The 250,363-nt window shown below is 39.7% G+C and overlaps 15 protein-coding genes across 23 annotated transcripts in view; 8 read left to right on the top strand and 7 right to left on the bottom strand.

The window, feature by feature from the left end:
* Positions 1–19,139: 19,139 nt before the first annotated feature.
* Positions 19,140–26,595, bottom strand: zgc:113307 (uncharacterized protein LOC553753 homolog). Its single transcript, XM_012874877.3, has 5 exons — positions 26,388–26,595; positions 23,122–23,453; positions 22,225–22,549; positions 21,276–21,593; positions 19,140–19,436 (listed from the first exon to the last, which is right to left on the bottom strand). Exons 2-5 carry the CDS (start codon positions 23,425–23,427, stop codon positions 19,285–19,287), a joined length of 1,101 nt encoding a protein of 366 aa, XP_012730331.2. The 5' UTR covers positions 23,428–23,453; positions 26,388–26,595; the 3' UTR covers positions 19,140–19,284.
* Positions 26,596–61,816: 35,221 nt separating this feature from the next.
* Positions 61,817–72,273, top strand: fmoda (fibromodulin a). Its single transcript, XM_012874923.3, has 6 exons — positions 61,817–61,950; positions 64,954–65,352; positions 66,505–66,627; positions 66,738–66,878; positions 67,518–67,785; positions 70,496–72,273. The coding sequence occupies exons 2-6, from the start codon at positions 64,987–64,989 to the stop codon at positions 70,645–70,647; spliced, it is 1,050 nt and encodes a 349-aa protein (XP_012730377.2). The 5' UTR covers positions 61,817–61,950; positions 64,954–64,986; the 3' UTR covers positions 70,648–72,273.
* A 1,972-nt stretch (positions 72,274–74,245) lies between these two features.
* On the top strand, positions 74,246–82,938 carry slc6a14 (solute carrier family 6 member 14). The gene is made up of 15 exons (XM_012874922.3): positions 74,246–74,594; positions 74,898–75,042; positions 75,142–75,273; positions 76,494–76,655; positions 76,829–76,943; positions 77,025–77,157; positions 78,440–78,580; positions 78,839–78,974; positions 79,059–79,151; positions 79,232–79,357; positions 79,448–79,566; positions 79,647–79,746; positions 79,852–79,961; positions 80,851–81,018; positions 81,111–82,938. Exons 1-15 carry the CDS (start codon positions 74,529–74,531, stop codon positions 81,258–81,260), a joined length of 1,896 nt encoding a protein of 631 aa, XP_012730376.2. The 5' UTR covers positions 74,246–74,528; the 3' UTR covers positions 81,261–82,938.
* A 12,801-nt stretch (positions 82,939–95,739) lies between these two features.
* Positions 95,740–105,463, top strand: lrrn2 (leucine rich repeat neuronal 2). The gene is made up of 2 exons (XM_012874904.3): positions 95,740–96,081; positions 102,162–105,463. The coding sequence occupies exon 2, from the start codon at positions 102,482–102,484 to the stop codon at positions 104,852–104,854; it is 2,373 nt and encodes a 790-aa protein (XP_012730358.2). The 5' UTR covers positions 95,740–96,081; positions 102,162–102,481; the 3' UTR covers positions 104,855–105,463.
* Positions 105,464–113,603: 8,140 nt separating this feature from the next.
* On the bottom strand, positions 113,604–147,445 carry elmo2 (engulfment and cell motility 2). 5 transcript variants are annotated; one of them, XM_012874906.3, is made up of 22 exons: positions 147,236–147,445; positions 138,536–138,664; positions 138,244–138,284; positions 133,805–133,877; positions 133,667–133,717; positions 130,626–130,795; positions 130,382–130,481; positions 129,749–129,900; positions 128,128–128,206; positions 126,272–126,307; positions 125,871–125,921; positions 122,119–122,241; positions 121,559–121,678; positions 121,347–121,451; positions 121,150–121,258; positions 119,476–119,612; positions 117,303–117,466; positions 116,996–117,108; positions 116,801–116,908; positions 116,392–116,474; positions 116,223–116,300; positions 113,604–114,321 (listed from the first exon to the last, which is right to left on the bottom strand). In XM_012874906.3, exons 2-22 carry the CDS (start codon positions 138,611–138,613, stop codon positions 114,121–114,123), a joined length of 2,172 nt encoding a protein of 723 aa, XP_012730360.2. In that variant the 5' UTR covers positions 138,614–138,664; positions 147,236–147,445; the 3' UTR covers positions 113,604–114,120. The 5 variants fall into 5 exon arrangements, with proteins under 5 accessions (XP_012730360.2, XP_012730362.2, XP_012730361.2 ...); XM_012874908.3 differs by having other exon boundaries at positions 129,755–129,900; XM_012874907.3 differs by having other exon boundaries at positions 138,536–138,638.
* A 2,288-nt stretch (positions 147,446–149,733) lies between these two features.
* Positions 149,734–167,403, bottom strand: arfgap1 (ADP-ribosylation factor GTPase activating protein 1). 5 transcript variants are annotated; one of them, XM_012874885.3, is made up of 13 exons: positions 167,182–167,403; positions 161,236–161,302; positions 160,687–160,796; positions 160,318–160,489; positions 159,587–159,687; positions 159,407–159,493; positions 159,192–159,306; positions 159,011–159,067; positions 158,874–158,906; positions 157,311–157,367; positions 154,627–154,686; positions 154,113–154,168; positions 149,734–153,022 (listed from the first exon to the last, which is right to left on the bottom strand). In XM_012874885.3, exons 2-13 carry the CDS (start codon positions 161,293–161,295, stop codon positions 152,683–152,685), a joined length of 1,248 nt encoding a protein of 415 aa, XP_012730339.1. In that variant the 5' UTR covers positions 161,296–161,302; positions 167,182–167,403; the 3' UTR covers positions 149,734–152,682. The 5 variants fall into 5 exon arrangements, with proteins under 5 accessions (XP_012730339.1, XP_021178407.1, XP_036007784.1 ...); XM_021322732.2 differs by lacking the exons at positions 154,627–154,686; positions 157,311–157,367 and adding an exon at positions 158,654–158,683 and having other exon boundaries at positions 154,113–154,162; XM_036151891.1 differs by lacking the exon at positions 154,627–154,686 and having other exon boundaries at positions 154,113–154,162.
* Positions 167,404–169,298: 1,895 nt separating this feature from the next.
* Positions 169,299–171,184, top strand: rh50 (Rh50-like protein). Its single transcript, XM_036151889.1, has one exon. The coding sequence runs from the start codon at positions 169,323–169,325 to the stop codon at positions 170,766–170,768; it is 1,446 nt and encodes a 481-aa protein (XP_036007782.1). The 5' UTR covers positions 169,299–169,322; the 3' UTR covers positions 170,769–171,184.
* A 4,814-nt stretch (positions 171,185–175,998) lies between these two features.
* Positions 175,999–184,712, bottom strand: LOC118567238. The gene is made up of 7 exons (XM_036151892.1): positions 184,593–184,712; positions 178,325–178,366; positions 177,285–177,395; positions 177,162–177,195; positions 176,998–177,059; positions 176,817–176,908; positions 175,999–176,733 (listed from the first exon to the last, which is right to left on the bottom strand). Exons 1-7 carry the CDS (start codon positions 184,624–184,626, stop codon positions 176,473–176,475), a joined length of 636 nt encoding a protein of 211 aa, XP_036007785.1. The 5' UTR covers positions 184,627–184,712; the 3' UTR covers positions 175,999–176,472.
* Positions 184,713–187,909: 3,197 nt separating this feature from the next.
* On the top strand, positions 187,910–194,917 carry LOC105939111 (translocon-associated protein subunit alpha). Its single transcript, XM_012881153.3, has 9 exons — positions 187,910–188,061; positions 189,598–189,713; positions 189,793–189,886; positions 190,062–190,189; positions 190,509–190,643; positions 191,350–191,426; positions 191,994–192,072; positions 193,924–194,017; positions 194,135–194,917. The coding sequence occupies exons 1-9, from the start codon at positions 187,992–187,994 to the stop codon at positions 194,194–194,196; spliced, it is 855 nt and encodes a 284-aa protein (XP_012736607.2). The 5' UTR covers positions 187,910–187,991; the 3' UTR covers positions 194,197–194,917.
* A 1,551-nt stretch (positions 194,918–196,468) lies between these two features.
* Positions 196,469–205,045, top strand: LOC105939098 (neuritin). Its single transcript, XM_012881137.3, has 3 exons — positions 196,469–196,866; positions 198,453–198,606; positions 200,282–205,045. Exons 1-3 carry the CDS (start codon positions 196,815–196,817, stop codon positions 200,508–200,510), a joined length of 435 nt encoding a protein of 144 aa, XP_012736591.1. The 5' UTR covers positions 196,469–196,814; the 3' UTR covers positions 200,511–205,045.
* A 2,064-nt stretch (positions 205,046–207,109) lies between these two features.
* Positions 207,110–212,630, bottom strand: sys1 (SYS1 golgi trafficking protein). Its single transcript, XM_012881136.3, has 4 exons — positions 212,484–212,630; positions 211,595–211,849; positions 211,429–211,496; positions 207,110–210,118 (listed from the first exon to the last, which is right to left on the bottom strand). The coding sequence occupies exons 2-4, from the start codon at positions 211,754–211,756 to the stop codon at positions 209,878–209,880; spliced, it is 471 nt and encodes a 156-aa protein (XP_012736590.1). The 5' UTR covers positions 211,757–211,849; positions 212,484–212,630; the 3' UTR covers positions 207,110–209,877.
* Positions 212,631–215,576: 2,946 nt separating this feature from the next.
* LOC118556057 (bile acid-CoA:amino acid N-acyltransferase-like) lies at positions 215,577–225,376 on the top strand. Its single transcript, XM_036151896.1, has 13 exons — positions 215,577–215,838; positions 216,569–216,575; positions 218,091–218,287; positions 218,493–218,592; positions 219,387–219,577; positions 219,665–219,840; positions 220,445–220,561; positions 220,690–220,775; positions 223,072–223,165; positions 223,454–223,534; positions 224,221–224,356; positions 224,448–224,578; positions 224,835–225,376. The coding sequence occupies exons 1-12, from the start codon at positions 215,643–215,645 to the stop codon at positions 224,546–224,548; spliced, it is 1,482 nt and encodes a 493-aa protein (XP_036007789.1). The 5' UTR covers positions 215,577–215,642; the 3' UTR covers positions 224,549–224,578; positions 224,835–225,376.
* LOC118567239 (protein S100-B-like) lies at positions 225,109–225,984 on the bottom strand. The gene is made up of 3 exons (XM_036151895.1): positions 225,875–225,984; positions 225,542–225,685; positions 225,109–225,306 (listed from the first exon to the last, which is right to left on the bottom strand). The coding sequence occupies exons 1-3, from the start codon at positions 225,878–225,880 to the stop codon at positions 225,157–225,159; spliced, it is 300 nt and encodes a 99-aa protein (XP_036007788.1). The 5' UTR covers positions 225,881–225,984; the 3' UTR covers positions 225,109–225,156.
* Positions 225,985–230,921: 4,937 nt separating this feature from the next.
* On the top strand, positions 230,922–238,229 carry inpp1 (inositol polyphosphate-1-phosphatase). Its single transcript, XM_021307865.2, has 6 exons — positions 230,922–231,166; positions 233,444–233,649; positions 233,742–233,802; positions 235,891–236,091; positions 236,187–236,358; positions 237,311–238,229. Exons 2-6 carry the CDS (start codon positions 233,446–233,448, stop codon positions 237,810–237,812), a joined length of 1,140 nt encoding a protein of 379 aa, XP_021163540.2. The 5' UTR covers positions 230,922–231,166; positions 233,444–233,445; the 3' UTR covers positions 237,813–238,229.
* Positions 238,230–240,306: 2,077 nt separating this feature from the next.
* dnajc14 (DnaJ (Hsp40) homolog, subfamily C, member 14) overlaps positions 240,307–250,363 on the bottom strand; it is a 14,894-nt gene continuing 4,837 nt past the window's right edge. The window contains exons 4-7 of the mRNA XM_012881160.3: positions 250,309–250,363; positions 250,002–250,162; positions 247,686–247,788; positions 240,307–244,231 (exon numbers count right to left, since the gene is read on the bottom strand). The exon at positions 250,309–250,363 is cut by the window's right edge and continues 65 nt beyond it. Of these exons, the coding sequence (XP_012736614.2) occupies positions 243,931–244,231; positions 247,686–247,788; positions 250,002–250,162; positions 250,309–250,363 (620 nt within the window). The 3' untranslated portion in view covers positions 240,307–243,930. The remainder of the gene's footprint in view (positions 244,232–247,685; positions 247,789–250,001; positions 250,163–250,308) is intronic.

Here is a 250,363-nt window from a genome sequence, read left to right as displayed (position 1 = left end):
TTTATGTGCTGCTATGTCACCGGGGGTTCAGGGATTTGGACGTGCGTTTGCTAGCCTGCGATTCTGTGAGTCGATTTGGGGATCAGATCCTAAAACGTGTCCCTTTGCTTCTTCCCTCACTTTCATCACTCCTCCCTACAAGGCTTTTGCCAGTGAGTCTGCTATACGGCCCTCAATCAGGACTAATATCAGGTCAAGATTAAACTAAATTCAAAAAAGGAAATGAGACAAAAGCAAACAAAAGGGTTTATGTAATCAATACGTCACCCTTTGGGTAAGTGTTCTTGTCTACTCCCCTATCATCAGCGGGCTGGAGGAAAGTTTTCTATTGGGTTCCCTGATTACATGAAGTGACCTCATGTCTATTCAGTGTTTGGATACTTTTCTGCTTTAAAAATAAACTCAGCTGAGCAATATCCCCTGAACATTTTGCAGTAGTTACTGCACAGTGAAGAAGTGTAAATGTTTCATATTATCACAAGTTTTACTGTCAGGCAAAAATAACCTGAGTAAATGTAACATTTTGAATTCAAATGATGATGTAATTTAGGGAAACAAAGCTATCCAAACCAAGCATGCCCGAGGTGAAAAAGTAATTTCTTCCTCTTTGTTAAATCATGACTATAATGCGCTGCACTTCTGTTTTTAAAGTTGACTTCATTTTCCCTAGCCGCATCCAGGCCTCATTCCACAACTGCAGAATCAGGAAATCACTTAAAAAGAAATCTGACAACACCGAAGCACGCTAAGATTTCAAAAAGCAACAGAATAAATTCAGGAACAGATGGGAAACAAAGTCACTGACATAAGTTTACAAATTAATTACAAAGTTATAAAGTAATTTTTGAGGTGGAGGGACTCCAGCAAACCAGAGAGAGCAATTATCCTCAAAAGGAGTAGACTTAGAACAGAGGGGAACCTTTCCAGGAGTAGTTGGGCTACTAGCACTACTCCATAAACGACTCATCCAGGAGGTCACAAAAGCAGCCAGAACTACTTCACTACAGGCCTCACTTGAACAGTCTTTGTGATTCAACAGTAAGATGGAGACTGGGCAAACAAAAGGGATCAATGCGAACCCAAAGATCTGTCTCATATTTGCCAAAAACAATTTTGAAAATCCTCAAGACTTTTAGGAGAATATTCCTGGGACTGGTGAGACAAAAGTGGAACATTTTGGTAGGTGCATGTCTGGTATGTCTGGTGAAAAAACTAACACAGCATTTCAGAAACAGAGCATCATACCTACTTCCAAACATGGTGGTGGAGGCGTAAGGATTTGGGGTTTCTATACACTGCTTTAGCACTTGCTGTAACTGATGGAGCCATGGATTCTCCTCCATCAGAAGATCCTTTAGGGGAATGTTTGTCCATTTGTGGCCTCAAGCTCAAACAGAACCAGAATCAGCTTTAATCGGCAAGTTGCTTCATGCAAAAAGTAATTTCACTCTGGTTCTGCTATGCTCTCAATGATGGCATTTTAGTACAAATAGACAGAAAAGGAAAAGTACAGTGCCTTAAAAAGGTGTTCACTCCTGCTAGGACTTTTACTTATTTCCTTACAATCCAACCTGTAACTTAAATGTTCCTCAATCTTATAATATGTGATGTAAGTCACATAATCTGTCAGTATAAGCACCACTAAACAAATGGCATCGTACCATGAAGACCAAGGAGCTCTTCAAACAAGTCAGGACCAAGTTGTTGAGAAGTACAAGTCAGGGTGGGGTTGTAAAAACATATCCAAATCTTTGGTATTACCCCGGAGCACCATCACATGCATCATTTTCACATGGCTCCACAACAAACTTGCCAAGAGAGGGCTTCCAACAGAACTTAATCAGAGAGGTACAGAGACCAAAGGTCCCCTTGAAGGAGCTGCAGAGCTGCACATCAGAGACTGGAGGATCTGTCCATAGGACCACAATAAGCCATACAGAGCTTGGCTTTATGGAAGAGGGGCCAGAAAAAGCCATTACTTGGTGATAAAATTAAGAAGGCATATTCTGAGTTTGCTAAAAGGCACGTGGGCAACTCCCCAAATGTTTGGAGGAAGAGGCTCTGGTCAGATGAGATGAAAATCATTCTCAGCAACCAAAGCAAATGCTACATCTGATGCAAACCCAACACATCCCATTGCCCCAAGAACACTGCTGTAACCCTCTCCTTTGTTCCTGTGCAAAAGTTATTGGTCTGCACCCAAAAACTGATGTATGAAGAGACTGTTTCATCAATCCCATTCAGGTCATTATACCCCTTTGATCTTTTTTATGCGTTTGAAGTTTTTTTTTCTCCATCCATCCATCCATCCATTTTCCGTCACGCTTGTCCCTTGTGGGGTCACGAGGGTTGCTGGTGCCTATCTCCAGCATTCAATGGGCGAGAGGCGGGGTACACCTTGGACAGGTCGCCAGTCTGTCGCAGGGTTTGTTTATTTTTGTACCTGTTTATTTTTAAGTAAGTTTGTTACCCATTTTAAATGATAATCTAATAATTTTCTATAGTCTTTTTAGAGTCTGCAGTAATGAAATGTGCTGATGTAGCTCAAATAAATGATATTAACTATCAGTTGGCAACTCTGACTCAGGAGTCACAGTTTGTTATGATTTAACAACTAACTGACTCAAACATGGATTGGAGATTTACATAAACTATCTTTTTTATCTTAAAAAAAAAACACATAAAAATAAACCATACATGAGATTTTAACATGTTATTAATCTATTGTCTAAATCATTTATATAAACAGCACTTAACTAACTAGATAAATAAACTAATATGTCTAAAAAGTCTACAATGTTTATCAGCAGAGTATTAAATGTACATTGAAAGAAAATGCAACTATGTGCTTGTGAATTTCTTTTTTTACTGACCGCATATTAAATGCTAAAACTAATAAACTTTATTGTGTCAACAAAGATACAATAAAAAAAGAAGGAGAGCAATTCTTTCACTGTAAATTGGACTCAAAATGTACTTGAATTTTCTGTTTTAAGGTTGTTGAAATCCAACTTTGCAGCAGGGTTCAGCAGTTTTCTTAACCTTTACGGGACCACTTTACAATACGGCTCCCCTTAATTCAATTCAATTCAATTCAATTCAATTCAATTCAATTCAATTCAATTCAGTTTTTATATCTGGCACCAATAGTTGAGCTTGTGCTTGTAACAACCTTTTCAAATACAAATACAGAAACTAACTGACCAAATTTAAAACTGTAATTATATCGGCTACAGATTTTTGATTCTTTTTTATTTGATTATTTTTGCCAGCCTCTGTGTTTTTGAGAAAACCACTGCTTCCTCCATCAACATTTGCCCAATGCGCTGTTGGAGACCACATTTTTTGGAAACCATTATTGGTTTGGTCTGGCTCTGTCTCCCTTTTTAGGCTTGAAACAACTGATTCATTAAAAAAAGAAGGTCAACAGTAACTTTCAAATATATTTTTTGTTCCCCATTCAGTAAATAATCTCAATTCCACTTATATTTGTTTAATCAGATAAAAAAAATATTGTAGTTTTATTTAATTTAACTACCTGTTAGGATTGTCATTAGGCTTGTTATAGCTAGTTATAACAATAAAAATGATGCTTCCTGTAGAGAGATCTGGCGTGACCGTTGTTTAATAATTGTGACAATGTCTCACCTATTCAGACAACACACGTCTGTCAGAGTTGAAGTAGCTAGCACGTGATGATCCAGTTTTTTTTATGTAAAAAATTTGCTCACGTGACGTGTGGAATGCAATAATTCGGCATCTAGCTTTCAGGGTCTGGATCAACCAGTGGCGTCCTTCTTACTGAGGGCAGGATTCAACCTGTTAATTCAGGAGGGGGAGATCCATGTTTATGGGCTGAAAGCTGCTTATACTGTAGCAGATCTTAAGGCAGCTGTACCTCACAGTGCTATTACATACCACAACAGCTGTTTTTCAAGCAGATGGAGAGAGCAAGACCGGCTGCAACTCAAGCCCAAAATGACTTGTGTGTTTAGTAATCTGGGAACTCTCCAAGAACAGTCTGTTCATTTATCTAGTGATTTGATCATTACGTTATGTTTAAATGAGATACACGAGACTCTGCCAGTAAGGTTCCCACAGGATCAGGAAGACTAATAGGCTACTCTTAGCATTTACAAACTGTTTTTCTGACGCAACAAAAAGAAGGTATCCTGCAAGGAGAAAGCACACACGTGTTGCAGCAAGATGCTGAAACAAATTGAATACAACTTTATGGATGTGCATGCTAGCAAAATAGATCACTTCAAAAATTATTATGCATGTTGTCAAATATTTTGCAATATTACTAATTAGAAATCTTGTACGGTGACTAATAGTTTTAGTGAATATCTTATAAACATGTCACTCAATCAATTAATCCAAAGTGTGGATGGAAAACTGCTGCTTTTCTAACTTCCTGTAGCAGCGAGCTAGCTGTGCTGCAGTGTTAATGCTAGCTTGTCAGCAGGAAACATTACTGTGGGATTCATAGGGTGGTTTAAACTGTACTTATGTATATAGAATTGATCAATTACATTAAATATTAATAAGCTCATAAAAAACAGAAAATTTCGGTAGGAGTATTTTTTCCCTATTAGGAGAGATCAGTTTGTGCAATTTAGCAAACATTTAATGGGGTTTTGTGTGTTCATAAAACTAAGATTTTATCAATAATCTGATCATACAGTAATTACCAGATGACTACTCTCCAAAGATCAATTAAGAAAAGAAACAAAAACAACTTAACAAACTGGAAAACTATCAAAACCTAAACAGAAATGTCTATTTCTGGGAACAAACATTCAAAAAACTTCCAGTTATGATCATTAAAAGTTAATCTTTTAATAAAGAATGAGCTGGTGGACTAATTTCGGAGTTGCCTAACATTGTTTCAATTAATAGTTTGGATTTAAAACGAGCCATCTCCGATTTCTGAGAAGAAAAAACCTTCATGAGGTCTGGAACTTGTTTCACTACAGTAACCCTGACATCAGCTTTGTTTCCATCTAATCGTCATGCAAATTTTGAGCCAACTTTTAAAATGTAAATCAGGAAAAAGAGAATGCAAATTAGGCATGTTTCCTGGTTTGGAGCAAATTAACCAGACTATGCAAAATGTACTTTTGTCAGAAGTTGACATTAATCATGGCTGTAATGAACAGGAATTAGAAGTTGCAAAACTAGCATGGACCACACATCTGAGAAAAATGGAGTGAGGTTAGCTAACCGCTAAGCTAACTGGATAAATGAACACCAGAAGTGCGAGTGCACATCCAGCAAGCGGTAAACTAACAAGGAACGTGCACGCACATTGGTGTTACGTAAGGTGTTACGTCACAATTATTGGCATGTGGGACCACCAATAGATAAGGCAACACTTGAGGGACAGAGGGGGCTGAGAGCAGGACCAAAACTCTGACAATTGGTTAGAGTTTTTCCAGGCCTGCAGCTCCCACAGAGATTTTTTAACCTTCTTTTTCTGAATACATAATGCAATGATTAATTTCAGGATGGAAAGATGATTTTACCCAGTATAACAAAAAGTGTTTCTGAACAGGATTACCAACTATAGCTTTAACTCTTTTTGGGAAAAGCTAAAAGCCACCTCAATCGAGTTAAAACTTTAATGCTATATTTAGGGAGTTATTTCAAATTTTGCCATTTCCATCAACTTTTTGAAAAATTGTTGAGGGAAACACAACCTGTGTTTCCTGACCTGCAGTCTTTACAATCCTGTTCCTCAGCTCAGCTGATGGAAGAATCTCTGAGCAAGACTTGTTTAAAATAGCCTGAAGGCTTCACTGAATGAAGCTAGTGGCTGGATCACTTGGTGCAGACAATGTGGTTAATATTTTAGATGACTAAGAAGGTAAACTGGATTTTTTTTTGAGGGGGGGGGGGGGGGGGGGGTTCAAACCACAGTCTTCAAACATCAGAGGGATATACAAATAAAAAAAAAGGCCGTGGTGGAAGTAACCAAATGTATATGAAAGGTATTTGAATGGACCTGTCTCGTTATGGAGCTGCCGGGACCCAAAACGCAGCGATGAGGACAGGAAGCAAATGATGAAACCTGATTTAATGACCAACAAAACTCAGGGGAGACGATACAAAGTTGACAACAACAAAGAATCAATAGGGAAACTGAACCAAGGAGTTTGTTTACTAAATGTGATGCAGGATATTTGGAGACAGGTGAGGAACAGTTGCGGGAAAATATAAAACTAGAGTATTATAGAGAAAATAAATTAACATTTTCCTTCTGTCTGGAGGAGGTTGTCATATCAGTGAGAGGATTATTGTGGCCCCAAGCTAGCTTCACTAAGCTGGATCTGATTAATTAAAGTCTGAAAGAGCAGCTGATGAAACTGACATTTTGTCTGAAAGCCATCAAGTTTAAATTATTTTTATCTGGGGAAAAAAACAACAAGATATTTGTAGTGAAAGTCATCCGCAGATGTTTCCAAACAAAAGCTTGTCCGTGACTCATGAAGTCAAAGCGTCCTGCCCAGACAGGCTTCAGGTCACTGACAGTTCAAGCAGGTCTGACAAACTTTATCTCACATCGTGCACAGACTTCACTAAATGTTCTTTTATCTTCGTTACTGTGATAATACGGCGAAACACATTGAAAACGGTTTTGAAGGAATGATGGCATTTTTGCCCTATTCACAGCCAGAGCCGCTCCAAAGCTGTATGGTGCTCCTGAAATTAATTTGGGGTCCTTCCAACAAACATCGGCCTCCCCATTTTAACTAGTGTCCTCTTTATTTTATCTATTTTTAGATATTTATGTCTTGTAAGTCCAGCACAAATCTTAGAATGTTTTACAACTGGACAGTATGTTAGCCATGCGATAGGCTGCATTTCTTACTGGCATCTAAGAGTGTGGTATAGATTACATTAAATAGGATAAAGAACACACATTTAAATACAACTTAATTACAATAATTTGGAGGCTTCAAGCTCCTTTATATTGATACTTATTAAGATCAGGAAATAAATTATCACAAAAGAATGTACTTCAGTTTATAGCCTGATTGTTTAGAAATTTATTCCAGATAATTTCAGGGAAAGTCAACATATTTTTCGTGATGTTTCCATAGTTTTAGGTATTTCATCCCAACTGATGAAGCTTTGCTACCATCTATAAAAATGTGAGTGAAGTACAGCTATGCTACTGTAATATCAGCCATTTAACAACAAAATATTTAACTCAGAAACGTCTTTGCAATCTGATTACACTGATAAGCTTTTTTTTGCTCATGTTGTCATTATAATTTTATCGGTGAACGTCAGTTCAGGTCCCCCTGTTACTTTGGAGGCTCTAAGTAGCTGCTTAGTTCACGTAATACCTCAGACTGATTTAATTCATTATAATGCACTGAACAGGTAGACTTTTTGATCAATAATAAAATGAGTCTTTCTTGAAAACAAAACAAGTTATGTTTAATGAAACAAATGTACAAAACAACATTGCATAATTATATTTAGATTTCAAAATGAACCTAGAGGAGGTTATTTTGTCACTTAGATGCAGTGTTGTTTAGTTAAAATATCTGTTATTTTTGTAATTTTACATAACCCAGAAATTTTGTTCAGTCTATTGATCTTATACCTTTTTTATTTTGAATGAAACCAATTTTCTGTAATTGATCTAGATTTATTTTTAATTATTTTAAGCACTAAAGTTGTAGAGATTGCTCAAACTGCAAAGACAGCCAGCCTCTATTATTAGATTGCAGAAACTATCAGCTGGTTACTCACGCTTTTGCTTTAAGGCAATAAAAATGACAAATACCACTGGCTGACTCAGTCCGCTGTCAGCGTAATTAAGTCAGGGTTGGCCTCTCACCAGGTAAATGTTTCCAGGTGACTCGTTTTCAAGCAGGAATCCTTTGAAAGTGTGCGTTGATTGTGTCCTGCTCCTTGTGAAAGCAGAGTTCACGCTGCTTCAGCATGTTGAGACATTCAAAGCCAGGCCACGCTTCTTGCCTCAATATAGACTCAGCGTCTACTTTGTGTTTGAAATCAATCTCTCATCTTACAGTTTGTAGCATCTTGTGAATTTGGGAGAAATGCTAGAAAAGTTACAACATGCACTGTGACTTGCAAAAGTAATCATACCTCTTGGCTTGAAATCTTTATGATTTTGTCCTGTTACAAACTATTTCATGAGAATTGTATGTCATCATGACGCAGACATTGACCAACACAAACTAGTGCATGATTGTGAAGTGGAAGAAAATGATAGAATGAAATAAAAAAAAGAAGTGTGCATTTACATTCAGCATCCCTGAGTCAGTACTCTTGTAGCACTTTTGGCAATTACAGCTGCAATTCTTTGGGCACAGCTCTCTACCAGCTTTGCACGTCTCGTACCCTTTCTTCTTTGCCAAATAGGTCAACCTCTGCCAGACATTACACTGCAAAAAAGGAGCTAAAAGAAAGTAAGATGTGTATATTTTCCCTTGATTTGAGCAGCTAAATAAGACTATTTGCCAATGGAATGAGAATGCCTACCCCTAAAATAAGATAATTAGACATCCTGCACTTGAAATAAGATGGTTGAGATGAATTGTTCTTATTTTAAGTGCAAATATCTTATTCTATTGGCAAATAGTCTGATTTATCAGCTCAAAGAAATGAAAAAATACACTAATTTCAAGAGGATTTTACCTACGTTTAGTTCCCTTTTTGCAGTGTAGTTTTCATGTCTTGTCACACATTGTCATTTGAGGTGGGCTCTGGACTTCGACAGGGGCCCTTCTAACACACCAATGTGCTTTGATCCAAAGCCGGATTCCCACTGTGCGATTATTGGACGTTAAAGGGAAAATATTTGGCTTTGAAAGAAAATCTCTGGTCGCGAGTCTGAATCGGTGGTGTTCAGTGTGAAAGGTTTGCTGATACTTAGCTGCCAAAAAGTTTCCATCAACTCTGCCCAGCTTTCCTGTCCCTGTGGACGATGAGCATCACCACAGCATGACGTTACCACCACCATGTTTCACAATGCAGATATTTATTTGTTACAACTTTGAACAGCAAAATCAATTAACTTCCACTTCCAGATAATGCTCTATGTTGTGTTCATCTGTCACACATAATCTGTAAACGCGCTGAAGCCTGTGGTATTAACGTGACAAAATGTGGAAAAGTTCAAGAGGAGGGAGCACTTTTTAAAGCCACTGTGTGTGTAGGGCAGCAGCATGTGTATGTGTGTTTTTCACTTTTCCATATTATGTGAGGTAATATGCAGGTGTTTCAAATATAAGCCTGCGTTGGTATTTCCCTTTTGACAAAGGAATGCGATATATAGATTCCATAAGGAGTCAAATCTTCCCCTCAACACGTACAGTTTAACCTTGACTTAACGCTCCTCTGCAGCACCTACTACCATCTGCTATTTTACGTACCTGCTGCCTTTATGTTAAAGCAGAAATATTGCTTTTTGGATCAAATAAAATGAGCAAAATATGTTTTTTTTTTTATATTTTTATGTACAGATTAATTTTGTTTTTGGTATGAGCTGTTTAAGAAAATCTCCCATTGGTGCATGGCGATTATGGGAAGGTTGTATCAACTGAACTTTTATTTAATCTCTTTTAGGGTCATTTCAACATTAAAAGCCAAAGGTTGAGCCAGAATGGGTTCATTTTCTGATTTCTTGGCCAAAACTTTCATATCAGTAACAGAACGGTGTGAGGATTAAATGTTCTGTGTTTTCTTCTAACGAGCCAGGCTTAAAGGAAAAAAAAGTGGCAGAAAATTAAGCGCATGGATTCTGTTTTAAATGCAGACATGTTGCTCCATTTTGCTAGATTTTCAGTGCATCGGGAAATAAAAGCTCAGCTCTCTGTTCCAGAGCCGACAGGACAGAAGATGCATCGCAAACAGCACGTGAGTGTTTATAAGGTGAGTGTGTGTTCAGTGAGGACGCTGGAGGTCTTAGTCTTTCTTGTAAACAGGCCTGTAAATGAAACTAACAGCTTCCTCGGTCATCCAGCCAAAACCACAATACCATGCAATACTGCAGCAGATGTAGCCCCAGTTTGCCTGCGTAACAACAAGCAGATTGTTCACACGGCCAGGATGCAGTAATTATTCTTTAATTTGCCTGCTGAAGTAGACATTCAGTCGTTATGCTTTATGTCTACGTCCATATAATACTGTAATAACAAAACACTTTTGTCATTGCCTGAATTGGTTGTACAGGAAAGCTTTAATTGGGCAACAGATGAGATATAAAAGTAGCTGATAAAGACATAACCTGAAATCCCAATTTGAATCCTATAACACTGAAGAAAAAGAAGCTACAGTAACAATTTTCCACTGGTCAAGCCTGGCCTACATCAGCCAGGGTGTGTCTGAACAAGCTGTCATGACACAAGCCAGTTTCACGGTTAAACATCCACACCAGCGACAGAAAACTGTGAAGTTATTCATTGCCCACGGAAACCAGTTTTAACACCTTTTTTTAGCTTAAAGACGGGGAAATGATTAACAACGGCCATGCTGTCGGCGCACTTATGACAAATTCATTGAAGGAATATCCCATCATTATTTGATTGGTGCCAAAGTCCACAGTGAGGGGGGGCTGGCAGATCAAAAAGAATCTCTTCACTTAAAAATTTCATGTTGGCGTTTTACTTGTTGCATCCTTTGAGGTTTTTGGTGCTGTTTATTTACACAAACTACTTTGAGTTTGCACAACAGTAAATAGGTGAGGTAAAGGAAGCCTCATGGCATTGCCACGTATGTTCTAACTACAGTCCTATTCAATAAATTATTTAAAAGTTTATTTATTTCAGCAACTAAATTCACCAAGTAAACACGTTTATTGATTAATTACACACAGGCCGGTGCTTTAAAGCCTTTATATCTGCTAATTGATGATTTTCACCTAACAACAAATGAAACCATGACATTTAGGATTAGAATATTGCATAAGGACCAATAATAAAAAACAAAAAACATTTTTATACAGAAATGTGGGCTTAATGAAAAGTCTTGTTAAGATGTGTTTGAAGGTTATTTTCAAAAGGTACTTTTAATCTAACAAATGAGCGTCATATGAAAATATTTTCTAATCTACTGAATATGAGTAATTCTTGTGAACTAATGGCAACAAGGGTTGTAGTGAACTGATTACATTTTGCAGAAGATTTTAAAGAAGCTGCTAAAGGACATATTATGATTTTTGTTGGGATGAATGTTTCTGCAAAATCATTTCTTTCCGTAATAATTTTAGTTGAAGTGCCGCTAGTTTGTCGTTAGTTTTATTTTTTTAAAGTTTTGTGTATTTTTGCCGTCTTTAAAGTGGAACACTGAGTGAATTCCCGGCTCTGAAGTCTTCTTACCTGTTTACCCGACCCCTTTAGCCAGGAAAGAAATACTTCCCCTGTCTGGCGGGAGCACAGAGCCAACATTATTGGGGCGAGCAGGAATTTTGATTGTGAGCCAGAACTCATAACCCAACATCACAAATGCTCTCTTGTCTGAACAAAGCTAATCCCAAAGGGTATTACATAATCTTTTTTTTTTTATAATATGGAGGTGGGATACATCTAACAGGCAGGCGCACATTTCTAACTTAACAAACAGGTATCAGGCAGGAAAAGAAAAATTAACAAAACACCATAAGTTGTTAAAACAGTGAACTGCTCAAAATCACCTTTGAGAAGACTTTTTTGTTTCAACTCTAAGACCTGTGTAATGCTTTGTACTTTGTAAGAGCCATGCACTCAGTCATAATCACCCAGGACCCACCTAGACGCTGCAGCGCGGCTCCCTCCATGAATCACAGAGTTAACGAGGACACTCCTTCCTGAGCCTGAGGATAGCCACACAGCTTGTCGTGGAAAAAGCACAAGTTACCCACCCCTCCCTGGACGGTCACTTTTCCACACCTCTCCTTCAGGCAGGCTGAAAGCTGAATGACTGAAAAACTGTTTATTCCCTCGGGCCGTGCAGCTCTTCGTCTGTCTCAGCTCACACACAAGTTGAACTTTACAATTTTAAATTTATGTTTTCTTGGTAAAATGAAGACATTTATTTCACATTGAAGTTATTGACTGACTAATTGTATCTAAGTAATGCTAATGATTATTAACAGTATTCACTTTTTAAGCATATTTTATTCTTCTAAATTAGCCCTAGAGGAACTAAATTGTTTTATCAGCACTAAAATGAATACTAATCCAGAGGCAGATGTGACTTTTTCTGGGGACTTTAACCATGTTGAATTAAAAGCTGTATCAAATTAAAACGTAAGCAGCATCATGAGAAAGCATGCAAAGGTTATCTAGTCAAGGCATTTCTTCCTGTTCTTCTTTCAAAGAACAAATTGTGGATTCTTACCAAACAGATGTGATAGCAGCAGCTATGTGTGCGTGATTCCTCCTGCGACTAAAAGTGATGTGTTATCTTTCTTACTACAGGTAAGGAACTATTAATAACAACTCCACACAACCTTGCTTCAAAAATCCAAAGTAACTTGTTCAGTATTTCATGCCTTTTTAAAATAAATGGTCAAAAAAATCTAAATATCTCACAAGTAATTTATTTCAATTGAATATAACTATCAGAAAATCCAGCTTTATCCTTAATTCCCATTAGTTATGGTTCAGATACCCTCTTCTGGGTTTTTGAGTCTTAGAAAATATAACAGGTTAGGGTCCTAGATCAAACCAAAATAACTCCCTGCTGAGAGATATTATTGCTTTCACAACTACCTCTACATCTTTTTATAGTTAGCTAAGAGTAGAATACACAAAAAATAATTTTACTACCATCAGTTGTTAAAGTATTGCTAGCAAGAAACAACCCCTGATAGGTACAAATTGACACATGTTGGCATCAGACAGTAGATAACCACCACTTTGTACCTTAAACATTGGTTACCCAATAACCAAAACTGCAAAAGGTATGAAATAGTGAACGGGAGAAACAAGGATAAAAAAAAAAACAAGGACATTTCTGCAAATAGCTCTGCTTGGGGACAGTCCCTGTTTTCAGAGACAAGTTAGGTAACCTCTTAATGGCTTCCCACACTTCCCAAGCTAAATGAATCCAATGATTTTCTGAAAAGCAATGTAAAAAGCAACACCATTCCAACTAATAGTATTACCAATGGTGAGACTGGATATTGATGGCTCTTATTTAAAATAGGAGTAAAAACTAACCAATCTAGTTTGTGACTGGTTTATAGTTTCTCTTTTATGGAAAGTATTTATGTGTGAGCAAAAGGATGTCATTCCTAAGTGGTTATTCTGCTTCGTGCTTCTGTAAGTTGCTGTAACGACACCATGGGGACTTTCACGGCAGACTGTTTTGACTGTAGTTTCCAAGGTAGAGTTTAGTGCAGAGTGGAGGAATGGTCTGAGCGTTAATGATTCCCCCAGAAAGAGTCTTGTTTTGCTCGAAAAATGCTGCAAAAACAAATCCATGGAGAAGGGAAAATCTTTCATCTAATAATGAAATCCAAAAATGTTAGAACGGATCCTTGGACACTATTATTTGTTTCAATAAAACTGCCATGAGGAATAGACTGGATGGAGGTGACAGGCTGCAGCGGTCACCTTAGCACGGCTTTTAGGGAATGATAAGATAACTGCTGTGTACAATGAGGCTCAGACTTATTCTTCTTGTGTAATATGAATAAAGACCACCAAGCCACCAGGACAGGTAGTGGCAGAGCTGAGTTGGAGAGTATCTGTGCAGTGATGGTGATCAGGTAAGACTTTTCTGATTGTGTCTGCATTCAGAGTGGCTCAACACAAGGAATGCACAACTATAGCTCATGTGCTGGATACCTCTGTCTCTGGTGGCTTGTTTAAGCTCTGACTCCAGCTGCAGTGAATGGGCTTTGCATCACAACCCTGTGAAGGCTGTGCAATGTTTTCCACGACCCCCTTTTCCTTCCACTACATTCTCTATTATTATGCCTCCTGTCATGCACCTGTAGTGTAGCATTGCCCAATTTTAGGCTGTTTTAACACACCTCGTATAGATGAGTGGATCATTAACAGTCTCGTAGAACTTTACGACATGCAGTGCTGGAAATATAGTCAATTAACAGAGGTGTATTGGAGCTAGAAAATGTCTAAAATATGCAGGAGAGTGGACCCTGAAGACAAGGGTTGAAGGACCACTAGTGATTGCACGAAATGGGCTTGAGTGAGGTCCCTTCATTTGGCAGCAAAAACACATTCCTGCTGGGTGTGGGGATCGAGGGCTTTCTGACTGGGCTGTGTTGGGCAGGACACACTGCAAAAACAGAACTAAAATAAGTTAAAATTTTCCTGAAATAGTGTATTACTACTTTATTTGAGTAGGTAAATAAGATTATTTGCCAATGGAATACGATTTTTGCACTTAAAATAGGAAGAACTCGTCTCCATCAACTTATTTCAAGTGCAGTATATGTAATTATATTATTTTAGGGTTAAAATTACTCTTTCTATTGGCAGATAATCTTATTTACCTGCTGAAATTAAGGACAAATACAATAGTTTCAAGAAAATTTTACTTATTTTTAGTTCTGTTTTTGCAGTGCAGAAGTGGGGTTCAGCTGAAACTCTGTAAAGAAACGAAATAGCTGCTCTTCAGGCAATTATCTTGTGTTTACAGAACCATTGCTAAATAACACAGTAATCATGGCATCTTTTCCTTAAGCTTGTCTCATTCCACCATGGCTTAATGACAGCCAGTGGACTGCTGGCTGGCCATTAATGGAACAAACTGGTTAATGGTTAATGCTTGTCCTTCATAAGTCTGTCTGAGTGTGTCTGGTCTGTGGTAAAAGCAGGTCCAGATGCAGGACAACTCTGACCAGCATTTTTATGACATGGTGTCACCTGGAAAATATGGTAGTAAATTTGGTATTAAAATATGATCTCTTTTGACTAGTATCAGTCTGGTGCAGGTTTTTATAAAGAAATGTTTTGTGCAAAGCTTTACTTGAGTCTCTTGACGTCTCTTAAAATACCAGAGCAAAAAAAATCGGAAAAGATAATGAGCTATAGTTTTTTGCAATGACCAAAATCATTGCTTTTTGCTACATTCCAGAAAGAAAAAAAACAATAGATGGAAATCATTTTATGACCTTCTTTAAAGTCAGAAGTATACACACGCTGAGATTACTATGCCTTTTTACAACCTGGGAAAGCCCAGATGATGACGTCATGGATTTACCACCTTCTGTTCACAATATTTGAGTTAAATGGAGGCAAACATGTGGATGAATCTCTATCCAGTGCCTCAAAAACACTGCTTCCAGTTGTGACATCTTGGAAAAATCAAAAGAATTTCACCTTGAGGAGGCGAACCTTGAACCTCCATAAGTCTGGGTCATCCTTGGGTATAATTTCCAGATGTTTAAAGGCCTCACATTCATCTGTTCAAACAATTGTTTACTGCAATAAATAGTATGGGAATGTCCGTGTCCCGGTGATAAACATGCTTTTGTGCCAATTGTGTATCAACCAAGAAGCAAAAGACCTTGTTAAGATGCAGGCGAAAGATTATGAGACTGTCCCTGCCCACGGTGAAAATAGTCGACATTGACTGAACGTCACAATGAGGAAGAAGCCATGACCCAAAAAGTGACATAAAAATCCAGATTACACTTTTCAAATGCACATCTGAACAATGGTTGCAATTTTTGGAGGCATGCCCCGTTGTCTCATGAAGCTGAAGTTGAAGTGTCTGGCAATAATGATCTTTTATGGCATTTGGGTGGAAATGGGGAAACTTCTGATCCTGGCAGCTCTGTCCCAGCTGTGAAGTACGGGTGTGGCAGCATCATGTTGTTGTGCTGCAGGAGGAACTGCTATATTTCACAAAGTGCATTGCATCACGAGGAAATAATGTTACTTTGAAATTAACATTTCAAAATATCTGCCAGGAAATTAATGCTTGGACACCAATGGGGCTTCAAATGGACAATAACCAAAAGCATGCAAGCAAATTAGTTACAAAGTGGTTTAAGCACAAAACAGGCTATGGTTTAGAAGATAATCTCTTTGTTATCATTTTTGCATTTAGCAAGTAGAAATATTTATCATAATCGTAACTTCCCTAAAAAATAAATAAAATCAGTTTGTTTTGTTGTCAGACTGTGAAAAAAAGTTATGTGTCTTTCTTTACAGTTTAGGTAAACATTTGTTAAATATATATAAATAGTATAGTTTGTCATTTTATTATCATGAACAAATTCTTGATGGCTTTATATTCTTATGCTATTGTTTAATGATAGAAGATAATTCAGGTGACATAAGGAAAGCAACACATGATCTTTTATAAAGTTTATTATTCTTATTTGGATTGATAGATAGATGACTCAACATAGAGTAACTATGAGCATCAGGTATACATAAAGCTGCTCACTCCAACTCAGGTCAGATTAAACTTTTAAATAAGTGTTACAATGAGACAGCATAATCAGAATTTTGTCATGTTTTTCTAACCACTTTCCTCTTCGCCTATTTTGCAACAGATTTTTCAATGCTATGTTTAATGTTTGATTTCCATTTGGCTGTTTTTTCCTCCCTAACTTCTGTCTGGCCTCACATGCCCTTCGCCTCTCCTGGAAACATACTGTTTCTGGATCACCTCCACATCCCCTCTGTTTGGTCTGGTTTCTGGCTTCATCCCAGAAACTCTTAATTACATTGGCAAATCCTGGCTCTGCTCAGAGTTAAACTGCCCCCTTCACCTTCTTAATGAAAATCAAACAGTCCATAGCCTTGTTTTCACTGGCTGACACCCAGTTACTGTATGTTTCATTTTAGTTTTTGTTTAATTTCCAATCGTTTATTATAGTTTGTCTTTGACTTTATTTCCTCTCCTCTCAAATTATGTTGTGAAAAATACCCTGCTTGAAAGTATGTGACTTCTATTATCAATGCAGAATACAAATATAGATAAATAATAAAAATTTTCAGGTTTTGCATGAATACTTTGGATTGGATCCCGTTAATGTAATGTCTGAGCAGCGGTGATTTTTGGAGTGTGACTCAGCAGTAGCTCTGATTGAAATCTAAGAGGAAAATAAACGTACCAAGGGTAGGAAGTGACCCGTACAGACAGTCTGCTACTAAAGAACAAAAAGACAGGGGAAAATGTTATGCAACACAGCTTTACAAAAGCTGTCTTGTGCAATGACTGCAATTGAAGAGGATAAGTATCATCTCTCAGTGCAAGTTTGTTATTTAAAACTGGCAGCTATTAACATGGAGCCATCCAAACTGAAGAGGTACTTGGAAACCAAGTGTCTCTTCTGCTGTGAGAAAAATGTAACCCTCTTTGAAAACAGGGTGAGATTTTTCCCTGAGAGGAAGACCATTGGAGCTGATATGAATGAGCATTCCAGTGATCTTCAATTTAAAGCTACATATGATAAAAAAAAATCTACCACAATCACTTTATATACAATTTGCAACAATGTGGCATGGTCAGGTAAATATTATTTGTTTTCTACATTGTTGCAATGCTTTGCAACAATGTAGAAACAATGTACCCTCTGAAAAACAAGTTTTCACACCTCCATGCATTTGATGAATCACAGGAGGCATAAGGTAACCAATCTGCTTTGTTGGGCACTTTCCTTTGTGATTTCTTCTTGCTTGTTGTTTATTTGTTTATTTGAATGTCCAATTGCATTCTGTTATTAAACAGAAAGCAATGCTAAAGACCCCCCCCCCCCCCCCCCCCCCCCATGCATGGACCAGTCGTAGAACATTTTTTATAAAAAGAAATGTAATTTTTGTATCGTTGTTTTACCTCCTCCATAACAAAGTAGCAAGAATGTTGTCTAAAACTATTAATAAGACCATTGTAGATGTAAAAGTTCTTAGACATTTGTTTTAATTTTTTTAACTTTTTGGGTTGATTGTTTTCTATTTAATGTTTTCAGGAAGGTTATTTACATACAGTTATCTCTTTATGTTTGGCGTTGAGCTCCAAGTCTTTGTAGTTGGATGGTCTCCTTGCCATCACCCTAATCTTTAGCTCCCTACACAGATTGAAACATGTTGCTGAGATTAAAAGACGACTTAAAAACTAAATCTGCCAGGGATATTCATTATTTTGGGCTTGGCTATAACCTCTGTGCCACTGTTCTGCTAAATCCTGTTACTATTTAACGTGACACATAGCAAAATATATCTACTCGTATTACAAGTGGGGAGTGTACAGTGAGAGTCATCTAATAAAAATGCAAAGTAGGAACGTCCACCATGTGTTCGTCCATCCTGGCTTAGGGGGTCATTGGAGTCAGACTCTGGCTCTAACATTTAAGGTTGAAGCCCTTGCAGCTCAACTTTAACTTGAACGCTTTTGAATCTTTCAACAACAGTTCAGAAGTTGCTCGTCCATCGTAGTGTTTACAAATGTCAGATAATCGTCCTGATTATTGTATTTCTTGTGATGCCATGAAGCCAAATACACATAAATTAGAACTTTTCTCCATGACCCCTTGACAAGTTAAAAACTTCCTCATTATGAAATGTCAAGATGTGTTTTATTGTCAGTCGTGAAAATAAATACATCACTAGACAGTACCTTTTCCTGACTGTACTTGTAAGATTTTTTTACACTGAATATACAGCTTTGTTGCTTCTGTGTTGATATATTGGTATCCTTCCAACCATGGACAAGTAAAAATCTTCTCTTCAATCCCCGTCCATTAATATAAATTAATGTTTTTTTATAGTATATATAGTCTAAGAGTTAGTTTGCTTGACTTTTTTTGACATATTCTTTCTTAGTTTTTGTATTTTTATGTAAAATACTCATAACATAATGTATTCATCTCTCCAGGCTCCATATATGCTGGCGTGTCGTTCAAATACCCTCGCAGTCAGAGCACATGAGTCAGTAAAATTTAGAAGTGAGAGTTTGCCAATGCTGTTATCCAGTAACACAACACAGATGTCTAACCCCGCAGTAGCAGAGCTTGTGTAGAAATGGGATTGGAATAATGTGAGCAATGTTATAATCATCAGTTTTTGAAGAATCCTAAAACAATACTGGGGGAGCCAAACTTAGTTTTTAGCCTCTTTTCAATGTTTGTCTTACTTGAAACAACCCAATTTGTTTTTACATGGTCAAAAAAAAAACAACACAACTTACATCTCTTCTCTTTGATTTCAAGCTTTAATGTAAAGATTAAAGACAAATCATGAAAGGGACAACAAAAAGCCGAGGTTTGTGTTTCTCTTTGGAGCACCAGTCGAGGTTGGAGGAGTACATGCTGTACTCGTGCTTAACTACTTCTCAGAGTCAGATGTAGATTCTCTGAAGCACTCTGAGACAGTAAACCCAGTCAGGGGGCAGCTGGTTGTATGTCATTCTGTTTCCATCCAGCCGTAGGATTTTCATCCTGGAGTAGGACAGAGGCCCCACCTCTCTGCAGAAACTGGTCACGTTGAACTCTGTGGAGAACAGATGGCATTTTTCAGATGGATAGTTACATTTTGAAGCTTATTATACCCCAAAGTGACAGCCAGAGATCTGTCAGGACATTGTTTATATTCCACAGAGCAACTTCACTCTGCAGCGTTTCTTCTTCATATGTGACATCCTAAGATGGAGCGACTCAGACGCATTACGCAATCCGTCAATGCAAAATAGCTCGCTGCAGTCTGATCCTCCCCTCATCAAGTCTGCATTTACCATCAGATGTCTCACAGGTGCAGAGGTGAAAACAGAGGCAGTGGAAACTACTCAACCCCTGTTTTTTACCCGCTGCAGCGCTTCTCCCAACCCACACTGTTGGCTCTGGTTAGAAGGCACTGCGGTAGCTCTTAAGTTCCTAGACAGTGAGGTCTATTTATTGCTGAAGTTCTTCTGCTGACTGTCTCATCAGAATAAAGTCCTCCAGATCTATACTAGAGCTGATTTAAAAAAAAATAAAAAACAGCACAATTTTATTTTGCTAGAACTTGTTAACCAACTGTGCAACTCCTGCTTTTGCAGTGCCTTGTTAAATTATCCATACTTCTAGACCTTTTCTCCATTTTGTCACATTGCAACAACAAACTTGACTGTATTTTATTGGCATTTTCTGTCATAAAGCAACACAAAGTAGTGCACAGTTGTGAATTCACAGAATAGGAATATGTTGTTTGATTTGATTTAATTTCACTTTTTTTTCAAAATAAAAACCTGAAAAGTGTGGTGTGCATATATTTTTATTCCCCAATTAGTCAGTACATTAGTCAGTCATTGTCACACAGTGATGTAGGATGCAAACACAGTCAACAGGCACAGAAATCCTAATGATTTTAATAAATATAGGTACATCTCCAGAAAAGTTGAATATCACTAAAAAGTCAATATTTTTTTAAACCCCTATGTTGTTTAGATGTCTTACACATGGATTGAAATAGTTCAAGCCTTTTTTTGTAGTTTAGATTATTACGGCTTATAGATAGTGAAATAATGGAAAGCCTAAATTTATTATTTCAGAAAATAACAACATTAAGATTAATAAAAGAAGGTTTTCCAACCAGAAGTCTCAGGTTTCTGAATGGTACTTCTGTTTTTCTATGCACTCGATACTTGCTTGGGCCTCGTTTTGCGTGATAAACTGCATCAGTGTTGTGTGGCATAGAGACAATCAGCCTGTGGTTCTGCTGAGGTGTTACAGAAGCCCAGCTGGTGTTCATAGCTGCCTTCATATATATATGTATATATATAAAATGTATCCCTTTCCTTCTTCACATTTTGCACTGCTTTATGTTGTTCATATAAAATCCCAATGAACAGGACACTGTGACAAAGTTCAAGGCATTTAAATATGTTTTCAAAGCACTGTAGGTACTCTAGTGAGGCTGCTGGAGAGTCGGTGATTGAGAGCAGACACCAAAAAGAGCAACAGTGTGGCTAAAGAGGAGCACAGCTTCAGCTTCTGCTCCATCTGGCGCTCCCATCTCTGAATCTATCCCAGATGTTCTCATACCACTCTCCCTGCCCCTAACCTACTTTCCCCATATTCCTACCAACCGATATTCAGTTTTCTCCCCTTCTCCACCCTCCTCATGTGTACTTTCTCCCTATGACTCCCTCCTCTGATGTGGCTCACACTCTTGAGTCCTCCCATGTCCATATTAAGCAATGGGGCCTTGTCATGTTTAAATAGGGCTTAGACTGGGAATAATTTTTGTCACATTTTTTTCTTTTAATGACAGCTTACTAAAAGCCTCTTTATTACTAATGCATCTGTGTATTTGTGTGTATTTGCATGCTTTGTCGTTGAGTCATCGCATCACCTTGAATTTTATTGCCCTCCAGGTAGAGGTACTGCAGGGTTGTTGGAACTGTAGGGGTGGTGGTTAGTTTGTTGTAGGAGAGGTCCAGCTCCACCAGGCTGGAGTGGTTAAAGGCCTGAGGGTGGACGCCACTGCTCTGCAGGCCACAGTCGCTGAGACGCAGATACTTCAGGTCGAGAAAGCCCTCAAAACTGTCCTTATCCACCCCAGAGAAGGAGTTGTTGGACAAATAGAGCTGCTGGACGGCGGGAGGTAGATGCCTGGGGACAGCTGCAAACAAATTCCCACTGATGTCCAGCAGATTCAGCTGGACCAGACCTATAAGAAGACAGGAGAACATCTTCACACACATGCAACAGTTAATCCAGACAATTGTGATTGGTTACAGTGATGGGAGATGACAGCAAATGCACTTCTTTTATTTCTGATTATCAGTAATTTTAAAATATTTTAAAATATTTTGTTTTAAGTGCAAAGAGAGAATCACAGTATAGGAAACTGGTAACTGTTGTTTCTCTGAATTTAATAGAAATGTGGAAATCCTCATCTTTATCCTGCATCTTTTTCATTGTGCCACTTTATGCCAGAAAAAAAAAACATCTATAGCATCTACCTAAAATATAAAATTAAGAAGTATGTACATTAAATGTTAAATATAAATCTAATTATGAAATTCACATCTCTCAAACATGATGTGTTGTTGGATTTTTAATGTCACAGTAAAATGAAAAATAATCGAATACTGAATTTAATACTGAAAACCTTTTATTTGCCAATTGTGACTTTGTTGTGTCTTTTGTTGTGTAAGTTAAATGAAAGCTTAGGCAGACATTTTAGTCTGGGAATAAATTTTTAGATATTAAACTCCCAGCTGGGATTCGGCTTGGCTCTTCCAGATGTAAGAGGTCAGTTCTGCATGTGCGAAGAAGGAACTGAGAAACTACGCAACCTTTGAGGTCGCCCTCTGCGATGGTCCGCAGTCTGTTCCCCTGGAGTAACAGCAGCGTCAGGTTTTGCAGGTCCTGGAAAGCTCCTGGGCTGAAGCTGCTGATCCGGTTGTTGGCAAGTCGCAGCTGTTTGAGTCCAGCTGGTAGACCAGCAGGCACCGACGTCAGGTGGTTGTGGTTCGCAAAAAAGTAGCGCAGCTGTGTGTGGTTCTGGAGAGAAGCCAGCTCCAGTTTGTCGCTCTGGATCTGGTTGTTGTCGATGATAAGCCAGCGTAGACCGGTAAGATTAGCCAAGACGGAGTACGGCAGGGATGAGATGTTGTTGCCCTGGCAACAAAAGAGAAGACAACCCTATAGGTGTGAGATTTTTTTTTTTATGTAGTGAAAAACATGAAAATGAACATGGCTGCACAGTGACTCCAACAGTAAGCATTGTTGCCTTGCAGCTTTAAGGTAAATGGTTTAAATCCCAGTTTAGATCTTTCTGTATTGAGCATGTATTCCCTTCAAAAATGCATGTCCCCCCCCCCCCCTGGAAAATGGTTAAGCGGTACAAATTTGCCAAGAAACAATTCATAATCCTGCCTGTGTAAAACCTCAATGCCTGAAATTTCAAAGATAATATTGAGAACACGTTTCCATCGTCTAGTGATGAGGGTTGTGTCCCACTAAGCTAAATCGTGCTATTTTTCATGTTAAGCACCTATATTTTAAATCTTGTATTATGCAAATGATCAATCTCTGCCTATTTTTTTTAATTTGTCTACATGTTCATGCAGTAAGGAGTTAAGCAAGTGAAGAAGAGTGATTTTTGAAAAACTTCACAGTACAACAAATTATTACAAAGCCGTTGTACACATCTACAAAAAAGCGCCTTATTTCTATGAGTTTTTCATTACCTGTAAAAACAAGTACTGGGTTCTTTGTGGCAGCCTCTCAGTGATGTTTTCAAGGCCCCTGTGGTCACAGTAGAGCGACGTTGGCCAGTGGATGGGACAGTCACACTGCTCAGGACAGACCTGGGGGTTGTTAGCCCGAAACCAGGCCGGGTCGATACGGCCCCGCAGACTCAAAACGCTGGGCTCACCCAGCAGGCGGTTAATCCACAGAGGAACGCCTCCATAGTCCATATCACTGATTACTAAAGCCGAGGTACCATCAAAACCACACAGCAGTACCAACACACCACAGAACAGGAGAGCCATGGACCCAGAAGATGAGACTTGCAATTCTGTCAATTAATAAAAAAAGAAAATTGTGACTGATTAATGGGTTGATGAGAAGATGGAGCTAAATACAGGGCAATCATGGACGAAAACCCATTAGATACTCCAAAAACATTGAGACTGAGGAAGAAATATATCTTCTTTCAGAGAAATAACCCCAAAACATAAAGCAAATGCTAAATCATTTTAATGCGTAAGAATGGCCCAGTCAAAGTCCAAATTAATTTAAGAATTTTGAAAACCAATAATCACAGGTGCTCTCCATCCGGTCAGGTCGAGCTTGATCTGTTTGGAGAAGGAAAGATTTAGAAATAAAATGGGCAAAAATTGCTTAGATGAGCAAAGCTCACAGTGAAATACCCGCAAACTAGAACAGCTATTGTTGCAGAGAAAGGTTGAGATGTGGGTGTTGATGTTAAACTATCACATTAAATCCCAGCAAACAACATTAAAAGTTAAAATTGTGAAAAAAGTTCTCACTGTATGAATACTTTAGCTTAAACTGTACTTTGAAAAGGTTATGGTAGAGTAAAAGCTTATTGTCACGATCTCCAGGTGGACCGGTTCTTTAGGTTCCTGGATCGTGCCTTATTTGTTTTTTATCCTTCAGTGTTTAATTCTTATTTTGTGGATTTAGCTAATAGAGTCTGTTCATTCTGTAATCATTCTGTTACTGTATTAAGTTTCTCCCAGTGTTTGCTCCCTGTTCTTTCCCTTAGTTACTCTCCTTGCTCAACCATCTGCTCTCATCGATCTCAGCTGCTCCTAATTTCATCCACCTGTCTTCCACCTCATCTCTTCACCCGCTGTATCTAAACTCCTTGTTTCCTTCTATTCAATGCTGGGTCCTCTATTTTAATGCATTGATTCCTCCTTTCCTGGTCCTCCGTGTCTGTATTTTAAGTTCCTTCATATTGTAAGTTTCTTTTGGCCCTCATTAAATTGCTCATCATCTTGATGTTCTGCACTTGGGTCCTCCTTATTGCTTTCATGACCTTTATAAGAAAAAACTTTTCCACGAGATGTTTTGTGACGTGGAAAGGCAGAAATCAGCTTTGTTGGGTGTTATCTTAAAGGTATAGTGGATGATCTTTTTTGGGTTCAGGTTCTGGGGGATCCGCTTATCTACTGGTTGTCCTACATGCCAGTCATTGTGACGTGCTCACGTAACACCACCGTGCAGGCTCGCTCCTTGTTCATGTTTCCAGTTAGATTCAGTGTCAGCCGTTCATAGCAGCTCTCCTGCTCTCTCTCGCAGTTGCAAGAAGAAAACTGTCTTAGAAGTTTACGAGAAGAAGACGAAAGCCTCAGAAGAAAGAAATGAGACCAGAGTGGATTTGGGAGATTTATTCCCGTGATTCCCGTCGAGGAGCAGAAGAGCAGGTAAGATGGTCTTTCACATGCGCAGTTAAGGCTGGTTCACACAGCAGGATTTTAAAATAGTCGGATGATTTTCATAGCCTGAGAGACAACACACGTAACGATAAGAAAACTTAGATATAACAGTGTGTGGTGTCCAGTCAAACGGCAAACACGACACACCACACATGAAGAGATTTCACTGAGGATCCTTCAGATGTCAGACGGGAAATCTTGCGAAACCTCTAAAGATCAAATGTGAGTTCAGAGTACATAAACATGGATGACGAGGAACAATAAGGGTGATAGTTTTATGAACTAATTTTAACAGAGAACAAACATGACAAAAAAAACCCGTTAAATGAGAGGAGACAACGCAAACCCAGGAGGGGGGTCTTTACGTTTGCTGCACTATGACCTAGGGCTGAGCTGTGTTTTTTCTTTTTCTCCGGGTTTCTGATTGGCTGCACGTCACATTCAACAGTCTGCATGCTCGTTTGTCTTTGGGGAACACCCAAAGACAAACTAGGATATCAGGACAAGACTATCCGGCATGTTGAATATCCCTGATTTTTGGTCGGGGCGGTCCCGACGTTCTACCGAGCGGACCAGATCTCTCTTAACACACCAGACACGGCAGGAATATATCTTAAGATTGTCTTAAGAGTCAGGCTGATAGTCGGGGCCTGTCAGAAGAGGAAGATCGAGGCGAAAATGGGGCTAATTATCCTGCCGTGTGAAACAGCCTTTATTCAAAAAGGGACTTGGGCATTTCTTACCTACATATCTGGAAAAATCGTCCACTCTACCTTTAACTCTGTGTTGGGAACTTATTGATGTTTATACAAGTTGGAGCAACAGTTTTTCTGTCTCATTTAGAGTGGAACTCGCCCCAAAATCAAAATTTGTTGCAGATAAAAAAAAAGTTCTAGGGGACAGAGTTATGCCTTTACAGCAGAGTGAGGTACATTTTAAGTAAGATACTGACTGCTGATTCTCATAATCCCTTTTTAAATGATTCAAACCTTCCCTTTAATAACAGTTAACAAATTAAAAATGTTCACATGTAGAACTTTATTACACATCTTGCACACATTTTCACATAGAGCTGCAAGTCCAATTTTGCAGTCCAGGTTGATTTAAATTAAACCATTGTAATTAATCTGTAGACTTGGCTTTTTTGTGAACATTTCTTCATATAAGAAAGCTGAAAAGATTGAAATTCAATTGCAGTGGTTTTATTCATTCAACATCTACTAAAAGGAAATGATGCAATAATTTCCTGCTTGCATGGATGGTTACAGTAACATCGACGCAACAGCTATTTCCTCAAAAGACACAAAGAGGTTTTTTTTATATATATAGCTTTAACTTACAGGCAAGGTTTCAATCATCGGGAACTTGATAAGCATGTTTGAGCCATGCTGCTTTGTGGTACAGCAAGTACTCAGAACACGTAGTCAAGAGTTTACTGTAATGAAATGAGCATGCATTCTAGTAATGATCATTTCCAGCTTAACCAGCCTCGCACAAGGAGGAAACGGAGGCAGACGAGAAACAAAGAGCTAAGGGACACTTACCTGTTTGATCAGTAGCCACACAGCAGAGACAGGTTACCTTCAGTCCTCACTGAAGCCCTTGGGAGAAGTGTGTGTGTGTGAGTGCGTGGGTGTGTGTGTGTAGTGTGTGTTTTCAGGCTTCCAGTGGTGTTTGCCCACTGTCTGATGCAGTCTTCCTTTCCAAACACAGCCCACATCCCAGACACCCGACCTCCTCCATAATCTTCACTCGCTCACGTCTTCCTTTCCCCCTGCAGCAACTGTTAAACTCACATCATTGGTGGCAACATACTGGCTTGCTTTGTGGAGATGCACAAAATACACAAAAATACACAAAAACAGTTAAGGAAGTCATCAGTGTGAAGTGAATGCTAGTTGTTTTAGTTGTATGTGGGGAAAAGAACATTTTAATAACCACTTGAGTATGTTTTCTCTTTTTGAATGTGTGTGTGGGTATGTGTGTGAATGGGGTGTACAGTATGTGTTCTAGCCTGGAGGAAAGAGGAAGAAAAAAAAAAAACGCCACAGAGTTCTGGGGAGCCAAAGAGACCATTTTGTGTGTAGGTGTCTTACTGCGTGCTCTGGGCCAGTGTGTGTTAAAGGAAGAATTTTCTTGCAAACATCTGTGCAAAAGTGAGCAAAACGGTTCCAGATTCTTTTCACTCAGTGAACCCGGAGCTGGAAAGAGGTTTGACAAAATGATTAGAAAAAAACAGCGCCCTCTAGGAAGACCAGGCAGAATCGCACTGATGAGATTTTTCATTTCCTCATCAATAGAGAAAAGGCATGGGCTGCTATTGGTTCTTGTCATATGATAACCTTAAATAAAAAGACCACAGTTTGACTGTAATTTACACAAAGATATACATCAACAACGTACAACTTGCTCTTACTGCTTTAAAGGGGACATATGATTTTTAAATACCTTCCTTTACGTATTTAAATCCATCAGTTGTGGCCTATATAAAGTGGAACCTCAACGCTTTTGTCTGAATTTCTTGTTATTTTTGTGTTACAGCACCACTACTCCCGTTCTGAGGTGCGTCTGAGAACATGGGCGGTGCTAGACATTTAGGTGCCCTAAGCGCAAATGCCTTGTGGTGTTGAAAACAACAACAATACAGTAGTTATCGATGCATTTCTCGTGATTACCAAGATCACTTCTAAATTTTAATAATTTGGAAACACCGCCAATAAATAAGAGGAGAAATTAAAGGTCTTGGTAAAACACTAAGCTAAATTTGCATCAACAGCAATCTTAATTATAGTAAGATTTTAAATTTTGTTTAATTTCCCTTGGGATAAAGTATCTATCTATCTATCTATCTATCTATCTATCTATCTATCTATCTATCTATCTATCTATCTATCTATCTATCTATCTATCTATCTATCTATCTATCTATCTATCTATCTATCTATCTATCTATCTATCTATCTATCTATCTATCTATCTATCTATCTATCTATCTATCTATCTATCTATCTATCTATCTAAACGCTTCAGTATTAAAATCAGTATATTTCCACCCTGTATAACAAGGTTTAGTTTTTCTTTTGATTTGGCAGCCAAGCCATTGAGTAACACAGAGCATGACCACATTCTGGTCTTTGTGTGTGCAGGGCTGGCCTACAGTCACACACTGACTCACTCTGCAGAGAGGGGACTTGCATCATCTTTCTGCAGACACTTCACAGTGAGTGTAACAGCTGTCAGTTGTGTGTAAAATGTGTCACTTTTGTCAGACTGGTCACTTTTGTGTTCTGTTGTAGCTCCTTGGAAGTGTTTTTTTTTAATAAAACATTAGGTCATCAGTTCAACATTTTGCCATTACTTAATTTCCAAAAAAGAGAGACAGAAATATTACAGAAATATTTGAGGTTTGCAGAAAACTTAAAGCTGAACTTTGAAGAAAAACCCTTACACTGCTAAAAACAACATCCATTATTAGGATTCTACTGTTGCAAGAACTTAGAAAAAGTTTCTTCCATTAGGATTCTTGTAAACCAAGATGGAGATGTGCTTCAACACAATTTAGTGACCTGTCACTATCAGTGGGCTGGTGCCAGGGGAACCATCTGCTGATCAACACTGGGAAAACATAGGATCCACCACACAGACACTGGTGGACATCCAGGGACCTGAAAATGGACTCATAAATACCTGGAGTTGACCTGGACAATAAAGTGGACTGGAGTAGCAACACTGATGCTCTTTACAGGAAGGCTGAGAGCAGGGGGCGCTCGTCAAGACCTTTTTTTTGTGGAGGCATCATCTTCTATGGTATAGTTTGTTGGAGCAGCAGTTTATCTTTACATAAGTTCATCAAAAATGATATCACTGTTGGACAGTGTCTACCACCCCCAAAGCTGGAGAGCTCTTTCAGTGACAGACTGCAGCATCATAAATTGTAGATCCTTCCTCCTCCCTCTGTTGGACTTTATAACAATCACTGCTCCCAAAAAACAACAACGTGTTTCAATCCCTTCTGTTTTTTGTCCCCTTTTTTTTAGTTTCTCGTGAATAGTCTGTTGTTTTTATGCACAACTACACATATGTGCATGTGTTGTAAAATGTTCTAAACCTAACCCTACTCAGTTGCACATTTATTTAATCTGCGTATAATATTTTTTAATACTTATGGAATATTTTTTGTTTTGCTGTAAAATCGCCCTTTCTATGTTTTTATATTAGTTCATCTTTGTGTGTGTCTTCATGCTTCCAATTTAATGTTACACCTGAATTTCCCCACTCTGAGACAATAAAGGATCTTTTTATTTTATTTTACCCTAAAGGATTAATTTCTCTGTGCAGAAAGTTTAGGCAGTTAAGGCACACACTTTTCAGGAAAGTTTGTGTCCTCTGGATGTTTTGATTTCAAGCTTTGGTCCTGGGAAAAACACAATACACATCTGTGGAGAATTAAATAAATGGTTGTGTTTTACATAAAAACAAAATGTGTTAAAGGTAATTATGTACTGTGTCTGATGTTTTGAATGTAAGTGAGAAGTTTAAAAATAAAATGAGACAAGGCAGAAAAGCCTTAGGGGTTGTTTATAATTCCCACAGTTTTCAAAGTGAACAAAACATGCCCTTTTTTGGACATGTGTTGGAACATGTTGTTTATGGAAATATTGGCAGTCCATCAGGCAAAACTAAACTGCCACAATTTTTGTCTCCATTTAGGGGACTCTGTCTCCTGAATCACTGCTTTGTTGAAGTGTTGTCCTGTGAATTCAAAATAAATCTAAGTTATTATTATAAACCTCAGATGCAAAGGTGAGTGCTTTATGATGACCTATATATGTGTATGGGACTCCTATTTTTACTGTACTTTGCAATATTAACCTTTTTCTAAAAGCCTCCTATGGACAGCAACATGTGCTAATACACGCAAGCATTGCATCTGGTTTGTCTTATGTATATATGATGCCCATTTGAAAAATAAATAAAAAAATAAATATATTTTCAAGTAAGAAAGGAAAATAGTTCCTGGATAAGACAGCACTTAAAACTTCTTTTAAATGTTTTGTGTGCCATTATTGTGGGTAATCTGTAGAAACTGTGTGGACACTGCTTCCCAGCAGCAATAAATCAAAAGGCTGTTTCAAGGTTTTTTAACAAGTCTGAATGTTATTTCATCAATCAAGAATCTTATATCATCACCACTTATTATCGTGGTGAAATTACCTTTCAGACAGACAGCGGCTTAGGATGTACACAGATAACACAACAGACTTAGTATTTACAGCAGCTTTTTTTTTTTTTTTTGTTCTCCACACATTAGAGCATGTAAGTTTGTATCAGAGTCCAAGAGCTCTGATATCATTCCCTTTGCAAATGATTTGAACCGTGTTACATGGATTAGTCCCTCCTTCATGAATCTCAAGTAATAAGGTAATTTTTGTGCAGTGATCTTGAGGCTTCATTTAAGGAAATTAGCAATTTGTAATCCTGAGAATAAGAGAGTCCAAATATGCAATGACAGTAGTATGATTGTAACATATGATGGACCACAGTTTTCCAGCTGTAGTGTACGGAAAGAAGCTGTTTTTGAGTTTATTAATTGTGGAGTTGATGCTTCTGAAGCGTTTACCTGACAGGAGACAGATTGCTAACCTCATCTCTGTAGTATATTTAGATTGTAGTTAAAATAAAATAAAAAACTTTAACTATACCAATCTGATCTGGATAACTAAACTAAACAGATGTGGTCAAAATTGTCAGTGAGGAAGCAAGATGCACAGATACTGATTCATCAGATGTCCAGTGTAGTGTGCTGGCTTGACCCGAACGTGGTAAAGTACTGGTGATGTGCAGGAAGAAGCACCCTGTTTACTCCAGTAACACTAAATGCAGATTTGGAAAGGGGTTAGTGTTGCAAAAGGACCAGAAACACATCTGGAATGGCAGAGAGAAAAGAAGGACAGCCCTTATGACACCGGAGGAGATGGCAGGCTGAAGATCCAAAGGCGTCAGAGCTCGTGACACAAAGGAACAATATATCAGTGGCGAACCGGTGGGTATATCTTTATTGACGAATTGAGCTGCCAAAAAAAAACCCCACACAGTTTAAGAATAATTAAACCTTTTTTATATTTGTAAAAACGCAAATAAGAGCATTATCAATTATGTTTTGGGCAATAGGACCAACCCAGACTGTGACAAGCAGTAAAATGTAAGTTGTTAATGACTTTTTTTTTTTTTTTTTTTGCCCAAAGTCTAACCCCATCATCTGACTCTCACAGCTGAAATCAGCATTCACCAGAATAGGTAATGTTTTTTTTGATTTGTTTTTTACAATTCCTTGTCTCATTTTGGTCAGCTTGAGCAGATTGTTTACAATAATATGGGATCAGTTTCTTGTTGTTAGCTGATAGGATGTGCACTCTGTGTGGTCTTCTGCAGATATAGCCCATCTGATTAAAGGGTCAATGTGTTGTGCATTCAGAGATGGTATTCTCCAGACCTTTGTTCAAACAAGTAGAAAAGTGACCGTTCTCATCAGAACCCTGACATCGACAAGGGATTTTACTCCCTATTTTACTGCCCATTTGATATTTTGTCTTTTTCTGACTGTTCTCTGTGAACTTCAGATGGCTGTGTTGAAAATCCCAAAAAGATCAGCAGTTTCTGATATTCTCAGCTCAGCCTATTCAAACCAAAGTGACTTAAATCCTGTTTCTCACTGGTTCTGATACTCGGTTTGAACAGCAGATAATAAACATGTCCCTTCTGTATTTTCCCCCAGTTCCTAAAAACAGCTTTTATCAAACCACTGTTGAAAAAGAAGAATTTGGACAAACTACTTCTGCAGAACTACAGGCCCATCTCAAATCTCCCCTTTATCAGTAAGATTATTGAAAAAGCTGTGTTTCAACAATTAAACACCTTCTTAACAATGACCAGTCGATTTGACGTTTTCCAGTCAGGTTTCCGTGCTCACCACAGTACAGAGACCGCCCTTATCAAGGTGTTTAATGACATCCATATAAATACAGACTGCGGAAAAACCACCATGCTGGTTCTATTGGACCTTAGTGCAGCATTTGATACTGTGAATCACTCCATTCTGTTAGAACGCCTGGAGAACTGGGTCAGCCTTTCTGGTACAGCTCTCCACTGGTTTAAATCCTACCTACAGGACAGGGACTTTTTTTTGTCAGTAGGAAACTTTATGTCAGAGATGACAAAAATCACATGTTGGGTTCCCTAAGGGTCCATTCTGGGTGCCCTCCTCTTCAATATCTACATGCTCCCTCTAGCTCAGATCATAAAAAACAACATCAGGTACCATCACTATGCAGACGACGCAGCTCTACATCACCATGTCACCAGGTGACTATGAACCCGTTCAAGCTCTGAGTAAATGCTTAGAAGAAAACAATGCATGAAAGTGCCAAAATCTTCTTCAATTGAATAAAAAAAAAAAATTTAATTAATAATTTTTGGATTGATAGAGGAGCAATCAAGGGTTAGCACACAGCTTCAGTAACTTAAGCTAGAAACCACTGATTTTAGTTCCTATGCACAGCATTTAGTTCCTATGCTCCACTTATCTGGAATAAACTTCCAGAAAACTGTAAAAGTGCGGAAAGTTCCTCTAAATCAAGGTTAAAAATATTTTTTTTTAGGATTGCCTTTGACTGTTCTAGTTAAACTGTTTGCTTTTAGTTTCCATTTTACTATGTTTAATTTTGTTTCAATTTTTCTACATTTTATTCCAACTGTTTTTTTTTTTACTTGCTTTTATTCTGTTGTTATTTTCCTACGATTTAATCATGTAAAGCACTTTGCCTTGTCCTTGTACTGAAATGTGCCATACAAATAAATGTGCCTTACCTTGCCTTCTCAATATCTGGATTGTATTTTAAGGAATGTGTTATCTGTTAAAGTAAGTTTCAAGTGGGCTCCATATCTGACTTAGTGTGATTCATTGAATATCTTCAACATTTTACTCAAGTTGAAAGGAATGATGTAGAAGTTATCAAGAGTACCATAATGCAGATTTTTACAATCAATGCTGGAAGTCTAAAAAAAAGCACCGGAAGTTGGTCCCAACTAGGAGTTAATAAAGTTGTATTAAATCCACTAACCTCAGGTTTAGGTTTCTCATCCACCAAATTTGTGGGGGTTAGGATTAACCCTCAGGGGAGAGGATAAACCACAGGTATCAAATTAAGTTTAGGTTTTAAATCCACTGACCTTAAGTTTAGCTCTCCTTACCTTTCTCTCGGTCTCATCATATGATACGAAGAAAAATAAATGTCCAAAACTTGTGGTGTGAGATTCTGGCACTAGAGCCCTGCAGCAGCATTTGGGTAACTCAAAGTTCATTAAAAACAAGTCTAGAAGCTGCATTTTAAATGTTTGCAGTGATTTGTTCTCAAGTTAGAGTTGCAAAATGAATTGCTGACCTGCACTATTTTTTTAAGATTGACTCTGTGTATATTGTTATTCACAGCCAAACAATTCAGACATGAAAATTCAATGCTGGTTAGATACATTTTTGAAAACCTACTGCAGAGTTAAGTTAGCCAAGGTCATGATTCAAAGCTGCATTATTGTCATTATACTACATCTCTATAACTTCTAAATCAAAAATTGTTACGCAGGAAGTGGAATGATACACTTTAAACCAAACAGTGGTCAAACCTGAAAGCAGGACTGGAAAGATTAAGTTTCATAAATTTCTTTGAAGTTTATCACTTTAATATTTAGAGTTAAACCTTTCCTCTTCTAGTGTGGAGCTACAGATGAGCAACCCATGATAATGTAAAGAATGTCAATATAATAATTTACTGCATTTAAAATTGTAGTAAAAGGTTACTTTTCAAACATATCAATATCTATGGATTAATAATTTCTCAAAAAGTATAGACAGCATCTAATTGACAAGGAAATAAATAATTTCTCTACTGTGACATAATAGAGTGGTGGCAACAGCTTGAATCAACTGGGAGTAATGCAGTTCTTCATACAGTTATACTATTTTAGTTTTGTAAAAAAAAAAAAAAAAAACACATCTAACAAGAATACATGTTAGATGGAGTCTCATCTGCTCTTGCAGGCTTGGAACCGGTTTGCTGTGCAGACAGTTGGCTAGTTGTCAATGTGAAGTACACTCGTCATGCAGGTTTCCTGGGAAGTTTGAACAAACAGCCCTGACTTTGCAGTTTTACTTCACGGTGAATTCTGCTGCTTTGTAGAAATCTTTTTGATGGAAGCCTGTTATTTTTGACACGCCACGGGCATACCTGAAAATCTGACCTAACAGGTTAGAAGTCTGTAGGAAGTGCCAACTTCTGCAACGCAAATTTTTTAAATGTTCTTCAAAAATGTTGTGTCATCCCACAGGCTGTACTAAATGGTCTAATTAATTAAATCCATTATGCACTGAAACTTGGATATATTGCTATGGCATAAGCTAAATCAGTTCTAATAACGCCTTTGCTTTGAAACCAGACGCACGAGTTATTCTTTACATGCCATCTCTACATCTAGCTGTTGTTATAACCAGTTAGCCACAAAGGGGCAGGAAACTGGAGTGAATTGCAGCTGTAATGATCGATGAGTGAGTGTATAGGAGGAGATTATTACAGAGAGACCAAAAAACACAGCAGTCAAGCATCCTTAGACAAGTAATATGTCAAAATTTCACATGTAGAAATATGTTATTGCAATTTGTTGAGGTGTTAGGTCAATAAAGTCATATTTTGTAGTTAAATTCACTTAAATTCATAAAGCTTAGAGAATATCTGAAAGAATTCATAGATGCAGGTAGAATAGCAATGAAACTAAACATATTATTGAATTATTACCTTCATTGTTTTTCCTACTAATTATCAAAGGAATAAGACTATTTAAAATTCATGAAGTACTTTAAGGGAAGATGGACAAGTGGAGAAACCAGATGCTATTCATAGTTATATTATGAAGCTCCTTTAACAAAAAACATCTGATGTGGCATTTAAGAAAATGATGCATGCCACAAAGATCAAAATGTGTGCTCTTTGATTATAAGATTTCTTGCAAAGGTCAAACATTTTTTTTCAGGCTACCAAACTGTATTCTGCATCTCACTTATTGACAGCATCTGCAGCTATACATGTTAATATCAGAATCAGATATACTTTAATAATCCCAGAGGGAAATTACTGTACCACCAGCATGCAGTGTTAGTATTTTAATATTTAATTTATAAATTACACCACATAAATTATGTTAAAAAAAATTTTGAATAATACTTACACTTGTTTGGGTTATTTTTTAGAGGTTCTGCAAACAAAGGACCGGCTGCAGGAGTTTGGAGCCATTTTAAAAGCTTGTTGGAACCTACTGTTTGTGTCTGCATTCATGCATCGTTAAAGGACACCCTGAATCAAATCAAGACTTTTGTTGAACACCCCGGATCTTGAACATTCCCCTTCCTGTCCATCCTTTTGCTAACCTCCTCCTCTCTGTGCCGCTTACGTAATCACATATCCATTACATGACATCCCCCTTTTTCTCAGAACAAATATACTTAGTTTGACATTTAGGTAACAGGCAGCTGTCTCTGTATCCTTATGCTGCAACTATCTTAGAACCAGACTTATTGCATTGCAACATGCTAAACCTTTTTGCTTCATATAACCATGATCACTTCGGTAATCTTAAACATAGTTTTGTGTCAGTTTAACACAAAATCACTGTCTCTGACGTGTCCCTTTGACCCTCTGGGATCTGATCAGCACCGGCTTCTCCAGTCCATGTGTGCCCTCTTGTGGTGCTTGAATGTCAGTCTCTGCTTGCTTGGTTAAAGTGTTCCTGTTTGGTCTTTTGTGTATTTCTTCATGTGTGTTGTATTTCTGCTGTAACTTACCCCGGCTGGGGATTACACAACAATATGGTTTCTGGATTTACTCACAGCTTTTTGCAGTGTTGCACTGAAAGGTGTTGTAGACTTGTCCACTCTGTCCTATTGTATCATCACTGTGTCCTCTATGTCCACTTTTGAGTGATGTGCTCCTCTCTGCTCATCAGCATACATTTTTGTCTTTCCTTTTTGTCCGGCATCCCTATCACAAACCTCTAATGCTGTCGTATTCAACTCACGGATATCTGGTAGCTTTTCCTTTATTTTCCAGTTAAACAGGAGTTCTGCTGGACTTTTCCTGTAGTAGGATGCTCGGCACTGTGATATATAGTCACATACCTTTCCAGCTCATGCTTCCAGTCAAGTCTTTCTGCATGAGCAATCCCGATAATCTTCATCAGTGACACACTCTGGTGCTCTACTTCTCTGTTGGCTTGTGCCCATTTTGGTGTTGTTTTTTTACGTGTTTGATCCTGTTTGTTTCACGGTATTCATTGAACAAACATGATTTGAACTGTGGGTCATTATCAGATTTGCAGGTAACTGGTAGTCCATGTCTACTGAATATTGTTTCAAGACAGCCAATGAATTTGTCTGTATTGGTTGATGTTAAAACTTTATACTTATAGTAGCGAGTGTACTAAGCTACTACCAGCAGAATGGAGTGGTTTGTTGGCAGTGGTCCTAGTAAATCTAAAGAGACATCTTGGCAGGATGTTTCTCAGTGGTTCAGATGGATCTGGTCTGGCTACAATTTTACACCCATGCTAGGTTTCAGAGTATCTTTCAGCTGCATTATCCATGCCTTGCCACCACATTCTTGTTCTGAGATGTTGCTTTGTCGCAACTATTCCTAAATGTCCTTGCTGACCTAATATCATTGTTTGTCCTCTCACTTTTTCTGGTATTACTATGTGATTTCCATGCAAAACTCTGTATCCTATCACACACGCTTCATATTTAATTGGTGCATACAGCTTGCATTTTTCAAAATATCCATCTTCAATTGCTTTGCATGTTTCCGTTGGCTCTGGGTCTGTGGCAGAAAATTGCTCTACCTCTCTAGTAGTGAATTCTTTAGTTGTTGCTATATACTCCTGCCATATACATAGGGATGTATGCCTGTGCAAATTCTCAGTTATCCAGGTCATGCCAACAGCAAACATGCTACCGGAGCCAACCAGACTTTTGCTAACGTTGTTTGGCTACGACTTTAGCAATCTCCTTCAGAGCTTGTTACATAAGGAAATTTGTGAAAACCTACTAAGATTAAGTTTCATAACTTTCTTTGAAGTTCATCATCTTAATAGTTCTGTAAACGTTTCCTGTTTTAGTGTGGAGCTGCAGATGAGCAACCGAGGATAATGTGAAGTAATAATGTCCGTATCATAATTTACTACATTTTAAACTGTAGTGGTTACTTTTCAAACATCATATTAATATCTATTAATTAATTAAAAGTAAAGACAGCACATAATTTACAAGGAAATAAACACTTTCCCCTCTGTTGACGTAACAGACTTGTGCCAACAGCTTGAATTGACTGGAAGTAATGCAGTTCTACTTCCAGTTATACTATTTTAGGGCTGGTTGACAAAGGAGTGTTTTCATTGGGAGAGGATCACAAAGCAGTTGTAACTACCTCTGCTGTAGTAGAAGCTATGGTTAATCCTGAGGTTTCATCTGGAGATAAGATCAGTACAGCCATTGCTGCCAAGCCTGATGACATAAAACCACCCTCCACTGTTCCATGGTTTGAGCCCTTTTCCCCCTGAAACCAGCAATCCATCTGTTGGAGTCCACCTAACGGTATGCCTTGCACGTCTTGACATTGAAGCAAAGGAGAAGAAATGCAAAGATGAGTTTGAGTTTGGGCTTACGAGTCGACAGGTTGAAGCTGAAATTAGAATGCAACAGATGGAGCTGTAGTCTAGAAAGGTTTTGACTAAGCCCTCTCCTTTAACTGCGGAGGAATGTCCCAATCCTACTTATCCTCCTGAAACGTATTTAATGCTTTTGAATGCATTGCTGGGGCTCTACAGAGGCCTCCGGGTGTTTGATCCCTCCTTCTACAATGTAAGCTGGTTGGTATGGCACAAGAAGCATGTGCAGCACTTTCAATTGAAGATTCTCTGCTGTTTGAAAAAAGTAAAAATTGCCATACCAAGGGTTTATGAGCTAGTCTCTGAAGCATATAGGCAAATGTTTTGTGGCATGAGCATGTCCAGTTCACAAGGCTCGCAAAGTTGCTGACTTTGGAACACCATGCACGCTAATGTTGCTGGAAGAATTGAAAAACTGTGTCCCAGAGCGCACGGTACTATATCTAAATGAGCAAAAGGCCTCCGCATTACAGGAAGCTGCAGTTCTTGCTGATGAATTTTCTTTGACCACAGAAGTGTTCTTGTAACTAAAGGTAAACCACCATCTCGACACAGGAAAGCATCAAATGGTAAATGGCTTGTACTTGTATAGTGCTTTATGAAGTCTGGCAACCACAAAGCACTTTACACTAATTTCAGTCATTCACCCACTCACAAACTCATTCACACACTGACGGTGATAAGCTACATTTGTAGCCACAGCTACCTTTGCACAGACTGACAGAAGCAAGGCTGCCATACACTGGTGTCACTGGGCCAATGAGTACCTCAACCAGGCATCAAACTACAACCCAGACAAACCACAAGTGTTTCAGGTAGTCCAAGGTCAGAATGACGGCGTTTTTACTGTTTTTACCAAAGCAAGCTAAATGTCCATGAGTCCTTTTAAAACATTGGATGAACAGAGTACATCATGACTGTTTTAGGCCATTCATTTTTATAGATTTGACAGGACTTGCTGAGAAACAGAAACTAGTGGAAATTCTGAGAGATGCTGGTGGTTCACAGTCAATCATTCTGGCTGATCTCCTGTCCTTACTGACTTACTGTCATGAAAATCCAATTGTACAAGGTACCAGCACCTCTGCACCTGGTGCATATTAAAACAAAGTTGCTATCTGGAGTCTTTGATATTGCTGTTTGTCATTCAGTTCCTGTACAGGGGGTGGGATTTATCACGGGAAATGATATTGCTGGGCAAAGAATATTACCAACTCCTATAGCAGTGGATGACCATGATTGTATTGAGTAAGATGAGGTGTTGAAAACCCACCCTGATGTGTTCTCTGTTAGTGTACTTACCAGAGCCCAATCACGTAAGGTGGAGGGCGTGAATATGGCTGACTCGGTTTTTGAGTCTGCTTTTTTTTTTTTTTTTTTTTTTTTTTTTTTTTTTTTTTTTTTTTTTTTTAGCTTTATTATGATTCCTGCAAGGAGAATTTCAAATTATATGGACATGACAATGGGAGAGTAAAGGAAGAACAAAAAGTGAAAGAAAAGAAAAAAAAAAAGAGTAGAGGTGAAAGAAAGAGGAGATAAAAGGAAGAGAATGATAAAATGTCCTCTGTCTGCTCCATCACCTGGAAAGAGACACAAAAAGAACAGCACAACCAACAGACATTAAGCAACAGATACACTCTTATTACACCTAGATGCCATTGCTTAATCATATATATTAATATGTAAGCTGACATGTGTAATGTGATATTTGAAAAAATAAAGTGACACAACATAAATAAATAAATAAATAAATTATAAGATTACTGTATATAAGTGAACACTTAATACCTGGGACCCAGCACCAGTGGGAGATGTGAAAGTGCACTAGTTTAGGTGAAGATTATCCAGAAATAGCTTGATAGTGATTGTGGAGAACCAAAGACCCACCTTCCCCGAGCACAGAGGCAGGCGTCAGGGGACCCGTAACCCCAGACTCCCAAAGGGGTCCCTAAAGCAGGTCGCCCAGGAGGGGCCGACACAGGATATCTGCAACCCCCCCCCCAAGGAAGGAGCAGAGACGACCCCGAGGAAATCCCCCAGCCACCGCAATGTCGACGCCCTCAAGAGCCGCGGAGACGAGCCCGTGGGCTCCGCCGGCAGCCAGCCCCGCTGAAGTGGTCCCGGCCATGGGCCCTGAGGGCCAGAGGCCCCAGGGGCGCCCCGCCCCCGCGACGAGGGCCCCGGCCGCCCCCCGGGGGGCCAGGCCCCGCGAAGAGGCCGCCAGGAGCGGGCCGGCGCACGCCCGGGAACCCGTCCCAAACCCGAAGCCAACTAATGCGCCAGGGGGCCAAGGCGCCCGCCAACGAAGTGGAGGAGGGCAGGACGTGGGGGGATGGGCTCCGCACCTATCGGAGACTTGAGATGTTCTTGGGAGAGGGAGCGGACCACACCCATACCTGAAAAAAAAAAAAAAAAAACTCATTCACCCCATCCCTCCCTTGTGCCCCACTCGCCACACACAGAAAAAAAAAAAAAAAAAAAAAAAAAAAAAAAAAAAAAAAAAGACGCTGTACACACATTCCCACATAACACTCACATCCAACACTGACCAAAGGGGGGGGGGACACCCCAAATCGACTATACGACTGCTTGTGCCCGACCCCCGGCCCCGGCCCCGGCCCCCGACCAGACGTCCCCCGGACCGGGCCCCCCCAAGAGGGCGGGCCAACACGACCCGCACGAGCCACCCGGCCAGAGCCCCCCCCTCCCCCTAAATACCTAATAAACCCACTCCCTCCCCCCACCTTACCCTTGCCATCCCTGCCCCCCGCCCCCTGGGGGGAGCGGAGGCATCAGCCCCAGACCTGGTAGGCCGCTGACTGCACACCGCAGCCCCCCGCCAAGACCCCGGACACAGTGGCCCGCACCTCCTCCAGGCCCCAGACTCCTTGCCTCCATCGGAGAACGGGGGTGTGCAGAAGACCCCGACCCTCCCTACGCCTGCTCAAATGTTGTGTTGTTGCATGTTGTTCTCAAGTGCGTTTAAAAACTGGGAGCGCCGAAGGGGATGCACGGCACAGCCCACCCCCCTTTCGGAAGGTAGCTGTTGCCAGCGCACCCCTTCCGTGTGACTGCCCAGAACCCTCAATGTCTAAGTGGGAGAGGAGGTGAAGGGAGCCGTCCGAGGTGAGGCCCACACAACATAAGCCCCCTCCCAGACGTCTTCCCCCCACCCCCCCCCTACCATGGCCTATATAAGTGTGTGATGTGAAAAATGTTTGAAGTGAAAGTGTCTAAGATGCAAAATAAAATTGGGGAGAGGGGCGTCACCAGAAAGTGGCAACCTCCAGTAACGCCCCCTCCCTCATGACCTGCATGTGTGGCGGCGTGATGGAGCAGGCAGAGGGAGGAGTCCGGGGATGGGGAGCAAATGACTGGGAAGCCAACCCAGGGAGCCAGCTCCCCTACTGACTCCAATAGGCACCCCCGCTCCCCGAAAGCCCCACCTAGAGAAGGGGGCCTCGCCAGCGGCACCACCGTAGCCCGGGGGCCAGGGAGAGGCCGCAGGGCCCGCCAGCCAACCACCCACCAGGACCAACACCTAAGCCCCCCCCAGCCCACCCACCAAGCCTACTTAAACTAAATAAATAAATAAATAAATAAATAAATAAATAATAATAATAATAATAATAATAATAATAATAATAATAATAGGGGGGGACCCTGGCCAGCCGGCCCGCACGAGCCACCCCAACCCCACCCCCCAGGTGAAACCCGCACCGGAAGACGACACAGACCAGGACCGGGACAGGGGGCCGGACACAAGCCCACCAGAACGTCAACCCCCCCCAATCCCCCCCCCCCACCCGTGGATTTAATCCCTCCCCAACACTAACGTTCAAACAACTCACCATACATTCGACAGTAGACATCCAGGCTGGGCAGATCCCTACTCCCCCTCCTTTCCCCCTCCCCCCACTGGCAGAGTGCCTTTCCAATAAAGGAGAAGAGCATCTGCCCAGAGGTGTTAATGACCATGCCCCCCTACCAGCTCAACGGGCCCCGAGACCCCCCCAGCGCACCAGAGGCCCCGTGCAGGGGCGGACACCCGGGCGCGCGCCGGCCCACACCAAAAGCGGCACACCCCCCGGAACCGGAACCCCCGAGGCCCCGCCGGGGCCCGCGCCCGAGGGCGGCGCGCCCCAGGGACCCCAGACCCCCAGACCCACCCCGGCCCCACCCAGCGGCAGCACAGCTACCAGGTCAGTAACCCACGTCCGTCAACACGCAGCTCCCAAAGAGCGCCGCAAGCGGCTGCTGTAGGCCACCCGTAGGCCTCCCAAACTCCTCCCAGATGGGGGCAACAGACCCCGGAGCCGGATCCACCAGGCGCCCTACTCCAAGTGCCCCCAGGGCCCCAGGAACCCCTTCATCCAGCCACTGCGCCCTGCAGGAAGCAACCCACCGCCCCCTATTCCACTAAGTGATGGTGTTGATCAGAGGAGCCCAAAAAGACCAATCAGATGTGGAAGCAGATGCTGTCTCTAGATTAATATGATCCAACAAAAGATCTCTATACTGATTGATACTGAGATTTTGTTTACTTTTCCAATTCATGAGGATAGTTTTCTTTGCGATGCATAAAGCAGTAAAAACCATGTAAACTATTTCTTTTTTCAGAGGACTTTCCTCAAAATTACCGAGCAGGCAAACTGATGGGGATGGTGTAATCTTACAGCTCAAGCACCTTGATAAGTCCTTACATATCTGTGTCCAGAACCTCTGGACTGGTGTGCATAACCATAACGCATGAAAATAATTATCAGGATGATTGCCTATGCAGTGTGGGCAGATATTAGATTGTGCCAGACCCATCTTGAATAATCTTTGTCCTGTATAATGTACTCTGTGAAGGATTTTGTATTGTATTAGTTGTAAGTTGGTGTTTCTAGTCAATTTGAAAGTTCTTAGACATGTCTGAGCCCAGAAATTTTGTTCAAAGGTGCCTGATAAATCTTTTTCCCACTTCATTATAGGAAGAGATATCGAATCATCTATTTTAGTCAGTGTCCTGTATGATTTAGACAGTAGTTTGGGGGGGGTTAAATCTAAGAACTCTATTATATTAGTTGGGACTTGTAAACCACCATTAATATGCTTATATTTATTTTTAATTATAGATTTAAGTTGTTCATATTCCAAGAATTTATTTTTACTAATGCCATATTGCATATTTAGTTTAGCAAAATTGATGAACTCGGTTCCGTCAAGTAGATGCTCCAGATATTTAATACCTTTATTCTTCCAGTATGTAAAGTTTATCATTTTATTATTTTGTAGGATATCAGGGTTATTCCAGATAGGTGTACGACTGCATGGGATAAGGGATGACTTTGTCATTTTGAGGAACTCCCACCATGCTGTCAGAGTAGAACTAATGTTGATATATTTGAAGCATGTATGCCGTTTTATATTTGAGCTTATAAACGGCAGATCTGAAATCATGATATTATTGCACATTTCCTGTTCTATATCTAACCAAGGCTCATCTAAAAGACTATTTTTTATCCATTTAGAGATGTATTGTAGCCTATTTGCTAAGTAATAGTTATGGAAGTTAGGCAGATCTAATCCTCCCCTGTCTTTAGTCTTCTGTATTGTCTTTAAGCTAATACGTGGGGGTTTATCTTTCCAAAGAAATCTAGAAATGGCAGAGTCTAGAGATTTAAACCAGTCAGATGATGGTTTATTGGGGACCATTGAAAATAAATAATTAATTCTAGGTAGGACCATCATTTTTATTGAAGCTACCCTACCCATAAGTGTGATTGGAAGCGATTTCCATCTTTCAAGGTCCTCTTCTATCCTGTTTAAAAGTGGGGCATGGTTAAGTTTAAGTAAATCTGTTAATTTATTCGACACAGTAATACCTAAATATTTAATATTTCCTGATTGCATTTGTAAATTTAGGGAGTTTTCGAGAGAGCAATTAATTGACAGTACCGTAGATTTAGACCAGTTTAACGAGTAATCTGATACTTTGGAGAAAGATTCTAGTATTCTAATTACTTGTAAAAGAGAATTATTTGAATGCTGGAGATAAAGTAATACATCATCCGCGTACAGACTAATCTTGTGCTCTATTTTCATGCATTTTATACCTTTTACAGCTTTTGTTTGTCTGATAGTTGCTGCTAGAGGTTCTATAAAGATGGCAAAAAGTGATGGAGAAAGAGGGCATCCTTGCCTGGTGCCCCTCTGTAGACAAAAACTGGAAGATATTTGATTATTTGTCCTGACACAGGCTGTTGGAGAATTGTATAGAATTTTTAACCAGTTTATGAATAAATCGCCAAAACCGAATTTATGAAGAGTAGCGAATAAAAATTTCCAATTTACTCTATCAAATGCTTTTTCTGCGTCTAAAGACAATATATTGGTTTTAATGTTTTTACTGTAGGAATAATCAATTAAATTAAGTAATCGGCGTGTATTTGTGGATGACTGCCTTCCTCTGATGAAACCAGTTTGATCTGGATGTATTATGAGGGGAGTTACTTTGTCTAATCTTTTTGCTAAAGCTTTACAGATTATCTTAATATCCACATTAATTAAGGATATGGGACGATAACTAGTGGGCAACACAGGATCTTTGTCTGGCTTGAGCAGAAGGCTGATGGTGGCAGAGTTCATATTAGCTGGAAATCTACCTTTTTCCTGTATTTCCTGCAACATTCTGTGGAACGTTGGGGCTAGAATATTCCAGAACTCTTTATAAAACTCAGTGGGGAATCCATCTGGACCTGGAGCCTTTTTATTAGGCATGCTTTTAAGAGCTTCCTGGGTTTCAGCTGTTGTCAGCGGGGAATCCAGTGTCATTCTTTGGTTATCTGATAATTTAGGAAGTGTAATTTTATCCAGAAATTGCTTAATATCCTTCTCTGATGGATTTATCTGTGGTGTGTATAAAGATTTGTAGAAATCGCGGAAGGTATTATTTATACACTCTGGTTCACTTACTGTATTACCAGTTGAATCTGTAACTGCAAATATAGTAGTTTTCTCCTTATTTATTTTAAGCTGATTAGCTAGAAAGCTTCCTGACTTATTGCCATGTTCAAAATTTTCTATTCGGAGCCTTTGTATTAGAAATCTATTTTGCTTTTCAATATAGTGGTTTAATTCTAATTTTACTTCACGGATTTTACCTAACTTCCCTTCTTCTTGAGATAAATCTAGTAACTTAAGTTTTTCTTCTAATTCCTGAATCTTTTTGTTTTCTTTTTTCTTTTTATGAGATGAGAAAGAAATTATTTTACCTCTCATCACTGCTTTTCCAGCTTCCCACAATATCGATGCAGATGTACCTGGTTGATCATTGTATTCTAAGTATGAAGCCCACTGTTCTTTAATGAATTTTATAAATTCTTCATCTTTAAGCAGTGATGTATTAAATCTCCAGCTTTTGTTTTGTGTGGTTATTTTTTTATTAATTAAGGTGAGAGTAACAGGAGCGTGATCACTGATAGTAATAGGATGAATTACCGTCTCTGAAACGACCGACAGCAGTGAGCTACTTATAAGAAAGTAGTCCAGACGAGAGTACGAATGGTGAACATTTGAGAAAAAAGTGTATTCTTTACTAATAGGATGAAGAGAACGCCATGCATCGCAAAGACCAAAATCACTCATGTATTGTTTGACTACATTTACTGACTGCCAACTACGCTGAATCCCTGTTTTATTCAACCTGTCTATATCGTTATTTAAACCAAAGTTGAAGTCACCTCCTATAATTAGTGAACAATCCCCGTGTTTTGAAAGTGCAAGGAAGAATTGGTGGAAAAAAGAGGGGTCATCAACATTTGGACCATATATACTGACAATACATAGCTTCTGGTTATGGATAGCTATTTTAATTATTATGTATCTACCTTCAGGATCTATAGTTTTATCTAATATTTTAAAACTAACGCTTTTGTGGATTAAGATTGCTACACCTCTCTGTCTAGAGTTATAGCAGGCCGCAAACACATTAGGGAACTCAGGTGAATTAAGCTCACTTGCATTTGTAGCTGATTTGTGGGTTTCTTGCAATAATACAACATCTGCCTTTAATCTAGTAAGCTGGTTAATGATCTTCATTTTTTTCTCTCTGGTGCCAGCCCCATGCACATTCCATGTCACAAACTTTACATTCGCCATAGATGTGAGTGAGAAGTTAGAAGGTGCATGCCCTTGAGAAAATAGTCATACATAGACCCAGGTAGCATCATATGATGTGCTTGTGATTGACTGATGTTCAGGAAAGAAGCAGACAGATAAGATAGAAATACACAAAAAAATAAAAAAGTGCAAAGAGTAAGAGAGTGTGTAAAGGGATAAACCATAGCCCGTGCCTTCTGTACCCAACCGTGAACACCAACCATACCAACGTGCTCTTTAGCTGTGCGTGTATTTAATTTATCACCGTGTACCGATCTGTGCGTCTTATTTATTTATTTATTTTATTTATTTATTTTAAATCATTGAAACATGCTTTTAAGTCCACCTGTGGTGTAACTAATAAAGCCAAGGGGTGATCTTCTGATCCCTGAACAACTGTCCATTAATATAAAGTCTGTCAACCGATATGGTGGCTTTAACGCCGTCCATCATGTATTTCTTCCTGATTGGGAACAGCACTCGCCTGCGATCTAGGATTTCCTTAGGAAACTGATCATTAACACTAAAGTCTGTCCCTCTCAGTTCCCTGCCGCAACTTCTAACGAATTCTTTTTGTTTATAATGCTCAAATTTAGCTATGATCGGGCGAGGACGGGTTTTGTCGGGTTTCTTACCTCCGAGCCGGTGGACTCGATGAAAAGTGATGTTTTTTACTATTTTTGAGTCTGCTTTTAAGACAGCTAAACTGCCTACATTGGAGGTTGTGGAGCCTGTACTTCCTGAAGAGGACCTGATAGCCAGGACAGAACTCCTTCCTGTGCCGGTATCACGTGAGTCTTTGTGTGAAGCTCAGGAAAATTATTCTACACTGTTAAAATATTTTGGCGAAGTGAAAGAAGTGGGAAATGGAGAGGCACACAAATTTTATTTAGGAAATTAATTATTAATAAGAAAATGGGTTTGACACACTGCACCGAATGAGAAAGGTTTAGATGAATACTGGGGTGTAGTTTATCAAATTGTTCTTCCAAGGGGGTATCGTGAAGGAGAGCTTGAGTTAGCACATGAACACCCATGGTCAGGTCATCTTGGAATCACAAAAACCTATGATCAGGTTCTTCAAAAAATTTTCTGGTCAGGCTTGAAAATAAATATGTCCGGATTTTGTTGAATGGGCAGTGTTTGCCAAATTGCTGGTAAACCCAACCAATTGGTACCAACAGTACCCCTCATATCAATTCCTGCAGATGGTGAACCTTTTGAACGTGTGTTGGTAGACTGTGTAGGCTCTCTACAAAAAACCAAAAAATGGGAATCAGTTCTTCCTTACCATCATATGGGCTTCCACTCGTTTCCCTGAGGCTGTTCCCTTAAAATCACTGCTCCTTCAATAACCAAGGCTCTGCTTTTATGTGTTTACAGCATTTGGACTCTCTAGAGTGGTACCGACTGACGAAAGCACTATTTTCCAGTACAGTGCCTTCAACCAGACTCTAGAATCATTTGGCATTGAGCATGTTCTTTCCAGTCCCTTGCATCCCCAGTCACAGGGTGCGCTTGAGAAATGGCATCAAACTTTCAAGGTCATGATGTGTAAATATTGTCTCCAAACAGGAAGAAACTGGGACAAAGAGCGACCCTTTCCCCTGTTTGATGCTCATGAGGCTAAGCAGGAATCCCTTTGATTTAGCCCTGCTAAGCTTGTGTTTGGGCATAGTGTCAGAGGGCTTCTAAAGGTACTGAAAGAGCAATTACTGAATGCTTATTCACATCCTCAAACAAATGTGTTTGAGTTTATCACACAATGTCAAGACCATCTACATCATGCCTGTTCCACAGCCAGAGCTTCCCTGACAGCTTCCCAGGGTAGGATGAAGCAACATCATGACAGGAACAGTGAAATGCGCTCTTTATACCCAAGTTAAAAAGTACTTATGCCCATGCTTACACTGGTCCTGCCCTCTCAGCAAAGTTTAAAGCAAAGTGAATGACTCAAATGCGCCTAACACATGGCGCCAGACACATTTTAGTCATGTCAACACACTAAAGAAGTTTTATTCCAGGGAAGATGCTGGACACTACCCAACCCAAGAAAACCCTCCTAAACCTTCCACTGATTGTTTCTCCACCAACTGTGCCAGCTGACCCTGCTGATGGTCTGGAACTATGTGGTGGTAATTAAAAAATGTGGCAGATATTCAAACTCTGGGACTCTTGATGACTTGGATGCTTACCTCTCCTATCTTCCAGGTGATTTGCAGCAGGATGTGAAAAAACTGATTTGGTCCTATCCTACTCTATATGTTGACATACCCTGTATTGGAGCATGATATTGAGGTTGGTAAAGCTGCTCCCATTAAACAACATATGTATGGTTGTCCTCCACAAAAATGAGAAGTGATGAAAAAATAGGTAGGATACCTTCTTGAAAATGGTCTAGCCAGTAGAAGTTCATGGAGTTCTCCTTGTCTTCTGACTCCAAAGTCAGATGATTCTCCTCAGTTTTGCACTGATTTATGAAAGGTGAATGCTGTTACGGTACCTGACTTATTTCCTTTACACCTTGTGGAGGACTTCATTGACAGTATTAGAACAGCTAAATATATCACAAAATTGGATCTACTGAGAGGCTGCTGGAAGGTCCCTCTTACTACTTGAGCCTCTAAGATTTCAGCTTTTAGCTGAAATCTAAAAGATTTCAGCTAAAAGCTGAAATTAGCCCTGTTTGCAACATTGACACTAAATAAATCTGCAAGAAATGGCAAACGATAAACATAATAAATAAACATAATTAATACACTGTCTTACAACCCGTGCAATAATCCTGATGTAGTGACTTCTGCTGCTATCAACACCTGAACATAAGTCAGTACACATGTATGTATGTATGTATGTACAAATGTATACAATGTATATGCACATATATATGCGTAGGTACGTATTTATGTAGGCACATAGATATATGTATATATATATATATATATATATATATATATATATATATATATATATATATATATAGACCACTAAGAATGTAAATGAGACATCATAGGCCCATTCCTATTTCCTTTTTTCTATTTTTTGGTATTCTTTTTGATCCATTGTATATATGAAGATTCATGTATATAACTGAATGCACCTTCCCTACTCTGCACCTTCTTGTATGAGCCGATGTGACGAGTGAATTTCTCCATTGTGAGACTATCTTATCTTATCTTAAATAAAAGGAAGAAAATACTAATAATGTCTCTATAACTGTATTTGCAAGATGGTCTTGGATATTCTTAAGGCGTAATCCACCAGGATAAATATCTGGATCACACATCAAATAATAAAATGAGAGAGAGAGAGAGGGGGGGGGTGAGCTTTTTCCTGGGGTCCAAGCTCTGTATAGTATAGATAGCCTCATCCATGGTGGGAGCGAGGAGCACGTGTTAATAGCTTGAGCGAGCTTCAGAGTATTGCCCAGTTCAACCTTTCCCTGATTGGCCGCCACTCCCGAAGGGACCCGCTGGGATAGGCAGACAGCCACTGCCGTGTACCGCCAGAGGACGATGGATAGACATCTCAGAGACAAAACTTAACAGCTTTCCAATACAGTATGGCTTGAAAATAGTATAATAATCCAGAAATAATAAGACATTTAATCATGGTCCTTTCAGCCTCTCCTGACAGAGATTTATGCAGACTATTTGCGCTCCAGCATACGTGCTCTTCCACAAAGGACATACCTTTCCCGACACTTCCTTGTGCAGATCTCAGCTGAACAGTAGGAAACCCCCAGGCTTAGCCCAAACATAATTTGTCATAATTTGACTAATGGTTTCCAAGTTTTCTGAAAGGGAGAAACCAGGGTATGCAGGGATTTACCCCTGAACTTACTCTGGATATCCGCTATAAACCCAGATTTGTGAAACAGGGCCCTGGAGAGCTTCTTCTTCTTCTTGTTTGTTTTCAGGTCTGTTGTCACACCTTACAGTAATGCAGAGCTGAAATCACTCTCTTTCTCATCAGTGGACTGCAAAAAGTCTACTAATCCTGTGCTGCTCCCCTCCTCTTGGGACACTGTGATGGGCACTTGTGTACTCAGACTTTCAGTAATGTTGTGGTTTGCTCTGGTTTATTTTGTGCACAGAAATATATTTTACCATACTTTGTGTTAGACGGGAACTTTGGTAAGTGTTCTCTGCCATTTTCTTTAATGTTGTGTTTGTCTAGTTTTGTGGCCAGCCAGGGAGTTTATGCATTGTGCCCTTTTGGTTTGGGAGGTAAGAGTTGTTTTCTTTTTAGTCAGAAGGGGGCATCTTGGTTTGTTGTTGTGGCCTTAGAGACACTGAAGTTTACTGTTTCCCCCTATTTTTGTTAAGTTTGGTGTAAAAATCTGAGCCTTAGAAATAAATACCTTCTACACAGTCCTTGTTTCCACTCAGAAGTTTTAAGTTTGTTGGTTGCTAAATTTACTTGGCAGATTTTGTGTTACACCTCATACCTCTTAGATTTCACTTTAAATGGTTGTAACAGTTTGCAAAAAAAAAAAAAACAAAAAAAAAACACATCTAACAAGAATACATGTTAGATGGAGTCTCATCTGCTCTTGCAGGCTTGGAACCGGTTTGCTGTGCAGACAGTTGGCTAGTTGTCAATGTGAAGTACACTCGTCATGCAGGTTTCCTGGGAAGTTTGAACAAACAGCCCTGACTTTGCAGTTTTACTTCACGGTGAATTCTGCTGCTTTGTAGAAATCTTTTTGATGGAAGCCAATTGTGAGGCCTGTTATTTTTGACACGCCACGGGCATACCTGAAAATCTGACATAACAGGTTTGAAGTCTGTAGGAAGTGCCAACTTCTGCAACGCAAATTTTTTAAATGTTCTTCAAAAATGTTGTGTCATCCCACAGGCTGTACTAAATAGTCTAATTAATTAAATCCATTATGCACTGAGACTTGGATATATTGCTATGGCATAAGCTAAATCAGTTCCAGTAATGCCTTTGCTTTTGAAACCAGAAACACGAGTTATTCTTTACATGTCATCTCTACATCTAGCTGTTGTTATAACCAGTTGGCCACAAAGGGGCAAGAAACTGGAGTGAATTGCAGCTGTAATGATTGATGAGTGAGTGTATAGGAGGAGATTATTACAGAGAGAACAAAAAACACAGTAGTTAAGCATCCTTAGACGAGTAATATGTCAAAATTCCATTGAATGGTCACATGTGGAAATATGTTTTTCACAATTTTTTAGCAATTTCTTTTTACAAATTGGTGGAAAGGTCAATAAAGCCAGTTTTTTTCTTAATACATTTTTTTTTAACTTAAATCATAAAAGTTAGACAATATTTGAAAGAAACCATAGATGAAAGTAGAATAGCAATGAAACTAAACATATTATTGAATTATTACATTCATTGTTTTTCTTATTAATTATCAAAGGAAGAAGACTATTCAAAATTCAAGAAGTACTTTAAGGGAAGACGGACAAGTGGAGAAACAAGATGCTATTCATGGTTATGTTATAAAGCTCGTATGACAAAAACATCTGATTTGGCACTATAGAAAATCATGTATGCCACAGTGCAAAGATCAAAATGTGTGTTTCTTTTAGTAATTTCAACAAATGGTGGTGGGGGTGTCAGGTCAATAAAGTCATTCTTTTTTTCTTTTGTTGCGTATGGTTTTAAATTCCTAAAACTTAAATATCTGAAAGAAACCACATATGAAAGTAGAATAGCAATGATACTAAACATATTTTTGAATTATGACAATCACTGTTTTTCTAATTAATTATCAGAATAAGATTCAAAATTGATTAAGTACTTTTAGGGAAATACTTAAAGTACTCTGATTAAGTACTGTAAGTCTAATTAAGAGTACTTAAAGTTAACCAGATGCTATTCATAGTTATATTGCCAAGCTCCTATATATAATAAAAAAAAAATCTGTTGTGGCATTTAGGAAAATGATGTATGCCACAGCGCAAATATCAAAACTTGTGCTTGTGAAAGATTTTTTGCAAAGGTGTCAAACACCTTTTTTCAGGGTACCAAACTGTACTCTCCTTCTCACTTATTGACTGCATCTACAGCTTTACATGTTAATATGTATCTATCCAAATGTGACATTTATAAATGAAAACAATGTTCACAGCAAGTCCAGTTTTTACTGTCTATATGAGACTCGTCCTCTCCTCAGTGTTATTTCTCGTCACAAACACCAGAGGGCAGTGTCACCCTTGTTAAATAAAAGCAAATGAGGACAACTTGTTGTTAACAGTTGCAAGGTTTGCTTATGCCTGGGGTTGGCTCTGAGAATGATGACAGTAAGCTTGAGCTGCTAAATATATTGACTGGCAAAGATATTGTATAATGAGAACAGAAGAGTCTAAAAAATCCCGTTAAGTATATCAATTACGGTTATTAGATATGACCTCAACTTTAAGCAAAAGTATCATATTTAATATTTAATTATCATATTTTCTCCTGAAATTATGCAGATGCATAATCAACTGTAATGTTTTTGCAGTGCAGTATGTTTAAATTTTGGCCACAATAACTTTTTATGTGAGAAAACATAAAACCAGCCCTCTTCGTTACGACTACCTCTGTTTAAATGTATAACTGTCCTTTGAAATTGACCTCAGATTCATGATCATAAATGTTTAACATGGTATTATTTATGATACCTGATGGGTTGTTAAAGTGAAGATTTTTGCCTCTACTTACATCATATTTGATAATTCTGTGTTAATCCTGTTCAGAAACCCTTGTTATACTGGCTGAAATGGTCCTTCCAGTAGTCAATACATTATGTATTCAGAAAAATGAAATTAGATCACTGTGAAAACTGCAGGCCTGTAAAAACTCTAACCAATCCTGTTATTTGGACTGAATGGAAACAGCCAATCAGATGCATTCATGTCTCATCCTGCTCTCACCCACCTCTGTCCCTCTGTCTCTGTCAAGTTCCAGGGGTATCGCTTTATCTCTTGGTTGTCCCACATGCCATCATTCTGATGCACTCATGTGACACCAGTGTGCGTTCTTGTTCCTTGTTAATTTCTGCTTGCTGGCTGCGCATGCACGCTTCTAGTGTTTATGTCTCCGGTTAGCTTCGGTGTTAGCCATTCATTGTAGCTTTGCTCCTCTCATGGTATACTTTGAAAATGTCTGAGAGTCACAAGAAGGAAACCGCGTACATGTTTATGAGAGGAAAAGGAAGGTTTCAGTAGAAAGACAAGAGTGGATTTGAGACATTTTTTCACGCAATCCCCTGAGGAGTTGAAAAGCACGTAAGACGGTCTTACACATTTCCAGTTATTCAAAAAGGGACATGGGCATTTCTTACTGACATTTCAGGAAAAATCACAAACTTTAATGTATAGAAATGTAATCAAGTTAATTCAATTAAAACATCCACACTCAAATTTGCTGTTTTTCTTCATATAAATAAAACTTTGAGGTGCTTGTTGAACATCTGTGTCATCCGGCATGTGTGTGAACATGAACATCTGCTTTCCATTGCATGGTTTTGCTGCCCCCGAGCCCTGGAGGGCCACGGTTCGAATTACCTCAATGAGCCACGGTGTCCAAGCATTTCTGAAAACGTTATTCCTAAAAAAAAAATCCTTCCATGTGCCTTATGACGGTGTGTGTTTTGGTAAATAGAGCTGTATGCATCGTTTGGATGCAGGAGGAGGGGTTTGATTTAAAGATGATGTGTGAGGAGGTTCACCAAGACCCTGTTGATGTATTTCTAGATGTTTTATGTGTGTGATGGGGGGACGACGACACACTCACACAATAAACATTAAACCCTTGTTAAAGGTTTACCATTAGCTAGTGGCCAGGGCCAGGATCAGGGTTGGGTTGAAGTATGTCAAGGTTAAGTTTTTGGCAATAACTCAGGAACTGGGAGACTTGAAGACTGTAACACTATGTAATTAGAGAACAACTGACTCCATGCTGTCAAGCTACATCAAATGGTGATACTTTCCAATTCAGCAAATATATTTTTATTTATTCCTCTGTTTCCTTATTTTTCCTTATTCTTGTTTAAACAACAAACCATGTCCCTCAGAAGGACCCATGGATTTCCCCGCGTGTTTATTGCCGCAGTATTCTATAGGGAAGCCCGAGGAATGTGAATGCTTTGTTTACAATCATGCACACAATGCTTGACATAATGCCTTAAAAGTTTTGAAACACCTTGAATCTTTTTGTCACTTTACAGCAACAACCCTTTATGCATTTCCATTGGGGTTTTATGGGATAGACCAACACAAAGTAATGCAGAATTGTAAAACAGGTTTAGGTTACAGAACAATATTTTGAAACCCAAACATTTCACAGAGCACTGTTGAGGTCATAATGTGAAAACAGAAAGAGCATGGCGCGACTGAAAACTACTAAAGAATGGTTTTCCACCTAAAGTGACAGGTAGCATAAGGAAAGCTTAAATCAGAGAAGCAACTAAAAAGCCTATGGTAACTCTGGAGGAGCCGCAGATATCCACAACTATTAGTCTTGCGGTCCACGCGTCTGGCCATTGTGGAAAGGGTTGAGAAGAAACTTTTTTCCCCTTTCTCTTTAAAGTCACATGAATCAATGATCTTTGTTTAACTACTGCACTCTGCGTCTCACCCACTTGCTTTTATTTGCTCTCTTTATGTATACAACGTATCTTTCTGCAACACTCACAAGTTTATCAGCTTGACCATCTCATAAAACCACATCCTCGATGTTAAGTTTGGAAACTGATTCACATCTATGGCTTTGGGACGCTGAGTAAAGAGTTAATAAACAGAACTTCACAAATGCTAAACACCCAAAGAGCTCGTTAGAAAGAATCCCCAACGGGATGATTTTTCTTTGCTTAAATAAAACCCGCTGAAACTAGGGAAGATTGTATTAATACTTGCACCACTGGAGTTTGCAAGGCTGACCGGGTTCTTCTCCTGCATCTGGTGACCACAACCGCCCGAGGCATGAAGAGAAGAAAACGTCTGAGCCGGTCTAACGCAATGCAGACCTCGGGATTCTTCCCGTTTTTGATGTATAAAATGTTTTACATTCTGATGTTTAACACAACCGATATAGTCAGAAAGAAACAGCTTTAACGTTATTTATTGCATGTGGCCGTTTTTTTTTTTTACATTTTTCCTTTTCAGAGATACTTCAGCCTAAACCGTATTACTCTGTTATCAGTCAGGATAACAGCGGTTCTGAGACAAGCGGCCAAAATCTCATTCATGGATCATCACTTGCAGTGTAGTTAAAAGTCTAGATTATTACGGCTACACCGTAATAATGTTTTAGCTTGCCTGAGAACTGCAGACTAGGTCAGGCCATGTATGTGTAGCTTTCTACATCTGAATCCTATTTGCTGAATCTTACATGATGATCCTACTTCATGTAGGAGACAGATTTGGAGTGAATATGAAACTTTAAGGGTTGTCTATTCCAGTATTGTGACTGAAGAAGTTAGTCCCCCCTGCCACTCACCCCACCACCACCACCCCACCTTTTTTTTCTCCAAACCGTAATATACCACAGGTTTCAAGTCCAACGTAAACTTCAAGTAACAATAAAGCCTTTTACTGGACTGATCTGTTATCTGTCAGCCACAGACTTTATTCAGTGGGTCCAAGACAAAAGTTGATGTCATTGGAGTGAAAATTGCTTTTCCACTCAATGATGTCATGCTGAGGTGTCCCTGATCAAAAGCTATTTGCAAAACATGTGGAATCACTATTTTTGGAGAATGTTAAAAGCAGTTGTGTGACTTTTTTGACAAATAGCATATGAAATGGGTTCTCTGCCCTGATGAGTGTTCGGTTTATTTGCAACATTAGGATGATAGAGTCAGAAAACGACTCTGCCAAGGGTTCAAGCTGTTGTTGGTGTCATTGCAGTTTCTGATCACTTCCCTTGGCAGGACAAAAAAAAAAAAAAAAAAATTTAATTACACTTTTTGTATTTACTTGAAAATTGTTTCAGTCACCAGATCTCAATCCAGAGAAGCACTTTTGGGATGTGGTGGAACGGGAGATTTGGAGCATGGACGTCCAGCCGACTAATCTGCTGCAAAGCTGTGATGTTATCACGACAATATGTAAGAAAATATCAAAGGAATGTTTTAAAGTTACTTTGAATTTATTGCCACAAAGATCTACAACAGATCTAAACATAGTAATAGCAAAGTGTAGCTACCTAATAATGTGGTTGGTTAATGTGAATGCTGTGAGCAAAAGCTCCAAATCTAACCAGGCTTTTCTTGCTACACAGTACATAACCCTGCAGTTTTATCAATGTGATACTCTTTGAAGCATAAACATGCTCTGTGCTACAACTACCAAGAGATCACACCGCTCCAAAGGTAAATCTTACTCCACTGTCTGAAAAGAGCTCATTTAAATCTCTCTAAAGGAGGATCAGCTTGACTTTGGTCCTTGTGGTTCAAAAGCAAACATCACCTTTACCGTTGCAGTAAAGAGGCTAATTTTAAAGCAAATTTTCTCTTTCAAAATTTCTAAATGCCTGTTAAACATCCATAATCACCCTGAATAAATCGATGCAGTCAATTTCAGTTTTATCAGTTCCATTTTTTCTACTGTGTTTTATTAGTTTGCTTTTTCTTTTAATGTTTATGTTGTGGTTTTAATTCAAGGCTTAGAGAGACTTTTTGACTAAAGTAATTCAACTGGAAATTGAAATATTCTGTTGACAGATCCTAGTATTCGGGGAGAAGTTGTTTGTTTTTATTCTTTATATGTGCGCAGGGCTTGCTGTTTGAGAACGCCAGTGCCTGATTTATTCTCCATCTATTGTTCGATAATGCCACACCTCATCAGGCAAGGTAGTCGTTAAACAATTGTTGACAGAAACTAAGAGCTTTTACTTTCTGATAATCAATGGAGTCCCAGCTTTGTAATTCTGATATGAAAGACTAACTTTGTTAATAATTGCCATTGGCACTTAGGAGTTATTCGTAGCTAATCCAACCTATTTTTGAACAATATGTGTGTAATTTCTGTGAAAGGAGGGACAAATATATTGAACTTTTTATGCAACTTTTTTTATTCAGATTTTTTTGTGATGTACCTGTAAAATCCCAAAGCGGGTTCAGAAGATGCTGAGGTGCACAGTGTGAAGAGGCTGCCAAGTTTCTTTTGAAAGTATGTAGCAAGCTTCAAGGTTAAGCATCACAAACAAGCCTGACTTCACAAAGTGCCGTGCAAGCATTGGATGAATAGGTGTCAAACATGCCTCAACTGGACGGCAGGGCAGTGGAAACGTGTTTTCTGGATTGGAAAATCGTGCAAATCTGTCTTCAAATTACCTTTTATGACTACATTTGATCAACTGCATATTTTGGTTTGGTGAGCATAATGGTGTGGAGTTGTTCAGGAGTTGGACCTGGCCGTTCATTTTAGTGAAATAAACTCTTAATGTTTCAACATACCAAAACTTTTTGGAGAATTTCATGCACTCAGACACATTTGGGGATTGCTCTTTCCTGTTTCAACATCAATTTTGCAGCAGTGCACAAAGCAAGGTGTGAGAGAACTTGACTTACTCAAGTCCACAGAATTAGACTTAGGGTGAATTAGAGCGGAGACCTTTAGCCAAGCCTCGTCGTCCAACAATCTACTTCCGAAAGAGTGATCAGGAATTCTCAAAAACACGCTCCTTTAACTTTTGGGAAGCCGTTTCACAAGAGCTGAAGCTGTTATAGCTACAAAAGATGTGCGGAGAGCATATCACAACCTGTAGGTTCAGAATGGGATGCAACTCAGGTTCATAGATGAGTGTGAAGGCTGATGACTGACTGCTTCTGGTAATATTGTATGAAGTCAGGCAGGGAAAGGAGATGATCCGATCAGGGATTTGTCATCAGAAATGAGGCTGTTACTCTGGTCTTTTATGACAAAGAAGGGGCAGGGTTAAAATATGAACCTTTTAATTCAGAAGTTCATCTACGTTCCAACCTGTACCCAGATGCATAGAGATTTGGAACAAGGCAAAACACTAGAGTACAAATACTGACTACAAAGAGTGAAAATAACTCTTGGATCTTAATGTATAGTTATGGTTACGCTTAAGTAAACTAAAATCAAACTCTACCCATATAGGTTGTGCAATTCTTGTTTCCAGATAATTAGAATTTTCTTCATCAGGCTTAGCCACTCCATCATCACGTGTAAATATGTCAGTTTAGTCATTAGCAGGAGATATCTTCCCTTATGACAATTGCATATGTAAAGTGTTGTCCTCATAGAATAAGTGACATGAAAACATGTGTAGGAACTGTTAAAACAATTTAGATTTATTACTTTTTTGGAGAAATGAAAGATAAAAGCAAGCATAAAATCCTAGGTCCAGATGGGGCACCAGTTTGAAAGGATATTCAGTGGCAGGAAGAGGCCCACATCAAAACCAGACAGATACCATAAGAGGACGGGCTGACAGCTGTTTTTATTTAACCCTCAGCGAGAGGTAAAAGTGTCGGAGCAAGTCGGAGAGAACTGAATCCATCCCACATCAAAACTATGAATGTATGAACCTCATTTCCAAATTTTTTTCTTAAACATGTTGCACACATGTATGTCAAAGAACAAAAAGAACCCCACAATGGAGTGAAGCACAAACAGCAATCTAAAAAAAAAGTCTTAAAATGTTTTTAGTTAGTATTTGTATGACTTTCTAGAACTTTTGTTGCATTCCATTTGCCTCGGAAATTGAAAATAAGAACTGGTAATGGGGTAAACCCGAGTAAAAAGCGTTCCAGTTAAAATAGTCAGAGAAGTCGGGTTTCCAAAATAAAAATAAAAGGTAAGGACTCCAATATGGCGATGGCCAGGAGATCTTTTAGTTTGTTCGTAGTATCTCTTACAAACGTCCTTTAAAGCTGTACTTTCCACATGTAAACACCACTTTTAATTGGTTCGGTTCAGAGCTGCAGCTGCTGCATCCAACATTGATTTTAGATTCGCTATTAGGCAAGGCAAGGCAAATTTGTTTATATAGCACATTTCAGTTCAAAGACAATGCAAAGTGCTTTACATGATTAAATACAGGAAAATAAAACAGAATAAAAGCAAGTAGGAATAAAATGTAGAAACAAAATAAAACATGGGAGAATAGACATTAAAAGCAAATATATAAAAAAGTTGTACTACAAAGTTCAACTAATTATGTTTAAAATAGCATAACTAGAACAGTCAAAGGCAATTTTAAACAAATGTGTTTTTAATCTCGATTTAAAGGAACTCAGGCTTTCAGCACTTTTACTAATTTCTGGAAGTTTGTTCCAGATAAGTGGAGCATAGGAACTAAATGCTGCTTCTCCTTGTTTAGTTCTGGTTCTGGTTCTGCGGAGTAGGCTGGAGCCAGAAGACCTGAGCGGTCTGGAGGGTTTATACACTGATAACAAGTCTGTGATGTATTTAGGTGCTAAGCCATTCATTTATAGATATTTATTATAGATATAATATTCATTTATTTATAGATTTATAGCCATTGATTTATAGACTAACAGAAGTATTTCAAAGTCTATTGTCTGAGATACAGGGAGCCAGTGAAGGGACTTCAGAACTGGGGTTATGTGCTCTACTTACCATTGTGTCTTTTAAAATAAACATATTTTATCATAGCTTACTGTTGTTGATGCAAGGAGCTGCCATGTTGGATCTGACAGCTGCTTTTTTATCTGAATTGCAAAGAAAAGATAAGCTATTTTTAGTAACGGATGTTAACTTGCAATGTACATTATGAATGTAAATAATATGTATTCAACGTTTTTAAGTTGAATTCCCAGTGCTGTGCCATTTTACGTGTTGCAAAATGTATTTAGCACATCATTAGAACCCACTTGCAAAACTTTAAACACTATTTAAAATACAAGTTGCTTTATTCCTTTTATTTAAATCCTTTTATTCAAGTTTATAGAATAAAATAACAACCCAAAAAATCAGACCTGGAATATTTATATTAAAGCAGTCTCACGTTTTACTCAATTTGCAAATTGTATGGTTAAAGTATGGTTACGGAATAAAACAATATTCTTTTAGCTTTAGAAATCTCAGAGCTCTGTTCAATCCATCATCTAGAAATAGAAAGAGTAAGGCACAAATGCAAACAAAGTCATGGATGTCCACCTAAACTAACAAGCTGAGCAAGGAGAGCATTAAGCTGAGAGGCTGGGATGTCCACACTTCAGGTGGGAGGATCTGTCAACACAACAGCTATTAATTGTGCACTCTTTAAATACGGCCTATAAAGAAGAATGAGCAGGGAAACCCCATTGCTGTAAGGAAGCCAAACACGTCCCTTGTGTAATTTCCCACAAGCCATGAAGGGTACAAAGCAAATATGTGAACGAAGGTTCTTTGTGCAGATGAGGCCAAAACTGAATTGTTTTGGGCAACATGCAAAGGTGACAGAAAAGTTATACCTCCACATCACTCTAAACAAGGTATCTCTTCAGTAAAACAAGGTGGCAGCACCATGTTTTACTGCAGGGATACCTTTGTTGGAAAAGCCCAGACCTAAATCCAGTTTAGGATCTGCAGCAAAATTAGAAAAATGCTGCTCCCGGATCCTCAGTCCAACCTGACTGGGCTTGAATTATTTTGTAAAAAAAAAACAGGAAGACATCTAATGATATTTCATGTTATATTCAACATCCATCCATCCATTTTCTATCTGTGCAGGGTTGAGGCGTGGCTAGTGCCTTTCTCCAGCAGTCTCTGGGTGAGACCCTGAACAGGTCACCAGTCCATGACAGGGCAGCTTAGAGACACGCAGAACAAACAAGGACACACCACAGGGCAATTTGGAAAGAACAATTAACCCAACAGTCATGTTTTTGGACTGTGGGAGGAAACCAGAGAACCCACAAATGCACAGGGAGCTGCAAGGCAAACGTGCTGCACACTGCCTCTTTGCAGCCCTTTATATCCAACATCTTTCATAGAAATGTACCTTGTGAGATACATGTTTTATTGTCTTTCGGATTTTTTTATTGTACATTTATGTCATTTGCCATGAGGAATACTTGACTCTTTAATACATTATGTCGCACATATACAGTATATGTAGAATATTAAAAAGTTGAGGCCCTCACACAAACCCTTGCTGTACACCGCAGATAACCTTCAGTAAATCTGAATCAACTCTGAATATCTGCACAAACACATATTCATTTACACTGTTTAAGTAACACTATGATCAGTGGCGGTTCTAGACCAAATTTACCAGGGGGGCCAAGTTGGGGCCAGTGTTTTTTCACAGGGGCACAGAACAAAAACATAAAAAAACAACAATAAAATGGCAATATTTAACTGTGGAATAATATTAAGTGAGCCACTTGTGGCTCTGGAACTGCAGTTTTCAGACCCCTGATCTAGCAGTTGAAAACTTTGCCCCCAGCTCAATACAGCTAAAGTTAAACGTGAAACATCTTAAGTTTTAAATTCTGTTTAAGTAGAGTAAAACTGTATAGGTAAAGAAATTATAATAATATTGGTCAAAGTGACCAATCAGTTATGGTTTCTTTGCCATTGAAAATAATTATGAGAAGTGTATTTAATATCATGTCTTTAGTACAGGGGCCATAACAGGGGCCAGGACCATTTCTACAGGGGCATGGGCCCCTGTTGGCCCCTATCTAGAACCGCCCCTGACTATGATTATATGTATGCAGTTTTAGTTACGCTTTTCTTAGAAATGTTCCACTAATCTTTTTGTTAACCATCCTAAAGTTTGCCAAACCAAAAACAATGTTGGGTCAGAGGAGTGATTTGAGGTTCTGTTCAACCTTTTTATGACAGATACCAGCTTGTTTCCCATCAAAAAGCCAAATGATTTGATCCAGTGAGCCAAGGTCTCAGGACGTATGTGAAAGCAGAGGGATTCAGCCGACAGAAAGTGGGAAGATGAGGGGCACACAGATGGGAACAATCCTTCACACCAGCTGCATCTCACATCATGGACATGTGAGCTCCACTGTTAGCTCTCCGCTAAATTGAGCAAAGTGGGGGTGCAGCCGATTGAATAAAGGGGAGGAAGTGGCCAGCAGATGTAGAACAGACAGAGGGGTGGAGTAAGGGCTGGCATAATGGAAAGGAGAGCAGGGGGAGAGAAAGTTGTATTTTTGAACTGTGTTTCTCCAGGGTCCCCTTCACTCCTGAGCACACTGAGAGAGCGGGGACCAGGAGGACCAGTCTCTCTGATCAGGTACGGAGCGTGGCTAATTAGGACTTTAAGGAGATAAATGAAAGCAATTATGGTAAAGCAGTGTTTTTGTTTTTGCACAACTATAGTAGATTAAAAAAAAAAGCTTACAGCAAACACCTAAATTTCTTAAAAGTTTTCCTCCAAGGAGCCAATTTGTATGGTGATCCTTTTAAAAAACTTTCTAATCAGCAGGTTCTCCAGCCTCCTTGGACATCTCGCACACCTTTACCTACTTTTGTTGCTTTTCCTGGTCATTTCTGTTCAAACTTTTCTCTTAAGCTACTTAATCATGACCCATGAATCACTGAGGCTAAAAGGGCTCCTAAAGTCAATGATTCAGTGTTGTCAGCACATTACAAACATCTTAGCAGAGCAACTTTTAATAGGACTTTTAGACACTTTATTACTAAAAAAGGTGCAATATGTTCTTTTACTGAATCCATGAATAATACCAAGGATAACCTAGTTTCTCTCATAAATGGTATATTGTCACCAAATGGATGATTTCTAAAGATATAGTGTGAACATCTACGTAGAGGGATGATGCATTGCTCTAGTCCTGTGTCAAGTCTATGTTGATTTTTTTTGTCCTTTTTCTTAAAGCAGTTACTTTCAGATTCTGTTTGCCTGCATTGAATTAATATTTGAGGCCTCACACATTTTATTTTGTTCTTCACTAACCTTTTTTTGTAACACTGCATGTTTTATTTCTTTCTGTTCCAAATGTCCAAGCACACCTAGGAGAATATGATTTTCAGAATTAACTTTTTATATGAACTTTTCCAGAATGACTTGAAAATTAAGGTTATGGTCTTCTCAATGACTGTAAATGGAAACATCTGTCTGTAGATGGTTTACCCAACCGATTTGGATCAGATCTGCAAATGCTGATTGTGGGCGTTTATGTATGTGCATTGTTGTAATTTGCTCTGTCCTTTGCACATTTGGCTTTCTGGCACAAAGAGCTCTTCTACTGATCTCAATAAATAATTTATTTGGTAAATTAAGGTAAGGTTTTTGAAAGTTAATAAAAACAATGCATAAAACACCATCACATTTAGAAAGTTAGCTATGCAAGTTGTTATAGATAATATCTTTAAAATGTTGTTATAGATAAAAATATTTTATATGAAGGAACACAAACAAACTGCAATGTTGAATTTCAGTCGACTTCCTCCTCACTGGAGTTAGTACAGATGTCAAATATGCATCAATATTTATTCTAACCTGTTTTAAAAAAACATAAAGAAAAAAACAGTCAGGACCAAAGGCAAACCAAGGAATTTTCCCCTTTAGCTTCCCTGCGGATAAAGACTTCTAAGAATGTGCCTTTCTGTGGGCACACATGTCTAAACACAAAGTAAACAGCTCTGACGGATAATTTAACCCCAGCAGGATGACCAAAAAAGCCTTTTGGGAGAAAAACATTCTTGAAGAACAGCACCTTATTGATACAATAAGGATGACGTAAAAAAAAAAAAATCAGACCATGTTAAATTATTTCTAAACTTTTCTCACCTTTAATGTCAAATGAGTTCTGTCCAGTTCAGCTGAAAAAAAATCAACAACAATAATAAATGCCAGGGGGAAACGATAATATAATATATAAGCTGTAACAACCTGGTTTCATAGATGTACACACCCTTTCATTAATATGTTGTAAACCATATTTTGGTCTATTTATTTTAGTCTATCAAAACCATTCATCCCAGCGGGTTAATTTTTGTGCACTCTGCAAAAGATCTCAGCTTCTATAAAATTGAGATGCCGTCTTTTATCCACAATCCTCTTCAGACAAGCCCACACGTCTTCTGTCAAATTTAGTTGTGAACTTTGGTTAAGTCATTCCAAAACTTAAATAGTCTGGATAAAGCCATTAAATTCCTGTTTTTGATGTGTTCCTGGCCTCTCAGTGATGGTTAAAATGAAAATATTCCGCAGAAGGTTTCAAACCACATTTAAAACTATTAATGATTGCATCCAGCTTTGCAAAAGGTCTGGTTACATATGAGAAACCCCAGATCATGATGCCACCAGCACCATGTTTCATTGTGGCTTGTGTGCTTTTCTTTTGGTGGTGCCCTCTTTTGTTTCCATGTCAAACTTACTCTTTGGAGTGGTGACGAGAGATTCAGGATTGGTTTTATCAAAGTATAGAAAATTCTCCCCCTGGATTTTACCCAGGCCTTGATGTTTTCTTTGAAAAAAGGTTATTGCCTTTGATGCTAGTACAGACGTGTGAAGACTAATGGATGGTTTCTCATGTAAAACACAACCAGCACTAACCAGACATCCTTGTAGCTCCCTTGGTGCTGCTGCCAGCTGCTTGGCACCCTTTCTGGCCTTCAATCACTTAGAAAGAGCAATGTCAGTCACGTCATCATAGTTCCTTGTTTTCACCAATGACTGATGACTCTTAAGTTAGTTGTGGTGTAAATATGTAACACTGTGGGGGTTTTCCTAGACTAATCCTAACCGATGTCGTTGAACAATTAAATCCCTTTGATACTTTGCAACCTCTCTGCAAGTTGTTGCTTTAGCCAACAGATGCAAATGAGCTAATCTGAACGAAAACCCTACTAGGACAGTTAAACGTTATATCAGGTTAGTCAGATTCCCTGTAATTGATGGCATGAGTGAACACAAGACGCTGAAACTGAATCGAAATTATGTTCTGCAAAGTTTTAGTTTAAAGGTGTCTGCACTTAGGCAACCAGTTTTTTTAACCTTTTGATTTGTTTGTTCTCTCTCAAACAGATTTTAGTTGAACGAAACAGGACATTTGTCTTATTTGAAGTAGACAATTTTGAAATATCCTCTCTTGTTTTCTTTTTACAGCATGAAAACCTAGTGTTTTACCAGGGTGTCCCAGTCTATATTTATTGTTTCTTTGGTGGTCTTAATTATTTGACCAATCTGTTTAAAAAAAAAAAATCTCCACCAGTCACCACAGCATGTTGAGGGAACTGTCTCTGAATGCATTCACTCTATTTCCTGTGTCAGGCAACTGTGAAGATCCCTCCCTGCTTCGTGAAAATGCGTCTGGGGACCGTAATCCTCCTGTCTGCCCTGCTTCCACTCTCTGTCGCCCTTGGATGGGACCCTCTGGGCTGGCTGTTTCACCGTCACCGCCAAGAACAGTATGTTGGCTCCCTGCAGGCAGCTCCAGCAGATGGGGCCTGTCCCGAGGAGTGTGACTGCCCCCCGACCTTTCCCGTGGCCATGTACTGTGATGGGCGTGGCCTGACAGCTATTCCATCCATTCCCTCCCGCATCAAGTACCTGTACCTCCAAGGCAACGCCATCTCAGCTGTGCCCGAGTTAGCTCTGGTCAACGCAACTAATTTGGTGTGGCTCTTTCTGCATCACAATCAGCTGACGTCTGATGCCATCGGCAAGGAGGTAATGCACAAGTGATCACACATCCAAGCCCAGATGTGCGTGTGAGCTTAGGTGACAAATGGTTTACATCCTGTGTATGTGAAAATCATTTTAAACATTACAAAACAAATTTGGACGAAGCTGTAAGGTCTGCAGACAGACATCAGAAAAAGCATCAGACTTTACGATTTAACACCAACATTACGACATGCCATGAAGGCTGCTATCCCTGAAATTTTCACTTCTGATCACATTACAGCTTGGGTATTTTATTAGGATCGTATCTGATGGGTCGACACCATATAGAGCATAATTGGGAAATTGAAGAAAATGTATAAATAGTTTTACAATTAAACATTCAAAAAGTGTGGCTTGCTGTCATGTTTTGTGAGACTTTAACTGGAACAAAATGCAGATGAGATTTCGAAAAGCCACATGATGGAAAAACGAGTATTTAAAGGATTCAAAAACCAACTAACAGCAAAAATAGGGAGAAAAAAAAACCCTGAAAACCCAGGCAGAGCAACTGAGCAAGGAGGACCATGCAACAACAGAAGAAACCAGCAATGAATAATGAGAGCCTGGAAGCTTAAATACAGAGGGATTCTTGGAAAGGGTTGAGGCAGAAGCGGCTAAAAGCAATCAGGTTGAGACGAGGAACAGCTGAGAATGATTAAGACAGGAGCTGAGGGGAGGAGTGTAAAAAAAAACAGTAACTGGAGGAAAAAACACACGGGAAGAACCTAACAGAAAGAATACAAAATGTACAAAGAAGAAACCAAGACCCTAATCCACAAATAAACTAAAATAAGAGCAAATGAAAACACGGAAACATAAAGAAACCCAAGAACTCACATGCATTTATATTCATTCTGTATTACGCCTAAAATGATTACTTGTTTTTTGTTGAGGCACTTTTACATCTGGGATTGCAAAGAACAAACTAAATGTAATCTGGTTACATAACAGCATCCTAAAGTGGTCTCTGTTGGTAGAATTTCAAGCTGGACAGACCAACGTTCTCTTCTCTGCAATGAAATTAGCAGTTTTCTAGACGTAACCAAAAAGCCTTGTGAATGCATTATAATGACCAAGAACATATACAAATGTGCATGTACGACTGTTAATTTTTCATATTTGTAACATTGTTACAAAAAGGTAATTTAATTGTAGGCATTCTCAAAGCTGGAAGGACTGGAGCGTTTATTTCTTCACCACAATAACTTGACCAGCATCCCACCAAACCTTCCTCGCTCCCTGCGGGACCTGAGGATCGACCACAACAGGATTGAAAAGGTCTGATATGTTCCACGCTGTTTAAAATCCTATAAAAAATACTTTTTGTGCTTTTTTTCTTGTGTTGGCTTTGTATCAAGAGAAACGATCAACTTCCAACTCTTTTCTAGGTGATCCCAACAGATCTTGAAGGAATGGATAACCTCACCATCCTGCATCTTCATGATAATGCTGTTGCAGACTTTGGCACGTCACTGAAGGCTCTGAAATCCCTCACACTGCTGGACATCAGCAACAACAAGTTAATGAAGGTATTTGGACGTATACCTTTATATAAAAACTATCTTTATATAAAAACTGAATAAGATGTTCTTTTCAAGTCTGAATCTGATCAAACAACGATAACATGAAGATTTCCTTCAGTTTTTAGATGCCCCCCCCCCCACCACCCCCGAGTTTTATTAGCGAGCTAAAACATCTTCTACCATTTCTATACCTTATATTTCTATGATACCACATGACAAAATTCCTTTCCAGTCACACAATTTGTATGTCTATAATATGGGCGCATTGGTGGGTCTGAATTTCGTCCATTTTGAGGCAGAAAACTTGTTTTCATAGCCAGAAATGCAAGATTAGAGATTAGCAGTAAACTAGACTCAATGAGACTGAACTAAAGAGCGTTGTGGGAAGGAGTTGTTTACCGCAGTTCTTCCACAACGGCCAACACTCCTCTGATCAGTTTATTTTCAGCCTGTCTTTGCTATTCAGTTTCTTCATTTACGTTTTACCTTCCCATTTATTTTTCAATACAACAGTGACACTTTACTTTTTTAACATTTCTACTCTTTAATGTATATTTTCTGTTTTTTTTCTCTCCTGCAAAGTCATTTGAGTAACCTTGTGTTAGAATGAAAATGCAAATAAACCTTTTTCCCTACCTGCGGCAGGTTCCAGATGCTCTTCCTGAACATTTGCACCAGCTCTACCTGGAGTTCAACTCCATTGACTCTCTACCCGAGGGTTTCCTGGGAGGATTAGCTCAGCTGCAGTATGTAAGGATGGCCCACAATCAGCTGACAGACAAGGGAATCCCGTCCAACACCTTTAATGTGACCGGACTGGTGGAGCTGGACCTGAGCTTCAACAAACTAGAGAGAATCCCCACCGTCAGCACCACACTGCAGCATCTGTACCTGCAAGCCAATCAGATCAAAGGTAAAGGGCACATCAGGCATTTGTGCACACATAGGTTCAAACTTTTATTTTTATAGTATTTCTTGAACCTTTTGATAACTTTAGGCAAGGCAAGTTTATTTGTACAGCACATTTCAGTACAAGGACAACGCAAAGTGCTTTACATGATTAAAACGAGTTGGAATAAAATGTAGGAAAATTAAAATCAAATAAAAACATAGGAAAATGGAAACCAAAAGCTAATATTAATGATTTTAAAAACAGTTGGATTACAAACTTAAACTAATGATGTGTCAGTAAAACAGTTTTAGAACACTCAAAGGCAATCCTAAACAAATGTTTTTAATCTTGATTTAAAGGAACTCAGGCTTTCAGCACTTTTACAGTTTTCTGGAAGTTTGTTCCAGATAAGTGGAGCATAGGAACTAAATGCTGCTTCTCCTTGTTTAGTTCTGGTTCTAGGTATGCAGAGTAGGTTGGAGCCAGAAGACCTTAGTGGTCTGGATGGTTGATACACTGATAACAAGTCTGTGATGTATTTAGGTGCTAAGCCATTCAGGGATTTATAGACTAACAGAAGTATTTTAAAGTCTATTCTCTGAGATACAGGGAGTCAGTGTAAGGACTTTAGAACTGGTGTGATGTGCTCTACTTTCTTAGTCTTAGTGAGGACGCGGGCAGCAGCGTTCTGGAACAGCTGCAGCTGTCTAATCCACATTTTAGGCAGAAGTAACACACACAGGGGGATTTGTTAACTTGTCGACCGTGGCAAATAAGGCACGAGTATTATTAATGTTTTTTGTTGATAATCTCAGAGGAGAAAGATTTCCTTGAATTTTTCAGTTGTAAGTTAAATCTGTAAAGTCTCTCTTAATAGATGTCAAAGTGAACCTGGAGTTTCGTCTTTCTCCACCTGCGTTCAGCTTTTCGACATTCCCTTTTTTCACTTCTAAGTCATTGATGTCTGAAACTTTAGAATGAAAGTTATCTACTAGCTCATCTACTGAGTTACAGCACAATGTTGAAGTAGCAAAGTAAGCTTGAATAAAAGTTTCCGTGGCATTGTCCTTAAAGGTGCGTCTTCTTATGATATCCATTGGGCTAAATGAGTCACTGGTAATTATGCTTTCAAAGGTAACAGAAAAGTGATCAGATAGGGCAACATCAGTTACATTGACTTGGGAAATGTTTAGACCTTTAATGATGATTAAGTCTAAACTATGTCCCTGTTTGTGTGTTGGCTGTTTAACATGTTGAGTTAAACCAAAGTTTCTAAGTGTGTCACACAGTTCTTTTGCACCATTATCTCCAGTATTGTCAACATGAAAGTTGAAGTCTCCAACAATAATTAAACAGTCATAATCAACACAAATCACAAAAAGGAGGTCACTAAGATCATTAAAAAAGTTTGATGTGGACTTAGGAGGCCTGTAAACATTCAGAAACATAGTTCGTACCGGGCTCTTTATCTGGAGAGCCAAATGTTCAAAAGAGTCAGATTTTCCCAAAAACACCTTTTTACACTTTAGTGAATCACAAAATAATGTTGCCACTCCTCCACCTTTCCTTTGCTGTAATTTCTCACAAAGAAAATTGTTGTTTGGAGGAGTCGACTCTATTAGTATAGCTGCTTCATTAAATTCATGTAACCATGTTTCTGTTAAAAACATAACACCAACATTATTGTCGATAATGAAGTCATTTAATTAAAAGGGATTTTCCTGACAGAGATCTAATATTTAATAAAGCCAGTTTATATGACATAGTGGTTAATCTTGTCTAAGTACACATAGTGTTAATCTAATCTGTAACATGGTGCATCTGACAACTTATGACTTTTAAGTATGATTGATTATTCCTGTTTGCTATCCTTTTGGTTTTCTTATTTCTGCCACGTATCATCACAGATATTTCACAACTATCTCTGACAAAAGGCCCGAGCTGATGCTAGAAAGTGTCATGTCTGATAAATTGGCCGATAGGTTCCGGTGTGTATCACAGAGAAGTCATCTGAAAGTCCTGAGCACAGGCATGTTCCTTGATATGTGGAGGAGGAGGATCGGGGTCTCTGCGGCCTTTGAAAGATGCTGGTCTAGTCACAGAGCTAGGGTTGTCAGAATGGTGGAGGATGTTAACAGCAGGCCAATCTTAAAAACCTATTTCATGTTGTGAGTGAAATCCAGAAAGGGAACATCTGGACTTTTTGGAGAAAAAGGGGAGGTGGGTGCGGTCTGGACCGGTGTCTGTGGGGATGGAGGTTTTGGGTTCTCTGTGGGAGTTAAAGAGGAGTCCACTTTCTGTGTCATGTTTCTGGCTATCTTTATCTTGGCTTGTTCAGGCTGTACTGGGCTTATCATTTGTTATTGTACTTTCTGAGCTTTGTTGGGACAAAGCTGATGTTGCATTGTTCACAGAATAGAAAATGTTTGAAATCAGGCGTTTTGCTCCTGACCTTTTTAGAGAGAAACCATCTCTGTTGAACAGATGTCTTCCCTCCCAAAAGATGGTAAAGTTGTCTTTGAAGGTTACAGCTGTTTGTTTGCATGTTTGTTTCTTTCTCAGAATGTCCTTGCATATTCTTTAGAAGTAATCATTCTGTTATTTAAATGTTTTTTTTTTTTGTTTGTTTTTTTTTACATATCTCTGTACTGATGTTGCTGAGAGGTTGAGAGAAGTTTCATTTAGGTGATTTCTGTGCCATTACCACCAGTCCTCTGTCCTGTGGTTATAGAGTTCACTCTGGGAAGTTTCTGCGCCGTCGTGGACGTGACAAATTTCTCCAGACTGCAAACGCTGCGACTGGATGGGAACGAGATCAGTCAGGAGGACATCCCTACAGAGTCTGCCCTCTGTCTGCGTGTGGCTTCAAGCATCCAGATCTAGCCGAGTCTCTGCAAAGTTGGGCCACTAGTCAGTGATATGATGTGGTGTGATGTTACACACACAACTGTGATTATTGTTCAAATGTGAAAACAGGTATTTCTTCAGTATTACACCACATTAAGGGACAGAAAACATTTGGTTAAGAACAGTCAGTTCATTATGATTACATGTTGTATTCAAAAAAACTAATTAGAAGCCTTAATATATTGTATATTGTACGATACCTCTGGGACCATGATCCATTGTTGTTATGAGGATTATTGACTTTAAAACCCTTTTATTTAGTTTTTTATTTCTGTTTTTCTTTATGCGTGTTGTCCTATATTTCTCTTTGTTTACCTTGTTAACTCTGACTTTTATAATATACCCTCCTGATCAAAATCTTAAGACTAGGAAAAAGTTACAAGTATTCACATTTAAATCTTTTCATTGGTTGATTATAGCCAGGGTTTGAGTCAAACTCTAAATTACATGAGAAAAACTAAAAATATGCAGAGGGGGTAAAGGGCAGGTAAAAAAAGCAGGTAAAACAATAACCAAAAATGAACACAATTGATTTAAAAAAAAAAACACTAAAATTGAGCAAAGTATGGCTTAGTGGGGCCCTTGTTGCTCCCTACAAAAATGTATTTTAGACTTGCTTGATGTCATTGTTTCCAGTCGGCTGGTAGGGGGATGACACGAAACACAGATTTAAACATAGATTTAGTATTTTTATGGCCCCTAACTTTTGATGAGCAGATACTCAGCCCATTTGAGTGTATTTTCAATTATTTTCCTACTCTCTTTGTGTGTCACTTGCTCCTGTTTCTCCTGTTTCTTCTTGCACTTTGAAAATCCACTTAAAACCTGGTTAAGATCCATCAGGAAAAAAAAGTGAAGTTATAATTTCTGCCCAACCTGAATATTTTTGATCAGGAGTGTATTCAAGACTATGTGAAGTATCCAAATACACTATAAAAGTAATATGTACCTAAGAATAACATGACACTTGACTACAATGTTTGGTGCATATATTTAGTATAAAGATAAAAAAAACTGTAGCTACAAGGTTTATAACGGTATGTATCAGTAACTGATAGTATTCTATTGACTAATTTTGTACAAGAGACAAACAAATAAAAGACGTGCATTTTTTTTTTAAATGGTCAGGTGCTTTTTTGGGAAATTGATGTTTATATTTTGGGCTGTTTGGCTGACACAGCTTATATGACCTTTAACCCACATCGGTGGATTGTGGTATCTGCCATCGACCAAATAATGAATGTTGATGCATTGTTGCATTAGGGCCAATCCCTGGATGAACAGCAAACCAGTCAGACGTCTCGTAAGATCTATTTTTAAGGTATTAACAATGATGCTCTGTCATAAGTGGACACACCAGCCGACTGTCACAAAAGTTTTAGTGGTGAACGTAGGATTTAGTGCCTCTGACTAGATGACGCAGGCCATGCCAAAGTTTTCTTACACCTTGAACATTTTTTTTAATTTTCCCACATTACTTCAGACTTCTATGTATTTTTGTAGAGTTTATGTGACCAACCAACACAAAGTACAACATAATTTTGAAGTGTATGGAAAAAGAGTCACAGTTTTTCTTATCTGCAAATAAAAATATCAAAAGTACGGCCTGTCATTAAATTCAGCCCCTTTTACTGTCATGCATTTAAAGAAAATCCAGAGAAACAAGCTGACCTCAGAAAACCTCTCATTTGTGTATGGTGTCCAGTTTTGCTAGTGTCAATCCAGATGTTCTGTGTGAGCCCCAGATGTTTGTTAGAGAACAATGAAGAACAAACAGCATCACAAAGAGGTCGGGAATAAAGCAAACACGTAGATGAAGGTGTTCTGGTCAAATCATCAGCAATTTTGTTTGGCTCATAGTCACAATGTTTTGTGTGGCAGGAAACAAACTGTCTTCCTGAACACACCGTCTTCCAAGATGCAGTTGGGGTTGAAGATGGTTCAACAAAGCAATACCTCAAGGAGCTAAATACATAAATGCCTGCCACACCTGTCAGAATTTTGTTGGTAAAGAAAATGTTTGACCCAACTTTCCACTTTCACAGTTAAAGGGGACATAACATGTTTTTTTTAATACCTTCCTTTTCCACATTGAAATCATTCAGTTACTATCTATATAAAGAGGAACTGCAATGCTTCTATCTGAATTTCTCGTTATTATAGCTCCACAGGTTGCAGAGCATCCCACTCAGCCCGGACTGCAAAATTGCAGCATAGAATAAAAATAAAAACGGCAGATATGCCAAATTAGGTTAGACGGATGTGCATCACCTTGTTTAGTAGCTCTACTGTAAACTGTAACGTAACAATTCAAAACATAATAGAGAAACTGAATGGATTGAAAAACATGACCCAAACACAAGATATCTATACAGCTCCTGGACAGACTACATTCAAATTTTCTCCACACCTAGTGACTCCAAATACACAATAAGTTGTATTTAGGGATGAAGAAAAGTGTATTTTGCTGTATACGTCCCCTTTGAGGTCTATGTGAAATTCCAATTAAGTATGCAAAAGTAACAAACGTGGAAAAGCTCAGTGGCTGTGAGCACCTTTGCACCTGTCCCTGTTATCCATTTCTTATTTTCCTGGTATCAGCTGGAATTAAAAAAAAACAAAAAACATTTCACCACTCCATCAAAGATGTTTCAGCAGTCAGGCATTCCCCCGACTGTAGCAGGAATAGTGACTGATTTATTCAGGTGGGCCTTCACCCAGCTTCCTCTCTTCTGTCTGTTAACAAGTTACATTGAATTTAGATGAAAGTCAGCTTATCCACAAAGAAACCAACAACAGAATTACTACAATAAATCACACAAGAAGCGACACGATTGAGTTCTTGGACTGCAACCTCAGTCCGCTGCACTCTGCAGGTTTCTGATGTGCACAACAATGAGCGTCAGCAGAAAACATTTGTCATGATTACATGCACACACGAAAACACACCGACTCACAATGGCTGCAGCAGCTAGTAATCACTCATTAACTAAACTGCATTTCTTAAACTCTGGTTGACCCAGAAAACCCATGGAAAGACACTTCAAGCACAAAATCACTTGTCAAAATCAAGACAACTTTACCGTCATATCACAAAGCACATTGTGCATACACTTCCAACCCTTTGCTATGGATGTAATCCTTCACATTGATATTAGATGGCTGTATGTAAATGGGCAAACATTACCGACAAAAAGATTTTAAAATGAGAAAATCTCTGTTTTACGTCCCACATTTAATGTCACCTAAATGTGCTTTGTTTCATATAAACTGTGACAACAGCTAAAATTTATCTAAGTTACCTCTGTATCAGGGATCATGGGATGAGGTAGCAGCTACATCATCAGACTGCGGTGATTATACACTAACAATGTGACCACAACTACGCAAAATCCCTCCCTGAGCACAAGCTGTCATTATATGCAGATGTCATTGACCAAAATGAGCTCTATGCACCATGCATCAGCAGAAAGGAGTATTAGACTGTGGTGAAGACACCCTGAGACAGGCCACTGCTGGGATGTCACAGACACTGATGAATATCTATTTATAAAACATTGTTTCTGTGCAAGGGGCAGAGGAGAAGGGTCATACTTTATGTTTCTAGCTACACAAGCAAGCTCTGTTAATAGAAAGGTTATCAGATCAGAATGAGCGAACCGTGATGACTTAATATTTTCATGCATTCCTTCAGCATCATGCCTTCTTGCTTGAGCGCATTGATTGTACATTGATGCAGTCAGAGACCACAAAGGGAGGGTCAGAGCAGGTGATAGGTAGGAGGAGATCCATTTAAACAAACCTGCAGAGGGGATTTGGTTTTCTCATTTAGAGTTTTAACAAACAAGTGAAAAGACATGAGGAAGTACGGTTGGGAAGGTTTTAAGGATTTAATTTTGAGGAATCCTGCCGTCGTTGATCAGGTAGGTTTGAACCACGATTTGTCGAAACCTTTTCCTTTTTTAATGTTGAAAAAGTGAAAACTGAGATGTTCTGCGTGCATTTCTGATTTTAAATCCAACTTGGATCATTGTAGCAGTACAAGTAAATATTTTTCCTTATCACATCACTTTAATTAAATTCATTACCTAAATTAAAGCTCCTACTCGTTCTTTTGTCTGATTTCTCAAGTTATTGTTTTTCTGATGGGGTTGATCACCATGACAGAAGCTTCATAATGAGTGTCATTACCAGTTAGTTACATGTCTAAACTTTTCATTGAGCAGGATCCACACGTAGATGCTGGGGATGAAAATACTGAGCGTGGGAACTGGTCGAGCAAGAGGGATTACATACTCTCCATGATTGGCTATGCTGTCGGACTGGGAAATATTTGGAGGTTTCCATACTTGGCATACAAGAACGGAGGGGGTACATTGGTATTATCGGATTCATTATCCAATCCACTGGTGCTCCACTGCAATATTGTTATTAATTATGATATAATTTTTTTGTGTCATTGTCATATAGGGGCCTTTCTTATTCCTTACTTCACAATGCTCGTGGTGACAGGAATCCCTCTTTTCTTCCTCGAAAGTGCCTTTGGTCAGTTCTGCAGCCAGGGTCCGGTCAATGTTTGGAGAGCAGTGCCGATCCTGCAGGGTGAGATGAAAACCCACATTTATTATTCATATCAGAGCATAAAAGACAGATGTAGTTTTGTGGTTAATATTCAACCCTATAACTACAAATGAATGCTATCTGCTATTTAATGAGACTTGTAGTTAATAAATAACTCTATTAGCAAAAATTAACTTGAACCCAACCCAGGGTTGGAATCCTGGACAGGGCTCTTTTGCATGTAGTGCACATGTTTTGACCTTGCATGCGTAACCCCCCATTCACTCACAGCCACCCTACTGAATTTGTTTCCACTTATATCTTTAAAATAAACATGTTTCTTTTAAGTAGGGACCAATTGCAGAACATCAATGAAGATATTTCGTATGTAAATTAGCTCAATTAAATGTGTATTACTCAAACCCTGGATTGCAGCAAAGTGCTTAGACTTGGACTCCTGGTATGTGTCAAATATGCATCTACAGGCAACAGTAGTATATATATATACATATATATATATATATATATATATATATATATATATATATATATATATATATATATATATATATATATATATATATATATATATATGTCACCTTGGTTGTGCAGTGGTTTGAGCGAAATTTGCAACAGCAGGCTATAGGGGATAAGCTCTTCAATTATTTAGGTTAGTTAAAGGACATTGCTGAATTATGTGTAATCCTTTAACATTTCAATATTTTTTCTTATTACAATCAAGAACTTCAGAATAATTTGGCTGTCCCTGCTGAAGTAAAACAGCACCTTCAGCGTGATGCTGCCACCCCAATGTTTTGCAGTAAAATGGTGTGTTCAGGGTGCTGTGCAGTGATTGTTTTTAGCCACACTGCTTTGTGCTCTTATGCCTAAAAGTTACATGATGTTTTCATTTTGACTTCTGAAGGCTATTGGTTGCACTGGATTTTATTTTAGGGAAAACTAAAGTGGTCGGAAAACATTTGAAAATCACACTTTTCACATTGTAATTTGTAATGAAACTTGAAACCTTGTATAATTTTTTCAGCCGCTTGACAACGCCGTCCAACTTTGTGTTGGACAATTACATAACATTCAATTAACTTACAATAAAGTTTGTGGTTTGTAAGTAAAGTGTGGAAGAGTTCAAGGGGTGAATGGTGTATAAATACTTGTATAAGATGCTGTAAACTGATTCAACAAAAGATTTATGTTTTAAATAAGTTTTATAATTGTATAATTTATATTGTTACTGCTCTTTCCAGGTGTTGGCATAGGGATGATGCTGGTGACTCTGATTGTGTCTATTTACTACAACGTCATCATTGCCTACAGCCTGTACTACATGTTTGCCTCCATGCAGTTTCCTCTTCCGTGGTCCGGCTGCCCAAACCGAACTGATACCAACTGCAGTGACACACCTATAGGTGCTTATTTAAAATGTCATGGTTATGTCTGCTTTTTGGTTGAAGATGACATTCCTCTGAGGTTTTAGACCCTCTGAAAACATTTTCAGATGTCTAATGGTTGCAGTTGTGACACATTATATGAACCAATCAATTTACATTTTATCCATTTATCAGTTGTTAATCTTTTTCAGTATATTGTAACCTGAGTGGTGTTTTGATGGCCAACTGGACTCAGGACAACAACACTTGTAATGCATCCAACATAATCACTCCAGCAGTCCAGAGCCCAAGCGAGTACTACTGGGAGTAAGAAGAACACATTTCTAATGAGCAAGCTTAAATGGGCTTAGTCATGCATGCTAAAGATGTTTCTCTGGTTATGTTTAGTAATGTGGCTCTGCAGAGATCCAGTGACCTGAGTGAAACAGGACCAATAGTTTGGCACCTTGCTCTTTGTCTGCTGTTGAGCTCCATCATTGTAGCTGCAGCTCTGATCAAAGGCATCAAGTCATCAGGAAAAGTATGTCAACATAATCCTCATATCTACACCTTATGGACAAGCTTTTCCATAAAATAGAAAAAAGAAATAGAAAATCTGAAGATCTGCCATTTTCCCAGGCTGGAATTATTATGTAACACACAACTTTATTGATTTTGAAAGCATGTATTGGTTGAACAACCTTTCTAGTCTGCACAGTTTGAAAATTATACGAACACTTGCATGCAAGGGGGAGAAAATAAAAAATCTGTGTGGAAAGACTACAGACTGGGTTCAAAACTCAGGACCATCTATCTAGAACTGTTTTGCCAGTTTAATTGAGTTTAACCGCAAATTTCCGCCTATATAACACCAGAAGCTTATTGTTGGCTACAGATGTCATGGTGGAAGTGAAACTTGCTGACAGTTATCCCAAAAATGGGGGGGGGGGGGGGTTGGGGGCAGGATGTAAATATGTACATTTCAGCCTGTGCATTTGATATGAATTATAACAGAAAGAGTCTGATCGTGGACACCAATTAGCTTCCTTCATATAGTGTTTGGACTCAGCAGAGTCCAGATTTAGGGTGAACTGGCTGCTTGGATGGATGGATGGATGGATGGATGGATGGATGGATGGATGGATGGATGGATGGATGGATGGATGGATGGATGGATGGATGGATGGATGGATGGATGGATGGATGGATGGATGGATGGATGGCAATTTGAACTTAATTCCTTGACCAACAAATCTGCCGTTTATGTTTTCCAATCTTTATTTAATTTGTTGCTTTCAGCATATGCAAAATAACAAATAATAGTTACCGTTTACACCAAACTCAGACAGATTACTGTATTTCCCCACAATACATCAGGTTATAGCATTAAATAAACAATTAAATTAACCCGTTCAAAAATGTAAAAGTGAAAGATTATTCCTAAAAGCTACTATATAGCATTTTTCGAAAACTAACCAGACTAATAATTGCATCTCTGACCCGTTACACAGAGCTTAAAACATGGTAAAACAGTATGACAAACACAGTAATCAATTAAATAGAGGAATTAATGTACATATCAAACCATAGAGGGTAAGATCAGCAATTAAGCTCACTTTGTGAAAATATAAATAGAATGGAAATGCATGATTGGTGTTAAATCCATAAAAAATTAAAAGAAATGTTTTTGTTATTTTTAAACAAAAGTTAGAATTGACATTTGATTTACATCTATTTTGGCTTCAACTTTAGACTAGATTCCTTGAAATGTTTAAGACTGCACATTCAGCCCTTCGTGTCTAACTTATCTTCTTCCTGTGGAGGTTGTGTACTTCACAGCCACGTTTCCTTACGTGGTGATTTTGATCCTGCTGATCAGAGGCGTGACACTAGAGGGAGCAAAAGACGGGATCGAGTTCTACATCGGCAGCAAGTCCAACCTGACCAAGCTGGCTGAGGCCCAGGTAGGAGCGCAGCCACTCATTCATCATCTGCCACAGCATGTAACACTAGCTTTATAGTTTTAAGCTGGTGCGTGTGTGCGTGTGTGTGTCTGTCTGTTTTTGGTTCTCACTTTTTTTCTGTGCTAGGGTTTAGGTTTAGCACTAAGGTGTCTATTAGGTGCAGTTTAGGCTTAGGCCATAGCTTGGAAATGAATAAAAGTCAAGACACGGTCCTCACTTTTTGTATTTTAAACAAGGATGTGTGTGTGTGTGTTGTAGGTGTGGAAAGATGCTGCAACCCAGACCTTCTACTCACTCTCTATCGGCTGGGGAGGACTCATGACCCTCGCTTCCTACAACAACTTCCACAACAATGTGTTCAAAGACTCGTTTGTTGTGACTCTCACTAATGCTGGTAGGAGCCCAGTTTGATACTCTCTTTGTCAAAAAAAATTTAAATAACTGCTGCAAATTGCAATTTGTTTCCTTGTCTTCAAAGGGACCAGTGTGTTTGCTGGCTTTGCTATATTCTCCATACTGGGCCACATGGCTCACGTCTACAAAATACCAGTTGAAGAAGTGGTGAAGGAAGGTGGGACATTCAAAGACATTCAAACCATGGTGACTGTTGCATTAAACCATCAACTCTGATGCCATTTTGAAATCCTGCAGGATTTGGTTTGGCCTTCATTGCTTATCCAGGAGCTCTCGCTAAGCTTCCCATTTCCCCACTGTGGTCCATTTTGTTCTTCTTCATGCTTCTGACTGTTGGTCTGGACTCTCAGTTTGCTGGAATAGGTTAGACCTTCAGCTCATACTCGATTTGTAGAACAATAACCCCTTACCTGATAGATTTTTGTTTTCTAATACCTCTTCTTTTGTCTCTAGAGGTGTTAGTCACCTGCCTGCTGGATGCTTTCCCCAAAGCCTTTAAGTCAAAGCGGGCCCTGCTGACGATAGCTACGTGTTCAGCCCTCTACCTTCTGGGCCTGCCGTGCGTCACAACAGTAAGTCTGTCCATCTGCAGCTTTGTTTTGCCATTATCTGATTTACAACCTGGCAACGCGTTCTCTCTGTGTCTGTGCAGGCTGGAATATACTGGGTGACGCTCATCGACCAGTTTGTTGCCAGCTGGGTGCTGCTAATTCTGGTTCTCTTGGAGCTCATTGGTCTCTCCTACATATATGGTAAATATGACCACGGGAGACAGGTGCACATATTTATGAAAGCTAGAGACGGCTCAAACTCCAGCCTGTCTGTCTGTGTGTGTGTGTGTGTCTTACTTTTAACAGGAGGGAACCGTTTTATTGAAGACATTGAGATGATGATTGGGAAAAAATCCTTTGGTTTCTGGCTGTGGTGGAGGGCATGTTGGTTCTTCATCAGCCCCTGCATTATACTGGTGAAAAACACATACACACTGTTTCAGTTTCCTTCCATTTGTCTTATTTCTAATGAAACACAGAGAGCTGCTTCACATGTAAAAATAAATGCAATCATAAATCATTAAATAACAGATAAACACATTGAGCATAGGGTTAAAGTTAAATACGTTACCATCAAGTTTACATTGACTCTCCTTGGGCACATAGTCAAATTAATTTGACGAGCTAAAGAGAAACAACACATTTTTTTGTAGCCATCAAGTATTTTATTTATTTTGAATGATCAATAAAATAATAGAAAAAAGTAATAGACATAGACATGACAATTGACATAAATTGCTCATTTAAATAAATAGTTTGAAAAGAAGTAGGTGGATGTTCTCCTGGAGCACCGTCAGATCCATCATCTTCCAGTGGAAAGCACATGGTACCACAACAAACCTGCCAAGTAGTGAATATTTTTGCAAGGCACTGTAGCTCTTGATTTTTCAGGGAAATTTTATGAATTTTATGAACTTCCTGTTTATTAATCCATCCATTTCCACTCAAACAAGCCTACACCATAATGCTACCACCACCAGGATGGACACTGTGCAGTGTTCTTATATTTCAAACTCTCACCTGGACTCTGCCCAGCCTACTTCTTGTACCACATTTTTTATTATTCTATCATACATTTCTTTTTAATATTAAAGTTGTTTATTAGATAATAATATATTCTGGAAAAAAATAACAATTCAAATGCATTATTAAAGGTCCAGCCTTAATGCTATATTTGTGCCCCTAATGAGTTACAGTACACCACCGTTGTAATTTTGATCGTTTATTTGAGAATGCAAATAAAGATACAGAAGATCCAAGCATTTCTTTCTCTCTAAAGTAATGTTTCACCGACTTGTTGTTTAGGTCATCTTGGGATGGTCTATAGCAACCTTTGTATCCCCCACATATGGAAAAGTAGACTTCCCATCCTGGGGCTTGGCTCTGGGTTGGTGCATGACGGTTTTTGTCCTGATCTGGTTCCCTGTTGTCGCCATTTATAAGCTGATAAAAGCCAAAGGAAGCCCCTGGGAGGTGTGTGAGCATTTGCTTATTTTAAAGTCCTTATATGTCCTTTTTATTCTACAGTCTCAAATTTTAAATATTCAATGTTTTGGTTTCTACAGCGTTTAAAGTCACTGTGCTCCCCATCCAAGAAGTGGCATCCCTTCCTGGACATCCATCGAGGAGAGCGCTACTCGACAGACCGATGCATCCAGGAGAAGGGCAGGAAAAATCAGCCCGAGGTTAATGTGATCTCCAGCTCATGGCTTTAATGCACCTGTTAATCTATTTACCTGCTGACTGCTGTATGCGTGACATTTCCCACAATATATAAAAAAATATATTTTATTGCATTGTGTTTAGTGAAAGTTCACAGTAATTTGGACCAATGTTGTAGACTTTTTTTAAAGCCATAGAGGAAAGTTTTACCAATACTGCCCAATGGGGTTTTCATCTAAATCTAAACTTACTCCTAAAATGTAATATTTTTATCAGATTACTTGGAGTTTTGTCTATTTCCTTCTTTCATATTTTTATTATTATTTTTTTAAACGAGTTTAGCATTTCTTTGAGACAATTTTACAAGGTGACAATCTGCTATTGACTCATTGTGACTGTGTTTGTCAGCAACGTTGTTAGATCCCATAGAGAAACATAAGTTTCAAAATTATACAGACAAGAAGATGTACCCTCCAAGTATAGATAAATCAGGACATGAACAAAAATTGTCTGTATATTACAGCTGGATGTTATTATACAACGTCTTGCAAAAGTCTAATAGCCTCTTATGTTTTTTTCACCCCATGGAAACCAACCCGTGAGGATGCTTTTCTTTAGCAGGGACTTTTTTTTTAGCTTACATGTAAAAACAATATGGGTTCATCAGCACCATGAAACATACTGGTGGCGGCATCATGCTGAGAGGACACTTTTCTTAAGTTGATGAGAAGGTGGATGGAGCTAAAATAAAGGGTAATCCTAGATTAAACATGTAAGATGGTACAAAAGCATTGAGACTGTGGAAAAGATTTACCTTAAAAAGGACTCGTAACATACAGTCAGAGCTACAGTGGAAAGGTTTAGATTAAAGGATAGTCATGTGTTGAATGGACCAGGCAAATGCTAGACTCAAAGCAGAACAAGAATCTGTTTAGATACTTGAAAATCGTTTTTCACAGAAGCTTTTCACCCTGTCTGAGCAGGCTTGAGCTAATTTTACTCAGTAGGGCTGGTGGGGATGGGGAAATATGCACAGCTTTGTGTTGATCTGTCAAATAAAATCCTCGGAAAACAAAGGAGTTTGTACGTATAATGTATCGTAACAAAATGGGGAAAAAGGTCAAATGGCAAGAAAACATTTGCAAGTCAAGCAGTCAACTTCACAGCATGTAATAGCCCCTATTCAGGTATGGGAGTATCAACCCTGTTCGGATTGTCTTTTCATTCCCCCGTATAGTGACCTAAGCTACCCTCTGTTTTTCTTGTCTGACTCATAATTTAGTTTTATTGTTCCATCCATGTCATTGTGCTTTTTTTAACCACCTCTGAGCAGTCAGATAACCATTATCCTGGGAGCTGTAGGGTCTCTTTTAAAGCCTTTGTATCTGCCACCTAATTACCTCAGTGAGCAAGCACCTCACAGCTGGCACACACACACACACACACACACACACACACACACATACAAACTCACGGCCCTGCTCGGTTTCGTAACAACGACAGGGTCACTCCCAGGTTAACCACAAGTTTAGCTGTATCAGATAAAATACATTTGTTTATGATTCATACTTTTTCCATCTCAAAACATCGTCCCTGCAGATCAAAGATACACACACAGCCTAAGTCAGTCAGTAAATAGCACTGACTAATCCACAGTCATGTTCTCCTTACATGCATGATTGTTTGGGGGATTTTATTTATTACACTAAGATGTTTATTTTTGTGGTAACTCTATTGCTGTGCATGTGATTCATTTGAAAATGTCAGTTATTATTTTGTAAGTGAATAAATGTCTTTCTTTTATCTTTTATATGTAACATAAATGATCAAGATGTTAAAAAATTTAACAAACATCAGTGACCTAATTCAAAATAGATATAAAAAAGGCTCCTGTGTTTGTGCTCTATGTTATGCTGTTTAAAGATCAAATGGATTGTACTGATTGTCGTATATTTAACCTTGTACCTGTCTATCAACAGGACTATAAATGAACCAAACTGTGTTACCATCTTGATGTGTTCAGGTTTAGATTTCCTTTTATGTTTTTCTTTTAATTCCTTGTTTTTCCATTAGGTCTTGCCTTGTTAGTTTGTGCTCTGTGTTCAGTTACTTACTTTATTTTGTGTTCTTTGTTTAGTTTAGTATTATTACACTGATAGTTTCTTTGTGCTCCTGCTCAGCTCATTGCATGTTGATTAGTCTTCATCCCTCAGCTACCTTGCTAGAGACAGCTGCTCCACATCTACCCTGATTACGCTCTTGGTTTGCATGTCTTTTCCTCCACCACTGCCTCGGTATGAATAAATACACACTAATTGTTATCGTGCTCAGCAGGATTCTCGCGTTTTCCCTCCCGTTCTATGTCTGGTCAATGCCAGTGGGCTGCCTGTGTGCAACATCCTGTTCTCCTGGTGCCTGTCACTGACAGACTTTCAGTAAGTTTGTTGTGTTTTCTTTGTTATTAAACTTTTTACCCACCATGTTGTTCCTAAATTCTTGTCTGCACTTTAGTAAATAACAAACCTCACCATTCACGACAGTGTGTTACAGCCGCCAGGGCTCATGCAACTAACCTAGGTTACGTTTTAAAGACAAAAGCAAAAATCTGGACCTAACAGACATTAGTCAAACCATTTTCTGTATGCTTGGTATAATTATCTTTGGGGGGTGTTTTTGTAGCCTCGTGAGACCATCCTGATCTCGCGAGTTTTCAAGGTTTCACTCGCAGATCAGTCTGGATACTCTCCGTTGAAGAAAATTTGGAGCCGTTCACCAAACGAACGTCCAATCAGCGTTGGCTTTGAGGCGGGTTGAGGTGTGACGCAACGGGAAGCGCGTCAGTTCAGTCTAAACAACATGGCGGCTTCAGCCGATGAAACTAGCGTTAGCGTGGCTATCGAGCAAGTTTTATCGGAATTACAGAGTATTTCTTTGCTGAGCTAACGAGCCTTTACCTGTAGCAGCAAGAGTAGCTCGGCTTGTGGTTGTGTTTTCGTCGTCGCTCTGTTACGAGCGACGACGAATCTGATTGGTTTATTTGGCCCGTCTATCACCAACATAGGCCAATCAGCTAACCAGTATTTTCGCCCCTTCCCAAAATTACTTCAACGGAAGGTTTCCAGATGGATATGCGGAGCAAATCTATCTGGCGGAGTCAGGTAAGTGTTTTTGTGCCTCTCAACACTTCTATTTGCAGTCTTGCAGACGTTTAATTATGATAAAATAATAATAAAGCAGTAGGGGAGTGATGGTCTAGTGGTTGGAGCAGCCCGCTAGCATTCTAGGAAGTCTGCAAGAACCCGCTTAAAACCCCGCAGACTGCAACTATGGGTCCCTAAGCAAGACCTGTAACCACAGATTGCTGCCCTAGCAGCCCAATGCTTCCTGAGGGATGGGTTAAATGCAAAAGACAAATTAAATTTGAACGTGCCAAAGATTTCTTCTCATAATTATAATTAGAAAATGTGCAATTAGCATATTATTGTTGAATATTGTGGATTAGTTAGAATATTAGTTGGATTATATTCATTATCTTTTTGTGTTTGTTTTCCATCTTTAGAAGTTTCCCACATTTCTCACTGTCCTCTAAGATCCGAATCAGGTGTGGGCTTAAGGGGGCGTCAAACTCCATCCATAAATCCAAATGTTTGATTAGCCTGATTGAAGGGTGTCAGGAGATTAAACCACAGAAGGTCATTGCTGAACAAGTTTATGGAAAGTTGAGAGTAGATATAATGTGTACAGCCATTAGGGGATTGTGAGAGTCATAATATTTAGAGGATAAATTGTATATATATATATATATATATATATATATATATATATATATATATATATATATATATATATATATATATATATATATGTCACCAGTACCGCAGCACTACTCAGAAAGCAAGATGGTAACAATTGATGCAGCTACTATAAGAGCCAGTAGGCCTTCCAGGAATGCCTTGTAGTAACGTGACAAAGTGTAAAATACAGCAATAAAATCTAATAAGCCAACAGAGTGCTATAATTCAATCGAAAACCTTTGCATGCAACCAGAGTGATTAACTGCCGTAAGAATTTGTAAAGTCATAGTAATACGTGATTCAGTCCCTTTAAAGTAGATCTTCAAGCATCTTGTTTTCAGAATGTTGCAATGTTTTGCCAACTATTAATCAGGAATTTTACTGGGACACAGAGGGAACATCTAAAGGCACATACCTAAGTTAAACCTCTATGGTTCTGGGTCCTCTCTCCTCTTCAGCTCAACCCACAGCTTTTCTGATTTAGATCTGGGGACAAAAAAAAAAAAAAAACACCATGGAAGCAGGTGCAGTTTGTGTTTGGTTAGGGTTAAACCCCTTGCTGAAGGACCCAAGGATCATCCATCCATCTATTTTCTAACACGTTTATCCCTGTTGGGGTCTCGAGGGGTGCTGGTGCCTATCTCCAGCTGTCAGTGGGCGAGAGGCGGGGTTCACCCTGGACAGGTCTCCAGTCCATCACAGGGCAACACAGAGACAAACAGGACAAACAACAATTCTCACACACACTCACATCTAAGGAGAATTTAGAGTCCAATTAACCTAACAGTCATGTTTTTGGACTGTGGGAGGAAGCTGGAGTACCCGGAGAGAACCCACGCATGCACAGGGAGAACATGCAAACTCCATGCAGAACGCCCCAGGGCAATGGTAGGGGATTTGATCCCAGGACCTTCTTGTTGCATGGCAACAGGGCGACCCAAAGATCACCCATTTTAAATTGACTTGCAAAGTTATAACAAGGTTCCAAAAGTAGGCTGGCCAAATTTGGATTACTCTGCATTTATTACTGATTCCTTAATACAAGCTCTGAGATTTTTAAAACCATTACTATATTTTTATTAGGGTCGTTAATGCACACTTTGGATTGAAGTCACATTTTTGATTTTTGTTTTTATTTTATACAATGGTTAACAAAGTATTTTAGAAGTTTATGAAAACAATAAGATTGTATCAATGTTTTACTACTTTGAAAACTGGCCAGAATAGAGCAAAGATTTCGATTGCTTTGGTCAGTTAATGAAATCATAAAACAACAAAATCATTCAGAAATGGTTGGTGTTCATTAGGAATCTCTATATGACATTAGTTGATAAAAACAATAATTTCAGTTACTTAGGAGTTGTTCTGATACTTTGAAAATAAATCATATATTATGAGTTTTACTTAAATGCACTGTGGAAGTTTTCCCTTGTGGGGGGAAAAAAAAACTCCAAATGGACAGACTCGCCTCGACTGTGTGTTGCACGTCATAGTATATAACGCTAGTTGAATACCCAAGGCAGCAAGATTTGAGCTTTGGCCATTTTTCTTTGTACCATTGATGTTTAAACTTTACTTGCTGTTTGAGGTGAGTCAATGAAATCAGATTTATTGTTATCAAAAAAACACTGACAAACTTTTGCTTCACTCCACCATTCTCTCTCTATCCTCACTGTGGGCAAAAATATATATAATTTTCCCATATTTCATACTTTAGTGTGAGCTGGGAGTCCTCTGCCATTGATCCCCAGCCCCAGTGTAACCTTTTAAAGTTGTATGAGGGAACGTAAAATCGTTCCTCATGTTAACATTATGCATGTGTTCAGGTTTCCAAAACATTGTATTGGTTGGTACCCACGCCTGACAAGGCTGCATCAAAAGTTTTAGACACACCTGCCATTACACCTTTTACTGTCTCCATCTAAGTAACATTTCTGTACACCTGACAGATTTATATTTAAAGCAGTCTTTACATTTTTCAAGCATTTTTATCGTGACTGGAAGTGTTATTAATCCCGGCTCAAATCTTATCTAAGATTATGTGGAGGCTAAAGAGTAGAAGGAGGCCTTCTGCTCTGTGGACCTCATTAAAATGCTATTGGTATGGCCAGCAATTATTAGCAGGGTTTGAATCCTGTACTGCTATAGTATTTTTTGACATACTGATTTTTATGTAAATGTTAATAAGAACAGATGATGACGCTTGTCCCATTTGCTTTTGGAAACATTGACAGCTGCATCATCACATCTGACCACCAGATAGAGCTAAACAGTCACATGGAGTCATTTTATGTAAGACGCTCCTTAATAACACACCAAAGATGTGATGCTAATATCTCCATGAAATGGACAGAATATTTGTGGGAGCTGCATGCAGAGCAGCTCTTTACTTTGTTTTTGTTTTTTTTCTTAAATGCAATTACAGTGAACCTACTGAACCCCAATCCAAGCTCTCTTCATCTTTCCCTCCGCGGCAACCTTGCGCTGGGAGGCAACAGACGAACACAAACCTGTTGCCCTCTCCCAGACAGTGAGACGCAGACAATTGGTTGAAATGTATTTTACAAATCATGACCAATCCTGCCTGGATAGGTATGTGTTTTGATAGGTATAATTGTTGGAAAAACAAGATACAGCTATTAAAACGACAGGTGGGGAGCAATTTTTGGGCTGGTAAGTATAATATATTGTGTGTCTTTTTTAAGAAAGAAAAAAAAGAAGAAGAAGAAGAATGAAATAAAAGTGTGCAAAAGTCCATTTTTGCTTTCAATTTAAATGTGAATAGTGTGAGTGAAAAACCTGAGCCAAGCTTCAGTTCTGTTCTCCATCTCTGTCCCTCTCCTCTCTGTCCACCTTCACCCGCCTCCCCCCTCCTTCCCACTCACTCAGATAAGTCGGGCTTCTCAACAGCCTGTTGCTATTAGATACCGCTGAGCCTGTCACCATGGCAGCAAATGCTCCATCATTTTTTCCCCCCTTTATTTTACTGGTGCATATCTCACATACGCAAGCCTCCCCATCCACGCGTGGCGTTATAGGGGGGGTTTGATATGGTGGGAGGGTTGTCCTTGAGTTCTTGAGTCTTCTCAGGTCCAGCTGGGAGGAGGAGGGGGGGGGGGGACAACCCACCTGTGAACAGAATCCAAATGCCCTAACGGAGTGATGCGTGCTTTCTCTGCCTCACATCAACACATATTCCCAGCATTCCCACATGCCCACAAGGACGTGTGGGTGTTCGTGTGCAAGCCTTTCCTCCGAGGCGCACCGACTCCACGGTGAGAGGATGCTGCTGGTCTGCATGCATGATGGGAGATGATCATTTTCCGTTCAGGGCGCCTTATTCGCGACTTTAACGCCGGCACAGAACCCAATAGGCACAACGATTACACGTGATCGTTCAATGTGAGACACAAATCAATGTCTCTGTTCGCTCGCAGAACATTACTTGTTGTGCTGACATGAGGAGATTGAAACGCCAGACGTGACTTGAATGCTCACGCTCTGTGCAGATGTCCCGAGAAGCTGACGTCACATGGACAGAAAACACACACAGAGAGGGAGAGAGGGGGAGAAAAAGGTGAGACGGGGGGAGGAGAAGAAGTAGGAGGAGGATGGGAGAAGACGAGGGGAGATGTGGGGATAGTCAAAGTTGATTCTCTTTCGCCAGTGAAACCAACCCCCCCCCCCCCCCCCCATGTTTCCATGGCGACCGGCTCTGCTACCCTCTCTTCAGTGAGCTACCACTTATCCTTGCTGCCTTTCAGTCAGCAGGGCATGTGGGTGTGTGTGCTTTTGTGTGTTGGCTCCTGAATGAATCAGGCAAATGAAAAGGGGGAACATTCAGAGCGCCAAATTAGCTGTTTCTTTGATTTGAGCTATCCAGCTTTCTCTTTTCCTTTACTTTTCATATACTTCATTAAACAGTTAATACACTTTATTTCATTTTTTATTTTTGCACTCTTGTTATAACAGGATGTTTTCGTGTAGATCTGATGTTCTGTTTTCTGTTAGTGTGGAAACAGAGCCGATGAGTACAGGCACAGCCTCAACACACGGTTGCATTTAAAGGAAGAGCACTGTGCTTACAAACATTCAATCAAGCTCAAAATCGTACAAAGGCTTTCATTGCTAAACACACAAATGCATTGGAAACACTGCGCATGCTACTCCAAAGCAAAACATTACGAAAAATATGTCAAATTTGCTTACACTCTAAAGACAATGAGAACAAAATGAATATTAGGCTGTGTACAAACTCTAAAATTTACATTACAATTAATGAAAAATGTGTATGTTCCAGTTTAAGTTTCCTATTTACATCTTATTGTATTTTCCTGTTTGTGCTCAAAAAGATTTTTGCAAAGATTTTTAAACGAGGTTCTATTTTCCTTGCGTGTGCACGCATGTGTGTATATCTATGTGCTTTTATTTTTTTTAATGTACAGGTGTGAAGAAGATGATGTAATTATGCAAGCTGCTGCCTTTTGAATTAGCTGCAGTTTATGGAGGGTTTTGAAATTGTAAAGTGGAAAGGTGAGTGGACTGTGGACCAGTTTGGCAAATGTGCGAAGGAAGAACTTGCTTGATGCTGCAAATATGAAAGTTAACCAGGTGATGTTATGGATGTGGAAAGTGAAGGAGATTATGCAGAGGGCTGTCCTTGATGGTGCAAAGGCTCTGAAGCTGGAAGGTGGGAGAGATACAGGATACAGGTCAATGGAAATGTTAGATTTGGTTAAAGTGGACTTGTTACAATAAGCAAATGAGGTTACTAAGGTTGCATGACGTCCACGGCCCGGGAATATATGGGCTGACTAGAAAATGTTTTCAGTCAAATTGATTGTTTTTGCTTTAACCCCTGAATAGGATGGGTTTTTCAAAACTGATATTAATAAATGTCTTGTGTCCTTCACATTTGTAAATTAATTGTGTTGTTTGTATTTAAAGAGTATTATTACATTTTCTGCTCAAAGCGGTTAAAGTAAATTAATACCCACTCCTGAGTCCCGACAGTAGATGGCGCAAGTTTAAAAACAAAAGTCTAACCTACTGGATCTAGCTAGCTACCTGAAAGAGCACCTGCTAGCTAACCATTATTAATAAAACTTTGATTCATTAATACAACTTTTGAAATTATCCCCCCCTCTGGTTTTTTTTGCAAATCGCACACTGACTACCACGGTATATCTAATAGTGGCTGGTGACTATATAACACTAGTTTTAAATATTGCCTGTCTATTTGAACTTACTGTCCAATTATTTGGCCATAGTTTGAATGCTGAGCATGTTTGGTACTTGTTTGCGCTAACATCTTAGCAGCTAAAAGGCTAACGGTATTTTAAGTGAACAAAGTTGTTCTCTAGCGTGAACTGACGCCAGTAACACAACCTATTGGTTTTAACATTAACATACAGCATCATTTTATCCTCTTAAAGTTTCTTATTTTGTTCTTTGAACTAAGTTTTGTGAAGTCTGGTCAGGTGAAAATGGGTTTCTAAAAGAACAATGAGTTTCCTTTTGATCTTTTTTCACCTGATGTTTGGTTGAGATATCCTCAGAAGATAACCCAGCAGTTTGTTTTTTTGTGAGTCATGAACTCTGAGCTTTGCTGTAGTTACAGTTTATTATAGTTCTTTTCATTGTTTTGAACAATACTGCAGAGGTGCACAAAATGCAGGAATTTGGAGAATAATTTATGAATAGACCTGTTTTTTTTCAATCATTCTTGGGTTCTTTGTATTTTTGTTACAACTTGGTTTATGTTTTTCGTCTGCAACAGAGTTTAAAGAAAAAACAGCATTTAGCCATAAAACATCCCCCTGTTCTTTTTATCTCCACCACATAAATGAGGAACATGTCTTTAAACCTAAGTCACAGCAGAAGGCTGCTCACATAGAGCCACGTTCTGCTTTTTTTTTTCTTGCTGAAAAAGAGTTATCTCTTTCCACTGTTGCCACATGCTTGATTAGTGAGAGGGATTACGGCATAATAACACAACGCAATCCGCTGGCTTTCCTTTGATTTAAAACATTTTAGCAATTAGCAAAATAGACTGAACTTGCCTGAACTGTTTTATAGGATCAAAATTAGATTGTTCGTGATTGAATTTCAATATGTCAATATGACTGGACTGAATTGTGTGTTTATGTATATTGATTTCATCTGTTTATCTTGTGAAATACACCGGGATGATATTTGTTAATGTGTTGCATTAAACTGAACTGGACTAAAATGAATAGAACCGAGAATCTAAGTTTCATGTTTGAGCCCTTCACAAACCAAACATATAACTCTGATGACCAGGTAACCTTTAAACTGCTGTGAGTCCTAGGCGACATACTGGGAACCTGTAGTCAAGACCACAAACAGAAGCTGATTTTGATCACGCTGTTCTTGTGAACATGTGTGGTGACTTCAATCAAAAAACCTTACAATTATGTTTTAGTTCAGTACCATAATTATATACTAAACATTATTTATAGCCTACAGGGCTTTTATTTTCTATAGCGACTCCCTTGACCGTTTTTTATGGCAAATACATTTGGCACTTTATCCAGCCTTGTCTGTTCTAGTTCCAGGTGTTGTAAATGTTTTACTTTGGCCAGAATGGCAAATGTTTAAGTGAGTACATATTTTCTTGTGAAGCAAATTTTACATCTGCCTCACTTCAACGGCATGATCTTACTCATTCTAAAGAAAATCATATAAAAAACGGGCCTCTGTATCATATCCGAATTATGCCCGAAGGAATCAGGATATTGTGGATTACTAAGTAAAACTTTGAAGATTCCCTCTGATCAACTTAAAATAAATAAAGCATGAATCTAAATTGTTTCAGCTACTTTCTTTTATCAAAATTGTTAAAGGTGTGACTACTTACGGCAAAAATTGCTTAGTAGAAAAAAAACACACAATTACTTCCTGTTATTTCTTAACATTAATTTTTCAAACCCACCGAGTAAAAGAATAGAAAACTTTTTCTGTCCCAGATGGTGACGGAAATGTTTCTTTGACACGGCTCCAGCATCATCCCTGCACTTAAAATACAATAAACACTTCAACAGACATAAGAATTACATTAAAACACATAAAATGGGATTGGTAACAAAAAATAAAGGTTTGGTTTCTCTAAATGTCTGGAGGTCGCTGTATATCTTCAGGGCTTATTTTCCCAGGCCACCATCGACTGAAGAACCGTAGCTATCAGTTACCCGACTTCCTTGCTGCTTTGACGTTAAGGTCAGTTGCATTGCTAAAAATAAGGTGCTTTAAACTGATTAACTTCGTACCCGGCATGATTAATCACACAGCAGTAGCAGCCCTCGCCAGCATCCATTAGTAATACCTGTTTTATGTTGTTGAGTGTCTCAGGAGACAGTTTTTTGTTCCAGCTGCCACCGGAGCAACAAACATTACCTCTCCTGTCAGGCAGGTTTGTTGGCATTTTTATGTAAATAGCCCTCCTTCATTATCAGTGGTTGGTGCTGTTGTTTCACACCTGTCACTCCACAAATGTGTCATTTCAATAATTACCTGCTTTTATGAATGGATTAAAACGTTTTACCTGCTGTAGCACCGACAATGTCAGCATTTGTTAAGATGTATCAGCAGAAATTAGCTTTGGTAATTATACAGTGACCTGCAAAAGCTCAACATTTTCTTTATCTTTTAACTATGTAAAAACCACAGAACCCGTGGATATATTTTTGTTTCGATTTTATCAGAATGACTGACTCAATGCAATGCATATTTGTGAAGTTTAATAAAAATGATAGATGATTAGTGGATACATCTAGGTGGATATTTTTGCTCATTCTTCTTTTCAAAAAACCAAAACCAGTCGGATCTCTCTTTGGGCTGAGAGTATCCATGAGAGGTTCTTAATTAGACTGAGGTCTGGACCATTCGGTCACAATGATGTCCTTTAATCTGACACAATCCATTGTGGCCCCAGCTGTATGTTGGAGGATGCTGCTCCGCTGGAAGGTGAATCTCTGATCCCATTTCAAGTCTTTTGCACCCTCAAACCAGTTGTTTTTCTGTTGTCCCATGGACTGTCCTGCATTAAGCTCCATCCATCTTCCCGTCAACTCTCACCAGCTTCTTGGTCCCTGCTGAGCAACTTAGTCTGCACAGCATGATGCTGCTAACATGCTTCGGTTTTGGGATGGTGTGTGCAGGCTTTAAGGAGCATTTGCAAGTATGCCAAAAAAGTAAAAGCTTTACTTACCCGACCATTGTAAGTTTTCCTACATGTTTACAGCAGAAAGCTGCGGAGGGAACTCTTTTTTTTTTTTGGCTTTTTTAAAAAAAATCTTGTCAGTCTCCCATAGAGGTCATGTGTGAGAAGTGCATCATTAATAGTGGTCCTGTTAGCAGATTTCCCCACCTGAGCTGTGGATCTCTGCAGCTCCTCCAGAGTTACCACTCACTTATAGGCTGGTTTCTCTGGTTAATGCTCTCCTTAATGCTCCCCTGTCAGTCCAGGTGGTCGACCATTTATTAGTAATTCTGGCCTATACTGTTTCTATATATTTAGATAATAGAGACTTTTTTAGTTTGTCATTTGGCTGCAGATAGTGTTAGTCTTCTTCTAGATTAATCATGTTCGACAGACCATGATTTTTTCCCCCTTTTTGCAACACCTCTTGTGTTTTCAGAATATTTATATTTGTTTATCGGCTGCTTCACCTTTAGACTGTAATATCTAGACAAACTAAGTTGAAAATATCAGGGGGACAGACTTGCGATTATGTCTTGCAGCAGTTGTGTCAAAAAATGACAGTATCAGTTTTCTTCCATATTATACAGTAACTGTTATGTTCACTAGAGGTTTTCATCACCTCAGGTGAGCAAATGTAATATTTGAAACAAATCACTGTGCCGTTTTTCTTGTAAAGGCGTATAATGAGATTCGTTTTTCATCTAGCACGAGCTTTTGTCTCTTTAAAGAACAGAGTACTGATTCACAACAGATATGAAAAACAATTCAAATTTTAGGAAGCGTTTACGCTTCCTCACTCATCACCAATTTTCTACTTTAATCTTATTTAGGCCTTCACATCACCTTCACTGTCAGCACCTAAGTGCACTCTGCTGTTGTAACTGCAGCTGTAATGTACAAGAGAAACACGTCATTTTAAGTTCCTCCTGCTCAGATTTCAGAGTGTTTACTGCCTTTCTGTGGTGGACATTTTAACTTTCACAGGTGTCCGTGCCCTATGCTGCATGCAAACTGTTCATCATGTCTGAGCTGGATTGCAGAGACCTGGTGGACCTTACAAAGTAAAAGGTTCCCTCCGCTGCTGTCTTGATCTGCAACATAAAGCCAAAGTAATGACATGAGTCATTCTATGCAGAATTATGGCACTGCTGCTGATGTATAAACCTGCTGCAGTAAGAGCCTCTCAGTGTTTGCAGTCATTTTACGTTACTGTCATACATAAATTACCACCAGGAGCCGTAGCTGTTAGTATTGCATACAGAACCTGAGAGCTTCTTTGGGTGTGAATTCAGGAAAGACAGAGAGTGGAGACATGTGAAGAATTTTATTAACCACCAGGAAACTGGGGAAGTCAGTCTGCTATCCCTACATAGACCTTCAGAGTATCCTCTCAACCAAAGGTTGGTGCACATGAGAGCTGCATTAATGTAGGGTAAAACTTAATATTTCTCACTAAAACTTTAATGGACACATCTGCACAAGTTGATATTAAGACAAACATAGATTTAGAGATTTCTTTTTATTTTGTACCAACTCTATGATTTTACAATTTAAGCAGGAAAACCAGTTGGACACGTGTCCATACGGTCAATATTTAATAACATTAAAAAGTTAGTTAATTTTGGCTAATCAGTTCAAAAAGCTAAACCAATGCATTATACATATTCATGATAAACATAATGATAAATTTAAGCGTTAACTTCAGGTGGTTTTGATAACTATGGCTTACAGCTAATTAAAACCCAAAATTCAGTTTCACAGACAGCTTGGAGATTAGATCATATCAATAATCAGGAGTGGATTAACACAAAGAAAGCTTCAGCTAATGTCCTTGGCTTGTATATGTATGGCTCTTGAAATTCTGACTCTGGCCACAATTAACCCTGGATGAATCTCTCCCAAATTCTTGGATTGGCTTTGCCTCACGCCTATGTGGCTGCACTTATCCCTCTTGCTTGTGCACCATTTTCAATCACATGTTTTCCTTCCACCTAACTTTCCATTAATATGCCATAACATGGTCAAAGACTATATAAGACATTCTTTCATTGTCCCACAATAACAACTCAGTATCAAATTATTGTCGGGTTTGCATAATATTTTAATCTCTAGTAAAATCTAGATTTTGAGTTTTCAACAGTTGAAAAGTATAATGATCACAATTGGGAGAAGGAAGTGCACTCTCAGTATTGAACCATTGTGTATGTTTCAGTAATTCATCTGTATCACTGAAAACAATTTTTGGATTATATTGCAATTCATTGGGATTTACATGTACTGTATGTTATAATTAAACTGGTATTTATCTCCTGGTTTCCTCTATGTCTATACTGTATGCATGATCCAGCATTGCGGCTTGGTGTTCAGTGTGCATTCAGGATGCTATTGAGAGCCCAAGCAAACCTTTCATCCGGCAGAAAAAAAAAAAAAAACAAAAAAAACATGGCATGTTGTTATCAAAACAAGAGGTTTTCTATTGGCTTGTGAAATTGGAAAATAGAAAGAGGCTGAGAGTCAGGCAGGCAGTAAGAGAGAAAGAGAGAGAGAGAAGGAGAGATGAGAAGCGCTGCTGCAGAACACACCTCATCTCCTCTTTAGCTGGAGGGATAGACGGAGAAAGAGATTCAGTCTGTGCCAATTTTCTTCTCTGCTCCAGAGACGGAGAGCGGGAGCCAGGGAAGTGATATTTCAGAAATCTTATCAGATAAACAAACATCAGACAGTGACAGAGAGAGAGGGGAGAGGCAGAAGAGAAGAGGTGCCATTGGTATATGAAGCATCCAAAAAAGACAAGACCGAGAACAAATGGAGAAAGAAGAAGCGACAGAGAGAGATTTAGTCACTGCTTGTGTTGCGGTAAGAGGCTGGAAATCTGTTTTTTTTTTTTTTAGCTTGGAGGACATCCTAGCACGCGCAGAGGCATGCACACATGCAGCACCGAATGCATGCGCAGCCACTTAAAGCAGATGACAGCAGGTGTGTGTGTGCGAAACAAATGGAGAGGCTTGTAGGAAAATAAATGTTTGTGTCAGAGGGTGTGTGTGTACATGCTGGGGCAAATTCAGCTCCACAGCAATGTGTGTGTGTGTGTTTTTCTTCTTCTCTTTTCTTTCAATCTGCATCCCGCTCCTTTATCTTTGTCATACCATCCCTCTTTCCTGCTCTTCTTTCTGCCCTGTTGCTCAGACTCTCTGTGCTCGAGCTGCACAGCCCACATAAACCAAATGCTCAAGGAACATTTCATACATGCAGCTCCGCTTTACACCATTTTCTCTCCGCTTGCCTCCGACTTTATCCTGAATTGCACAGAGAAAAGAACCCGAGGAGAACATATGTTAGTACTGATCCTAATAGTTATCATGTACTTTCAGCCCACTAGGTTTCTGTTAGTGCTCGGAGATTACAACAGATTATCATCAAATTATCCCACTACTAAACTTAATGTAGAGCTGAGTGGGAAAAGATGGAAACCAAATTATGTCTTTAGGGGTTACAGTTTCTGTGTAACATGTAAAATAAACACATTATTTTAACTGTTCTTTGAGGCATTTGTTCATAAGTTCTCTTTGCTCATTTAGTTTGACATCATCTTTGTCAATCACACAGATATTCTTCCTAAATTGGTACCTAAGGGGAAGCCTTTGTGAGCAGGCATGTTACAAGAAACAATCTACATTGGGACGTATGAGTGAGGAATGTTTAAAACAAGCTTGAAATAAACTTGAAAAACCCAAAACAAGTGAAAAAAGAAAAAATATTATTTTAATCTAATGGTTATAATAAGGATTATGATAGCTGTTACTATTATTATTGTTATTACCAGGTAACAACTGCTTGGCCACAGGTCTTGAGCATAAAAACTTTGGTCTTCATCCACGGGGAGCCAACCCCCGTGGATGAATGAGATGGCAGAGACCTTACAGGCCAATGAGGTTTTCTAGTACCGCAAAAGCTACACAACCATATGAAAGTAATATAGCTCCTCAATTTTTATAAGCGACGACTCCAGAAAATGTGTTTGCTTTATAAACTAAATTAAATAAAGTGAATAAATTACTAAATTGTATTTTTATTTTCTCTTTTGGGAAACAGAAAATAAAAATCGATTTTTTGTAAAAAGATTTTGTGTTGTTTTTTTCAAAATTCATATTTATAGGGAATAAAGGGGTAAACGCAAAGTTTACGACATAACGATAAAAAACAACAACAACAAAACAAACAAAAAAACACCAATAGCGTGATTTTGATGTGAAAAATGCTTATGCAAACACTGCATGACAAGACTTAGGAAAACTGCTAAATCTAGTTTTAATTTACCTTATATTCTGGGCCAAAGTTATCAGGAGCCGCTGGGGAGGGCCCGCTGAGCCACATGCGGCCCAGCTGAGTCACATGCGGCCCCGGGGCCAAAAGGCTGGAGACCCCTGAGCGAAGGAGCATATTGATCCACAAAGTTGCTCTAAAAAGCCAGACTGCAGGGAAGGAACATCCGTGGCACCATAAGTGGGGAGCTGGGTGGGGTAAAGGCCACCCCTGTGAGTCTCATATCATCAGAGCAACATGCAGAACCTCAGCAAAATTCCTCAAAATGTGCTTTGGTTCTGGTTTTGGTATGCTACTCCGAGATCATAATTAGCTCCCATCTGAGCACCCATTAGAAAAACCTTATGGAGATGCCCCCGATTCACACTTAATCACACTTTCAATTAAGATAGATCTTTAAAGATACATTCACCAAATGACCATTAGAGCTTTCTTTTCTTACTCCTTTTTATAGTTCTTTAAACGGGCCAAGTCATGTTGAGGACAGTCTCTGAGTTTTTCTACAGCTGAATGTTAAGTCTCAACAGAAATTTGACTCAGAGGAGTCTGCTGAGCACTGACGGCCCCTTAGAGCAGAAATATGCTGCATTTATCCAAATCGTAAAATATTTCACTGTTTTATGAAGGTAGCAGCTGAGTCATACACATCTGCTTTAGTCTACTTTTATGAACAATTTAAACGACAAGGCAACACTTTACTGGCACTTATCAGCACATGATTTTGCTTTTCTGAAAAGCCCGTAAACGCTATGAGCTTTCCAGGACCAGCGATAAAAGCAGAGGGGATCAAAATTAAATGACAAATCCATTATTGAGCAGGTTGCATGTAGAAAGATGAATGAGCTGAGATTAAAGTGAGTGGATGATGGAGGGGTATGATGAGTCTCAGGAGGATGAAATTGCTCCTTTTTACTGTTAGAGCTCACACTATAAACTGGCTAACACACAGCAGTCACAATAGCTCCAGCTTTTTTCTGCCTAAATTATATCATTTTCTAAACATACATCATCATTAAAGATTACCTTTAAATTATTTTCTACTTTGACAGAAACATTCTCCCCTTTTCTCAACCACCAGCAAACAGTTTGGTGGTTGAGACAAAGCTTTGAAAAAAATACATTTCCACCAATCAGGAACATAAACTGCACAAATGGAGCGAGCAGTCGTTACATTTTACTGTATAATTTACATTACATATTTACATCTATGTGATTATTTTCTATAGAAGAGGTTCAGTGATGTTCAGAGGGGATATATTGTATGGTTATAACCATCTGTATTGTTTTCAAGTAGTTGAAAAGGAACACGTTTAAACATTAAACTGAGTCTGACTACTGTAATCTACCTGAGGTTCTGTCTTTGGGATTTTATATCACAGGTATCACAGTGTTTTTATCAAAATCAATCCAATCACAACATTTTGTAAGGCCTATGCTACACCAGCAAGTGGCGATGACAGATATATTTACTGAATTAAACTTAAACCCCCATGTGAGCCAGTTAAACCAAAATCACCCCAAGTGCCCTCTTGCTGGTAAATGGTGTTTATTGTAACATAACCTGATATTAGAAAATTACATTTGATCCTCAGTTGTCAAAGCAGGTGGAAACATCAGCCTGGTCACGAACTGATACAAGATCTGTAAAAAAAAAAAGAAAAAAAGAAGTCCAATGGAAGACAACTCCTTTTCAGAGCTTGAAAAGCTGAATATGAAAAGATCGTCAAAACAGCAATATAATAAAATGGTGAAGTGGCAGGATAACCAGCACCCTGCCATACTGCATTCAGAAATATTGCACTCAAAAACAAAAGCACAGAGGTCTCATTACTTGCATGTGTAAGTGCTGCATGTGTACTTGAAGCTGTACACAATGCGTTGTTTTTGTTCAGGGTCAGATATTAGCAGTCAAAAGCAGCAATGTACCTGCAGTTCAAAGCCTTTGCTAAAGAACTGCTCTGCTGCCTAGCCTCTGTCTCAAAGCACACCGCATTCGTGCATAGTATGGCAGAAATCAATAGAAATAGTAATTGACTACAATTTTAAAAACTACAGATAGCACAGTACTGTTATGGCTGCTGGCTCTTCTTACCACAGCTAGGCTCGGGTATAATTCAAAGTTACTGAGCAACAATTGAACCTCTTCGTCTGTCCACAAGAAAACGCTATTCTCTGCCATCTCAAATAATTATTAGCTGCGGCAGCTTTTAGGCAGTACGCATGCGCAACATATGCACAGAACATGGCACCACTAGTGGCACAGCGTGGGAATTACACAGTTTTCTAGTTTCTACTGTTGCATTGAGATTGCACTAAAAGTGCTCTATAAATAAACTTGCCTAACAGAAAAGCAGCAAAAGTCCTATTTTCAATGGATAGTTGTTGTGTAAACAGGGCATTGGATATTTACTGTAGCATAGCTGTGGTTTATATTATAACTATAATGTTATAACTGTGTCTTAAACATTTTGGTATAGAAGCTTGAAAGTTAGACAATTTTAACAACGTCTCCTCCTAAAATGACCTGGATGTCATATCCATTGAATAAACAGAATAAATTCTCAACAAGTTAAGGTAAACTAATGATCCTTTATTTGTCGATGACTCTGTGAACAGCTTTCGTATCACAGAAGGTTTTCATCTAGTTTGACATGGAAAGGACACCTGAACAACTTCATCACCAAGCCCAAGGGCGAGTAACTTTAGTTTTAGGTCCTCACAAAACAATGACAGGATCTTCCTGTTCTCACTTCCTCAGATTTCATGAATAATATCCAGACGGCTTTTGCATAAATCTACATACTGACATAATGTCCTCAGAGTGTACAACAGCTGAGGCAAGAACATTCAATTCTGCAGGGCTCTTACGTTATTGAAAAGGTATGAGGTTTTTCATATCTCTTGATACAAATAGTTATTTGTCTTATTCCAGTTCTGTGTGCAATTTGGAACAACAGCAGCATACGTTTAATTTAACCAGAAACAACAAAAGCAAACCTTTGTGACATGTACGTATAAAAGTGACTAAAGACTAAAATGTTTTGCTTCTAATGAAACAGCGCTGTCAAGATCATGTCATATTTTGCTTTGGTTCCTCCTATTAAAATGTGATGTTGAGATAAGGTTGAGAAGGGCACATTAATAATTTTTTTAACTAAGTGAGTCAATTACTGGGCTGCTATTGATTGCTGCCAAACATCAATGATCTGTTAGAATGATAATTCTGTCATATGAATACTAAGTTGCTCCTGATATGAAAGCCTGCCAAAAGCTGATGTAACGCTGGTGTGTGTGTGTGTGTGTGTGTGTGTGTGTGTGTGTGTGTGTGTGTCTTCGTTTCAGCAGCAGCAACTCGCACTGCTGTCCCGATTAAAATTCTAACTACAGAAGACTAATGATACAAAAGATCCTTGGGGTCTAATTTTAATGGTTCATAATGAATAACATTTTGTGAGAGGCTACACTCAGACTGAAACTATACTAAAGTACATGTTGCATGATTTCATCACTCCTACTTGAGAATAACACCAAAGATCATTTGTTCTGTCCTTACTCCAGTACCATTTTCTTAAATTACAGTCAAGTAGCTTTTACAATGGCCCCCATTTATGTGCTACTATTCTACCTCTGTCTAAATTGACTTTGAAGACTAAATCTCTTTGTGTTTCAGACTTTTTTCTTTTCCAACTGATTTTTTTTCTAATATTGGTCAAGGTGGTAGAGAATATGTATATTTATGGGTTTGCAGCTTCAAAAACCCCTTTTTAAACTGTGTAGGAGATAAACTGCAAAGTTGTTTTAGCAAAATGTTATAGCTTCCAAATGTCATTTGAAAGCTTTGCAGATAATGTGGTATGATGTTAAAATGTAAATTACCTTATGAATTAGTGGTGTACATAAGTATTTGCCCCCTTACAGGTTTGATGTTGTTTTTTTGTGTTTGTTTAATTGTTTCAGGTTAATATCAAACAAAAGGTAATCTAAGCAAATACAAAACTGGAGTTTTTAAATGTTGATTTGATAATTTATTAGAGGGAAAGGTATCTAAAATGTGCCAGTGAGTTTAGCATCTCTGTAAAGGTGTTTTTGGCCCACTCTTCCTTCCAGAATTGTTTCAACTCAGCCACATTGAATTTTTATAAGCAAAAATGGCCTTTCAGGTCACACCACATCTTCTCAGTCACATTGTTCTCAAGTCCTGACTTTGGCCAGTCCACTGCAAGCCATTAGTTTTTGCATTGCTGTGCTGCTGATGGCATCAATTCTGCTCTCTAGTAGTAACCAGAATTGATGGTTCTGTCAATTACAGCTAATTGTGTGGGTCCAAAAGCAGCAAAGCAGCCCCAGACCAACATACCGACTTCCCAGTTAAAGTCCTAAATCAGATGAAGAAAGTGGCATTGTAACCCTTTGCAGATTGTCAGATGTCAATGACTTCTTATATGTTTTAAGTTTCTTTAGATCAGGGCATGATGTAGGTTCTTTTTTAATTATTTCCTTGAGTCTACTGGTGGGGCAATTTGTTTGATGATTTGAAGTGAGCAAATGCTCAGAACAGTACTTTCAAATAGGACTATCTGAATCTTTTTGTTATCTTGTGTTTCTGAAAACAGTGACCCAAGGAATGAGTCGTCCACCTGCAGCCAGGACTTGAGACCGACGTTCTGAAAACGAACACCATCATCAGCCGACAGCCACTGCCACTGCAAAGTCACACGTTGTACAGAAGAGCTATTTAAATTATTACATCCACATTACCATTTCTCATATTTCTCCAAAACAAATACCTCTTAACGTTATGCTATGAGTGGTGAAACCCTATCCTCTTCTCTACGGTTACCGTTTGCTCACACGTCTCCAGTCCAAATGATTCATCCCTCATCTCCATAACAAAGTCTTCCTCCCCTTGTCTGAATCACCTCCTGAGAGGATTATGAGGCCAGCTTTAGCTCTCCTCCAGTCACATTGTCTCTTGTATGTGTTTAGCGGTATGTGCGTGCCCATTGTTGTGGGCTCCCTGCCACCTGCACTGCCGTGGTATGTTCCGTGCCCAGTGAGATGTGTGTGTCAGATCAAGCCGTGGTTCTCCCTTGATTCTGTCTACCATGAAGCTCCCACAGTGGACTGTAACAATCTCTTGCTGACGAAGCTCCCCTTGCCCATCCCGCTGAACACCCATACTCTTCGCCTGCAGAGTAACCTGCTGTCAGCCCTGGACACTGCAGTACTACATGGGCTGCCCAATCTCACTGACTTGGACCTTTCGCAGAACCGCTTTAGTCATGTTAGAATGATAACCCAGAGCTCCTCCCTGCCTTCTCTGTTGTCCATACACCTCGAGGAAAACCATCTCAGTCACCTTCCAGAAGCCTCTTTCTCGTCACTGTCAGCTTTGCAAGAGCTCTTTCTCAGCCACAACAACCTCCATTTGGTTGCACCCGGCGCATTCAAAGGCCTTGATTCCCTTCGCCGTCTTCACATCAACAACAACAGGCTCACAACGATTGACCCTCGGTGGTTCAGGGCTTTGCCTCAGCTGGAAGTTCTCATGCTGGGGGGCAACCCTGTGGAGGCTCTGCCGGAGAGGGGCTTTGTGGCCCTAACATCCCTACGAAGCCTTGTACTTGGTGGTATGGGTCTCAGAGCTTTGGCTGAAAAAGCACTTGAAGGGCTTGAAGAACTGGAAAGCCTTTCCTTCTACGACAACCATCTTACTAAGGTACCAAGACAAGCTCTGAAAAGAGTGCCAGGACTCAAGTTCCTCGATCTGAACAAGAACCGCATCAAACTGATTGAGACTGGGGACTTTAAAGACATGGTGAACCTAAAAGAGCTCGGTCTGAACAACATGGAGGAGCTTGTGTCTATAGATAAAGCCTCTATGGAGAACCTGCCAGAGCTTACCAAACTTGAGATCACCAACAACCCACGTTTGTCCTATATTCATCCTCATGCTTTTGTCAGGCTGAGCCGACTGGAGAGTCTGATGCTGAACTCTAATTCTCTAAGTGCTCTGCACCAGGATATCATGCTCTCCCTGCCAAGCCTTCAGGAGGTCAGCCTACACTCAAACCCACTGCGATGTGACTGCCTGTTCCACTGGGCCGCCAGGGACACTTCTCATCCTCGCATTGAAAGGGTCACACAAAAGAAGACCCAAGCAGCCAGGGTGGTGCGCTTCATTCAACCCGAGGCGACCTTGTGCTCTGCACCTCCCGAACTGAGAGCTCGCAGGGTAAGAGAGGTCTCCTCTGGAGAGATGTCTGCATCCTGCCTCCCAACTATTCCTGCCAGTTCCCTTCCATCTTATGTTGGGGTTCAAGAGGGCGGGAAACTGGTTTTGCACTGCCGAGCACTTGCGGAGCCATATCCTGAACTGTACTGGGTGACCCCCTCTGGCCTGAGACTTGGACCTTCAGCAAACAGTACACCAGAAAGTTTTTCAGCTTCTGCAATCTGTAGAAACACAACTTCTGATGGCTTTAACCACACATCTGCCCTCAGTTTTCAGCACCCACAAGCCCAAAATGATACCCTTTGCCAGGTCTTCAAACACTACCAGCTCCTGCCTGAGGGAACTCTAGAGATCAGCAGGATTACCCCCAGAGAGGCAGGATTGTATACTTGTGTGGCTGAGAATGCATTAGGAGCAGATACACGCAGTGTAACGGTAGGAGTGCACAACAGAGGGAAAAACAGAAAGAGGGGGGTAGTGACTAAACCGAAGAAATTTCAAGCCGTCAGAGTAGATGCAAGGTTGGAGTTGAACAAGGTTGGAGAACACTATGCTATCTTGTCCTGGCAGAGCAGACAAAACCTCCCCTCCACTCGCTTATCCTGGCAGGCCGTGCACTCCAACTCCCACACGCCGACGTACACCACACGCGTTCTTGCCGGCACGCAGAGCTTCAACCTGACTCACCTGCAGGCAGAGACATTTTACAGAGTGTGTCTGTATCTGGGAGTCAGTGAGGACGGGAAGCATGCCAACCAGGGGATGGGGGAGAGCAAAAAGCCTCAGTGTGTGTCGTTCAGGACCAAGGACGTGCCAGAGCCTCAGCCTGGTCTGCAGCTCAACCCAGAGCTGACCTCCATTGTGGTCACACTACTGCTTCTTGCTTATATTCTGCTGCTAGCGGTGCAGGGCTGGGACACCCAACCTGGTGAGGAAGCAGGGAAGCACCACAATGCCCTCTGTGTGGATATTAAGAGTCCAAAAACTGTTATCATCGCTCAGAAGACGAAAAAGGGCAATGAAGATGAAACAGATACAAAAGAGAAGCTGGCATCGTATTATATCATTTGAGATATTTATACCCATTCCAATGCAGACAAGATAAACTGGCACACATCCATAACATGGAACATGAAATATACACTCTAGCACTCAGACAAGTGAAGGAATCAGAGATTGTGATGCGACAAGAGATTTGTATTTATTTTATATAAGCATAAAGTATATATTTACTTTGTTTCTGTGTTGAGATGTGTTGTAAAGATTGCTTATCTCCCCTTGCCAGGGAAATAAAACTGGACAATCATACTCCTGCTGAACGCAGGTGAAACAACTGAGCCTGAGCTGCCTATGACCACTGGACTGAGACTAAAGAGAGCTTCATACATTTCAGGAAAGGATATTTACAGAAGAGAGCAGCTCAGACCTCCGGGGTTTTGTCCTGTTTATTGTAAACATGTTTCCACGGACTAGAGCATACTTTCTCAAAGCTGATAAATCTGCACCACGACGGGCGCTGAATGAACTTTCTGCTTGTTTGGACAGTTTAAGTCAAAGAGATTGATGTACGCGGCGCTTTTGCTTTGCTCTTGGACGGCGACGTCCATCTTGCATATGGTGAGCTCATCCCTGGTACAACATCCCACACTCTGTTTTAAAATAAAAGTGATTTAAAAGTGACTATTTTGTGCTTTACAAATTACATCTTTTGCATCTAGTTATATATCTTTTGTATTTTCTTTGTATAAAAATTTGTTTTGATGCATAGAAAATCCTTTTTTGAAAGGGCGTTGTATTTGTAAAATGGTGTTTAAGAATTGAGTTAAATAATTTCCACAAGGCTTAGTTTCTCCACCAAACCAATAAGAATACTAATGGCCTAAGACATTTGATGCCTCCTTAGTAACAAAGGACACAGTATGTCCCCTGCTGGAGGAGGAATGTAACTGAGAGGCAACTGAGAAGCCAAATTTCCATATCCCAAACCCAAGTAGATAACGAATTTCCATCCTATCAGAGCTGGATTTTGAGTTGTCTGGTTAGCTACATGTCAAGGTAAGAAATAGGCAATGTTCAAATTACAAACCAAATTTTTAAACAAATATACATCTGACCTGTCCTGGGTGTACTCCGCCTCTCGCCTCATGACCTCTAGAGCCCATCTCCAGCGACCCCTCCACCCTGCAAGGAAAAGCTGGTGGAGACAATAGATGGGTGGAATATAAAACTAAGAACACTGAGTTATTCGAATGAAGTGGCTATGCTTCTGTACTTTCTGTTGATTTTATAGCAGCCCTGTCACTGCCTAGTTATAAGAGAGATTTCTTTTTTCAAAACGGACAATAACAAAAATTAAATCAAAGGTTTGGACTTTCAATTTATCCAAGTTAAGATTGCTGAGGGCTCATACAGTAACAGCAGCAGTTATTTCGGAATAGTCTCTCCATGAACATTGTTCCAGCCAGCAGGGCAATAAACTATTTTGATGAAGAATTTGCACTCATTACGATCATCTGCGCATTTTTTGCACATTAGGACCTTGCCTTCCAATGTGTTTTAGTGGGGTTTATCACATAGACCAACTCAAAGTAGTTTAGAAATGTGAAAGGAAAAGCAGAAGGAAAATTACAATCATATTACTAATTGGTGTGGATTTATCTGAGTCAATACTTTATAGAACCACCGTTTGCTTCAACTACAGCTGCAAGTCTTTAGAAGTATGTGGCTGCCAGCTTTTGTCATTTATTTTGAAAATGGCTGATTAAAAGCAACTTTGGATGGAGATCATCGGAGAACATCTCTCATATCTTTCAAAAGAGTCTCAATTTGGTGTAGGTCTTGATTTGATTACGCTATTCTAACACATGAACACGATTTGTATTTGTATTAACTTTGTCTTACTAGAAGGTGAACTGCTGTCCCAATATCAAATCTTTTGCAGCCTCTCACAGATTTCCTTCTATAATTATAGTGAACGGTGGTCAGTTTGGGATGGATTCCCATTCCCTGCTGAAGAAAAGCCTCCTAACAGCATGATGCTGACTTGGCCACTGATTAAATAGCATCTGGACGCAGTTTGTTGCGATGCATTTTTATTTAGGGGTAGTTGTGTAAAGGATTTTTAGTTGGAAGAACACTCAAAGCCATGAATATGTCCCCTGTCACTTCATAAGTATGCATTACTTTTTTTTTTTGGTCTATTATGTAACATTTTAGGACAGTGCATTGGACGTTTTGTTTGCAAGATGACAATATGTAAAAAAAACTGTCAAGGGAAATCAAAACTTTTGTAAGGTAATGTAATTCTGTGTTAAAGAACCAACACCTCAAGCATTAGTTAGGACTTCTTTATTCAGACAAAACATAATACAATTCTTCAATAAGGCAAGACATTACTGTATATACATAGAATGATCTATATGTATACGATATTCTAATATTTATATAACTCTGTTATTCTTTAGTAGCACAACATAGTGTAAATACATTTAATAAGTCATGTAAAAGAGTACCAGATCTAAAATCTTTGTTCATTCAAGGCAAGAGTCCCCCAGTTGTTGTAAAATATTAATTTTATTTGTTGCAACAGTAGTTGATGTCTGAACACAGTCAACTAGTTTAAATACTGGTTTGATTATGGACGGTAACTCTGAGAGCTCAGAGCACAATGAATGCATAAAAGAAAGACCAAGTCATCTTTTTTCACTAAGTCACGATAATTAGAAAAACATTTGGTTAACACACAGGCCTGGAGCCCATTGCATCTTTTACACAGCACACATTCAACTGGTGGGAATGTACTTCTTAAAGTTTGATTGCGTTTTCCTCTACCACACTGATAGGAACTCAACACAACTCCTTTTTAACCACTTGAATTTCCAAAATCCGATTAAAGCAAAACTTAGAAAAAGCAAATCTTTACACACACTTTATTACCTCTTTCCCATTTAGCATCGACGGTTACATGGATTGTTATTACAAGATGACATCATAGTTTCAGTAGTTTCTGGGGATGGTGGCATTACTAAACAATATAATGTATTTGTTTCAGTACATAATGAGCACAGCAGAGACGCTCTCAGACAGGGCTCCTTCACATTTCCACTTTAAAGATTCTGCTTTCACAGATTTATATTTCCAAGTTTAAGTTTTCACCTACAAACAGAAAGTTTACTGTAGGGAAAAACCATTGGATAATGTGTTGCCTGTTTACATATTGAGTTTAGTGGAGGAGTCTAAATATTAAAGACTGTGAATTAACTGATCTATGCAGTGTTTTTGTCCACACATCAGCCGCACCGGATTAAAAGGCGCATAAAACATTCTTCCCCAGTGTGTAATATCACTCCACTCCTTAGGGTACACAGCTCTCCTGAAAGGAAGAACTATCCGACTCTGTTAGGAGGACAGAGCAGTTGGACTACACTGCCCTGTTTCTAACATAAAGCCAAAATAAACCTAACTTTTATATTGAATTAACTTACTTTATTGTTGGTAGCGCGTACTCCGGCTGCGGGCTGCCATACATGAATGCACTTCCAGTTTCAACATTACAGTCAGGCAGTCTTGTAGACAGCACTGTGTACCGTAACGCTCCGAATATCCATTGAGCGGAGCGGCTTCGTTGCTAACCAAAGTAGTACTTACACATTTTAACAGATTTTTTTAGTGCGTAGTACCACATAGAATTGGTCAGTAAGCACAGATAAGGCGCACCACATTTTGCGCCTTATAGTGAGAAAAATACAGTAGTAAAACTGCTTATATGGGAAAAAAAACAAATTCTCTGCTTTTATAAAAACATATTTTCAAACTTATCAATGCTCCCAAAAGGTTTAAATTCAACATAAAAATATGGCAATGCTCTACTTTAATATGTAAAAAATAGAATACTCTTCTTTGAAAACGCTTCTTTGAGAATTAAATTTTTAGAAATCCCTAATTTCAGCTTTTTAACATTGCAAACAGCAAAATAAAGCCTGAAATAACAAACATTTTACTTTTTCCGTACAGATTAAGGACTTGGAAAAACTGGAAAGCAGATTGTGAAGGAACCCTTTCTTAGATCAATACCCCCTTTAATGACAATCAGGTAATTTACAAAAATATAATTCTATGGTGCATTAACAAACAGTAGCAGGGGTACAAGATAAAAGTACAGAACTAACAACTGCGTAGCAATAGAAAGGGACAACAAACAACCACGCTTGATATAAACCATGTAACCCTGTGTTCATGTGATCCATGAGCACCGCTCAGTTTCTCTGGTCTTTGGACGGTTTGCATGAATTTTATTGGAGGACTCTGTTGCCAAGCACAGTTCCATGAGTAGAATAGAAAGAACCTCCTTACATCTCCTAGTCTCTGCAGTGTGAGTTAATGTGTTAAACTGCTAAATAGGTAATAGAAATATAAGTGGCATCCTTCACTTGTGAGGTAAGCTTTTATGATCGAAACCCACATCAAAGCACCATGCTTTAAATTGCAAAAATGCAATACCACTCTGCTACAATGATTTTCTAATGTAGCATTTATGTTAAAAACAAAATAGGGGGTTTTCACTGACGTCACTGGCCAACTTCTGGTCCGCCATATTGGGTGGCACACTTCCTTATCTCTAGTTGTCGTACACGTATTATCGTATCGCGAATGGATAAGTACGCCAGCACGCTAGAGTGACCAGATAAGGACGTATATCTGAGGAAATGTTCCGTGATCGACCATATGGACCCCTATGCCCTCCACGGTGCCTTGTTTAGCCGTAATCCAGATGCATTACCTGGTGTTCGGTGAAAACCCTCTGCACACTCTTGAGGAAATGAGAGCTTACAAGGGTCTAGAGGCTCACAACCAGTTCACACCTGGTTATGTACATCAAGGAAATCGCCATCATACGTGTACGGGTGAGTTTTAATAAGATGGTAAAAATGTAAACAATCCGACGCAAATGTGTCGCATGCTTCTGCGGTGGCTGGCAGCCGGCGGCGGGCGGTGCGCGAAGGCGCTTGGCTGCAAGGCCGATCGACGCCGCTCACGGCTTTAATTATTTAAGCAGAACAATGACCAGCGCAAAATTAAGTTGTATTTACCGTATTGGCGCCGGTAGGAGCTGCAGATCATAAAGCCAGCAAACAGTGGGAACACAGCAACTCGTTCAAAGGTAAGCTGCGCTCGGACGGGCTCTGGTACATGCTAGTTTAGTAGCTGCTAACCGTTAGTGCTAACAACCACTCGCGCATGTAATGTACTTTTAACTTGCTGCTATGTGTTTCAAAGGTTTAGAACACACTCTCATTGACATCGGGATACTGTGGAAAGTTATGATCGGTCGACTTACAACCGCGATCCAAGCGAGCCGACGATCTCTTTGTTATCTCTGTAACTCGTTCAAAGGTAAGCTGTGCTCAGACGGGCTCTGGCTCATGCTAACCGTTAGTGCTAACAACCACTCGCGCATGTAATGTACTTTTAACTTGCTGCTATGTGTTTCAAAGGTTTAGAACACACTCTCATTGACATCGGGATACTGTGGAAAGTTATGTTCGGTCTTACAGCCGCGATCCAAGCGAGCCGACGACTCTTTGTTATCACTAACAGTTGTTCTCCGTGGTTGCGCCTCCAGGCAGGAAAGCGGTGGAAAATTAATCTGTTTCTATGTTTTTCCCATGGCGATCATGTGTTGCGCTGTTACAGCCCACAACACAGCAACGGTTTACCATGGTTGAAATCAAGTTAAGGTGAAATTAATCAAATTGAAACACGGCTGAGAGAGGGAGTACAGTATGCGGTAGTAATAGGCAGTAGAGGCGGCGGAGGCAGTAAACACGACAGCCGCGGAAAGTAATAAGTCATAACGCCCAAGCCCTATTATTAATATATTCTTCTTACATGTTTTAAATACTTAACAGTTAATTACCTGTGACAAAGTGAGCACCGCAGACTCTGGCGTATTCCAGCTTAACACCGTCCAAATCGGACCTGGATATCCGTGTCAGCCATAGGTGACGGCGTTGTTCAGACAGCTGTTTTTTTTTTCACACTGATTCACTATTACGGCTGGTAGGCGATAGAAAGAGCGTTGATCTCCACCTCCACGGGCCGTGCAACCAACCATTAAACACGTTTTCCCCATTGTTCACTTCCAATACTGCCTAAGGCGTCATACAATGCAGGTCAACGGTGCGAAACGACTGCCACCCAATATGGCGGACGCGCTGAGTAGTCACGTGAGCGTGACGTCAGCTGAAAACCCCCTATTAAACGTTGCCTACTTTATATCCAACATGATGTAGCAGTAGCTATTTTTTGTACATTTATGATGTTACAGTTAATTATTTGAAATATCAGTGTTTCATGACAGTTTACTTCGGCATCATCCAATATCAGTCATTTAACCATAACATGTTTTTTTCCTGTTCTACATATATACACCACATAGAGGGGAATATATATATATATATATATATATATATATATATATATATATATATATATATATATATATATATATATATATATATATATATATATATATATATATATATATATATATAAAAAATGCTATTTAGCATAATTAAACAGTTGTTTAACAAAGAACGTAATTATGTGGATATAGTATACATTTATGCTGTGTAACTTATTGATACTGTATTACTCTAATTAACTGTTTATTAAACCAGTCCAAATACTTCATAGAATATGGCACTGATGTATAGAATATGGCACTGATACCAATTTTACATTTTCTTTCCTGCAGATCAAGATTTTTTATTGTAAGGACTTTTATAAAATATAAAACATGTGCTGCAGGTACTTTGATTGGAGGCATTACCTTTCAATTGCACAGAAATATATATGTCCCCGCCTAAGTCAGTGGATTTGAAATCTTTTATAACAATTACCACCTCAGTCGATACTACGCTTTCTATGTACCGCCATACTTCAGGCATAAGGATAAACTTTTTTTTCTTTTACAGTTTCTGCCGTTTCGGGTTCACCACTAGACGGGATACTAGACTTTGGAAATGACAGAGATACACACTACCTAGATTAATGCAAAGCTCTACTTAATGTGGTTTCTCATAAGATATTTCCTCCACTGAATTTGTTTTCAGTTGCTGCTTGAAGCATTGATCAATGTACCAGAAAAACTTGTATTTTTTATGTTAATGGTTATTAGCTCTGAATCAATGTTCAATTATTAATTTAACTGGTAAAAAAGAGCAGTCTCTCTTAATGGTGTACACACCCCTGTCAAACTGGCAGATTTTTGACACTTCAAGGAACAAGATCATGACAACTCATTTAAAAGGAATTTCACTTTTGCTGTGAGATATTCTGTGAAATTCAGCTTAAAAAAACAAAAATCTGTAGGGGCAAATGCTAAAAAAAAGGCCCGAGTGTCCACCTTTGGGGGAAACTTTGTTTAATGCACCATTTGTGCTACAGTCTGATGTAACCAACATATAATTGGCCCACAACTACAAAAGGTAAGTTTGGCAAGAAAAAAAAAAACAGTGCATCATCAGAAAGACACCACACCCACAGGAAAACACAGTATGCTGGGGTTTTCTTTAGATAGAAGATAGATAGATGCATTGATAAAAACACCTGTCATTTTAAATCAAGAGCCTTCAGGTATGAGCTAAAGAGCTAAAACTGAAGAGGGAGTTTAATATTTAGCACCACAGTGAATCCAACCTTACATCGCATGAGCTTACCACAAGGAAATCTACATTTTGGAAAAGCCTAAAAATAAGCCTGAGCCTAGAAATAAGCCTGAGAGAAAATGGGAGGATTCACCAAAAGTTTTCACCATTTGAGAAATTGTTAAAACTTTCGGTGATACAAGTCTATGTTTATGGTAGTGCATACTTTTCCAATCAGGTTACTGCGGCTGTAATTATCCATCCATCCATTTTTTAACACGTCTATCCCTGGTTGCTGGTGCCTATCTCCAGCTGTCAATGGGCGAGAGGCGGGGTACACCCTGGACAGGTCGCCAGTACATCGCAGGGTGCAGCAGTAATTAGTTTTTGTACATTAATTTCAATTTAAATATACATGATATACTGTATGTCTTGATAAAAATATGGAAAAAATTGTGCTTCCATAGTTCCAATTTGATATGTCACACAAACTTGACCTTTTGCCAGGGGTGTGAAAACATGTCAGAGAGACTGTACCACCGGTGGGGCCTTGAAACCACAGTTTAAGAGCCATTGACTTACTTCTTTAAATGTCAACACAAACAAAACCTTTAGACTTTCACACTCAGACAAGTATACAAAAACAACAACAGACTAAAGCAGGAAAAGGATTCCCTATTGTATATCATGTAATGAATCTGGTGGATTAAATTATCCTGTTGTGGGTTGACGTTGTAGAGCAGCCAAGAAAAAGGTGAGGATGAGTGGGGGATTCAGGCAACATCAGTGATAAACCAGGTGAAGCCGAGCGTGTAAACTCTGCTTTGTTCTGGTAGCTGCTTACTGACAGCTTTGATCCAGCAACAGTTGCCACATTTAGTCAGATGTGCTTTGTATGTGCTAGCCAAATTGAGCAGCTATGCTCAGAAAAATAAAATAGACTTCAAGAGGAATGCGAACGCAGGTTTCACCACCAGGAATTGGGGAAATCTTGATATTCACAGCAGAAAAAAGAAATGAACCCCTCTCTGTACATTTCTCTATAACATTGACATCTCATTTCATTGCAGAATCGGACCGTAACAGAGAAAGCTGACCATCCTGGCCGTCAAATTACAGTAGCAACAGGTTTGATAGTAATGAGGCAAGAAGGTAGAAAAAGTGCAGAGCAATTTTTTTTTTTTTTTAACTGTACACGCGAAGGACCGAGCAGTACGACAGCAGTGTTAAAACTGAAACAGTGGCCCCTTCATTCCCAGTTGCCATGGCTTCCACACATGGCTTAACTTAGCGAAGAAAACCTTCGCTTTTACCAGGAAAGTAACAGCTCCTCTGCAGCTATTGATCCATGTCCGCCATATTTAACTTCTACCTGTGAATTACAGGAAATGAAGACGCTTTTGCCAGGCTTCTCAGCTGATAAGTAAAGTTTAAACTCTGACCTCACCTTAAAGCTATTATTACATTTTTTTTTTTATCTGACAACCATACTGCATCATAAACACGTGTTTAAAGTTCTGGAAAGAAGGAAAAAAAAAATCAACCGTTATAAATATAAGCAGCTAAAATCCTCAAAGGATGAGTAAACGTATCTTTTATCAACATATACATGCATGGCGTTCGAGCACACACAGAAGCACACTCACACACACACACACACACACACACACACACACACACACACACGACTCAGCTGTAGTTGTAGGAGAAGTTATAAGAGCTAGGCTCCTTTGGCACTGGAGGCGGGGCTTCTGGGATTGTGATGTTCTCAAGGTCGAGGAGGCGGAGCTTCATCTCCATGCTTATGAGAGTATCTAGGTCGCTGCGTGTCAGGTCACTGCCCATCTCCCTGCCCAGCAGCGCACACAGCCCGTCGGTCCAGATGCAATACTGCACGGGAACACACACACACACAAGCACACACGAAGGAGCTTTGGTGAGTGAAGACCCTCCGCAGTCATATCGCTGACCCCAGAGCAAATTAAGGCATCCTATTAAACATTCAGCTTTTTAATCAAGAAATATCGATTTCTGATATAATTGTCTCTTTCGTCCCTGGAGAAGAAAGCGATTTATTTGAACTCAAACGACAGAATTTCACCTTGTTTCTCAAAACATAGCAATAAAAATGTGTTTTCTAGCTGAGAACAATTTTTGGGTCATTGCCATGTTGCAGGGGCCAATCCTGCTTCAGCTTTATAGATGGCTGCTTTTTCCTATAATGCCCTCTGATATGCAGTAAAGTTCATAGTAGATTCTATTGAAGGTGAGCTGACCAGGTCCTGCAGCAGGAAAGCACCCCCACATCATGCCTCTTCCACCTCAGTTTCATGGTTGGTATGAGCTTCCTTTCCTGGAGTGCTATATTTGGTTGTCTCCTTGCAGACCTTGCATGAAAGTTAAACTTGTGCAGTCTTATACAGACGTATTTTTTTATCACCGGCAGCAGGAGCCAGCTGTGGTCCTGTGAATGGCCTGTTAGGGTTTCTGGTGACTTCTCTTGCCTTTTTTGGTCTGCTCTAGGGGTCAACTTGTTTAGACAGCCAGACATGGACATATCATTGTTTTGGATGTCCTTTGCATTTATGTATTTTTTTGGGAATGACTAATTTCACATTCTTTTGAGTCCTCTGTAAATCCGTTACGAGACACATAAGACGCTAAAATACTCGCTCTGAAGGCCTCAGAGCATCTGGAACGTCATATCTAAGGGAGTTAAATGGTTTCTAGTGGTTGCTTTGGACATGTTGGTCTTTAAACCGAGCGACTTCTAGCCGCTGTCTCGAGCATCCAAGACACCTGAGCCATGGAGCAAGTCGCTTTGATTCCTGTTTATTCTACTATGATGAAAGTATGTCCGGTGCTTATTTCACACTAATGTCACGGCTCAAATAACACTGTTCTCTGATAAAAGAAAGATCTTTCTTAAAGCTGTGGACTACAAACACCAATAATAATAATACATTTTATTTGTAATGTTCTTTACATTTAAGACTAAGTGCTACAGGTAAAATCCTCAAAGCCAAAGAAAACATCAGTGTAATAAATAAATAGTGCAGCAACGTTAGATATCCCCCTAAACACAAGCATAACACACCATTTAAATGTTGGCACAATGTGTAAGACTTTTTGGAATTACAGTGTTCCTACACATCTTTTATGCAAAAAAAAAAAGTCAATGTTTCTAGACCCAACTTTCCAGAGTTCTAAGTTTTTCATGTTTTTCATGTCAGAACAAAATACAGCTCCTAAGTTCTCTAAAGGAGGGAGGAGTTTAGGACACAACAAATGAAAAATTAAAAGAGAATAAAAAATTAAAAAGGAAATAAATAATTACACTAAGAAGGAAAGAAGGAGTTAAGTAAGGAAAAATGAAACTACACAAGGAAGAAAGGAAGGAAGAACACATCCAATAGAACATGGAATAGGGAATCAAGTGTGGGACTAAAAATACTTGTCCATACTCTTATTTTCACTTATCCAAACCTGGAAAATACTGAAATCAATTTCAAGACTCCTCCATGCCTTTCCAGAGTGTGCAGGAACCCTGAAATCGGATGGACATGTAAACTCTGAGCACTTTGTGGATGGTAACCCATCAATGAATCAGCCTGACTGTGTTCAGGTTCAGTATATCTCCACACATTACCTGCATCCCGCCAAAGGAAACCAGATGAAGGCAAAAACAAAAATAATAATACAGGGTAGAATTTGATCCACCTCGTTCCCAACTGAGTGCGAGCAGCAAAAACGTTTGAAGACATAGACAAAACCTTTAAATATCACCTCACCTCATATTTATTCGGTGCAACAAAATTAAGTGTTTCGTCCGGATCATAGAGGACGGAGAAGGCCAACTCCAGCACCTCCTGACGGAAACAAAGGCATACCAGCAGCAATAAGGCAACGTCAGCAGTCCGCAAAAGATGTAAGAACTGATGTAAATGAACGTTTTAGTACCTTGTTTTGTTTTAGAGCACTCTTCTCTTTCATATGAGGGCAGTCCTTTCCTGTTAACACAGACTTGATGTCTGAGACGGGGACTGAAGAAAAAAACTAATTAATAGTTATCCTCTTATTTTCTTGACTATACATTTTACATTTTATCTATGTTGTCTCAACATCTTCTTGTTTCTATTAACTTGTAAGGCATTTTTTGCCCAATATGGATTGTTGAAAAGTGCTATATAAATAAACTTTGATTGATTGATTGATTGATTGATTGATTGATTGATTGATTGATTGATTGATTGATTGATTGATTGATTGATTGTAATTGTAGAAGTTTCTCCTTCGACCTGATGTATAAAATAATAATTTGGTGAAATCTGAACAAAAGATGGCAGAAGCAAACAAAAGTGTGTCTTACTCTTGTCACTTAGCAGCTCAAAAGGCACTTCACCCTGAGGTGACTCCTCCAAATCCCCATAATGCAGAACTTTGTGGTTAAGAGATAATCGGCAGAACCAGAACTTTTCTGCAAAAGATAGAGAGAAAACATTAATCAATTAAACCAGCTCTACTTCTGCAGGAAGATAAATGGCTCTAGCGCTCCTGCATGTACCTTGTCTTCGACGGTTCCCCAGTTTACGGAAGCAGCTTCCCTCACACAAGCGATTGAGCCGCTGCTGCTTGATGAGCTCCAAGATCTCGGGTTGAATTCTCTCCCGCAGCTCTCTGCAACACGGCACAGCGTGAAGAACAGACAAAAAGAAAAAAAAAAAAAAAAACATATTCATGTGGACAGACTCTGTGTTCTATTAAACGTCTGAAAAATAAAAAGCACACAGATTTAATTTGATGTTGAACTGTAACATAATGAGCTTTGTTTCGGTGAAAACTACAAACAAAAATGAACAGCGGTGACTGACATGATGGGTGGAGACTGGAAGTCGTCCTGGCTCATCCTCTCCGACTGCCGCAGACGCAGAATCTCTGAATAGTTGAGGCTTCGCAGCTTGTTCTTCAGCTGGTCTATGGAGGACGGCTTCATGGCCAGAGCCCTGGTGATCTGTTCCCGGACCACCTGCATCACCTGGGGGGTGGGAGGATGGGGGGTAACACACAAATAATGAAGGCTAACGGAAAAAAAGACTATAAAGTTGGAAAGCTTGATTAATCCTGACACGTGAACTCTCCATAAACCTAATTCAGTCAATTCGACTAATAGATTGCATGTTTTCAGGTTAAATGATTAAAATATACAAAGCGATCTGAAATACTGCTTTTGTTCTACTGAACCTGGCATATCCACGCGTTTCACCATCAAATGGAGGTCATTCAGTCGACTATAACCTTGTGTAAAAAGAGAAAGGAAAACTCACCTAATCTAACATTACTGAACCAGAAGGAAAGGATGACAGCAGGTTCAATACTGGAACTGAAACATGTTATATAATAAGAGCCTTACAATTGTCACATGTTTTACTCTGCTTATATCATGATATATTTCTTGATATCTGTCGATACGATATAATTACGATATTGATATAAACAAAATAAAAGCCTCAGAAAGACTACCAAGAATGCCCACAACAGATGCCTTTAAAAAACTTCTGACAATTGTCATGTTTATAAAACTCCTCCAATATAACATTTTAGAAATATTAGATTTAATATATATATATATATATATATATATATATATATATATATATATATATATATATATATATATATATATATATATATATATAAATAAATGCTGTATTCTCAGACTGTAATGTATATTGAAGTATAGGATATGTTATATCACCGTTATTGAATAGTTATATTGTGATATATATTGATATTGAATTATTGTCTACTCTCCTCATATAAATATGAAACAATCAAGCTGTTAACTCAACAGTTTTTGTTAATCTGTATTAAAACAGCTGGAAAACACAATCATTAGTACCATATGCAAAGCCACCCACATCGATTCGCTGTGTGAAAATCTTTTACTGCTGTTACATAATTTGACACTGAAAAAAAATCCAACTTTTTTTGGGGCACATTTATTTATTCAGGGAAGAAAAAAGATCACAGATAAAAAAAAATAATGCTTCATTAAAAAAAGAAAATCACCTGTGTTCTGGTACACCTGCATTTTACTGCAATAAAGACTCACTTTATTACTCACTACCCAAATATTAATCCCCCAGAAGCAGTGGTCCAATTTAGATTAAGTATATAAATGCAGACCAGCGATAGATGTGAAATGAGTCTCTTTGCAATGAAAATGCAAGTTTAAAAAGGGCATATAAGTGGAGGCATTGTGCCTGGACAAATAGTGTCATGAGGCAGATTTTGGAGTGTTCACCGGTCATTAAGAACCGCGAGTGAAGGTCACTGGATACAGAAGATGCCTCATAGACAAATTAGACCGCTTTATCTGCACTTGATGGGTTTTGATAGGGGTCACCTTGTGGCTCTCAAGCAGTCGTATCGTGTAATTGCTCGGCATGAGCGGCGTGCAGATGTCACCGTGGGCCGGGGCTGGAACCAATTACGTGAGGGGCAACCCCACAGATCGTGAAGTTCAAGTCATCCAGGACGGCCCACCTTGTGCACCCATAATTAAAGAACGCTCTGACAACTGCATCTGCTGTTTGAGCACAGCTTTTCTAAGCTCCAGACAACACAGCAGAGGGTGAGGTGACTTATTTGTCAGTGTTTCTCCTTTTTTGGGTCGTTAATTATGCTTTGGTTTAATATTCAGATTTACGTGTGGTTTTATTCAAAGCATGCAGGACGCACACTGTGGTTTCAAGCCAAATAAAAAAGGAGTGCCAGATAATTGGAAGGAGGCGGTTTGAAGTGTATGACTGCCAGAAAGTGCTAATTTTCCCCACCTCTAAAATTAATAGGCAAATCAAAATAAACAGGATCAAACCACATTTGCTCTGTTTGGAAAGGTTTCCATCAGCAATGTGAGTGTATTTAATGTTATCATATGTTTTACGGTTTAGAAAGCTTAAATCTAAATAGTGAAAGCCGGCCTGAAGCAGGGCACGTTACTCTACATACGATTATAAATGTAAAGGGTCCTTAATATCCGACCTTGTTGAAGTCCTCAGCTGTGGCTCTCATCTCCTTCCATGTTTTATTAAGCAGCTGGATGCAGACGCAGAAGAACTCCTCCCATGCTCGGTCATGAGTGAAGAACATGGGGTGATAATCGTTGCAGCCCTCATTTGCTGAGCAAAGAAGACAATTACAGAAGTAAAAACACGAGTTGACCACATGCTGTACTGGAACTAGATACAAGGATGCACGTGAACGGCGGTCTAACGTGGGTATTGCTTTATAACCAGCATGTAAACAGTCACCAGTCAGTTTACATGTAATATAAACACTTTGTTGCACTGACCTTGCCCTGAAACTGCCAAGAACTTAGGTTTACATTGAAAGTGCTGCATTAGGAAAGGTTTATTATTAGCAGAGACACTACAAGAAATTTTCAAGTAACTAAAATCATTTTATTTTTGAGTGGCCCCAATTAATAATCCTAAAAGTAAAATCAGATATTTTTTATCTAATCAATGAATACACCATGGCAAAGCACTAAAAGTGTCACGATAATGCCACTTCTGGGTGTGCAAGTTGATTGCTGTTGACTCAGCTATTTTCAGTGTAACATGTTTATAAATAAAGTCATAAGGAGCATAAAATGTCCAAAAAGCTTCAAGGAAGGAAACTGTATTTTCTACAGCGGCATGTCAAGACGTGTTCGTTGCTCCTTCAGGCTGCAGGACGGCAAGAGAGAGCAGGACTTCAGCAAGCTGAAGATAGTATAACCAAGGTGCACATTTTTAACCTTTTTGAGCTTTTAAACTTGTCTGTAATGAAACATGCTGGATTTGCAAATATTGACAGCCTTTTAGGAATCCCAGAGATCAAGGAAGAGTCGACACATTGAGAATGCTGTTTTTGTTATGCCAGCCACACTCACATGCACAAATCACTAGTATAATGTGCTAAAGATTATTGTAAATGTCACTCCTGTAGTTGTGTTGTCTTTGTTTTAATATTTTTGGAGTCCAGAAGAGTGTAACGCTGACTGCTCTCTCTTTCATATGATGTGATATTTCCTCCTGATATAAATTAATCTACTAATAATGACAGGAAAGCTGTTTAAGTGTATAATAGGTACAATAAATTGAATGAATGTTTTAACAATCTAACACATAAAAAGTATATCAGAGCTTTTTTACATTAGACACAATTGTTATAGACGTGGATTAAAAAGACTTACTATAATGTCATATAGGGTACCTAGACACTATGAGGTATGCAAAACAAAAATCAAAGAGAAAATGCTTGTGAGCTGTAGTTTTTATGGTAATGGAGTAAATGAGAAATGCTTTGAGTTTTTTTTAAGTAAGTTGGCATTTATTTCGACATGCCTCTGTACCATAGCCTGGAGGATTTTACGGCATTTGCAGAGTTTTGGTGATGCAGAAAGTGACAACTTTGTAACGCTGGGTAGTTTTTGAGAGAAATTACTGTTTTATTTTACTATAAAACTTTTGTTAAGAGATAAAATTTTCCAAAGAAGTATAACAATGCTCTTTATAGTTTTTAAAAACTGCCGGTTAAAGTCAATGTCGACATGTCAAAGCTTTACAAAATTAGGGAAATTTCATTAATATTTGATTTCCATTGATTATTTAGAAACTCTTAACATTTCTGTTCCTACTTTCATCACATGGGCAGATATATAAAGGTACTTACGCAGTTCTCCGACCTGGAGTATCTCACACAGCATTCGAGTGAGTTCGATCGCACAGCGGCCAAAGGGACACTCATGCTTGTCCTCCCGACTGCTGTTCTCCAGGACGATCTGTCGTGAGTAGGAAGACAAGTTAAGGTACAGTCTGCCTTTTCAGCTCCTTTAGTAGGTCAAAGCCATGTATGATACCAGCCCTGACCCTGATGTAAGTATCCTGATGAACCCTAGCCAGATACAGCATGTTATCCAGAGCCAGCATCCCAGGAGGAGTCTGGGTAAAGTCCATGGCTGGGTTCAAATGGTTCTGTGTTTCAGGCAGATAAGGAGGCACAAAAAAAATCAACTAGATTATGTATCTAGTTGTTTACTTTTTTTCCTTTGAAAAGAATAAATTCTGCAGTGCAAGCTCACGGTGAATCCTAGCATTTTGTAGTCCTTGGTGTACATTGCTTTCCTCTTCTCTGTACCGGTGGGATCAGTGTCTCCATCAAAGGCAATTCTACGCAGCTCAAAAATGATGTCCCTCTGAGCCTGGGATGGCAAAAAACAACCATGTTAATAGCTTATCAGCATAAAGGGGGAAACATTTACCGTGATGGCACCAGAATTACAAAAAAAAAGCCAGAAAGTAGATGGGTCAATCAGCGATGAGCAGATGGCTTGCAGCAAGTACTGGCAAAAACAGGAAAAGCTTAATTTTCCGGTCTGCTGATTACACTTAAAGCAAATTTATCAGAGAGTGTGCTACCCTCGTAATAGGATGGCTCTATTAAAACTTCACAGCATGCACTCACTCCCATTTAATTAACCATGGTTTTCGTTTTAACATGCAACGACGGATTGCCTACATGCTGTTTTCTTCTTCTTCTTACATTCATGTCTATTCAGTAGTAGCTACCTGAATGCATTTTAGGAGGACTGTAGATGATGTGATGGACATAAATCGTAAATATTTGGCTTACAAATCTCACCTGATCATTGGGATCCATCTTGGTCATCATTCTTTCCTCCAAAAGGTTAAACGTCAACACCTGCAGCACATAAAGCTGATGTGCCATCTCCGCTTTGATTGGTCGATTTCCTCTGATGACGTGCTGAATAAGAATGAGTCACTGATATTAGACCATGTGTAAATAATAATAAACTGCAGACAAAATTCAACGATACGAAATATTGTCCTCTATCAAAGCAAAAAAAGTAATATTAAGAACCTTTTCACATGTTGTCATGTTACCACCACCATCATCAATGTGTTTTATTAGGGTTTTATGCGAAAGACCAACACAAAGTAGTTCCAAGACATTTTACTACTACTAATAATAATAATAATGTAATTATTTTATTCAATACCTCTAAATACAATCAATTCTAACGTACAGTTTTATTAAAGTCACTTACTAAATTAGCCAAAAAAGTCTGCTTATGTGTAATTTAATTTCAATATAAGTATCCCATGTTGGAAGCAATGAAAACAAGAGGAGCGACGTGCTCTGGTCGGACGAGAGAAACATTTTAATTTTTAGCCTACAAGCACAACACTGTGAGCCAGTGAAAAATAATACCACACCATCATAAAACCTGGTGAAGGCAGCATCAAGCTCTGGGGAGGCTTTTCTTGAACAGGGACAGGGAAGCTGGTCAGAGTTGATTGGAAGATGGATGGTGCCAATTACAGGGTATTCATGGAAGAAAACCTGTTATAGGCTCAAAAGGACTTCAAGCTAGGGTGGAGGTTATCTTTCCAGCAACACAAGAACCATAAACAATGTGATAATGGAATATTTTAGATCAGAAGTTCCCCAATGATAGATCATGGTCTGACTCAGGACCAAACAGAGGTTTCACTTGCATTTATATATATATATATATATTTTAACAGTGGACCCTCTACTGCGAAATAATAACAAATTTAAAAGTAACAATTTTTAGAGGGCACAACTTTTCTAGACTTATCAACAATAAAACAGCAGCAGCCGTGGACGTCTTGTCACAAAGCGAAGTCAGCCAGCAAAGAAGTAGAGATTGGTAACTTGGAGAAAAGTAATGAAGCTTAAAGAAGAAGCTTGGCATGGCTGTCTCCATAAAGGGGGCTTTAATATACACAGGGCTGTCAAAAGCTTAATGACTGTAAAAAGCTTTTAACTTTGAAATTGTGGAGTGAGCAATAAATGCAACGCAATACATTTGACGATCTATAGCCTACTAATATAAATGAGAAAAGAACCCTATTAAGTGTAACTCTCTAAGTCCAGTTCAGCAAGTCTTACAAGTACACAAATCTCTAATATTTGAGCTTGTTGACATGTTTTGGGCCATCTTACAGGAAGAGACGGACAAACTATGCCTTCCAGCATTCATTGTGGCTCTGATGTATCAGACCAAGGCTTTATAAGACGAGTCTTGCTCTCCAGTGCCAGCTTCAGGCACGACACATCAGAGAACCTCAAGATGAGCAGAATTCAGACTCGCTGATGGGTTTTGTTCATGTTCCACTCTCTTCAACCTTTGTAAAAGGAGCTAAAGAAAGCGTAAAAATCTACCTGTTTGTGTACCCAGAAGATTTCCTTCCCAGCATCAATCCAGGATCTTTACTGTGTTTTTTGTGTATGTGTTTGAACAGCTGTCGTCAGCAGTTCTTCTGCTCAGCACATGCTGGGGATTCAAACGGTTTTAAGTTTAACTTGGTTTAGTTTGATTAGCTGTAAGAGAGCTGATCAGTGGATTTTTACTGTTTGAAGCCATTATGACTTAATATATGAGTCTTTGCATTTTGAGGTCTGTTTTTATTAATCTATGCAATTTTTCTCCATCTGTCTTTCCTATTTCTTTTCTCCTACAGACACATAAAAGAGTTTATGACTCTTTGTAACAATTCAGCGCCGTTTCCAAACCATGCGTCCAAGCGGCCTCTGTGGTGTTAATGACTGACCAGCTAACCAGTCTCACCTGTTGGCACAGCCATTGTGGCTAAGCTAATTAGCTTGCTAGCTAGCTGCAAATTAGCTTTAAAAAGTGAAGGAAAAAATATTTTCTTAAAAATTCAAAAGCAGATACTACATTTAAAGAGACAGTGTGTAACAAATTTGGCTTTTAATTAGCAAAAATCAAGTACTGCTTGTAGTCTACTAACAACACATCAAAAATGACAGCGTTCTCATAACTTTGTTTATAAATGCACAGGTGCCGGTTCACCCACTGGGAGGTGCCGTGTTGAGTCGCTATTTATGATTTCAAACTTGTCAGCCTTACGCGTTTTCCCTATCTATCTCCTATATGAAGATGTGCTGTTGGTGGTGGAGGAGTTGAAAACAAGCAAAGAAGACCGTAGATCATTCTATTTGCAGTTTTCTTTTGAAACGGAGGACCATTCATACTCTTTGCCCAGCAAAGTAACCAAGAAAAGTGGGGATTTAAAACAAATGCGGAGGTTGCACGCTTTCTGCTGGACAGCAGGTAAGTTAATTGAATTAACTTAATTCAATATAACAGTGAAGTTTGTTTTTGCCGTTATGCAAGAAACAGGGCAGCCGTGGTCCAGCAGCTACTCTGTTTTCCCGGCAGGCAGCGATGGCTCAGTTGTTCGTCTCCCTCTATGTGTGTATGTGTTGGTCTGTAGTACATCAGCAAGACCGGGTCTCTTTACTGGTGTTTGTAGTCGCCTATATCAGAACTGAACTAAGCGACTACACATTCAGAAATGAGCCCGAAAAACACCACACACGCAATTTACAAGCAACTTTAGAAAAAAAAAAACAGTGCCAAAGACCATTTCGCTCAATAACCGTAGCAATTAGCTGTTAGCAGTAGCTAATACACGGAGGACATGTTTACATTGTCACACTTATTATACTCCACGGCTTCTGTAGTAATTAACACGCTTAACGACGCAGCACTAGTGGCTAATTTTTACAAAGTAGCCTGACAGGAGAGGGGGTTTGAGAGAGAGGGGAAGACATGTGGCAAAGGACCTCAAGCTGGAATCGAACCCAGGAAAGCCGCGCCGAGGACTGAGGCCTCATGGGTCGTGCTCTCAACCCCTGAGCCATCAGAGCATGATCCTGCTCACTGTACTATCAATACCAACTTTATTTTATGTGATGCTGAAAACAGACATCCATTTTCTTTTACATTTGCTATTGAATTCTTAGATCGTTAAATGTGGAATATTTCAAGGGTGCAAATGCTTTTGCAGGGAATTACATTTAATTTTCTCAACGTATGACAATATTTAACTGCTATAGTGCGCACAGAATTTATGAAAGGTGCAAAGTGGCGAAGCAGCAAACATTGCATAATTTCTAGGTAACTAACGCTCATTCGCAAAAGTGATCAGAATTGCAGAGTTGTGTTCCAAGAAAAGTTTGAGCTGCTCGAGGAAACTGGAGCACAGCATTCTTCTTGATGACATTTGCAGCCAGTTCAGGCAGCTTTTCCTGACAACTGCCAAGAGAAATCGTCTTCAGAGCAAATCTTTTTTTTTCACTTCATGGACTAGGTGCCATATCACATTTACTGGTTTTGGGTCTCAGCTGTCTGAGTAAGTGAGGCTTGCAATTTTCCAAAAACTAACAACTTTTTTGTCACAGGGAGATTCTTCAGTCAACTGGATGCACAGAGAAAATGTTTGTATTTAAGCCCAAAACACAGGTGTAAAAGAAAAAAAAAAAAACTAACAATTACCATGTGTTTATTCCAGCATGGAGCCGCTAAGCTTGATACTTACATTTAAGATGATGGACCGCAGGTGTTTCTGAGCCAAAGTGCTCGCCATTTCCTGAGGATACACACAAGTCAACAAGAAAATCAAATAAGAAAAGATGATTTACAACGGAGCAAAGTAGCAGAGGAGTAACATCACAGAAGTGCACCCACACAAAATTGGAATTTCCGCTAAAACATCCTCAAGCTACATTTTCATCAGCCGTTTCAATGGTGTGGATTTGCTAAATGACATTTAATGTGGTATAAGACGATTCTGCCAGGAGAGTCTGCCTGCTGCACCAACAAGCTGTGGTTCTTAATATGAACAGATTATGCAATGGCTGGCCGTGACACAGAAAGAGCTGCGAAGTGAAGGAGAGGGGCTATGGGGTGGTATGAGCTGCTGAGAGGATGTGTACTCACAGTGAGGTGCTGCTCCAGTGGGTTAGTATACTCCTCCTATGAGCGGGGTGCAGGATGGTGGTGCATGGGTATGACGGTAATGGAAACAAAAGGTGCAAACAAACGGACTGTAAGATCCAGGCCTTACAAGCATGCAGTGGAATAAGAAGATGAATCACATTACATGCGAAAACAGAGTGCTGATATGGCAGCATTGCATTTATAAAAATAATCCTTCCTGGTTATTTAAGAATTTCACTGTGATGAAAATTAATTAACATTTCAGCGTCTGACTTTCTGTCCTTTTTTTTAAAGCAAAATAACAAAAATGGAATGGATATACAGTAAATATATATATGTTTTAAATCTATATTTTAAAGAATAATTTTAAACTAATACAAGATTCGATGTTTTTTTTTGGAATTATAGCAAACTGAACAGCAGAGTCAGATCGCAGTTAGTGATTTATAATCCTTCTTTTATTCAGGGACCAAAACTGGCTCAATTCGCCCTCCAGTGGTCAGTAACAGCTGCTGAATGAAAGTCCAAACATTATTTTCTACTACGTCAAAATCACTTTTACAGCAAACATCCATCCATTGTATATAGCAACTTGTTCATGTAGGGAAAGCTGGAACCTTTTATCCATTATATCTATTTATCTATTCATATTTCAACTTAAAAAAAACATTTGAAAAATATCATCTTACTAGATAAATCTTCCTTTCAGTTTATTTAGAAAACATTTTTTTTTCAGTGTTTCACTATTTTGGTCAATTAAAATAACACAAGTACCAATCAGTCACCCACATATTGAAATTGGCCAATATTCCCTTAATTAAATTTGACTGGGGATCACAAAGGCAAACACTACTAAAATCAGATGTTTTTCTCATTTATGAAATGTATCATAATTAAGAACATGTTTTTTTTTAACTCATTTACCTACAGCATGTTATTTCATGCACTTTTTTAGAATGAAAATCATAAGGGGTTTAGAGGTATTCAGGCGTATTAAATAAATTAGAAAATGTGTTCTGATTAGGCTCGTTTATCAGCTTTAAAGCACCTTTTGAAAATAACCCTTAACATACTTTTCATTAAACCCACATTTCTGTCTTAAGCATGTTTTTTTTATTGGTCTGATTTGATATACTAATCTCAAATGTCATGTCTCCATCAGCTGTAAGTGGAATATCATAATTGACACTCTGTGTAATGAATCAAGTGTGCTTAGTGAATTGAGTTACTGAACTAAATTAACTTCTCAATAATATTCAAATTTATTAGACATGTCTGTATGCTTTGACGCATGACTGGTAATAGTCTTGTAATTCCTTCGTTTTATGCCTTTATCAAACATTTTTTCTTTTTTTATGCAGTATACTACACCAGTACACTTAGAATAAAAATATCACAGTTGATAAAAATCAGCATTTTTTAAGTCAGACCTAAAAAATACCTAGAAATTGATTATCGGCCAATAAAAGCCTGATCGGTGAATCTCTAATTAAAAGCGTTACTGCTAATTGGAATGTCGTCAGCGTAACAAATACACAAATGTCAAAGGAAAGCGTGTGCTGTTGCAAGTGATTACAACAATGGTCACCGGACAGAATGCACATCATGACAGCTTGCAGACAGACGTATTCTGATGAATGTAGCTCCAACTAACCTACCGAAAAACGCATCAGCTGCCACAGCGAGCCCGTGTCTGGAGCTCTATGGCAGTACGGTAACAGCAGTCTATGTATAGATGGCTTTCTTTATCATGTAACATGACAGCATCACAGCAGTGTACTGTTAAGAGTCGCCTGTTCTAAGTATTCGCTCATTTTCTCTAATACAGCCCACTCTGCTGCGAGTAGTTCACTGACCTGCCGTCTGTCTTCTGGTGCTTTCAGGAACAGAGCGTTGATGAGAGCGATGGCGTAGGTCTGGATTTCCTGATTTGACCTGAGGAAATGTTCAGGAGTGCAACAACCAGTTAGAAGCATCAAGCTCTGCGAATACACAGGATCTATAAAACTAAAGGCTAGCAGCTACTCTTTCTACAAAAACAAAATTAGGGACTGATGCAAGTTTTTCGAAGCTTCTGCTTGACACCAAGAGTTGGATCCAGGTACTAGTCGATTACAACCAAAGGACCAAAACCAGCATTAGGTGCTCTAAGTACCTAATTACTAAAATAGGTCATCTTCATTGCACATAGACCCATGGCTGTCTTTTAAAAAATATAACAGAAATTCATTATTATCAACAGCAGGCTTCTTGCTCTGGTCTGCAGTATTGCTGTGAGGAATTTAAACACTAATATAGGCAGAGATTAATTACAGTCTCCAAAATATCTACTGATGGCTGTCGCTGCTCAGAGCTTTCTTTTTTTTTTTATAAAGAAAAAGGAAATGTTTGCTAGGGGTGTAACAATACAGCTATCACAGTTCAGTGGGTATCTCAGTTTGGAGTCACAGAGAATCTCCAGATAATCACGGAGAGAAATAAATGAATGCCTTTGTCTGTTAGGAAGGCCCTAAAGATGCAGGTTATGTACGGCAACGCAAGATTTGGATACTGCTAAATTCACTTTAAAATCTAAAATTAAAAAAACAAATGAAACACTTTCATCCGCTTTGAATGAAATTGAACTCTGAAACACGATGTTCTTTTCCCGTTTATTCCTTGCCACACAGGAGCATATACGCGTCTAAAATTAGAACTTCAATCTCATTGAGACATAGCATAAATACGGTACTAGTGCAAATGTATTGACTGGTTAAAATGATAAGCTAACCTAAACATAGGATGCATGTACGCTGCTTAGCTGCGCTTACGGGCTGCGACGCGTCTGGTGTATTTCATCCTTTATTCAAATAAACTGAATTGAATTTATTTGAATTGAACTAATCACAGGCCTATTTTGCTCCATGTTAACTGAGCATTATATCACAACTGGCTTGCCAGTTGCTAGCATATGACGACACAACTTGCCAAATATCTTTTTCTCCACTGCTTGGTAGAAATTGGAAGCTCAAAGCCACTCTGCAAATGACAGACATGCTAGTCTATAGCCTCCAGCATGTTTTCATTACCATCAGTTCGCGCTCGTTTGGAGTGAAGCGTTGTTTACAGGGGCTAAATTTACTCATTCTCAATCAAGGCAATTTAAAAATGCAATAAAAACAAACGAGAGCAGCCATCACCCTTGGCTGATGTATATTTCATCTGTATGTGTGGCATGGGAGACGTCTCTGTACGGTGGCAGTTCAATCAACGCAAACACATGTGCTGTTACACCTCTAGTGTTTACCAAACTCGTTGGTGATTTTGCTCTTTCTTTGTCTTTTTCTTAACTAAAAAACAATTTTTTTTGGTGTCATCAATGCATCCCTAATCGTACATTACAACGGTTTTATTCCATAACTCATCCTACAACACTTTCCCCCTCCCCCCATTAACAGAGTGCAGGAAACCCTGCCCTGTGCATGTGTGTGTGCTCACACTTGCAGGTGCCCGATGAGTTGTCCCACGGTGATCTCCTGGGCCACGCGATGGTAGAGACTGTGGCTGTTCAGGACCATGCTCTCCAGGATGGCCAGCGAGCGCTGCAGGATGGACACATCCACCATGGGCTGGTTCACGTAGCCTGCAATCTGGTGAGATGCGGAAAGGACTAGAAAGTAAATTTTCTATTTTAACCTTCACCCTTAGGTGAGCATTTCACTGATCGTTCACCGGGGAGAATGAAAAGTGGCAGCAATGATCCAAGTTGTAAAGCTCATCTCTACAAACCAAGAAAAAAAAAAAAAAAGATCTCGAACATTCTTATAAAAGAAAACTTGATAAAGTTTTTTCTTCTGAGAGAGTCTCGAGGCCGGCAGAGAGGAAAACTATTTACATACACACTGAAGCAGCTCCATAAAAAAGGAAAAAAAAAATGCTGAGTTACTAGGCAACATCACCCACACATTTCCGACATGCGAGTCAAAAGCAAGGCCAAACAATTAAACAAAACAGGAATGAAAAGGAAAAAGAGAGACAAAGCCTGAAGTTCCAAACAGTGAATATATGTACATGGAGTTTGTGTAAAATGGCCATGGGTATTATTAATCGTTCTTTTAATGTGGGACACACCTGTTTGATGAAGGACAGGGAGATAAGATCCCAGGATACAATGCCGTGATCCATCAACTCCAGGAAAGCAGTGAGAGTGAAGGCCAGCATTTCCCCAAAACTTAAGAGAGAAAACTCACAATTAGCCAGTGACTTTATCAGAGGATCTGTCTTAGAAAAGGAAATGCGCATTAAAATGAACAAACTGACTTCTTCAACAGGAATGGCTTAGAGTTAAGTCTCGAGACTTAAAATTAATGCTTACTGGGTGCCGCTCTCCACAAGCCGTGCCAGTGTCCCTATGCCCTCCATATTTATGAACTCTGCGGCAAACGTCGGATCTGCAGACAGCTTCGCGAGCTCCTTCAAAGCCTCGAGGCGAGCATCAATACCATGCGACTGAATCCTCTCCAAGAGTTGGCGAGCAGCGCGACCCTGTTGGAGTCAAATGGCTCAGTGACATTGCTGTTACCTTATTGCATCGGTTTAACAGAGTGCTATCTGCGGGACTTTATCTTATAAAGGTGGCTTCCACTGGGAAGCAGAAAACAAAGACACCACTGCAGTGAAGGAAGACCCCTTTAGAATTATGGGGACCCTCGGTAAAGACATTTACAAATGTCTTAAAATAAGTAGTTGTTATGGAGACGCTGTGAGCCCAATATCCCAATATTTTTTTGCTGCAGTCACAGTTTCACTTGTTTTAAACTTTCCTTTTTTAACTTTTGCTCCAACAGTAGATATGTTGAAGTTCAAATGAGAAGCTTGTGTTTTTGTAGCCCTTTTCCTAACTTGGACACGGTTTGACTCGAGGAACCCTTTCCAGGAACTAGAGTAAATCTCTGGGCCCATCATTTACTCATTTTGGTAAATTTATGATTATTTGTTCCTTTCAGTTTTGACTTATTGTTTAAATTCTCAGGTTTTGGTACTTTGTTTATCTCTGCGTTTCGTTCTGTACATTATCTTCTCTCGTGTTTAGTAGGTTTTCCTGAACCCAGTTCTTCCCATGCGTATACAATGTGTGTTTTTGCTCCTGCCGCATGTTTCCTTCCAGCTGCATCACGTTAAGTAGTTAGATTCATCTGTGTTGCATTCCAGTGATCATCCTCCCCAGGATTTAAGCCTTTTTGTTTGGTCACTCCGCCACATCATACTGTTTATGGCTAGATTGCATTTCCCCATTGTGCATCTAGGTTTGCCTGCCATTAAACAGCTTATGTAAAACTCTGGCATCCACTTGCCTTTAATTGGGTCCTACTTCGCACTGGTAGGACCACAATACATTTTTATTTATCAGGATCTATTGGAAGGAGGTTTTGCTGATAGATTACTCAGCGTTGCATTTTGGTTGGAATTTTTTTTCCAGTATTCTAATTATAGCCACGTGAGTAAAACTTCAAATTTGTTAATGATTATCAAGTGTTTAACTTTAATTGTGCATCAGAACATAGTTTTATCCCCTGAAATACTAATTTGAATGGAAAAACCCTGTCCTCCTCCCAAAAGGGCTGTAAGCAGATGACATTTACTTAAAATCTATTACAGTTAAACATACCGTAAATTAGTCTGTACTGTATGTATGCAACTAATCCACCCCCCCCCCCCCACACACACACACACACACACTGTGGGGGGGATTAGGCTTTAACAATTAAAGCCTAATTAATTAATTAATTAATTAGGCTTTAATTGTTAAAAAACTGGCTTTTACTTTGAGGTGATTTTAATTCTGTTTTAAGCTGCTGTGAAATCACTACATGTTAAGCTATACAACATCATGTAATACTCCAGACCAGAGCTATCCTCTTCACTTTAAAACCAAGACAACAGGAAGCTTGTGTTGGTAAAATCCATTTACAGTAACACCTTTCCATGAACTTTACGTTAACTTTCTTTAAGTTTTAAAGTGTAATCACTGTGAAAACCACAGCTTTATAGTCAATCCTTTTTATTTCCCACTAAATTTATATATTTATTGTAAGTATATTTGTACATTGAAAGCAAAGTGGAACTAAAGCCAAATTCCTTGTTTGCGTGCACAAACCTGGCCAATAAAGCTGATTTTGATCCTAAGGGCCTCTGACCCACATTCAGTGGTGGAACAAGATTCCAGAAAGCAAAATCCCTGCAGTCAAAGTTACCCCCTGATCATCTGTGGAAGCGGTTTAAGTTTTTTTTTCCAATGTGGAAATGCACACAAGAAAGGGCCAGGATAAATTCAAAGCTGACAGGATAACAATTTCCTGGGGAAAATTTATTTTGTTAGGATTGATAAGGGTGCAACTAACTGCGGCACAGCACAGGTGATCTATGGCGGTTTAAAGTGATGTTTATAACCTGCAGCTTAGCGTCAATTTGTCTTTTCTGCTAAAATAGCATAGCAACCAGAGGGACATTTTGCAACTTGTGTTTTCATCCTGACTACTTGTGTTTCTTGGCCCAGTCTAAGTTGCTGTGTGAATGCTAACACATTGCCAGGGTATAGCGGTAAACAAGAGGAGCAAACTGATGTGGCAAAGGCAGCCAAGACATCTAAATATAAAATCTAAATTGTACTGTAATCCTCAGCACCTTTTTTATTAAACTGTGAGATGGATCAGCTTCACTCTTAGTGCACTCAGATGCAGGCTGGGATTAAGAAGGTAGGTAATCACAGATGATTACAGAGACAGTGAAGAGTGCTATTAAACACGGCAGATGCCCTCGACTCCTCTTAACTTTTTTAAAAGCAGACTGTGCTCTTTGTGTGTGAAAATAACTTGAAATAAAATTAAATAAAATTAAAAATTGCAGGACTTTCCAGTGATTTTAAGATTTATAAAGTAAAGTCTGACAATATGTGCTAAAAATCTTAAAGTTGCTGCTGGTTAGCAAATCAGAATGTAAACTAATAAACATCAGCATTTAATGTTTTTAAGCAAATAAAACATTTTCCAATAAAGTAAAAGCAAATACATAGTTCTATCTTTTTTTTCTCCTTTGCCACATTTCAATATTTCTCATCTTCAGACAGTAGATGCAAAATAGTTTTCAAATAATGGTTTTAAGGGGAAAAAAGCTGTCTGTAATCGATCCCTAGTCTTCCATCTCCTCTCCCTTGTTTAATCACGAGTTAACTGTGATTACCCAAATGTTTTACTAAACATTTCAGGGGGCCACATCCACCATCGTTACTGGCAGAAATCTAGAATCAAGAAATCACCTAAACACAATTTGTCTGACAACATGAAGTAGGCTGAAATGTCTCAGATACCTGAAGAAATCTGTAATACTTTATAACATAATCTGTAAAAGTCAACTTACAGGGGAAATTGCTAAGCGAAGGATTGTCCCATTTTTAATGTCACCACGGCTCTGAAAAACAAAGGGCAGCTGAGGGTCAATATTTTTTTCCACAATGTCTTCAACACAAGGTGGGGAAATAAATACAACGAATAAAACCTGTTCAGTGATGTAGAGCTGGGGACCATCAGCGTAGCGGAGAGCAAACTGCTCAGAGCCTGACAAAGACCACCTAAGGATGCAAACATAGAAGAGAAGTTCACACAAATTAGTATTGATTTTAAACAAGTAATCGGCAGTAACAAAACGTGGGAACGTTACAGAGCGCAGCATACTCCAGCAGGAAGGAACAAAAGGTTGCCCAAGTCAGGCCATTCCCTCTAGCAAACGTATTTATACAAGAGGCAAACTGCAACTGAGTTTTTTTTCAGTGGGCGTTAACAGCAAAAGCGCAAAGGAGGATTTTCAGCTTCCAATGACAGAGGGAGGCAGTGGGTAGATGCAGGCATTTTCACAGATGGACTGGTTGGATGAAATGCCGAAAGTACGACGCAAACAATTCTAAAACCGAAAATGATGGATGAGAAGATAAGCCTCTACTTTCCCAGAAAGCAGATGTAATGTAAGAAGAGGGATGTTTGAGTCTTAAAGGTGCATGACCCGGAGTTAATCTAAAACTGAACCAAACTCCTACTCAAATTGAAATCTGAATTAAAGCTAATATAGACGTACAATGTCATTTTTACTCTTTAACTGCTGTTTAACTCTGAGTTACAAGCAAAAAAAGCCCCTGAAGAGCAATTTTGTCTTCATGTAAGAATAGTTGACCAGTAACCATACAGTGCCACACAAAAGTAATCATATCCCTTATTTTAAATTTTGCACCATGAAAACTTCAAACCCTGAGTGTATTTTATTAATTATTGTCATATTGGAAGGAAAACAATACAAACATATACAATTTTTGTCCGTCCGTCCGTCCGTCCGTCTTCTTCCGCTTATCCGGGGTCGGGTCGCGGGGGTAGCAGCTTCAGTAGGGAGGCCCAGACGTCCCTCTCCCCAGCCACTTGGGCCAGCTCCTCAGGAGGAATCCCAAGGCGTTCCCATGCCAGCCGGGAGACATAGTCCCTCCAGCGTGTCCTGGGTCTTCCCCTTGGCCTCCTCCCGGTGGGACGTGCCCGGAACACCTCACCAGGGAGGCGTCCAGGAGGCATCCTGACCAGATGCCCGAGCCACCTCAACTGGCTCCTCTCGACGTGGAGGAGCAGCGGCTCTACTCTGAGTCCCCTCCGGATGACTGAGCTCCTCACCCTATCTCTAAGGGAGAGCCCAGACACACTACGGAGAAAACTCATTTCAGCCGCTTGTATCCGGGATCTCGTTCTTTCGGTCACGACCCAAAGCTCGTGACCATAGATGAGGGTAGGAACGTAGATCGACCGGTAAATCGAGAGCTTCGCCTTTTGGCTCAGCTCTGTGGCTTCACCACAACGGATCGGTACAGCGCCCGCTTCACAGCAGACGCTGCACCAATCCGCCTGTCGATCTCCCGCCCCATCCTCCCCTCATTCGTGAACAAGACCCCAAGATACTTGAACTCCTCCACTAGGGGCAGGACATTCTCCCCAACCCGGAGAAGGCACTCTACCCTTTTCCGGTTCAAGACCATGGTCTCGGATTTGGAGGCACTGATTTTCATCCTGGCCGCTTCGCACTCGGCTGCGAACCACTCCAGTGAGAGCTGCAGATCACGTCCTGATGAAGCCAATAGGACCACGTCATCCGCGAATAGCAGAGACGCAATCCTAAGGCCACCAAAGCGGATCCCCTCAACACCTTGGCTGCGCCTAGAAATTCTGTCCATAAAAGTTATGAACAGAATCGGTGACAAAGGGCAACCTTGGCGGAGTCCAACTCTCACCGGAAACGAGTCCGACTTACTGCCGGCAATGCGGACCAGACTCTGACACCGGTCGTACAGAGACCTGACAGCCCTTATTAAAGGGCCCGGTACTCCATACTCCTGGAGTACCCCCCACAGGATCCCTCGGGGGACACGGTCGAATGCCTTCTCCAGATCCACAAAGCACATGTAGACTGGTTGGGCAAACTCCCATGCCCCCTCAAGAATCCTGCTGAGGGTATAGAGCTGGTCCAGTGTTCCACGGCCAGGACGAAAACCACACTGCTCTTCCTGAATCCGAGATTCGACTATCCGACGGACCCTCCTTTCCAGAACCCCTGAATAGACCTTACCAGGGAGGCTTAAGAGTGTGATTCCTCTGTAGTTGGAACACACCCTCCGGTCCCCCTTTTTAAATAGGGGGACCACCACCCCAGTCTGCCAATCCAGGGGAACTGCCCCCGATGTCCACGCAATGTTGCAGAGCCGCGTTAACCAACACAGCCCCACAACATCCAGAGCCTTAAGGTACTCAGGGCGAATCTCATCCACCCCCGGGGCCTTGCCACCGAGGAGCTTTTTAACAACCTCGGCAACCTCAGCACCAGAGATGGGAGAACCCGACCCAGAGTCCTCAGGCTCTGCTTCCTCAATGGAAGACGTGTTGGTGGGATTAAGGAGGTCTTCGAAGTATTCCGCCCACCGACGCACGACGTCCCGAGTCGAGGTCAGCAGCACACCACCCCCACTGTAAACAGTGTTGGTACTGCACTGCTTCCCCCTCCTGAGACGCCGGATAGTGGACCAGAATCGCTTCGAATTTTTGTGTTAGAAAAAAAAATCTGAAAAGTGCATTTAGCCGTCTTTATGCTTGGCTTAGGCTTGATGCACCATGCAGCCAAATTAGGTTATTTCAGCAACCACGCCCCTCTGCGTGGCCCCCGCACTGCGCACCTAGGACATTTTCTAACTATGTGGACAGTCCTGTGCTGTAACACAGTGGTTCCCAAAACCTGGTCCTCCACAGGACTCCCTGTCCTGCATGTTTTAGGTGTCTCCATGCTGCCACACACACACGACTTTAAATGAATGGATGATTAAGAGGCTTTTGCAGCACTTGATGGCTGCAGAGGTCACTCAATTATTTGAATCAGGTTACCTGGAACAGATACACATCTAAAACATGCAGGACAGGGGTAATTGGTGACAGTGGCGCAGGAGTTAGGAAGTCTGTCCTGCAATTGGTGGGTTGCCGGTTCAAACCCCTTCTCCAACTGTCTCAGTTGTTGTGACCTTGGGCAAGACACTTCACCCCAATTGCCAGCTGGCAGTGGTCAGAGGTGGCGCCAATGTATATATGGCAGCTTCGCTTCTGTTAGTCTGCCAGGGCAGCTGTGGCTACTAACATAGCTCACCACCGTCAGGGTGTGAATGACTGATCGTAGTGTGAAGCGCATTGGGGTTGTCGGACTAGTTAAAGTGCTGTACAAGTAACATTTTACTTAAGGACCAGTGTTGGGAACCACTTCTGTAAACATGGAGAAAGAGCAAGAGCTTCTCTACATGTGGAGATTCGTCGTTATGATTCGGCCTATAAAGATCACCACGATCAACAGATTGAGAGGAATTATCTGGAAGAAATTGCTGTCACTCTTGAAAGACACGAGGAATCATTAAACATGTTGGTAAAAACTGTGTTTTCTACTTCCACATATAGTGAGGTGTTGTATGCTTGCCTTAGGTGCCCTACACTGCCCCCTTGAGTCTAGGAGAATGTTTGTGACAGCGGGGAAAAGCCACGGCACATAAATGCTGCAACAGTTGTGGCGGCGTGATTCAGCGCGTCTCATTTCCACGTGGAACAAACATGCGTCAGTAGAAGCCGAGCTTTACTCTGACACCCCTAAATAAAATCCATTCAGAAGTTTAAAGCAGGGCTAGCTTAGAAAACAATATTACATCTCAGGGAGCACTGTTCAATCCATCGTCTGATAAAAGAATATGAAACAACTGCAAACCAAACAATAATGAAAAGGGCATTATTCAGAGAAGCAGCTAGGAAGCCATTTGGAGTAGCTGCAGAGATCCATGGCCCAAGTGAGAGAATCTGACAATAAGGCAATCAGTTGTGTACTCCACCTACCTGTCCGTCATGGGACAATGGCAAAAAAGCGATATTTTAAAGTAAGCAATAAAAAGATCTGAATGAAGTCTGCCACAAACTATGCAGGAGAAACAGAAAACACTTTGAATAACCTGATGAGACCAAAACTGAACTTATGTGGAGAAAAGCAATCACTGCACATTACCCTGAACGCACCATCCAGACAGTGAAGCGTAGCGGTGGCAGCATCATGCTAAGGGGATGCTTTTCTTTCTCAGGGACAGGGAAGATGGTCAGCATTGATGGGAAAATGAATGTTGCACAAAATGGAAACCATGTATGATTTTTCCCTTTAGTTGACAATAACGCTACATTGGGTTGGTCTAAGATTTACAATCCCTATAAAGATACATTGAAGTTTTGGGGCTGTAACAAGACAAAATGTAAAAACTTTGCACGATACTCTACAGCTGTGAGATCGTTTTCGAACAATAAACACTTCAACTTGAAACAAAAAACCTAATTGTTTGAGCAAGGTTTGGCCAGAGCCAAATAATTAGAAAAGAAGAATAACTAGAAAATAATTCTTACCCATCACATACTTCCCGGATTATAGAGGATAGGGGTCTCTTCTGCAAAAACAAAATGACCAGAGTTCAGATAACAAAGGGCCAAAACACAACAATCTGTCCCAGTTACAATAAAGTTCTCCAGAAAAATATTTTGGACAGCTTTTGACATGAACTAACACTCTGTTTTATTACACATGTTTTTTTGCAACCCTAATTAACTAAAAAAAAAAAAAAGTACTAAAATGATTCTCTACATGCAAGTGAATGCTGAGAATTAAAGGAGCCATTTGCTGTTTCTCTCTAATACACACCTGATCCATCTCTATAAGCTGAGCATTGGCACCGGGCCACTCAATGGCAACCTTCACAATGTCAGCTGGCGGCGGCATAGCTGTCTGTTATGGTTAGAGCACCCTACAGGAAAAAAGAAAAGAAAATCTCTGTTGATCAGCATCAGCAGAGATTTTAGGAGAGTTAGCACCAATCAATGAATGGCTTGATAAACTCAAACATGCAATTAGAGTCATAAAAACCGTGACCTCAGGTTATTGCCTTCTATTGACCTAGTAACATGGTCATAATTTTAACTTAAACACTAGAAATGATGCAAAGGCATCCAGCCAAAACTAGAAATATCCTCAAGTCAGCTGACCTTAACTTTCTTCATATTTCTATGAAGGGCAATAGATTTTGCTGAAGTGAAAATAAGGTAACCACACAAACCCAACGGACACAAGAACGCCCACCCTGAGCCACAAAATATAAGGCTTTTTTGGTAGTTTCAGGAACTTGTCTCAAAATTGATAAATTACATAACATTTATAAATGTCAGAAATAAATATTGAACTTTTTTAATGGTGGTCAACACCAATCAATTGGCTGGAGATCAAACCGGCGTCTGATTGGTTCTGATCGATGATTAAAAGTCAAATGCTGAAAAATAAAAAAGGCAATATAGACTTTAATGCTCTTTTTCTGGCTTAACAAAAATCAGATAGAGGTTAGGGACACGTCTTGGTGCATAAATAGGGAATCAACTTCAAAGAAAACTGGAAATTGTTGTTGACACAGTAATGGCTTTTCTGTCCTTTTGCTACTATTACAAACATTTTACTTTTTAAATCTCTCAAGTCTTTAAAAAATGATGTGTAAGCCATGTAACAATCAAACAATTGCCAAAGAAATACTACTATTCAATCACTCATTAATTTTTAATCCACTCGTACATTCATTTTACTTTTATTTTTTCCATACAGGCTTGATTCCTGCAGGACTGGGGGTAAAGGGGTTGCATCTCCAGCAGTCATTGGGTTAAATGGAGGGTACACCCTAGACATGTCATCAGTTTATTTCTGGGCAACACACAGATACAAAAGAAAGGCAACACACACTCTTACTTAAAGGTAATTTAGAGAGAACAATTAACACAAAATGGATTTTCTAGACTGTGCAAGGAGGACCAGACTCAACACCAGGAAGCCACAGTGTAATTGGGACTGCAGTTCAAAACTTTCATGTGATGCAGCTAACCACTGCCAAATTACGACACACAATGATTACCTGTTGCTGCAAAATATAATGTGTTGCAAACTGGTGATCTGATTAAGATAAATCCAAATTCGTACGGGCCACTTTTGTGTAGCACGAGCAGAGTGATTAAAACCATTTAACTTTACATAGTGAAGCCTTTAGATGATCCAGCAGAGATACAATATCAAGCTTGCTAGGTCATAGGGATAAAAACGCTTGGTGTGGAAGTTGTTATTGGGGGAAGAAGACTAACTGGAGTTGGCTACAGGCAGCGTCAATGAAGTCTATATGAAAATATAGCCTGGGGAAGCACAGAAATGCACAAAGGAGTCATTTCAAAGCAAACTGTATCATCTACATGTCGGGATATGTCTGCGGTACATTCAGGCTGCAGGAGAGCAATAGAGAGCGAAGATTTAGATAACAGGAAGGCTGATCAGCGTATGGACAAAATGCAAATTTTTATGCCTTTGACCTTTGTCTGTTAGAGACGACGCCAGATGTTAATGAAATTTCGGTAGCCTTTTTAGGAAATATCAGCATTAAGATAAGGATCCACATACTCTAGGGGACAGGTTCCCAAAGTGGGGGTCAGGAACATGTAGTGTGAGACACTACATGGGGGTCAGAAGATGATCCACTCTGTGGAATGCCCTCCAGATTTCTGACTTTGCCTATGTTAGAGCATATCCTAGTTTTAATATAGCAAATGTTTGCCTTTTGATCGTGGAAAATGATTTGAAAATGTTCTCAGATATCTACAACTTTTTGACATCAGAGAACATCCAAGTGTTTTCTTGCAAATATGTGAAATTGATCCCTAAATTTCTGAGTTTTTTTATGGAAATGTACTCCTCTGTGGGCAATAATTTATTTCCCTTGACCTACAATGGCCCCATATCTTTTTTAAATTACAAGAAAAAAAATCATAATATTAGGAGAATAAAGTCATATTACCAGAACAAAGTGAAAATATGATTAGGATAAAGTCACATAGTCGTTTGGTAAATACTTTCATCAAAGTCCTGATACTAATAATAATTTGATGCCGAGCTGCTAAAAAGATTTAGAATTTCTTTATATTCTCATAATGTCTCCAAAAAAAGACCGAAGGGGGTCGCCAGTCTCCGGCACAGACTCAAAGTTTTGGGAACCTTTGCCGTAGGAGATGCACAAGTATTTTCTGTTTGCTGATGATCATTAAACCACTCACTTATCCCTAAAATGAGATTTCAAAAACGGATGAAAATATTAACATGATAGTAATTTTGTCTTAGGTTTAAGTTTCTTGTTTTACAATGGACTGAAGTGCTCTCCCAGACACAGTGGGCTTTCGACTCTGCTCCTAATATAGAAAATTAATGACCACTCACAGCAATATTTTTGAATGTTCTCATTTCTTCGTATATTGGAGTCTTTACAAAGTAATCAGAAGTGGTGCATCTCTAATGGAGGTAAACCATTTTGTCCAGCTCTCACATTTAATTACCGCTTTCCCTTAAACCTATTTTCTGATCTGCAGCAACAGCTTAATTAAAAAAAAAGCAAAAGAAGAGAACAGGGACCACAAATAAGAGGGTTCTTTTTATTCTGATAGAGAGCGAGAGAGGAGGAGAGCAGACAAAAAGAAAGATGAAAGATGCTCTGATGATGATTTAAAAGCAGTATTTTTTCATTTTTTGGAACAGAGAGAAGAAAATGCTTTTCTCCAAAATAGCTCTCTGTACTCTGATTGCTTTCAGGATTAGGTAAAAGAAAATTGTATGGCTTACAGCTCATCGTTGGAAAAGAGTTTTTATCACTGCACTATTAGTCTCCCCCAGAGGATCCTCAGTGATGCAGTATGATTGAGCACTGCGCCACAAGCTTTGTTAGGAGTTTGGCTGTTTGCTCTATAAATATCCTCACCAGCCAGTTAACAGTGACCGAAGTGACTGACGAGCTTCTCTTCTGATTCATTTTGAAATAAAGAAGAAAATGTCCTCCAAAGTATTTCACTCTTTTCGCGAATCCAGCATCATTACCAGCTCTGCATGATGAAAACATCCTGGAAAGTTGGAATAAAAATTCAAGCTGTCAACGCGTGAATAATAAGAATGCCTGAGTGCTTTGATCTCCATATCTCCGAGCCGTGGGACTACTGAAGTGCGTTCTCGGCATTATCTGTCACAACAAAGCATAACAGATGAACACCGGGTGCTGTACAACAAAAGTGCTTTAAATACTAGCAGTAGATGACACTAGATTGAAAAATAGCACTTAAATTCAGATTCCAACCAACAAAACAGATTTTTCTTTCTAACTGCAATGTCTTCTCATCCTGTCATGCGTGTCAAATACAAGCGCTAGATGTCATTAACAGCGCTTGGTCGAAACAGCACTGTTAAACTACGATTACTTTGATGCCCACTGGCACCAGCCCTCCTATTTCTCCAAACAACTGCGTCACTAAGATACACCAGAATACCACTAGTGTCCGAAATGGGTTTCTACGGATGTCCCAGCGCGGCCCAACCTTTTGTGACCGGGTTGGCTGTAAGTGCAAACTGTGACAATTATGCTCTCAGATGTATTTAGTGGAGCCAAACACAGAAGATAATCTGCACGTAAGACCATGAGCATAAGAAGAAAAACGACAATAAATATAGTGAGGAAAGACCTGCTGGTTTCCCTGTGTGAATAATTTATCTCTCACACACAACAAAGATACAATTCCCTTGATATTCTAGTGAGAAAATCACTTTACTCCTTGTTTACAGAACCTGTCTTCTTGTAATCCCCTGAGAAAACCGCATATAAAGCAGCACATTATGGCTCCCAGTATAGACTGCAATGAAAACTGTATATTTCCAAGCGGAAAATTAGGTGTGCAAAGATTGGTATGAATACAAGCATTGGTTTGTCCAGGCAGCTAGCATATATGCAATACTTATAAGCATGTCAAGTCTTTAAAGTGTAACTAACTCACCCCGATGTAAAAGGCATAACTCCGCCCCAAACAGATTTTGATAAATGCCATCAAAATGGGCAGTGGTGGGGGTTAAGCGGGGCTCGGGGCTGCGGTTAGGACCAGGGAAAGTGACATGTTGAAACATGGAGGGAGAAGGGCGACATCTGGTGGTTTTGCCATGGATCAGTCTTCTGAGGTGGAGGATATTTTACCCCTCCTCATCACCAGAGGTTGAAGGAGGTTTGTGGAGCCCAGTGAGCCTGAGCGTTATCAGTTTGAGCCACTGGCTCAAGGCGCTGACTCAGCAATGCCAAAGCCTCCGTTGCGGAGGCAGTGGAGGACAGGATGGGTGTTGCTAAAGAGATGTTAGCAGCATCGTTGCTAACATGGGCTAATATTCAAAGCAGTAAAAAGAAAAGAAAAACACGAAACGCTATAGATCAGTGCTCGCAATTCCAACTCCTGAGTCTGACTGGCCACTTTCGTGGCCAGTCAGTTGTGTGGCATGGGGCATAAAGTGTCAGTTCAACCAAAAGATAGCAGCCCTAATGCGGTGTTCAGACCAAACGCGATTTGAGCGTTAAGTTTACATGCAAGGTTTACGAAGGACATGCGTTCAGGTGTCAAGAGGTCCTGCGGTGCGTTTCACCCATCGGGAGCGGTGCATTTTGAGATTTCAAGCGTCAGAGCGTCCATATGTGGCGGGTTTTCTGAAGGGATGGAAAGTTGGGAAGTTGACAATGGATGACAAACTCATCGTCGCTCTTTGGGCCCATCCTATGATCAGTTGAGCTATCACTGCAGAGACCGTAAAGGACCTTGACTGGAGGAGGATTGGCGAGGAAGTTGGGATCTCGGGTAAGTTATCAAAACTTTTACAACGGTAAATATTCCCCTGCATTTCAGGCAAAGAACACAGTATCTTATCCCAATGCATGTCATACCAGTCTCTCCACACTTTGCTCAGAGTGTGAAATCGCTCAGCACAAGCATCCAAGTTAAGGCGCTGGAGGCATTTTTGACGCTCAAATCAGGTTAAATCTGAACGCAGCATAAGACGGTTTTGAGACAAATATTGCAGAACTAAACAAGTTTGCATGCAAATGTAAAAAATTGCACAGAAACATTTATGTTGCGCCCTTAGGTTAGGTTTGTACAGTATCTGCAAAAAAAGTTGATTTTGGGGGGTGTTACAGTTTAAGAGATTAACTACACCACGGCAAATGTAGCATGTGTCCACAATCAGATACACATGCTGGACTTTTTTGTTTGTTTGGTTGTTGTTTTTTGTATGTTTACTTACTGAAAAAAGTGCTGATTTTCACTTTTGATGCATTTAATGAACAGAAAGAAACTATTTTCATCTGCTGATTACAAGCTATGGTAGTATAGGGTTATCAATCTGGTTTTTATTCACAGAAAACTTACACCCTAGGAGCAGATCAAGAAAAAAAAATGGATGATTTCAATCACTAGACAATGATCATCACTAATATATTTTTACCATACCTTACCACCTTTTTTATAAAGCACTTTATAATAACCAAGGTCAACAAAGTGCTGTGTGTGTATGTATGTATATATATATATATATATATATATATATATATATATATATATATATATATATATATATATATATATAAACGGAAAACAGCAGTAAAATTAAAATAGACAAGTAAAACACAGACAAGCTGCAACAGACAAGATAATTAACGACTGTTAAAATAGTTACAAATAAATGAAAAATAGAGTCAACCTCTCAGAATGTGCAAAAGTCTTCTGCAAATAGGTGTGTTTTTAAGAAGAATCTGAAAGAGAGTAAAGCCTGCTTGACATGCCATGGAGGATCTTTCTACAACTTTGGAACCACTACAGCAAAGGCACAATCTCTTCTTAGTCTCTGCTTTTTAAATATAACTAATTTACAAATATACTGAATTTTGCAATAATAGCTGCTTTTACAGGAAAACCGTGTTGATGACTTGCACGCAAACATTACATGAACATCCAAATGCAGGTAAGTATTTTGTAATTAAAAAAAGTTTCATTTCAGGTTTTAAATAACTTTTCAAAGAAAACATTTTGTTTAAAATTGTAATTTAATTAACAATCTAAAATTTTATTTTGTTTATTTTAGTTTAAGACATTCTGACTGGAAGTTACCTTTTCAAGCAAAGGAAACTTGAACCTGGTATCTAGAAAGTTTTCTCTAAGTTTTATTGTAAAAGTCTTAGATAACCTTCAAGTGACCTTTCAAGAACATTCTGAGAGAGTTGCAGATGGTCACACCCAGGGAAGATTATCTGTGGGCTATACACTGTGTAATCTTTAGGGAACCCTTAATTAATGTTCCTTAAAGGTTATGGTAAACCTCTGTGATATTTTGACTTATTTCTATGTCTTTTAAATTAATTTATTGATCCACTTTTTCCGTTTCTGTTTATACTTTTTAGAACTGCACAATAGATTGAATTGCAACTATCATAATATCAATGTGTGCACTTTTGTAATTACAAAGGGCTCCTTGGATGCAAGATTTGGTAGCCTATGAATGTGCAGATGACAGCCCTATGGTGGAGCTCCTCATATTCATGAATGCTAAAAGCAATTTACAACAGTCCAGGATAAACTAAGTTGTATGACTGAAATTTGTATTTACCAAGCATTAGTGGTACTGATGGGTAAAATTTCTCAAAAATTGTGGGGAAAAAATCATACAGACAGATTTATTTTTTTCACTGTTTCTCATCATCAAACAGATTTCAATACCAGGCAGATAACCTGAGCTAATACAAAAACAAATATCCTTTTATAAAGTAAAATAATCCAAACTAACAATGTTCCATGTTAGAAAGATTACACCCTCTAAACCTCATTTAGCTACATTCACGCATTTGTAGTAGCTAATTAGCAATAAGTCTTTTGCAGCGCTGTGGGGGGATTTTGACTATTCTGTGCAGTTGTTTAATTATCCAGTCAGATTTTAGTTTTCTTGGGCATCAGAAGCCTGTTTAGGGTCGTGTCACAGCATTTCAATCGGTTTTAGGTCAAGACTTGGACTAGGCCACTCCAAAAATAGGTGGACTTGGTGTTGTGCTTTGGACTGATTGTCCTGCAGCATAACCCAAGTACATTATTTGATGTTTTCTCAACCTATGGATGGCTCTGACTGTGATTCACTGCAGTCTGAAACCTTGGCTTTGTAATTACACACTGATAGATGTCAGATTTTTCTAAACTGTTTTCAGAAAGATGATACTCGATTTAGTTTTAGTTACATTTTATGTAGAGCCAGATTAGTTTGATTATTTTTTTACACCCCTAACAAACTAAATTGACATTTCAAAACTGCCTGTTAGTTAGGGTGTGTTTGACGATCTGAAACCGGAAAAACTTAAAATATTTATTCACAGAACTGTATGAAAAACGCCTGGCGTTATGTCAAGCATCTCTATGCTGTGCAAAGGGCACCTAAGCGGTGCTCTCCGAACAACAACTTCCTTTTGTCGACGCTAAGATGACAACCCACGAAGTAAAGTGAGGGAAACTGCTTCCCATTCCCTGTGCTGTCACCAGATTCCGGGCCGCCGCCATGTTTGTTTTTCTTTCCTCCGATCCGTTAACCAATTAATTTGGCTGCACGCGCTGTTGCGGTATCTTAGCAACAGTCGCTCTCGGAGAGCTCCAGAGACTGAAAGGAAATCTTGCCCACTGTGGCCTCAACTCAAAACACTTGCTTCGTCCCCCCGCCAGCTGCCTTTCACTGCGGCCCGGATGCTTCTGTCGCCATTTTAGCATTCCTTTTAAAAAAGAAGTGTGGTTGGGGGGCTTCCCCCCCGAGGCGTCTGGATATAAAGAGAAGAGTCTGGCCAGACGCGAGGAGGGGGGAAAACTGCGCCTGAACTTTTCCCACAAAAGTTAAACGCGTAGCAGCTGCGCCCCCTCTGGTCACTCGGTGTTTATGTGCGAGAACGCTGCCCTGATAAGAGGTAGATTTATTTTGTCGCTAAAATCCACATTTACGAGAAAGCATTGCGAGCAGCAGCAGTCATGATGCCTCCCTCCAGCGCAACATCAGCAAATGTCAAGTCCCCAGTTCATGCTCTGCTTCTGGAAACCCTCGCATTCACCTCTTCGTTTAGAGATCCTGCTGGCAGCACTTAAGTTATGGGGAAATGTTTGGGGCCGATTACAGGTGAACCGGAGCAATGATAACCACGAGCTCGCGGTGCAGCGAAGGGCTGCTGTGTGCTGTTGCGGTGAAACCCAGCACATCAGCAGTGACATGTCGGCTGCTCTCTTTGTGTGGAGGGTGATGCTGTGGCTCGCTACACGCGCGGTTACGGTGAGCGGCGGCGTTTATTCCTCCAAAGGCGGGCTCGTGTTTCCCACAGTCATCCATTTTAGCCTGTCCGCGCCTCCATTGCTGACAGGATGCTGCCCTGTCACCGAGGCAGATGATGCCTCCTAGCCTGGCGCAATCAACACCGCGCAAACCGGGCTAATTTCATTCATCCGCGCTACTCACCCCGCGTCCGGGCCATCTATGGTCCGCTCGGCGATCCCCCTCCGTCTCCCGGCGAGAGACTTGTGGAAAGGAGACACGACTCCACCGCCTTGTAGGCGGGACACAATGTAAAATGTCACAGTCTGCGAATGAGGCAGATCCTTCCTCGTTTTTCAGCATGTGCGCGCTGACATCTTTCACTCATCCGTGGACATGCAGACCACCCCGTCTCTGCCCCCTGAGGAACAGAGGGGCTATTTACATGGGATTTATTATTCAGGCTCCTTTGGATAAAAAAACAAACAAACACTAAATTATTGGATGGAATGCAAAACAAAACTCAAAACACCTTATTAACAGCTTATTCTGACCAGCGTATGCAAGAACAAACCACAGAGGATATATCTTAAACATATAAACCTACATAAAATGAGCCTTAAGGAAATCATAGTGTGTGGCAATAAATGGTACTTGAATGCAAACTAGGGGAAAATATATATTTTTTTTTATCTAAATCTGAACTGTGTGGTGTGTATATGTAGATGGCCCTTTTTAACATGGGTGGTTCTAGACAGGGGCCAAATGGGGCCAATGCCCCTGTAGAACTGGCACTGTGCCCTGTTCTAACCCCTGTACTGAAGACATTATTAAATCAATGTCTTATGATGATATGCGCTGGCAAAGAAACCATAACTGACTGGTCCCTGGCACCTATTTCATTTTTTTACCTTTACAGATTTACTTTTACAATTATTGTAAGGTTTTACGCTTTTGGCATCAGTCGTATTAAGATAGGATCACAGTTTTCATCTGCTACATCTGGGAGTCTGTAAGTGGCCGCAAGTGGCTCTTTGGGTCACTTAATATACAACACAATGAAATTTTGCATGTTTTTGTTTTTTCTGTGCCCCCATGAAAGACACTGGCCCCACCCTGGCCCCCTTGGTAAATTTGGTTTAGAGCCGCCCCTGCTTTTTAGCTTCAAACCCTGAAAAAAAGTCTCCCTGTGTGTAATTTAATCTCAGTATAAATGTTCTGTGAAGGGCTCATGTTCGTTAGACAACAATGATGATGAACAATGATGAGGAACATGGGGATGAATGGGGAAGTTTAAAGCATGTTAAAGTGTACAGAACAATATATTAATGTCTCAAAGAGCGCCGTCCAGTCCACCCTTCAAAAACAGGGTTCAACACCCCTGCAAACCTGAAAAGAGACAGTTGTCCACCTAAATGGGCAGGCTTAAATAGGAAAACATTCATCAAAGAGGCTGTCGTCAAGAGCACCACTGGAGAAGCTACGGAACGCTATAGCTCAGGTGGGAGAGCCTGACAGGAAACCTATTGGTCGTGCACAACCCAAATGTGGCCTGTATGGAAGAGTGGCAAGATGGAAGCTGTTGTTAGGGGGCCAGATGAGACAAAACTGGAGTTGTGGGCGTACATGCAAAATACTGAGACCATTCCTACCAGGAAACACGGTGGTGGCAGCATCTTACTGCAGGGATGCGTTTCATCAACAGGGATAGAAAAGCTCGTCAGAGTTGATGGGAAGATGGATGGATCTGAATAAAGGCCGATCCTTGAAGGCAGCAAAAGACCGTAAACTGGTGCAGAGGTTCAAACTTTCAGCAAGACCACAGCCCAAAACGTACAGCCAGAGCTACAATGGACCAGTTCAGATCAATGTTGGAGAATTCCTCTTCACATAGGTTTCACAGATGATAATTTTACAAATAAGGGACAAAACTGTCAGTTCCCATATGTGCAGAGCTGATAGTCAAATCCCCCCCCAATAAGAGTTGCAGTGGCAACTGTAACAAAAGGTGGTTCTACAAACAGGAGGGCTGAATACATATGCACACATTTTAGATTGTTGTGTACAAAGACATGCATCGTTCTAATCTTTGTTGATTTTAGCCATTTAATCGCAACAAGCTCCATTTTTGGTGGTCCCAATATGAAAACCATTTTAACCATATACCTAAAGCAACTCAGCTGACCTCTTTCAACCCAGAGGAGCAGGGGCTTTAGTTTGAAATCCCTTCAGGTGATGCAGCTCCTCACTGCGTCCCAGGAGCTCATTTCAGCCGCTTGGAAGGGATCGAATCTTTTTGGTACCGTCTTCACATAAGAACAAGACACTGTGCTGGAATCAGACACTGCAATGATTGGCCACTACTACCTATTGTAAATCACAAAAGTCTAAATGACTTGACCATTGAGTACTTCTCATATTATTTACACATATAAAGAGGTAATTTTTTCAAAATGTTTAAAGTTTATTTTTTTTGTCCTCAGGAATCTTGCTCCCCTTAAAAACAACTTTTATGTACAGTGTGCACACAAGCAGTAATTTGAGTACATTAAGGTAAATATTTGCGCTAGCGCTTAATAATTTCAAGTATTGCATGAAAAATCTGAATTTTTATTGACAAACTTCTTAAATGTAGATCGGCACATTGATGTTGTACTTAGCTACACCAACAGGAAAAGAAATGACTGTACACTACAACAGAGTCACTCACGATACGGTTTATTTTACATTGAACCATGTGTACGGAAAAACAAAAAAAATGTATCCACAGCCCTAAAGTGATGGGTAACACAGGCTCACCTCATAAGAATGCTGCTGGTGAAACAAGCAGACAACTGCACTTTAAGTCACTGAGGAAACAACTTCATGTATTCATATCCACTTTAAAATATCATGCATGACATCAAAAATAGCATTTTGACATGGTTAGTATCACAGCTAGACAGAAATACCCGATCTCATACGTTGCACAGGCACAGAAACAGATCAACAGGTGCTCAGAGAAACTGTATAAATTAAATTACCCGAATGTGGAAGTCAATTAAAAAAAAATCCTTAACTTTGTACAAAAAGTAGTTAAATTCATCTGATTTTCTTTTAAGCACATTCTGCATTTTGTTTATGAAAAAAGTATGGCGAATAAGACATTTGCTGGTTTACTGTTCTCATCTTTCTCTCTCTAAAAAAAAAAGAAAAGAAAATGGTGACATTTCTCAGCACAAAGTCCTCGAAAATTTGTTTTGCACCTAAATCCAGCACAAATAAAAGGGGGAAAAAAAAAAAAAACAGAATTAACCGATTCTTCACAACATGTTAGTAATATAGCGGACGTTAAGGGCAACATTTACACCTCACTGCATCAGAGAGAGAGACACACACGGGCAAACATCCGTCATTATCGGCAGACAGTCACCAAGGCTGTTTAAGGCTTTCACACCTGACTGTACACAGACACGACTGCAGAGCTTCAGCTAGACGGACGTTACAAGGTTTTTTTTTTTTTGTTAAACAGCGCAGCATTGACACTGAAAACACATCAACACTGGAGACTTGAGTTTGTTGTCATACAGTCACTTTTTTAACACACAAAAAGAACCACAGGTAAAAAAAAAAAGTTGAAATCAACCACCAAAACAAGGCGGAAAGACTTAGAAAATAAGAACTTCCTCAAAAAAACTAATTTAACAGTAAACAGAGGACTTCTCAGAGGTAGGACAGTGGGTTTGGGCTGAACTTTCTAGTAATATTAATAAGACAGAACTTTAGGCCTAATGAGACTGTATCTTAAGAGCCGTGACAGCCCAGCTGTATTTTTAAACCGATACGCACTAATGGCGAAGACCACGAGGTAAGGAATCCAGAACAAAAACGACACTAATTTCATCGTTTTTCCCCCACAAAAGGTATGGGGCTGCCCAATTATATTTCCTACAAGCACCCAGTTTGACAAGGACATAACCTTTTGTGTTTTTAAAATAAACTTTTCATAATTCACCATATATGGTGATCAATGAGGGGTAAATGCCACGTAAATGTATATAAATTGCCAAACACCAGTTCACAAGAATTCGAGACCGGTGAAAAGCTAGGCATATGGGCTATAATGAGTGTCATTCTTATTAATAATAATGCTAATATTTCAAATGTGACCATATGACCCTGATGAAATTCCTGCATATGAGATGAAATTTGCAAACTCCTCCTGAGTCGATGTCACAAGTTTAATGTTTACAGGCGGGCTGCTTTGACACCGTCCTTTATATAAATGTAGTCTGCACTATTCCCCTGGATCCAGGTTTTTGAAACACAACCTTCATTTGCATGTACAGTACTAAGAGTGCTTCCCTGCAACAAGAAATATACACTTAAAAATGATAAATACTGAATCTAATTTTCCCCCCAAAGCTCCACAACATGACCTGAATACATAAACCTGGGAAAATGAGGATAAAGCGGTACGTCTGCTCTAACGCGAGGCATAATTACGAGACAACGCCAGCCTGACCTGAGCGACGAAGACGGAGCGACACTGCCACGTTGCGTCGATCATCTCAAACAAATAAGAAAATGCAAAGCTGAGCATGACGGCAAAACAGGAACGCGATTGTACGTACGAAAGTCCCCATTAAAAAAAGATGGAAAATTCACCTGACGATTAAATCAGATCTTCAATCGTATGCGTGTTTCAGTTTCTATGGAAATGAGATGATACAAATAATTTGTCTGGTGTGTAATGATGGTTTCAACAGTCTCTAAGTGCGCAAGCTCTCTATGCTAAACGGGAGGATATTCAACAGTAAAGGAAAAAAAGAACCAGTACAACAATTAAGAAGCCATTTTCTCTTAAGATTAGGGAAGGAATTAATTTAAACGTGTGATTCAGATCTGTACTGTGACTTAGTAACACTCGCTCAGGGAACATTAAATTTCAGGTGATCCTGTCGTATCTTTTTCCTGTCCTGATAACACAACAAGGGAGTTCTGCAGCTCTCAAGTTGGTCTCAAATGCCATTAAGCCGCATATTAAAGGATTTAAATGTAATGAGTTCTGATAGACTGTAATCATCTGTAGCCAGAGTCTTAGATTGTTTCTTTATCAGAATTTAATATAAATCTGCAATGACTGTAGGGCTAAATGGGCATCCATTGGTCAAAAATGCTAATCTGATTAAACAGAAAGAAAAAAATGTATCAATATTTACAATGACTCATTTACAATACCAGTTTTCTCTTTTTCTTTCATGCAGTAATTTCAATGTTGAAAAAAACAACAACATAGTATTGCCAAACCACTGTTATTGTTGGCACAGAGCTTTATTTTATAACCATAATATTTGGGTAATCCAGACAGGAAGTCATGATTTTATCTACACTGAATAGGCTTGCCTCTTTGAGATGGTTTCTAATAAAATACAGCTTTTGAAGTAAACAGTTCCTTTAGGTGTTCATTTAATGAGCTCCAATCATCTCTGGATCTCATCGATTCGTTCTTAGCTAAATAATTCATTCTGAATGCATAAATAGGAATTAAGCTAATGCCACTCTCTTCCAGAAAGTGCAAATTAGATGAATAACACGACAGAAAGAGAGAGAGAGAGAAGGTGGAAAGGAAGAAAATACAAAGGTTTAGTTGATGTAAGTCTGGGAGGCGATCACCAGCCAGCACTATCCCAGGCCTCCTCGGCCGGCTTTGAGGGACTCTTCTTTGTCTTACCATCTGCATTCTCCCAGTTGTTGTCCCAGGCCTCCCAGCTCTCCTCTGTGCTGTGTTTGTTGTTGGAGGCTCCTTCAGAGCCCCAATTGTCCCAACTGTCAGAGCTCTTTTTGCCAGAATTATCTGCCATGGTCCAGCTGTCACTGCTGGGAGATTTCTTCTCCTTTAGGGAGCTGTTGCTGCCAAAGGTTTCCCAGAAATCCCTCGCCACGGGCTGACCGGAGCTGCCCTGATACCCCTCTGTGGCATCCATGTCCTGGTAGCTCTCTCCACCGGAGCTGAGAGCATCGAAGGAAACAGAGAAACGTTACTTGGCGGACCGCAACGCACTATTAGAATCTAGTACTTTAGGTCTGTGTGTGAGGGTTTGAAGAAATATATTTCCAATTATTTAATATGAATAGTGAAAACTCATACAGTGTGATTTTCAGCTTACAGGTGATGAAAACCCTAAGTTCAGTTTCTCAGAACATTAGCGCATTACATAAGACCAATAAAAATTATTTTTATAACAGAAATGTCGCAGCTACAGACTACACTGAATACTTGGTCAGGCATCATTTTACTATAATTACTGCATCGATGCTGCATTGCATGGCAGATAGCCTATGGCTCTGATGAGGGTGCGAGCCCAGGTTGCTTTGATAGCGACCTTTAGCTCGTCTGCATTCTTGATCATATTCCTCTTCACAATACTCCATAGGTCCCTCTATGGTTTAGGCCAGGTTGCTGGCCAATCAAGCACAGTGAGGCTATTGCCAATAAACCAAAAATTGGTACATTAGACAGTCTGAGCAGGTCCCAAGTCGTGCTGGACATTTAGACAAGTAATCGGACAGCTATAACATGTCTGTGTGTGTGCTTTTAAAGCTCTGAGTCCAGCTGCAGTCCATGCCTTGTGTAGCTCCCCCAAACCCTGAAATAGACTTTGATTTACAATCCTCTCAATGCTGGTGCTATAGATGGCTGATAGATCTTTCTCTACCATGCCTTTTCCTGGGACACAGAACTCTGAATAGCGAGTTTTTGTTTAGTAGTGACCATTTGTGGATTAATCTCCCTGTAAAAGTCTGCAGGAACAAGTGTCAAGTCAGATTGTGTAGCCCATAAAGCTGTCATGCCATATACTTTATTGGTCTTATTTCATATTCGAATTTAGGATAAATTGATTTTTGGAGGTTTCATTAGCTATAACCCAATCAAAACAAACAAAAACACTTAACATATATCACTGTGTGTAATTAATTAATGTAATACACAAGTTTCACTTTTAAGACCGAATTATTGAAATTAATTAACTTTTCTGTTAAATCTTACGTTCTTAAATGGTATTTTTTCTAAGGAGGCAAAGATATCACAGTTAATTACCCATCTTGTGGTTTTCCAGTAAACAGGTTTGTCAGTTTTGCACCAGCTCCCTGAACCTAAAAGGACGGAAGATCAAGTTTAAACGTGACAAGTTGTGAAATGCACAATGCATATTATTGCAAAATAAAATGTAAAAGTGAAACATGAGGATTTATACAACACATTAATCATTAAATTAACAACTAAATGATTGAACTGTTCAGAAGATAAAGATGGTTTTAATACTACTACTACTCATAATAACAACAGGATAAACTTTGCTCTACAGAGTACTCACCGCCAGAATATTCATGGCAGCAAGAAAAACAAAAGATCACATTTCATTAGCATTGTTCCGGCTTTTAACTTCAATGCAAAACCAGCCTCCTAAGACAGTCAGGGCTGTTAATGAAAAACGGTTCGATTTGAAGCCAGAATGCAACTAAAACGCTGTTCAGCGCGGGCGGGCGGCCCGCCCTCAGTCAGGAGGCTGGTTCTGCATCACCACAGAGTGGCAGCGCTCTGCCCATCATACCTTGTTTGCCAGCCCAGTGATGCTGACGGCCATTTCATCTATCAATTTGCCATCTTTGACCTGGATGAGCCAAATTGTTATTACAAACTTTGAAAAACAGAAGCACGGGTTTATGACATAGTAATGTAATGTAAGCAGTAACATCTCGATGTGAAAAGCTACTGGTTTAGTTCACAGCACAGCTAATTAAGAAGGCAAAAGCAAGAAAGTTATAACATTATTTAAAAAAGCACCGACAGTAACTACAGAAAGCTAGAATTAGCAATGCCAACCGTACATTAGAAGACAAAAGCATCTTGTTGCAGTCTGTTGCTGGGTGTTTAGCTGAATAGACAACACCAGCCAGTGAGATTATCTCCATCTTTGTTGACATCTTTCTGTTCTTGAATAATTAAAGACAAATACTTAATTGCATGTAATAGTACATTCAGCACTTAACAGTCAAAGTTGGATGAAGAATAAACAGACTATTTGTCGCATTCTTAATCATTTCTTAGCACATATTAATCTTTCCTTTACAGACCATAATGCTGTTGCTGTGTTTGGGGCTCGACTGAACTGTAGAGATGTTCAGCTGTGTTATGCTATAAAACTAACGCCCATGTAGATATCAGGATATCAAAATTAACAGATGTATAAATTGTCTAAACCGATGATTAAACATTGAGTAGTCAGACCAATCATAACTGATTGGTTTGTCTTTTTAAATGAAGAGCTTCTGCTTATTATTTTGTGGTAAGTTGGGACCAACTTAAAAAGCAAAAACCCTTTATTTGACTTGATCACTTAAATCTGGGTGTAACTCCTGTTTTGAAAGAGTATTCTGCCATAATTTGAACTCTAATTGTATTATATGCCGTGCCTAAAACTGGAGGCTTAGGTCTTCTAATGGCATTGTTTGTCAAGGTCAACTTTATTTATATAGCACTTTACAACAATATAAGTTAAGTTGCACCAAAGTTTTGTCCTGCAGGAGCAGAGTAACTGACAGAAGTAGTTGTTTACTGAAGCAAATTGATGCAACGAGCACAACAGCTCCTCTTAAATCTGTTGAACAGATGTTGTCAACACGACTCCATGGTTTCATATTAAAGCCAGAAGTGGAGCTGGAAAGTGTGACAGCCCCGTGGTGTTTTTGGCACTTCTGAAAGTTATTAGTACAGGTGGGACATTTCAGCTTAAGGTTTTAGCCTAAATGAATGAGATTTATTGTAATAGGGGATAAACAGGAGGGTGTAAAATATTGAGAAATTCAACAATCACTCACTCTCTTTGCTTCTTAGTTATAAAAAGCCCACTGCCTACAGTTTATTCCCATGTACAAAAAACAACTAAGATACCCTCCAACAACTGCAACACCCTGCACAGTTATTGACACCTCTGGTAAAGATGTGTAGAAGAGCCTTATAATAAATACACCTTTCATTGCAGCTGCATAATCTCATGAAATAAATAAAATAAATCACCAAACTTTAAAGTACATTTATTCAGGTTGCAAATAAAAAAATTAAAAATAAACTTCAGGGAATTTTTTTTTTTTTTTTTTTTTTTTACAAAAATCACATGGTAATTAGTGGCACCCCAATAACTCCTATAACACATAAAGCATTAGAGATCTTTTTTTTAGTTAATGATCCATGACATCCTGTTTTCCTTAGGTAAAAATATGGTGTGACACAGACCCGTTTCACTTCAGAACGGTAATCAAGGCAACATGCCTTTGGTGTTAAACACTTTGGGTCCTCATAGGTCAGTTAACAGCCTAAACTTATCCACTGGGCAATAATTAAAAGTAGAAAATAAAAAAAATGGGGTGTGCTCTGATGGCGCAAGTGTGGTGAGCATTAACTAGCGCAGCCTTAGTCCTCGGCTGACCCGGGTTCAACTCCGGCCTGAGGTCCTTTACCACATGTCCCCCCCCCTCTCTCTCTCTCTCTCTCTCAAACCCATTTCCTGTCAGCCTACTTTGAAAAAACAAGCCACTAGTGCCACAAAAAAAAAACAAAAAAAAAAAACTGAAACTGCGACGAATATGGCCGGACGAGGAGGAGTTTTTCTTGCCACAAGGCGCAATGAGGAGGGTGGTAGGAGAGGTGAAACAAAAGGAACTAATTCTTTCTGTGTGAGATTATGCAACTGCACCTAAAGATACATTTACTTCAAGGCCTTTTACACAACTTTACCCACAGTCCCAATGTGAGAGACGGGTTCGGTGCAACAAGTAGTGTAAGTAGTGCAACGGGGCAGTGAAACTATTTTATATTGCCACAGGGCTTTGTTTTGTTACACCTTATAAATACTACAGTCTTTACAAACCATTGATTAGGTAGAATATACTGCATCCAATTTCGTTTTTTAAAAGAAAAAGATATTAAGATTAAGATTATTAAATAAGACAAAATATCTTAAAATGTAACCTGAAATATTTTAGTGTAATCAGAGGTTGACAGTTTGCAGATGTCCACAGATAACCAGCGCAGGGCTACTCGCTTGCAGGAGACAAAATGTTACACTTAGACCCACAGGCTTTGTCATTTAACGTAAGTTGGCACTGAGAGCAGGAAAAACTGGCAGAGACGAGCAGTGGAGAAACAAGCCATTCACATCTGAAAGCAGTTTTGGTCTAAAAAGAAAAAGCACTGCAGCCCACCACCAAAGCACAAACTTCAAAACATCAGTGTTACCTTCTCTTGGGTCGGTTTGATAACATTCTCATTTATTGTCTGTCCTAATTCTGTGGCCTAGTTGGAAGTCAGAGAGGAGAGTTCACTTGAATAAAAAACATGATTGAAGATCCACATTAGAGCAAGACACTGAGCTGCCTGTCCTTCAGCTGCATGTAAACACCGACCACTCACAATGACGCTAAAAAAGCTCTAGAGGGTGTAATGGTGCAAAAAAAAACAAAAAAAAAAAAAAACGCATTTACAGGGATTCATCTCCCGCCTGATCAAACCCGGGCAGTCATTTATGGCACACCTGTACTTAGCTATATTCTAAGAATTACTTTTATTTTAATTATTATTATTTAAACTATTTAAATTGATTTAAACTATTTATTTATTTTAGAACGGTTGGATAATTTTTGTTATGTAGGAAGCTTTGTGTTTAGGGAGCTCTCGCATCATAATCCCTCCTCACCATAAGTTTAGGACCACCAATGACCAAAAGTGCCACAATTCAATAAATAAAATCAGTAAAAGACAACAACAGAAGCAACTTATATGTAATGAATTGAATGAAATCAGAAATGCAAACATAATGTATTAAATACATAAATCAACTTTGTATACACTGAAAAGCTAGTATAATTATTTCAGTAATTAATTATTGATTTCGTGGTGGTACACATCATCTCATATGCAGACCAGATGATGTTGACTGGCCAATCAGAAGCTACGGTCGACCTGATGACTTATATGGAGATTTTAAATTATTTCAGGGTTGTCCAGGAAATGTGACAATAAATGCAAAAATTACATCCATAAATATTTAACAATTTATTGGATTGTGGACCTTTTAGCCTTTAACACTGGACTGGAATTTATTATGTTATCCCCAATGTACCCAGCACAGCACAGAATGCGTGGCAGTGAAAAATAAAAATCCAGGGCGCTATAACGAGATGTTTTCCCATGCCATTACACCCCTTTACATCTTACATCTCGTTTAAGGCTTGTAAAAAGACGAAACAAAAAAAAAAAAAAAAAGTCATGCATAAATGGATAACCCCTTATATATGGAAGCGAGTGAACAGTAGCTCACATCCATAATAAGGGTGGGAATTATTTGCGATGCTTTTCGAATATTACCGTTTATGTCCCAACATAACTCCTGCACGAGGACATAAACTCAAGGCAACAACACGAGCTTTGTGTTAACAAGCAGAAGCAAACTAGTTCAGCAAAATGTTGCACAATGGTTCTTGGTTTAAAATTTGCTAAAATAAATAAAAAAAATTAAAAAAATGGGGCAGCCTTAAATAAATGGTGTGAAAAGGGCATCATGCAGCCACAAACTGCTTTACCGGTTCAGGGGGTGCTTTATAGCCCCTTAACTACATCCAGGAGGGCAGAGAGATATTAGTAATAACAGTTATCAAAACGTTCAACATATACTGAATAATACACAACCAGTAGAATACTGCATGATTATGCTAACCATTTCCCCAAGCTATAGGGAATATTTCAATAAAACTTAGAGAAAAGCACAGAGAAAACTTTGGCTTTAACAGGCGCTACCCTTACCTTTAAAGTTGCTTGGCTCGCCAGCTTTGTCGTCTGTATAAGTGGGGAGAAAAGAAAGAAATAGGATTGTGAGTTTCACAGGTCTTCAAGAGACGCTATTTTTGAGGCCCAATTTAACAGAAAACATTTTTATTTACATTATCTTTGGCAATTGAAGCAATTTTGGTGGCTCCAACTGTAAAATTGCTCCAGCCCTGCAAAATACAAAAGAATTAACATTAAACGAGAGCAAATACATGATTAGAATTAAAAGTACAGCCTAGTCAAAATAATAATAATAATAATAATAATAATAATAATAATAATACAATGACTCACTGAGTAAATTGAAGACATTGCATTGTTCAAGAAGTCGTCATCCTTCTTCTCTGGCGTTACTGTGTTGCCAAAGCCAACATAACGATTCTCTTGGTTCCCACTGTAGCCTCCTCCACTGAAAAACAATAAAAAAAAAAATATATATTACACAAATTACCAACACAAATCTTGATATGCACAACAAACAAGCATGTAACGTGAAAAGAAAACCTTACCTTTGATAAGAGTTGACATCGTCACTCAACCAATCCTCGAAAGCTTTGTCGTTAGAACCGACTTGATTCTGCCCGGGTCCTCCGGATCTGGATTTAAAGGGTATTAATTTAAACGTTTAATGGCTGCTCTGTGTCGGTAACAACCAGCACTGATGTGCTCAAATCGTCCGGTGAAGTTACCGGTGGGAGGATGAAAGGCTCGACTTGGGTTGAGGTGGAGTCCAGTTTCTGGCGGAGGATGTGTCAATGGACCACTCCTTCCCCTCAGCTAATGTTGCTACCTAAAATAGCAAATCAAGCGTGAACTTTTCAGTGCAAATGACTCGACTGCAATTTATCTATAGTGCCTTGCAAAAGTACTATTACCCCTAAATTATTGGAAATTTTGCTATGTTACAGGCCAAGTCGAGGAGAGACAGAAACATGAAGTAGGAGAAAAATGGTGCTGGCAAAAAAATATAATTAAAATTATAAATCTGTGACGTGTATTTGTATCGTCGTCGGCTCCACTGAGTCAGAACTTCATAGAATCAGTAAAGCCTTCTGGGTATGCTCTACCAGCTTTAAACGTCTATACACTGAGGTTTTTTGTTCGATGCAAAATAGCTCAAGCTCGGTCAAACTGGATCCTTTAAACTTCCCCACAAATAAGCATAATTTGCTTAATTTGCAAATGCATAAAACCTCTTTTTTCTTTAAACAGTGTAGCCTTGTTATTACTTTACATTTATGTTCTACTTTGCGTTGGTTAAGTTTGCCCCTTAGTCAAACATGCATTCACTTTATAAGGTAATTTTTTACTGTTTACTCTTCCTATTGCATAAAAAATAAAAGTGCAATAGGATGCTTTGTCCTTTTTAGATCAGATTTGTTATAATTCAGGCATGAAACTCTGGGTGTGTGCAGCTCACCTTGTCCCTGAAGAGTGCAGCAGCTCTGCTGTTGTACTTCTCCTGTAAGGTCCAGTTCGGGTCGTAATCCTCCTGCAGCTCTAGAAACAGGCGGAATTTGCCATTTCCACCAGCTTTCATTTTCTCCAGCTCAATATCTTTCCACTTGTCCATGGTGACCGAGCGCACAAAACTGAAGAGAGGAAACAAATCAAGGAATCATTTTAAGGATACGCTTTGGAAGTAAACATTGAAAACACCAGGGGAAAACAAATAAATAAAATCACAAAGAATCCGACCTAGATCAGGTAGATGTAAAAAAAAAACAAAAAAAAAAAACGCACATTTCTCATTTTAACAGAAGCATGATATATTCTCCATCCCTCTTACCTGAGATGCACTCCCAGGCCCCTGTGCTTCCCAGAGCACTCGAGGCAGATCCAGATGCCGTATGTGACACTGACCCACTGGGGGTTAAAAGCTCCACACTCAAAACAAAGCTGCAAAGAAAACAGTCATTGAAAAATAAATAAATAAAAATGTAAAGGCAGCATATGATGCATTGGCTCAGTTTAGATACCAACTTGCATAAAATACTGCATTAAAATAAGGATATGCAACTATTAGTATTTCAGATCAAACATTAATTACAGCAAAACTCTTGCTCCTTTGTACCAAGTTAAAAAGTCATATTTTATCCGTGGGGAAAACAAATTCCTCTGCCAAAGACGTGAACCAACCAAATGTCGACTGGCAGAACAACGAGCATCTAAAATTACCGCTGGAGCGCCGACGAAAGGACGACCAAAGCTCTTCACTTGACGGCTGACACATTCAAGCTTCTTTGTAAACTGCGTTCCTTTTTCCAGGAAGGCAAGATGACCGTTTTCTCTTGGAGGAAATCAAATTGCATAAACACACCAGTGTGTGAGGACTTACATTATTCTCCTCTTGGGTTCTCACTTCCTTCAGAACTCTTCTGGTTCTTGGACTCGCCATGATGACACTGGAAAAAAGTTTTGTTTTTTTTTATTAAAAGAAAACAACCTTCAACATAATAAGATTGTTAGTAATTACTTCAGTACATTAGTTATTATCCACCACTAAGAAAACACTATCAATATAGCTAATGTACATTGAAATTGTGCATTAGGAATCTAAATTAAAAGAGCATCTTAATAAATTAGCAAGGAAGTGAAAAGGTAATTTGTTTCAGCGATTTAATTTAAGAAAAAAGCTATTATATAAATTCAATAAACACAAAGTCATGAATTTCAGGCAGTTACTTCAGAGACTGTTTATAGCTCAGGAAAACCAAAATTGGAGTTTCATAGAACATTAGAACGTTACAGAAAGAGACAATCATGGGGAAGCTGCTGATTGACAGCTGTCCCCCGGACACACTGACACCGATGTCCCCAAAGGTCATGGTTAAAGGAGCTGGTGGTGCTGCAGAGCCAACGTCAGAAGCATCTCATTTATGGCCTGGACTGTTGCTCAGAGGTACAAAATCTCCTTTATCGCATGATTTTCATGAAAGTAAATTTTGTTTTTCATTTGGAAACCAAGGTCCAAGAGTCTGGAGGAAGAGTGGAGAGGCCCAGAACCCAAACTACTTCAGGACCAGTGTAATGTTACCACAGTATTTTATATTTTGCAAATGCAATATTCTAAATTTCTGCGAAACATTTTTTTTTTGTTGAAAAGCAACATAATATACAGCACATTTGACACAATAATATATTGAGATGTTTGTGTATTGACCTTAAAACAAGGTGCTGCAAAGTTGTAATTACATGGTTTTTAGACCCCTTTCGATAACTTTTAAAAGGGATAGAATGACTGAATGATTTAAGAAAAGCAATAATAAATCTAATAATCGTCCTCAGAACAAAGAACTGGTCGTTTAACAGCCCCTAAATTAAGTTTTTCCAATGGAAAGTCAAGGGGCTGTTATTCTACAGGTGGCAGCGAGCTTGCCTCTGGGATCGGTCCAGCGCATTAGGGCCTCTGGGTCTATTTGAGGGGGAGCAGGAAGTACGTTGACCGCTTGCTGGCATGTTGGGTAAGAGTCACAACTCAAGTCAGGACTCAAAAACCCAAGAACAGGCCTCAGGCAGCCCATGAGTCCAACAGAACCACAGTGTGATCAATGTACAGTTGTCAAAGTGCAAAATGTTTTTGCATTTCCGTCGCTTTTGATGAGTCCCGGTGTTACAAAGCAAGGGGCCAAATTGTTAAAATACGTCACGTATCCCGACCTGTTTCTAAATCGGGCAGACATCAGAATTGAGTTTTCCTTTGGTCTGCTCTGATTATTTTCTTCCTTCATTACGTTACATAAGTAAAAGCTAAGTGCTTCCAACATTTTCTCTCTATATATATGCATCAACCAAGTGCAAACGTTGAGCCCCTTGTTTAATTAGATAAAATCAGATAAAGATTAGAGACATATGATTTGATGCGTTAATTAGGATAATCATGTAATCCCTTCATTTTTGGCTAATTCAATACTACAACTACTCCTGAATAATCTGCAGCATGTTGTCTCTTTTATGTGCAGTAGTCCCTAAAAATAACTAAATTAAATTGGTCAAAATCAGAATCAGCCTATCAGGCCTCAGAGAAAACTGGAACTCAGGATCCGGCAGGAAAAGCCTGATTATCTCGTCTCTAATCATGATTTAATTTTTTCCTCTCTTTTACTTAGATAAACAACAATCATAATGCTGCTCATTTAGCCCACAGAACATTTCTGAAAAGATGTTAATCGGTTTTTACCAAGCATCAGCATACACTGACATGCTGTGCTCGAGGAGATACAAATTCCCCTCTACCTCACGTTTTTGTCAAACTTATATATAAAAAAAAAAGCATTTAAGTTTAAAAAGTAAACAACGCAACTCGATTCAAGCGCACTCTTGCAAAAAAGCAGCTAGTTCATTCAACTGTAAGGAAATGCAGGAAAAGAAAGCTGATGCATCTGAACAATAGTGTACAAAAGCTATGGATAGATTGTGCTATGTAAAAAAAATAAATGCGACTTTCACTACTTTCCTCTTAATAATCTAAAGTCGGCATTTTGGCAGAACGCGGTGCACTATACTGATGCAACGCAAATCCACTTTGTTTTAATACAACGGCCATCACTGCTCTGGAAGCAGAGCACAGAACCTGGAGCAGCTTTTATAAGCCTTTTAAAAGCGAACGATGCTTTCAGTGCTTTTATCTTGTTTCACGTTGACCTCTCACTATTGCTCTGAAATTTCCCCGTTAAGGGGAAAAAATTAACATTTGTTCTTTTGCGTTTTTACGCTTACAAATCCAATAAGGCCAAGATGGCACGACTAATTGAATACATTTCACTTGACGCACTGTTGAATGCGTTTTGAACAGCTGCCGTTTCGTTGCCACAAACCCACATCAAAGCTAAAAATCAGCGTGTGGGGGCGGTGGGGGACTCTTGTAGAAGTATGCTGTAAACCAGCTGAAATGTTTTATAGTTAAGTGGATTTTTCCATTTACCTGCGGCACATGCGGGGGGTGTATGAACATGTTAACGGTCTTCTGTCATTTATTTATTTAATTAAGATCTTGTCTGAATGAACATTAGGGTGAGCTGGCAGAATTTCCTGATTATTTTGATCTAAACAGGGTTATATTTGGGTTATAGTATTTGAGACATTTCGGACCTTCTAAACAACTTATCAGCGATATTTATTCCTGCAGGACCACTTCAATCTTCTTGCCCCACATGTCTTGGTCCTCTGCACTCAAAAAGAAACGAAGAAAAACAGCTCTGGGGTAACAAATCAGTGTTTGCACAGTGAATGAAGCTAAATAATAATTGAATGGGATATGCTACAGCATTACGTCTGGTGGAGACAAAAACAAATGTTGACTAACAAAAGCAGGAAAATAAGATTGTGTGCAGCCAAAGATGCTGCGAAATGTTGAGCTTCTATTGTGTTTCTTTGAACAAACGGACGTCTAATTCTTAAAAGATAACACTTTGTTTCACCAACAAATTCTGGATTGGCAAAGGGTGATAAAAAATCTGCTTTTAACGTTGTTGCTTTTGCAATGTGCATTTCCAAAAAGTATATTTGTGTTAAAAGAAACCACACAAACAAAATGACAAAAACTAGTTCACAATATGGAGATATTAAGCCATGACAACCATAGGGCTGTTTCACCAAACCACGATAGAGGATTAGGCTGGGATTTTCCAGATATCCATCTGAATTAAGCCTCGGCTTCACAAAAGCAATAGCACATAAGTTACCATGGCTCCTGACCAGGTTTAGTTAATCCTGGTGCCTTATCTGTTCAGTCATTGGTCACACTGATCAGAGACCAGTGAGTTTTGTCAGTGGTTCCTTTTTCTTATCTGAGTGCTTTGGTATTTTTATCAGGCTACATTAAAATACCACTGATACATATTAGTATTCAGTCAAATACTATAATCATTTAAAAATTCTGACAGCAGCCTATACCATTATTAACTTTATTATAATGCATGTGGGCATTGTTACTGATCAGCTGTGTTTTTGGAGGCTGCTGTTGTTCTGAGTTTGACAGAAAGGTCTTTAATGGATTATTGCATGTGTTGAGGAGAGTAGAGACAAGGCTCATAAAGGAGCCAAGGGGTTGTCAAAGTAAACAAAATTCTGTAACTCTAGAGGGCGCTGTTTTGCCGACTCCTCCAGAACAAACACATTTAACCTCATTAAGTACACAAAATACGCAATCTCACAGCCCCAAAAGGAAAAGAAACTATACAAACCATGAGGATCAGTGACTTAACAGTTGCTAAGGGAAAGAAGGTTACGTTATTGGATATATCTTTGTCATGAATAATACTTTTATTGCATATAAAGGTATCCTACATTAACTTATTTCGATTTGTTTTATAGTCCATGCTTCATGCTTTAAACATGAAGCAATGTTTGTATTATTAATTAGTTCCACTATTAAAATCTGATATGAGGGGAACATTGTTTTGCAAAGACTGTCTGCTAAAAGAGTTTCATGCCTCTGCTGCTTTTGTTTCAGGAGTTATGGGAGGGTCAGCGAAACAGCGTCCTCTAAAGTCACAGAATCGGCTAAATCAGAGCAAATGGTCTAACATATTTTTTTTTTTTTTGCCATATAGGTATCTCCAAACATGTTTTTTCCTTTAAAACAGCTGCAGTGTTTCCTTTCGTGAAAACAATTTGCTTCAGTTCCTCATAAGGCTAAAGATCGGTTGGTTGGAAATATAGCGCACATAACATTGTAACATCAGTGAAGCTGTGATGGACCTCAGGGTGTCCTGACAAAAACTGGGCATTTACCTGAATTACCTAAACCTGGCCTGACAGTCAGTCTTCCTGAGCCGATTTTGTGAAACAGACAATGCCAGGAAGCTCTGATCACGCTATGTCAAGCCTCACTTTAGCTCTTATCCTGGATTTCTAAGTTCTACCTGTGAAAAAAGCCTCAGGAAACATGGAAAACAACAACAACGTTTGTTATTTCTTGGTTTTTAATGGTACTAAACTTAAATAGTTTTTCGTTTCTGTATTTTACAATTACATCTTCCTCCATTAACTTCTGGCTCGGCCTACAAACACTTGTGAAGCGGGGGTTCTATGAACAAAAAAAGAAAGACGCTGTAGTTTTCCCTTTAACTGCATTACTTACATCTGCATTTTCTTACTGAAATAAGTCAAAGGGGCTCATTTGACCAAAATGTATTTTAAAATAAATAAGATAAACTGTAAATGTCTGAGTCTGTGATTACTTTAGAATTACTTCAAAACCATCACCTGAAAACATCAAGAAAAATATTTTGCTATCGTGGTTATTACCTGTGCCATTTAGAAGTGATTTTAATCTGCTTTTTCATCATTATTAATGGTTTCAGTTCAACCCATTAATATAAAGTGCTTTTATTTACCTCCCAGGTCTTCTGAGAAAAGTTTTCTGTTGCTAAAGGTAAAACTAAAAACTCAAGGCATCAATCATTTATCACTGCCATCTTCCTTCGGACAACCTTTGAGAAAGTCGACAGGTTTAAAAACAGATGGTTTTAGCCTGGCTTAGTATAACCCAGGTATTTATTTCTCTTTCCGTTTTTATGTTTAGACCTCAAAGCAAACCGGGAATTGGAGTCAGCCAGGAAAAGCCTCATCAGTGCATCTCTGTCAAAGCTAGCCAACAGATTTATACACAAAAAAAGCAGGGGTTAGTTACCGGAGGCCTTCAGCTGTGCTGATAATCAACTCTGAGTGTAAGCTGCAGCACAAAGGCAACAATAACGAGGCTTTCCTATTGGACAGCATGTTGTTGTTTATCTAAAGGCAATTCTGCCAAATCCAAGACACCTAAACATCAGTGGGAGATTCAAACGTACGCTTTATGGTCGGGGGAAAAAAAGAGAAGAATCAAGAATCTTTATTGTCATCATGTGTTGCCTTAATGGTATTTTGGTGAGACACCGACTCAGAATGAACGTAGATTACACATAAACACGCAGACACCAAAAGACAATGTTTTCACTTTCTTTCTGTCTTAATAACACTAAGGCGTGGGAGCCGGTTTTCAGATCGTGACGTGGAAATCAATGGCATCACTTTTCCCCCTCCTGGCTTCTACCTCTGATGTAGTCGTGTCAAGCTTCTTAGAGGTAAAAACTACATCCATCACATAAAACCATCTCTTTTGGTTTATGGAAGGACTTAACAAAAAAACATCTTTTTCTGTTTAATTTCCCGTGTTACGTTTTTAAAAAGATCGCATTTCCAAACGGACACCCGGTTTATACCCTTTTCACTGTCTGGGGAGCCTCTCTCCTTTCTTTGTGCTAACACTGAGCTAACCCCGGCCGGCGGCGGCCGTTACCTGACTGGGACTGAAGAGCGACAACCAGGGCTTGACGCTCCGCTGCTGGGCTCTACCGTGGGTTTCCCTCCGCGGCAGATTCACGGGCTGTCACGGGCTGCGTGGGGCTCACAGAGGAGACAACTGGAGAAGCCCCGACGTTAAAGACCGATGGCCATGTTCCTGTTTGCATACGTTGGCAGCGCGATGCATCATGGGACAACAACCCACTTCTTCTTCGTGTTTCTCCTTCTCTTAATGGCGGCTGGCAAAAACAAACTCTAAAGACGAATACCGCCCCCTGCTGTACATGGGTATATAAACACATTCATATCCGCCATGTTTTAATTTTGAATTATGTAAAAAATAAAGACAAAACTCTGATTAAAATGAATCCTGATTACCTCCTTGTCCCCCTCTGTTCCCAATAATACTTTTAGACTCCATTCTCTCCGTGATACTCTTACTTTGCCCTCATATAATGATTCTCTCTCTCTTAGCTGATTATTTATAAAACATTTCATCAAAACATAATCCCCACTTTCTTTTTTCTCCACAACCCTTGCATTTATTACTATTCCTTTTACACATTACAATATAAATTAATTTAAGTAGGTATTCTACTCTGGATCTCATCATTACATCTTCCCTTCTGTTTCTTTCTCTATAGTTCTTTATTACAAATATTTGAATCATGTATAATTTTCCTCCTTTCTTGTCTTCATTTCATCGTTTTTTTTTTTTTTGTTTTTTTTTTTGCTATATTTGTTTCTAATTCTTATTTTATCTATTTTTTTATTTATATTTTTTTTTACGTTTCCTCTTTAAGTTTAATCTGCAACAGTAGCCACTAGGGCGCAGTACGGACACCTGCTGGGCTAAACGTGGTATTACTGCTAAATCACTGCTACGCTGCCTTTCTGGGGTGGTGATTCTAAAATGTTTTAGTTGAAACTTTTTTTCTACTAATGTACATTGGATTTTTTTTCCAAATCTCTCTGTCTGACAATAAACAGATTAAACTTTTCCACTTTCAGGTTAGATTTATTAACAAAAGTATTCATATTTACAAATTGCAAGAATAATGAAAGAGTTTTTGAGAATTTTTATATTCCTTTTTTTCAAATTTGGAGGTTTGCATACACTAACGTTGGCCTGGATTTGGAAAATTTGGGAAAGTCCAAATGATTATATCATGGCTTTATACTCTAGCATTTTGGGATTTATTCACTACATCAAAATCAAATGGAGGCAAACCTCAATTTAGCTTGGATTTATTTAAAGGCAGCACCTCAAACATGCTGCTTCCTTGGGTCACATCATGGAGAACCCTAAAATAAACACTGGTTTTCCACTGACATGAACTATTCAGTGGTTAATAGTTTATTTATTTTACACAACCTGTACCTGACAGCATCTTTTGCAGTTTAAGGAGTTGCAACACTAATTATTGTGGCATGTAGCAAATATAGACAAAAGCTTAATCTTATTTAATGTCAAACAGTGAGAACAAATCATGTTATCTGGTTTGACCTGTATACCAGGGAACTGTAGCAGTGTACTTATTAACAGAAAGCCTTTATACATAGGGAATTGTGCTCTTTAATTATTTTCATGTGTTGCCAGATCAAACATTTTGTTCAAAAGTCTATCTTCACTGTACTAAGAGAAGATATAAAAGAAAGCTTTGGCAACTCCTATGAAGTCTGTGGCCAGATACCTGTGGCTCATAATATCTCCACAGCTGTGGCTCCTGAGGGAAGTTCGTAGCCGACAGTGTTCAGGATGTGGCCAAAGTGGTCCAGAAAAAAAACAAAAGAAGAAAAAAAAAACAGTTTGCTAGCAAGAGTCATACGGACCGCAGTTTACTCACATCTTGAACATGGAGGTATATGTGTCATCTGTCCGGTACAATAGCATTTGTTGAAAAACTGTATCTGTTATCTTAAAATAGTAATGATAATCAACACTGTGGTAGATAAGATAATCACAAAGAGTCTGAAGGATTGAAGTTCATTCTTCTGTCTACTCTGGCCAGCCTTAGATGAGGAGTATGCCTTACCAATGCCGTTAGCTGCTCTTATCTTACTGAAAGGAGCTGTATATAAGGGGTGGACAAGAAGCCGGTGGAGCGTGCCTCTCATCTAAACCCCTTTGTCAACATGAGTGCATCAACGAGCTTAAAGGTGCGCTTGCCGACGTTTGTGTTCGTGTTGGAGATCGTGATGATCGCACTCTACGCTGTCTTTGTCACCTATGACGACAACGCTAACGCGAAGCTGCAGAACAATGAGACCAAGCCGATGGAGAACTCCATGTATCGGGACTACCCGTACTTTGCCGACGTCCAGGTGATGATCTTCCTGGGCTTCGGTTGTCTGCTTGCCTTCTTCCGCTTCTACGGCTTCAGCGGGATGGTGTTCAACTTCCTCACGGCCACCTTTGCCATCCAGTGGGCCATCCTGATTCAGGGATTCTTCCAGTTTTACCACGATGGTAAAATCCACCTGGGAGTTATCAACCTCCTGAACGCAGAGTTCGCCTGTGCCGTGGTCCTCATCTCGTTCGGAGCCGTGCTCGGGAAGACCGGTCCAGTTCAGCTCCTGGTCATGGCTCTGCTGGAGATTCCTTTGTTTGCTGTCACAGAGTGGGCTGTGCTCAAGTACATAAGGATCAACGACGCCGGGGGCAGCATTCTCATTCACCTGTATGCCTGCTACTTTGGGCTGGGGGCCACGTTTGTGCTGTACCGCCCAAATTTGAACGACGGACACCCCAAAGAGACCACGAGTTATAACTCTGACATCCTGTCCGTGATGGGAACACTTTTCCTTTGGGTGTTTTGGCCCTCGTTTAACTCGGCTCTCACGTTCAAAGGTGACGATCAGCACAGAGCTGTGCTCCACACGTTTTTAGGCCTGAGCTCATCCACCATCACCGCCTTTGCCCTCTCTGCAATGTTCAACAAAAGAGGCAAGCTAACAATGGCAGACATTCAGAACGTGACCCTGGCCGGCGGAGTGACCGTTGGGGCGTCTGTAGACATGATGATCTCCCCGGTGGCTGCGTACGCTCTGGGGATCATGGGCTGCACAGCCTGCTTCTTCGGCTACAAGTTCCTGACTCCCTTTTTGGCCCAGCGCCTGAGGATCCAGGACCAGTGCGGCATTCACAATCTCCACGGCCTCACCGGACTCATATCATCCACCGCGGGCATCTGTGCCATCCTCCTGGCCACCGAAGAGACCTACGGACCCAGCATGTATCAGATCTTCTCCCACCGCGCTCCGCCCGAGGGAGATCCAAAGCTGCTCGAGCTGCAGCAGCTGATCCCCGGGCTGAAGCCGGGCCTCGGCCGCACCGCCCAGGAACAAGCTCTCTTTCAGGTCGCGGCCATCTTCGCCACTATTGCTGCAGCTGCGGTGGGAGGGGTGCTCACCGGGTTTGTCATGAAGCTGCCATTCATGGCGTCGCCGTCTGACGAGAGCTGCTTTGATGATGAGCTCTTCTTCGACGTGCCCTCAGACTTTGACAGCGCGGAGCTCCTCAGGGCCGTCGAGACATTTGACGGAGGAGAAAAACCGGAAACCTTGAACACCCAAATCTGATGTTTGTATCGACGTATTTGTTACTGTCAGGTTTTGATGCAGAGGGCATTTTACATTGTTTCTTTTACAATAGCTGTACCCAGCTATGCTGAGCTGTAAAAGTGAGACTGGTGAAAATAAGAGAAATTGTTTTGTAATCAAATGTTTCTAATTAGTACTTTTGTTTTTAGGCTAGTGTTGGTTTTATACTTTGTTCAGCGCATTAATTTTTCTAACCATGATCCGTGTTTTGTTTCTGACTGTGTTACTACTACCTGCTAACTTTTCACTTATTTGCTTTGTTTACATATTCACATACTTTCCTTTTTGTTGAAGCCTCTGCCACACATTAGGTTTCAGTTCTTGATTCCTACATCCAGAGGTTATCCCGATTTGATTTAATCTCTCAACTTGATTTGTTGTTTTTTTTTTGTTTTTTTTTTGTCCTGATTTTTTTTTTTTTAAATTGAACAGTAAACTGACAGGGAATAGGGCTGAGAGTGAGGGGGAAGACATGCAGCAAAGGTCCACGGCCTGGGACTCGAACCCGGGACCGAGGCTTCTGAACGTGGGTTGCATGCTCTACGCCTGCACCAGCGTCACTCCCATTTCTTTCTGTGATTTTTCTGTTTTGCACCTTGATAACTCTGGATGTCATGTTGTGCCAAAAATGTTATTTTAATAAATCCACCTTTTGCTACCAGTGCGTCTTTCATAAGATAAGATTGCAGCATTTGGATCCTACAATAACAATTCAAAGAGAGAAATAAAATAAAGATATTTGATTGATTTGTATCTATAATGTATTTGTGTTTTAAAAAAAAACATTCTGGCCTCTTAAAAATGACTCTTAATGCATCGATTAATTTATATTTCAAGTCACAATTTGTTGCAGATTTGAAACTGAGAATTTTGAAGTCCTGCTCCCTTCAGTGCTGATCTCAGACACACCGCAGGCTTTTCTTCGGCTCTTTAGCTTTAGTTTTCAAAAATTAAACAATTAGTTGGCAAGTTCTTAATGTGCAGAAGAAACAGTTGTTGGCACTTAATTAAGTTCCATTAATTTAAATTGATTTCTATGGAGCTAATTTAACATAATCTTTTCTAGGCACTTCAGTCCAAGTACATGCAGTTCAACTTGATCCACTGCATTTAAATTCAGTTTATAATGCCAACTGATGAAAATCTAATCTATTTAATGTTACTCAGCAGATTGCATCCAGACGTCGATTTTATCATCTTCTGTACAATAATGATAACAACTCCTACACAAATCAAAATGTAGCATCAAGATATTTGCTGCTTTGAATTTTATTTAAAAAAAATATTAAACAGGAGCTGTTATCGGGATAATTGAGTTTTGGTGTTTTGCAATCTAGGACAAAGCCACACCACCTCCAGTGACATTTTTAGTTAACTTTACAGACATCAACCTGATGTTTGTTTCTCAGAACCTGGAGGGAAACCAATAAAATGGAAATCCCTCTAAGTATAACCAGCTTGTCTTGTTTCTCCAAGCAAAGGCAGTAAATAACAATTAGCTGATCTGGTTCGACCTTGTCTTGTTTTTCCTGTTATTGCAATATGATTACAAAGGTTAAGCACCTTTTATTAAGTGACAGGGTCAACTAGATGTCTTATCTAATCAAGGACAGTTAGAATTTAAAGCTCTGTCCATGTAAACTCTATATTATCAAACCTGCAAAGTGATGTCCTGACCTTTGATCTTCTTTTTGAAAAATTCCTCCTCTGAGGAATTTGTGTTCGCAACAAACATAAGATCTTTTTTATTGCATAATCTTAATTGTCTTTTTAACAACGTTGGAACATTTACAACATACTGGGCCAGTCGGCTGTGAGGCTCTCCTCAGTCAGTTTCCCTGCTTTCAATCTGTAGCTCATGATTCAAAAGATTTTTTAAAGATAAACCATAAAAAAGTACATTTTGATAAAGTAAAGAATTTTATTATAATGCATCTGATGGTTGTCTTTAGACGTGTGATGGTAACTGTTAATCACATTTTCATTAAAACCAGTTTCTGAAGCTAGGTTTGGCTAGATCCCTTTTTATTTCAACCATTCAGAATCTGTTTTGTTTTTTTACCCTTTAGTTTGTGTTGTAAACTTTTATGTTCATCAAGATCTTCAGCTAAAGAGACTTTATTTTTACTTTGGTCTTTATTAGATTTTATCAGAGAGCTCTGTTACACTTGCCAGATTGCATCAATGTTTTTTTGGCATCTAACTTACAAAAACATAGACATTTGCAGCAACGCTTGAAGCCAGATATTTACATGCACCGTATAAAAAGAACCTAACTTTTATTTCTCACTGTTACACGTCAAATCATGCTAAACCTTTCTTTTTCAGAGCTGTTAGGTTTCCTGAAATCATGGATATTTGCTAAATACCAGAACCAGGAGAGAGATTCAATTCAATTATTTTTAGTTTAAATAGCACCATTTCACAACACATGTCATCTCAAGGGACTTTACAAAGTCAAATTCAATCAAATCATACAAATTGGTCAAAACATTTTCTATCTAAGGAAACCCTTGACAAGCAGCATTCACTCCTCCTGAAAGAGCATAGAGCCACAGTGGACAGTCATCTGCATTGTAGATGGCTTTTCAGCAATCCCTCATACTGAGCATGCATGAGGCAACAGTGGAGAGGAAAACTCCCCTTTAACAGAGAGGAAAACCTCCAGCAGAACCAGGCTCAGTGTGAAAGGTCATCTGCCTTGATCAACTGGGGGTTAGAGAAGACAGAGCTAGATAGTGCTGTAATACTTCAGACGTCAGACATTTACATACTATTCAGTAGAATTGCCTTTTAAGCTGTATGACTTAGGTCAAACATTTGTGTATTTGTTTGTCCATGAGCACATTGGCAAACTCTAATCTGACTTTTAATGTTAGTTTTTGTTCTGGCGCTGATATTTTCCCACAATATTCCATAAAACATGTGTTTGTTGCTTTCAAATTCATCCTCAGGTGCTCCTCCATTTAACTCAAATGTTCTCAATTAACCTATCAGACGCATACTAAGTCATGACAATATCACCTGGGCTTTCCAATTATCTGTGTATGCAAACTTCAGAATATGAAGAAAGTAAGAAAAAAAAGTTAACATGTTGTTTTTAGCCGCAACTAGACTGATCAACACGCAGCTCTCATGGCCAGAAGTCTGATTATTACACATATCATTATTCCACATAATATCATGAAAATAAACTGAAATGTATGCGATCTTTTTGTTGGTTTTCGGGGAGGTTTGCATTATGTGCTTATTTATGGTCTGAGTTCATAAATGCCTTGTGTTTGTCTTTTACAGTTCGTACTATAGAGACAAAACGCACATTTCTAATAGACATCTGCTGCATCCTAAAAATCTTTGCTGATCAAAAAAACATTAAAGCTAATAAGGGAACAATAATGACATTATTCCTCTCATGCGTGTGGCCCCACTCTGTCGGATACTACAATGAGAGCCTTAATAGCTGTGACACTTGCTTATCTCCCGCAGTGATTATTGTTTCTATAACTGTTAACGCTGCCGTGATAAGAGTGCTGTTGTGATAAATGTAACATACAATCAGCAATACTCTTAATCATAAGAAGTGTAAACAAGTTTTGTGCAACTGATCTTTCTTATCCAAGATATCCAGCCTTGGTCCTTAAAGGCTGACATGCTGCTTGTTTAAGATGTGTCCCACGCTTCAGTCCAGCTGAATCAGTAAATCATCAGCTTCTGCAGAGGCCTGGTAATGAACCATCATTTGATCCATTTTAACATTGGAGAGCCAGGGAAAGACCTAAAACATGCATGATGCTGTAACAACTGCTTTATATGTTGCTGTTGTTGTTGTTGTTGTTGTTTTCATTAAAATGTGTTTTAACTGTGTAAAATTATTTCAAACGTGGGTGCTTTCTCAGTCAAAGGTCAGGCGTTGTACTCGGGTTCCAACTTTTTGCTATCTCATATCACTCGGTGCACTTAATAAAGATTAGAAGATGGAGCAGAAATTTATTACACTACTGCTTGGAAGTCAGCACTTTTACGCTTCCACCAGACATCTGAGGGCAAGTGGGTGGTTGTTTAATGATCTGGTCCTTTAAAATATTTTACTAGCCAAAAAATTACTTCTCCTAGGTTCCTCCATTGAGAAATGAAATAATGTTTCCTCATTTAGTAGCAAACTTTAAATGATACAGCTCCAAATCTGGGGTGTTCTACCTTTTAACATGTCTGACCTGTTCTTTTTTGTTTGTTTTGTTTTTTTTAAACAATGAATGACTGTGTGATTTGTAGTGACCTCACCTGTCTGTTTATTTGAAAGGTGCCAAAAGATGAGAAACATTCTTGCAAAGATAGGAAACATCAATATTCAAATAATGATTAAGTCTGATTTTAATCAGTTAAGAAATCCAGAAAGGTTTAAGTTAATCCATAATTAGGCTCAAATCCATTCCTGTTTTTACAGGTAACGTATTAAACTTGAAATGTGAGCCTGTCTTTAACGCATTGGAGTGATAACAGGTTTGAAACGGTGTCAATGATGTCAAAAAAAGGTGAAAAAATGTAGGATCCCTTTATAATTGGCCAACTAAAGTGACAGACTTCGAACATTACCCTAAGTCCATCTGATTAGTTGATCAATTTCTTGCTACGATTCCTGCCCTGGAAGCAGTTCTTCCAAGGGGCTCCATGATGAGGTAAACTTTCCCAACCAAGTTATAAAGGACTGGTCAACCTTTAAACATCTGGTTATATTTAATGGCAGCAGCTGCCTGCATTCAGGATCTAGTTCTTTCAGTCATGATCCATATCTTCATGGGTGTTGGTCAGAGTATAGGAAAACGGGTAAATCTAAGCCTCCATTTCTGGCTCAGGTCTTCGTGCTCTATCTTCACAATAATAGACCGTTGGCGTTGCTGTAGACGAGACCCCAATCTCACCAACACTCAACAAGACACCAAAATAACCTAAATCCTAATTAGTTAGATACTTAGTTGGTCAGATTGTTTGTGTTTATTTTTGCCTCAAGTTATTAGTGAGGTTCGAGCCTACCTGGGGATTTTTATGAAAACGGAAGACTTGACAACATTTTCTCTGCTCTTATGCAACAAAACGTCAGTCACTTGTCTTTCTCAGTGAAAAACCTTTACTTCTGCTGCTAATTAATAAATATCCTTACTGCTGTCACTTGTTGCTGTTTGTCACATTCTCAAACAATCCAGACAAACGCTTCTGTTTTAAACATGACAATATTTTTACTGAACCAACAATTTACCAAAGGGGTACAAAGATTTAGTATTTACAGGGGTCTTTCACAAAGAAACTCTCATTAAAGTAGTAAACAAAAAGAACTGAATGGTTGCACTCAAAGGTTGTTATACACATTAATTGAAATTAGCACATTAATACTTGTACCAATTTAATAGATCCATTCAATTAGTTCTGTTTGTTTCAATTCAACCTGCTGGTTTCATTAGATCTTTTTATTATTCTGAATCTGCACCATAAAACTCATTCAAATGCATTATAATTGCACTGGTGTGTCCTGACACTAAATGTACTGAACAACACGCATAGATGTACTACATTGCTACAAACTGGTTGTCAGTGCAGTGCAATGGCCAACAGTGCCCTCCTGTGGTGGCAGGTCAAGCCTTTAAAAAGATCCTGCATCGTCCTCTGAGCATCGACAGATCTGTTGGCCTCAGAGATGGTTTGCGTAGCCTTCTTCACCGTCCCCGGTGTCGACCATTTTGGCGCGCTGAGTTTGCACGGAGGCATACAGTTCAGACATGGTGGAGACGGCATCATCTATGGTAACCTGCTCTTCTGTCTCTGCTTCTTCTGGTTCCTCTAGCACCTCTGAATGCACCATGTCTAAGGGCGGGATCTGTGGAGAGATGCGCCCAGACTGCGGCCTGGGAGCCTTCAGGGTCAGGTTGGCGTAGCATTCCTGATTTTTGGACTGGAAAGAGACAGAGAAGAAGGATCAGTTCAGTATTTGGTTGATAAATCGTCAGATTAGTTGAGAACCTGTAAAGGCTCTACCTTAGAGTCAGGATTGACCCTCTGTGGATTCCTTAAAGATGAAGAGCTCAGTGATGGGTGAAGAGGAGCAGCTTCTGTGTATACAGCAACACCTGTTGAAAACAACATCACGGTTGATGCAATTAACCGTAAAGATGTACCTGATAACACAGGACAACACACACACAGACAGAATACCTACTTGGGTCCATGTAGTTTAGATTTCCATAAATGGGATTGTCCTCCATCTGTCTTGAACTTCGACTTGAATTTCATACAAAAGATGAAAACTGGCCGTGAGTTTCTTCTTGTTTTATTGATCAAAGCTCTTGCTGCAATCTTTAATCTTCAAAGTGAGCTACATACCTTCGTTTTCTCCTGCACTTACACCTTCCTTTCCCTGTTGCAACATAAATAATCATACATTCATCGTTACGTAAAAAGAAGACGTTTTCCTGAGATGTATAAAATAGGAAATAACATGATTACTTGAGCAAATCTTTGACAAACAGCAAGCCAAGTTTAGCAAAAGTGAGATCGCCAGCGCTGAAGAGAGGACGTAGATGGTCACACAGTCATGTGACATGGCACACCTATTCTCTGTGGAAAAATAGAAGCACACTGTCAGGTACGTACATTTTGGCAAAATCTTTCAACTTAATCATGAAAAGTGAAAAGCACAAACACTGCCCAGCTAGCATAGTCAATATTTTCACATTTATCAAATTCCAATGACAAACGTGAATAAATGTAAACCAACAGAAGGCAATGCATAATTGTGGAGTGAAAGGAAATGGATGAATGATGTTTATACTTTTTTAATGTTCTGGATCAACTGTAGCTGTCTGATCTACATATTTTTTTGGCAGACCTGTGAAAACAGCAGTAATCAATTCTACTAAATATAAACACATGGATGAGTTTTTCCAGATCCCGATGAGACATTTGTCCTTTAATCCTGGAAATGTTCTTCAGGTGATAGAAGGCTGACTTTGTAATTGCGTTTAGATGCTTTTGGAGGTTCAGGTCCCAGTCCATCACTACACCCAGATTTCAGGGCTGATCAGTGGTTCCTAGCTAAAGCAGATGAAGCTGTGTATTAACTTAGACTGCCCTTCTAATTTTTTGGGATTTTCTCAGTAAATAAGTTAGCAAATTCACTGCAGGCCATGGTGGAGTGGAGTTCAAATACCACAATCACAGAAGGGTTTGTAAACCTGTCTTTACCTAGATGTTACCAGTTAACCTCAATATTTAGATTACAAGACATTACAAAATTTAGAAAATCTTGAATCAGTTTCCTTGTATTTTACAATTATGAACCTAATCTTGGTTAAAATTCCAGGAAACTGTTGAATTTTGTGATTGTAACGAGACAAAATGGGAAAAGTCAAACAGCCACGAATGACTAATGTTTCCTCTGACATATATTTAAAGGCTAAAGTAACAATAATTTGCTATTGTGGAGCAAAATGATCCATTGTGTCATCCCCTATATGAATCCTGAATAAATTGTTTGTTATATTTACCTGGACAGGAGGTTGTTGCTGTTGTTGGTACAGTAGAAGACCCTTTAAGACAGACAGGAAGAACATATTGTTCACAAAGAAAAAGTTAACCACAACTGCACCACCAATAACCCAAGTCTATTTTAGAAACACTGACATCCTATATCGAGGGATTATCTCATTTAAAGCAAAAGGAAGTAAAAACATCTAGACATATTTATAATTGTAGATAAAGCTTGCCAGTGCACAAGGCAAAGTCTTAAAAATATAAAACAGCCCAGCTATGAAAAATTATTTTGCACTGGGAAGCTGACTTTGACGGGATTGTAATGTTTCTCAGTCTAAAGTCATAGTTTTCCTTACATTTTAGAAATGCCTTTTAAAGCAGATTTACAGTCAAAGACGTAAATCCACCTAAGCATTTAGAAATGAGCCTAAGCACAGGACGCAGATGAGCAAATACTAGATGAAAAAAAAAACGACACCGTGATAAACTAACTTTTAAAGTCATGAACTCTGCATCCTGACAAAAAGATTTACATCACAGCTCTGCTCGGTCTTCGGTAGAAGAAGATGTGGTTTCACAGACTTTTGCAAGCCTGGATGTGCAAGAAACTTTTTTTCAGTTCTTGCAGGAATACAAATTCAGCAAAGCATGCTTAATTTCTTCCCTACCTCAAAACCATTCGAAAAGGTTCCTGTTATTTGCTGCTCTAACATTTAAGTCCATGCCTGTTTCGTTTTGCAGCTACATTACATTATATGACAACTATTCTAATTAGGGTGGAAATGAGAGATAGAAACTTTTCACCTAAATTAAGTCATAGTTTTACTTAAGCAAGGCAAGGTAAGGCAAATTTATTTGTATAGCACATTTCAGTAACAGAATAAAAGCAAGTTGGAATAAAATGTAGAAACAAAATAAAACATGGGAAAATAGAAACTAAAAGCAAACATTAAAAACAGTTGGACTACAAACTTAAACTAATGATGTTTCAGTAAAACAGTTGAACTAGAATAGTTGAAGGAAATCCTAAACAAATGTTTTTAATCTTGATTTAAAGGAACTCAGGCTTTCAGCACTTTTACAGTTTTCTGTAAGTTTGTTCCAGATAAGTGGAGCATAGGAACTAAATGCTGCTTCTCCGTGTTTGGTTCTGGTTCTGGTTCTAGGTATGCAGAGCAGGCTGGAGCCAGAAGACCTGGGTGGTCTCATTCAGTGATTTATAGACTAACAGAAGTATTTTAAAGTCTATTCTCTGAGATACAGGGAGCCAGTGTAAGGACTTTAGAACTGGGGTGATGTGCTCTACTTTATTAGTCTTAGTGAGGACGCGGGCAGCAGCGTTCTGGATCAGCTGCAGCTGTCTGATCCATTTTTTAGGCAGACCTGTGAAAACACCGTTGCAGTAATCAATTCTACTAAAGATAAACGCATGGATTAGTTTTTCCAGATCATTCTGAGACGTCAGTCCTTTAATCCTAGAAATGTTCTTCAGGTGATAGAAAGCCGACCTGAGTCCATCACTACACCCAGATTTCGGGCCTCATCAGTGGTTCCTATCTAAAGATTAGATTAGATTAGATTAGATTATATTAGATTAGATTAGATTAGATACAACTTTATTGTCATTAAACAGGTACAGGTACAAGGCAACGAAATGCAGTTTAGGTCTAACCAGAAGTGCAATAGCAGCAAGTGCAGGATAAACAATGGTTCCATAAGAAGCAGCTGAAGCTGTGCGCTAACTTTTGATCGCTCCTCCATCGGTCCAAGAAATATTACTTCAGTTTTGTTTTTATTCAATTTAAGAAAATTTTGGCACATCCATGCATTGATTTCTTCTAGGTATTTACTCAGTGCTTGAATGGGTTCATAGTCACCTGGTGACATGGTGATGTAGAGCTGTGTGTCGTCTGCATAGTTATGGTAGCTGATGTTGTTTTTTATGATCTGAGCCAGAGGGAGCATGTAGATAATGGGCACCCAGGATGGACCCTAATGGGAACCCTGCGTGTGATTTTTGTCGTCTGTAGAAGCCAATTTGTACAAAAGTCTAACAGAATGGAGTAATCGACAGTATCGAATGCTGCACTGAGGTCCAATAGTACCAGCACTGTGGTTCTTCCACAGTCTGCATTTAAATGGCTGTATTATTTTTAATACATCCATTGTTAAGGTGTTTAATTGTTGAAATACAGCTTTTTTAATAATCTTACTCATAAAGGGGAGGTTTGAGATGGGCCTGTAGTTCTGGAGTAGAAGTTTGTCTAAATTGTTCTTTTTCAGCAGAAGTTTGATAATTGCTGTTTTTAGGAACTGGGGAGAAACACCTGACAGGAGGGACGTGTTTATTACTTAACATTTTTGTTTTAAGTTAAATCTGTAAAGTCTCTCTTTATAGATGTCATAGTGAATGTGGAGTCTAGTCTTTCTCCACCTGCGTTCAGCTTTTCAACACTCCCTTTTTTCCCTTCTAACTGTTGGAGCATTTCTCCAAGGAGATTTTTTTCTTCACAGAAACAACCTTCACTTTAACTGGAGCAATGCAGTCAATGGTGTCTGAGACTCTAGAATGAACGTTATCTACTAGCTCATCTACTGAGTTGCAGCCCATGGTTGAAGTAGCAGAGTAAGCTTGGATAAAAGTTTCTGTGACATTGTCCTTAAAGATGCGTTTTCGTATGATGTCCCTTTGGCTAAATGAATCAGTGGAAATTATGCTTTCAAAGGTAACAGAGAAGTGATCCGATAGGGCAACGTCAGTTACATTGACTTTGGAAATGTTTAGACCTTTAATGATGATTAAGCCTAAACTATGTCCCTGTTTGTGTGTTGGCTGTTTAACATGTTGAGTTAAACCAAAGTTTCTCAGTGTGTCACACAGTTCTTTTGCACTTCTGTCTTCAGGGTTGCCAACATGAAAGTTAAAATCTCCCATAATAATTAAACAGTCATAATCAACACAAATCACAAAAAGGAGGTCACTAAGATCATTAAAAAAGTTAGGCACTAATTTTATTTTTATATATATATATATAAACAAGATTTATGAGAAACTCAAATCTTTTTTTTTAATTTATATCTGGATTGCAAAAGTATACAAGCCAGAAATAAATTATCAGAACCTCTAAGTGCTATAATTTCTTTACAATGCAAAAGATGACATTTTACAGAGTGAAGCCTTAATAAGATAGAAATTAAGTTTTAAATATTCACTGCTGGGTATGTCACCTCCTTCCAAAGTAAACCACAGACTGTGCACATTGGTAAAGGTCTCCTCTAGGCAACACTGTAGCACAGATTACACAGATTTAAGTATATCTGGAAAAAGTCTGTGCACAGAAAACAATAAACACATTGCTGATTATGTCACGCACCATAAACCGTACAACCTTATTAAAAGGGGAAAAAAGGTTTCCCTACAGGCCAAATCAAAACTGTTAAAAAAAAAAATTACAAACTGGGGTGCGTGTAGGGGAGCTCATGAATCTTTCAGAGTTAAGAGCTTTTAGCAGGAAGAATGGATGACTAAGAGTCCCTTGGCAGGATTAAAAAATATATTACAAACACTGATGCTTGCTTTAAGGTGCTTTGCATAAAGGCATCCTGACTGGGTGCAATAACTTTTTATTGAAAACCCTTTGAGAAGCATGTGTTTTAAAACATGTAAAAATAAAAAGTAAAAAAAATAAAAATATTAATGCTGTAAAGAATACAACACAACGCAACAAACATCTTATATTATATTAAGTATAATTTTCTTATAATTATATATATATATATATATATATATATATACACTAAAAAAAACTGTTCTCTCCAGCTTCAGGGTTCTTCTAAGGATGTTAGCTGTTCCTAAGACTGCACTTTTCTGGACTGAGATATCTCATATTTCTCCAGGTATCTGTTGGAATCACTTCTCCAGAGTGGGGGTAACTGCCCCGAGTGCTTCAATGACCACGGTCACTACTGTTGTCTTTTTTTTTTGTCTTTCCAGGCTCTTTCTAGTTCTTCCCTGAGCCCTTGGTAGTTTATATATATATATATATATATATATATATATATATATATATATATATATATATATATATATGCAGAGAGACAGCGAGAGACCACACTTAGGTGTATATTAAGTGTGGTCTGTGTAACTCTAATGATAAAATATATAGAGAAATGCTTCAGATGCTGAAGCATTACATATGTTATTATTCTAAATCTGATATATATATATATATATATATATATATATATATATATATATATATATATATATATATCAGTATTATTATTATTATACTGAAAAATAATCATTCTGCCCTATCTTTGCTACACAGTGTGGCAAAAATGTAAATTGAAAACGAATACTGATCATGTGTATCTTTCTGTATGTTATAAAGTATTTTTAGTTTTCAGAGTATGACGGGATCTATTTTATGACCATTGCGCTGATAAACTACAAGCAGTTTTACAGAAGAACAGAGTAGAATACAAAACAAAGTTTGGGAAATTCAGGTGCATCAGCAGCAAAGTGAAAGGGAAATGAATGCACGCAGACACACATAAAGGGAATAAATAATTCAACAAAAAAATTTGAATAAACTCTGTGCAACAACGGCAAATTTTACAACAAAGGAAAATAATAAATAGAATATATTCAGAGTAAAGGACCATGCGATTTAAAGATTAATTTGAGGCTGTAAATGTAAATAATCCTGACAATTTGCAACAGAGTCTCTAAAGTATAACGGTCTGCATAGTTTAGGGTTTGCAATCTTGGTAAACTAAGCTTGCTTTAATGCGATAACAGGGTTTCCATGACTTGGAACATTTCTAGTTTGTGTTTTAAGAGCTGCACCGTATTGTCGTATAATCGTGCCTCTTTGTAGACATGACCTTTCATGGAAAATGTCACCAGTGGGGGTGGGCACTCTGTGTATCTGAGTGCAGAGTGTTTAGGAAAATGTTTTGACCAACTGCGCTACCACAAATGGAGGAAACCAGAGAGACAGAGAGAGACAGAGACAGAGAATTGGTCAAGGTGCATGCGTAAAGTGGTGGAATAACAAACACAACATATGCATAAACCATAAAAAAATAAAAAACAATTAAATATTAAACAACCTACAAATGTCAACTCCAATGTTGTATTAAAAGTTAATGAGCGCAAACGTGTTTAAGGATGAGACTCATAATCACTGAGCGCTGAAACTTGTCTGATATGACGGGACAGTTAGACACAGAGTTAAGGAGCTCCTGCAGCAAAGGCACCTTCACCTCTGTGGAGCAGTCACAGCTAAAACCAAGTTCTCGTTAGACCCAGAGGTTCTCCTGAGGTTCTGGAGGCGCATCAACACAGCACCTCCAGAGCGCCTTTTGATTAAATAAAATAAAGCTTTTAAAATCAATCCTAAAAATAAACATGGTAGGTGGACACAAGTTAAAGTGCTTGGGTCATCTCTCTGTTTCCTCATCCTTTGTGTTGGGACAGCTCTGTCTAATTGTTCAGGTGAAATATTGTTCACTAATAATCTTATGGGAGGCCGTTGTTTAATTTGACCCAAACAACAGAATGTTGGAGAAAGAAAACTATAAAAGAGTGAAATCGCTGTGGGGTAACATAATCACTCACTTTCACATTTTCTTTTCAGTTTTCTTGGAAACAAATGCATGTTCCATTTTCTGACTAACTGTGTCACAATTCATGACGGTTACCCTTTTTTTTTAAACCGTTTATTAGCAACAACCCTCTGCTCTGTCACTAAATCACCAACGTATTTAATATAACTACAAAAATCCATAGAACAAACAGAACAATGTTAAAAATCTAAACAGTCAAATGTGCATTTATCATAACAAATTAGGATAAAGCTGTTTAAAAACAACTTTAATCTGATAATTGCATAAAATAAATACAGGGCTGGTGATTGAACATTTTGCTCAAAATTTGTTACAGTTTCCCGTTCAGACGGGTTAAGATTTTGGTAACACTGCAGAAATGTAAGACACTTATAAAGACAATGAAACTGGACCGCTACTAAAAACAACAGAGCTATTCATTCGGTTTTAAAATAAAATATTTGCACTTCGCTCAAAATGGTCAACGGTCCTAAACCTGCGACAGAATGCAATGAAATCTACAGTTCTCTGCCTGTAGCATTAGATTTCCTGAAAATAAAATTATGCCTCTTATTTCTGTGCATACTTTAAATATCCTTATGTTGGCATTTCAAAACTAATCTCCTGTTCACTCTTCTGCAACTAGTAGGAGTTTATTTAATGACTTACCTTGTACGTTTGTGTGATTGCTAGATGACGCCATGGCATAAAATGTTTTAAAATTAAACTTGCAACTCTTTAAACTGATTTTTATCCGAGCTGAAGAACTCTACAGAGTGCGATGCAGGTTTCTGCTTGCACACTCTGAGGGCACGCAGTTGGCTCGTCTATCTTTTATTTTCTTCTCAGAGGGCTGTCACAGGATGTGTGCTTTTGCAAAAAGCCACAAGCTGTTTTTAGACTCCAAGAGCATCAAAGGAACAACAGGCGACAGTCTCTGGGAGCATCTTCAGAAATACATGTTGCACATGGCAGCATGCTAAATGCTGCAAGATAACATTGTAAGGTAAAATATCAGTTTGCAGAAATCTGGCTATAAAGTTAAATCTGGTGCATTTTCTGATTTATAATGTTTTTTTTATTATTATTTACTTACATCAAAATCTAGTTTTCTTTGAACGATTGTTACAAAAAAATGACTCAGATGACATAAACATTTAAACTTTTATATCTTAAGTAAAGATAGAATTTGACAGAAAATTATTGGGTTTTAGTAACAAGCGGGCAGTGAGAATGTAGACAAGTATACTGTCCGATTTTAAAATGACTAATGTTATGTACCAAATGTTAGGCCGTCTGATTAAACAGTTGCACCCCTGTAGTTTCTAGGACAAAGATGTTTTTGTGGCATTAAGAACCTCAAATGTGGAAAGTCCCATTACTGGTTCAACACCTTTATCAGAGGTGCATCTTAGCCTTTCATTCGGAGCCGGACAGAAAGCTGCAGACAGTCATCGTTGGCATGAATGTTATATGAATTTGAGGCTTTAAATTCTACATATTAACTATTTTTTTAAGATTTAAAACATCAAACAGCAGCAACTGCTGTAATGATGATTCTTTGGGACACTTGTGGGAGACACCGGGCTTTGATTGACGAACTGTTTAATCCAGCTGGTTTGACCAAATAGGCACAGTTCAGCAAATTGTTCTAGTTTCAGCTTTTAGATACTAACTTTGCACATGTGGAATAATCTAGATCTATATCTAGGTGCGTTAATCAATATGTTCCTTTAGCTATACAGATGTTATAACCTGAGGCAGACAAAAGACAAATGGCTAAGAAGAAAATGCATGAAAAATTTTAATACAAAGGCCCCGAAAAGACATTTCCATAATAACAGCTGTGATTAATTTTGATCAATCAATCAATCAACCAATCAATCAATCAATCAATCAATCAATCAGACCTTATTCATAAAGCGCTTCACACACCAATGATGAAAGTACTGTACAGATCTACAAAACAAAAGAATCATACCATAACCAATAAAATGCAACATCTACAGTAACACTAACAATATAAGAGCAGCTAACACAATAACCATCAATAAAAGTAGCCCGATGCTCCTTCTTAACTGGAATTAAAAGCCAAATTTAAAAGATGAGTCTTTAAAAGAGATTTTGAATCAGTCCCGTTACTAAGTATTGAGCAGCAGGTATTGCTGATTTCCTGTAACCCAAACAGGGTTACAATTACAACTATATTACTTCTAACATTAGGTTACGTGTCACTTTGCAAGTTCCAGAGACCCAGACATACGTTGGTGGCCATCAATAACCTTCTGCCATGATTCTGGGTGGACATTTAACCAGAACCGGTATAGTTAATTTGATCGGGTTTATTACCTACCATGGGACCAGATTTTAAACATACTCTTGTCATTGTGTGGGGCTGTTTTACTCAAAAGTGTAATTGGGTTTAACAGAAACTTTGACTCTGGACAGCGGTCCCGAACACAGGCCAAAACCGCTTTGAGAATGGATAACTCGACCCATTATAAAAATGCCCTCTAGAATGGCCACAACTCTGTTGGAAATATGAGCTTGAAATCCAGGTTTGTGCCAGAAAACCCACTTGTTTGAAAGAGCTGTTCCATTTGCATTTAAAATACATTGTAGCTGCTAGTTGGCTAAAAAGGAACATAGCATTCATGCTGGTGATAAGAGCATTTAAACATTTGATTAGTACTGCAATCATGTCAGAGAACTAAAACAACAAACTAAAAATAACTTCTCTGAGACTCAGCATACTAGATGTGGTGAACCACAATTAGATTTAGTGTCGCTGAATTAGCACTGAAGCAAATGTCACCCTGGATTGACACGGGTAAACTATAAATATAAGCTTGAATGCAAATTGAAACCAAAGTAAAACTCGGTTTTCGTGACCATAATCAAATAAATCTCATTTAGGCTTCCAGTAATAAGCTAAAAACTAATTTAAATACAAACTTGGTGTAAGAAGGTCAATGGGTTTACTGAACAATTGTCAAATCAAACACCTTAAATTACAGAAAATGCTCATCCGGTGAAGATTTAAAAAGATACAGAAATTGGTTCTAAAATCTTGTTTCTTAATCACACAATAGACATAAACCTTGAACAAAGAAAACATACTTTCTTAATATCCCTGGAGAATGTTTCTAATCCCCAACTAAACCTTATAAATTTCTCCTTAAATGGTGTCCATACAGCCCCACATAATTCCTTCCTTTCTTTATTTGATTTAATATATTCTTATGTACAGCACATTTAACGTCAGTGGCACCAATCCGATGTACATTATGTCTATCTTAGTATTTCTTAAATAAATAAGAATCTCAAATGAAATGTAAAGCACTCTAAAAACAGATTATAAAAGCCAGTGGGCAAATAAAACATAATACAAGTGATGGGACCAGTTTTTAAAAACCAGCATATCACATTTAGCCAGGCTAGGAAGCCTGCAAAATTGGTGTTTCCGGAAAAAAAAGTCTTTAATTCAATATAATATAATATAATATAATATAATATAATATAATATAATATAATATAATATAATATAATATAATATAATATAATATAATATAATATAATATAATATAATAAGAGCTTTAAGTGCACTAACTGAGAAGGCCCTATCTCCTTTGTTTTTCAACGCTACGCATTTACCTTGCTTTGTTTTGTTCTGCTATATGAATTCATATTTAAAAATTTGCCTCAAGTATAAGGTGTTTGTCGTGGTTTTCTGTCCTGTGTGGCTCTGTTTTACTATGTGATGGACTGCTGACCTGACCTGACCTGTCCAGGATGAACCCCGCCTCTCCCCCAAAGACTTGACTTATTATTATTATTATTATTATTATTATTATTATTATTATTATTATTATTATTATTATTATTATTATTATTATTATTATTATTATTATTTTAAAACTTCCTGTTTCCGAGTTGTCTTTGAACGCATCACACGCCTTCCAGAGGCGGGTCCAGCTGTTCTTCTCCCACCTCCCGGCCGCCCGCAGCCCTCTCTTCTCCCAGACGCTGATGTGTTACTAACGTCAGCCTTCTTCAGGTTCTGCTAAAATGTTTGCTTTCGGATCAAAACTCCTGCTCCTTTTCCTGCTGGCCTTCCCCTGCGGGCTGATGTCTGTCGGTGAGTCTTTATTCGCTCCTTTGAAGCAGAGCTGCGCTTTTCTCTTCGCTTTTTGTTCGCTGTAAAAGAAGAAGAAGAAGAAAAAAACATAATCGGTCCACATTGACGTGGCACAGCCGCTGAGCTGCGCGCTGGGAACCTCCCGGACCGCTGCGTAAAAGTACTCCTCCAACTAAATGCGCGCTTACCTCCCTTATAAATCCAGCACAGCAGCCTTATAACGCAGCTCGCGTGTGATCGGGTTCAGTGGAAATGATCAGCGCTTATAAATCATTGTAAAGGCAGCCTATGATTAAGTTATTTTGCGTGTTGTTGTTTTTAATTATGTTTCTGGATACTTTTTGTCTTTTTTCCAGGCTTATTTAACGATTTGGGGTTGAGACAGCAGCTCGTAGCAGCTCCCTCAGCTGGGACACGTCACCATAGCTATGACAGGAACCTCGCTTTGTTTCTCTCTCCATTCATTGACCCGTATTCTCGGTTCTGACTTTTCTCGCTCTGCCCTTGTTCCGTTCAGCCCTGCAGCCTGTTTTATGTGCGCCAAACGGCGAATAACACACTTAAACAGTGATTGTAGCAAGAATGTTTCAATATTTCCTATCACTTTCCCTTTTGCGTTGCATCTGAAGTCTGTTTTTTGAAGGGGGGGCTTGAACGCTTCACAACCATTAATTCATAGACCTGTTTGAGATTATTATGGAAATATAAAGAGCCAGATTTGTTGTTTAAGTGGGGGATACGCGTTGTCGGCTTCTTTCAGCCAGCTGGCTGGCAGTTCACAGCAACATGATAATGATATGAATTTAAATCATAGGACATAACATGTTATGTCCTATGATTTAATAGGTTGACAGCAGGATTTCACTGATAGGGGCTGCACAGTTGGTAGTTCTGTTGCCCTGCAGCAACAAGGTGCTGGGTTCAAACCCAGACCTCTTCCGTCCCGTCGTAAAATGTGCCACGATGTCACATTATAATAATAATAATACATTTTATTTCAAGCGCCTTTCAAAACACTCGAGGTCACTGTACATGTAAAAACAATAAATGGTAAAAGCAGTCGTCATAATTAAAAGAAACAACACAAATTACACAGAGGAAAGTAATATAAAATCATAATGACACCCTGGACAGATGATTGGGTATAGATAGATGGATGGATGGATGGTTGGTGCCTATGAATGTCCCACAAGGGCTGGGCTCAACAATGTTTTCAGTTATTCTTTATTTAACCATTGAAATCTGGATGTGACCATCTTTGTAGCACCAATTGAATTAAATTTTATTTATATAGCACCAATTCATAAAACATGCCATCTCAAGACACTTTCCAAAGTCAAATTCAATCAGATTATACAGATTGGTCAAAAAATGTCCTATATTTAGGATAAACACAAATGACTTTTGTACCCAACCCAAAATATGTTGAAGTGGACACCATGTTTGGTTCATATATATACACCGTAGCAAACGAAACGCGTCTTCTTCAAGCCTGACCACCTGGTCTGATTCTCTCGCTGCGTCCTGTCTTTGCAGGCCAAGTCGGTGCACAATCAGACTCTGCAGAGGACACCTCCGAGGACGCGGATGCAGCAGTAGACGAGGAGGAAGACGACGAGATGCTTGTTGACGAAGATCATGTACAAAGCCGGGTACGCGGAGCGCCTGTGAGCACGCCGTAGCTTTTTACACGCTGGTATGTTACAAAGTGATTCTGTGTTCGCCCCCCAGGACGGAGGGGAAGACGACTCAGACGAAGCGGCTGAAAAACTTGTGACTTCACACCCCGACGCCGACACTACCATCATCTTCACGACAGGCGAAGGTGGCGCAAAAGCTGAAAGTTATTTTTATCTCTTTTGTTTTTTTGTTTTTTGTTTTTTACAAAATAGCAGAGTAAAAGAAGAAATAAAATAAAAGTAAACAAACTATAGAACTGACCTTTAAAGTGATGAAATTGGAAGGTAAAAGCAGTGGCTTTGTGTTTGTGATGTCTTCAGAGTTTCCAGCCAATGAAATTGTGAGGTTCCTTGTGGGTTTCACCAATAAAGGAGGTCAGACTTTCACGGTCCAGTCCCTGGAGGCTTCTTTCCGCTATCCCCAAGATTTCCAGTTCTACATTCAGAATGTAAGTCGTCAGCACACGTTTTCATATTCATTTACTCACATCTGCATGCAAAATATCTTCCTCGGTCTTTACTAAAAGTCAAACACTTGCAAATGTATCACAATAGTGAACATATTCAGTTTGATTTAGCTGTCGCAGAGTATTTATGTTGAACTTTGTTTTGTTAGGATACCAAGATAATGCAAGGCTAGTTTATTTATATAGCACTTTTCAGAAACAAGACGATTCAAAGTGCCGATTTAGATGAAATACAGACTCAGCATTGGCTTTCTGGAGTCACAGCCAATGTATTTTTGCCTAATCCGGTGTGTATTTGTAGTTCACAGCGCTGCCCCTGAACACTGTAGTCCAGCCCCAGGCTCAGGCCTCCTTCGACTACTCCTTCATCCCGGCTCAGCCCATGGCCGGCCGGCCGTTCGGTCTGGTCATCCTCCTTAACTATCTGGATTCAGAGGTGAGGGTTGGAAAAGTATCTTGTTCTAGCATGTAGCATAGCATTTGCTATAATTTTCAGTCCCAAGATTGGTTGCAATCTGAATATTCACCACTAGATGTCAGTAAATCTTATATACCGCCCCTTTAAATTAAGAAAATTAAATTGTGGTGTAATGTTTTTTTGTTTGTGTTTTGTATTAATACAATCTTGTGTTATTTAAATGTACACCTAAAAAACCTTCCTGGTTCCTGAAATTGAAGAAGAATCCATCACCGGCGCAGGGGCTGCTTTCCGCAGAACATTTCCCTGAGTTGTTTTTACTTGGATGAGAAAAACATGCTAAATGTTTTTTGCTACATCAGCGTTGCTTCTTTGCTTCAGTTAAAACCACCACAATCTTGTGCTCCATCACAATCACGGTCACATCAAACAGTTTCTACACGGCCAACACCCTCCGCTACTCCACCCCACCTACACCTACACAAGCAAAACAAGATGGAAATAGACATCGGTGGTTAAGTTTTACGTCTGAGGCCGACATTGTTATGTTCGAAACTGAAAAACATCGGCCGATGTTTGATGTCAATGGCGAAACATTGTGCATCCCTAGTTAACTGCAATGTAAATGCAACCTGCCTTGGAAAGATTTCTTCTCCGGGTTAAGGGTTATGGGAATTGATATCAAAAACAACCGATTCTCTAACGAGCATTTGTCTTTATTCAGGGAAACGTGTTCCAGTCGGCTATTTACAACCAGACCGTCACCATAACGGAGCGAGAGGAGGGACTTGATGGAGAAACGTAAGGCCTTTCACTGACGTGCCTGTCATATCCTGTCACTGACATACTTAAAGATATGAGCCTAGATAACGCGCGCCCTGTCCTGCTTCTGCAAAGTTTGCAATGTGCAGAAATACAGGGAAGACCACGAGCAATTGCAGCGCTCTAAAAAAATCGCTTCATCACAGTGAGTGGACAAATGAAAGCGATTAAACCAGTTTATGTGCCTCAGTTCCGTTTAAATGGTTCAGAATCACCTCGTTCTTTTCAAGCTGCCCCCTATTTGTTCTTTTTAGCTCTTCTTCACGGCAACAGCTCCCCCAGAATATTAAAAAGCTGCACAACAACCGTCCACAAACGTGTGAAGCTGACGCAAAGAGATGAGAAGTCTCTGTTGAGTTGCTGCTGCAGGATGCACAAACCTAGATGAGCACATAACGTGCGCAGCTTCCTTAAATCTCACTGAAAAAGTGCAGTCTGCTCGTAGGGTTGTCGCCGGAACAAGGAGCTCTTCAATGTGCGCTGTTACGTGCTCCAATGTGCCTGTAATTCATTGGGTAAAGCAACTATTTTGTTTTGTGCTTGCAGGATGTTCATGTACGTGTTCCTGGGTGGACTGGTGGTCCTGCTACTCTTTGGGATGTATCAGGTCCTGGAGACCAGGACGGTATGCATATTTTCAGTAACTTGGACTGTTTTGTATAAGAATGCATCTTGACGCGATGAGGAAATCCCCTTGCTTTTATGTGTGCAAATGCAATAATTGGGTTTCGAAAGAAGTCAATGAAAACACCGGAGAGTGTCTCTATTTCCTCCAAAACTTGTGGTGAGGTACCTTGTGAAACACGGCGCCTTGCAAAAGGATCCCCTGAACTTTATTACCATTTTCTCACATTAAAGCCACAGATATTTATTTTTTAAGACTGGATGTGATATACTAACAAAGTTGTGCATTATTGTAAGGTGGAAGGAACAACATGTTTTTTGTTGTTGTTTTTTTCAAATAGAAATCTGAAAAGTGTGGCTTACATTTATATTCAGCCCCTTCCCATTAGTGGCGGTTACGCAGAGCAGTTACTATTTTTAGTAACGTGGTTCCAAGAACTGCGAGTTGGCCTGAATACACGACATCAGAAGACAGTCGGTCGCTGATTCGCTAAGGTGTGGAGTCACTGTTTGCGTAACTAGGACACCTCCAAAACAAGAATCGGACCAGACATTTAAAAAAAAAAAAAAAAAAAAACACAGTATCCACAGCAGCTACCCCTTCACTGCAAAAAGGGAACTAAAAGTAAGTAAAATTTTCTCAAAATTTTAATATTTTCCGTTGATTTGAGCAGCTAAATAATAGTATTTGCCAGTGGAATGAGTATTTTTACCCCTAAAATAAGATAATTAGATATCCTGCACTTGAAATAAGATAATGGGGATGAAATGTTCTTATTTTAAGTGCAAAACTCTTATTCCATTGGCAAATATTCTTTTTTAGCTACTTAAATCAAGGAAAAATACACTAATTTCCAAAATGTTTTACTTACTTTTAGTTCCCTTTTTGCAGTGTTCTATCATTATACTGAATGAAGATGGAAGTCCCCAGATGAATACGATGGTCCAACGCATAGGTGCACACATTTTTGTGCTTGGCGGCTGATGGAAAATGTTAGCCATGTCGACCGCGCCCTCGTTGGAGTGGTACTCAGTTGTAATGGAAAACCACCAGTGTAGAGCTGAACCAAGCAGACCTGTACCAAAGGGAAGCGACAGGGGGCATGTTGGTGTTCTACATATGAGCCAGAAAGTTCAAAGCTAGTCTCATCTGACCAGAGCACCTACTTTCACGTGTTTGCGGTGTCTCCTAAATGACCGCTCCAAACAGCAAATAAGACTTCTTATTTAAAATACCCAACATTGTTCTCTTGGTGAGCTGTGGGTCGGTGCAGCTCCTCCAGAGCTACCGTGGACCTCTGGCCTGCTTCTTACAGTAATGTTTCCTTCGCCTGGACTGTTGGGTCAGCTGGACGGCCATATCTTGGTATGGTTGCGGTTATGCCGTTCTCTTTCTTTTCTTAGATGATTCAGCGGTGCTCTGTGAGATTTTCAGATCTTGGAATATCGTTTTTGATCCTGCTTCAAGCTTCTCCACAACTTTATGTCTCACTTGTCTGCTGTGTTCCTTGGTTTCCATGATGGTGTTTGTTTACTGGTGTTCTCTAACAAACCTCATTGACCAGAAACAAAACGGCTGGATTTATGGCGGCTGACATAATGCAACTTCTGAATACAATTGGATGCGCTGCGTTTTTTTGTGGAGGTATCAGATTAAAAGGGGCTGAAGGACACATTATTTATTTGAACAAACTTCTGAACAACCACTGCAATCGTCCTTCCTCTTCTCAGTCATATACTACGTGGTTTCTGAGCTAAAAATCCCGAATAAAACTCAGCAAATTTCGAGGGTTATGAATGCTTTTGCACGGCCTCTTTAATTTAATTATATCTCTCGCTTTGCTTTCTGCAGAGGAAAAGGCTTCCTGTTAAAATAGAGAAGGGTACCGCTGGAATAAACGATGTGGACATCAGCTGGATTCCTCAGGAGACTCTTAACGCCATGAGTATGTCGCATTTTACTCTGGATGTGATAAAAAAAAACACACAGAGTCAGAAAATGGAAAATAAATAAAATGAACCTGATTCTTCATGAAATTGATTTTTTACCTCTGATTTTACAGAACCTTCGCCAAAAACATCTCCACGGAAACGGACCAAAAGGGCCGCCGGGGCTGACCAGTGAGCCTCACTCATCATACCGGCCCTCTTTGCGACTAAATCCACGTTCCCGCTCGCTAAGGATCGACAGTTTGAGGCTTTCAGGCCGGCTCTCATTAGAGCGAAGCCATTTAAACACTAACAGAAGATTTAACTAAGTTTTAAAGCTGCGATTCTTTTTATTCCTTTTTTTTTTAAAGTAGTGAAATTTGTAGGAGCTGTGGTACAAACTGCCTTATGGATGCTGTGAAGCCAAAACCGTATTAGAGTCCAAAGTCAACTTAACATGGAGGTTTGTTACCTGCTTTATCAGGATAAAATAAATTGTCTGACTTAAGACCAGAAGTATTGAACGCTTGATCGATTTATTTTATCCTTTCTGTAAATCCAACACCTCAGTGCCTTATTTACACGCCAACTTTGGTGCCCTGCAAGAAGCTTATGGTAAAGAAAATGATGTCCATGTTTTTAATACTGTGACCCGAGGCCTGTTTGTAAAACATTTATTTTTTATCTTTAAGAGAGTAAAAGTGGCAGCTGTTTGTCCTATCAATGCTATAAAAATCTTCTCCCAACATTTCTACAGCGTTGTTCACCTATTTTCGTTTTCTCCTCCTCCGAGACGGAGGCTTCTTTAGCATTTCAGCCTCCTCATCCGCCGTCATGGTTGAAGTCTCTCAGGTTCTTTGCCATCATTTTTATAAAACCACCCTATGAAAAAGCAATAAAACGATAAAGAAGGGGTACTTCTTGTTGTCTCTTTCTTTCTTGGAAACTCCATCAGGGAATTGACAGCAAAACTCTCAAGACTTTTTAAATCAGACGAGCTTTTAGTTATTTATTCTGACATTACAAGTCCTCAAAACAATATTTAACGTTTAGTAAATGTGTTGGTAATGTTTTTCTCTGTCTCTACCTTTGTATATTATGCATTTTAGGAACATTATTTAAATCTTTGCGGCTCATTGAAGTGAAGCACATACAATTTAAATACCGCGTATTGTGCCAACAACCTGAAGTGAAACTGAAGAACACAATATTTAGTCTTTTTATCCTTGAGCAAACCCTCTGATTTTAAACTTTAATACCTCCTTTTATGATAAGAAGACCTTGAGGGGAATCGAAGAGAACAATATTAATAAAACACTGATGTAGAAAACACTTGTATTTGTATAGCTAGACTTACACAAAGCACCAGTTTGAGTGAGAAAACATTCAGCCAGCTGGATTAGTGCTGAAAGAGAAGGCCCTAACCCAGGTCTTTACTTTTTCAGTTATTTGCTGCTAGTATTTGTTTGGTTATCAGCATTAAGCCATAGAATAATATCCCAAGCTGTGAGTGTGTAATGGAGCTAAAAAGTGGAAAGACTGACACATCTGCCAACCAACCAAGACATGGCCGCCCACCTAAACCGACAGACGGGTCAAGGAGGGCTTTAATCAGAGAAGCAGTCAAGAGGCTCATGGTTGCTGTGGAGGATCTCTGCAAATGTAGGGTAAGGGTGGCATGGTGCTAAATATACATGTATTTTTTGGGGGAATTTTAAATTCTAATGAGGTTCTGAGCCTGATGATTGCCAACTAGTAGTGATATCTTCATATATCAATTGTTTTTGGTAGAATTTTTATATATTTCTTTCTGTGGAATGAGAACACTGCTTGGTGAAAACAATGGCATATTGAGTGATGTCATAACTTGGGGGAATAGTTGATTGCCAATGAAGAAAAGATGAAAAATATTGGAGGAAAGTGAGAAACTGCTTATTTTTGGTCATTAAATTTTGCATTTTGTAAATTTTGTCAGAGGATGTTGTCAGCTTATATGTTTTGTGTATCTGGAGTGTATTTATTGACAGCCTATCCAACCCTAACCCCACCCTATCCACATTAAAGTACAAGGACAACGCAAAGTGCATTACATGATTAAAACATAAAACAAATAAAAACAGAATAAAAAGAAAGCTGGGATAAAATGTAGAAAATTTGAAACAGAAAAGGTAAATGGATACTAAAAGCAAATATAAATGATTTTAAAAAGAGTTGGACTGCAAACTTAAACTAATAATGTTTCAGTTAACAGTTTAACTACTGTTAAAAAAAAAAAGGGTTCATACACTAAAATGGCCACATTTTCCCTCCGCAATATTTCCAGAAGAGCAGACCCTACAATTATCTGTTGTTAGGGTCAGAATTAACAGGAGAAAAAAAAAGACAAATAAAAAGTATGGCAGACCATGTCATGTTCAACCCATTTTTGAGACTTTGGCTCCCCGACTATAAATAGATTTAAGGTCTAAACATAAGCGCGGTCTGAGGAGGAGGCTGTGGAGCTGCAGCTCTGGTAGGTGGGAGCTGTCCGGAGCTGAGGGGGGGCAGAGAGATGAGCTCAGCGCCCGCCGGGGGGCAGGTAACGTCAGCTGTCGACCGGAGCAGGAAAGAAAAAGAGAGAGAGAGAGTGAGAGAAAGGAAAGAAAGAAAGAACGGCGCCGGGGCTGTATGCCTAATGCTCGGTTTATCGTGACCCGATAATAGACCAGGAACGGGCCGCTGATCTGCTCCGTGCATGAGAAGCAGCAGCGCTCCGGTTCCTCCTCATCCCAGGAGTGTCTCCGCAGCATCCCGCCTGGCTTGAAATGGGATGAAATGGGATCGTTCATGTCGACGAAGATCGGATGGATTCTTGCGATCGCTTCTGGTAAAGTAGCGCGTTTCATTTATCTGGACGAATATCGCTATTTTTAGGCGTGATTTATTTTTATCTCCGTGCGTCCCATCCCTTTGTTGGCTGGGTGGATGGATGGGGGTCTCTATCGGGACTTGCTGGGTGATGATGGTTACAGGAGACCTGCAGCCTCACCAGCTGGCTGTAGTTCAGACGGTCTGCCTGGTGCACAAGCTTTATGAACGCTGACAGTTTTATGTTTGACTACGGGAACAAAATGACAAAAAAAAATTGTTTCGCATTCAACAGAGCATAAACCTGATTTAGGCAGGGAAATTGAAATTCCCCCCCGGACAATGAAACGCTCCGGAAACATGTACAGATTTTTTCAATACATTATTTTTTTCGTGACTCTGTCAAAGGAAGCATAAAGAACAAGACCGTGCCTTCCAGAAGTATTCATACCCCTTGAAACTTTTTTTTTCACGTTCTGCCACTTTCAAGCCACAAACTTGTTTCTCTGGGACTGAATGTACTGATATTCAGAAACGCATAATTGGGAAGAGAAAGGAAAATTGTAATATTTTAAACAAAAGAAAGGCATTCCCACAGCATGATGCTGCCACCACCATGTTTCACCACAGGGATGGTCTGTTCAGGTCATCGTAGGGAGTTAATTTTCCATCACACATAGGTTTTAGCATGTAGAGCTTTTTTAATTATTATTCTTTTACTAGGTTTTTGTGGCACTAGTGGCATTTTTTTTCAAACCTGGGTCAGCCGCGTCGAGGACTAATGCATGGGTCGTGCTCACCATCCACTCCTTTTCTACACACACCTTCCCATCACAGGGGAGCCAGCATCTGTCTTCGGTCGAGGCATGGTACACCCAAATTTGTACGCTCATACTTACACCCTTAAAGTAATTGGTTAATTTAACACAGAAATTAAGGACTGAACAGAGCTCCTTAAGATGTGCAAACCTTAAAATGTTTAAACTCCTCCAACAACGTTTGCCCTGACCTATCTGATGTGTCCCTTGGTCTTCATGATGCTGTTTGTTTTCTGTTAGGCAAGGCAAGGTAAGGCTAATTTATTTGTATAGCACATTTCGATACAAAGACAATGCAAAGTGCTTTACATGACTAAAATATTGGAAAATAAAAACAGAATAAAAGCAAGTTGGAGTAATGTACAATTGGGTTTATACTGACAATAAATCACACACAGGTGGACTCTTTTTACCTTTTAGGTAACTTCTAAAGGGAATTGCTTGCACTGGATTTTATTTAGGCGCATCAAAGTAATGTGGGTTGCTTAATTGTTCAGGTTTAAATTTGGGGGGGGGGGGGGTCACATTGATCTATGACACATTTTATGACATGAAATTCAGAATAAAATGCATCAGAATAGTATGCCAAATGTGGAAAAATGTCATACTTTTGCAAGGCACTAGATTTGCCCTTAGCCTTTATTAGTTTGGTCTGATTTGTGGTAAAACATTATAAACTGCTAATAAGATTGTGCTCGCATTTCGGGGTTTCTATTTTAAATCTGTGTGTTTGCAGCGTATAATTACCCGGACCTAACAGCTTCTGTCTCTGGGCTCTGTTTTGCAGTTTTCCTGTTCCTCGCGGTGCCTGCAGACTGTGTAGATGTGAGGTGTGAGAACGTTTATAGGGACGTTTCTGAATGCGTCCTGGAGCTGGGGGAGAGCATGGACAACTACCAGGAGAACGTGACCAGTGAGCAGGGAGTTGCTGCCGTGTGCAGGTGACACCGATGATTTTATATGTTCATAAAAAGCAGGAGGGGGGTGGGGGGGTCTATATGTGCATCTTTTAGGGTCCCAAGAGAGTTTTAAATAACTATGGAAATTGATTTAATTATTTTCAGGGTCTGGGTGAGTATGGAAAAATACTTGCATTTTCACATTTTATTACTTATTTAAATTGTTTGCAATTGTCCGGCTGTCCGTATATTTGTTCTTCCTTTCTCCTTTACTTTCTTCCTTCCTTTTTGCCCTGTCTTCCTTCATTTTCTACATTTCTTCCTTCTGTTTTTTTCCTTATCTTTCCTTCCTCCATACATCTTTCAAAATATTTTTCATTCCTTTTATTTCCTCCTTGCCTTCTCCATTGCTTTCCTACTCTCCTTACATTTTCTGTCCTTGCTTTTGTTCCTTTCGTCTTTTCACTTGTGCTTCCCTTCCATCGGTTCATATTTTCTACTTTCCTTTCGTTGTTCCTTACTTCTTTATTTCCTTCCTTCCTTGCTCCTGCATGTAAAACCTAAACTCAATAGATGGTTATCTGCAGTATATCCATGGTGAACCTTAACACTTTTTCTTTTCAAATTGACCCAGGATGGACAGCTGTATTGAGCTGTGAAAAGGTATCGAGTTTGGATCTGAACAATGTACAGGAACCTTGATTTTGAACATTGCAATTGATTTTAAAGCTAAATTTGAAAGTGAATTATTGAATGAAATTGCCCTAATGCTTGTGTTCTCCCTAAAGCTAAGTGTTGCCTTATTCATTTATTCCATTGTGTTTGGTTTCTTAGTTTATTCTTGTGTTTTGTTCTTTGTAATTTTGTTCTTATTTCTCAATAACAGGTTTTCCCCATAGGCTGAAAGCTTCTTTGTGTCTTAGTTCAGCTCCACCCTTGTTAATTAGTCTCCCTCCCTCAGTCTCCTTCCTTATCTTCTGCTTCAGCTGCTCCGTATAATCCCCAGTTTAACATGCAGGCAGCCAATGTCATTCTCCACACTTCCCTCTGTATTTAAGTTCACTGTTGGTCATTGTCCTTCACTGGATCCTCCCGCTGCACTCCCTGTTATTCTGCCTGTGATTCTGACCATGTTCCGAATCCCATGCTCCTTGTGATTCTTCTGTAAGATTTTCCATTTTATCATGACACCTTTGCAACGCTCATCCCACGTTCTTGTCTGCGCTGTGGTTCAATTAGTATGACTGAGTGCAATAATGGAGATAAATATTCATGTCATAAGCAAATACTGTAGCGAGGGGAGCAGATGCTGTAATCTCGGAGGGAGAATAGAAAAGTTAATGATGCTGAGACACTGAACCACTGTGGTAAATAATTTATGACTTCACTGCAGCAGTAATGAAATTCAGGGGACCGTTTCTTTTGACATTGTTTCGGCACAAACTCTACAACTCTGGCAGTTTACTGGAGGCAAAGATTTACACTTACAAGGCTTCTGTTGAAAATTGCCCACTTGTAATATCATCTGCGATATTGTCTCGCTCCCGGATGCTGTTGCCATGGCAATCAAAAACCAGTTTGATTCACTGGAGGCCGGTGAGGCCATCTGAGCAACAGATTATTGGCAGCTAATTATTCTGCAGCCGCCGTAGAATGTACGAAAAGCTGTCGCAGGTTGAATTTTGACAGTCTCTTTTGTTGTTTTTTTTTGCCACAGCCACTGGGAAGCTTTCCACACGTGCGCTCTCACGGCGCTGTCAGACTGTCAGGAGGAAGTCAGCTCCATCTGGGAGACCCTGAGGCAGGACTCCAGGAAGATCCGCTTCCAGGGAAGTCTGTTTGACCTGTGCAGCCCCAGCTGCTCTCCCAGCGCACGTTTGCCTCTTGCTGCCCTCATCCTGCCACTGGTGCTCGTCCTGACTGGGCCTAATGGGGCCCCTGTGTAGATGGTAAACGGGTGTGATTGGGGGTAATAAGATGGAATGTAGGCTAAAGGGGGAGGAGGGGTTCTGTCTTCATGAGTTTCAGTACTTCTTAGCTCAGATTTAATGCCAAGGATTTAAAAGGGGTAAGTGATTTAAAGGATTTTTTTTTTACACTCAGTTGTCTCGTCTGTGGTAGGACAATCAATTTTGTTTGGCCAACAGTGTTTCAAATCTTCTGAAAACAATAAAAAGTATTTATCCATAATGTAATCCATGAAGGATAGCAGATTTTTTTTTATTGTTCAACTAAAGCAGATTATAGTAAATGTTTGCTTGGATACCAATGATTTCAGATTTATTTTGGACAGACACTAGGTTACTAATATATAGAAGAGGAAGATACATGTTCTCCACACCTTATTTTTTAAAGTAGTAACTTGTTTTTTTTACAAAGATGCCTAAACTGCCTAGTGAACATGTGTACATGAGCCCCAAATGGATTATATGGCTGGGGCCCACCTTGAACTTCTCCCATGGGGTCCACTTGGCTTTACTAAATAAATCTCATAACGGCAAAAAAGAAGCTGGATATTAACTTTGGATCTCAAATGGCTGTTTAACAAAATCTGTTTAAATTGTGCAACACATCCAGGGCCCATTTGGGTTTCACTTTGTGTGCAGGCTTGTCCAACATCAAACCTACATAGGTAATTATAATGTGGTTATTATGTAACTTGTAGACAATCCCATCTGGCTCCCTTTTTTTTTGGCCCATTTCCTACCCATGAGTGAATGTTGGCAGGGTGATGACACTTTAATTAGAAGAAAAGTCCATAACCACAGAATAAAACTCATACAACATGCCAAGTTGCTTCTTTACCCAGATTAAATAAAAACAAATTATTTATTTTTATATTCACGCTCTTGTTTTTTTTTTTTTTTATGATCCACTCACTACGTTTAAGCTCAGTCTGAGACAAAAGCTGGAAATATGAATGTCAAATGAACTACATATTTTTAGAATACAGAGGCTTGTAAAAGTATTCATACCCCTTAAACCTTTTTACATGCTGTCAATTTTGCCACTTTTTGGTTGTGGACTTAATTTGCTCAGTTAAGTCCTCCAACAAACCTCTGAGGCCTTCAAAATAAAGCTGTAATTGTATTGCAACCTTCATGGTCGTGGTAAAAAATAAAAGCATCCCCACAGCATGATGCATCCACCTCCATATTTCACATTAGGAATGGTATTTTCCTGGAGAAGAGTGATGAGGCCTTAGCAATATTTCTGTATTTATACTGAGAATAATTTACAGCTTCCCCGTCTCTACTGAAGAAAAGCATCTCCACAGCATGATGCTGCCACCATCATGTTTCACCATGCTAATTTTATGACTTTGTATTTCTTGATTTTATGTAGAGGTCTCAGAGCAAAGGGGATGGAATGCAAATGCATGCCGTATTTTTTTGATTTCTACATCCATGTATCACGTTCCTTCTACTTCATAGCTATGCACTACTTTGTGCTGTTCAATGACATCAAATCTTAACACAGCACACTGAGGTTTGCATTCGTAGAGGTACAAAAATGTAAAACAGTTCAGGCGGTATGAATATTTGTTTGTTTTTTTTTTGTACTGTAGATGAACATGGAGTTGAGCAACATTTCCAAAGAAAAACATATTTGCTGCTGGCCCTGTTGTGTCATCTGGTAATGAGACAACCTTTGAAACTAAGAAAAAGAGCTCTCTACTGAGGAATTTACCTGAATCAGTTTCAAACTGAGCGTTTTTTTTTTTCCAAACTACTTCTGGTCGAGAGGGTGCTGTGTTGTTGTTGTTGTTGTTTACACACTGGTCATGTCTTTGTAAAGATTTGACATGGAAACATGAGCCTTACAAACCAGAAAGCTCACCTTTCAGAAATAAAAGTCATGTCTTGTCTTGAAACTAAAAGTGGGGGGTCTTGATGCATGGTGACTGCAGTGCATTATTATTTTATATCTTGATTTATATCTATAAAAGGTAATGAGGGTGTTGTGCAACGTCCTGACATGGTGCATGATGGGACTTAAGCGCCATCTAGTGAGGTCTTCTTGCTGTGCTCCTCTCCGTTGTTACTTTAGTACCTTTTTTTTTTTTGACTGACGGTCAGCGGGCAATTCTGATGACGAATTGAGAGACAAAAATAGAGCCTCTTTTTCTTTTCAAGCCAAGGAAATTAAATTGTAATCTAAAGTCCAATTTAAAAACAGCATCGACTGGACTTCATTACCAAAGATCAATGGCCTTCGCTCCAATGCAAAAAGCTACCTTGAAGGTGACATTGGCAAACCATTTCCCTTCAGAACCACTTGAACTATATTAAAGAAGGTGTTGAAAATCTTCCTGAGAGATTTTGGTCCATGTTGACATACATGCATCACGCAGTTGCTGCAGTTAGCTGCAAATCTCCAGTTCCACCATCTCCATAAGGTGCTCTATTGGATTAAGGTCCACAGAGTGTGGAGGCCATTGGAGTACAGTGAACTCCTTGTCAGGATTAAGAAACGTGCTGCTGGAAGTAGCCATCAGAAGATGCAGACGCTGTGGTCATAAAGGGATAGAAATGGTCAGCAATAACACCCAGGAAGGCTGTGGGGTTTAAACAACCCTCACTAGCCACTAAGAAGTCCAGAGTGTGGCAAGAAAGTATCCCAAATACCTTAATACCAGAACAGTTTGAGGCACTGCTGGGTATATATTGCGGATATATCATCATCACAATAGCAGTAATTGTTGGCTAGTAGTGTCATGAACTTTCATTTTTCATGCTAATGTACTATTTAGCCAGTTGGATAGAATCTCACAGCAGCAGCTGCTCGCACCAGACACACACATCGCCCAAAGTGCTGAAGATCACAGAATGATGGATTAGATGAGAGAGAGTATATCGCAAATTATATCGTCATTGCAATATATACCCTTACTATGGCCATTTTCAGTATCGTGAAGCCCTGCTGGGTTTTTAACATCTAAAACGAGTCTTCCCATTCTCCTCTGACCTCAGCGAGGTATTTTCTTTTACCCACTGGATATTTCTAGATGAGGAGTTTCTAAAACACACAGACCAGTCAGTATGGCACCAGTGGCTTTACCGTGTACAGAATCAATAAAATTCCCTCTTTCTTTCTTTCTTTCTTTCTTCCTCTGATGCTCAGTTTAAACTCCCGCGAGTCTTCTTCACCACGTCTAGATGCCTAAATGCAATGTGTTGCTGCAATGTGATTTGCGTATTTACTTCTTGTATTAACAGTCAGTTGAATGGGGGTCCCTAATACAGTACAGCCAGTGGGTGCAGATGCCTTTTAATACCCGCAATCCAAACACCAATCTTAATTTCCTGCAAATTTCTGTGGAAATGTTAGAGCCAAGGAATCATGATGAACTGATCAGTAATTTCACAAGATGTGAGAACAACATTCAGCCAAAACCAAAAGGAGGATATCAGTTCTAATAAAACGTGTTTATTGGTTGATCGTTCAAAGATCCAGAGCAACGGATGAATTTGATTAAGTAAACTAAACTCGAGCTAATAAGGAATTAGGGGTGCAGTTGACAAAATGCTCATTAAGTTTATTTTGTTAAAAATGATGTAAAGTGACAATCAAACAAGTTGTGTACAGGTTTATACCTCTTTTTACCATCCATGTAAAATGATTTGGCCTTCTGCCTTAAGTCACAGCTATCACTGTATTTAACACCTGTTGACGTGTGTGTAAAATAATAACTAATGTGTGAATGTGGAATATTGTGAAATATTGCTTACCTGTGGTGGATATGGTTTGAAATAGTGAAACTGTAAGCAAAATAAAAGTGGGGGGCATTTCAAAGACAAATCAAATGTTTATGACTGAAAGTCAACATGTGCATGTGGGCCCCATATGGATTTTGGTTCAGACTGGATTAAGATTATCTGGGCCTGGGCTCACTAATGGCTTCTCGAGCAGAGTCCATTGGGTTTACTTAATTCTGCCCAATTCACCAAAACTAGTACAGAACCAACTTTAAATCTCAAATTGTTTTTTAAGGCCAATCAGTAAAAACTATGAAACACATATGGGACCCATATGGGTCCCAAATTAAACCCATAATTCTCCTGCATTATACATATACAGGAAATATAGCAAGGAGCCATTATGTAATATGTGGACAGTCCCATCTGGGGCCTATTTTTAGCACCATTATGGGTCCCATATGTGCCTGTAAGCTACACACTGGAATAGCTAAACCTGGTTTATTTGATATAAACCCTGGAGATATTCCAGAATTATGCCAAATAGTTGTAATCAAGACCTGTCATTTTAAAAAAAAAATACAACTATGTAGTTTTTACACCAAACAAACTTCATATAATCAGCACTTGGAAATACATTTTTATTGAAATAGGTTTCAGTTCTGCAGTTTCCAATAACATGACTAGCATTGCTCCCCCTCATCTGGTACAAATAGTTGTCTGTAATGGTCCATAAAAAGTTAAGGAGGACACAATATTGTTTTTTTCTATTCAGTGCAAAAGCAAGCAAGTAATGGCGACCTGTTTAGCATGTGCTTGCTCGACTTTTACCAAAATTGTGTCAGTCTGTGCATATTTGTTTTAATACAGACAGTCCTACCAGGTGTTCGCACCTGTTACTGGTTTCGTCCTAAGGTTGTGTTTTTCTCGCATGATATTTTATGACCATGTGTCAGAAAAACTGTTTATTTTAGCTTGGACAACACGTGAGGTGATCTGTGCATGAAGTGTAACAGCATCCTTTGTTACGCTGATTTATATTGTCCACACACCCCTCAGCTCTCATTAGCCCCCCCCCCCCCTCTCAGAGCATGTTTGTTCTAGTCGTTTCTACTTATTCCATGTTTTAAAAGAGTAACATCATGTCAATCCATCGTGCGCCTGGTGGTGAAACACAAAACAGTCATATTAGCATGAGCAATATCTTTGGAGAGAACCCCTAACCCTTCATATGCGATTGATGGAAGCATGAAAATTATCGCGATCATGCACACAATTAAAGTAGGATGAGTTTTAATGGCAGTTTAATCCTACGAAGAACGCCTGAATGTAAAAATAAGCTTTTCTTTCTTTTTTTACACATTTACAAGACTCTGTAAAGCAATATATGGGAAAGTAATGTAACTGTAACAATAAAGCACAAATAATAAAAACAAGACTTGTGTGTGCATTATTGTTTAGATCTCCTGTAGATCATTACAGTAAATGTTGCTGCAGAGTGCAACTTAAATACCACACAAGCTCCGTTTTTGAGCCGGTAATGAGCATCACAAATAGCTTTTTGTTTTTACTTGTAAGTGCTCGCCCATCTGCTGCTTTCCACCTGGATACTTCCTGCAGAGGCAGAAGTGACTGAAAATGACGGATCGTGGCCTACGGTGAAAAACCTAACAAGTGCAGACATGTTCATGTGCGTCTCATTAGAGAAATTATCTCTGTTTGAAAAAAAAAACAATTACATTTCAATGACATATCACTTGCAATTCAATTCATGAATTAGCTGTAAGCAGTTCTGGTGCAGCGGCCGTTGAGTCTGGGTAAGGATCAGTAGCTCAGGCAAGAATCAAGATTTTAAAATAACTTTAACTCAATCTGTAATGTCAGCAGGTCTAATATTCTTATTAGCCAGGATTATGCATTTTTAAAACTAATACTTTTCACCTTCACTCTTGAAATTTGCCTCCATACACCTTTTGATTTTTTTAAATGATATTTAATTTCATATAAAACATCTTTTAATATCAGGAAAAGGGAATCTAAAAAAAGGAAAAGGCAGTTTTTGAATCATGATTTAATTTATTAAAAGAAAATGTTGGGAACTTTGTGAAAATATAATCACTCCCTAAACCTGGTAGCCCCCCCCCCCCCCATTTAGCTGCAACAACTGCCTAAAGATAGCAGGGAGAGCAGGGAGCGTGCATCCTGGGAAGGCTGCAAGGTCCCCGGTTCAATTCCGACAGACTACTATCCTGGGTCCCTGAGCAAGACCCTTAAACCCAGAATGCTCCGCGGGCGCTGCACAGTGGGCTGGGTTAAATGCAGAGGACAAACTTCACTGGAATGTATAAAGTTACAAAGACAGATAAAGATTATTATCAAGCAACTGTGAAAAAAGAAAATTACCATCACTGTGGGGGATTTTTGTCTCACTCAGAGCTTTTGATTCAGCCACATTTGAGGGTTTTGAGCATAAAAGAACCACTGAAGATCACATCAGACCGCAGCATATCTACAGACTTGAGACTTTGACTAGGCCTCCTCAAAACCTTCCTTTTTTTTCTAAGCCATTTTCAAAGATGGACTTCTTTGTGTGCTTATTAACCTGCATATCTTATAAAAAATAAAAAAAACAGACCACTGAACTGCAACACAGCACGTTTAAATTTGTTCACTGACTAACCCTTTCTGTCAGACATTTGTCTAAAACATTCCTCCTACAGTCGCCGTAAAAACAAAGTAGACCCGCTACCAGTTAAAAGATTTCTTACATGAAAACAGTTTGGTCATTTCCAGCTTCTACAATTATGTAAACCTAACCTCAAGTGGACAGAAACACACACTACAGATTCCAACATGTTAAGATTTATTTTAAAAAGAAAAATTAAATACAAAAATGCATAAAACCCTAAAAATGGAAGGGGGTTTACTTGTTTTATACCAAGACTGTAATTTCTTTGTCTCTCATTCAATTTGTTCTGCGCAATAAGGAACATTTAAGAATAACAAATGTAGTCGAGGATTATTACAGAGCCCAGTAAAACAGTAAAATGAGTCCCTAAAAGCCTTCAGCACTGGCAACCACAATGAGACGTTAACAGATAGCGTCTAAGTGCCTCTCTGATGACTTCATCTATGTTGATTGTGAAAAATGTTTCATGTGATCCAGTCAGCATTCAACAAAACCCCCTCAAACATCTAACATCTTCTCAAGTTTGGTCATTATCCAAACAATAAGCTTAGACATGGGCAAGGTATGAAAACAAGGTTTTAAACTCTGGTTTCAAATGAGTAAAATTAAACGTGAACGGATCCACCTCTGAGTAAGCACGACGCATGGTATCGTGTGTGAAATCCTCTAAAGCAAACATTTACTTGAAATGACCTCAGCATAGAGTAGTGATGAATTTGATGATCGGTTTTGGGACAACAACCCCCTCTGCTGTGCTCAGAATAATCTAAAAAAACACAGTTTGTATCTCACATAGATTTTATGCATCAATCTTATTGATCAAATGAGACACAACACACTCAAAATAATAAAAAAAAAAAAAAAACACTGCAATGTCTGCTCTATCTAAGCTTCAACCCCCCCCCCCCCCCCCCAAAAGTGTGAGAGAGTCTCAGCGAGCGTCACAAGGCTTAAAAATTAAAGCGGTTCATTTGGAGTTTCTGAAGCATCAGGGAGGCGCTGCTCCAGAAAACGTCCGTGTGCTTTTCCCTCCGACGTATTCCCCGTCGTCAGAGCGCAGATGATGGCTGACAAACTGTCCCTAAACGGGCCAGACTGTTCTGCATAATGCATAAATACACGCAGACACAGAGCCAAACAATAACAGCTGTGAAAAATGTAGCAAAGCTAAACAAGAAGACCCTGTGATAAGTCTGAATGGGCAAACTTTCATCTAGAAAGGCGAAACCGACAACATGTACACTGGCTCTAAAAAGCGTGCACACCCCCTTTAAAATTTTGACACTTAAAACATGGAGTTATGATTAGTGCCCCCCCCCCCTCCCTTTAGGGTGAAATACAAATCTGCTACGAGACAAATATTAAAAAGCCGTAATAACTCAGCTGCACATGTGCACACTATTAAGCGAATACTTTGCTGAAGCAGCTTTTGGTTCAGGTTTAGCCTTCGCTCTTCCTGGGTTCACCCCTGCTTTCAGTTCCTGCAGATCTGAAGAAATAAAAGTGAGCTGCAGCAGCAGGATTTTACTGACATTTACATCCTAGAGGTAAAGCCCTAGTTTTTTTGTTACAAAAAGGTATCAATCAGGAGAGAACACTAGCATCTCGTCACATCATATCCTGTATATATCAGGGTACAGTAAAGACAGTCATCGAAAAATAGAGAAAACACGACAAACAGTCAGGTACACTGCCATGTTAGTAGTTGAGTTCATAATGGTTTAAAAATCTGACCATCTCAATGTGTCTGGCCTGAGCAGCGCAGTTGAAACGTCTCCCAAAACCTTGTGACAGAACGTCTCAGGATCCAATTAAACGAAAACTGGGATTTCTGGGCCAAAAGGGTATATTTGGGGCTAATTTTCCAGATTTACTAGGGTTTTTGTCAAGCTGGACAAAATTCTGCATAGTCTCCAATCCCAGTCAGATTTACCTGCTACAAAGCTGAGGATGAAGAGGCATTTCATTTCTCAGCACGATAAGTCTAAACGTGCATTCAGATCAACGACAGAACGGCTTTACCAAAGAAAGCAGACCCAGAGTCCAGAGATGAATCTGACAAAACAGAGCTGTGGGTCCGCCAATAGATGTCCTCATTTATTCTGATAAGCCTGTAAGGCAGAATGAGCAAAATGTCACCAAGTGAAGGTGTGGTGTGCCGATTGATTGGACAAGAAGAGACTGAACGCTGAAACAAAGCGTTTAGTGGTGTGCACACTTGTGCAGCCTGGTTATTAGCGCTTCTACGGGTTGTTTTCAGTTCAGCTGTACAGGATTTATGTCAGATTAATAGGTGCATAAAGTATATAGACATGATTCATCATGGTTTCAAATGTTTAAGTATCAAAAACCCGGGGTGTGGCTTTTGAGAGCTCCTGTAATAAGGAAGCAGGAAACTTTATAGTTGGGTTTAAGACTATATTCCAGGGCGCACCGTGTGGCTCAGCGGTAAAACTTACTACATATCTTCCTTATTTCTCTCTGCCTTGCAAATGAATGAAGGCCACTAGTGCCACAAAATCTTAAAAAAAGGCTATATTTCACATGTTATACACAATGAGCTTTAGGGAGCTTTAAGAGGATGATAAAGTGGGCATGGTGTCTAAATTTCACTGTGCATCATAACATGGCGATGAATGCACTAAAATGAGTTGAAGTACCAACTCTAGCTGCAGGGGTGATGATGTCAGCAGATGTTCTCTTTCAAAAACATTAAAAGACACATTTTTGATAAGCTACAAAGAAAATACTGCCCCGACATTTAATAAGCAGCTATGAATAAATATCAAGTCAGCTGGAGGACCACCTTATGACAACATTCATAACTATTCAGTCTCTATGTTCACGCAGGTTTCTCTTCCTTTCTGCAACCTTTCTCGGTGAGTTCCTCAAGTCTTAAAAAGAAAAGAATTAACCGACAAACGTTCACAGGTTAGATTTGGGTCCGGTGTTGACTGGAATCGCCCTGAGCTCAGTCCGCATGCAGAGGTACTCCCCGATGACGGCCATCAGCGCGATGCAGGCCACGTTGATGAGCCACCAGGAGAGGGCCGAGGGGAGGTGGGAGTTATAGATCCAGCAACCGATCATGTGGAAAAAGTGAACGGTGACCGTGAAGTCCAGGCACTGCTTCCCTCGACGGACGAAGAACCACAGGCCCAGAGCGCTGCCGGAACATCAAGAAGGCACCGTCAGCAAAGGCCGGTTCGTTCAGGTTAGATCAAATGTTCTTTATAGCTACTGAATGTGAAATAAAAAAAGATAAACTCGGTTTTGAAGACTAGGGGTGTTTCATTCAAAGCGGGTTGGATTGTTTAAAACGCTGCTGTGTGATAATCTGGAGATTAAGCGACTCTTCAAACATTTCTAGCTAAAAACAGATGAGTGGATCTCAGTGGGTCCAAGGCAGGGGAACAAACTCAAACACAATAAAATGCAAACAAAAAGGTTTGTTTTTTTTTGCAGAAACGTTGTGCAACACAATAATCAGACAAATGTTCCCCTTGCTGGACGAGCATTTTGTGCTGCTTAAAATAAATCCTGAAACTATTTAAACTTTAAGTGTGATACTTCAGACCTGCAACTTACATTTATCTTCACTGCTGTTTTATAATCAGTCACTTAGATTTTTCTAAATAGTAATTTCCAACCCTCAAGTAGCACAAATAGTCTTCTTAAAATGTTTGGCCTTGCAGGAACGTGGCGGGGGGCTGCTGGCCATCTCCAGAGGTCATTAGGGGAGAGGCAGAGGAAGAAAGTTCAGGAGGGATGTATTACCCTCCTGTACTTATCACTCCAATCATGCTGCACTCAGGGGCTCCCGACGAGACGACACAGACAAGAACCTGTTTGGGGAGTGACAGGGTGAACCCCTGCCATCAGGACTCTGGGGTTTGGTTTGCCTTTTCAGGGTAACTATTCGACAAGCAGCTGCGCTTATTTCCCTGGCACCTGGGTATTACAAACACACATGGCGAAAATTACCAAAAGATGACAGCTAAACCGATTCAAAACCACTGCTTTGCTTAAAACTTAACGACTTGATGCAACCGTGTGTCCACCGTCGTTGCATGCTGGTCAGGGAGTGACAGCTGGGTTCCGCTAGAGAGGAAACCTTTCAACCAATATGAATAATAAGTTAAAAAACGACCATTATTTAATAACTAGAGTCATATGATCCTGGAATATTTTAACTCACTTTAAAATCTATCTGTATTACTCAATTTATTTTTGCAGGTTTCCCGAGACAATATTTGTTGTGAATTGGTGCTATGTACATATATAAATAAGCTAAACGAAACAACAGAAGGCATGAACTAAAATAAACTAAAATGTTATGATTCAAGTGGGCTGTGATGCCTGAGGAAGGGGGGGGGGGGGGTTAAATTATTTAAATCGACCGTTTAATGAACAGGAAACCTCCCACCGTTCTCATCGCTTTGTGTGTGCACTGACAACTCAGCAGCTATTGCTCACCAGGTAAGAGAGTTCAAGATGAACGCCATCATCGAGAGTCTGCCCTGCATTGTTGCAAAACCAAGGAGCTATGGAGGAAAAAAAAAAAGAGAGAAAAAAAAGATAAAATGCAGGTTTACGGGTGAAGAGATAGCAGAGAGAATAAACTAAACCTTCTGAGACTTACTTCATAGCTGAAGATCTGATCTAGTGAGCGACTGCTGTGGACCAGGCTGTCCACTCCGGCCATCCACAGCCCGAGGAAGCTGTAGTAGACGCACTGCATCAACACAATCTGACAGATAATGAGGACTGGGTCCCAGATGTAGCTCCGGAAGTTGCCGGCCATGTTTCACTGATGTTACACATGCAGGCCCAGGGAAGGTCAGGAAAGCACCCACAGCTGGCCCATCCAGCATCACCTGTGACCTCTCAACCTAGACTGAAAATGAAAGGAGACGCGTTACGTGACGTCACAGCGCGGCTTTCTGTTTGTTGTAGCTCTAGAAATCTAGTAGAAGGTGAAACAGGTAGGTAGGATAAACTTTCAAACATTTTTACCCCAGGTTTGGCCGATGTGTGGATAAGAAAATAGATTTAACCATATAAAAAAAAAAGTTATGCGCTCAATTCTCTTTTTATAATTAATTCAGGTTTTTGTTGAATCATCTTTGCAACCCCACAAAAAGATGAATTTAAAAAAAAAGTTAAAAAGTTTTACGTACACTAGGCTCTTTGTTACTTTTATGCATTATACAGTCACCGATATTGTTTAAAGAGCCTTTTGGGGGGTTTCGTAGCTGAATCTGAGCTGGAAAAAGTCTTAAAGCTGCTAGCATGCAGGCAGCTATCAGCTAACCACTAAATTATCAACACAAGCGGAGCAGACGCTTTCTCTTCAGAGACAACCCTGCGATCCTCTAATCCTGCTCCGACATTTAGCCAAGCAAAAAAAGTCCTATTGTGCTGATGTTTTATCCAACAGCAACACGGAAAGCGACCGATGCTAGCATGTTTGTTTTTATTTTTTAACAGCTGGTCGTTTAAATATTACTGACACAAAAACAGACACAAACCTCGAAGCAGGAGCGGAGAGGCTTCAGGCTGAGCTTCAACCACAGTCCTGGCCGATGCTCCCGGGTTTTAAGCCTCCTCGGGGATGAGGTGGACGTATTGACGGTGGACTTAAACCGTGCTCACAACAAAGACGTCACAGCAGTAGACCCGGAAACTAAACTAAACTTCGTCTCGTTCTGTGGTTGGTTGAAAACCGGCAAATAACGTCACGACGCATTGCTGCCATCTGGTGGTCAAAGGGGGAATCACACGCTCAGATCTGTGACTGCAAGAAAGAAAACTACTGCTTAGGGAGTACATTTATGAGCTCAATGGGGGTCATTAAGATTAATAAATGTCCGCTTTGTCATATTTAAACTAACTGTTTTTACAAGATACTGTGTAAAAAAAAAAAAAAATTAAATTTGGCAATGTGGTTTTAGGAGAGGTAGAAACACTGTAGATGCAGATTTAAGTTTTTTAAGTTTAGTTTTTGAAATTACAAAAGCCCAAGTAAACAAAGAAAGTGTTTGAGAAGTATTTTTCATATGGAAAACACATACAATATCACACTGAAAGAAGGTTTATTGATTAGAATAAGAAAAATATGTATCAGAGTAGATGTACAGATGGATAAATTATATTAATTTTATTATTTTTATTTATTATGTTCAAGTAAGGGTAGAGCAAGAAATGGAAGACCACAAAGAGGTATAGTGAGACCCTTTTTATTTTTCATTATTGATAAATGATGTGTGTTATAACATTGATAGTGGGATAGGGCTCCTCTTTCTTTCTTCAATGTGGGAGAGAGGAAGGAATTTAGAGGGGGTCTTTAATTAGAAAGGTGCAGGAAGTAATTTTTAAAGTTGAAAAACAGTTGCATAAGTAGAGATTTACATTTTTATAGTAGACAGCACCCAGATAATAATCTTTCAAGAAAAATAATTGGTGATGACATTAAACTAAAGTTATAAAAACCAGGATCAAACGGGGCGTACACATTCAGAAAGTTATAGACAAATACAGAAAGTGTTGAACATCATGCACTTAGGGCCATATTCACTGGGGTTAATCCAGTTAGTGCTAGATTACAGATGCATAGTTTATAATTCAGCAGCAGACACAACTTTACAAAAGTTGGATTGAACAACCCTGACCACACCATTACAGATAGAAAAGGGAGAAATGCCGTTTAACATTAGAGGAGAACAACTAACACTAAATCGTTCGGTACATTTACAAGGTCATGGACCGGGTCCTCCAACTCAAGCAATAGTTAAACCTTACTTAGAAAGTGAAACAAAAGATATGAGTTCTGGTTGGATCACACACTCTTTGAATAAAAATAAACTGCTTGTTTTCTTATTTATTGCTCCTATCGGGTTTTGGTGTGAATTTGGCGTGATAACAACAGATCAGATTGCTATAAGTCAAGCAGTACCATTACTAGTGATACAGCCATGTATACTTTCAGATGCTACCATAGATTTCACTTTGTTGGAACGGAGAAATTACATTATGGAATTCATTGTAAACTGACATACGGTCCAGAAATATATTAGTGAATATTGCAATTGCTTGCAAATTTATACAGCTGCATTTAAAAATATTTTTGATAGAGTTAGAGTAGCTATTCGTTATATAAGCTTAAAGTCAAAGTAGGGAGAATGATCAATGATGAACTCTCACTATACACAGGAGAATTTCTTGCAATATTGTTCACATTCCAGTGGGTCGAAAACACAAAGACCATTAACATCAGGATTTTTTTCAGATTCTAGTTCATCATCGAGACATCTTGATAGAAATTTAATAAACACTACACAGAGAAAACTTGATGGGCCTAATGATTAGGTTTTAAGGGTATCACCACATCATGAAATAAAATGACAGACAAAGGAGGCCACTGGAAACAGATTAGTGGATTTAATTATCAGCTATGGTAAGAAATAAATAAAACATCTATTAAAACAGAAAATGAAGGAGAGATGAATGAAGCAATGTGAGAATGAAAGGAAAGGGGAGTGGTTTAATAAAACAAAAAATCCAGAGGAAAAACTGGAGAAATGAGGAGGAGGAGAGAACAAACAATCATTTCATGCCACAGATTTGGGCTAAACTGCACACAATTCATTTCAGGAAAGCTTTGACATGGAAAATAGGAGTACCGTGGTGATGTTGTGAGACAATATGGAGCACATTATATTACACTGTTACAAATATGCGAAAGACAATTTATTCAAAAAACAGAGTTAAAGTGAAACTAGATTTAACTGACTTAAATAGAAATAACTCAAGATGTAAAAGTTGTCAGGCATTGTATTAACACTGCTTGCCTGCTGGTGGCGGTAATTCATCACCAAAAAGCTTGTTTTCCCTCGATAAACACCGAGGAGAAGAATAGAAAGGTAACATTTCTTAGCTGCTGGAGTAAGTAGACACAAATCCAGTTTGATCTTGGTCTTCCATGTGGAAACTTTCCTGATCATGCTTTCACTAAAGTGTTAGTCTGTAGTTAAACTGTTAAAACTTTGCGATTCTTTTTTTTTGCTCAGGCAGCCTTCTGTTAAATCTGGCATCTTTTTTTTTTAAAGGGACAGTGTCCTCTTTTCTGCAACATGGACTGACCTGGTACATGATGTGCTGGATTACTTCTCTGCTGTTTGATCTGCATTTCCCCCCCACCTTTAGATGACTTGTCTTCATACTTTTTCCATTAGTGTGAAACTGCGGTACCTCTCTTTCATGCATTTATATGTAACGTTTTACAGGAAAGTACTTCACTATGTACTTCAGTTAACTACAAAGAAAGAGGGCACTAAGAGTTGCAATGATTGATACAGCTTTTAAAAATAATGGGTCAAAACAGAATTCAGTGTTTATGTTTTTTAGTTAGTTAGTTTGAACTTCAATAACAATGTGAATTTGTACGTTTGTGCTTAAACCTGTAAGCAAATGCAAAAAGAACAATAATAAAAACACTCTCATGAATTAGGCTGAAGATAACGTTTAACTTTTCAGCAGTCTGCTATTCAAACCACGCTTCCGGGGTTGGATCATGTTGCGACCCAAAGGTCAAAGGTTAACTTCTAACACACCAGCAACTTGGGCAAACAGAGCTGGGCATGTGCAGCTCGCCGCTTCGCATGTTTTCCTTTCCCTGACGTCCTCAGCAGATGGTGACGGATGCGTTGTCCAATATATCACTGTTTGATCTTTTCCCACTCCTGTTTGCAGAGCGCGCAACAGACGCCGTCATGTTCAGGGCGCATGCGAGTGTGAAAGCCATGGGGCAGCTCACTGACATGAAGATTAAACCTGGCTGCAGTGTTTATAGGAAGCTGGCAGGTCTGCAGCGGCTCACAGGTAAGGGTATGGTTCATCCCGTACTGTGTTTCTCAGACTGTGGCTCATAGGGGGAGCTTTTGATTGCACGAAGAGAGACGCTTCGGTACTTTTATATACAATGGGGAAAATAAGTAATTGATACGCCGTGAATTTTTGCACGTTTTCCCTCTGACAATCCAGAAAAATCACATTGCATGATATTTAAATAATTCATTTATCCACCACCATGCTGGAAACATGGTGTCATTGGGGTTCTATTCATCCTTCTTCCATTTCCTCCGAACACTGCGAGTGGAGTTTATGCTGAACGGTTCTGTTTTGGTTTCATCTGACCACATGATCGTCTCCCACGCCTTCTCTGGATGGTCATAAGAAAACTTGAGAGGGGCCTGGATGTGTGCTGGCTTGAGCAGGCTGACATTTTAATCCGTGGCAGCAGAGTGTGTTACCAATGGTAACTTTGGAGACTTTGGCACCAGATCTTTTCAGGTCATTTTCCAGATCCTACCATGTAGTTCTGGGCTGATCCCTCACCTTTCTCATGATCATAGATGCTCCTTTAGGTGAGATTTTGCGCTGAGCCTCAGTCCGAGGGAGATTGACAGTCAGCTTGAGTTTCTAATAATTTTAGAATAAGTTTTCTAATAGTTGCGCCAGCAACCGTTGCCTTCTCACCAAGCTGCTTGCCTATTGTCCTGCAGCCCATCCCAGCCTTGTGCAGGTCTACAGTTTTGTCCCTGGTCTCCTTAGAAAGTTCCTTGGTCGTACCGATCAAATACTTATTGAATGCAATAAAATCCTAATTAGTATTTTAATATCATACAATTGGATATTCTGGATTTTATTAGGTTCTGTCTGTAGGTGGAAGTGTAACAAAATGAAAATTACAGACCTCTTCATTCGTCATGTCAAATCTAGCAAAATCAAGGGCATGCTATAATGGCACAGCAGTAGTGAGCACGACCCATTTACGGAGACCTCAGTCCTCGGCTGACCCAGGTTCGATTCCAGCCGGAGGTCTTTTACCACATGTCTTCCCCCCCTCTCTCAAACCCTGTTTCCTGTCAGCCTACTTTGAGGAAAACAAGCCACTAGTGATGTAAAAACCCAGAAAAAGAATATTTTTTTCAAAAAAACTTGTGAAATCAATTAATACCTATTTTCCCCATTTTAAATTATTATTGTCATTGATGCCTCTCATCTTCGCTTATTCTTTCTCACAATCTGACTGTTTATTTTATTTTATCTAAAAAAAAACATTGGTAAAACATCTTTATTTGTTTTGATATTTTTTTTCCAATTCATTTTACAAAAGGCTTTTATCTCAAATTCTCTCAATAATGTTGCATTTTTATAGTTAAAGGCATGGATATATATTGAAAAATAAGACAAGGCACTATTTTAAATGCCACTCCTTATCTTAGCTGTGCTGTTTTAGTTCCCTCTGCAGGTCATGGCCCCCATGACCCTCTGCAGAAAGGTTTCATTAAATCCTTCAAACTAACTTTCTTCAACTCTACAGACCCAAACGGGGACTGTCCCTTTTATAATGCCGTGTCAACTCCCAGGACACACCAGGCAGGATGGATGAGCTACCACCTGCCTTCTGAGGCAAGTTTATTCTCTTTAGCACCATTTATCCAAAGGGTAACTCAAAAAAAGAACATAAAGAAACAGGCAGCTCATGTTTTCAGGGAGCAAATAAAGTAAATGCTGACTCACCTGGTTTATTTCTGGACCTGGGAAGACCTGAGGGATCTTCATGGTTCATACCTGTTCAGCAACTCAGAAACATATTCGCCATATTTTCCGGACTATAAGGCGCACTTAAAAGCCTCAAATCTTTTCAAAAATTGATGGTGTGCCTTATAATCCGGTGTGCTTTATGGTCTGAAAAAATGCAGTAGGTTTAAGACTATTTGGTGCCTCATCTGATCCATTTGGCTGGTTTTGATCGGGACTCTGGCAGCAGGATGAATAATAGGTTAATAGGTATGTAATAGGTTACATTACGGCAATGGTGTCGCACTTTACACGAAATATAACCCACTAAAAATGAAAGGTTTTGATTCTCTATTCTTGAGATCTTTGCTGCATGTCTTCTTCTCTCTTTGCCAATTTCCTGTCTGATTAATATCAATCAAGGCCACTTGTGCCACAAGATCTTTATCTCTTATAAAAAGGAAGGAAGCAATATGTAGATTCGTATATATCATATAATTTCAGTGGTTTGTCCAAAACTCTCATTGCCTTTGTCCAACAGCGGCCGCTGGCAGGATAAGCAGCACCAGACCAGCTCCTCTGCTGACGGCCGCTCCTGTTCGCGCCCTCGTCGACGAGCAGATCAGCATCAGGGGACGCTTCCTGCCCCCCCGCTGTCCCGTCACAGTGTGGGCAAGGATGCACAGTGACGAGGGAGACCTGTGGGAGTCATTTGCTCATTATAATTCAAACGAGAGTGGAGCTTTCAGCTGTGAGTAAAATTAACGAACAGCTCCTTGTTTTTGGTATATACAGGTTATATGTAACGTAATCTGTGATATCTACTGGTAAATAAAGAAGAGGGTGCAAATATGTTGGAAAATTCCCAATTTGATATGACCAAAGGTAAACAAATGGTGACTAGGTAGGGTTTGCCATTTAGTTTCTTCTTCCTCTGCCTTTTGTCCATTCTACAGTAACCGGTGATCCTTCAGTCGGCGGCTCCTATTTGGGCTGCGAGCCGATGGGACTCTTCTGGAGTATGCAGCCAGCTCCTGGAGGACGGGAAGGTTTGAGGCATGTGATAAAAAAACAAGTTGCTGAGAGCTTCCCACAGTGAAGTTTGTGGCATTAAAGCACATGTCTCCTAATGTGCTGTGGAAAATTATCACAAGTCTTTCAATACTTTCCATTATAATCCAGATTCAGGGTCTTGAACAAGGCGCGTTGGTAAAATGTGACTAAAAATGAGCTGCTTGGCCTTCATGCACCCCATTATATGTGGCAGAAAACTCACACTAACACATCAGTATGACCAAACCACGTGGAGCGTGGTGGTGGCATCGTGCTGTGGGTGTGTCTTTCTTCAGTGGTGTTAGATATAAGTACACGGCCTGCTCCTGCATATTTATTTGAAGGCCCGGTTCCAGATTTGGCAGTAAATGAGGAATACGTTGATCAGAGATAAAACATTGTAATATGCATATTTAATTTATTAGGAATTAAATATGGAGACAGAGTATTACATTACCATTTGTAGTATTCATTATAAGCTGCCCCCATGCTGATGCAGGATTCTGTCTGCTTTTTCACAAGTCTGAACACATTTTAAAAGGCCGAGTCCCCTCCCGTGTTTTTTCAGGAGGAGGGGGAATCTGTTCGAACAAAGAAACTGTCCATTTCTGAACTACCCCCTCCTGCAATAAAAACTTCATGTGTTATTCTACCCAGCAACAGAGAGGAGACATACCTGACTGCCCGACTAAGATATTTTCCTCAACAGTGGGCACAGAGAAGTTGGTCAGCCCAGATAAAAGAGGAATATTTTTTTTTTATATTTATTAACTGATTGAAATCTGCTCCCTTTTAAGACTGAGGAAGAAAAATGTGGAGACTCCTTACTTGGTGCACATCTCCCTTCTGGGAGGCCACGTCTCTCCCAGCGGAGGCCAGATCTCTGAGCTGGCCGCTGTGACAGCCGAACGGTGGTACATGGCACCAGGAGTCAAGAGAATAGCGATTCATCAAAATGGAATCGTAGGGACCATGTTCGTACCCCCTGGTGAGCGTTTTATCTGCTAATGTTGTAACTTTCACCTGTTACAACGTGACTTACTCTCCACGCACCCTTGTGCTGGTTTTCCTGCAGGCCCAGGCCCGTTTCCAGCCATGTTGGATCTGTGGGGAATGGGCGGAGGACTGCAAGAATACCGCTCCTCTCTCCTTGCATCCAAAGGCTACGTCAGTCTGTCTCTTGCCTACTTTGGCCACAAAGATCTACCTGGTCCGCCAGATCGTATCAACGTTGGGGATTTATATTTTAAGGTAGGCTAATGCTTTCACATCTCTGGTTTTAATCATTTTAGCAAAACACACTGTTCTCTTCTAGCCTTGTTTACATCACTTCCAGTTGCTTCAAACCTTTAGATTGTTGCTCTGAAGGTAAATATGGACCAGCTTAAGTCTTTTCCTGTCAACATTTTCTGACTCAGGAAGATCAGCACATCAGCAACCTTCCTTAAAGGCATGTTCTCTTTTGTTTCCCATTTTGAAGAGTGGTCAAGAGCAATTGGCTTCAGTGTCAGATCATATTTATTACTAATTAAATGTTCTAAGGCTCTCTAAACAGTGACGTCTGGATTTCATAATGCTTTAGGGGCGACCGTTGCTGTATAAATTCAGTCCATCTTCCTCTTGGTTACATTTATTTTACAATAATTCTTAGTAGAGTTAATAATTGTGGCACAGTTGCTTTTCATTAAAAACACTAATTTGTTAAGCTTGGATTTTGTTCCCCTCTGAATAAATGAAACGCTTTACCATGAGATTATCCTGCTCCAATAAGAGATGAATTTGGACACATTTTGCTGTATATGTATCCCTTAAAGTTGTAGCCGGTCTTTATTCGTCTCCTGTCTCCATCCAAAAGGCTGCCTTCCGCCTGCTTCAAGATCACCCTCAGGTCGTCTCAGACAGAATCGGGATCATCGGCCTCTCTTTCGGATGCTACCTGACGCTTCGCATTGCTACCAGGACAGGAGTTAAAGTCAGTCACAGAGCTTCCTGTGTGGCTTTAAACCCACCTTCTAATCTCACATCAGTGAATATGTTTGTCGGTGATTATGTGGAATAAGTAAATTGATTGTATTACTGTGATTCTGCGTTCCTCTGCAGCCATCTTGTTTGGTTTGTATCAATGGCCCTATGGGGAGTACGGTACCACTCACCGATTCAGATGGCAGGACTGACCAGTTTGACAGGTAAATAATCTATCAGGTGATGCTGATTACAGATTTTTTGACTGTAAAAAGAACTGTTAAAAAGAAAATAGTAATTTCTCCTCAAAGGAAGTCAATATCTTTTGTTAGATGTGTTCCTTCTGTTCACTATGCTGCTAATTGGTATTATATTTGTAGGAAATACCTTGCCTTGCAAAAGTGCTAACACCCTTTAACGATTTCACATTTTCCTAATTAGCAGCCACAAACTACAATGTGTTTTATGGAAATTATATTTGATGGGCCATCACAAAGTACTGCATAGTGGTTAAAGTAGAAGGAAAATTATAATAGGTTTCAAAGTATTTTTCCTAATACAAATCTGAAAAGTGAGGAGTGTAGAATTCAACGTAGACCCAATATTTTACTGCAAATTAAGGCTGCATGTCTCTTTGGGTAAGTCTCAGCCACAATTGCACATAAAGGGGCTACAATTTGTGCCTATTCTTTGTGAAACAGCTCAAGATCAGCCAGATTGAATGCAAAGTTTCCATAGATTATCTAGATCCAGACAATAATTCAGTATATATTGATCAATAGACGTGTGGTGTGATAGGAAACAAGGGTCAATAAAAAGTTCAATAGATGAACAGTTTTCCTTCCTTTAGCATTCTTGCCTATCGTGTAGGTTAATACTACAACCACTACATCCTCCCAACCAATCACACATGCAGACCCAGGAACGCTCCGTCACCAAGCTCCGCCTCCTTCAAAGAGACCTGCAGAGAGCACATATGTTTCTGTTTTTTTTTAAACTTGCAGTTTTGGTAAAAAGTTGGTTGAATTGAGTTTAAATTCAGTTTTTGTGCTCTGCACCTAATAATAGGTCATTAGGCAACAGCATAAAATGGCCAGGGCTACACTTAAATATATGTTTAGAATTTTGTGATCATTATCAATATCAGTCAATATGATTCCTATTTTATCCATATGCTTTTTTTATATATCTGCATCTATATCATCCAGTCCTAGTCTAGACTTTAACTAGGCTATTCTGAAGCAATTGTCATTCTGCAAGAAGTTAAATGTCCACCCCAGTCTAGAGTATTTTCCAGCCTCTAATAGGCTTTTTGCCAGGATTGCTCAGTATTTAATGCCATCTATCCTCCCATCATTCTGACCAGCTACCGTATAGCTGCGACCCGATCATTGCTGAGTCTGCGCAGAGGGTCACCTGTATTCGTTTTCTCCACAGGTAGCATTTTGCAGGTAGGCCAAAAGGAAAATGTTGTTCTCATCTAACCAGAGAACCTTCTGCCACATGTTTGCAGTGTCCCCTAAATGGCTTCTGGCAAACTGTAAACGCGACTTTGTGTGGCTTTCTTTCAACAATGCATTTCTTGGCACTTTTCAGTAAAGGCCAGATTTCTTCGCAACTAATAGTTGTCCTGTCGGCAGATATCCCTCCTGAGCTGTGGATCTCTGCAGCTCCTCCATCGTTACCATGGGGCTCTTGGCTCCATCTCTGATTGATGCTGTCCTCGTCTGATCCGTCCGTTTAGGTGGACGGCCGTTTCTTGATGGCTTTACAGTTTCACCGTACTATTTCCATGAGATTGGACTGAGCGGTGCCATGTGAGACCATCAAAGCTTGGGGTCTAGTTATACAAGAAAACTTTCCCCCTGACCTGTCTGTTGTGTCCCTTAGGCTTCACTCTGTATAGTGTATCATCCGACTTCTAAAGGGAATTGGTTCTCAAAGATTTTATTTTGGGACATGAGCGTAGAGGGGGCTGAGTAGAAATCTTGTCTCTTTCATAATTAAGTTCTACTTTGTGTTATTTTATCACAAAAAATCTCAAAAAAATGCATACAAGTTGTAAAGTGACTAGGTTTTAGGGGAAAATGTCCTATATTAAGGCTAAGAAATACTATTGTTTAACCTACTGGTAAGTGCGGCCCCACTCACTGTACAAATATGGTCACTTTGAGCTCAATTTACAATTAAATGGTAACACATAGCAAGTTATCGTGGCATAAAACAATCTAGTTTACAGTTCTTTCATTCATGTTCTTCACAGTCTGTATAGTGCAGGTAAACTTTATTCGGTTGATTTGTTTATGTGCATGTATACCTAATGACGGTCAAGCTGGATAGTTTTATTACAATATATTTAGACAAAACAGCGTTCTGTGGGTTGGCCATCATTGAAGCACACTTCGGTTGTAAATAAAAGAAAGAGAACTAAGCTGTTAGTAATCTGCGACGCTCCAGTTGTCATTAATGTGTCAAATAAATAAAAACCTGATTTATCTGCTGGTCTGCTATTATTTTCAGCTTCCAGCAATATTGGACTTTTGACGATGAGGGCCGTGTGATTTTCAAAGACGTCTCCTTGCCTGCTAACCTGCCTCCCGACAGCTTTGTTAAGGTAACGAGACACACGCCGGGTACGTCTGCCGTTAATATGCGTCTTTACCGATCCAGTCGCTCAGAATACGCCCAGATCCGATCACTCAGACACGAACAGATGGTCCTGTGAGACGCTGGGGGCCTTCAGTCACAGCGGCTCATTTAAGAAGTGTTGATTTAATTTAACCCGCTCGTTAAACAGCCCTCCTCCTCACGATGAGCAGGTTCACGTGTGATGAGATCGTCTCACTTATGCTTTTATGTTATTTCTAGGAAATTCAGCTTTGTTTATCTTCTGCTTCTGCAGCTGGAGAAGCTGGACTGTCCTCTGATGTACATAGTGGGCGAAGATGACCTGAGCGCCTCCAGCACTGAGAACGCAGACCTGGTAAAATTGGTCAACTATCTTCTTTAAACTCAGATTACTTGGAACATTGAGATATTAGTTTCCCCTCCCAGGATGGATAGAACGAACAGAATGGGTTTTGTTTGTTCTTATAGCTCCGGGTTGAGAGTCTGTTGTTGTTTTTTCTTCCTGTTTAAAAAAGAGTGGAAAACTACAGCAGGTTGGTTTTACACAATGTCGGTTTGGAGAAATCTTTAATGAGAGGTATCATCAAGGATTATTAAATAAGACTTCTTCACCATTCTGCATCCTTTATTGTTTGTGAGACGCATAAAGATCTCTCTGGCCCTTCATAAGAAGCTACTACCACTCTTTCCTGGTTGCCCACTTCATTTTCCACAGTTGCCTTTAAATGTATTCTCCATTTGGACCCAAGATCAGAATATTGTTTAAACACTCCTGTTTTCTGTATTTTCTGCAATTTAGTCTTGCAAATTATCACAGTTGCGTTTATGATGGATTGTTGAGTATTTAGCTTTAAAGTAATTTTGAGTACAACTGAAGGGACCCCCAAGAATCACACGTTGAGAGTCTTTGACTTAGAAAGAACTGGTTGTGGTTTTATTTTTCCTGAATGAAACGTACAACCAGATGTGATGTCTTTGAAAATGTCTTAACTTTCAGCTATCAGTCAGTCATATGTTTTTAATGCTTGAATTCTTGGTCAGATTGAGGAGAATCTGAGGACTGCTGGTAAATCCCACCTGTTCACCCGCTTGTCCTACCCCGGCGCCGGTCACCTGATTGAGCCGCCCTATTCCCCGAATGCCAGATCCTCCATGTGGTCCGTCAAACCGAAGAAATGTGAGCAACCACTGCAGTTCTGCGTTACCCCGGTTGCTATTATTTACTTGTGTCTGCCATTATTACGTGGGATTTGATGTTTCTTGTGCAGTGATCACCATGTGGGGTGGACACCCTGCTCCCCACGCTGCTGCCCAGGAGGATGCCTGGAAGAAAATCCTGGATTATTTGGAAAAACATCTGAGAAGCTGAATGTCTCCAGAGATGCTGAATTTGAAAAAGGTTTATACACAGAACAGGATACGCACACACACACAAAAAAAACCCACAAGATAATTTGTTGCTATGCTGCAAATCACAGATTATCCACAAGAGGGAGCTGCTTGGTTGGTGTCTGAGTTGTTATTTTAGTGGCCACACATCATCGAGAGAGGAAGGTCATCGCAGCAGCAGCATAGACCCACATATGTTAGGTTTTCATGTGGATCATGTTGCGTGTCAATATGTGCAAGTCTTTTATTTCTTTTCTGTTCTGCAGGAACAGGGCTGCTGCTGCTGCTGGAGGATTGTTTCTGAGTCTGTGCTGCACCATCTAAATGCCAGGCATTTCATTTCACCCATTAAAGTTCACAGCAGACTACTGATCTGCGTAAGGTGCTCGCCACCTCTGAGATGAGGCTCCAGGTCTCCACTCTATACAGGATAAAGCGTGGTGGATAGAAATGAAGAGATTTAACAACAACCTGCTTCTCTAAATTGGTGAAAATCCAAAACTAATCAAGTCACACTACTAGAAAAATGAAGCGCAAACGTCCAGTTTTCCTCAGATGTTTAATGGGGATTCGGTGTAAACATACTGTTCAGTGGTTGTGGCTCGGAGTGATAACTTCTTGACATGCCGAGGTTACCATGGCGATGAGGGCTATGAACTCTTTGAAATCGATCTCCAGGTCTCCGTTCTGGTCCAGATCAGCGAAAAGCTTGTCCAGAATGTTCTTCTTCCTAATTTTCTGTTCAGAAGGAAAATTGTTCATCAAGTGCAGGAAATGGAAAAAATAAACCAGACAAGATGGAAAAAAACTCTGCAGCGGCATGTGTGACGTTTGTTTAACTTTTTTTTTTTTTTGCTATTCAAACAACACCACACAGATCTCTGAGGTTTCAACACATGCAGGTCTTGGGGTCTGAGCTCCTGTCGTGGATCTGCACGGCTATGCTCAAAGTGTTTAGATTTAAATGGCTCACCTTTATGAAGTGAGACATCTCATTGTTGATGAGTGCTTTAAGGTCTGCCTTCCTGAGCGTGCAGTTGTCACCGGAGTATTTATGGAAAACTTTAATGATAGTGGCCATGCTACTCTCCAGCTCTGACGCAGCATCCTTAGAGGCCTGCAACACACAATTTAAAACCAAATCACTGTTATTTAGACTTCCTTACTCCTGTAAAAAAAAAAATCTTTTTTTTCCTTTTAAACTGTAAATAAAACACATCGAGCATCCATCGGTGACCTGTCATGCTGTATTAGTATTCGGCATTTATTTCCAGACAGGATAAAATATTGAGAGATTAGTCCTTACCTCCATCTCCAGCAGCTGCTTTCTCCAGTAAGGATCTTGAGCGCGACTGAAGACTAAATAGCGGTGTGCTGTCGACCTCGCCCAATTTACGATGGACACGCAGCTGTATCGATTAACCACACGGAGGCTTCATGCGCTACATAATGCACTTTTAATGGACGCAAGTGGTCTGCTCTTTTACCAAACGCTCTTATTTCTGTGTGAGTGTGCGAGCGTAATGTGTTTGGCATTCCACTTCCTTGTCTTCTTCTCCCTAGAACCAGTAAATCGCTTCTAATTGCACATTAGTTTTGGATAGTATTTACCAGTGTTGTACAGCGATAAACTTGAGCAGATTTCTTTTTTAAATGGTTGGCCAACCCTAAGGACGGCATTGTGAATCAGGGAAAACTAAAAAAAAAATCTTTACAATTAAAACTTTAAAGTGGGGTGTACATCTGTATATTCAGCCACCTGAGTCACTTCCTTGTAGAAGCACATTTCACTGCAGGCACAGCTGTCAGTGCTTTGGGTTCTGAAAGCTGAAAGTCTACAGTAGATTTTAGGTCTGGACTTTGGGCCATTCTAACACCTGAATATGCTTTGATTTGAACCGTTGCTGTGACTCTGGCTGCATGTTTAGAGTGCTTGTCCTGTTGGAAGGTCAGCATTTAGGCCAGGCTTCAGTCATTTCAGCTCTGTAAAAGGTTTTTTCTCCAGAATTGCCCTGTTTTTAGCTCCTTGCAACGGCTATGACCAGCATGGCCTCGCAGAAGAACAATATCCCCACAGCATGATCCTACCAACACCGCATGTCATTACGGGGATGGTGTGTTTATAATGATGTGCAGTGTTAGTTTTCCGCCATAAATAGCAATTTGCCTGTAAGCCAAAAGTTGAACTTTTGGTGTCATCTGACCAGAGCACCACACTGTGTCTCCTACATGACTCAAGGCAAACAGGTCTTCTTGTGGTATCATCTTAGCATCGGCTCTCTTCTTGCAACCTTAGCATATAAATATTGGGTTTCTTGGCTGCTTGTTTGATCAATGCTGTCCTTGCTTGGTCCATTTTCAGTCCATTGTCAGACGATGGATTTAACAAGGCTACATGAAGTGTCCAAAGCTTTATAATCTAACTCTGCTTTAAAGGTTCTCCCTAACCTGTCTGGTTGGGTAATACAAGACATACAGTATGCTGTATCTCTTCTATTCACTAATTGTGCAGCTTCCAAAGGCAACACCGGATTTCACTTAGGCATATCAGAATACAGAGAGGCGAAATGCGAATGGTCACCATACGTTTCAGAATCCTACTTGTAAAAGAAAATATAAAATTGTTTAAAGCCCATGTGTTAAACTGAGCCAAACATGTCCAGCAGATCTGCCATTAAGAACTGAAGCTTTTTGTAATATTCATCTGAGAGGCACTTAACTCTACATCTGTGGTTTCGGTGCCTCTCAGCAGGAAGATATGCGGGGGTGCTTGTGGCTAATCTGTGGCATCACTTACAGAGCTCTAAAGAGCTAAACTATGTCATATTGCCTTGCTGAGAAAGACGGTGAGCACAGCAACAACCAAATCAGAATTTACCCTTAAACCTGGACTTGCCAGCCTCTTTTCTTGTCACTAAATCTGTCTTTATGTGTGATTGCTGTTGCTTAACATGGAATTACAAGGGTTGAACATGTGGGAGAAGAATTTGAGGTCAGTAATTTCCCGCCCTGCTACTTAGTGGAGGAAGAAAGAGACCTACTCCAGATTAATTTTCAGTCAAAGACTTTTGCAATTGCATCTACTGGATTCCTTATGAAGATGGAGGTCAGGTTCTCAGGCTTTGTCTGATGTATTTGCACCATTATTTTTCAGGCTGGGGTGATTATAAGATGCAGGCTATGTCAGTTTTGACCAGCAGGGGCTGGAGAGGCATGACAATAAAATAAGGCTTGTGGTGGATTTATTTTTTAATTCCAGGCCACACGCTGAAAGCAACTATATCTGGCTTTTAAACCGTGTATGATTCACAAAAATGAACCAGAAAAGGGGGAAATTAGATAAGATGAAATAAACCATATGTACTCAACTCGTTCACCAAAAACAAGCCACTGAAGATTTACATAAAAACAAATCATTATGGCTAAGCAAAACTAAGGTCAAGCAAACTAATAAATCAAATTTAAAACGACTCTTCTTCGGCACCTGGAGCATGTCTCTCCCTTTGGCTGCTGCCCTGTTAAGCAAGACAAACCAGGAAGAGTGTGTTAAACTAAACCGCTATGCTGTTAAACTGATAGGAAATATAAGAAAAACATAAATTAATATGTGTAACTGCTTTCTCTTTAAACAGGAACGAGGACCAGTCCTTCAGCATCATGCTATGTGGCTGCGTCACTGCTAGAGGGTGGAATAATAATAATAAGAAAAGATACCTCTGCGGAAAAGAATAGGAGTTTTCCAACAGGATAATTATCCTGATGACACATTGAAACAAACATCAAGCATCTGGGTTGACTTTGCCAAAACTCACACCATAACTGTATGTAAAATGTCTGCTTAAAGGCCATTCACGTTTCAGGACACCAGTTTAAATAAGATGTACCGGTTCTGATAGGACCGATTAAACATAAAGCTGGAAGTTTGCCAGATGCGTTTTAATAGCTGCAGAATGCTTATTGTTGGCGTGCTATGATTAAAAATTAAGACGTTTATCAAAGTGGTTAAATGTATTTAAACTGCTTGTACTTGTGTCTTCCATTTATCCGGCACCGAGTCGAGGGGGCAGCAGACTCAGCAGAGACGCCCAGACTTTCTTCTCCCCAGGCGCCTCCTCCAACTCCTCTGGGGAACGCCTGAGACGTTCCCTGACAAGCCGAGAGACATGGTCCCCCAGGCCTGAGCTACCTCAGCGGCTCTACTCTGAGCCCCTCCCAGATGGCCAAGCTCCTCACCCTACCTCCACGGGAACATCCGGCCACCCAGCAGAGGAAACTCATTTCAGCCACTGGTATCCAGGATCTCGTTCTGTCGGTCATGACCCAAATTTCACGACCATAGGTGGGGGTAGGAATGTTGACCAACCAGTACATCGAGAGCTTTGCTTTTCTACTCAGCTCTCTCTTTACCACAGCGCATCGGCGCAGCGTCGATCTCCCCCTCCATTCTTCTCCCTCTCGTGAACAAGACCCAAAGATACTTAAAATCCTCCACTTGAGGCAAGAAACCGACCCCCGCTCCACACCAACTATTAAATCTCTCACTAGAAGTAGGCTTTGCGTTAGACAACTAAGAGAGATAGAAAGATAATTTTAATAGAAAGATGATTCATTGCCTCATGGTGGGGAAATGTTTATGTGCTTCAACTGTTTGAAACGTAATGAAATTGTGGGAAACGTGACTTTGTTTCCTGTGGCCTAATGGGCAGGATTTCTCAAAGCAATCCAAACATGCATGGAGAGATGTGGGAGAAAGAATTAAAAATGCCCAACCTCAGTCTGAATGTGCGCGTTCTTGATGCACCCAAGTGAATAATAAAACCAGTAAAGCCAGAAGCTTTACTGGGATAGACATCCATCCATTATCTAGACTCATTTATTCATGCAGGCTTGCGCTGGTGCCCATCTCCAGCAGTCACTGGGCCAGGGGCGGGCTACACCCTGAAAGGGTTGCCACTCAATCCCAAAGCAACACAGAGACTCACAACCATGCACACATACCTATGGGCAATGTGGAGAGACTAACAGTCGTGTTTTTGGACTTTGAGAGGAAGCTGCAGTACCCAGAAAGAACCAACGCATGCACAGCATGCAAACTCAGTGCAGAAAGACCCCAGGCCAGGGTTTTGAACCCAGGACCTTCTTGCTGCAATGCAGCAGCACTACCAGCTTCACTTCTGGGTTCACAACTGGGATAGACAGACACAGATTAAGCTAATTAATAATTGGGAAGTAGGACAACGATGTACATGATTCTCAATGTCACCACTAATGACACACATGTAGTTCAAGTGAAATAGGCTGAATACATTGTTACTAGCACAGTCCATCTTGACTGGATTTGGAGATAAAGCAAACAAAAGCTTGCTTGCAGTATAAGCGTTGGTGGCAATGTTGCACCAAGGCGTCCTGGACAGTGAGCCCTGGAGAACACATCGAAAATCCCAATGCCCAAGAGTCAAGTCAGGTTTATTTGTATCGCACATTTCAGCGACTAGGCAGTTCAAAGTGCTTTACATTATGAAAACATAAAAACAACATAAACTCACCAAAACTGCCACCGGGTGAGAGACCAGTAATAAACATGTCTTTACTGTATTTAGGTGCTAAGCCGTTCAGTGATTTATAAACTAACAGAAGTATGTTAAAGTCTATTCTCTGAGATACAGGGAGCCAGTGTGAGGACTTTAGAACTGGGGTGATGTGCTCTATCTTCCTGGTTTTAGTGAGAACACCAGCAGCAGTGTTCTGGATCAGCTGCAGCTGTCTGGTTGAGTCCATAAAAAGTACAATATAATATAAAAAAAAAAACACTTATCCTATATTTGAATAGCTTAAATGGTTGCTTTTTTGTTCTGACAACAGATTAATGTTCTTGGGTAGACTGTAAGTATTTCAAAAACTGTCCATCATAGAACAGCTCATAGCTTTAATAGGTTGTTTACATCCCTGCTGTTATTTGTACAGTTTTACACATTCTTTTGAATAACCCTGTTCTTTTTGGACAAATATGCAGAAGACAGTGCGTACACATGTTTTTCTTCGTATTTTACTCAACTGCACATTTCTTGTAATCCAAGTATGCAATGTTTCATACCTGTGCATATTTATTCTTACATTTGACCCCACTGTACGCTATTATTTTCCTGTTTTGTAATATTATTGCTACATTTAAATGGATGTGCATGCTTCCACTTTGCCTTTCGCTTTGCTGCTGACGTTGCGCTACATGTAGGTATTCCCCTAGACAACTTGACTTGAATGCCCCATGGAGTGCATTCTGCACGCAGCTGTTCGTGCTCGAAATTCAAACTGTCCCGTGAACGCACCGCGCTCCGTTTCCGGCGCGGCTGTCTCCGCCTTGAACGTCTCTGCGTGGCCGCTAGAGACGCGTCCGCCCTTCCTGCGGTAGGAAACTGACGTAAAAACCAAAAGGCAGGCAGACAGGCAGAGCTCCGCGTTAATTAAAAGCTTAAATATAATATTTTGACCGAAAATCCACGTCGTCCTTCTGAAGTTGCAGCTGCTCGGAACAGTTTGGTGCCAGACAGGAAAACACGGCTAGAGGGAGATAGAACCAGGCTGTAACCTGGTTTATTTGGTAAGGTGTTCTCAAACGGTAAAGGTGTCCTTTATCGTTTTGGTTTTGTTTATTTTTTGTATTATTATTTTTACTCTGCTTTCAGTTACGTTCCGGTCGTACACGATTTATTAATGCGGAGCTAAACGCGTTTGTCCTGCTTTATTAAGGTCTAGGTGAGCAGAGAACAATGACCAGGTCGGAATAAATAAAAATTGATAAAAGATACTGAAAATAATAATGTTTTGCTTTGGCGACGGGTTTTTTTGTTTCAGTTTTTGGATGATATGTTGAGTTTGCTATGTTAGTTGTAAGCAATGGTTCCCTAGAATCTCTTCCTAGGTTTTTTATTGCTGTGTTTACCAGCATTTTCTCAGAGATGGCTTCTGGTCGTTAAAGATGCTGAATCAAGAGGTGTATGTTTTCCCTCTGACACATCTGTAAAGGTTTAAAACACAGCTGGCCAATAAAGTGTAGATTTTTATAGATTTTATATATAAATTAAAATGTTTAAAAATGGGTGTCTTAAAAAAAAGAAGAAAAAACTGGATTCTATTTTGGGTGGGTTTGGGTTGATGACGTCACAAAAGGCCACAATAGCAGCCAGACTCAGCTCAGGCATTTTAAAGAAATACTTTGCCCACTAGCACAGGTGGCTGACGCAGACGGAAACTTTCTATTTTTAAAAATGATTACAGACAAGTTAAAACCTCACAATCAGAAGTGTTAGGTTTTACATGTCCCTTTCCGACTGAAACTCTGCCTAGTTTAATTAAAATGGTCGCAGGTAAAGAAAATTCACAACTATTTTCTTTATTATTATTATTATTATTATTATTATTATTATTATTATTATTATTATTATTATTATTATTCACTTTGTGGCTCTCAAGAACTTTTGACTTGACAATTTTTTTTGGCCCACGTGCCACTAAGTTTGGACGCCCCTGCTCTATCTGGTCCACCTCTTTTAACAGATTTTAACGCAGGTTCTGAAGTCTTCGAGCTGCGCTAAATTGTCGAATGGTGCAGCCTCGCACATGGACAGAGAAATTAATTGTCTTCAGACATTTACCCTTAGTAACAATCTGTGTAAATTTCTGTTTGTGTTCTTCCATTTAATTGGTTTGCGTGCCGATTCGCCACCCTTAACGTTAGTTACTACCCCTATCACTATAGAACTCATTACTTTAGTTTACCTGAACAACTTCTTTCCTATGTAGCGGGATGGTTGTCTGACTTTGTTTCTCTGGTGCCGACGGGAATGATGGTGATGGGCTGTACCTGGTAACTTGCAGCACTGGGCTCATCACAAGTCTGTCTGCTTGTAGTGGTAGACTTAGGCAATTTATCTCCTCTGGACCAAGTTATCTTGCCAAATCTGTCCATTCCAATCTACCTTGTTTCCTGTTTTGTTGTTGCCTAATTCTCCTCAATACTCTCCCATACATTGTGCTGCAGCTGTACAGAACAGAAACGAACACCGTTTGGAGAAGGAATCTGATCAAAAACATGCAAAAAAAGAAAAAAAAACAGATAAAAATACACATGGAACTCCGATCCGTTGCCTTATGTGACGTCATCATCAAAGGCACGTTGGCGTCAGGACACTTGTTTCTGGAAGAGGACAATTTATCCTGAATAAACGATTTATTATAAGATGCAAAACAATATAGGAAACCAGAGGAGATCTGCCGATGGCTAGTTGTTTTGCAGCTGACCAACTGTGTCTACAGTCGCTTTGATTTAATTAGACTGAAAATTCAGTTTAGTAGCTTTAAAAAAATTGGACCTTAACCTTTAAATCCTTCAAGGATACAGAAAGCTCCTAAAAGAGTAACCTGCTGTTGTTTCTTGAACAGAAAGAAGGTGAAACAGCAAAAGTGTAAAGAAAAGCCTTTAAACATTTTTAGGGCTATTGATTAAGGCCACAAGTAGAGATGCCTCCTTGGAGGCACGGGGGAAACAACTTAGGAGTGGTTTAAAACTTTCCAACATCACTGTTTAGGTAAATCTTTTCTCCAATCAGTGTGTTTGTTACTTTAATGCTGTGCTGCACCGTTTTGCATAACTTCAAAGTATTTTCCTTGAAATTGAATTGCCTATGTTTGAGTTTTCCCTTATGGGTTACATGCAAAAGCCTGCAGCCACGTCCCTGCTGCGCTCGTTTCTTTTTTTTTTCAGAAGCGCCCTGTTTTCATTTTTGCAGCTATTATTAGCCCATCATGTGCAAACGCGACCTCATTCATCCCCTTTTCCTCCTTCTCTCGCACACAATCCTCCGCCTCTCTTCCACAGACATGGCCGATCTGCTGAGGCTGCTGCTGCGGGTGGCTGAGAAGGCTGCGAACGTGGCTCGCCTCTGCAGACAAGAGGCTCCGCTCTTTCAGCTCCTGGTGCAGGAGAAGACCGGCGAGGACAAGAACAAGAAGTTTGTGCAGGACTTCAAAACGCTCGCCGACGTGGTGATCCAGGAGATGATTCGGCATGACGTTAGAGCTCAGGTGGGAGAAGGCAGAAGTCTTTCCTGCAGACAATAGTGGAACTTGACTGGGTTTTTATTGAAATGTTTTGTTTTGTTTTTTTGAATGCGCAGTTCCCTGAGATGGCTGGTTTCATTCATGGAGAGGAGTCGAACAAGTTTGAGAACGGTCTAGGTAACTACCCAAGAAACGTTTCTACAATCTTTGCTTTTCATCTTTCCTGCTTGTAACTCATGATACTCTAAACAAAGGCAGTCTTGTGCTTCAATGTGACCCTATTTCCTAAAATGTATATGTTGACTAGTCCAGTGAGGAGGTTATAGATTATATAGCATGATTTTTTTTATAAGCCTTCCTATGTCAATTACAGGCGTATATGTGGTGAAATATTGCCTTTAGCCCTACAGAGTATTCATTTGTTATGAAATATTAGTTTCAGGCGTGGCCCTTGAGCCGCTGGAGCATGCAACCCTAACTCAACATGACTGTTACAATTTAGCAACCCGCTTGATTTACTTGCAGCTCTGGCGCCTCCATCCAGTGGTTTTATTCTTGGAATCACAGCAGTTTTAAGAGTTAATCTCCCAGATAGTCCACTTTGGTGCAGGCCGAAGTTCACCATGCAGTCACTAGTGAGGTGACGGTCACAGACAAACACAAGCTAGCGTGCTCTCAAAAATAAAATCCATCCGCTTCGTGCAATTAGGCTCTTCCTTAGGGAGGCTGAACAAAGTCCAAGACTTCGCGCAGCAAAAAAAACACATTTTTGCGACTTAGCTAAAGAGTAGTTGCTGTAACTGTGCAGATAAGGTGATAAAAGAGCCTCTTCCTCTCAACTTTGAGCAGAAATGATGACAGGCTGCCTCACATCAGCTCTTGTTGGGCGTGTTGTTTACTGGGCAGGGGCGGCATGGCCAAGGCAGGCTCTTTCAGGAGGGGGCAGGTAATAACAGCTTTACGTAGACCAGTGATGAACCACTAGTTTTTAAAGACAGGGAGGGGCTGCTGCTCAGAGAGCTGAATTCAAAAGGAGCACTCAGACATGCATTAATGAAGCAGAATACTACTTTGGGGATGATTTTTCATGAAGGGATAACATGATAACATAGTTAAAAGCTCAAAGTTGATTTTGCATGATATAGGCCCTTTAAGACAAATGTTGTCTGAGAGCAGTAGCTTGGAGACCCTCCGGTGAGCCCGCTCTGCCTGTAATTTCCCCACATTGAGGAATGACTGCTTGTGTCAAATAAAAATGTCTCCCCGAACTAAAGGCCCGACGGCATCCAGGTTGATGTTGTAATTAGAGCCACACATTGAAAGACACAGTTCTTCTGCCTCTTTTTCGTGTCACCTTCACCTTGCCTGAGTGGAGAATCAGAGAAAGGAAGAAGGACCCTTTCCAAGCAAGATGGGTTGAAAGAAGAGTTCATGAGTCCTGTACTGACATGACTCCGAGAGTGAGAAGCAAGATTGCATTTGTTAAATTCACTGTGAGAAAGTCCTTTTATTTTTTTTGGACATGTCCCATGGTCATATAAAATTAAAATTGACACGCCTGACCAATGATGAGCATTACATTTGGAGAAGGAGGTTGCTTACAAGCCTAAGAACACCTTCCCCACCCTGTGGCCGATGTGCTGCAGGGGGGACGCCTCCTCTTCATACCACAGGTGGCATCATTAAAGAAGTACATTGTGTGAAAATTTGAAAGCAGCATCTCGAGACGTCAGCCAGGAAGTTGAAGCTCGGGCTTCCAGATAATGACCCCACGCAAATCACCAAATCAGTGGCCTACGGACAACAAGGTCTGGCCTTCACCTGACCTTTGCCTTATAGAAAATTTGTCCTGTAAATAAAAAAATAAATTCTCTTTATTTTGAAAAAAATAAAAAAAATGTCATCCTCTCTGACCTAAAACAGGAAGGTTTATATCTCCGAAGGCTTTTACTGTCAGAGAAGATTCATAAAAGGCCTTGCTTGCTTTGACGAACAACGAAAATGCAGATTCTGATTCATTTCTGTTGAGTAAGAGATTTAACTTTGCTTTCTGGCGCTTAAACAACATGGAAGCGTATCTTTTGAATGTTACACGCCATTTAAGAACAACTCTACGCTCGTGGAGCTAAGCGGGCATGCAGAGTGCCCATCAAGCGGGTAACCCGGGACTTCGGTATCACAATCCAAACATGTCAACACACCTTGTGCTGTTTGAGCCTGAAGGCATCAGATGTAAACTAACAAAAAGTCTCACTGTGCCACCAGGAGAAAGTGTGGTTGTAACAGTCTGCAGCACAGAGGAGGAGACCGCGAAGCTCCTGGCCACCGTGTTGGACGGGGACCAGACGGCGGCGTCTCTGCTGGCTCGAGCCATCCACCAAGACCCGGCCACCATTGAGGCGACCACAGACGGCCTGACGGTTCCCCTGAAACCCTCTGAGCTTGGCATCTGGATTGACCCCATAGGTAAAATAAATAAATAAATAAAGCAGCAATAAAGCAGCAGCTCGGACGGCTCCCAAAAGAAGAGGTGACCATCAGCGTCTCTGTTGTGTCTCCAGACGCCACCAGTCAGTACATAGGAGGCCACGAGGCGGTGCTGGAAGAGGGCCGCCTGTTCCCGTCAGGTCTTCACTGCGCGCTGGTTCTGATCGGGGTTTACCTGCGCAGCACAGGCGAGCCCGTCATGGGCGTGATCAACCAGCCGTTCAACAGCAAAGATCCAGCCGGCTGGTGAGTGGAGCAACACGGACGCGCTTCGCCTCCTGGCCGAGCAGGTCCTCACCATGAGGCGCTTTCGTTCCCGTCTTTATGGTCGACGAGGCATTTATGACGGTCGGCAGGAACATTCACAGCGTCGCCTTCCGAAAATAACGGCCTACGTCATTTTTCAGCTTTTACAAAAAAAAAACACAATAATACAGCAATAAGTCATTACGTTGATTTAGGCAAAAAAAGTAATATTTTTGGCAAAAAAATTTACTTAGGCCATTATTTTAGGAAGCTGATGGTGGAGCAAACAGAAATTCAGTTGCATAGATTTACAAAAACTGAAAAAATTACTATTATTTAAAAAACAAAATTGGCTTACTACAACTACCCTGTTTTTAGATAACTTTAACAAAAAGGGAGCAATTATGGTCAATCAATGTAAAATATATATAAATAAAAATATACATTATTAGGGGACAAATCGTGGCTCTAAGATGATGACAATCCAAACCCACTCTTGGTTGTTTCTACCAGTTTTTCTTTGATTCTTCATTTAGATCGTAAACAAGCCTGTTTTAATTCCTCATCCCAGATGTTCATTTTTATTATTAATTTCAATCTTTAGTTTGTTAAACACACTTTTTCCTCCAAGTTAACACAGTATATTCCTGTAATACTGTGACTCAGCTTTTCCATCAGCAGTTTAGTGTCAAAGGCTTTTTTTTTTCTGCACACGTTTGTCATCTTTAGCTTCCATTAGCAAAGTCAATACATATTTTGACCACATTTAATACATTTCAGAGCTTTGTAAATACGTTTAGTCCTCGCACCACCATCTTCTCCTGTCGCTTTTTAAATCTAATCGGATAGCATCCGCTCCACAAACACATGAAATGTCTGTCTTGACTCTGCTTCCAGTGTGAAGTTCGGGGCCTTTTTAGCCGGACTAAAAGGGGGTCTTCTGTGTTCTCAGTTGGAGAGGAAAGCATTACTGGGGTGTGTCCTGCGGCAGCATCAACATCTGTTCAGAGTCCAGACCGGGAGACAGATCCGACGGACAGCGAGGCGTGTCCGTGGTGCTGAGCTCCAGCGAGAAGCAGCCCGTGAAGGAAGCTCTGGCTTCGGTGTGCGGCCCGGACCAGCTCATGTACGCCTCCGGCGCCGGGTACAAGATCCTCTGCGTCATCCAGGGCCTGGCGGACGCTTACGTTCTGTCGGAGGGGAGCACGTTTAAGTGGGACTCCTGCGCTCCTCATGCCCTGCTCCGGGCCCTTGGAGGAGGGGTGGTGGACTTGGCCGTGAGTCTGCAGCAGTCAGAGAGTGGAGGCGAGGACGCCAGGACAGAACTGACCTATCACCTGCCTCGCGCTGATCAAAAGGGAGCCGAGCGCTGGGCTAATCATGGCGGCCTGGTGGCCTACAGAGACCGTTCTCAGCTCCGCAGCATCATTGGAGCTCTGAAAGGCAAACTGTAGGTGAAAAAACCCAGAAACCCGCAAGGGGAAGGGAGGGTTTAGTGGTTGAACAAGCTGTCATATTTATCTTTTCTATGCTGGTCCAGGAAAACCGAAACTCATTTTAACCAGATTTATACAACAGGATGTTGCCAAGTATATATTAGAATAAGTGCAGGTTATGATGTTTTTATTGTTGAATTATTTTTAAATGATAGAAAGGTGTGCTGTGCCTCTCACAAGCCCCTAAACAGTCAGGTTTGCAGTATTTCCAAAGGCAAACAGCATTTTAAAGTGTAAGAGTGGAATATTTTGTGTTCATGAATGAAGTTATTATAAATATATTAAAGAGACTTATGTATTTTGTATAAAAAAAAAATAGATCAATAATGAACATGAATGAAATTAAATGAATTTCTTCACAGAAAAAGAGCCTTTCAGGTGCTGTTTTGTTTTTTACAGTAGGAAAAACACAGAGGTTTTTGTTTTATTTTTATTCAAAGTGAATGAAAATAACCATCTCCACTTTTCACCTGGGGGATGGTGGGTTCTGGTTGATGCCGTTTGCCCATTTTGCTTTATGTGATACATGGTTTGCGGTGAACTGCAGAGTACTCACTATGTCTTAATTTTATTAGCTTTCTTACTGCCACTCTTCCAATAAGTCTATTCTTGAAGAGCACAACTACAGGGTGTCGTGTCAAGTTTCTTCCACCTGAGCGGGAGATCTCTGCAGCTCCTCAAAAGTTACCATGGACTTGGCTGTAGCTCAGATTTTTTTTTTTTTTAACGATTGCTCAAGCACAATTTGAAAAATGGGGCTCGGATTATCAAAACGCTACACACAATTAGCACAACAATGTGCAATAGGCAGAAACTATAGACACATTTATAAAAACCTTATGTTACCATATGAAACATACATTTCATAAGGCTTAATTCTGTTTGAACCAGTTACACACTGCTGTGTTACCAATTCTTCCTCTCTGATTAGATTACTGTAAGAGAAGTACCCAGAGAAAGTGAAAATATACAACATGGTAAATTCACCAAACACAACACAAAATCAATGCTGCAGATAATTGAAAATGTGATTTATTTCTCCTCATATAACCAAAATCAGTCAACATAGACAATCCCAACAAAACTTATCCCAACACTGTAAACCCAAAAAACAGACAAACAAAAATACTGAACTACCAATAGAGGTTAAGTTCTGTAAAAGAAGACAACAAAAATAAATCTGAATAACCATAGATTATAGTAAATACTACAGATCTGTCTGCCTAGCTGGACCTGGCCAGAGAATTTCATCAACATCGCTGACAATATCCTCATTGGCAAGACAACGTGGGAAAAACCGTCTTGAAGGATGGATCCATCCTTTCACAGCTGATATTTGACAAATTTGGTACTCTTCTTCTTTGAGGACGTTCTCCTGTTTCAAGTCTTCCTCTTCCTCTACCTTCTGCTCGTCCTGCATGGATTCTCCCCCTCACCCTCACTCTTCTTCCTCTAACTTTTTCCATTCAGGTTGAAAGCAGGTGAACTCACCTGTTGCATTTTTCTAGTGCTCAAACCTGATTAGTGTGTCAACCACAGAGCAAGCATGTGTTTACACGCCTGATGTGTGTGTTTAATCGACTGGCTCATGGGTGTAGTGATTTGTCCGTCGGCGCTTTGGAATCACAACGAAAAGACATCATGTTAAACTTCTGTGTCTAATGTAGACAAATCAGTTTAGTGTATAACAAATCACTGTGTGTATTGTTCTGCAAAAAGTGTGAGGCCATCTTTGTGTTTATAGTGGTGAGAATCTGGTCCAATGCTTTGCGCCTTGAGTGTAAAGTGTTGATAATTATGTAATTAATTTGTTTTTAGTTTACATGCAATCGTAAACTGTAATGCTCTGGCTCGGCTGTGTTTACCGGTTAGGTGGCTCCTGATGGTTATTGGTTACACAGCGTTTTATTCAGGGCTATCATGGCAGAAGTGGGACAAATAAAATGCATAACAGACTTTTCTTTGTAAAAACTATAGCTTTGACTTCCCCTTCCCAAATACACGCTACTTTGTGTTGATCCATCGAGGTTTGTGGTTGTAGCCTGAAAATGTTGCAGTCTTCAAAGGCTATGAATGTTTGCAAAGCAGCATATTAATATATGGAAGATTGCTTTCTACTGACCCAGGAGTCCTCATTAATGAATCTGCTGGGGTTTTTTTATCCTTCATAACACCAGTGAGTCGTGCTATTTCAAACCGCTCCTTGTAAGGAGCAGAGACTTATGGGTGCCCTGCCCCATTTTCATAAGCATAACACAGCCGGTTAAAGGTCAATAAGTGGAAAATGAGGTAAAATGTTGACGCTGTGCTTTTACTTACTTTTCTTTCCCTTTTCATCCACTTAAGGTTAGATGAAAGGACCGCTGCAGACAGCAGGATGCTTCCTGAGTAAAAATGTTCTGCACAATGGCAAGTAGGTCAGAAATGAGCAGAAAACACAGGAAACATTGCACACCTTGGAAATCATCTTTATTTTTGAAAACCAGAGTAAGCAGGGGAAAGAAACCCAAGAATATCACTTTTAAAACTGGGAACTCGCCTCTTAACTTCATACAAAAAAACCCTGATGATTGTCAAATGTTTTTGCAACAGTTCTGCATAATCTGTTTAAAAAACGCGAAAAAGGAAACGGAACACTGACGCGTCGTTCGGCTCGTTCACGGGCTTCTTGGACTCTGGACTGCTACCTTTTAGAACGTACAGCACTTCATTTTCTCAAATCACAAAAGAGACGAAAAGAAAGCAAGACAACTGACGCAGTCACACCGGGGGGGAGAGGCTGTGCACTTCCTCAAGCGGACAAGTCTCAACCCTTCCAGCTCCGACGTCTGCGGGAACTGAGGATCAGGGGCTAACGGGAGTCGCAAATGACTTTTAAAGATCAGACCCTGAAATTCCCCTCACCTTAAAACCTTTGGCCTTCACAGGAGAGCTAGCTGTACATCTTGGAGCCTGCACCTCGAGTTCCACGCATTTCCTTCGTGGCCGGAAAACCGGACAAACGACTCCGAATATTCTCAGCAGGTTAAGAGAAGCGACGTCTTCCCGCGCGGTCGAGCGTTTGCAACAGGAGCTCCTTTTAGGCATTGGCTCCGCACGCATCTTCTGCAGAGCGTGACGCCTGTGCAAACGGCTGGGAAAATCTGAGAGCTGGGTGAGCAGGACCTGACGCTCACCCGCAGCTAGCGTGAAAAATCACTGAATCAAAGTCAGTCTACTTTTTTTTTTTTTTATTCATTTACTAGCGCTGGGTGTGTGCAAAAAGAAAAAGAAGATTAACACAATAGAAAACCTTTTTATGAATATAAAATATAGCCTTTATCAAGTGCCTCACACACACACACACACACATAACGAGTTGCCTTTTCAATAACTGCCCACAATCTTCAAGTCAGGTGTAAACAATGTAGCAGATTGCTTTTACAAGGCTACAGGCAAAAAAAAAAAAAAAAAAAAGGTTCAATTAACCATGAACTCATTTCCATTCAAGGCCCGTGTGAACTCGGTTGCCTTTTTTTATGCTAATGCAACCAGAATGCACTGGGCGGACTTCCTATGAACCTGTAATGTGGAAATCTGAACCACAACAGCTGCAATTAAATAAGAGTCTGCAGGAAACGACGCGGACCTGGACATCAGCGGCTGAGAAGAAGAATTAAATGTGTAACAATGACGGTCATGCTAAAAAAATAAAAACAAAGGTGCAACCACCTCAGCTCAGGAGGAAAATGCAGTAATATTTAGATAGCTGGAACATGAATTATTTTACCAGCTATGTAAGAATAAAAACCGCCGTGAACCGTCAGCGTAGCAGCATAAACATTTTTGTGGCCTTCGTCTTCCTCGGTCGGTCTTGCTGTGCGAGTCAGAGCAAAAAAAAGCAACGACGCATTCTGCATCTGAACAGCGCCTCGGTTTCAGATCGGTGGACCTTCTGATCCCAGTCGAATCATTTTTTTCCCCTGAATCAGCTGCTTTTTTTATTAAAATCTTATGGAAATTAGCCTAAAAAAAACTGTTTTCAGGACACAAACACCCTCCATCACACATTACAGATGGTCCAAATAAATGTGTGATCATAGCGACGGGTACGAAGCCTGGTGATGAGAAGCAAATTATGAGTGACTTAAAAAAACCTTTCTCTGAAAGAATATCTTCACTAAAACTGTTTTTATTGAACAAATGGAAATAGTATAGACTTCCCAGGTTTTTTGGGAGATCTGCAGCATTACTACTCAAACACGTCCCAATGCCTTGCAAAAGTATTCACATCCCTTGATTTTTTTTATTTATCAACAACAAAAATAAAAAATTAATCAAAAAAAGTGCCTGTGCACTTTTATTCAGCCACAAATATGCTGATAAAAAAAAAAGCTGACAACCAATGGTAAGGGAGAGCGCTGTTGAGGAGTTTAAAGCGGGTTTGGGTTATAAAACAACACTCGGAGCGTCGGACGTCGCACAAAGACGTATGAAAAAGTTCAGAAATGAACTGTGGCACAACTGCAAGCCTACCGGGACGTGGCTGCTCCTCTAAACTCACACGCCGTGCAAGGAGCGCAGGAATCTGAGAAGCAGCCAAGAGGCCCGCTCCACACATCTGCTGACGAGAGGCAATGAGCGAGCACTTCCAAGTCCTATTTACGGTTTTTACCACTGGTCACGCTGAGGATAAAAGCAGACATGCGGAAAGAAGGTGCTGTGCCCTGATGAGACCAACACTGGACTTTTGCATCCTATATATCCAGAACTCTACTTGTGGCGAGAAGCGGCAGGTTGAAAACACTATTCCCACTGTGGAAACAGGGTAGTGAATGCATCGCGCTGCGGGCGTGCTCTTCTTCAGCCGAGGCAGGGAAGTTTATAGGAGATGACTGAACGACGCACGGAGCTAAATACGGAAAACATGGCGGACATGGCGGAAAACATGGCCGTTCTCACCTCCCGGCAGGAGAACGGTGGGGTGGTTTCTATCAAAGCCCATTAAAGTGTTAAAAATGTAATTCTGTGGAAAACGGACGTTCACAGACAGCCTCCATCTCATCTCACTGAGCTTGATTTGTGCAAAGAACGATGAGCAAAGGAGGGAGGAGACATGCCCCCAAAAGACCTGCAGTTGGAATTGAAGCAATATGCGTTTTTCTACAAAGTATTAACCGAGTCGTTATTAGAAACTGTACAGCACCCTTTATAGCATTTTATTTGTTTAAAAAAAACAAAACAAAAAACGAATTTAGATCTTTCAGTGCATAGTTATGTACTGATTTGTGTTGGTTCATCTTATAAATTCCCAGTAAAACACAAGAGGATTTTAGGGACGCAATCAAAAAAAGTAAAAAAAAAAAAAGGCTCAACGGGTATAAATAAATACTTTTGCAAGACACTGCAAGGACAACCTGAACCGCACTCAGTCAAGAACGGAGAAATGAATACGATACTTCTGTTTGGCTCGGATCACCTCTAAAAACATGAAGGACAAGGCTTTGATCTGGAAGCAGAAATGAACGAACACACAGCAAAAACAACAGTAACACTGACGCCCCCCCCCCGTCCTCGCTTCTCAGTTAGCGATCCGTAAACCCTAACGACTGTAGCGCCCTCCATAACCGTTTCTCTCCCTACGTGGAAGAACTAGCCTGATACAAAAGAGAAGGAAGAAAACCGAAGCGTTCAACAAAAGAGAAAAAGAAACAACAAGGTGAATCAATCATGCAATAACAGATTTGGCAGGAACTTCTCAAAAAAACAACCAAAAAAAAAATGCTTCATTCCAGCATTAGAGGGATTTCGGTTTTCAAGGCTACAGTCATGGTTAAGACCGACACGTTAAGATGAAAATGACAGATAAAGCACCGTCACTGACACTTCCTTGGCCTTCAACACTGAGATTCGCCCCACCGCTTCCTCCTCCTGATCCCCCTCCCTGCTCGGCTCGTCTGACTGCAGCTCCAAACTCAACCGCTCTTCCCGCTTCAGATCTTGGCATGCCGACAGGCAGGCGAGAAACAAACATGGCCTTTTTTTTTTTATGTGATCGTCGTGTCCCGGTTTTGACACACAAACGAGTGAGCGGGCTTCACCTCTGGAAGGGTTTCCGGACCTTCTTTCTCCTGCGGGGGGGCTTGCCACCGTCGGGCCACGTCTCGCTGGACTCCGGCCGATGGCCGCCCGGCATGTAGAAGCCCGTGGGACCCGGCGGCGGGGAGAAAGGGCTCGCCCCGGCGCCGGCTGGGTGATGATGACTGGGCGGACCTGAGGGGAAAAAGCCTCCGCCGTTGGCAGCCATGTCACTCGGCGGTCCACCCTTAAACATTCTGTTGAAGAAGTCCTGTAAATCGGCCGGGTTGGAAGGTCCTGTGGCGTGCTCTGAGGGGCTCCTGAAAGGAGACGTGGGAACAAAATGCTTTTATTTCTTTATCCAGTATTTGTTTAATCAACTTGTTGAACAAACACTTCAACCCTCTGCCTGAAAAGTCTGAGAAGATTTCACAGATTTACAGCCAAGGCTGGTTTCAGGCTCCATCTACGATGGAAAATAAACCCAAAACACCAGGAAACGATCTGCATCTGATACGTTTGGAAGATTTCTGCTACAAAGCTTTTAACCACTGTATGAGAAAGCTGGAGCCTACCTGAGAAAGAAAATAAATAAAGATAATAGCAAAACTCCATGAAAAAAAGCAGTGGGCTGAGATACTAATGAGGTGCAACAAACCCTACACAGGATTTATTTTATTCACAATTCCCTTTTTTTCCCTCGATCAATGGGTCATTTCATAATTTTCTCCTATTGAGACTCCCAACATTTTCTGCAACTTTGGATCAGTTTTAAACAGCCTCTGTTTTTAACTGGACACGAGCCAGGCTGAGTGCTGCTCGTGTTATTTCACAGTCGCAAAGGAAGCAAAAAGGCCCCAAACTCAAAGTGTTGTGAACAACAACATGCTGTCATCATGAAGGTTTTCCGGTTACACTTTATTTGAAGGGGTCTACATAAGACTGACATTAAACTGTCATAAACATGACATAACACCTGTTACGAACATAAATGACTCTTTATGAATGTTTAGGACTGTTGTCATTTGGTAAATTATGTCCCTATTAAAGCAAAGTTGACATTGTTTAACATGTCTTTGTTATAACAACTTGACATTAACAGAGACAAAGTTAAGTTTAGGGCTTGATTTGGGATTAGGTTAAATTTAGGGCTTGATTTGGGATTAGGTTAAATTAAGGGCTTGATTTGGGATTAGGTTAAATTAAGGGCTTGATTTGGGATTAGGTTAAATTTAGGGTTTGATTTGGGATTAGGTTAAATTAAGGTCTTGACTTGGGGTTTTGTTAAATTAAGGGCTTGTCATAACAAAGACATGTTAAACAATGTCAACTTTTTTTTAATAGTGTCATAATTTACCGAATGACAATTAATGACAACAGTCCTAAACATTCATAAGGAGTCATTTATGTTCATAACAGGTGTTATGTCATGTTTATGACAGTGTAATGTCAGTCTTATGTACACCCCTTCAAATAAAGTGATACCGGTTTTCCTAATGAAGGCAGGACCAGCAGAACTGCCCCGCCGTCCGTACCAACGACATTAATACCGCTGCTCTCTTTATGCTTGTTGTGAGAAAACATCAAATAAAAGCTTGTTTTGTAACTTAAACATGTAGACAGTGCGAGTTCAGGTTAATTGTACATTATTACAATTTAAGTGAGCCACTCTAAATAAACTGTTATCCAATCCACTTTTGCTTTGCTTTCGCATACATGCTGACATTTTGATGCCGTTTCAAATCTAAAGGAAATTGTTCATTCGTGAAGAAAAACACTTTATCTGCATCTTTTTTAATAATCCATTTTGTGGCACTTGAGCAACTTTAAAACTGTGTTAGTTGAATAAAACATGTAATATAGCACCCCCAAGTGTCAACTATCTTCCATATTGCGGCGTGCACCGAAAGAAGAGAAATTAGGTATTAGCGTTAAGAGCAGAACTTGTCTTCAGATAAAAAGTGTTGTGGTCAGGAGTGAAGGGGAAAGTTAAAGAGAGAAATCAGGAGACTTTAAAGCATCCTCAATTCCTAAACGTATTGCTACCAAAGTGCTTTTTACAATTAATCTGTGCAGCTCCCGATGGCAGAGATTTGGCCCGCCAGCACAGGCGGACGATGCAGATGCATAATGTTTTACCTTTCTAGGGTGAGGCTTTCAATCATGCAAAATTATTCCATAAAATGGGAACAATTAGGTAAAACATAAAGTAGGGCTAGACAATAATTCAATAACGATATATATCGATGATAGAAAAAAAGGGTCAATAAAAAGTTCAATAGAATAACAGTTTTCCTTCCTAATGCATTCTAGCCCTATAGGTTAATATTACAGTCACTACATCCTCCCAACCAATCACAAATGCAGACCCAGGAACGCTCCGTCACCAAGCCCCGCCTCCTTCAAAGAGTTCAGAGAGCAAATGTTCTCTTTTCTTTTTTAAAAACTTGCAGTTTTGGTAAGAAGTTGGTTGAATAAAGGGTTATGTTTGAATCCAGTGTTTGTGTGTTCTTTATCTAAAAATCTAAAAAAAATAGGTCATTAAGCAACAGCATAAAACGTCCATGGCTGCACTTAAAATATATGTTTTGAATTTGTTGATAATTATCGATATTGATCAATATCATTTCTATTTTATCGATATGTTTTTTTTTCTATATCGTCCAGCAATAAAGTACATAGGACCACAAACATTCAGCGAGTTAGGGCGCACATCATTTGTTAAACTTGGTTTAGAAAACAAAAAGCCTCTTTTTTTGACGAACGAGTGAACGATATCCCGTCGTTTTTGCTGAGGACAGACAAGAAACATTTTCAAGGCTATTTAAATCCTAAACAACTGACCTAAAAAAATTCAGGAAATGATTTTAATAAGGCAGATCTGTAAGATTATTTTTTATATTTCAGATCTACAATGGTTGACAAATCCCTACAAAAAGCCAATAACTTTGCTAGTTTCATTAAAATACTCAGGTTTATTTTTAAGCAGTAAAATAAAACAAGAATTTCTTTAAGTAAAATATGTAGATTTTCGTGGCCCACAAGTTCCTCCAACTTGGACAGCGCCCCTCTAAGTGCTTTCGACCTGTGTGGCCCGGTTAAGGCAATAAAGCCGACTCATTTGACATTTGATAGTCAGGGAGGCTTTACGGTCCCCGCTGAGCCAGCAATAAAAGCAAAGTTCAATGCAAATCCCTCCTATCCACCAGGCAGACTTATCAGAAATTACAACACCGTAAAAAAAAAAAAAAAAGAAAAGCTTTAGAACAGTTGCAACACATGTTGACTTTGTTTGAATGTAGACAGAAATTATGTTTTACTGACAGGGAGGACAGCAGCGGTGTTATCTACCATTAGCTCATCCTTTCAGCTCAGCGAAATGTTATTATTATTATTTTTTTGGACCATTTTAAGTTGTGTCCACTAAAATGAATTGACATCTTGTTTTAGCTTTAATTAAACAAAGCTATAAAGCAGACAAAAAAGGCTGGTCTCTAGAGGAAAAACTAACTACATCACTATCAACTAACTGAAGTAGAGGTTTTATTACCCTTTTATGCACCTAAAGAGTAAAAAAGTCCTTCATGTCGGCCACACCTCGAGTTTTCCTCAGACCTAACTAACGGATATAAACCCATGGAATATATAATGAAACTTCATGTAACGTAAGAGTTTCTCCTTTTGGATTAAACAATTAGGTAAATGCACCTTTGGGAGATATTCTGGTTTGGTGAGATGCGCCTGTAGCCTTAGGGGTGGGGTGGGTGGACGTACCTGTGCCGCGGGGCGTTGCTGTTGTTCTTTGAACCGAAGGAGATGTGGTACGGCACACGATGGGTATCGGGGGAAATGCTTATTCTTTGGCAACCTGCCCACTCTGAAACACGACAGCAAACAAGCAAATCATCAATGCACATCGAGCCATAGGCGAAGCAGCCACCCAAAATAATATCTAAACATTAGCTTTAACCAACAGTTTGTTTAAAACAAAACAAAAATAAACATAAAAAAGGTCTGCTGTGCATATAGAAAAGACTGGAAAGAGGTTAACCTCTAACATGCCGGACTCTCACACGGCTCGATACGCTACAGGTCAGTCGCTTCAGCTTTTAAACGTGGCGACAGCACAGCAGCAGAAAGGCAAAAATAAAAGCTCAGCCACCGTGTGTGGAGGCGAACGACTTAGTCTGTCAACGTCAAGCATCGACCAGCAGAAGGTCACAGATGAGCGGCGGCCATATTTTGCACGAAGACGCTCTCTGACGGCTTAAATAACCCACTGCTTCCTGCATGCTGGCACTGTTCAGCCTATCTAGTAAGAAAACTGGTACTCATAGCCTTACCTGGCTCCCCAATATAAAAATAACACCTTTTCAGATTTAATTTACAGATTAACCTCGTAAACAAGCCAAAAATAAAAACATTTCAACATGTTCTAAGCTGCAATATATATATATATATATATATATATATATATATATATATATATATATATATATATATATATATATATATATATATATATATATATATATATATAAGGATAAACAGCTGCAAGCAGAGTGAGGGTAAACTTGTGGTTCCCCATTGTCAGCGTAACACAGAGTTTTAGGGCGAACGTCATCAATCAAGGTGTCAGAGAAGCAAATATAGCTGCGGATCTGTCTGGGGAGTTTTTATAAGCTCATTCAAAACTATTTAGAAGACGTGCAGGACCGTCGTCACCCCTCCCAAGAGTGGGCGTCCCAAGCAAGTTCAGCCGGAGGTCAAAGCCTGAAACTGAAGAGGCTACGAACCCAAGCTGATTTTATAAGTGTTAAGGTTTATGTGGGGAAATGTGAATAAGACTGCAAAAATATGGATTCTCGCTTCAAAGAACTGTGGCAAAACAGATTTGGTTCTTAAAGCCTCATCTGAAAAAAAAAAAAAAAACACAAGAATGTGATCAAAGTGGGAACGCTTGAACCCAAACAAACAACATCAACCGTCTCCTGCTGCGTAGGGCGGCTTTGTAGAATCTGTCCAGAGACTACAGATCTTCAGCTACAGGACATCTTTGTGTCGCTAACTATTGCAGAGTCAGATAAGGAGTAAGAACGTTTGGCTGAAATACTGCATACAACAGGGGAATAAAAATCAGACCGAAAACGACAGAAATCTTTAACAAAATGCAAGAAAAAAAGAAAGAAAGTGTTACTTTGACAAAGTAACACTGCAGACATGAGGCTGAAAGGCTGCAGACGGACTTTAAGAGAGCTTATTGTTGTTGTTGTTGAACAAAGTCGCTTCAACAAGTTAATAATCAAAAGTGAATCAACTTCTTTATGCTTCTGCAGTAAACCTGAAGATCTGGTTTAGACAACATTATTTTTCTACTGGCCTGATACTTCAGAGCTCAGACTAGGCGTAGATAAATGTCAGTTTCTTTAACAGCTCACAACAGTTTCACTTCCTGTTTTTCTTTTTTCTTTTAAGGCTACAACACTGCCCTATGAAAAAAAAAAAAAACAAGAGCACCAGCTACTTCTGATGCAGTTTTTAAGCGGCTGACCATGTTCTGCCCATAAACATGATCGACACCTTGCTAAACTTTTCAAAGCCCTCGAACTTTTCAGCAGTTTTCTGAAGTAACAAGCCCAGACTTTTAAGTCTAGGCTTTGACTGAGCCAATTTAACGCATGAACACGATTCGACCTAAAGCTTTACCGCCGTGGCTCTGGCTGTAGTTTCAGGGTCCTCTATCTGCTGGAGGGCGAACCTCTGCCCTCGTCTGAGGTCTTTTGCAGCCTCTGACAGGTTTTCATTTCAGCCAGCCCTGACGACAAGCAGCGAGTCTCCCCCGGCATGGTGGTGCCACCGCTTTATTTGAACTTTCAGAGGGATGAACTTTCAGCTGATGAACAATCCGGTACATTTCTGCAAACGTCATCATTTCCTTCAACTTCACCAGTCTGTGGTTGTGACGTGAAAACAGGCATAAAGTTCAAGGGGAAGGAGCAGTGCGTTTCTCATGAAGCGCGCTCCGGCCCCGGCGAGTGAATCGGCTTCACATCCTGCGTGAAGAAATCTGAATAAAAAACAGCTGCTCACCTGTGATATCATACACCTTTCCTTCCATGCAAGCAAAGTACGTGATGCGTAAGCCCAGCATGCTGGACTCCGCCCACAGGTCTCCCTCCTCGGCGCCATGGCAACGGCTGCACTCGGCACAGAAGCGGGCTTCGGCGGGATCCCGGTCCATCTCGAACCGCCTGCAGACACAGGTGACGGAGGAAGTGAGTAACGCGCAGCACTGGATTTGGTTTGGTTTGGTTTGGAGCTGCTGAGGCTTATATATACAATCAGGTGGTGAGGATGGTGAGGATGATGATGATGATGATGATGTGCATCAACGTACTTGTGCTTGCCTTCACACTTTGTGCACATCATGGTGTTCATAGCCTCCTTCAGGT

Source organism: Fundulus heteroclitus, chromosome 20 (genome assembly GCF_011125445.2).
Source record: "Fundulus heteroclitus isolate FHET01 chromosome 20, MU-UCD_Fhet_4.1, whole genome shotgun sequence".
NCBI lineage: Eukaryota > Metazoa > Chordata > Actinopteri > Cyprinodontiformes > Fundulidae > Fundulus > Fundulus heteroclitus.
Note: the sequence above shows the minus strand (reverse complement) of the source record. Positions and strands in the feature narration are given on the sequence as shown.

What these genes read in the sequence shown, in the direction of transcription:
- LOC105939098 (XM_012881137.3), top strand. Translation starts at nt 196,815, where the DNA reads ATGGGATCGTTCATGTCGACGAAGATCGGATGGATTCTTGCGATCGCT. An exon ending in GATTCTTGCGATCGCTTCTG is followed by an intron (nt 196,867 to 198,452) that starts GTAAAGTAGCGC and finishes TCTGTTTTGCAG; the next exon opens with TTTTCCTGTTCCTCGCGGTG. An exon ending in GGAGTTGCTGCCGTGTGCAG is followed by an intron (nt 198,607 to 200,281) that starts GTGACACCGATG and finishes TTTTTGCCACAG; the next exon opens with CCACTGGGAAGCTTTCCACA.
- rh50 (XM_036151889.1), top strand. Translation starts at nt 169,323, where the DNA reads ATGAGTGCATCAACGAGCTTAAAGGTGCGCTTGCCGACGTTTGTGTTC.
- LOC118556057 (XM_036151896.1), top strand. Translation starts at nt 215,643, where the DNA reads ATGGTGACGGATGCGTTGTCCAATATATCACTGTTTGATCTTTTCCCA. An exon ending in CGAGAGTGGAGCTTTCAGCT is followed by an intron (nt 218,288 to 218,492) that starts GTGAGTAAAATT and finishes TCCATTCTACAG; the next exon opens with TAACCGGTGATCCTTCAGTC. An exon ending in TTGGGGATTTATATTTTAAG is followed by an intron (nt 219,841 to 220,444) that starts GTAGGCTAATGC and finishes TCCATCCAAAAG; the next exon opens with GCTGCCTTCCGCCTGCTTCA.
- LOC118567239 (XM_036151895.1), bottom strand. An exon ending in AGATGTCTCACTTCATAAAG is followed by an intron (nt 225,307 to 225,541) that starts GTGAGCCATTTA and finishes CCTTCTGAACAG; the next exon opens with AAAATTAGGAAGAAGAACAT.
- zgc:113307 (XM_012874877.3), bottom strand. Translation starts at nt 23,427, where the DNA reads ATGGCTCTCCTGTTCTGTGGTGTGTTGGTACTGCTGTGTGGTTTTGAT. An exon ending in CCCAGTACTTGTTTTTACAG is followed by an intron (nt 22,550 to 23,121) that starts GTAATGAAAAAC and finishes TTTTGTTGCCAG; the next exon opens with GGCAACAACATCTCATCCCT. An exon ending in CGCAGAGGGCGACCTCAAAG is followed by an intron (nt 21,594 to 22,224) that starts GTTGCGTAGTTT and finishes GTCTTCTTATAG; the next exon opens with GTCTGGTCCAGCTGAATCTG.
- sys1 (XM_012881136.3), bottom strand. Translation starts at nt 211,756, where the DNA reads ATGGCCGGCAACTTCCGGAGCTACATCTGGGACCCAGTCCTCATTATC. An exon ending in ATCAGATCTTCAGCTATGAA is followed by an intron (nt 211,497 to 211,594) that starts GTAAGTCTCAGA and finishes TTTCCTCCATAG; the next exon opens with CTCCTTGGTTTTGCAACAAT. An exon ending in ATCTTGAACTCTCTTACCTG is followed by an intron (nt 210,119 to 211,428) that starts GTGAGCAATAGC and finishes ATGTTCCGGCAG; the next exon opens with CGCTCTGGGCCTGTGGTTCT.
- lrrn2 (XM_012874904.3), top strand. Translation starts at nt 102,482, where the DNA reads ATGAGGCCAGCTTTAGCTCTCCTCCAGTCACATTGTCTCTTGTATGTG.
- LOC105939111 (XM_012881153.3), top strand. Translation starts at nt 187,992, where the DNA reads ATGTTTGCTTTCGGATCAAAACTCCTGCTCCTTTTCCTGCTGGCCTTC. An exon ending in TCCAGTTCTACATTCAGAAT is followed by an intron (nt 190,190 to 190,508) that starts GTAAGTCGTCAG and finishes GTGTATTTGTAG; the next exon opens with TTCACAGCGCTGCCCCTGAA. An exon ending in GAGGGACTTGATGGAGAAAC is followed by an intron (nt 191,427 to 191,993) that starts GTAAGGCCTTTC and finishes TTGTGCTTGCAG; the next exon opens with GATGTTCATGTACGTGTTCC.
- fmoda (XM_012874923.3), top strand. Translation starts at nt 64,987, where the DNA reads ATGCGTCTGGGGACCGTAATCCTCCTGTCTGCCCTGCTTCCACTCTCT. An exon ending in ACCACAACAGGATTGAAAAG is followed by an intron (nt 66,628 to 66,737) that starts GTCTGATATGTT and finishes ACTCTTTTCTAG; the next exon opens with GTGATCCCAACAGATCTTGA. An exon ending in GCAACAACAAGTTAATGAAG is followed by an intron (nt 66,879 to 67,517) that starts GTATTTGGACGT and finishes TACCTGCGGCAG; the next exon opens with GTTCCAGATGCTCTTCCTGA.
- elmo2 (XM_012874906.3), bottom strand. Translation starts at nt 138,613, where the DNA reads ATGCCGCCGCCAGCTGACATTGTGAAGGTTGCCATTGAGTGGCCCGGT. An exon ending in CACCAGAAGACAGACGGCAG is followed by an intron (nt 126,308 to 128,127) that starts GTCAGTGAACTA and finishes CCCCGCTCATAG; the next exon opens with GAGGAGTATACTAACCCACT. An exon ending in AGATGGATCCCAATGATCAG is followed by an intron (nt 121,679 to 122,118) that starts GTGAGATTTGTA and finishes TTGCCATCCCAG; the next exon opens with GCTCAGAGGGACATCATTTT.
- inpp1 (XM_021307865.2), top strand. Translation starts at nt 233,446, where the DNA reads ATGGCCGATCTGCTGAGGCTGCTGCTGCGGGTGGCTGAGAAGGCTGCG. An exon ending in CAAGTTTGAGAACGGTCTAG is followed by an intron (nt 233,803 to 235,890) that starts GTAACTACCCAA and finishes CTGTGCCACCAG; the next exon opens with GAGAAAGTGTGGTTGTAACA. An exon ending in AGCAAAGATCCAGCCGGCTG is followed by an intron (nt 236,359 to 237,310) that starts GTGAGTGGAGCA and finishes CTGTGTTCTCAG; the next exon opens with TTGGAGAGGAAAGCATTACT.
- slc6a14 (XM_012874922.3), top strand. Translation starts at nt 74,529, where the DNA reads ATGAGGAAGTACGGTTGGGAAGGTTTTAAGGATTTAATTTTGAGGAAT. An exon ending in ATCCTGCCGTCGTTGATCAG is followed by an intron (nt 74,595 to 74,897) that starts GTAGGTTTGAAC and finishes TTCATTGAGCAG; the next exon opens with GATCCACACGTAGATGCTGG. An exon ending in AGCAGTGCCGATCCTGCAGG is followed by an intron (nt 75,274 to 76,493) that starts GTGAGATGAAAA and finishes TGCTCTTTCCAG; the next exon opens with GTGTTGGCATAGGGATGATG.
- arfgap1 (XM_012874885.3), bottom strand. Translation starts at nt 161,295, where the DNA reads ATGGCGAGTCCAAGAACCAGAAGAGTTCTGAAGGAAGTGAGAACCCAA. An exon ending in CTGCACTCTTCAGGGACAAG is followed by an intron (nt 159,688 to 160,317) that starts GTGAGCTGCACA and finishes TTGCTATTTTAG; the next exon opens with GTAGCAACATTAGCTGAGGG. An exon ending in CGAGCCAAGCAACTTTAAAG is followed by an intron (nt 157,368 to 158,873) that starts GTAAGGGTAGCG and finishes ACTTCCAACTAG; the next exon opens with GCCACAGAATTAGGACAGAC.
- LOC118567238 (XM_036151892.1), bottom strand. Translation starts at nt 184,626, where the DNA reads ATGGCGTCATCTAGCAATCACACAAACGTACAAG. An exon ending in TTTGTCAAAGATTTGCTCAA is followed by an intron (nt 177,196 to 177,284) that starts GTAATCATGTTA and finishes ATGTTGCAACAG; the next exon opens with GGAAAGGAAGGTGTAAGTGC. An exon ending in TCTAAACTACATGGACCCAA is followed by an intron (nt 176,909 to 176,997) that starts GTAGGTATTCTG and finishes TGTTTTCAACAG; the next exon opens with GTGTTGCTGTATACACAGAA.